The following is a 288,358-nucleotide window of genomic DNA, read 5'->3' on the forward strand; positions in this document are numbered from 1 at the left end:
CATCATGGTTAGAAAAACACAGGGGAGGAACCAGCTAGAGCCAGGATGATTGCAAGGGCAGAAGGGGTATGACCTGCTTTTTCCTTTAACTCCTGGTTCTGTTACTCCTCCAGGCCAGGAGGTGTTAGAGGAGAATGGACAGTCAGCTGAAGAGGAGAGCAGCCTTGTCAGTCCTGCTGCTGAACCAAAGATACCAGTCAGCCCAGAAAGTCTCAGGAGTCTCACTTAAGTTGCTGGGTGGAATCCTGAACAATTCACTATAGCTGACAGCCTTTCATTTTAGATCAATTGGAAAAAAACAGAAGCAAGCAGCCCCAACAGAAACTTCTAATAATTTGGGGTTCTTCTGGCCTATTAGTTGTGTGAAGCTGAGGGTTTTTCAAAAAATCATTATGTATCTCCAGGTCCCATTAATTGCTGAACAATGCTGGCATTTTTGGAGGCCAGGGGAATCTCATCAGAATGTGATTCCACAATATAGCGCAAGGATGATTCTAACTTAATGTCTACTTAGCTGTGTCAGACTGCAGCTTGCATGATACGGCAACAATGTGTTATTAAGTGGGATCATTTATTTAATATTGTGCAAAATTAGAACCTTATTCTTAAAAAGTGCAGTGACACTTAAACTCATCCATACAATAATCATTTTACAATTCCCAAAGTGACATTTTCTTTGCGTATAGCATACTGAACAGACCTTCACTACTTTCTGTATTGATCAGCCTGCCCTGCATGTTTTTTCTTCCTCCAGTGGTTCCATGATTCTATTTCGGGGTTTCTCTTTTTTCCCCCAAGAAGAGGTGATATTTAGGGAGGTCAAGAAAACAGTTCTCTATATTTCAGACTGCATTCGATTATTCTTAGGAGTACCTATAGAGGACAACATATGTTGATGGACAGTCAAGCACTCCTCTTTAAAAGTAAACCACTTATCCTTTGAGGTATTTTTTAAAAAATCATTACAACATTAAATACCTTTCCCAATCTGTTCTGGGCAAGGAAGAAAAGGGAATGCGTTACTCACACAGGCCGTTTTCACACTACTAACCTGCTTCCATAACATTGCGAAACGTTGTGCAAAAAACGCGGAAGATAGCGTCTTCTCGTGAGAGTTTTGTGCAATGTCACGCAAAACTCTTGCAAGAAGATGCTATCTTCCGCTTTTTTTGCACAACATTTTGCAATGTTACGGAAGCAGGTTAGTAGTGTGAAAACGGCCACAGACACTACGCAGTAGATGTCCTCAACAGTCATACCCAAATAAGTGTTTCCCATTTCGTTTTCTTTCACAGTAATGGTTTTGCAACAGCTGTGAGTACAGTTCATCTTCTAATTGTCTGAATGCTTGTGATCAACCAACAGGCCATTCAGATAAAAGAAACTGTACTACATTCTAATTAGGACAGTGACTGAAAGAACAGGATCTTCTCCAGTCTTTGGCTTGCTGCTTCTCTAGAGCCCAGAGAAGTACTAGATATTTTCAAAATGAACAACTAAATGCAATTCTTTTTCTTAATCACTCACTGACAGAGTGGACAATGTGATTATAGCATGTATTTTTTGTAAAATATTTACCCCAGTTATTCTCAACTGTGCCACAGATTTCTTAGTATTTTCCTGTTCAAAAATGAATGACATAACTAAAACAAGAATTTAAAAAACCTCCATTTGTCACATCTGTACTTACTGGTGTTGTTCCTGGTACACCAGAATTCTCTTCTCCCACAGACCAATTTTAAACTTTTACAAATGTTCTTAGAAGGTACATAGTCTATGCTGTGCTATTGCAGTGGTGTATTCACATAGCCTTTTATCACTTGCAGGGGGCGGGGTAGGTAGTGGATGTGGCAAATATCAACAAAACTCTCTGCATCAAGTCCCTATCATTTTGCATCTATCTGTCAGTAAGTCTCCCTCTTTCCTGCATATTTTTCTGTCTTTAAAAATAAAATAAAATAAAATAAAATGGCAGCATGGCAATTCTCAAACTGCACACAGAGCAAAGCACTTTGTCCCCCTACCCTCATTAAGTCAAATTCAATGCTAAAAATAAACTATGATTTTTTTCACCACTCAGAATCTGGAAAGATCCTCTATAAGGCCCCAGACAAAACTTTAGTACCCACACATTTAAAATCTGCCCCATCAGTAAAGTGAAGTATAACATTACCAGCAATATGCCCGGTGTAGTGTATGTTTACATGTTTAGTTCTCTCAGCCAAGGAGCTGGTGTTCTCTCTTCCCTTTCCGCCTCTCCCTCCCTCTTCTGCTGCCTAACAAAAGCTTGCCAACAAAAGAAATTCTTCCTGGTCTGTAAAACAGTTGTGTAAAACTTGAACTGTAAAAGCCACAGTTGACTGCGTTAATGCAGAACAGTTGGGAGGGTGGAGAAATCAGTGGCAGGTTGAGGCAGGCTACAGCAGTGGTGCCCCTATTCTGTTGAGGGGCTACTTAGTCACACCACCTGCTCCCCCTATTATTTCAAAGGCAAACCAGTCATGGCAATATGGGCAGACGGGTGTTTAGCTTCAATACCGTAGACACAGAGCACCAGACGGTTTGAGGGGAAGTTAAGAAAAGATAAATTAAGTGATCAATAAAGATAAGGGGAACAGAAAAATGGTAAGGACAGAACAAAATAAAAGGGGAAAACGTGAGTTTAATAATGCAAATACTAGCTAAATTCAACTTTACAACTCCATATAATTTTCAGGAATATTTCTTCTTCCAATTTGTCTCTTGTGTTCTTATGTAATGATAACTGTAAAAAAACCCTGTGCACTCAGACAAATGTGTGGTTTTTCATGCACTGCCCAGTTTTCCCTACCACAACTGAGGACATTTCGCACCTGTCACAGGAAGGGGAAAATATTTTTATGCACAGCAATGGTTACTGCTTAGGCAAAATTTAACCCTGCTAATGCAAACTTCTGAAAAACATGAGTTTGTTATATTGCATGCTGTGATCCAGCAGCTAACTAGACAGGTGGCTCAGGTTGTTCACAAGGAATATGAAAACAACTCCATCAAATAAAATTTCCTGAGAGCTGAACTAGATGTGGCCCTATTCATCTTGGGACCATGGCATGAGAAGAAATGGGGGCACGGGGAGAACAGGGCCCTCTCTCCCCAATTTTCTGAAGCCAAAACAGGCAAAGGGGAACAATATTCATCCTATTGTGAAGCTCCATTTACCCCACTGCATGTCCAGAGGGGTAAATAACATCCCTCTGAAGCAGTTTGGGGTTGGGAAAACAGCAGAGGGAGGCTTAAGTGTGCTTCAGAACGTTGCTTCCCAGATATATTATCTGGCTGTGATATAGATCAGAGTTGGGTCGAGGCAACTCTGGTTGGGGAACCCCAACCCAACATGCCAAATGTCATGTGTTCAGCATTATTATTCCTTTTTTAAACAATCTTTGAAATATTGGGGAACTAATTCAGCACACAGAGTGCATTTGAAAAGTTATTAACCACAAAAGAATGACATGGATAACCAAACATCATGTGACTTGTGAGAAAATACAGAGTTACTGCAGTGAAAACTTTTACGTAGGGTTGCCAGGTCCACCCTAGCAATCAACAGGAGATGGGGCAGGGGGTGAGGAGGTACTTACATGTGCATGCATATAACTTCCAGTCAGCTAAAACACTGTTTTGATCAAAGTGTTAAAGAATTGGCCCTGGTGTGACAACATCACTTCCCGGTTGCACCAGAAGGGATAAAATGGGCACATGCACATCTCCAGATGACTCTGTGGTATTATAACCTACTAATGTCCTTCCCCTCCCAAAGTCCTGCCGTCCCCTGCCTCAGCTTCTAAAATCTCCAGGAATTTCTCACTCCACAGTTGGCAACCCAAAGAAATAAAGTTGAATAGATATTTTTTTAAAAATAAAAATAAGTATTTACCCTCTTTCATAACATTAAAACTCAGGATCTTCCAAAGAAATTGAGTGGTACTGGAGAGCCAGTTTGGTGTAGTGGTTAAGAGCAGCGGGACTCTAATCTGGAGAACCGGGTTTGATTCCCCACTCCTCCACTTGAAGCCAGCTGGGTGATCTTGGGTCAGTCACAGCTTCTAGGAGCTCTCTCAGCCCCACCCACCTCACAGGGTGTTGTGGGGATAATAATAACATACTTTGTAAACAACTCTGAGTGGGTGTTAAATTGTCCTGAAGGCTGGTATATAAATCAAATGTTGTTATTGTTGTTGTTAACATCATCATCATCATTATTACCAGGTTGAGTACAAACAAAGTTATCTTAGCAAAGTTATCTTAGCATACAAGCCTTAGAGGGCTTTACAGGAAGATTAATCACAGATAGCTCTAACAATGGCTATTAGCCATAAGATCTAAATAAACCTCCATGTTCAGAAGTACTACATCTCTGAATACCAGAAATGTAGAACAAGCAACATTGTTGGCTGAAGTTGAACCCTGCAAAGACAGAGGTCCTGTACTTGGATCATGGGCTGCTGGATTTGGGGATCCAGCTCCCGGCCTTCAACAGGGCACCACTTGTGCTGCTCTGATGGTCAGAAATCTGGGAGTGATTCTGGATGCCTCCTTGTCAATGGAGGCCCAGGTTACAGCAGCGGCCCGATCTGCTTTTTTCCATCTTCAGCAGGCCAGGCAACTTGCCCCCTATACTCGACATAGGACCTAACAACAGTGATCCATGCAACAGTCACCTCCAGATTGGACTCCTGTAACTCGAACTACGCAGGCCTTCCTTTAGGTTTGAACCAGAAATTACAATGGGTCCAGAATGCTGCTGCACATGTTCTTACTGGTGTTCTGTATAGGACACATATTACTCTTATCTTGCAGCAGCTGCACTGGCTCCCTGTGGAGTTCCAGATAAAATTCAAGGTGTTGGTTTTGACCTTTAAAGGCCTTAGTGGACAGGGACCGAAATACCTACGGGACCGCCTCTCACCATATGTGCCCCGGAGGGTGCTGAGATCAGCCAATAAACATCTACTGGTGTTCCTGGGCCCCAGGGAGGTAAGACTGTCTTCAACCACAGCCAGAGCCTTTTCAGTCCTGGCTCCAACCTGGTAGAACTCTCTATCAGAGGATATGCTGGTTCACCAGGATCTCTTATCGTTCCGGCGGGCCTGCAAGACTATGTTCTGCCAGGCATATGGTTGAGGCAGGATCAGCAGTCATATGGAAAGCCTCCCAACTGGCCTCCTGGGAGGGGGGCCATGTGATCATCTGCCCCCCCATATGAGTTACAGCTTGATCACCTGTTCCCCCCATATGAGTTACTGCCTGATTGAAAAGGCTTGTTCTCCCTCTTTTTACTCCTTTGTATTTTACTGGCAGGGCGTGATTGCAATGCCAATGCTTGGGAGGTGGTGTCAACGGGAATTCTGCTGTTTTATTGATGTTTAAAAATGTAAATTATGTTTTATTGTTGTAACTCGCCCTGAGCCCACTTGTGGGGAGGGCGGGATAGAAGTCCAATAAACAAATAAACAAGCTCTTGCCTTTGATCCTTCTTTGAGGGAATGGGCCAAGAAAACTGAACCAGCAGGGCTCATTATATACTTTTAATGATCTCATTGCATGATAAAGGGATGAGCTATGAAATTCAGAAGAGGACCCCTCTAAATCCCTATATATCATTAATTATAATTTTATTAATGAGATGTAACTTTTCAGACATGAACTATAATTGCTACAGCAGACAAGTCAAATATCTATCTCATCACTGTTATTGCATTGCATTGTTTTACACAGTGTATCCCACCTTGAGTTTCAGAGAGAAAGGCAGGTTATAAAGAAAGCAAGTAAGTTAATAAACAAGTAATAAAAAATCTGTGGACTTTTTGAAGCTGTTAAATGAGATCATTTGTAGATTTGATGTTGGTTTTCATTGATGTGCAGATGACACTCAGCTCTGTATTTCTTTAAGCCTTCAGAAGCTACTACATGTTCTAAAGCAGTGTCTTCAAGCTGTGGTCAAGGAACTGAGGAAGACCAAAGCAAAACTGAATCCAGACATGGTGCAGGTGATGCTGATGGAGGAAGGGGTCTTGTCTATTTTTGTTGTTCTTTAATTGAGCACATGAGCAATCTGTGAGTATTTCTGGAGTACTTCAGTCTCCAGACCCCTGATCATTCTCGTCGCTCTCTTCTGTACCCCCTCAATGTTCTCCACATGTTTTTTGTAGTGAGGCCTCCAGAACTGCACACAGTACTCCAGGTGCAGCCTGACCAAAGCAGTATAGAAAAGGTCTATGATCTCCTGTGATTTCGATGCAATGGCCCTTTTGATACAACCCAAGACTGAGTTTGCCTTTTTTGCCACCGCATCACACTGACTGCTCATATTTACTTTACAGTCCACTCTTACTCCAAGATCTCTTTCGCATACACTACCCAGAAGTGTATCCCCTATCCTGTATTTGTGCTTCACATTTTTGTGACCCAGATGGAATACTGTGCACTTATCTATGTTGAATTGCATCCTGTTCACAACCACCCACTTCTCCAGAGTATTCAGGTCTTGTTGAATTTTAACTCTATTTTCCTGGGTGTTTGCCACTCCTCCCAATTTGGTATCATCAGCAAATTTAATGAGTAGCCTGTTTACCCCCTCATCCAGATCACTGATAGAAATACTGAAAAGTACCGGGCCCCAAACTGAGCCTGGGGGCACCCACTGGCCACTTCCCTCCAATATGATGAAATGCCATTGACCACCACTCTTTGGGTGCAGTCCTCTAACCAGTTCCCTATCTACCGAACTGTCCTATAGTCCAGTCCTCAGTTTTCCAGTTTACCCATTAGAATGTCATGGGGAACTTCGTCAAAAGCTTTACTGAAATCCAGGTAAATCATGTTGAAAGAGTTCCCATGATCCAGTAAGCTTGTCACTAGATCAAAGAAGGAAACCAGGTTGGTCTGACAAGATCTGTTGGGGACAAAACCATGTTGACTTCTCCAGATCACTAAGCAGTCCTTCAGATGCTTACAGATTGATCCCTTTAAAATCTGCTCTAATATCTTCCCACACCCAAACAAGAGAGTGTCATGGACAAACGTAACCAACAAACGGAATTCTAGCCGGGACCAACTAACTAAGGTAATTTAAAGATACAGTGTCAGAAACAAATGCAAGAAACACTTTTATCAAAAAGTTAAATAGTAATTCAAGAAAAACTGTAAGTGGTTATAAAGCTGGCAACAGTCAATTCAGAAAAGGTACAGTGCAAAGGTGAGCTCACAGTGTACAAAGTACAAAAGACTAAAGAATCAATTTTGAAAGTGCAAGTGCTCCCAACAAAGCAATAGTACCTACATATACCACAGAGGAAAAGAAAAAATACAAAGTCAGTAGTAGCTAGAAGCTTACAAAAAAAATTTAAACATCAAATATATAGTTTTTAGAAGGTGACAGACCAAAACTGTATAATCATAGCAGCTACAAGCTTGCATAACATAATCAAATGAGTAGTAATCGCAACAGGTTTGCTAGCAAGGAATCCCGTTTCTGGTATCCCCTTCTTCCTGGCAGTTACAACTGTGGAAAATAATATACATTTTGTGAATATGTCAACAGAAAATAAGTTTGGAAGAACCACTGTTTCTTGCAATATACTTACAAAATTCAATCAAGGTAAGTCACACAAAGTCTCTCCATGCAAGGACGATTAAGGACGATTCTTTTGCATGGAGAGACTTGTTGAGACGGGAGCCGTGGTGGATCCACAGATTACATACAGTAGAACCTGATGGACTTAACATCAATTGTGATTTAACAGCTTATTTATGAGGATTTTTTGTGGGAGTACTGGCCCTTTAAATTTACTTTCTGAGTTAGTGTTATTTAAGAGATGCCTTGAGTTATGCTGTGCAGACGCCATTAAGCGAGAGGCCATTGTGCATGGAAATTTTGTGTGACTTACCTTGATTGATCTTTGTAAGTATATTGCAAGAAACAGTGGTTCTTCCAAATTATTTTCTGTTGACATATTCACAAAATGTATATTATTTTCCACAGTTGTAACTGCCAGGAAGAAGGGGATACCAGAAACGGGATTCCTCGCTAGCAAACCTGTTGCGGTTACTACTCATTGGATTGTTATGCAAGCTTGTAGCTGCTATGATTATACAGTTTTGGTCTGTCACCTTCTAAAAACTATATATTTGATGTTTAAAATTTTTTTTGTAAGCTTCTAGCTACTACTGACTTTGTATTTTTCTTTTTTTACTCTGTGGTATAAGTAGGTACTATTGCTTTGTTGGGAGCACTTGCACTTTCAAAATTGATTCTTTAGTCTTTTGTACTTTGTACACTGTGAGCTCGCCTTTGCACTGTACCTTTTCTGAATTGACTGTTGCCAGCTTTATAACCACTTAGAGTTTTTCTTGGCGGTTACTACCCATTGGATTATGTTATGCAAGCTTGTAGCTGCTATGATTATACAGTTTTGGTCTGTCACTTTCTAAAAACTATATATTTGATGTTTTAAATTTTTTTTGTAAGCTTCTAGCTACTACTGACTAATATCTTCCCAGCAACAGAAGTCAGACTGACCGGCCTGTAGTTTCCCGGGTCATCCTTCTTCCCTTTCTTAAAGATTGGGATAACATTCTCTCTTCTCCAATCTTGTGGCACATCCCAAGTCCTCTAGAAGTCCTTGAAGATGATGGACAGAGGTTCTGCAAGTTCTCTAGAAAGTTCTTTCAGCACTCTTGGGTGCACACCATCTGGCCCAGAGGATTTGTATTCATCCAGTGCAGCCAGGTGCCTCTCCACAACCTCTCTGTCAATGTCAACTAGCCCCCCAGGTGTCCGGTCATGTCTACTACCACCTCTAGATGGGTTCAAGTTCTTCAGGGAGAAAGCAGAGGCAAAAAAGTCATTAAGCCTGTCTGCTTTTTATCTGTCCTCCATCTGAGTTTCTCCTTCCACTCCCAACAGTGGTCCAATTGCCTCTTTTACCTTGTGTTTGCTTCTCACATATCTGTAGAAGTTTTTCTTATTGTAGCAAGCCCCCCTAGCCAGACCCAGCTCATACTGAGCTTTGGCTTCTCTGATGGCTGATCTGCAGTACCTAGTAACCTTCATATATTTCTCTTTAGAAGTCTGTCCTTCTCTCCCTTTCCTGAACATTTCCTTTTTCTCCCTTAGCTTATTCCTGAGCTCTGTTCATCCACGTTGGTTTCTTGGAGCCCTTACCTTATTTCCGTCTTGCTGGAATAGTGAGGGCTTGAGCTTGCAAAAGCATATGTTTGAGAAGAGCCCACCTTTCACTTGCTCCTTTCCCCTCCAGCACACTCCCCCACAGAATGACTCTCATCAAGCTTCTGAGTTCATTGAAATCGGCCCCACAAAAATCTAACCTATGAGTCTCGCTTCAAACTTCCTTGGCCCCCCACAGCAACTGGAATTCAAGGAGGACATGGTCACTTCCCCCTAACAGCCCCACCACCTTTACCCCATCTACCAATTCTTCCCTGTTGGTTAATATTAAGTCTAGTATGGCTGAGCCCCTTGTAGCTTCCTCCACCATTTGAAAAAGGAAGTTATTGGCCACGCAGGTCAGGATGTTGTGTGATTTTTGTCGCTTTGCTGAGCTTGTCTCCCAGCACACATCAGGGAAGTTGAAGTCACCCGTAATTATAAGGTTCTGATTGTCCGGGGTCTGAGGCACAGTCCCCAGCCTTGCTGGGAGGAAGCAACGGGAGGCAGCCGGGAGACAGCTGTCCTGCCACCCCAGCCGGCATCCAGGGCCAGAACCTGCCTACACCAGGGGGAAGGGGCAAAGGTCCAAAGCCTCAGAGGGCTAGAAGGTGCAGGGAGAGGCCAGCTAGTCCCACCCTCCAGGGGGAGGATAGGGGGCTAAGCAGAGCAGAGGGAGAGGGCAAAGGCAGGGGGAATAGGGACCCAGCAGCGGCCCAAACAGAGCCCTTACCAGCCAAGGAGGAGAAGCAGCCACAACAGCTCAGAGCCACACCCCAACCTACACCTCAGCTAGCAGACAGTAACCTGGCTCAGGAGAGGCCAAGAGCAAAGCCCCTCCAGGTGGAGCTGCTGGAGGCACTCTGCTGGAAAAGCTGGGCAGCCAGCCAAGGGGCCACAGCTGGACCTGCCTTCAGCAACCAGCTCAGCCAGAGAGGCCTGGCAGCTGGCCAACGAGATACAGCTGTTGCTAGTCTATGCAGCCAAACCAGCTACCCCAGCTGCAACAGCTTGAGGCATCCCAGAACAATGCTAGGCCAGGGAGGGGTGTGGCCTGGCAGGTGGAGCCTGGGGCAGAGAGAGAAAGCCCTATAAAGGGTGGCTCGGAAGAGCGCTGGGGTGGTGGGTTTGAGTAGGAGTAATGGAGTGGGGCAAAGGCAAAAAGGAGAGTGGATGAAGGAGAAGACGGCAGAGATCAAAGGGGGTGAGTGGTGCAGGTTGAGCAGACCAGCGAGTGGATTGAGAGGGAGTCTGGGTGATGTATACCGCCCCTCCTTCCACAGAGCAGGGTCCTGCAGCATCCCTGGCACCCCTTTGACGTCAGGAGCAGACTGCCTGGCGCCCTGCCCAGCAGGGCCGCTGCAAGCCCTGACTGGAAGCTCTACCAATCTGTTCAAGGAGAGAAGCATCTATTTCCTCTCCCTGGTCAGGCGGTCTGTAGCAGACTCCAACAACAATACCCTTGGTCCTTCCTCCCCTTATTTCCACCTATATACTTTCCACTGGGCTGTCAACCACATTCTCCAGAACTTGCTGACAATCAAGGCCTTTCCTCACATACAATGCCACTCTGCCTCCTCTTCTACCCTTCTGGTTTTTCTTGAAAAACCCATACCCATCCACTACCACATTCCAGTCATGGGAATCATCCCACCAAGTCTCAGTAATTCCTACTATATCATAGCCCTCTGTTTGTAAGAGAAGCTCAAGCTCTTCCTTCTTATTACCCATACTTCAGGCATTGGTATATAGGCACTTGTAGCCTTGTACCTTTGTTTGATCTGTCCTACCTGGGTGGGCCCCCACTGTTATCACTTCTTCATTGAAATCCCCTTGTTGATCGTCCCCTTCCCCTTGCGGCATCAGTTTAAAGTTCTCCTGATGAAGCTCTCCAGGTTCTTTCTAAACATTTTCTTCCCTGACCTTGAGAGATGAAGCCCATCATGTGCTAGAAGGCCTGCTCTAAGGAAACTTATCCTGTGGTCCCAGACCCCAAAGCGCTCCTGCCAGCACCACCACCTCAGCCAACGATTCACTTTGAGTATGGTCTGCTCCTTTTGCATTCCTCTTCCGTTGACAGGAAGGATAGAAGAGAATACCACCTGTGCCCCCACTGTCTTCAACTGCCTTCCAAGGGCTTCATAGTCCTCTTTAATTCTTGCAATGGTATTCGCAACCGTGTCATTCATCCCCTTGTGCACCAGCACAAATGGGTACTGATCAGTCAGTCTGATCAGTTTTGGTAGTTGGTCTGTAATATCCTGAATTCTGGCTCCTGGCAAGCAACACATCTCTTGGAGTAGGGGATCTGAACTGGACACATGACGTTCCATACCCCTGAGCAGCAAGTCCCCAATGACCACCACCTTCCGTTTTCTTCCTCTTCTGTGTGGCCCATGCTCTCTTCACTCCCTCCTCCAGGTTTTTATGGTTCTCCTTCCATTCCGTCACCATCTCAAGCACCTCAAAACAATTCTTGAGCTCCAGTGGACCAGAGCGTCGCTTTAATCCACATCTTCCGGTTTGTTCTGCAGAACTGAGAGGAGGCTCAGAAGGGACATCGACTCTTCCTTCTTCTCTTGGACTTATTTCTTCATGCTTATGCAGAGCTCCCAGGCTCTTCTCAAAAAAATCCTCCCCTTCCTTGATTTCCTAAAGGGTAGTGATCCTCTCCTCTAGGCTCTGAATCTTCTCCTCCAAAAGCCTGACCAGCTTACATTTCTGACAAGTGAAGTCTGTCTTCTCTTCTGGGCGGAAAACAAACATGGCACACTCCATGCAGGTGACTGGAAAGGGGCCTTCTGTTGACATCATCACCTTCCAAGTATGTTCCAAAAGTACTATTCTAGACGCAGGTCCCTTTCCTTCTCCCTCTCAGAGCCCAGATGGCCATGAAGGGCCTCCGGTGAGGAGAAGCCCAACCCAATCAAGGTTCACCCAGCAGAGGGTGGGGCCAGCAGCCAACTCCAGGCAAAACAGAAACCTTCCAACTAGCAACAATCCCCCTCTGCAATCAGCCCCAACCCAGGCAAAAAAAACCAAACAGAAACACCCACTCCAACCAGCACCACTCCACAGCAGGCTCCACACACTCTCACAGCCCCAAACACTGTCCTCCCACACATCAACCCTAGCAAATTCCCCCAGCAGTTAAGGAAGGCAACAGAAAAAGACTCACCACTCTAGCAGCTCCCTTTCCTGCTCCTTCTCAGAGCCCAGATGGCTGTGAAGTGCCGGGCCCTCTGGCCCTCTTCCAGGTTTCCTTATGCTTTGTTGTTTCCCCCCCTCAGACCTGCCTTTTCTGAAAGATCATACCCAAAGCAGTTTTGTTCATCATATGAATGGGGAAGTGTGGATTTTCAGGCATCTCTGCCCACGTAGGCACAGTTTTCTAGGTTTCTCCTTATGCCTACCTCTGCCAGAAGGCTTTTCTGCCTTTTGTTACTCGTGCCAGGCCCAGCCTCCCTTTCCTCCTTGCTTGTACTCTGCCTAACTCCCAATGTCTTGAGGAGGAAAAGGAGATTTGTGGCATCCAAGCAGAGTGGTGCTTGGCAGGTATATAGAGAAAGAGGCCAGTTACAAAGATGAGTGGTGCCCTTTTTTAAAAAAAGTGATTGTTATAAAACACTAATTTTTTTTTAAAGGCAAGAAGCCCTCCATCAGTATGGAGAGGGGTTGAGTAGGCACAAGAGGAAACTTAAGAAAAACACACTCTCCCTCGTGTGGACGGTTTAGTTGCTGCTGCAAATTCAGCTACACTCACAGCAACAGTGAATGTCCCACAGGCATGGGAAGCAGCCCGGGTTGCTAGAAGTAGTTTTTTTCCAGTTAAAGTCATGCAGTCTTCACCATTCCCATAGCTCTAATGAAAATGGTTAGAAACTTACTGTTTTTCAGATGAACGCTGGAAAGTAGCACATTGTTCAAATAGATTGTTGTAATATTATAATGCTATAGCAATATAGCAATTCTTGATTTTTTCCCAAAATGCCCTCAGGGGCTGAAGCAAGGAAAATGGCACTGATATGGGCAGGATCTGCAAAAATACCTTCCTGTTCTTACAGCATCCAAAGGTGCCTTGATTGAGTTCTTTCCAAAAAGACTGTTATGATGCTCCTTCCTCCTCTTTTTCTCTTCTTTGTCCTTAAACAGCAGAAATGGCACTAGAGGAATTTTTAAAATTCAAAAATAATTATTGTATTTATTTTAGAGGGATTGAAAATTTCTAAGGTATATCAACATAGAAATCTCTGAGGTAAAATCAGTACAAGCACAGACTTCAGTTCTTATGCTCTTCATAGATACTTAAATTCTTATGTTTAGAGGCTCTTGTTCCCATATTTTCCCAAACATTCTAGTACACTTTCTTTTAGGATTCTCTTTCTCTTTGGGGTTTAAGAATGCCGGTATCCACTTTCTAGTATCTCAAACTCTTTCTTTTCAAACACTAGTGCTTCCCTTCATTTTTGACTGAATCTTAAAGTCTCCAAAAGGCAGTTTCCAACCACACCACCCAAGGATCTCTTCACTCTCCAAAGCTACCTTCCTGTTTAACTGGATAGGGAAAGTCTCCTCTCCTTAGAAGCTGTATCCCCTTTCTTTGCCCCGAATGGGAGTCTGAACCTACTTCCCAAACTTCCTTGACAACTTTTCCCCAGTTCTCCTATCTGTGTTAAATTGCTCTCAGTTAGGACTCCACCTCCCAACTCTTCGCACTGGACTCCTGTCAGCTAGGGCTGAAAACAGACCCTCCTCTTTCCAGTTCATGCTACCCAATCAGATTCCTTATAGTAGCCTGTCACTCAAAGCATTCTGTGCCTGTGAGGGATTAACCCTTAACATTCCTTCAGCTGTTTGTAAAGCACTGCCAGGCTTTTAAAAAAAATGCAGTCCATCACAACGGTACAATATCATTTTGGGAAAGATTACAGTAAAGTGAGGGGAAACAGAAGCAGGACAAGTAGAGAACAATAGTGAACAATATGTGAATACTCTTGAAAACAGCAGGGCTGTTTTCAGGAACAACTTGAGTCACAGGTTTTTGTGACTGTTTTGCAATTACTTTGTAACAGTGGTATAAAAATCATAGACCATAAAGCAAATGTGACGTTTGGTTTGCTACAGATTAAAAAGAACACATACATCCCACAAGAGCTGATAAACTAGCATTCTACTATATAAAAAACAAGCCTTATTGGCGATTGTTCACATTTGATCCTGGTGCGCCTGTGAGTGTGCCTGCGCAGGGGCACCAGAATAAAAAGTGAATCATTGGCAACATGGCCTCCGGAGGGCAATGGGGCCTTGGGAGGGCCATGCCACCACAGGGCCTTAGGAGGGCTGTGCCACCATGCCAGGCCTTCCCACTGCTTCTGCGGCCACTATGCTGGGCCTCCTCTGCAGCCCTCCAGAGGCCCCAAAGAGACTGCCACCATGCCAGGATACTCCAACACTGTGGCAGCTTTCTCACTCCAGCAGGGCCCTCACAAGACCCCACTATAGCCCATTGTATTTTCTGCCACAATGGGCTTTATTGCTGCTTGAAGGATAACTGGCAAGCCCCAAGAATATGGAAAGTAATCAGCTGGCCTGAAATCAACAAAATGCAAGGGAAATTGTCAGGAGAATCAAGATTTTTGCTGAAGGGGAGTAGAGAAAGATGAAATAATGCAGGGAAGGGGATACAGGTTGAAATGAAGTGATCCCTGCGGGTCTCTACCATCAATATATCTAATTCTGTATGCAGTCCAATCTGTGTATACTTAAATCTGGAGAACAGAGCCATGAACAGACAAGAAAGATCTTTCTACAAACTTAGGTTTGCAGAAAAATCTGAAATACATTGAGAAGGGGGTTAAAAATACCTCCAATGAGAGAAGTAGCACCTGTAGCTTTAAGAAATGGATGCCCTTGGAGATCTCAGCAGCTCTTGTGTTGCTAGGCAACTACAACAATACTGCCAGCTTTCAATCTTTGGTTCCTGTCATTAAAAGGCAGGGGGCAGGTCCCATTCCAGGGCTGTTTTGACATCACAGGCCACCCTGTTCTCCACCCACCCTCCTACTTTGGAGGGAGAACTCATCAGGGCCAAGTCTGATAGCAACTACCAGATGACTCACTATCACACTACTTGCAGGACTTGCTGAACCCCACAGTAACTACCTGGTGTCTCACTACTATTCAACAAGAGCCACTATACAAAGGTCAAATGAGGAGCTGGGAAAAATATAGAGCTGGAAGACCCCATGGCTCACCTAGTCATACTCCCTGCACAGTGCAAGAAATTCACAGCTATCACCCCCCCACACACACACACACACTATCTTAATGACCCTTGTTCAATGCCCAGAGGAAGGCACACACCAGTTCTAATTCCTCTGTGAAATTTAAGCAGTAAAACTAGGGTTTAATTTCTAAAATGAGAGAAGCTGCATCTCCAGCTTGCCTGAAAACATATTGTGGAATCCCTTCTCTAATATCCAATATACTCCAGAATTGTTTATAGTTACTCAACTGCAAAAACAGTCTGTGTATGATCAAAGGGCACTGGCTGCTTCTTTCTGTTCAGCACTGAGCCCTGCCTTGGATTGCACTCCAAGCAAATTGTACTCTACTCTCAACATGATCTGTGGACCATTCTACTGATGATCAAGGCCAATACCTGCAAGCTATGGATGGTCATGAACTGAACAGCAATCTTATCATCAGGGCATGGCTCAGTCTCTGAGTATGTTGCATAGTGCAGCAATTTACAAAGCCCAGTTTAGTAATTGTCTTAATAAACTTTTTGATTAATTATATAAATCTGAGAAGCTATAAAACTGTTTGGTTTGATGAGATATAGTACAATTCTAGGTCTATGAGAAAAACATGGTCCATTAGTGTTGGTATATCAGCTTAATGGGCATATACAGCCATAAAAATAATCAAACAACCAACTGAGGGCATTAAGATGTATCATGGAATTTGCTGCACTGAAGCCATAACATGATTCATTGACTATATCTTTATAGCTTATTAATGTCTCAGTAGGCCTGAGGTTTACATAAGTATTTATCTAGCTACTACGAGAAGCAGCCTACTGAGGTACAGTCACAATTACCACTACACTGATATTTCATTGCAAGCAAGCCAATGGAGTGATGCTGCAAGCCAGAACATCTAATCTCTCATTGGAGATTATTAGGTCCTTGTGAGAAGAATTGTTGTATAGATGTTACAAAGAAATCAGTCAGCAGCATGCCTAGAAACTGCTTCACTATTATACAACTATCAGCAGTGCTGTTTGATTTTTGAACCAGTACTCTTTGCCCACACAACCTCCAGTAGCTGTGCATCCCCTCCACACAACCAGGAGCATTCTCAGCATCCAATCAAATCAAGGCTACTGAGGAGAAAGCCCTTCCTGGGGAAAAACCAGGGTAGCCCAGCCTATAAAATTATTCTGTAAGGGAGTCATTATGGAATATTTTCTTGCTTTGGTCCAGTTCTGCTCAGAGCGGCTGAGAGCTAACACCACATTGAAACATACCCAAGATAGGTGTTTAAGGCTCACATGTTGATCCATCCAATTCCTGCAATGACAGGACAGCAATATTAATCCCATCCCAACTGACAGAGTATACTGGGAAAATGACAGAGTTAGCTGGGGTGCCGTAATCTACACTGGGGGACACTGCAGACCACCCATTCCCATAGAATATAAGCATTCTTTTTTAAGGTACTGCAGTTTCTGCTTCTGGTTCTATGTAGCACAAGCAACTTCCCAATGGGGACTCAAAGCAGTTTACATTGCTCCCCTCCCTTTCCTCTATTTTATCCTCCCAACAACCCTGTGAAGTACATTAGGCAGAGAATGTGTGACTGGCCAAGCAAGCTTCCATGGAAGTGGGGATCAAATCTGAGTCTCCATTCAGCACTCTAACCACTAAGAAATGGTGACTTGCACTGAAGGCTGCAAGACTGAGGGCCAAGCTACACATGACGAATAACACTTGAACGGCAAGTGGATTGAGTGGAGGGCAAGTGAACAGGGAGAAATACACTTGCCATTCAAGTGTCATTCGTCATGTGTAGCTTGGCCCTTACTCTTCCTGCATGAAAGAGTTGCTATTGGAATTTACAAGGAACTGCTTTCCAAAATAGCTGTTTGGGGCAACAGCTTGCCATCCAGCTCAGATTATTTTCTCTGTGCCACAGCAGGCCTTCTATGGGAGGCATTGGTAGTATGGAGGAAACTTCCTAATCAATGTGATAAGCCACTGCACAAAAATGTGACAATGAAAAGAGGCAACCTAAACTATTGAAAGTGACAGCTGTTTCCTCTGCCCCAGTCCTAAAGTCTACTGAAATCTATGAGGTGTATTTGCAAGCAAATGTATTCAGAATTTAGGGATAAACAAAAGCTGCTTATTTATGGAAGCTACTTAAGAGTACCATGGTCAGAAACCAACTCGTTGAAATGTAGGTTTCAAATGTAGAGGCTTTTAAAAACAATTGGACATAAGCAATACAGCAAAGAAAAATAGTCAATGAGAATGTGCAGGATAATGCTTTCCTGTATTATTGTGGTTTCACTTAAATTTCTTTTTAATAAGCAAGTAGTGAAGGAGGATGGATGAAGCCATTCATTTATGTTAATACAAAAATTAAGTTTAAAATGATAAAATTAAGACTAATCTCTCCTTTAGGTTTATCATCTAAGGTTGAAATCCTAGGGACATTTGCCTAGAAGTAAGGCCACTGAATTGGTGAGATTTACTGCTGAGTAAACATGTGCAGGCTCAAACTGTATGCTTGCTAAATATGTGCTATAACTCTTTATTAAAAAAATTACAATTCAATTGAATGCATTTTGTATGTAATTTGCTATCCCATAGATAGTCCAATCTGACTTTGAGTTTTCCAGATGAATGACCAAGGATGTTTTTTGAGCAAAATTACAAGACTTGCATTTTTAGCTGTACATGAGAGATAATGTTGCATTTTTTTTTACAACATCAAGTCTCACACGACGATTCCTCCAGCTGTCCAAATAGAATAGGAATGGATTTTTCTCTTGGTGTTGAAATTATGCATGCCAGCAAATGCTCATAACAATTGCTTCTTAAGTCACTGAAATTTAAAACCATTCAGTTTCCTTGTAAGGAGCTCCCGGCTTCTTTTGATGTGAATGTTGGATAAGCCTAGATGTGGAGAACTAATAAAATAATAAAAAGACTCCAGAGGTGTTTATAGATTTCAATTATCTCTTGCTTTTCTATCCCAGGACTGGACTAGGTTGGAATGTGTTGCACTCTCAAGTAGTACTTGAGGCAAGGATGCATTTTATCCTGGCTGGTTTCGTATTCACCAAGACGACTTCTTTGTAGCTGAATTGCCTTAGTGAGGCTAGTGTACAGAGGTGCTAAGGACTACCCTAGACAAAGCAGGCATGCTTCACAAAAGCAAAGGACCAAAAAGAAACAAAATTGAATCTCTAGCACCCAGCTCCTGAGCAAACAAGACAAAACTAATGGATCCCCTTTTGCTCCTCCCATCCAATTACTGTGATCCAGTGGAGAGAATATGGCAACATCAGTTCACACAAATTCTAATGCTCTTAATCCCTTCCATACATATAAACCTCACATTCAGCAACATTACTTCATTACCAAGCCACCCAGGCAGATTGAGTGTTGGAATGGACCCAGCAGCTGCATAAACCTGCCTCCTTCAGGTTTTAATCAGCTAATGAGGGATATGCAAATGACAAGCTTATAGGATTATGGCTTGTCTAACAGCAGTCCTCCCCACAGTGATACAGTACTAATACAGGTGTTAGTAAACTGGTTATTCGGCCTCAACTAATTTAGGACCATTCATGCTGTGATTGTGCTCTCAGCCTCATCATTTGTACCAATGTTTGTGGCCCAGTAGGAGATCTATTAGTACTGTGGTGGGTCTGACATGAACTCCTAGTTGTCAGATATGATGATTATAAATCCTGTTGGTTTGGTATTTACTATCTTTCCCTATTCTCCCCCCTCACACTTTGCTTTTCCTGGGAAATTACCAAGAAGCAGTGAAAAGAGAATTTAATTAAATGTTACTTACCGTTTATATGGACCTTTCACATACTTTATTTGAAAGGGTATACCTTAGAAGTAATTCATTTAACCTCTATTTTCTCTTGCTTACAAGTAGTTGGTTCTTGGTTCTCTGACAGAATATAGTTGAATGGGCAACACCAAGGAAAAGAAACCTACAACAACATGAAAGAGAGGAATAACTACTAAAATTTGAATACGTAATAAATCTTGAACTGGTTAGCACATTTGGTTTAAAATATGGCAGCAGGATTTAATGTTGTAGTTGATTGCACATTGCAACATTATGGTATCAGGCAATTTATTATGAGAAGTATTTAAAAGTTTGACCCAGTTCTTGAATGAGAAGAAGACAATTAGAAAAACACAAAAGGGAACTTGCAAGGACTTATGGGGGGCATCTCACCCCCTCCACTATTTCCTTTTTCTGAATGGCCCCATATGTTCTCCCCTTTCTTGCTTCTTTCTCTCCTTGCCACACACCAATCAACCTATCATTTATCTACCCCTTGGCACTATTAATTATTTATTTACCAGCTTTCTCCTAAGTAGGGACCCAAAGCAGCTTACATCATACTCCCCTCCTCCAAGTTTATCTTCTCAACAACCCTGTGAGGAAGAATATATAAATGGCCCACAATCACCCAGTGAGCTTCCATAGCAAAGCAAGGATTCATATCTGGGTCTTAGCTCCTAACCTGAAACTCCAGCCACTATACTACACTGGTTTTCATGGGATGACTGCTATTGAATAATACCAAGCAGCCAGCCCTGGGTGAGTCATGCCAATCAAGTAAGTTGCTTGGTAGTTGCTGCTGGACCTTGCCCTGACAAGTCTGCCTTCATAGACCCTAAGAGTCCTGGAAAAGGCCCTGCCCCAGTCCCCTCACTGCCTTTTACCAACAGAAATCAAGGCTTAAAGGCTAGCAATACTGTTGTGGTTGCCCAACAACTCCCACAATAGCCACCAAAAGAGCTATTGTGTAAGTTACAGATTCTGCTTCTATTATTTTGAGGGAGGTTGGCCCTACAATGTATTTTTGTATGTTTAATTGTTTTCTTCAAATCTAGGGCTTTTAATCAGGTTTTTAGAAAGTAGTCTTTTCTGTTCATCTCTGGATTTAAGTATTCACAGATGTGACCATATTTAGAATTATATATTGACAAGTGGGAGATCTCCCAGGGCTTGAAAGTTGGCACCCCCCACAACCTCTTCTCATTTCCTGCTTCCTTCTCTCCTTAACACCCACTGCCCCCCTCTTTAGCTTTCCCTCCTCCTGGGAAATCCTGGGCTGTGTCAGCTGCCTCCCATCTTCAGCTATATTTATTATTTACATACTTCATTTATACTGGACCTTTCTCCGCAATGGGAACCCAAAGGCGCTTTCATCATTCTCCTCTCCTCTATTTAATCCTCACAACAACCCTCTGACGTAGGTTAGGCTGAAAGTCTGTGAATAGCCCAAGGTCATCAAGGGAGCTTCTGCAGCAGAATGGGAATTTAAACCTGGGTCTCCCAGATCCTAGTCTGAAACTCTAACCAGTACATCCCACTAGCTTTTTTTGTGGTGGTTGCTGCTAGATAGTAACAAGCAGCTGGTAGGATTGTCAGGCAACTGGTGGGACAGTTGTGGGGAGGCAGCATTCCAGGAGAAAAATTAAAGAGAAAAATAAGGCCTCATTTACTTACAGGAAGTCATAGAGTTGAGGCAATTCCTAGAACTGACTGGAAATTATGGTGAGAACTTCCAGCTTTACTATAGAGCATTTCCTAAAATTATCCTTTGGACAACGAGATCTGGGAGCAGGGTAGGGTTGCCAACTTCAAGTTGAAAAATTCCCGGAGATCTGGGGGGGGGGGGGCGTGAAACCTGGAGAAAGTGGGGTTTGGGGAAAGGACCTTGGCATGGCATAATTCCATAGAGTCCACCCCAAAAGTAGCCATTTTCTCCAGGTGAACAGATCTTTGTGTCCTGGAGACCAGTTGTAATTCCAGGAGATCTCCAGCCACTACCTGGAGGCTGGTAACCCTAGAGCAGGGCATCTCCTGTTTCCCATTGGAGTCTTGGCAGCGCTAGCAGCCAGACCTGCTAGTGATTGCTGCAGGACCTGAGCAGTCCTCCCTCAAAGGTCAAAACAGGGCAGGGAAAACAGTCTGGCCCTTCCAGGAGCCTTTTACTTACAGAAACCAAGGCTTGGGAAACGTTGTGGTTGCCTAGCAACTCCCACAATAACTTCTGCAGAGTGTATCCATTTCTTAAAGTTACAGGTGCTGCTTCTATTATTTGAGATTTTAAAAGCTTCCCTGTGGTTTTGTTTGTTTGTTTCAGATTTTTTTGCAAACCTAGGGCTTTTCTCAGGTTTGTAGAAAAATAGGTTTCATCTGTCCATGGCTCCAATCACCAGATTTAACTATTCACAGATGGGGCCCCATTGAGAATTAGATAATATATCAATATAGGATGAAATAACATTAAAAACTATTGCTTTTCAAATGCAATATAATACAAATTTTGACAAAATACATCAGGGTGGGGATAAAATTATCAATGTGGTTGTCTAACACTTGCTTAAGGCTATAAGTCTAAATGTACTTGAACACACAAACACATGAAGTTGCCTTATACTTAAAGTTGCTCAAAGTCAGTATTATCTATTCTGACTCCTAGCAGCTCTCCAGAATCTTAGAGGTTTTTCACATCACCTACTTCCTGATCTTTTAAAGTTAGGGTTGCCAACTCTGGGCTGGGAAACCTTTGGAGATTTAGGGAGTTGAGCTTGTGGAGAGGAGGGACCACAGCAGAGTATAATGCCATAGACTCTACCCTCTAAAGCAGCCATTTTCTCTCTGTACTCTGGAGATCAGTTGTAATTCCAGGAGATCTCCAGGCCCCACCAAGAGGTGCAACCCTACTTTAAGTAGCGAGGCCAGGAATTGCACCTGGGACTTCCTGCGTGCAAAGCAAATGCTCTCCCAATAAGCCAAGCCCCATTGACCCATTGATATAAATGGGTCAATACAGAGGGGGCATGGTTCAGTGACAGAGCATCTGGTTTGATATAAATGGATTTTTTCTTACATAAACAGGTGTAGGTCAGGGCAGGACTAAATGTTCAAGTGTCATGTTGGTTTCCTTGAGATCAGCTATGGCTTCCCTGATCCACATCTATATGCAACAAGGGGAAAATAGCGCTTGGTAGTGAGATCTTTAATCTCTTTCCTCCAACATCCCCTACAACTCCCTCAAAGGTACAAAAAACTCAGCCAGAATGCTATACCCATACGGTTAGATGATTTTATTGTTTTATTGCCTTGAGCTGTTTTATTGCTGCTTTTATTATTTTGTGCAGTTTTTACTGCTGCTTTTTAATCTTAGAGTAGTATGTTGTACTCTCTTTTTCTTTCTTTATTATTATAAACTACCCCAATACCTTTTTATTACTCAAATAATAAACGTCCCTAATGAGGTAGTGGAAGCAGATTTACAGAATCAGTGAGTGGGTTAGCCACCAAAAGTTTCCCCGTTCCAAGATCTTCACTCAGAACACTGAATGTTTTTCTTCCTGTTTTTCCTTCCCAACCAAATTCAAGCTTGGTAGTAAGCCAAGCTGTGGGGGTGAAAAGACCAAGAAGGGATAGTTGCAGAAGAGAATCAACAGATGAGCTAAGGACTGATACTTCTCTGTAAATGTTTGTCCCATGTTACCATTTAGCAGGGAAGAAATATTTGGCAACAAAATGTGCTCTTCTTAGAGCACACAACCAGCCTGAGCACTGAAATACCTTCTCACCTTACACTGAACACTGCTACCATTAGAAGACCCAAACAGATTTGGGTGTGTGTCTTCTAGCATAAGTTTATACTAGATGAGGAAAGGGTGTTTATGGTTTCATATCTATAAACTGCCCTACAGCAGGACACCTTGGCTGATTCCAGATGGCTAACGTTCATGCGGAACGTCGCGCCTCGTTGCGGGGAAAATGCGAAATATCGCGTTTCCTCACACGAGTTTTGCGCGACGTCGCGCAAAACTCGCGCGAGGAAACGCGATATTTCGCATTTTCCCCGCAACGAGGCGCGACGTTCCGCGTGAACGTTAGCCATCTGGAATCGGCCCTTATCCTCCCAGAAGTAACATTTTGGGGTGCATTTTTGGCTGACGTGTGAGGCAGGAATCAGTATTCCTCCCCTTTCTGGCCACTGAAAACTTTGCATAAGCCTGGGTCAAACACATGCTGCTTTTTGTACAGGTTTGGTAGTTTAGGGGAGTAACGCCCTACACTATATACTTTAATAGCTTTTAAAAAATCCATTAAGCTGGAAGCAGACTTTCCATTTACCATCATTTGGGGTGCTTCCACACAGGGACAATTCCCTTACTGCAGGATGAAAAAAGGATGACATCATGTGGATGCTCCTTACAACAGTGTTAGTGTAAGGAAGCCAACGTGGAGCAAAACACCAATGTGGAAACAGTCCTTCGGTCTCCTAATCCATGCAGACTGTTGAATGCCCATTTTCTGCTCCATTTGGTGTCAAACCACATGTGACACTGGAAATCTTTGTTTGGATTATCTGGGTTGGATTCCACAGAAGATTTCCATGTCTGCAAAAGCCCACAAGCGAGTGCTAGCACGAAAATTATTCCTCACTGTTTGCTTGCATTAACTGAAAGTGATTGTATCCTTTAACCTTAACATTTGCTTTGCTATGTATTAGTGATAGGGAGCTATTTTAGGCAGGGTTGGGGAAGCATTCCTACCTATGTTTCAGACTGCATGTGATTATTGCTCAAGAGCTCCTAAAAACTCTGGATATTGTGAGATATAGTCAGGCTCTTAAAATACATTGCATTTTTTGCCATTTAATGTTGTGTATCCAAGAGTTAGCCTCTTGAATGACTGTATATCTTACCTCTTCTCACTGATATCTCTTTATCCCACCCTTTTCTCCCCAACTTTTAATGGCATCCCTGGCTGTATTGTTGCTTGATTATATTTTTCCTTTTCCTTGCATCTTCATGCATTTTCATATACAGTGTCACACAAGAACACAATGTAAGACATTCTTCAGCTAGTACTCCGTTCATCATTATTTGAGCTATTTCAGTTTGACAGCCTTGAATATCATGAATCTAATTGGGGAGGAGGGTATTCTTAGTTAGACAACACTTAGAGAGCAATCTCAAGCATGTCTACTCAAAATAATACTCAAGTTTATTCAATGGGGCTTACTCCCAGAAAAGTATTCTTAAGATTTCACTGCTCGGCATGTAACTCCCATTGATATAGTTGAAAAATGCAGTTTTCATATAAGTTAAGCTGCGAGTGGAAAAAGTCTGGAAGATCCTCAAGAGACATGTTTCTTTAAGTTGCTGTTTAAAGAATTAGTTGAAACAGCAGAAGGGGCGGGGGAGATAACAATGCAAAGAATTACCTTTAGAAAACCTTGAGGTCAATCAGACTAAAAGAGTATTTATTGCATGCCTTCCATAAGAAGATTTTTAAGAGGAATCCCTGCCACATGATGGTATAAAGGGTCAAAGGTTAACTACTGACCAACACTGAGGACAAGGCATTATTCGAAATTGGGTACTTAGAACATTTGCTGGAGGACTTAGATGTTAGAGTAGTTTGGAGTCAGTGTGTTTCCCAACAGGGGAAGTCTTTATAAATGAGAAAAAGGAATCTAGACATAAAAGAAATCAAGACCTGTCTCTTGTCACTGTATAAACTGAAAGGCACCTTTATAGGTTAAGCTGGCTCTATTTTTTCTTTTTAAAAACAAAACAGAACAATATCTAGATTTGTTCTGAGGGATTTGTAATGGCAATACTGTCTTCAAGTGGAGGCCAGCCTAAAATATATATTCTGACTATGCTTTCAATGCTCATTCAGTACATTCATTCCTTGTTTTTCTTTTTTTCCTATTTTAGGACTGTAAGAGAATGATAGTGTTATAATTATCTGGGTATATATGTGTTGGAAGTATTGTAACACACATGTTAAGAAACAAAGTTTAATACAGCATTTCCAACAGCCTCCAGAACAGATTTTAAAAACAATTATCGAGGTTTGCTATTCAGGGCATCTTGCTTGATCCAAAGTCTCTGCTGTGGGCATATTTGACTTTTGTCAGTTTTGGGCATATTGGGCATATTTGACTTTTGTCAGTTTTGGCTATCACATACAAAGCCCTTCATGATCTTTCCCCCTCATATCCACAGGACTGCCTCTGTCACTATGTTGTGTCACAGCAGCTTCAGTCATCTGAACTGGGCCTTCTGTAGACACCGCCTGCAAATGGGCAGAATCAACAGCTGCCTGCATACACACATTCCCTGTGGTGGCCCCCACCTTATGGAATCGTGCAAAGAGATCAAAAATGCTCCCGCTCTCTCAGCCTTCTGCAAACTCTGCAAATCCAAATTATTTAGGAGGGTTTCTTACTTGGGTAATAGGGCTGTGTGGTAAGAAACACTCAGGGAGATGGTCTGAAAAGGATAAAGGACTGTAGACTATACTATGGGGTAGTGTCTGTTAGTTTAGATATGTTCCAACTGGGAGATCCCCAGGTCATTTAATATATTTTGTCAAATTAGTTATGTTTTGTTTCAGATTTAGGCTTGTTTTCAAAGTTCTGCAATTCATATCCTATTGTATTTATTATTCAATGCCCCAGCTTTTGATCATATTGACTTACACTATGTAATCCACCTCAAGTCTTAATGAGAAAAGTGGACAATAAATAAATAAGTTTGAAACAGGATCAATAGATAATTTTTCCTGAATTTGACCAAATCTCCCCAGCTAAGATTTCTTTCAATATTTCTGTTGAGTTAGATACTCATCAGTTCAAGAGCCTTGGACCACTTCTGGACAATGTCCTCTAAAGACCTGGCTGCATGTATTTTTCACTGCTCCTATGTGGCTTAGAGCCACATAGTGCTTTCCAGGTTTGTGATGAATTGTGAGTGTATATTCAGACAGCGTGTGGATCTATCTTTGTAGCTGACCTTCTGCATTGAGCTTCTTAAATAGCCACTGCAAAGCACTGATGTCTGTATAAACTGTAGATTTTGTACTTGGTAAATAGGAGTGATAAACTTTGAGAACGTCCACTATAGCTATACTGTTGCTGAATACTTAGTTTCTCTCATTCAACTTCTGGCCTCCAAAAACTACTAGTCTATGACTTCGCAGTTCATCTATTTGTTCCAATGAAAATCTCAGAGTAACCTTTGAGGTATCACAGGTTATAATAAATGGGTGGAATGGATGTGGGAATTTTAAGGATTGCATAACTGAGCAGACCCTCCTTCAGTGACTCAAGTGCTGCCTGTAATTTCTTTGCTCTAGTTCTCTAGCAGCAGTTATCCTCCCCCGAGAGCCACCAGGGCTTTTTCAAGTTTGATTTTAATTGGAAATTGAATATTACTATCAATATATCTAATTCTCAACATAGCCAAATATGTGGATACTCAGAGATCGGGGCCATGGATAGAAGCCAAATCTTTCTACAAACCAGAGAAAAGCCCCAGGTTTGCAAAAGCAAAAAATAATAAAAATGTAAACTTACAAAAATGCAGTGCTTGTGCCTTTTAGAAATGAATGCTATTCATTAGCTATTGCAAGGCAACCATAACAGCACTATTTAAGTTCAGTAGCACTGCAAAGACCAACTAGACTTCCACGGTATGAGCTTTCAAGAGCCAGAGCACTCTTTGATAGAACAGCATTGTCAGAGTAGCAATCAAACCAAAAGTTCTGCCTATCTCCGGGGTTCTGAACCAGTCCAGGTGTCATGTTTGACTGTACCCATTCATCCATGCCAGTGTTAAGTTTATGGTCCTGAGTTACCTCAGTATTGTAACTGATCTCAGGTTGTAACTGATGAGTGCATTCCTTAGCTTTTGAAAACCACGTTCGTTTTCTCCTTCTCACAGCATAGCCCGGCAGCTGGCAAAGCTGCAGACAATCTCTCCCGTTGATAATTTTTAGACTGACCTTGGGTGTCTGAAATGTTGCATTGCTCAGTATCTTGTCTGCCTAGTGTGTGAACACAGAAAATGTTTCCCAGACTGCCTCTGAACTTGTGGTTTAGGAGGGAGGGGGTTGTTTGGGTATATTGCCTTGTAACTGCCTTAAACCTTATTCCTTTCAAAGAGAAGTTGCCAGGCTCATATGCATTTTACTTCATGTAATCCTATGGACCTGTGTATCTGGAAAAAGACTGGTTTCCTGAATAAAAGTCATTTAACCAAGGACCTGTGTCTTGCTGAAATGAACCAGGGATCTACCTGCCATATCCTGTCATCCATAGTCTAACACCAGGGGATTCTGCTCTTAAGCAAGTTCCAGAGACTGGCCAGCCAATCAGAGCCCCTGGAACTTTGTTGGATGGGAGGGGCTGAGCCACCTCAGCTTAAATAGACAGAAGTGATACATTTTCTTTGAGACAGGGATATTGCAGTCTTGGATAAGGGCAAAAGCAAGATTAAACTTTTTATTTTTGGCTTTGGGGTGGGATTCGGGGATCAGGGTAGGGTAGGAATCTTGTTTTAAGGAATTAAACATTAAAATCTAACTTTTCTGCCATTGGTTCTGATGTAAGGTTGCCAGGTCTCCTAGGCAACCAACAGGAGGGGGGCGGTACTCACTGTAGAGCATGCACTTGACATCTGCACAATGTCACTTCCTGATGTCATCATCTGGCTGCAGGAGTTCTCCCACACTTTGCACAGGGCCAATTCTTTGAGAACTGGCTACTTTGAGGCCAAAATTGGTTCCATTCAAAGTGTGGGAGCACTCCCCTGGCAAGCACGATGTTACTTCAGAAAGCAATTCCAAACCCATCAGGAATGTGTGAACCGCACATTTGCCCAGGTTGCCTGCTAGTGGTGGTTGATAGCTGATTGCCAGTGATTGGTGGGTATGGGGGCAAACAGCCAGGAGTTTGCCTGCCATTGGCAGGCATCTGGGAACTCTATTCTGATGCCAGATTCTCTGAAAATTTAAGAGTGGCTTAGTACTTGAGTAGAAGTCTCTCAGCTGTGGTTATCAAGTTGCCAGTGTCCAGGCACGGCCTGGAGAGCTCCCAGAATTACAACAGATCTCCGGATGACTGATTAGTTCACTTGAAGAAAGTGATTGTTTTGGAGGGTGGACTCTATGACATTATACCCTGTGAGGTGTCTCCACTCCCCAAACCATGCCCTCTCCAAGCTTCACCCTGAAATTTCCAGGAATTTCCCATGATGACAGCCCTATCTGGTACAGAGGTTTCAAATGAACCTGAAATTCTGAAGAGCCCGACCTTGAGGAACAGCATTAATTTTTCCCTTCAGTGTCTATGTTGTCAACTTAGGCTCAGGTTCAACTAGTTTACTACCAGTGTGTATGTTTGGGGAAGAAGAAAATAATCTGGCTGCTTGCTACTGTTCATCAGCAGCCCCCCCCTTCCCACCCCTGCCCAAGCTAGCATACTGTAGTGGTTAGAATTTCAAACCAGAATCTGGAAGACCCAGGTTCAAATTCCCTCTCCACCTCAGAAGCTCAGTGGGTGACCGTGGGCCAGTTATACATATTCAGCATAAGCTGCCTCACAGGGTTGTTGTAAGGATAGACTGGAGGAGAAGAGAATGATGTAAGCTGTTTTGGGTTCCCATTGTGGAAAAGGGTAGGTATAAATGAAGAAAATAATAAATATAGCTGTAGATGGGGGGGGCAGATAAAAGTTGGGTGGGTGGGAAGGAGAAAAAGAAGCAGGGAAAGATGAAGATAAGAGGTTTTCCAAGAGAAGGGAAAGAGGAAATAGTGGCCGAGGGTACACAGCAGAAGTTAAGATGCCCCTGTCCCTCCATGCAGGTCCCCCCCATCCAACTGGACCCCAGCCTGGCAGCCAATAATGTATTACTCTGCCATAGTTTTCCTCAGTAGTGGCAGCTGAGAATGAACAGCTGTAGGTGGGTAGATAATGGTAGGTAGGTTGGTAAATAGGAAGTAGGCAGGAAAAGGGGAGAGACTACAGAGCTTCCAGGGAAGAAAAAGAGGAAATAATGGCGGAGGGGGAAATGAGATTCCCCACACAGGTCCTTGTGGGTGCCTCATTTGTAGTATTATAATGTTAAAAGAGTTAAAAGGTAACAAGCCTTTCCCCTTACATCTCTGCAACAAAAGGGGCTAGATGCTTACTTTTAAACAAATGAAAGCTCAAACTTCATAGCAATAATAATATTAATAATAATGACAACAACATTCAATTTATATACCACCCTTCAGGGCAACTTAACACCCACTCAGAGCGGTTTACAAAGTATGTCATTATTTTTTATTTTATTTTTTAAATTTTCTAAACAACAAAGGAGATACGGGGGGGGGGAAGGGAAAAACAAAAATACTTATTACACTGGGGGAAGATTGAGATACCCTTTAAACAGATTATCTAGATAGAGCACGATCACTATACATCATTTGGATATTATGTTCAAATCCACTACCATTCTCAGAGACATTTCCACTCACTTCCACGGTCTTGCTAATAAACCAAAAATATTATTATAAAGTATCTAACAATATTTACTGCTATACCCCTTCCACCTCCAAATGAACAAAGAACCTACCATGATCTATACATTTCATTGCTATACTACAATGTACCATACTATACTAACTGGTTTATAATAAACAATATTTTAATAACCTCTGTCTATCTGAACTCCTTGTCATGAGTCAGCCTTGCCCTGTGCTCAGTGAAGAGTCATCAGATGAAGAGCTGCCTGCAGTTTACACCCACACTGACACAGCTGCAGCTGACCTTGAGTTTGATGAACAGCAATTGCTGGCACGAGCCTTCAGCTGTAACAGACTCAGGTGCAGAAGTCCACTCCTCCCCTCCCTCTTCGCTGACATCCTTGCAGCACTAGCACGGTCAGAGACGGGTAGAACTGCAAGAACGCAGGAGGAGTACACAACTCATGAGTCAGTGGCAACTGTCAAATGACCAGGATAGATGAATGAGGTCAGGATGTCTACCTAGTAAGTGGCTGACAGTTTAGCTCATTAAGACTTTGCTATAAAAACAGCTGAAAGGAGCAACAGTTTGTGGAAGCAACTAGTACACTTTGCGCCCTGGTTGTGACTGGCCCCTGCACTCTGGCCCCTGGGTGATCACACCAGTACACTCCTATTCAAATTTACTTTTACATTATTTATTTGTGTCTTTTATTTCTCATCTTTATCTACAATAGGCAAAGTAATTTTCCTATTTCTTTTTGAATTCTCTGATAGGTATTCTATTTATATAATTTGTTAATTTTGCCATTACCACATATTCTGTTATTTTTACTTTCCACATCTCTTTAGTTGGGCATTCGTCTTTCCATTTACTTGCCATTCCTACCCTTGCTACTGTTAGCATATAGCTCAAAATTCATATATTTTTTCAGTATTATCTGGCATTATTCCCAACAGCATAGTCCCTGGTTTCACTGCAAAGTCCATTTTTAAGATCTTTTGAATTTCCGCATGGATTTCATTCCAAAAAATGTTTATTTTGTTGCACATCCACCACATGTGATAAAAGGTACCTTCTACTTCTTTATACTTCCAACATACCCACTGTAATTCTTATTCATTTTTGCTATATCTTTTGGAGTTATATACCACCGATAAAACATCTTGTACCAGTTTTCTCTTCATATTTGGTTTACAGTAAATTTTATACCCTTTATCTATAAATTTTCTCACTTTTAGAACATTATCATTTCTCCAAAATTCTGAATCCATTTTGACATACACATTTTAACTTGTTCTGTTTCTGTTTCATATTGAAGTAGGAGTGTATAAATTTGCCGCAACATGTGGTCTTTCCACTGAATGATTATCTTTTCAAAATCTGTTAATTCTCTTAATTGGACTCTGTGATCTTTGATCACTTCTTTTAGTCTGGAAATTGCCTGAAGATATACCAGTCATTGTATCTTCTTACCTTCTTCATTAATTGATTGCCATGCTTTTATTTTTCCTTGGGAGTTTATCATATCTTTATAAGTTATGAAATCACTAGCTTTCCTTGTATGTTTATCACAGAAGGCATCTATTGGTGACATTACAGGTGATATCGGTGGGCTAATTCTTATTTTCACAGAGTTCCAAATTTTAAGCAGACTGTCTCTAATTACACAATTTGTATCTAGTGTTCTTGGCCTTATCTTAAGCCAAAGGTAATTATGTAGCCCCTCTGTCAGATCTGCCGTTTCTAGCTATCATTTGGATTTTTGATCCAATCTGTAATCCAGACCAGGCCTGCAGCCTGATAGTGTAACTTAATGTTTGGTACGCCTAGTCCTCCTCTTCTTTTTTTGTCTTGTAAGAACCTTGAATCTGATTCTTGGTTTTTTGCTATTCCAGATGAATTTATTTATTTGTCTTTGCCAATTTCCCAGAGTCTTTTCTTGTATATTAATTGGAATCATTTGAAATAAAAAATTAAATTTTTGGCAAAATGCTCATTTTATTGTGGAGATTCTATCTAGCCACGATAATTTTAATTTAGACCATCTTTCAAAATCTCTTTGTATTCTTTTCCAAAGTACTTCATAGTTGTATTGTCGAAGGCTTTCACGGCCGGAGAACGATGGTTGTTGGGGGTTTTCCGGGCTGTCTTGCCGTGGTCTTGGCATTGTAGTTCCTGACGTTTCGCCAGCAGCTGTGGCTGGCATCTTCAGAGGTGCTACACCTCTGAAGATGCCAGCCACAGCTGCTGGCGAAACGTCAGGAACTACAATGCCAAGACCACGGCAAGACAGCCCGGAAAACCCCCAACAACCATACTTCATAGTTGTCTATGAATAGTGTGTCTTTTTCTCCTGTCAAATTAATGCCCAAGTATTTCACTTGATTTGTTGCTATCTCACATCCTGTCATTTCCTTTATTTTTTCCTCTTCTTTTTTCATTAAGAATTTAGGAATTATTTTGGGTTTTTTCTTATTAACTTTAAATCTCCCCAAAAGAACCAAATTTAATAAGATGTTCCATAACATAGTGTAGTGACTCATGTGGATTCAGGATTGTCAAAACCACATCATCAGTGGAACTTTTCAATTTGAATTCTTCACCGTTTGCACTTAAACCTTTAGTTTTAGAATCTTGTCTCACCTTTGATGCAAGAACTTCCATAGCTAAAATAAATAATTGTGGTGATAGTAGACACCCTTGTCTGGTCCCCTTTTCAATCTGAAGACCTTCTGTTGTTATTCCATTAATCAAAATTTTTGCATTTTGCTTTGTATAAATTCCTTTTACCCAATTCTCAAATCTGGGACCACAATTTAAATTTCCTAATACTTTTTGTAAAAAAAAGACATGAAGGATTATCAAATGCCTTTTCAGCATCTAAAAACATAAATGCTGATTTGTATCTCTTCTTCTCCATGAATTCCATTGCATCTACTGCGAAGTATGTCATTATTATCCTTACAACAAACACCCTCTGAGGTGGGTGGGTGGGGCTGAGAGAGCTCCAGGAAGCTGTGACTGACCCAAGGTCACCCAGCTAGCTTCAAACAGAGGAATGGGGAATCAAACCCAGTTCTCCAGATTAGAGTCCTGCTGCTCTTAACCACTACACAGATTGGAATAGCAATATAACAATATTCTATTGCCAATTAAAAAAATTAAAAACCTCCAGTTGAAGGGGAGGAAATTGCAGATACAGGAATAGGGCAAGGAAAATGGTTGCCACTCAACACCACCGTGTCATCTAAGCCTGTAACACTCCTTGGCCTGCATCTTAAGAAATCCATTATTTTTTCTCTTCTATCATGCAAAGAAACATCTTTTTCTATTCTCTTACCTTCCCAAAGCTTATATCCTTCATATCCAATCTGATGAAGAGTTCTGGGAACCTGTGAGCTTGTGCTACCTATGAAGCGTTGGGGGGGGGGAGCCCCTGGCCACTCCTGGGTAGCCTCACACAGCCGCAGGAGGCCACCCAGGCTGCTGGCCACTCCCACCAGCAGCGCCATGCAGCCCCAGGAAGCTGCCCAGGCACCTGGCTGCTGGCCACTTCCCTGGACTGCTTGTGGTGCTGCACAACCACAGGAGGATAGGCAGCAGGGGAAGGGGAGTGGCTGGGCCAGGTGTCCATTATTTGGGGAACATTTTCCCCAGACAGTCCCCCAAAACACTGGACTGTCCAGGAGAATACTGGACACCTGGCAACCTATTTTTATGTGCCATATAGTTACTTCCAATTTATAGCAAATCTCTGAATAAAAGGCCTCCAAAACATCCTATCATTAACAGACTTGCTCACATCTTGCAACTGGAAGATATGGTTCCCTTTATTGAGTCAAGCCATCTCATTTCCTAATGCCTTCAACTTTTCCTAGCATTACTGATGTGTCCAGTAAGTCTTGCCTTCTCATGATATGACGAAATTATAATAGTGGTTGGTGCTAAATGACATTTTAGACATCAAAGAGGGCATAGAATCAAATAAGTTAGAAAACATTAGGAGAATGAACTCCCTGACAGAAGTGATATGGGTGGGAAATACCAGCCCCTAATGTCCAAAACAGTAACATTTGATTTCAATAGAGGAAACTTTACAAAAATATGGGGACTAGTTAGAAGGAAGATGAAAGGAGACTCAAGAGAGTCAAATTCCTAGGGGATACTTGGAAGCTGTTTAAAGCCATAGAATGCATCCCTCAGGTTAGGAAAGATACTGCCAAATCTAAAAGGATGCCAGCATGGTTAATGATCCAAGTCAAAGAAGCCATAAAATGAAAAAAGGTTTCTTTCAAAAAGTGGCAGTTCTGCTTTAATAAAGTAAACAGAGGGGAGCTCAAGATGTAGCAAAAATAACAGCATGCAAAAAGAGAATTTGAAGAGTAGATTGCTAAAAGTATTAAGACAAATACTACATATTTCTTTGTATAGGATATTCCATAGAAAAAAAGTAAGTATTTTGGCCTTAGTATATTTTAGAGTAAATTGTTTACACATAAATAAAATGTTGTGATCAGTGCTATATCAATTGTCAATTTCTTAACCTTGTTGTCATAGATGCCAAATATTGTAAAAGAAGGGCCATTCTTCCCTCCAAATATTGCACCATGTGACAGAATTCTCACATAGACTAACTATGATGACTTACCCTGCTTATATGTGAATATGGTAAGAATAAGAACACAACCATTTGTTAAATTTGTTATCCCAAACAACAGATTTTTTTAAAAACTTATGAACATGCATAAAATTGCAGCCTTACAGTGCAATCCTAAGAAGAGTTACTCCAGTCTCATTGATTTCAATGGGCTTAGACTGGAGTAACTCTTTTTAGGATTGCACTGTTAGTCTCAAGTAAATGCATTTAGGATTTCAGACTTACAGTGCAATCCTAAACAGAGTCACACCTTCTAAAGTAATTGGCGTCAATTGGCTTAGAAGGGTGTAACTGTCTAAGATAGCATTGTTATCCTCAGCTGTCATAAAAGTTTACTACTTCAAAAGTCATGGAATACTCCATTGCTATCCCTTCAACTTCCCCAAAACAGTATATTAGTAATATTTTTGCATAATCCAATGTCTGTCAAAGACAATTTAAAACAACTAGGAAGATTTTAAATTCTTTTACCTCTTATTAAGATTATTCTCTGTGATTCTTTGGAATGCCTTGTATAAAATGAATTGACATTTAAAGTAATCAAATACTAATCTGTCGATTTTAATGGTTCTTTAATGTGATTTTAGTATGTTTTAATTTTTTAGCCACCTTGGTAGCCCTTATGAGGGCAGAAAGGCTGGATTTAACTTTTGTTAAATTAAAAAAAATTAAAAATCAACATATTGCATAACTTTTCTGGTACTGAAATCTTTAAATCTCTAGAATACGTTAAGTCTTAAACTAGAGAAATATGGGTTAGAAATTTTAAATAAAAGATTTCCAAAAGGAAAAAAGTAAGTCTGTTCCTTGCTGTTACTTTGTTATGTTATTTAACAGCTACAGAACACACAACGATTGGTGCCATGCCAGGGAGTTTTGTAACCTTTGCTTCATTTCTTCCCTCCTCCTCGCATAAGCAAGAAGCTGGGAAACAAAATCTCCCTTCTCCCAATTCCCTGCTCTCACTCTGAGCTACTGAAATTGGACATTTGTGACTGCTTTCTAAGAAGATTATCAAGCCAGATGACCCAAACAGCAGTGGCACCAATTAGTCACCATTCAATATTAATAAACAGTACGATGATAACAAATAAAAAGATTGATTCTTCAGATGCAGGAATCATTTTAATTAATTTAATCCTTGCTGAAAGATCAGCTGTGCACAGTCCTCTTGCCAGCGGGCACCATTTGTCCCTATCTTTCCCCATCACCTAAAGCCAGTGAATATGATCAGTAGCCAGCACTTAGGGAACAATAAGAAACAGATTGTACTGTCAGGCTTCATTAAAGATCATCATTAGTATTCCAATTTGGAAACAGTCAATCTATCCTAACCTTTTACCCATTATTTCGGGGTGCTTTTGTGAAGTTTGGTTCAGCTGCCAAATGTAAGAAACACCACCCTGAGATTTAGAGAGAAGGACGGATCTACTTGATGCCTGTCAGTCGGAAGCTTAAGGATGAAGCTCTAGGGGAATAAATATTAGGTGACTGGTTTTTAAAAATGATATCATGTTCAGCTGCTTATGACCTCAAGATTTTGTGGGGTTTGGAATATTAAGGGCAAGAAGCTCTTGATTATGTATGGAATTGAAATTGATGTGAAGCCTTTTTTATTCAACTGCTGTGATTTTTCAGGTCTGTGGAGCTTAAGGCTAGATCCAAGTGGATTGTTAGCATTCCCTTTGGGCTTGGACATGTGGAGAGTCATGTAAGGCAGACAGCTTACCAGTAACTGGAGACTGGGATGCACATTCCCAGCTATAGGGCAAGATGAATGGGATTGCACAGCCCCATCCAAAACGTTAGAGATCGTACAGAATGCTTCACATAAGGACACCCACCCACATTTGAATGCACAAATATGAAGTTCCTAGACTCGCATGGTGATTAACGAACAATTCTGCTTCCATGTTTTAATATCTTTTGCTGGATAGGAATGAATGTCTTGAAGACAACGTTGCTGAAAGAGAACAAAGAATAAAGTAATAACAGATAAAAGATAAATATCTGAAATGCAGATGAAATGATTGGATATTTGCTACAACACTGAGTTGTGTGGATGAGGAATAATGCCAGGGAAGTGTGCGGTTTTGTTTCTGTAGTGATTCAGAAGTGGAATCAAAATCAATCAGAATGACACAAAACGCTGTGCAACCTTCTGAGTTCCTCAGAACTCTTCATCATACTGGATGTTAACAAAAAGTGGGTGGAATAGGCATTTCAGGCTATGGGATGGATCCAGCACAGCGTTTCCCTTGGCAGCCTGAATTCCTTCCCTGAAATCCTGTTCCTGCTGAGGCTACTGTGGGAGGTGAGAAACAAGAAAGTTGTGCTCCACTTGCAGAAACCCATACACTTGCAGAAACATGGATGGATTGATCTCATGATCTTGAGGCCACCTGTCTGCCAAGCAGACTTAGGAAGCACCGGAGTGCACGCTGGCCTTAGTAAACGGGTCCCATGTCCTTGTGGACAGCCTCCCTATCAGCTACCTGGAACGTCTTTCTGCTTTGAAAAATACCTGAATTTAGGTGATAAAAAGAAGGCTTCATCAACAGGAGGGAAAGGATCTGCGAAAAGAGTGCAATCTAGGTAATATTACCTATTTTGTCCCTTTTCCTAGTTTATCAAATTACTCTCCAGTATTGTTAATTAAAAGGACTCCCCACCCTTCTTTTCTCAACACTTTCTCAACTTGGTGTTAGAGAGACATTTGGGCTTTATTTTCACAGCGGAGGCTGTCATTGTTCTCACCATCTCCGTCTTGCAAGGCCAAGGGTGCCTGCCTGATACAACTCCTTCCTGCACCCCAGCAACTCCTAGGTGTACATGATGCTCCATTACAAGCAGACAGACGGCCTTCAGGTCAAGGGCTAGAACATTTTTTCTCCCTCTTCCATTTTAAAAACATTTTTTTAAATTTTTGTTAAACAAAGGTTCATTCTTATAAGTTACATTTAATAAAAGGCTTGAAATATAATAAACAAAAAAGGCTAAACAAATGTGTTTACATAAGCCAGAAGGAATCCATGAAATGATTACAGCAACTGTCATTGTATAATAATAATTACAAATAGAGTTGCCAGGTCCCTGGGGGGCCAAACCGGTGTGGGAGAGTGAGGGACACTTAAACATTAAACTGGGGGCTTATTTTCACTCAGAGCCAAGCTAGAAGTGATGAATTACACTTGAATGGCGAGTGAACAGACTCACATGTATTCCTCCCTGTTCACTTGTGCTCTACTTGTGTTCTACGTGATTGTGTGGAGTGAACAGGGAGGAATACATGTGAGTCTGTTCACTTGCCATTCAAATGTAATTCGTCACTTCCAGCTTGGCCCTCAGTTGGCCCCCAGCATTACTTTTATGTCATGCAAGGAATTATTTCAGTCTTGGCACAACATGGACATGTGCGAGCATGCTTTGGAGCTCATGGGAGCATGCTTCACACATACCCCACTACCATGTACCTGCACCTTTCTTCCCCCTGCCAGCCAGGTGAGAGGTGGCAGGGGTGGAGGTTGGGGGTGGGGGAGCCCCTACCCCCACCATGGGACCGGGAAGACTAAATATATATAATTTTTAACCAATAAATTATATTCTGAATACATGTTGCCACCAGGTTCAAACTGGCAGTGACAGTGTCTCAGCAGGGCCGATTCTTTAGAAATCACCCCAAACTACAGCTGAAATGCTGTCGCTTCCAGTTTGAACTAGAAGTGACATCGTCAGAAGCCCTGCAGAATGTACATTGCTCTTCTGGTTGATCTTATTTACTGTCTTTGGTTGTAGAATCAGAATCAGACTTTAGACGAAGTAACGTTAGGAACAAAGCCTAGTTTTATATTCAAAAATAAAAGAAATACAGTGCAAATGTTTAAATATATGCATCATCATCTCCACCACCACTATCTTAACTTTACAAGTGTAAGAACATTTTAAGAATCTTTTTTGTTTGCTTACATGATTAACAACTTGGAATGCAGGAAGACAAAACAAAGTGCCTACAGGATGATTGTTCCTATTGATTTCAGTTTTTTTATTAGTCACACAGCAGGATGCATAGTTGGCAGTGTGTGTGTAAGATTGCAGCCTATACTTCCACTGAAATGTTCTATGGATAAGACTGATCTAGACAGTCCTATGCAATCCTATGCACAGTCACCAGAGGCCCCTAGACAAAAGTTCCCTCAGAAGAACATTTACCAGTTACTTCATCAGAACAGATATTCTGCTACTATTGTCCAGTAACTCCATGCCTCACTCCCTGGACCCTCAGGGTGAGGAGGGCCTTTGGAATTTTGAACCTCCAGTCTCCTCTGTTCAGCAGCCCCACACATGGTTATGCATGATTGCAGAGAAAATATTGCAGAGGAGTTAGCTGTGTTAGTCTGTAGTAGCAAAATCAAAAAGAGTCCAGTAGCATCTTTAAGACTAACCAACTTTATTGTAGCATAAGCTTTCGAAAAAATATTCATTTCCTTCAGTGAACGCATGATCTTCTGTCCTTGCACTTAAATAACAAATTTAGAATAATTTATAAATTGATTTTTTTCCAGTCCCCAAATGGTTTTTTCCAGTCCCCAAATCCGCCCTGAGCCTGCTGGAAATGTGGGGAGGGCGGAATAAAAATCAAAAATAAATAAATAAATAAATAGTCCAATTCAGCCACTGGTGTTCCAGTCCTATATATGTTTACTCAGGAGTCCAATTTGTTCAATACAATTTACTTTTGAGCAAACATACTTAGGATTGCAATGTCAAGGCTCTTTTTTTTGCCTCTTTCAAGGACAGTCCTTCAAATAAGGGCTGGAAAGTTTTCCTAGATTAGAACTGTAGTGCCCTCTTGTGTTTCTAAGCAGAAATTACAGTGAAACAATAAAGACCATTATCTGTAACTATCTGTGTCAACTTGTACAGAAAGCAAAATAACAATAGATCTCAACAATATACCTGTAGGTATTTCATGCTACCAGTACATGGGGCTGATCTTTGAGTTTCCCTACAACTTTCAATTCATAGTGCATCACCTTGACACAGTTATGCAATCTGGTATCTAATCCAGCTCAGTACTGGCCAGTCTCAGTAATTAATGCAAGCAGATGCTATAGTTGAATGCACAAGCCATGCTAGATTCCTAACAGGTTTTGTGCCACCTGCTTCTGAATCCTAAAATGACCGGCAGTGTTTACACTGTAGTGACCCTGCATTTACCCAAAGACACTTTTGTTGCTCCTTCATTTATGTTCCCAAGCACTCATCTTTAGTATTAAAACAGATTCTGAGTTTGAACCATAGCAGATACTAGAATAAATCTGGAAAGATTTGGGAATATGAGCATATAAAGTTTCCTTACACTGAGTCAATCCATTAGACCATCTAGATCAGTGTAGTCTATTCTGATCGGTCTCTCTGTAAGGTCTCCAGCAGACAGAGATCTTTCCCAGTACCTTCTACCTGATATACTTTTACTAGAGTAAGTGCATCCTCTACTACCGAACGCTACTACCTCCCAAGTATCTCTCCTTGGAACAACAAATGTGTCCCTAGAGATACTTCACTTATTTATTCATCAATTGTTTATTTATTTAGAGAATTTATATACCATTTATCCATAAGTGATTTCCTTGAGGCAGCTAACAAAGTAAAAACAATACAACCCAGCAGAGAACAACACTCAGTATCCTAAAATAATATCCAGAAAACAGTCAGGCTAGAAGTAGACCATTAAACCAGCTAAGAAAGAGGAGCCTTGGGTAAAAAGAAATATTTAGGCCTAGTGCTTAAAGGACAACAAGGTAGGCAACAGGCTAGCCTCAAGGAGGGCATTCCAAAAGCAGGGTACCGTACCACCACTGAAAAAGCAGTCTGGTTGTCTCACTCCTGTGTGTACATGTGTGTGGGAGGAAGGATGTGACTGCATTCTTCAGGATGCAGATCTGCTGCTTGAGATTCAAGGATCTCTTGCTCCTTTCTGCCCAGACCAGTGTAACTTTATCTTTACTTTCCTTCTTTTAATCTTTCTCCCACAACATAGAAATTGTGGTGTTTTATTCACATACAAAGCTACGGTCAGGCTACTTGTCTGTAGCAATTTGTCTTATTCTGCAGTTTGTTCCTGGTCAGTCACTCTTCTCTTCCCCCGACAAACATCTACTGTCCAAACCTGCATTTAGGTTGACTTCTGTTTGCAGATCATAATCTCTGCAAGGGATGGGCAATTTACTAAAATGACTTAATAGCTCCCCCACCCACTAGGCAATACTGGAAATGTTCTTAATTTGAACAAAATTATTTCTGACATTTGAGAATCATCAGAATTTTAAGACTGGATGGTTACTTTTATGCCCTGTTGTCTGGCTTTAGTTTCCCAGGAAATATGAGATAAGAGAAGCTGGGAGATCAAGGAGGGAGAAGGAGCAGTTATGAGTTAAAGAGATCCCATCTACCCAGAAGCTTTTCAGCTGAATAGAGTACCCCAACCGGTGTTTCATGTTCAGTGTTTCCACTTTCCACCAATCATTGCACCATCTCACTAGCCTAGGAAGGCTGTCTAGTTCTACATGACCATGGGTCCTCCTGAGACTACCCAACCTATTTTGTTATTTGAGGTTTTGCACACTAGGGACAGACAAAAGAGATGCTTTGCTTGTTTCTGCAGTATGCTAGGGCAGGTGGGGAAATGGAGTCACAGAAGCTATGTCTCTCCACAACCCTGAGCTCAGGAGATGTTACTAGTCACCCCACCTGTCCTTCAGGGGGCAGAGACAAATGTTTTGCTTGCATATACTGGCAAACAAGCAGGGCAGATTCCAGGTTGGGAGGAACTGAGAATGAAGCAGCGCACAAGTTGCCTTGCTCATAATAGGTGGCCGCTGCTAACATTTTAAAGCCACCTATGTGCCCTGCAGGAGTTAGAAGGAAATGCTTTGTTTGTACTAGCTACTCAGCAGGCATGTGATATACACATTCACTTCATTTATACCCCAACTTTCTCCCCAATGGGGACCCAGTTTACATGGTTTCAGCTCCTACATTTTATCCTCACAACCACTTTGTGAGGTAGGTTAGGCTGGGAGTGCATGGCTGGCTTAAGTTGACCCAGCAAGCTTCTATAGGGGGAGCAAACAAGTTCCCTAGATTTGCTGCACCTCGCCCCCCCTTTTACTTACATATTGCACAGACAGAAGAGAGACTAAGCCCCACATTAACAACATGCCAAATCAGATACGAAGTGAGAAATCAGTGATAGTGAAATGATCTGGTCCTTCCTCATCGGAAAACTACGGATTTAGCATCTCTCAATGTTTGTAACTTCCTGGAAAAGTACTAAACCACACCTTTCCGCCTTACAAAAAGGTACATTTTCCCTTCCCTGCTGTTATTAGCTTTGGTAGATCAAAAAAGAAAGGCAATTTGTCACATCACATGTAAAGAAAACAGATAATGGAAAATGTACTTTTCATCAAAATAGTACGTGGGGCTAGGTGGCTAAATCTGTTTCACTGAATTTTGGTGCCTGAAGCTCATCTTTTCCCTTGGGCCCCCATATGGGTGGGGCAAAGGGCACACTTTACTGGGTCCCAGTAGTTTAGAGGGTAGGATTGCCAACTCCAGGTCCAAAAATTCCTGGAGATTTCAGAGTGAAGCCTGGGGAGGGAGGGTTTGGTGAAGGGAAGGAGCTCAGTGGGGCATAATACCATAGAGTTCACCCTCCAAAACAGTCATTTTCTCAGGGGAACTGGAGATAAGTTGTAATTCTAGAAGATCTCCTGGTAGGCTTGCTGCCAGCCCCCTGGTGGGAGTTCTCCCCTCCCCCAGCCTCCGCCCCTGCCACCTCTCATCGGGTTGATTAGTGTGTAGGGGAGTACAGGAATGCAGTGATGGTGGTGTGGAGAAATACACTCCCACATGCTCTGACATCATTCCCTCTAAACTACCACATCATTCCCAGCGTGACATGGAAGCAACAGGTTGGGACGGGGGTCCAATTGACCCAAAATACTATGTTGCTGTTCATTTTTTAAAGCATGCACCCCAATTTAGTATTTGATCCCTGGTGCCACAGCCCCCCAATCCCCCACTTTCACCCCAGGGGGACCTGGCAACCTTGTCATCAGGGCCCATCTGGAAGTTCACAACCCTACCAGAGGGGCCTAGTAGTGGTCCAGATACTCCAGAGTGCACTTCCTGTTACCATGGGGGGGAAAAATTGAGGATGAACTGTAGATCATGCCTGAAGATATTTATAGCAACTTCCTTCTATTTATTGTCCCAATCTTGTGAGCTTTGCTGGAGCCCATCAGAAGTTGTGTGTGTGTGTGTGATTTGTTTTCTTCTCTTTGACATGTTTATCATATCAAGAACTACAAGTCCCAGTGTTCCTTGTGCATAAGCAGGAGGGAGGGACATTTGGTGAGAAGGGCAGAGCACAGCACCATAATATTGTGGAAGCAAGTGCTGCTGCTTCTTGTTCTGATAGGATTTGCAAGCTCAAAATATATGAAAGTATTTAATTCACTCAGTCACACACACACACAATCCATGCTGCCTTGTCTGGTTGTGACTATAAACACAAATAAGGCATTCAGAAATGTAAGGCAGTAAAGAAAAAAACCAAAAAGGGGAAATGGACACCAATTTGTCCTCCAGTTTTTCAATTCAAACAATGCCTTTCTGCAGTCAGGCAACAAGACAACATTGTCGAAGGCTTTCACGGCCGGAGAACGATGGTTGTTGTGGGTTTTCCGGGCTGTATTGCCGTGGTCTTGGCATTGTAGTTCCTGACGTTTTGCCAGCAGCTGTGGCTGGCATCTTCAGAGGTGTAGCACCAAAAGACAGAGATCTTTTGACACTGACACTGAGAGATCTCTGTCTTTTGGTGCTACACCTCTGAAGATGCCAGCCACAGCTGCTGGCAAAACGTCAGGAATTACAATGCCAAGACCATGGCAATACAGCCCGGAAAACCCACAACAACCAACAAGACAACAGCTAGGGAAGCAGATGAACAAAATCAAGATGGAAATTATTTCAATTTAGAGACGAGTCTGTGGCAACTAATATTCAGTGAATTTTTTTTTACAGAGCACACTCCCAGCAACTGCAGCAGAAGCTGAAAGAAGCTTCAACAAGCTAACATTCATTAAAAACTACAGGTTTTTGATAATGGTGCAAGAACAGTAAAGCCACCTAGCTATCTTGTCTATGGAGGGTGAATTTGCAAGAGAAATTGAATTGGTGGAGGGCTAATTCATGATTTTGCAATTAAAAAGATAGACACTGGCACTGCGCCAGCTACATTGGTTACTGGTGGAGTACCCAATCAGGTTCAAGGTTTTGGTATTAACCTATAAAGCCCTATGAGGATTGGGACCTGCATACCTTCAGGACTGCCTCGCCCCATATGTGCCCGAGGATGCTTCGATCTAGTAAAAAACATCTATCAATGGTCCCTGGCCCCAAGGAGGCCCACCTAGCATCGACCAGAGCCAGGGCCTTTTCAGGCCTGGCTCCAACCTGGTGGAACGCTCTGTCTAATGAGACCAAGGCCCAGAAGGATCTGTTATTGTTCCACCAGGCCTGTAAGACAGAGCTGTTCCTCCAGGCATATGGTTGATGCTGGGTCGGCCCAATAGGATAGAACGGAGCCCTCCTTATCAGAACATCCACCTCCAAAGAAATTTTAAATGCTTAATATCTTTAATGACGGTGGAAATGGTTTAATCTGAATTATTTTAGTGCTGATTTGTATATTGTATTTTTAAATATTTATATTGTATTTATTGTTTTAACTGAATTTTTAATGTGTATAAATGTAATCCGCCCTGAGCCTGCCATTATGGGGAGGGTGGAATAGAAATTGAAATAAACAAATAAAACTTTAACCATCCTAATGTTTGCAGCCATGGTGGTCCACTAGAATAAAAATTAATCAAGACAGTAACAGGTTAATTCGCTTTTAATGACCAAAAGGTTACAAAATAGTTAGCAAACTTGTAGACTCTCAGGCTGGGGGGGTTCCTATTAAACAAAGGCAGCAAAGTTGGAGTTCTCAGAAATGTAGATTATGTAACTGTAATTTCAGAATAAAAACAATCCTTTCTCATGAGATTATATGTAAGAGGCGAGGGATTGTGATGTTGGTGTAGGAGGTGGACTATGTTGCAAGCTTGTACCAGACTTGGGATCTGCTTCTTCCCAGCCAGATTCTAGTAGAACCAGGGTTTTCCAGCTGGAACGCAGTGGAACGGAGTTCCAGAACCTCTTGAAAATGGTCACATGGCTGTTGGCCCCACCCCTTGATCTCCAGACAGAGGGGGGTTTAGATTGCCCTCCGTGCCACTGGAGTGGTGCGGAGGGCAATCTAAACCCCCCTCTGTCTGGAGATCAAGGGGCAGGGCCACCAGCCATGTGACCATTTCATTGAGGGAGATTTAAACTTTTAAAAACTTCCCCCTTGTTCCAGCTTACCCGAAGTGACATCATTGGCCCTGGGAGCATGCGTGCACTTTGTGCGCGCACATATGGTACCAGGGGCACCACCTCCCACCAAGAGTTGCCCCCTGTGCTGGCAACCCACGGAGTTCCACCACCTCTTTTCTCAGAAAAAAAGCCCCGAGTAGAACTACTGTAGCTAACCAGGTTTGGATAAAAACACTGAACTAGAGCACAGTGAGGTAATGAGCAGTTTTATATCCCTTGCTCCTGCTCTATATTTTTGTAAAAATAATAGACATGCCACCTACCTCTCGAGGATGCCCATTAAAGATGTGAAGGAGGGGCAAGTCATAACTTGTGCAAGTGAGAATTTTGATTGCCCATAGACTAGCCACTTTCTCTTTCACACTTCAAATTCGAGGGAGGAGTGCCTTGGGTAAGGGAGACAATCCCTGGAAATTTCATCCTATTTGGATAAGTTACACCCAGAAATATATTTCTCATTAAAACCAACAGAAAAGACTATCCAATTTATTTCCTAAAGAACCCAAACTTTTTATTGATAGCAAACTACTCAATTTAGATCTTTAAGAATCCAACTTTCCCCCCCATACACCTCATCTCAGTTCCTTTGTCCAAAAGATTCCAGAGTTTGACTGTTGTTTAATTTTTCACATCTCATGCCTCTCGAGTAAACTGTATGGGTTGGTTAAAAATCCTTGCCCCCTACTGTTCTACTCCAGGTAGCCCTGCCTTGTTTCCACACTGCAGTGGTGCTTCATACTTCCCCATCAGAAAAAGCAACAATGCACACCACACCCATTCTGCAATCATTCGCTTGGTAAACAATCAGTTGAGAATTCTCAAGTAAAGCAGGCAGATGTTCAGTCAGAAAGGATTTTTATTGAAGATAAACAAACATACAGAAAATCACACACAGTACATATACAAGGCTAACTAGGAAAATCAGGGGGGAAAGCAGTTTCAGAGGTGATAGTTTCCAGTCTCAAAAACAGAGGTCTGTGGAGGCAGCAACAAAAGAACCAGGGTTTCACGAGGAGGGCCAAATGGATTGGGGGCGTGTGGATGGATCCAGAGTGCGTGCACACTCACTGGTGGCTAGGGAGTCCAGATACAGGGCAAAATGCTCCCTGGGGCAAGCCGATATCTTCACTCCCCAAAACAATGACTTGATGGCTTTCTCTGGAGGTGGACAATGGAGTTGGGAGACAATGTGTCTACCTGAGGTGAACTATAGGTAAAAATTGTGCTTGATGACCCTTTGAGTACCAGATGGGAAAAGCTACCAGGTTTGCTGAATAGCTTGGGTATTGCTTGCTTAGGGTAAATAGAGGAAGTAAGGTCCGGCATTGACAAGATGAGTCAGGAACTTCCTGAGAGCCTCATTGTGCTAAGTTATGACTGGTTTATTGTATGTATCACCTTGCTTTTACTGCATCATCTTCTACCTTTGTAATCCACTTTTTGCTTTCTAGTATGTTATGCCTTAGGCAGTTTTTTAATTGCTTTGTTTTCATATTCTGTTATACTATTGTATTTTTATTGGCTGTCTTATGCTGTCTGATTAAATGTTTTATATTTTGTAATCCATCTTGAGTCTCTGTGAGAAATGTGGACAACAAATGCAGTAAATTAATTAATAGTGCTCACCTTCAAAGATTACAACTCTTCCTTTTGTAGATGCAAGAGCACAGATGTGCCACATTGGAAAAATCAGTCACAGATCACTTTGAAATATATACAAAAAAATAGAACAATTAAGATATGGTACACTGCCTTCATATATATATTTGTTGTTGGCATAGAAACAATAGAAATATAACTAAGCAGACACAAGCTGAGTAGTGTGCATTTCTTTTTGTTTCAAGGAAGAACATTACATTATTGTTACAGTGACACATTTTAGTAAAACACACCACTTAACTCGGCATATTTATACAACCCATTTTAGAACTTAATCCTATGGCCCGATTTAAAGCACAGGTACATAAATTGTGCCTTGTGTAGCTGTTACTCTTTGCCTACAAAGCACAGTCCAAAATGGCAGGAGGGGACAATGGCCACTGCTGAGCTATGCAGGGACTAGGGCACAAACAACACAGAAGCAGTGCCTGTTGAGGGGTTAACTGTTTTCTTGCATCCATGCCAGTACTTTTACAGTACAATCCTAAACAGAATTAATTTTTCTAAACCCACTGGCTTCAATGGACTTAGAAGGATGTAACTGTGTATAAGACTGCACTGTTATTACCACTGATCCTGTGCACTCCCACAGGACCAGCCTATAGACCCACTGACTTCACTGGGATTGAAATAGCATAATACCAATATCCTATCTAAACTTGTTTGGGATCACAGCCTAGCTTGTTTTGATATAGATTCCCATTCCAATGTTTTCGGGTATGCTTTTACTCTAAATCAGTTTATTATTTTACCTTTTTGTGTTGAAGCATACTTGAATGATACTTTCACTTGTTCAATTTATTGATCTATTTTCTCAATTTTTGAGTCCAGAGTCTACTACTATATATCAGATCTTCCTTTAATTTTAAATAATAATAGACACTTTAGGTGCCTCACATTACTGGAGAACACTTAATCCAGTTTTGCCTCAAGACAATCCTGTTATGCTGGTATCTGAAAAGAGGCAACTTTATATATTACCAAAAACAAATCTCGATTGCTCTATAAATAAATTTTAGAAGGTAATGATTTGGCAGGAAACTCTAAAGAAAATTTATTTTTCTGTGGTTGTCTACCTTTGGTATTTGAATCTCTACTCCTCAGTTACAATACTATGTGTATTGTAGGTCAGAGGAACGAGAAAGTAGGAAATAAACCAGCAGATATTTAGCATCTTAAAAGAACAAATGTTTATAATCAGTTTGAGAGCTCAGTGGATTTGTGAAATTGTTTGGGATTAACAGGCTATTGATAACTCATAAAACAATATTTAGCTTTGTCTGGAGAACAGCAGTGGAAAAAGGTATGGGCACCTTGTCAAAGAGGACCCATTGAGGAAGGATGATGGGCTAAGTGTGGGGGTCGGAGTGGCAGCGTGGGTGCCCATTCTTCAAGGAGAACTTGTCAGTTGTTCTTAAGGCTAATGAAAGGAAGGACGCCAGCATCTGATGGCTGGGGTAGTATTGAGGCAAGTTAGCTGACTAATCAGATTGAAAAAGTCCCATGGTATTTATGTCACTTTAATTTGCCTCAAACAATTGAAGACGACAGCACTCTATTAAGGAAAGCTTGATCCAGAACTAAAGCTAAATAAATTAGGGTCTCAGTTTAATCAAATTATCCTTTTACTGGCCTTGGATTAACTCACAGAGACAGCGTCGGTCTAGGGACTTTTGATTGGCTGGCTAATTTTTAAGAACTCAATATGAAGAATAAGAGATTTTACACACAACTACTACATATAATACTTCAAACAACCCATTCGTTTCCATTTAAAAACTGGAAATAATGCACGTAGTAAAGAGAATTAGTATCTCCCCTCCCCCTTAGGATAGAAGCTTCAATTTCTTTTTTATGTATAATTTACTTAAATTAATTCAATTTAGTTGAATTAAATAAGCCTAAAAAAACAGCTTTCCCCAGTTTTGTAAGGAGCTGTTGCTTTTCATTGCATTTGGCATGAGGCAACAGCTATTCATTAAAGCAATCTAAAATGAGCCTAAACAGCCACAGTCGCAAGGCTGGACAATAACTTGGTGAAGAAGTCTCTTCTCTTTGTAGACAGCTCCTTCATTTTAAAAACATCTTCTAATTAAAAATAAAAAGTAATCTCCAGAAATAAAAACTTGGCTACTTTTTTTGTCATGGTTCCTTTGAATGCACTATAAAGTCTTACATTAAGTAGAGTAGCTCATTCCATGCTTAATCTTATGAAACGTTACAGTCAGGATTCATTATGCAGAGTTCTTTACTTCTCCTAGTTTAAATGTATGTATGTATCCTTCAGTATTATAAAAAAAGAGCAAAGCTTCAAACTGTTCAAAATTATATGTAAATTGTCCAACAATCTTCCTCAAGGTCACTGTAAAGGAATAACATCTATAAAATAGGTATTACAATTAATTCAAAATGCTAAAACAAATCAGAAATTTCTACTTTCAGACAGAGTATACACACTGTGGTGCCACAACTTAGAATGTGTGTCTTTTCACAAAGGAAACAACAAACATCTGAAGCCAGAGAAAACAAGGACCCAAGACATTATCACGTATCAGGAATCTCAATGCGACAGTGACAACTGACACTGCAGCCTCTTAAAGGAAAGCAAGGATAGGGGCTTCACTGAGGAGATGGAGACAGGGGATCAAAGAGGGCACTTCTTCCATGCACTCGTCAAGCCATGGGCGAGATGGGCATAAAAGGTGCCCTCACAGCCATTCAACGTCTTCCTCCTTGCTAATGAGGTGAAAATGCATATTGACTAACAGACTTCTCTTAAGCAACAGATAGGGAAAACATTCTCTATACAAAGTAAGTTTTAGTTTACCGTATAGGGATCCACTATCGACTGTTCATGCGCTGGTGAAGGGACTGGGAGCCATCGTAAGAATTTGTGTCCCCTTGTTGGTATGTGTGTACTTTCCCACAGAACTATGTAAGAACCAACTAAGCTGGTGATAGAATGATAGGGGCAAGCATTTTGCTTGTACTAACTGGCTGGCAAGGCTGTGTAGACTGGGGAAAGGAGAAGCTGCTGAGGCTGAAGTTGTACCCTTTACCCTATGATAGACAGCTTGCCTGTTTTCCATACTGAGATAGATGTAAAGGCTAAGGCTTTGCTCTCTAGTAAACTATACAAGATGCAAGCTGATGAGGATTACAATTCTCTGAGAGAGAGAAATGTTGATTGAAGATCTGAGATCTCTTGATGTGTTAAATTTTATTTAAAAGCAGCCACAGAGGGGACTTTTGGGAATAAAAATAATCTTTTCTTGTTCAATAAAAGTTTGTCTATTAACCTAGAAAGTATGAGGTCAAATAAAACTGTAGCACATGCATGAGTGATAAACCCTTCCCCCTTCTGCACTCCAGCCCTTGGAGCGCTGTTTCTCCCAGCCAGGCTCTAGTAATGGAAATAACCCTGGTTGAGGGGGGAAAATGCCAGTTTGGTGTAGTAGTTAGAGAGCATGGGACTCTAATCTGGAGAACTGGGTTCGATTCTCCACTCCTCCGCTTGAAGCCAGCTGGGTGACCTTGGGTCAGTCACAGTTTCTAGGAGCTCTCTCAGGGCGAAGCTACAAGTGACGAATGACACTTGAATGGCAAGTGTATTTCTCCCTGTTCACTTGCGCTCCACTCGATCCACTTGCCGTTCAAGTGTCATTAGTCACTTGCAGCTTGGCCCTCAGTCCCACCCACCTCACAGGGCAATTGTTGTGGAGATAATAACATACTTAGTAAACCGCTCTGAATGGGTGTTATCCTGAAGGGCGGTATATAAAGCGAATGTTGTTGTTGTTGTTATTATTATAATATTATGGAATACAGAGAGGTAAGTTGGGGGAGGGAAGCAGGGCTTAGCTGTGTACATCCTTTGTTTAAAAAACAGACCCTCTAACCCCTGCTTTCTGATCCTGGGAAGAAGGAAAAACTCAGGGCTCAAATAGACAATATAAAGATCACAGGTGTGAGTCAGTTCATAAAGTCTGAACTGGAGGCTCATGCAGCCTCTATTTGCCTTGGCGCCATGCAGGGAAAGTTTGTCCTTTCAGCTTCCACTCAGATTATGTATTTAAAATGGGCTTCTCTGCTGTTAGTATTTTAAAGAAGGAGACATGCATCCTTTCAAAATATGAGCTAGCTATTTGCATTTTATAGAGAAGATACACATCACTGTCTGGTTGAGACCTCATTCAGATTCCAATTCATGCTTCTTGGCCCCTGTGCATGAATTTTAATTGCCTCTAAAACAAGGATGCATTCATTGCTTGGTATTTGGCAGGAAACAAACCTTGGGGTAGGAATCAAATTCCAAAGAACTGAGTATAAACCAAAACGTATAGGCAGAAATATGTATCTTAAGGAAATTAATGGAAATGAAGAAAAAAGCAAAGCCAACATGAAAAGGTGTAAACTATAAAGGACACAAATATAAAATAGTAAAGAACAAAATGAACGGAATAAAATTCCCTATTCTCACCTGCCATGTTGTTTTGGCTGTATGGTTAGGACGCTATTCTTCAGAGTGACCATCAGTATTTTAGTTTGCCTGTCACCCCTTTCTATAAAATGTTTTATACTCCTTTTTGTGGGGGGAGGAGGTTCACTATACTGTCTTCCTAAATTAGGACCTCAATTCCAATTTCCTGTTTTCCACTGCAATCCTTTCCTATAATCAGACAGATTACATGGTTTACTGCTACCTTCCTGATGTAATATGCAATCTCCCTTGCTCAAGTTGATCTCACCTTTCCTCTTTCTTGCAAAATACTTGCCCACCTCATACACATACTCTGACAAACATGAATCCTACCTTCCAGGGAAAGAGTCCCCTAAACTGGAGCTGGAGCAATAAAACAGAGATCAAAGACTGCAGCATTCCCAACAGTGTGTGTGGAATCTTTGGCGCCCTTTTCCGGAGGTCCCTGTGGCTTTCAGGGTTGTAAGAGAAGACATTCTTCCACTAACTCGTTACTGAGATTTGTGATTGAAATGACTTTTCCCCAGGTAACTATTGCTATTCCCTGGTAAAAGGGGGTGGGTTTGAAGCTGCAAGGCTGCCTGAGTGGACCCCTGAAGCATACAAGAGCAGACATCTGTTACTGCCCTCCTTACTACTGGACTATAGCTAGTGGGGAGACTGTGGGCTTTCCTTGGCAACTTGCATGTGTATTTTGTGTGTGAGGTAGCACAAACAAGATAGGTTACATCCTGACATTTCAGCTCTCGTTACGCCTAGATTCCATGCTGTTGAAAGAGCACACGACTGGGATGTCTCACTTGTATTAGCATAGCACTCACTTAGTTCATGGAAACTGTAGGATCAGGGTGGATAAAAATCAATGATTTTTTTTAAAAAATAAAAAAAATCAGATTTTTTAATTTAAATTAGATTTTTTTGATTTAAATCGGATTTTTTTAAATAAAATGCTTTTTGAGGAAAATATATTACCATCCAAAGGTTATTCCATCATGAAATAAAGATTAGTTTTTAATTATGTAGAATAAGGCTGTATATGTTTAATTTTTTTGGTAAATAAATTCCATTAATCCATTCACAATGTCATGCTCTTCCAGAGGTTTTTGTAAGATTATTGGGCAGTTTCTCTGCCTACAAGATATTATCACAGATGCTTGGTTTTGCAGTTCTCAAAACTGAATTTGTGTCAGCTCAGCAGAGATCACATACCTCTTGTTCACAGCAAAAATGTTATAACATGAACAGAGTTGAGAAAAAGACCTTAATCCTATTGTTCTACAAACCTATGAAGACAGAATCAACCCCTTCAGTGCTAAGTTTCAAGAAGTTCAGTGAATAGAAACAATATTTTTCTGATTGTTTGGAGTGGAATAGATCTGCACAAGAAGAAACTAAGTGTGAGGAGGGAGGGGCAAGCAGTACAAAATGAAACTTTTTGAGCACAATACTGCACAAGTCTTTGGATCTTTTGTGTGTATGACCTGAGGTTTATCACATTCTTTCCTTGGAGGAAAAAACCTATAATGGCAGCAGGCCGTAAAAGAGACCCAGTTTGGGAATACTTTAATGAAGTTCCTTTACCTATCGGTAAGGCAGGCATGCGTGCAAAATGCAAACACTGCAACAAAGAAATACAAGGCCTGGTGGCCCGAATGAGGCAACATCATGAGAAGTGCTGTGATGAAGATGACCAAAAAAACACATTTGAACAGGCAGGATCTTCAGGTTGGTAAACATTTTTATTGAATCATATTTCTAAAGACTGCCTTGAACTGTCATGTTTGAGCAAAATTATATTTCTTATTATTACTGCATGTTACTGTCAGAGCAGGAAGGGAATACAAAGCTAATAACATATGGTTGCAGTGCTCATTTGCTGCACCTCTTAGCCAAAGACTTAAGTGTTCCAGAAATAAAGACTAATGTTGTTGAAATTGCTAAATACTTCCGTAACAATCATTTTGCTGCAGCAGCTCTGAAAAGGATGGGTGGAACCAAGCTAACGCTCCCACAAGATGTTAGATGAAACTCTGTGGTGGACTGTTTTGAGCAGTATATCAAGAACTGGCCTATTCTGATGACAGTTTGTGAACAAAATCGAGATAAAATAGATGGCACTGTCACGGCCAAAATCCTCAACATTGGGCTTAAGAGAAATGTTGAACATATGCTAAGCATCCTGAAACCTATCTCTGAAGCTTTAAACAAAATACAGAAAAATAGCTGTTTTATTGCTGATGCTGTTGAAATTTGGAAGGAACTGAGTGAACACTTAAAAACAGAACTACACATGGACAGAATTAAATTACAAGCATTAAAAAAAACGAATGGGACAAGCACTGTCTCCAGCTCATTTTTTGGCAAATATTGTCAATATCCAGTACCAGGGTCAAAACTTAAGTGCTGAGGAAGAGGAGTTAGCTATGACATGGGTATCCAGCAATCATCCATCTGTAATGCCAACTATAATAAACTTCAGAGCTAAGGGGGAACCATTCAAGAAATATATGTTTGCTGAAGATATTTTAAAGAAAGTCACACCAGTGAACTGGTGGAAGTCACTTAAGCACTTGGATTTAGAGACTGTTCAAGTAATGATTTCACTTTTAACAGCAGTAGCTTCTTCTGCAGGCGTTGAAAGAATATTCTCTTCCTTTGGACTCATTCATTCTAAATTGAGAAATCGTTTGGGACCCGATAAAGCAGGAGAGCTTGTTTTTCTTTTCCAGATTATGAACAAAGAGTGAGCTACAGAGGACAGTATTTAAGTTTTTTATGTGTAGGCTGGGCTGACAGTCTAAGTTTCTTAGAATATATATATTTTGTTTAGCCAAATTAGTTAACAAACATGGATGTTTGTTTAAGCAAATAACATATGTTGTAATGTTATTGTTTCAGTTGAATAAATAAAACTATTTAAATTGTTATTTATTTAAATTGTTATTATTAAGGTAATGATTATTTTTCTCCTTCCAATAAAGTACAACAGAAAAGCTGTCCAAATATGAATGATTAACCTAAACTGGGGATAATTCATCTCACAATAAATTAACTATAATGTGTTTCTAATAGTATTAAAATCAATATTTTATACAACTGTAAAACTAATATGAAAAGTTGTTATTCTAAAAATCTTCATCTACTTGCATATTAAAGTTATACCAGCAAGAATTAGTCTTTATGTAGAAAACTATGATTTAAATCAAGCCTTACTGACTAGTGATTTAAATCGTGATTTAAATCAGTTTGATTTAAATCAAATCCACCCTGTGTAGGATTGTTCTGTTCATGTCACCTCATATCCCTTGTATCCTATTCTCCACACTATTTTCTTGTTCTTTCCTTTTGGCAGCCCCCACATCGTCAACTTTCCCTGCATCCTTCCCTCCTTCCCACCCGCCAAGCAACTTACCTTTTATCTATCCCTCATCTGCAGCTATATGTATAATTTTCTTACTTCATTTATGCCCCCTCTTTCTCTACAGTGGGAACCCTAAGCAACTGACATTAATCTCCTTGCCTCCATTTTATTCTTACAACAACCCTGTAAGGTAGGTTAGGCTGAGTGCATGTGACCGTCCCCAAGTGAGTGTACACAGCAGAGAGGGGATTTGAACTGGGCTCTCCTAGATTGTAATCTGAAACTCTAATCACTATACCACACCAGCTATTGTAGAGTGGCTGCTGTTGAGCAGCAGCAAGCTCCCAGACCCGGATGAGTCATGCAAATCACACGGTAGCAAGCCATCCAGGTTTGTTGCCAGAATTGGCAACCCCCAAAGGCCAAAACAATCCTTAAAAGGGCCTTGTCCCCTCCCTCTGCCTTTTACTGTTGCAGTTGCTTAACAATGGTCACTGAGGGAACTCATTTGTAAAGCTGCAAAGGGTTTTTAAAACTTCCCCCTCCCCATTTTTTTAAGATTGCAGATTTTCCACAAATCTAGGGCTTTTGTAGAAGTATATGTCTTGTCTGTCCATGGCCCAATCTCCAGATTTTGGCACCCACTGGCAGGCAGGCAGGCAGGCATAAGGCTATCCAGCAAGCTTCCATGGCAAAATGGGATTTTGATATGGGTCTCCCAGATCCTGACACTCTAACCATAACACAGTACTGGATTTCAGCTTTCCCTCACTGCCTCCCCTGGCAGCTTTTCCCTGGGAAAAGCATGATCAAGTTGCAAAAGCTGTGCAGCAGGAAGTTGCTCAGGTGACTTGTGTGGTAACCACTGCTAGGCCCAGCCAAGTTGTTCAAATTGTGGTAGGTACTGCTACACCTCAGTGAGTTGTTCAGATTGCTTGGCAACTGCTGTTGGGCCATGCACAGATGAGTCCTCCCCCTTCCCATGGCAAGAAGGAAGGGATCAGGGTAGACTGGGACACAAAACAGCTTTGGAAAGCACCTTTTACTGACAAAACCAAGATCTGAAGGATGGCAATGTTGCTAAGGTTGCCTAGAAACCCCCACAATGGCCACTGAGATTTCTAAGGACATCTATTTCTTAAAGGTGTATACATATAAGCACACATTTTTTAAATCTGCACGTTTTCCTGCAAACCTGGAACTTTTCTCTGGTTTGTAGAAAAATCTCATTTGTTCATGGCTCTAGTCACATTTACCTATCTACAAATGGGGCCATGTTTGGAATTCGATCTATTCTAGTTAGTTTTAGAATTTTATTTCTGAGAAATTACAGAACTGTTAACAAGATTGGAAAAATATTAAGGTATTAACATTCAAAGAATGAATCTTTTACAAAACATATTTCAATAATGTTTTTACTTTAAAACTCTTCTAGTCTGCTAATATAGTTTTAACATGACTGACTACAGGGCTAGCTTCAAGCAGGAGGTTCCCCTTTTCAGTTTTAGACTGTCTCAATCAGAGCTGTCCCCACTGGGTAGTGAAGAGGAGCATGGCAGTGTCCAGCTTTACCCCATGAGCTCAGTGCAGCAAGCAAGGCGCAAGCAACCTTTGTGCCTGGTTTCATCCAGTGCCAGCAAAAAAGCATGGCTAATGTTCTCCTTGCCAGCTACACCATTCCCAGGCCAGCAAAGGATGAAGCTTCTTGGTGCAGTGCTTCTTGCTGGCTGCACTGGGCACAGGCCAGCACAAGGAGATGGCTGGCATTACCATGCCCAGTGTAGTGGGGCAAAGTTGGGTGCTGCAGTATTTGTGCTTCTTTCTTGGTGATACTGCACCCACGTCAGTACAATGGGAAGTTGAGCACCTCCATGTTCTTCCTCACTGGCTATGTTGCCAGGGCTGGTGGGCTAAACTGGACGCTGCCATTTCAGCGTCCTCCTTCCTCGGCTACATATGCTCAGATCAGCACAAGATTAAGCCAGGCACATCTGTGCTTCACCTCTCTGGCTGCAGAACACATGAACTGGTGCAGGGTGCAACCAGTGGCCATCGTTCTTCCGCCCCCGCCGCAGCACCCGGGCTGTAACCCAAGCTAGGCAGCGCTGTGGCCGGGCTTCATTTCGCTAGCCAAACCACATTCATATGGACACAGGGCAAAGCCGAGAGCAGCCATGCCTTTACTCCCCTTTGCCGGTCACACGCTGCTTTGGCCAGCAACGCTAGCCTCCACTTTACTCCTCCTTGCTGGCAACATTGCGCCCAAAAGGCCATTGGGTGAAGCTGGGCGCCCCTATACCTGTGCTCCTTCCTAGCCACACCGCGACTGAGCTGGCCTTGTGAAGCTGGGTGCTCCTCCACTACAGCTGCACCACATCCGGGCAGGCGCAAGACAACGTCAGGCACTAAAGTGCTCCGCCTCACGAGGGCGCCCACGGCACTGCTACCCATGCGCCTGCTCTCGAGCTACACCGTGCCCCGGACAAAGCCGAGCGCGACTGTGTTGTTGTTGTTGTTCCTCCTCTTCAGTCTCTCCACGCCTAGACCGGCGGGTTAAAGCCAGGCACTACCGCGCTCGTCCTCGCTGACCACACCCACACGGCGCCTAGATCGCACAAGCCGAAGCCAGCGCTGCTATACTGGACTCTTTTTGATTTTCCCCATGAAGAGGTCTCAGGGCCAAGCAGGCCTCAAGTCCACCGGGATTTTGGCCAATAAAACCAATAGCCCATTTCCCTCTATAACTACCCAGCAGCCAAAAGGGACAGCGATCCCGCGTCGCTTCTTGATCTTGTAGTTTCCCGCGCGCAATAGCCTTCCTCTCTACTAAGTTTGACCCATTAAAGCGCCCGTATCTACGACTTGTTCTCGTCTCGGGCCTCTTTTAATCTTCTGTTATTTCATTGGTCGGTGGGCGGAATTGTGCACTTTCATTGGGCGATAGCCGAGAGCGCCTTCGCGGAAGTGGTGTCCAGATCACACGTGTGGAAGAGGCTTGTTATGACGGCGCCGTTGGAGCGAAGTAGTCGGTAGCGATGAGCTCGCGGAAAGCTTTGCCTGGTGGTAGGTTTCTTTTCCTCTTCCCCAACCCCCGATTTTACGAGGACCAACGGTGCTCATTTCTCTTTTTGTCGCTATTGCAGGTGAGGCGCAAGTTGTGGCATCTGCGTCTGGGGCCGAGCCGTGTTTGTCTGACAGCGGGAGTGAGAGTGCCTGGGAGGAGGTCGAGGAGGACCCAGAGGGCCCTGCGTTGCAGGCTCGGTGTCTTTTCTGTGACAGGTCTGCTCGTCGTCTCTCTCATGGGCTTTTTGCCCGCGCGGAGAATCTTTTTCCCTGAACTGCCCACTAGGTTTCACTTTACTTGTTCTAAAAGCCTTTTCAACTGATATCTCATGAATGGTTTAAAAGAAATAAATTTTGTCACTTAAAAAAAATCTATTGTAGCAAATAAGTACTAGTAAAATGCCAGGGTATACATAAAAATAGTTAAATCAAAAAGAGTCCAGTAGCACCTTTAAGACTAACCAACTTTATTGTAGCATAAGCTTTCGAGAATCACAGTTCTTTTCGTCAGATGCATGGAGGGCAAGAAGAAACTGGTTAGATATATAGGTGGAGAGGGGAGGGCGGAGTAGATGGAAACAGTAGCTTCTGATATGGAGATCAGTTTGCTTCTGAGTAGGTGCAAGGTAGGCGGAGTAGATGCAAACAGTAGCTTCTGATATGGAGATCAGTTTGCTTCTGTTAAGGAAGTCAGTTACTTCTGATAATGAGATAACCATTCATAGTCTCTATTCAATCCCAGTTTGACTGAGTCAAATTTACATATGAATTTTACTATTCATATAGTAAATGGGTATAGCTAGGTGGAGTTTTTCCCCAGTAGAAAATCTGATTGGCTCTTGGAGATCTGCTTGGCTGTGTAAATTTTTAAAAATGTTTCAGTGGTGGCTGCCTTCACAGTGTTGGTTATTATTCTCTCTCTGTGTCAATTACCCCTCTTCTCCCCTGTACTTGGCATTCTGTGTGTGTGACCCTACCACCTACAATAGACATTTTGCACCCACTAGTTTGTGTCAGAATTCTAAAGATGCCCAGGGCTCAAAAAGTTGGGGTCTCCTGAAAAAGAGAGAGCTGTTGAGTGTCTTTGAAAAGGAGAAAAGTGAGGGGTGAGGGAGGAAGCCCCTCAGAACTGAAAAGACGTATTTTGAATGGTAGGGTGAGATTTCTAAGTTGTTCTTTTTCTCCCACAGTTTCTGGTGGGTCTCTAGTTTGGCTTGTCACTATGAGTAATAATAAACTGACTAGTGCCTGTGTGAATGATAAAATCAGCAAATCCAGACCACTCATAGACAGTGTAGGGATCTCTATCTATTTGCGTGACTACCAAGACTGCAGAAAAGTATGGTATTTTGAAGTACCCAATAGAAAAAACCCTGTTGTGATGAGGACTGAAAATGCTCCAGAAGAGTAGAATATTGAAGCCCATCTGAGTGTTAGTTAAAGTGAGAAAGGGGCTCAACGCCTGAGAACTTAGAGAATGGGATTTACAAACTGTTGCCTGTTCTTGTGATTCTTCATAGGCCCCTTGTAATATATATTTGTAAATGTGTTTTTTCTTCACATTTTTAAGTTTATACTAAAAAGGCCTAATCTCATGCATTGCCATGAGATTACCTATCTCATAGCAATGCATTTTTTCTTACAAACTACATGTTTTGCTCTGTTCTTGTGTTTTTTGTTCATTTCATTGACCCTCCTCGCTTTTTTTCTGAAGTAAGATGACTTAAAACAATCTTTTTGCTAAATGCAGTCTGATGCTAGTAGCATGCTGCTGTCATGGAAATGAATTGGTGATGGGGTGAGGAATGTTGCTTTTTAGACTGGATGGCCTTGCTCTGCATGACTAACCGTGGATCAGCAGGGGTGGTGAACAGCTTTCAGTATGGGGGAAAAAAGGTCAGTCTGGAAAGGGCATGTGGATTAGGTCAGCTGTATGCTCTTGCTACTTTTAATGTAGTGGTGGGACTGTAATCTGGAGAATTGGGTTTGATTCCCCACTCCTCCACTTGAAGCCAGCTGCGTGACCTTGGGTCAGTTACAGATCTTCCAGAGCTCTCTCAGCCCCACTCACCTCACGGTTTGATAGTTGTGGGGATAACAATAACACACTTTGTAAACCATTCTGAGTGAGTGCTAAGTTGTCCTGAAGGGCAAATATAAATCGAATATTGTTGTTGTTGTTATCTGCAGTTAGATCCTTCCTCTGGTTGGTACTTCCCCTTTGCCTTCCTCCTGCCCATTTTTTTGTTTGAAATTACAAAGCTTTGGTATCTAACGGTTGCCTAAACCTCTGTTTTGAGTGTTTGTGTATTTATGTATTTGCTCCCTCTTCCTTTCAGAACATAACAGTAGATTCTCTTACTGTGTTTTCCAAGGTGTTTCAGTTCACCCGAAGATGTATTTTGCCACTGTTCATCCGACCACAGGTTCAGTATTGAGACTATGGTTCGTAAACATGGTAAGTATATTTTCATTTTATATAGTTTTCTGCTGCTTATTTTTTTATTTCCATGGTATTCTGTTGTACACCTTAAACCTTTTGCATGGAACTGTGTTGCAGAGTTAGTCTGGTGGCTTACTTTCTCCTGCTTGAAGATACCTGAAGGTATTCTGTGCATTTTAGGACAAAGAATAAAAAAAGGAAAGATAATTCCTTTATGGAAAAGACCTAGTTCTACATACGTGCCAGTATATTTTCCTGCTTTTTTATATAGACTGAGGCAGGTGTTTTTGGTGCAAAGTGTGGGTAGGGACACATGCTGAAAGTGAGGATTTCAGACAGTTCACGTTTATTAAACCAATTTACCTGACGGTGAATATACTTTCTGATGTATGCATAATGTGCGTGCGTGCAAAGGGGTGTGTGTACGTACATGGAGCCTCCATTGAAAAATGACAGAGTGCATCCCTTGCAGTTGTGGAAAGCATCTACATTTACTAGAGCTCTTCAGCCTGTGAGAAGTGGCTGGAACAGGATAGTGGAGAAAATTACAGTAAATTGTAAATAGTAATTATCAGAGAGCCATTTTGGTGTAGTGGTTAAGAGTGCGGGACTCTAATCTGGAGAACCAGGTTTGATTCTCCAGTACTCCACTTGAAGCCAGCTGGGTGACCTTGGGTCAGTCACATCCTCTCGGAGGACTCTTAGCCCCACCCATCTCACAGGGTGTTTTGTTGTGGATAATAATAGCATACTTTGTAAAGGCATTAAGTTGTCCTGAAGGGCGGTATATTATGTTATTATTATCATTCAATGTTGCCTACCAGCTACCCAGGTTCTCTTGTTTGTGGAGATTTGTATGCTGTTACAACAGAAAATGCTGAAAACAAGTTTGGGCCGATTCGAGCTGTGGAGTACTGTTGTCACCCATGTGTAGCTATAGAATTTACGATAATTGTCTTATTTCTGAGAATATTTCATCTGTGAATGCGATATGTACTGATGTGTTTATCTCCATAACTGAAAAGGATTAGAGACAACAGTTTAGGGATAAGATCTTTCCCCAAGTCTTTCAGCAGCCTGTTCCTGTTCATAGTTAAGCCCACCCGAGTCTATTGATTTCCATAGGCTTGGGTATATTTGATGCACTATAGGGTTAGGCTAAAAGTGATCCCAAATGTAAGTTAGTAGAACTGCTATAAAATAAAAATAGTTCAGTAAAGTAAGAGTCAACTGATAGATTAAAGATTTTACAAACATGGCTAAATAATTCTGTACTACTCCAGCTGGGCTGTTTTTTTTCTCTTTCAGGACTTGATTTTTATGGATATATCAAGCTAGTAAACTTCATTAGAATGGAAGTAAGTTACTAGGTATTACATCAGTGTCAGAACAAGACTGACACTATATTATAATATAATGATGTATTCTTTAAAGTCGCTTTTTTACTTGTGTGGGGAGATTCATATTTTGCACTTTAAAAGTTCACAAGACAGCTTACAAAATAAAGGCAGACTTTATTTTGAAAGTTGGGTTCAAATTACTTTCCTGAGAGCACTTATTATTACGTTTTGAAGAACTTTCAGTAACATGCTGAATGGGATATTACATATGGAAAGAAACTGGAGCTTTAAAAATATTGTATAGCTTTAAGAATTTCTTTTGTCTCTTCCCCCCTCCCCAAATTCCTTTATTGACGTTTTTTAAAAAAACGTAATACAGAGATTGCAATAGATAATTCAAATTACAAGACTGTCAATGCAATATAATAATTGAACATAACAATGTGTTAGAAGAAACTAACATTGGAGATAAAAGACATTACAAAAAGATCAGGAGAGTTTAGCTTACTGGTCATACGTAAGATCCCAACATATTTTAGAAGGAGGTGAGAACCTGAGGGACGTAGGAAGGTGGTAAAATGTCATGTTTGCTGAGGTAAGTCAGTAGAGGAAACCAATTTTGCGTGAATTTGGCATAGGAGTCCTCTGTATCTGGCTGTTTCAGACCTTGTGAGATTTTCTCTTACGTAAAAAACTGCCATAGTTTTTTGTGCCATGTTTGAATAGTGGAAGAACAATCATCTTTCCATTTAGCTGCAATGACTATTTTTGATGCTCCTATTAGATTAGTTATGAGTTCTCTCTGTGATGACAAATCAGACCTGTTCTCCCAGACATTTAGTAGCAATGATTCTGGTGTTTTTGGCAAGGAACACCCAGTTATTTCATGATTTTTTTTTATAATTTCCTCTCAGAACCTTTTCACTTTTGGGCAAGCCCACCAACAGTGAGCATATGTGCCAGGGTTTCTGCGATTCTTCCAGTATAAGGGAGATCTGGATTTATCTGTATACTGTAATTTTGGGGGTGTGAGGTACCAGTTTGTCAAAATTTTGAATGCTTGCAATCGGATAGGGAAGGCCTTCCTTGAAAATGACTTCCAGATGTGATTCTAATGTTCTTCTGTCAGATCTATGGAACACATATGCTGCCAGGTCTTTTGATATTTAAGAACCGTAACTGCATCTTCTTTAAGCAGTATTTTGTAGATAATTGAGAGCAAACCTTTCATGGCACCTTTGTTTATATTAAGTATGTTTTCAAAGTCTGTTTTGGGTCTCTTTATTGCTGTTTGAACATTTGGGTCTCTTATTAAATGCTGTAACTGGAGATAGCAGTATTGTCTCTTCCAGAAACCAACTCTAGAGTGTCTTACTTCAACCAGTGCACCTGCTCCCTGGGAAGGAGAGGAGTATTTGAAGCCTGTGCTTGAAGATGATCCTTTACTCCAGTATGGTAGGGTTTGTTCTAATTTGAATTTGATTACAACTTTTATGAAAAAATAAGCATGTTTGGACACTGGTGTAGTTTAAAAGGTTGTTTTCTTTCAGGTTAAGAAAAACTACAGTTGCATCTACAAATAAGCAGCCCTATATCTAGGAGAAACTATTTATTTGAATGCTTATTTCTGTTTCTAGAAACTGTTAATAAGCTGAAAATATTTTAAAGGGAAGTGGCTTTTGGAAAATTAGTTCTTAAGTGGCATACAAGCTGTGTCTGGAGTAATATAGCTTAGATGCCACTGCACTAAACAAACAACCCACCTAAGTTAGGCAGCTACCTGTCCTCCTATGTATTTGGCTGCTCCCCTACTAAGCATAATGGATGTGAAATTAGAGTAAATAATAAATGTGATCCACAGTTAGCTCTGGCTTGTTATAGCCACATGCCCACAATTTTCGTAGCTGTTTTCATGTTAGTAGTTCAAGTAAGTGATACTAAGAACTAAAAGTGCAACAAGAATGGCTAAAAGCATAAATTACGAACAAAATTATACTTTGTGTATGTATGAAATAAAATGAAGGGCATGCCTATATAAAATCAATTAAAACATTACCCCCTGCACAAATCTCAGAAATGTACAGATTTTATAGCTCTAATATCTCATTGTCTGTTCAGTCTTCCTTAAATGTCAGTAAAATAGTGTCTCTGGATAGCCAGGTCAGGGTTTAATGTATCACTTCAGAGAATATAATTTGGGTAGCTACAAAAAATGGCCTGATCTTCCTCCAAAGCCAGACACATTTCCTGAGAAGAAATCAGAAGAGATTGTCGGTCATGGTAGTTTAGTGGGTGGAGTATTATACTTGGACTCATCGTATGTAGTCAGCCATGGTACTTAGTGTTCTTGGTGTGGCTTTCTCAGCCTAAACTATTTCACAGAGCCATTATGAACATAAAGCAGGATTACTTCTTTCATGTTATGTACTACTTTAAGGAAACATTTTAGTAATTTAACCTGCTTTTTCAAGGGTTCCCAAGAATTCTGGAAGGTATCTTTCGGTAGTAACCTTGAAAAGCAAAGGCTTCTGAATTGCCAAATACGTAATCTTTATGGCCCAGATGAGAGAAGACTTGTGCTTATATGCACAGATATTATTTCATTATTGTAGAACTGCACAACCTGTTATGTGAGTGGTTTGGGGCTTGTATTTCTCAAACAGTAACCCAACATATCATATAGTACTCGCTATTTGAAACTGAAGAGAGGTTTGATAACAATATCCTCTGTCTTTATTCTCTGGTGGATGACTTTTGGGGTGTCCCCTTGCCCAATCTCAGTATATGAGACTGGATCTTTAAGATCAGTGCTGCATTGGACAGAAGTATGACACTTTGCTCCAGTTTTTCTCCCTACTTCAAATTGGTAAAGAGGGACCACGGCATTTGGCCAAAATCACCTTTCCTAGTCTTAGAATGGCTTTAACTCCTCTGAGGTTTCAAACCATGCCCTCAGCCATTCTAGATGGTCATTATACACAAATACCGATTGCTGCCCGTTTTTGCATTTGTGGATCTTCAGTCCCTGAAGACCTTCCACACTATATTTTGTTTTGCCCTTTGTATACAGAGCTCAGAAATACATTTCTTGGTGAATTTTTAAAAAAAATATTGGTTCTTCTGTGGTGGAAGAAGTGACCCTCCTTCTTTCTGATTTGGATTAATCTCTTATATAGTAGCACAGTTCATCCTGGCAGCTAAGAAAATCTGGGCTTGATATGTGCTTAATGATTGAAACTTATTCTCCAGTGTATAACAAAGATGCTAATGTATTTTGCTGTGCATTTGTGTTTTTAACATTATAGTTTTATTATTTATTGTTCATGTTTTACTTATGTGTTTTATTTGCTTAATTATGGTGGCCTTTGGCTACATGCTATAAACATTCTGATTCACTTGTGTACTAGTGTGCAGTTAATGTGGTGAAATTTTTGGTGTTTTTTTTCCTCTCCAGATATAGAGGATGTTACTGACTGTACCAATACCTCTTATCCTTATGGGCTAATTGAGTCTTCATCTCTCCTGGAACGCTTGAAATGTGCAGAGCATAGAGCAGAGTTAGCAGAAGCTGCATTGGCCAGAGCCCAGGAAGACCTTCATAAAATGAAGTACTGTTTCCACCAAACATTTTATTTATTTCAGAAACTTAATTGGCACCCATCTTGGGTACATCAGACTAAAATAGACTTTAGGTTCTGTTAATGGTCACTAGAAACCGAACAGGATGAACAGTTCCAGTAAATGGAGTGTGCTTGTAAGATTTTTACAACAGTCAAATATCACCCATTTTGTTTCATGCAGTTGTAACAAGACCTCCTGATCAATTTTTTGTGTGTGTCTGACTATTGTAGTAGTTGCTTGGCAGGCTTTTTCCTAACTGTAACATTACAGTTGTAAAATGGGGTTGTTTCTGTGGTACTACAAAAAAATGAGTCACATCCAGTGAATGGAATTCAACCCATGCAATTGAATTTCCCTGCCTTTCCTCTTCTGCTGGGGCCCAGCATAAGTGCTCCTAGGCTTCATAAGACCACTGAAACAGTGTAGGGCCTGTCTTGGTAGGGTTGATGACCAAATGCTTTGCTATTAGGTACTGTCTGCTGATGCAGATATGCCCCTACTAGAGAGTTTCCACACGACTAAACATGCCATGGAAATTAATTATGCTTTGTTTCGGATAGATTTCATCCCTATGCTCGGCTGTATGCTTATTTAAAAATGTTTCTGCTAACATTCCCTATTGTATCTGTTTCCCTGAATGGTTCTAACTGTTCTTCACTATTAACCCGTACCTCCACCTCCGTCAGATGTGATGTGGTTTTTATACAGTGAGCAGGTGTTTTATTAGAAAGCTGTGTTAATTTATTGTGATTTTATCTTGTATATTTTATCTTCTGTTGTAATCCACCCTGAGCCCACTTGCAGGGAGGGCGGGATGCTGCTGCTGCTGCTGATAATAATACTTTGCTCAGTGAATGTCCTGGATGCCAATTACATTGTATTGTCACTTTCACTGTTGTAATCTTCCTTGGGTCTCAGTGAGAAAGGCAGACTGTAAATACGTTTTTAAAAATAGGGGTTAGCAGTGGGAGAGAGGAATTGGCCAAAATTGGCCCTTCCTTTCTTTACCAGTGGACAGCCAAGCATGTTTAGTCCATGTCTGAAAAATGAAAATAGACAAAATCAGGTTGATTAGGTTGACCGTAAGTACAGACCTCAAAAAGTTTATTAAAACTAGCAAGTGTGCATTTACCTGGCTCTGTCTGTAGCTATGGATGTGTTTAGCCCATTTGATGCTTCTGCTTTCCACTATGCCCTTGAAGTAGTTTATGAGTGCATTATAGATCTAGAAATTCATGTACCCTTTCTCCTTCCCTTGAGGAAAGGATCACACAAATAGGAACTGCATGTCTGTGTGATTCTCTTCATGTTATAGCTTGAGGTATTGAGCGGAGGAGAGAGGTACAGGAAGGGAAATGATGGCCCATTGGTTATAGGATCTAGGCCACTGCACATGGGGTTGGTTTGCTGTAATATTCACTATCCTATGTAGAAAACAGTAAAAATCTTAATGTGAACAGTACTACCGCATTCATTTTTATTGCATAGCCTATTTTGCAGCCTTCATGGTTGGGAACAGTTCACTATTATTAGAACTATAGGTCTGTGTTTTGTAAGTTTCTGTCTGTTTAAGGGTGTATCCAGAGTGATTTGACTAGAATATGAGAGATCTGGGTTCAGCCCTCTCGCATTATATCTATGATGATCATTGGGCGACCTTAACCAGTTTCACGCTTGGCCTAATTTCCTTCAGTGGGCTGTTGTGAGGATAAAATAAGAAACAGAACCATACTGTTTTGAGATATTAGAAGCTGGGCAGGATAAAAATAGGCTAGCCTTTGCTCTCTCAAGTCATTGTAGATTACTTCTTCCCTCCCCATTCCCCAGTAATCAATCATTTATAAAGTTGAAGACACAGCAAATTATGCTAAGTTATTGGGCTGTAGCCATCACTTGTTTTCCACCAGCAAGTCAGTGGAAATAAAAATTGCTAGTGGAAGTGTTGACACTTGTATCATGACCAACACAGTTCTTGGGGGTTCACTGAAGCCAAATATAGGTTTTAGGGGCAGTGTAGGCTACAGTGGGAAGACCGGTACATTCCTACTTGCTGTTTGTTGGCTGCAACAAGCCATTATATTCCTAACTTCAGAATGTGGACTATTATGGGAATAAACTGTGAACATCCATGAGCCAGGATGGGCGCAGTCCTGAAGATGTCTTAATTTTCCTAGTCCAAAATAATGATCTGTTAATGAATTGTAAACTTTGGTTTCCATTGCAAGTTACATGGTTACTAGAAAGCTTCTGTTTGTTTAAGGCCTCTTAAAGTGAACCTTTGAATAGGGAAATTCACTGTAACATTATTTATTGCTTATTTATAGTTGCTTCTAGAGCAGATTTTCTTTCTTGTAAACAGTTCCTTGTCTTTGAAAAAACATTTTAAAATTCATTGCTAATTATTTTAACTATGTGTTAGTTCCAAAAGACTGCAAAGGTTTTCCTCACCTCCACCTTTCCTCCTACATCCCACTGTACTCCCCTAAAATAATTGCCATTGGGAATTCTTAGAGCTGTATAGGATGCAACATGGCAACTGCCACATGGAAAGGGCATCTAATATTCCCCACCACAGAAAGTTGGCTTCTGCTCCAGGAAGATCATTTCTGGTCTTCCTGTTGTTGGTCTGCAGTAGAAGAGCAAGATTCAAGCCCAGTAGCAGCTTAAACAAGATTTCCAGGGTAATATCTTTAGAGAGTCAAGCTCGCTTCGTCAGATACAAGTAGGAATGGATATCCCTGAGCCCTTATATCCTAGTCAGAAGGTGGCAGGGGTGTCGCAAAGAAGGAAGTCAAGATGAAAAAATGTATAATGAGATTGGGTAGACTACAATGCAAAATGTAATGAGCTTGATTTGAACAGGGGAGAAAATGTAGACAATTAGCATCTGTATCCTAGGAATCCTAGGATTCTTAGGATAGGATTTCTATCTTGCTACGGATGCTAATTTTCTGCATTTCAAACCACTAATAAGTATTTCTGCCCTACTCTAATCAAGCTCATTACATTTGGAATTGTACCTTTACATCCTGCTACCTTCTGACTAGGATAGAAAGGCTCAGGGATATCCATTCCTACTTGTATCTGACAAAAGGAGCTTAACGACTCAAAAGCTTATACCATGAAAATCTTGTTGGTCTTTAAGGTGCTACCAGACTCAGATCTTGCTATGGAAGATTTTGGGTCTGGCCCAAGATGTATGCAGTCAATTAAGAGATTTGGGAAAGGAGCTAGGCAGTAGTTTGAGTGCTCAAGTCTACTGCGTCTTTTAGATAACTTGGCATCTGTGTTCCTGAGTTTCCTGCTATTTTGATTAAAATCTTTTTGCTAATGTAAATCCTCAGTTCAGTATAGGTGTGATTTTTAAGATTGCAGTCTGAGATGTAGGCAGTTTTCTTTTCTGAAGATCAAAACTTGAGGGGTTCATCTGGGAAGATCTGTATCTCTGAAGAGGCTGATGAAAGAAAGCACCAAGTCAGGATTCCAGCAATCAATATTTTGCAGCACATCAGTATCTAAAACGTGGAAAAACACTGAGGCTGGTATGCAGAGAATACCCAACTCTTCTGCAGTAGCTTTCTATGCAGCAACCAGCAGAGGGAGCTTCAGCTTACAAGGAAGTTCTTTGGAACCTGCTTGTCTTCTCTCTCTCTCTCCTGTCCCCCCTCCCCCCCACCTTAACTTAAAGGTTTTTTTAATGGTCCCGTTAACATGTCTCAAGGGTATGTTTCAAATTGATTACAGACAATTTGCACAGGATTTTGTGATGAATGCAGAAGTCAGAAGCAACTCAGCAGCTAGTGCCATTGCAGATCTCCAGGAGAATGAGGAGGATGTTTATTTCAGTTCTTATGGGCACTACGGGATACATGAAGAGATGATAAAGGTTAGAAAGTGAGCACATGTCTTCCTCTCTCTAAAGATGGAAGTAAGGCTGATGGTTCGTAAATATGCTGCAGCCTAGCTGCATTTTTAACCCTCTCCCTACTTGTTTGTGGTTCCCCTGCTGAAAGCTAAGGTGGAAAATGAAAGAAAAAGAAAGGGAAAATACACAAAAACTAAGCACCTGGACTGGGATCCAGAGGGCTACATGCATTTTGGCTTTCTTTCCATTGCAGTCCTTTAGCAAAGCCATTTCAGAAGGTCAGAGAACCCTCTGGAGCTGGATTCAGTGCAATGCAAAGAGACTGAAGCCAGAAGGGAAATTACCAGTTCACAGTATTTCTAGAATTAAGACCATGTAAGTAGACACTAATTTTGCAGCTGTACATTGGACCCTGCCTTTGGTGGTTATGGAAGTAGATGACCTAATTTGGCAGATTAAAACTATTCAGATCCTCTAAAAATATATAAATTACCATTCATGATTTTGTCATACTTTCATGCTGGAAGCAGAGGTGGTTTCAAGGGAGCTGAAAATTGCTTATGTATATGTTGGATGCATTAATAATATTTTCATCCATCCTTTCATATATCCTCTGTCCCATTTTCATCTTGACGGTCCTCCAGTGGGCAGAGATCAGTATATTTTATTAATGTATGCTACTTGTGCTATATCTTGTCTATATATAAAAAGGTGATGGTGGAGAAAAACACTTAGTTAAATGTAATTGTTCAAGGGTTTTTCTCTACCATCACCTTTTTATTTTGGCAAAGATACCAAAACATTCATGTGCTCATTTAGAGCAGAGCAATTTACATGCCCAAAGCAAGTGGTCCTGGGGTTGCTGTGAATCTGTCAGCCTTCCCAAAGCTTCTGTCTTGATTGGTGACAGGCACAACATTGTGTGCACAGATGTCGCAATGCAACTTAATGACCAGTAGAGACAATAAGCCATTGTAGAGGCAGTGATAAACAATGCTCTGGTCAAAAACTAGGCAACAAGAGCAGAAGAGGTTCTTGTGGTCTATTTTAGTGCTCCAGCTCTATATGACTCATGTTTCATTGAAAAATAAAGTAGAAGTCCAGAAGTTGCCAAAAAATTATACACATTAATTATACTTTAGATAAACATGAAACTCTATTGAATTTGAGACTTATCATGAACTTAGGCTGCATTGGGGGAAAGGGGGGGGGAATATATAATTATACCTTTTCTGTTGTTACTGGTTAATTTTGGTTAGCCACACTGACACTTGTAAGTGAATGGTCTGTTTTGAACTGCATGCTATTAGAGCTTTGACAACAATCTACAGGGTTCATAGGAGTAGTCCTGTTGGCATGAGACTGATTTTAGAAGTTGCTCCTTGAAATATCCTTGAATTTGCTTGAGAATATCAGCTAACTAGCAATGGAGGCTGTTGTGTGGAAAAATACCACTGCACACGGCCTCTCTGCTACCACTGTAGCCACTGCGGGAACTTAGGAGGGCTGTGCCGGGCTTCCCTGCCGCTGCTGCGGAGCCTTGGGAGGGCTGCACTGCCATGCTGGGCCTCCCTGCTGCCTCTGCACTGCTATGGCGTCCTTGGGGCCTCCGAGGCAGGCCGTGTTGCCATTGACCCACTTTTTATCCCCACGGAGGGGCTTGCGTGTGCACCTGCGCAGGGATAAAAAGTGAGTTATCACCAATACGGCTTGCATTTTATATAGTAGGATGTTTTAAGCATTTTCAAGCTCTTTCGCATTTTTAGTATGAATTAGCCCCTTGACTAGTCAACACTAGGTATTGCTGCTTTGGTTTTCTTCAGTATTTCAGGTGGATCTGTTTTCATCTGTATGGCCAAGCTAAAAAGAGTCAAGGGTTTTATGGTGCATAACTGGCTGTTCTGTCTACTTCTGCCTTTTTTGGGGGGTTTCTTGAATATTTTAGCTCCACCGAAAGAGTTGGAGAAGTTGCGGGGGAGGCGGGGTGTAGGGAAGAAAAGAATTAACAGAATCCTCAAACAGGTTTTCTGAACAGCTGTGCATATAGTGATGGCAGCAGCTGGAAATCTGTTGATTAAGTTTGAGCAGTGAGAATAGTAAGGGTAGAAGTACTGATGGCTTTACAGTTGACTTCTTTTGTGACTGATGGCCTTTTAAAGTTAGGTAAAGTAAAATAGGAGTCCAATGGCACCTTAAAGACTGAACAGTTTACTGAAGCATAAGCTTTTGAGAATCAGTTTATTTCATCAGATTATGGCTAGTTGCGTGTCAGAGTAGCGAAGGCAAAAATATTAGCTGCTTGTTGGTTCCTCGTAACTAAACTCACAAACATTTATAAATGAGTGCCTTTGCAGTAAACAATGCTGGAACTAACACTGATGTCTTATAAAATCAATTCTAAATCACTTTTTTCAAATTCAGATTTATGATCAACTTAGAAAGGTAACCTGATTTTGTCGTTAAGGACTGTATTTTGCTTTGGTAAGTTCAAGTTCTGGAGTGTTAGCTTGTGAAAGGAATTGTCCTTTTTATCCCTTTGCTATTCAGATAGCTTTGCATCTAGTGGTGCAGTGTTCAATTGGTATGCAGGCAGTGATGGTCTCTTTTTTTAAAGCTATGCTGTCGCACTTTATACTATTTTTGACCGCTATCATAAGGGACTAAAAATAAAATTGTAACTACTCTCTTCCTTTGCTATGCTGATTGGTCCACTTGCCGTTTTGCAGGGATAGTAAAACATATGGCTTGCTTGGCAGTTTGTCTTCCTCCCTACGCATATTGAAAGGAATGGTTAGTTTGTTGCTAAGACAAGCTATCCAGCCAGCTCATGTACTGATGTACTATGTCTATTTAGGTGTGCAATCTGGAAAACCGCCAGCATTTTAATAGTGATGCTGAGTAAGCACTTGAAGATTTTTTCCCCCACTGAATTTGACGTATTGTTGTATGGCTTGCATAGCTTTTGTGATCCTCATCTGAACACCTTTAAGGTGTTTCTATGAGTGGAACAGCTTGTTTTGGTACCTAGATCTGATTCATAGTTTTAATTAAAAATGAGAACAAAGCTTGTGTATTTTTTTCCTTGTAACATGCAGTGTAGTAGGTACACTGCATGTTACAAGGAAACATGCAGTGTACCCAAACTATATTACTGGTGGACTTAAATGGTTTTGATAGTGTGGTGCTGCTAAAAATTTTTGGAATATAGATAGCAATAGTTATGGTAACTGTTTTCTTAAGTATAAAGAGAAAAGTTGGTCACAGTAATTTAGAAATTTCAATTTTTACTTTTCCTCTGTAATTTCATTAGTTCTTCTTTGCAGTTCATTATAGAAAATTAATTGGCTGGTTCCAAAGCAAAATGCTGAAAATCTTCTCAGCAGGAATGATCTGAAATTGTTTTTTCTGGAATTGAGGGGTGGGGAATGTTTGCATTGTGGCTGAAAGCACTTAATGTTCCTGTCATTGCACAATAATTTGTAGTGTGTTCTCTGAACACTTTTCCCCCCAATAGGATAAAGTGCGTACAGAAAGCTACCGTGACTTCATATATCACAACCCCCACATCTTTAGAGATAAGGTAAGTGAGTTAGCTTTAAAGCTGTAAATGTTCTTGTGGTATGAGATTCTCTTGGTTTGGATTCTTTCTAGACTTGGGAGAATGATGCCTTGCCAGGTCTGTGGTTCTGTGGTACTTAGGGTTCTGTTACACGAAGAGCATTATTCAGCTGCTGGAGGGTGCAAAATGCAGATAAGAGAAATGCTGATCAGCATTGTCATTGGTCTGTGTGCTGTCTTGAAGTGTTCATTAATTATGATGACATGGGCTTTTTAAGCTTTCCTTGTCTGCTGTTTTCAAGTAGCATCTAAAATAGTATGCCTGCATTTATTTACAGTAATTCAAGTGCATTTCTAATCTGTATCCTGCATGATAAAAGCATAGTGGGGATCCCTGTGGAATTAGCTTTGGGGAAGTTCAGATCCTATTTTTTTTCTGAATGATATGTATACAAAGTATAGAAATTGAAATGATTGCTTCCTATTTCTATCTTTGCTGTAGATTGTATTCTATTACATAAACAAGCATAAGGGTTTGGAAAGGAAGAAAACTATAAATGTGGCTTGGTTCGATCTGTCCCAGGCATTCATACATGCTGCTTTGCTTACATATATGTAATTGGGCTAGTGTATGTACTGCTAAATCCTTTTGATCACGTTACTGGCCTTTGGACAAGGACACATAGTGCTAGTATATTGAATGACACCTAGACATTACCTTAATGAGTGGCAGCTCCTGCTACCCAGAGCTCCAGTTAAAATGTTTAATATATATAGTACACTTTTTATCATATAAGGTGTCATTTTGGTAATACATAGTAATATAATCTTAAATCTGTACTATAAAGCATACCAATTTATCTAATTCTTAATGTGGCTCCGTCTGTGGATACTTCAATCCAGAGACTGAAGCCATGGAGAGACAAGACGGATCTTTCTTTAAAAACTGAGAAAAGTCCCAGGTTTGCAGATAAATCATAAAGAGAGGAGATCTTAGTAGCCATTGTGGGAGTTTCTAGGCTACCGCAACAATAGTGGCAGTCTTCAAACCTTGGTTTCTGTCAGAAAAGGCAGGGTGGTAGGCCTTTCCAGGGTTATTTTGGTCTCCCAGTCCAGCTCTATTTCCTCCCTCCTGTTCTGGAGGATGGGAGGAAATATTGGGACTAGGCCCAGCAGCATCCGCCAGGCAATTTGCTGCTTTGCAACTTGTACAATTCACCAAGATGTGGCAGTGGCTACCAGATTACATGATGCCATACTACTCACCTGGGCCCATCAGCAGCTTCCACACAACATGCACAACTTGATATGCCCAGCAGCAGCTGCTATACAACTCACTTAAGTCTCTTGTTATCACATGACTTGCAACTTGTTCAGACTTTTCCCCAGGTGGGGGAAGCCTGAGATCCTGTGTGGTGTAGTGGTTAGAGACCTAGCTGTAGAAATCTACAACTACATCTTTTTGATACTCATGAAATAAATACATTTGTTTCTCAAGCTTAAACTTTGCCTGTTGGCCTCTTGCTTGTGTATCTTAGAATTTTAGCTTCCTTCAACATGAATTTTGTATTGTTGTTTTAATCAGAACTAACGTCTAGTATGCTATTTCTTTACACATGGTTTCTATCATATGTAGCATGTTTTACTTTTGAACATTCTTGAGCACATCAAACTTCCTGTACTGAAACATTACACCTTAGACTTTTGGAGTGAAAAATAGTTCCCCTCTACTTCTATCTAAAGCTCTTCCAGAGGTGCCATGGAACATAATTCTTTAATATCTGAGACATGCAGAATAAAATTTTAGTTGCGGGACATGGTGGATTACTTCTGTCCATTTGCTCTAAACAACGATGTCCTGTACTTAAAACTTTGCAGACACATGTTGTTCAACAAAAATGTTTGTGAAACAGTCATGAAACAAGACTTCTTAATACAGGTCAAATGGAAGTGAAAACCCAGACCATTAACATTTAGATGCATAATTATTTCATATATTGACATTTAAAAGTGCCATTTGAGAATGGCTTATAATCAAATATTTATTTTCTTATTTTTATTCCCAGTGGGGGCCCAAAGAAGCTTACATTGGTATCTTTTTTCATCCATTTTATCCTCACAGAACAATTCTAGCAGAATGAGGACTAGGTAATCAAACACTCAAACCACTGCACCAGTGCAAGTACTTGAGTGTTCCTTGGTAGCCACCAAGGAAGACTGGGTTGCTACACAGAGGAAGGCAATGGCAAACCCCCTTTGCTTATCTCTTCCCTGGAACACCCTGAGGATGGTGTTGCCATGAGTCGGTTGCAACTCAGTGGCACGTTCTTCTATTCCAGTGAGGATGTTCTGTACAGTATGTCTTTAAGCACGTTGTGTCTTAAGTACTGCTTGCTTGTCAGATAACATATCAGTATTGCCAATATGGATTTTTGAGGGGCCTCAATTTTTTATTTTTTTTTTGCATCTCTTGCTTGGAACTAATGATCCCTATACAGAGGCGTAAGCACTCACCAATGAACTGTGCCTGCCCATATTCAAACAGTTATTTTGCCTTTGATAGTCAGCTTTGGATCTAGTTCTTCCAACCACCTGTGTAGTGGAGTGCTAGAACTATCTTGCAGTTTTGCTTTTGGCTCCCAGTTCGTTGCTCAGCAAGGAATAGTCATACCAAGAAAAATGTCCAAATAATCTTATCAAAACTATGTAAACAGACAGAGATTCTCAAGGCTAACTTCTCACCTTCCTGACCCTGAGCTCACGCTCCACGAGCATAGCTTTATCAGCCAGCTAAAACATAATCAGGCTGGAGCCTAAACCACAAGCCTTATTGACAAACCAGCAACCAACCAGCAGCTTCTAGCAAAAGCCATAGGTAATAGAATAAACTAAGTAAAATAAAAGAAAATACAAACCTCATTGCTCAACACCATGTGCACTGCCCAGAATTATGGATTCAGAGATGGCCCTTATGAGGATGCCTAGGAAAAGTATAAATTTTGTAAAATAAAATACAGTACCAGGAATTATGCATGCACCATTTTATCTGGTCCTGTATGCTCATCATTGATGCTGGATCAGGTTGAAAATGTTTCTATCCATGTCAAATTTTGTTTTTAACTGAGTCGTTGAAGATCTAATCAGTGCTAGATTTGGATTTATTTTGCTCATATACTTACTAGATACTCAGATGAATGTAAGAAGTAGTTTGCGTATCTTATTTTAAAATCCATGAATAAATGTCCCAATTTCAGAAAATCGTAAGAGAAGCACAATCAAAGTTTCTGAAAGTAAAGTAAGAGTGCGTTTAATGTTTCCAAAAAAAGATAACAGTAGCTAAGTGAGGTTTTTAACTGTGTTTTTTGAGTTATAAAATGCCTAGATGGCATCAGTGGTTACACCCTGAAGATCCCACACAGTGCTGAACATAGTCATAGCCAACCTTACCAACATCTGAGGAACTGCATATAGAAGGGAACTCTGCCTTTATTGAGAGTTTTCATACCTTTGCAACCAAAAATTTAGACTGACAGAGAATTTGGCAGAGTATGTTGACATCTTCTCGCTGATGCTACATAAATGATCATTTAACATCACCATGTTTGTGGATAGCCTTAATGTTATTTTTGCTTAAATTGTTAATTGAGCCCAAATGTTAGCGATTTCATGAGGTTAATAGAAGAAGACAGAATGTCATTTCAGGCTTGTCAGCCAGCGTCCCTCTTTATTCTCCCCAAAGTCCGTCTTTATTTTGCTTCTCTATCAGCCTTAACTGATAGATGGTCAGGTGGAAAGGGCTACTTTATGAGGTTAGGAGTATCATTCTTATGTATTGATAAATGATACAGAAGAATTTCCTGGAGACTCTCAAAATACCTTGGGGGCGGGGTATCTAAAAATATCAGTCATGATGGAAAGAGCTAAAAGCAGAAATACTTGTCAAGGAAAATGCAAACGTACTTCCATTTATACAGTTAAAGTAGAGTGGGTAAAGCAGTATATTCTCTGAAAGATAAACTTGCCAAGATAGAATACTGTGGATACTGTTATGCCTAATTGAGATGGTTAGATAGTAGCAGATATTTTAATGTTTTCAATGTGAAATTTAGTATCCACCCCTACAAGTATACTGTGGTAAACTATTTTTATGCATTTTGTGCATAACCAAGCTGATCTTTTTCTGTGAATTTGGTGAGGTTTTTAAAATTCTCATCACAGCTTTTTGTGTGCCAGGTTGCTGCTTGTAACACAGCTCAGTGGTGAAATGAAAAATCACTGAAGGATCTATAATGAAAAAAAGGTGACAGGCCTTTAATTACAGACCTATAAGTGGCACCACTAGAATACATTCAGAGCACTCCATCAGGGTTGGCAGTTTGAATAATTCTCTCACGCTTGAACCTTTGTGTGTTCAATTATCTCACTATCTCTTTTCCCCTTGTATTTTCCTTTTTCGTACTTGATGGTTATGCTTGTATACAAATAAGAAAAAGTAGATGTTGCAAGTTAATGACTTCTCAAATGAACACTAACTCAGGAGTTGACTGCACATTTACTTCAGATGGTCACACATCGAATATCATAAGGTTCAAAGGATACATTTTATAATGGAGAAGCAAGTCACTCTTACTAATTAGAAAATGACTCCTGCATTTTTTTCTTCATGCTTTCATAATTAAGATATGAACAGAATTCAGAAGCACTAAAGCTGTGTGTTCAATCTTGATTTATCTCAAAATTTTTGACCCTTGAATCATGTGATTAGATAAAAACCTTAGGAAGTAGTCTTCTGCTTGCAGCCTGTAAAGTGTGTGCATGCTTTTGACCACCTTTCTATCAAAGTCAAAATTACTGCATTGTGCTTGTTTTGCTTTGGTAGATCTGGCTGTACAGTCTTATGCAAAGTTTCTCCAGCTTAAGACCCTTTTATGATAAACTTTCATAGTAGTTTTTCAAACTCTGTTGCTGTTTGTGGTATCAGCAGAGTCAAACTTCCTTGTAATAATAAGTTTTTTCTTTTCCTGCTAGATCATCTTAGATGTTGGCTGTGGAACTGGAATCCTTTCTATGTTTGCTGCAAAAGCAGGTGCGAAGAAGGTCATTGGAGTGGACCAGTCTGACATTATTTATCAAGCCATGGACATCATTAGGTAGGAAAAGTTCTTCTGAATTAGTGACTTTTAGTAGTAATACCCTTAGTCATTTTAAGATTGGTGGTTGCATATAGTAAGGGGCTAGGGGAAATTTAATAATAATAACAACAACACAACAACATTTGATTTATATACTGCCCTTCAGGATGACTTTGTAAACCCACTCAGAGTGGCTTACAAAGTATGCCATTATTATCCCCACAACAAAACACCCTGTTAGGTGGGTGGGACTGAGAGAGTTCCAAGAAGCTGTGACTAGCCCAAGGTCACCCAGCTGGCTTCAAGTGGAGGATTGGTGAATCAAACCCAGTTCTCCAGATTAGAGTCCCGTGCTCTTAACCACTACACCAAACTGGCTCTCTTTGCATGTGAAAAGGAAGGATACGTACAATATTTAAAGTCTGGTTCCATTGCATGCATACTCCTGATGTGGCATTGCAGTACAGCTGTAGCAATATGAAGCTGTCATTTGGATTTTATAAAAAAAAATCCTTCATTGAAAGTACAGGAAGTCCTCACTACACTTGGAAGCTGAGAGTGTGATGAAAACACCTGTCTGCATAACAGTTTTGGATTTGTTTGATTTGCATGCCACACTAGGGGCAAAAGGGGATTAAAGAGAACTAATCTTGTGACAGTGATGAATGATCTCTTGGAATACACGGTGAACAATTGCTGTAAGGTTACATCTGCTGACTGTAAAACTATTTCATTTGTCTCTAATTCGCATTCAAATAATTTGTAACAGCCTTGTTATACTTTGTTGCTCCTGACAATAGAATAGATGTCAGTTTCACATATCTGAAGGTTATAGAGTGATACTTAAGTTTGGTGACTGACCAGCAGATCACTTAATGGTGTCAAGAATGTTTAGTGCCTTCAGTGTCATTATATTTTAGCGCCGAGAATTTGCTTTTTTACAAGCATAGGAGAGAGGGAATGCTAATAATTAGGCTTATAGGTTAAGGCGTAACTGAGCACTGAGTTGGAATGCATTTAAAAAGCACACGTTCTCCTTCCCTTACACAATTTTATTAGCCAGTTTCTTAAAAGATCCATACTGAAGCAATTTCAAAGTGTTTTTGACTAGCCATTTTTTTACTATTGTGATTTTTTTTTACTAAGTTTAATCAACCTGCATATTTTATAAAGGCACTGAGTAGTGAAAGAAGGAAAGAAAGAGTCAAAGATCATACATTCATATTTGGCCTCTCTTTAACTGTCCAACCCTAATAGAAGATCAGGTCTTCACACATTCATGTACCTTAGTGAGTTAGAGAACTAGACTGAACCTGGATGGCAATGCATGTCAGAGCTGAGTCACTCTGCCTGGCAGCAGGCTTACTACCACTGAAGTTGAGAGCCTAAGCTACAAGAGAAGAATTACAGGAGGAGGAGCACCTGAAGGGAATCACCATGTTCATCTCTTAGAAAGGGAGGTGAAACTGACAGAGCCTTTGGAAGGCAAAGAGGAAATTAACGAACCCTCTGAGCAGATCTCCCTGGCTCTGTAAAGAGGGGAAATTAACAAAGCCTTCCAATCTCTTTTAAAACTCAGCTTCCCGGCTAACATTGCGACTCCCTTCACGTGCTCGTGTAATTTGTCTCTTGTAGCTTGGCTCAGAAATTCTCAGGAAAGTAGAGTGGCTAGGAAAAAAATGCTGTTTGTGGTTGACAGAATCATCAATAAAGGTGGGCAATAATAATAATAATAATAATAATAATAATAATAAATTATATACCACCGTTCAGGACAACTTAGCACCCACTCCGAGCAGTTTACAAAGTATGTTATTATTATCCCCATAACAATCACCTTGTGAGGTGAGTGGGGTTGAGAGAGCTTCAGAGAGCTGTAACTGACCCAAGGTCACCCAGCTGGCTTCAAGCAGAGGAGTGGGGGATCAAACCCGGTTCTCCAGACTAGAGTCCCATCGCTCTTAACCAACACTACACTGGCATAAATAAAAAAATAAATAAAAATGGTCACCTCTTCAATGAATTTCACTCATTGATGTCTTTGGACAGTGACACAATGCCCAGGGAAATGCACAGTGAGTGAGTAAAAGAACCTTAAATTTCAAATACTTATTTAAAATAACTGCTACTCAGATGCTAATAGCTTTCTGACACAGGATGGGATAGTGTGGCAATACCTATGTGATCCCTCGTGTCAAATATGAGGACGTTGTTTCATGAAAGTTTTCCTCCATACCTTGCCTTTTCCCAACTATCAGTTATTCAATATATTTACATTTTAATGAGATTACTGGGTTAGCTTGAAAGTCAGATGTAGAGAGATTGCAGGAATAACAAATGTTGAAGAAAGGGCAGAGATATCAATTGCACTGGAGAAATAAATTTTGGTGGTGTGAATAATTACTCTGTCCTGTCTAACATTAGCTGTCATGATAATGGCATATGAAAGGAAGATTGATATGGTGTGCTTCAGAGAAAGTAAATGCCATTAAAACTTGATTTCAGATTTAGCCATTAAATAACCATGCTGTTTATTTAGAAAATGAAACACCTGGATATCTGGAACAAAAGTAGTGCTTTAGTTTTGTGCCTGAACCAGCAGTTGGTATTATCAATTGAAACAAAATAAAGGAGGTTACTTTATTGTACAATAACTGTATTATTTTCAGGGATTAGGAAACATTTGTTAGTAACTTTTCAATTTTATTTTTGAAAAATGCACAAACAATATTTTCATTGCAGCTGAATACTCTTGTAGTATTTAAATTAAATCATACTGTTAAGTCTTACAAGAGTAAGCCGTACAAGATGCAACTCATCAACATGAAATAGAAGGGATTCCCCCAAGGTTCTGAAGACCTTAATTGTTGGGTCTAAGTTATTAAGACTAAAAACTGGGAGGCTCCCTATAAACTCGCCCTCTTTCTGTTTTCCTCTCCAAGGACCTTCTTCCCTTTGTCCCTCGCCGTACAGTTTCAAGCATTGTTTAGTTGTCCAACTACACATAGCTTAAAAATATACTTGCTAGGCAGAGTGGTCTTGAGCTGCAGCATCTGAATAGATTTTAAGGCCAGTTTGTTTTACGGGCCTGTCTTTGGTGCTGCGCAAAACCATAATCCAGGATGAAGACTACATGTAATGAGATGGTATGTCCCTATAGGGACAGACCTAATTATTTTGCTTTTGTGGACCAAACTTCCAAGTTAGTTTATTAAGGCTGATTTCTCTAGGACAGGTGAAAAATATTAACAACAAGCTTTTTGCCTTCAAATATTTACAACTAACTAGCATTTTCGTTGTCATTCTTCTGTGCAGTCCCACATTTGGACTGGGCATGTGTAGGCCAGCCGCAGAAAGATTTTTCTAGCTTTTAAAATTTGTAAGGAGGTGCTTAGCCTCCACTGCACATGTGCAATGGTTATCCTGACAAAAAAACGGCTTGTGAGGCTGAGCACCTTGAATTCTCTAAGTTCGTCTTTTGTCGCCAATGAGAAAGGTTCTTCTTAGCTTCTTCTATTTTCTCTTCTTTGTTCTACTGTGTCTCATAAAACTTTATTCAAGAAGTGTTTGCAATGTGAAACAAAAATGCCTCACACCGATGAACATAATCATTGTCTGCTTTGTCTTGGTGGGGTTCATAATGTGTCGGGGTGTGGCACTGCCAAAGGTTCATGCCAAAAGCCAGGAGTGACAGAGCTTCTTGGCTTAAAGCAGCACTGTGGGAGAAGTTACTCTCCAGCTCAGACAAACCGGCATCTGCCTCAAAAGAGCAATCTACCCATACCAAACTGTATCCTTCAGTTCCAAGGGTCAGATCTTCAGATCTGACCAAGCACTGACCATCAGTTCCGATGGCTCTTCCATCGGATTTCCATTCAATTGCCAGTGCTCCTCTACCCAGCCATATACACGAGCGCAGAAAGCATCATTCTCTGGATCCAACCCATCTGGGTTGTGCCTCTTCAGTACCACCTGCTATGAAGGCAAGAAGTAAATCTAAGCACCAGAAGCAGTCAGCATCCCCACACGGGGTAAGTGTGATGGCTCCGTGTCCCTTTCTCAGCCCATTATTGTAGAGGAGAGGAAGTCATTGACCCACCTCAGACTCCCTCACCACCTTGCACTCCAGCTCTGCATGAGGATGATGAGGAATATATGCCACTTGAGGACTTTCCAGCCCTGAGTTTACCTATAGAACTGATAATGACTCCAGTGCCCTCTCAGGGTCATCTTCAATATCCGAACCTGCAACGACCAACCTCTGCCTCTTCAAACTGTGTCTACTCCATTGACATCTTAGTTGCTTCCATCTTGGCCCACAGTCCCAGTGCTAGCACCTGCCAATAACTAGCAAGATTTTCTGAACTAGCTGCAGTCCACTCCTGCTTTTCCCCAGTTCCAGGGTCTCCAATTGGTTCTGATCCCATTGGCTCTGTGCCCTTCATCAGCTCACATTCCATCAGCTCTGGTTCTAGCTCCGGATCTGACCTCCTCACTTCCACCGACTACCATCCTTGGGGCTCCATCAGCCCCGCACTGCCGGTCTCGACCTCATTCACCTACCTTTTCGGATTTAGAGGATGTCTCACATTCCAACATCACCTCGGATCCATCTCTGGAGGAGACTGTGGGTGACACTGTATCGTCTTCCTGAAATGAGGAATATTGTCTGCTTTTGGAGCAGATGGTGTGCATGGCCAGACCACTCAAATTGGTCATTTTGGCTTCCACATCTAAGCCGAAGAGTAAGTTGATACAAGTCCTGTATTCTAACTCCCCTACTTCGATAATCTTCCCACCAGTGGAAGATCTTTTAGACATTGCATATAGTATGTGGGAGAACCCAGCTTCCATCCCTGCAACTTCTCAGAAAATAGAGAAGTATTACAAACTTAAAGAGCAAAATTGCCTTTTTTTGTTCAACCATCCTTAACCATCCTCTCTAGTAGCGGATGAGGTGCAGGCCCGGTACTGCCATGGTTCCTTGTTGGCCCCAGCAGATGGAGAGGGCAGGAAGCTGGCCATTGTTGGTCACAAGGTTTATTCTTATGTGGCTGGATTTATTCTTCTGCAGCCATCCTGTGGTCCTACAACTTATTTTTGTGGGAGAGACTCACGAATTACATTTGCCGTGCCCTTGTGAAGGTCTGTCAAGGGGAGGCCACTAAATTAGCTAAACAACAGATGAAAGCAGGGAAGCATGCTGCTGATTGCTCAGCCAGATCTATGCCATCCGCCATTGTTATGAGGCGGCATGCCTGGTTATGTTCAATGGCTTTCCCTCAGGACAAAAATAATAGGATTGAGGACTTCCCCTTTGAGGACACGTTACTGTCTTCTGACAAAACAGATGACTCATTGACTCAAATGAAAAAACAACACCACCAGACTGCAGAGTCCCTGGGCGTCATTGCCCCTGCTCAACCACAACTGACCTGATCCAGAAATCAAGGATCTCAAGGTTATCAGCACTGTTCCAGAAGATACCATTACCATCAAACTTACAAACCCCCTAATTATCAGCTCAACATTACACAGCACCAAGTGTGAAACTGAACCCAACCACACTCTCCCAAACCTGCCTCTCAAGGACACAACAGGGGTTGAGCTGGACACTTCTGTGTTCTTGTAGGACAGATTGTGTCCCTTTGCTCCAATATGGGACTCTGTCACCAAGGACTCTATCTGTTGTTAGGCAAGGTTAGCAATTGTATTTCTCTGAGTTTCCAGCATTGTCCCTACCTCCTTCCAATTCGAGGCCCTATTCCCCTGCACTTGAGGAGGCTGCTACAGGTTTATTGGCTAAAAGAGCCATTCAAAGAGTTCAGTCTAATTCTTCCTTTTATGGGTTTATTCCAAGTATTTTCTAATAGAAAAGAAGGATGGCAGAATCAGACCCATCCTTGACCTTCACAGCCTGAATAAGGTTATTAAAGTGCAAAAGTTTTGCATGCTTGCCTTATCCACTATCATTCAACTTTTAGAGCCAATGCATGGTTTGCAGTTACTGATTTAAAGGATGCATACTTCCACATCTCTGTACATCCTGATCATAGGAAGTATCTCAGATTTAAATGTGAGGGTGAATGTTTCCAATACTCAGTGCTTCCATTTGGCGTAGCCTCTATTGGGACTCATGGCCTCTACCACTTCTGTTGTTTTTTTACCCCAACTTAGAATGAGTCCTTTACAAAGTTGGTTCCTGCATCATTACAACCCTATGACTACCCACCAACCGGTTAGATTATCTGTTCTCATATCTGGTGGGTAATGACTTTTCCTACGGGATGCCTTCCAAATTCTATGGACCCATGAGCTCTTCTATACCTTCCCGCTTATGCCTCCGATAACCGGAATTCGACATTTCCGTACTCACTGCATCCTGGGCACTCCCTTCTGGCCACACCAAAAATGGTTTCCCACTCTTAAGAATTATGTCTCAGGACTGGTACCTCCAACTACCAGCAGTACTGGCCCTCTTACACAGGGGTCAGGTGTGGCACCATGATGTAACTATTCTGAGGCTGATGGTATGGTTGTTGAACATACCGGATCGTCTTTATCCAGGGACCCAAATGATTTTGAATGCCTGCAAATCATTGACACGTACATCTTATGGTCATAAATAGAATCGTTTCATGGCATGGTTGGAGCCTAGACGGTTCTCCCCCTTTTCCTGCCCTTTGTCCATATTTTTGAATACTTACTGTCACTTCAGAAATAAGGATTATCTCTTTCCTTAAAAATACACATGGCTGCTATTTCAGCCTTCCATGAAAGGGTTGATGGCAAGATGGTTTTCTCCCATCACATTTCTATGTTTAGTTTCTTAGGGACATCTTCAACACTTTTCCACCAAGAACCCCACCAGTCCCTCAATGGAGATTTGGTTCTTTCTCATGTTGCCACCCTTTGAACCAGTGCACACCTGCCCACTTTCCCTGTTATCTTGTAAAGTGGCACTCCTAGTTAACATTACTTTGGCCAGATGGATGGGAGAAATCACAGCCCTTAGGTTACCCCCCCGCATCCATTTTTTTCCAAAGAAATTTGTCTTGCATACCAGCCATGAATTCCTTCTCACGGAAGTGTCAAAATTTCATCTACAACAGAAGGTTACTCTATGTGTTTTTCCCAGTCCTACCTATGATGTGGAATGTACACTGCACAAGTGAGATGTAAAATGGTCTTTATTGTATTTTATCAAGGTGGATAGTTACAGCAGTTAAACTCTGTTATAATAACGCTGGGGTCCCATGTCCTTTGGTGATCAGAACACATTCAACTAGGGCACAAGCTTTGTCAGCACTTCTGCGAGGAGGACCCCTTCCGAGACAACTGCCAAGTTGCCACATGGTCCTCAGCAGACACCTTTGTCAAGCATTATTCTGTCGACACGAATGCTGGGAGACAGTCAGCAGGGGGAAAGTTGTCCTGCAATCACTGTTTGGCTGAGCCACTGACCCCCAACTCCTTCGATGAGTAGCTCATTATACTCTCAATGTGGGACTGCACAGAAGAACAATGATGAAAACAAGGTTGCACTTACCTGTAATTGTTATTCATCAAGTATCTTCTGTGCAGACATGCATTCCCTCCCTCCTGCCCTATGGTGAGTGTAAATTTTGCCTGTATCTTTCCTTACTCTGGCAGCTCAGGATTACTGAGGGAATTCAGGGCGCTCTGCTTCACAACCCGCGTTTTTGACAGGAAAACTACTGCGCATGTGCAGTGGAAGCTGAGCGCCCCATTACAGATTTTAAAAGCTAGAAAAATTTCTCTGTGGTTAGCCTGCATGTGCACAGTCTCAGTCTGTGCCTGAGCAGAAGATACTTGACGAACAGCAGTTACAGGTAAGTGCAACCTTGTTTTACAGATGGGAGCATCAGACTGAGAACGTGCCCAAGGCTACAAAGATCAGTCTGTATGAGAGATCTCCATGTGCAAGTTCAACCCTCTGGCTGGTGAGCCCATGACACTGGGGTTCCTCCTTACAGGGAAATGGGAGTGGGCACATAATTCCTTATCATTCACACAATTTGGGTTCATATAGGTGATTTACAGATTTACTGAGCATTGTAACAACATTCAGTGCAGGAAAAATACAGGTTTTTTATTCTGGAAAGGAGGCTGTGGTGGTATTTCAATATAATCTATTTGCTTTTATGAAATGGTATATTAATGTCACTATAGTAAATCTATATTATGCAGTATGTAACCAGATATCACCATTACTGTTTGCAGACTCAATGGACTTGACGATACCATTTCTTTAATTAAAGGAAGAATTGAAGAAGTTGATTTGCCTGCTGAAAAAGTTGATATTATAATTTCTGAGTGGATGGTAAGGTCATAAGATGCTATGCATTAATAAAATGCACTAGATTTTTATGAGAGAGATGTTAAATGTGGTGTTCAGTGACTTGCCTAATGACATGCTCCAGTTATTGACTTGCCTTCCTATAGAACTTTTAAAATATTGTGCGTGAATATGCGGGGAAAGGATATCTAATGGTTTCTGTTATTCAGATTTGGGCTGTAGAAATTAGTTTGAGATACTGATGCCACAAGAAATTATCTGTTGGAAACAGAGGCCCATCGAAGCACAGGTTCTGGCGTTCCCAGTTAGCAGGTGAAGAAGCTGATTCTTGGTGAATACATAGAGCTCGACAAGGCAGCACTGAACTGTGATGGTGTTATTAATACTTGGTTACTAATAACTGGATATCCCTGAGGTATCGTCAGTGATTCAAGAATGTTAACAGTTGGAAAGGCTTAAAAGCATTTTCAAGTCTCAGTGTGACCCTGTCCTGGTTTTAACACTGTATCAGACTTCCTTGTCAGAAAAAGCAATGCTTCAGAAAGCTGCTGGCTCTTCTGAAAAATCATCAGCAGTGACAAGCCTTTATTACATATTGACAAACTAAAATCAGCCGCTCAGAGTTTTTCTGTTTGAGATGACTGCAGGTTACTGGATTGGTTTGTTAAAGCTCTTTATAATTTTCTTTGGGCTGCCTGATTTGGAAATGCAGTAAGTTGTGCATTTTGGTAACTCAAGCATTACCATTTTGCATGAGAAACGAGAAAATTAAATATAAAATGAAGTTACTTATATAGCTGTCCCAATACCACCTTCCATTTTTTATCACTAGGCATTGGAATATAGTTTGGCTTTTTTAATGTTATTACCATATGGAATGTTGAGATATTGCACAGATGCAAAAACTCTTGAAAATGTAGAAGTGCTCACAGACCATACCTTGAGGTCAAAAAATTCATTTTTTCAGTGTGGCAAACTAGCAAGGTTAGCATGCAGTGTTTCTGTTCATTGGAGAAAATGTGTCATTTAAGAAGTAAAGCTGTTTTTGCACAAAACAGTTGTGATTAAACCAGAACTGACGTCTGTTTACTAACCATTTAACTTCAGTATCCTTGTTTGTTTCACTTTAGTATATCTGTTGTACAAATGGTACCTATATATAAATGTTGAACCTTTCTGGCCTCCTGCCAAGTACCATATGCCTTAGATGTCAATGCAAGATAGAAGTTAATGTATGTTGTTAGGTCATTGCTGTTTAACTTCTTGGTGCTCCTTTTTTCCAGGTACACCTACACTATGAACCATTCAAACAAAACTAACAGTATATGAAAATTTGCAGTGTTTCAAGTATATGCTAAATCTAAAAAGGAACTGCATAATAAGGAATTCAGAGATTCTTGCATGTTAATATAGAAGAGATTAACTTCTTACCATTAGTGTTACACTCATGTGATGGGAAGAGTGATATGGAATACTTCGTGCTACCAGTTATGATCTGCTGGTAATAATAGCTCTAAAGGAGTTAGTTTTGCAATTAAGTATAAACTACTGTAGCATTTAGAAGTCATTAAAATCACACCTATAGAAGTCTTTGTGTGTGCTGGTTAGAAACTGAGAAACGTGCTCCAGATATTACATTGTTGAAGTGATATATCTAGGTGAACAGGCTTTGTGAACAAGGCTGTTTTATATGTAGGCAGAATTGTGCTTCTGTTCCCTTGTGCTACAGAATTTTAAGAGGTAATGATGTTTTACAGTAATTAGAGTAATTCTACATACAGTAGTTAATTGTGCAATAAGAACGGATGTGCAGTGTACTGGTTTTCCAGAATATTCATATAATCTGTAGAAGGAGATACTGTAGTGTGTATGTCTGGGAAGAAGCTTTTTAGCAGAGACTACATGCTTTTCATGTTTTTATTCCTTACACAAGGATGAATAAGTGTTGGTCTCAGAACAAGCAGAATGCTAACTTAAGAGTTCCTGGGTGGAATTAGAAACCTAAAAGGGTCACCTAGTCCAGCCCCCTGCACAATGCAGGAAATTCACATCTATCCACCCCTCACCTCCCTCAGTGATCCCTGCTGTATGCCCAGAAGACGGCAAAAACCTCCAGGATCTCTGGCCAGTCTGTCCTGGAGGAAAATTCCTTCCTGACCTCAAATTGGTGATTGACATTATCCTGGGCATATAAGAAGGGGCCGTGAGAGCCAAGCACCAGCTCATCCCTTCATGCACTCCCTCTCTTGATCTATGTACATTCATATTAAATTAAAGACTCATGTTAGCTGTCAGATGATCATCTAAGCTCTTCTTAAATACCTCCAAGGAAGGAGAGCCCACCATCTCCCGAGAAAGCCTCTTCCACTGAGGAACCGCTCCAACTGTCAGGAAGTTCTTCCTAACGTTTAGCTGAAAACTCTCTTGCTTTCATTTTAATCTGTTGTTTCTGGTCCAAACCACTGGGGCAATAAAAATTAACTCTGCTTCATCCTCTATGTGACAGCCCTTAATACGTGAAGAGGGCTATCATACCACCCCTCAGTAATGTCCTCTCCAGGCTAAACATATGCAGGACTTTCAACCTTTCCTCCTAGAACTTGGTCTCCAGACCCCTCTTCATCGTCATTGCCCTCCTTTGGACACGTTCCAGCTTGTCAACATCCTTCTTAAATTGTAGTGCCCAAAACTCTACACAGTTCTCCACATGAGGTCTAACCAGAGCAGAGTAAAGCAATACCATCACCTCACTACAGCATTGCACTGCTGATTCATGTTCAGTGCATGATCTACTAAGATTCCTAGATCCTTTTCACATGGACTACTCCCAAGACAGGTCTCCCCCATCCTATAACTGTGCCTTTGATTTTTCCTACCTAAATGCAGAACTTTACATTTGTCTCCGTTGAAATTCATTTTGTTTTCCAGTCTGTTAAGATTACCCTGAATCTTGATTCCACTGTGTTTGCAATCCCTCCCAATTTAGTATCATCTGCAGATTTAATGAGCATCCCCTCTCTTCCTTCATCCAAGTCATTTATAAAGATCTTGAACAACACAGGGCCCAGGGCAAATCCCTGAGGTACTCCACTTGTCACTCCTCTCTAAGAAGATGAAGAACCATTTACAAAGCATTCTTTGGGAACGATCTATCAATCAGTTACAAATCCATCTTACAGTAAAAAGATCCAAAACACATTACCAACTTGTCATGTGGAACCTTATCAAAAGCTTTGCTGAAATCAAAATAAACTGTCTAAATAATAAACTGTCAAAATAAACAGCATTCCCCTGATCCACAAAATAGTAACTGTCTCGAAAAAGGAGAAAAGGTTAGTCTGATATGACTTATTCTTGAGGAACCCATGCTGGCTCTTAGTAATCACAGCTGTCTTTTTTAAATTTTCAGGGACTGGCTGTTTGATTTGTTCCAAGATGTTTCCAGGTATAGACATCAAGCAGATGGGTTGATAATTACCTGGCTCCTCCTTTTTCCCCTTCTTGAAGATGGGGATAGTATTTGCCCACCTCCAATCTTCTGGCACCTCACTTGTACGCCAAGAATTCTTAAAGATGATAGACAGAGGCTCTGCGATTACATCAAGTTCCTTTAGTATTCTAGGATGCAATTAATCTAATCCTGAGGACTTGAATTCATTTAAAAAACTAGGTGTTTACATACTACCCTAACACCTATCCTAGGCTGAAATTCTTTTTCTTTTCTTTTAGCCAGGATGAGCACAATTTCCCTGGCAAGTGAAGATCGAGGCACAGTAGGAATAGAGCAGTTCTGCCCTCTCTTTATCAGCTGTTAAAATCTCACTTTCCTCCCCCCACAATGGGCCTAACACTTCCTTATCCTTTTTCCTGCTCCAAACATAGCTTAAAGAACCCGTTTTTGTTGTGTTTAGAATCTCTCGCTACCCTAAGTTCATATTGAGCTTTAGCCTTTCTAACACTCTGTTTACAAGCACTGGCAAGTTTTTTTAATTCATCCGTAGTTATACTGCCCTCCTTCCATTTCTTAAATGTGTCTTTTTATTTTTCAGATCTTTAGAAAGCTGTTTATGGAGCCCACCTGGCTTCTTTAGGTACCTCCCATTTTTCTTTCTTATTGGAATAGTTTGTGATTGTGCCTTCAGTATCTTGCTTTTAAGAAACTACCACCTATCTTGAAATCCTTTCTCCCTGAGTTTTTCTGACCATGGCATTCTCCCCAGCATGACTTTAAGCTTGTTAAAATTAGTTTGTCTAAAATCCAACCTATACGTTAGACTGTGTTCAGCTTTTCCCTTATCCAAGATCTTAAACTTTAAAATGACATGGTCACTACTGCCCAGGGTGCCCACTACTTTCACCTCATCAACCAGTTCTTCTCTGTCGGTGAGAATCAAGTCCAAGATAGCAGGCCCTCTTGTTTTCATCTCTGCTTTCTGGAAGATGGAAGTTCTCACAAGACAAGTCAGAAATTTATTAGACCTTACGTTTTTAGCAGACTTTGACTTCCAGCAGATATCAGGGTAATTGAAATCTCCCATGATGACTGTGTTCCATCTCTTTGAAAATTCTGTAATCTAGTCTAGGAGTATATCGTTCAAGTCCTCTGCCTAGCCTGGTGGTCTGTAGCAGACCCCCAACATAATATCACTATTATTTCTTTCTCCTTTTATTTTTACCCAGAGGCTCTCTACTGACCTTCCATGTTCAGATTCAGGTATTTCCATACAATATATACATCCTTGACCTATAATGCTACTCCTCCACCTTTCCTTATTGGTCTATTCCTTTTGTAACCATCAATCCTAATTTTCCAATTGTGTGTCTCATCCCACTAAGTTTCATTAATGCCTATTAGGTTGTAGTTCCCTTCTTTGTTTCCCATACTTTGCACATGAGCGTAGAGACATCAGAATCCGTGGTTTATGTACCTGGAGTACTTCATATCTGTCCTTACCTGCTGTTCATTAGCGCTCTTATTACAAGTAATTGTTATCATACTAGTTTGGGGGGGGGGTTCTCCCTCCCGCAGAGGATTTAGTTTAAAGCCCTCCTTATTAGATTTGTTATGCTCCTGCAAAACACATTTTTTCCTGTCCTGGTGAGATGCAAACCATCTCCCAACAGAAGTGCGTTATCCCGAAAGCATAGTCTGTGATCCAGGAAACCAAACCTTTCCTGACAACACCGTCTGCGTAGCCAGTTATTTCCAATATTCTGCTCCCTAAACCACGGCCCTCAACAGAAAGAAGTGATGAAATCACAGCCTATGCTTCTGGGTCCTTCAGCTTTCCATCCAGAGCCTCATAGTCTCATAATACTTTATGAACTCTGCTGAGCAGTATCATTTGTTCCTACATGGATGAGTAAGAAGGGATGATAATTTTTGGGTTTGATGAGCCTTTCCAGCCTTTCCAGGCTTTCCATCATGTCTTGGATGCGTGCACCTGGTAAATAACATACTTCTTAAGATGATAGGTCTGGTTGGCACTCTTTAGCCTCTACCCCTCTCAGTAGGGAATCCTCAGTCATCACCACATGTCTTCTAATTTGGAAGGCAGACGCACAAGGCCTCTCATCCATAGGGGCCTGAGAAACCTCCTTCTTACTCTCTGGAGCCCTGGATAGTAGTTGTTGTTGCAGTAGTCAAGAGTCATTCTCTATGGGGAACTCTTGGAACTGATTGCTCCGTAATAAAGGATCAGAATATCTCCTGATTTTCTTACTCCTGTGGGTCCCATTCTTCCAGTTGCCCTCTTCCTGTATTCGGTGCTCTTCCTTTTCCTGAGATATCTTCTTGTCCTCCCGTTGTTCTCCCAGAAGTGCTTAATGTGTTTTTTCCCCAAGAACTCTTCACCCTCCCTGATAAGCTGGATGTGGATAAGCATGTCTCAAGCCCTTGAATTTTGTCCTTCAGTAGAGGTGCCAGCTTTTGCTGTACATTTGCTGTAAGTGTAATTACCATGATCCCCTCTTAAGAAGACAAACATGGCACAGACTTTGTAGGTCACTACTTCAGCTCCCTCACCAACCATGTTGCTTAGATCCATATAAGAAGATGACCAGACTTTCCTGCACTCTCCTCAAACTCCCCTGCCAAATATGCAGACATAAAACCCTTTTTGCTCATCCTGTTGCTCACTCCTGTCTGTATGAGGCAATTTCTACAGCTCTACAACTGCAAGCCCTGCCCCCAACTCAAGTAAGGTGACTTATCTTACTCAGAAATCAGGTGACTCAGCAACCACAGGAGAGAGAGAAAGAGGGGGAAAGGAGCAAAAACACACCAGCCAACACAAGCCCCTCTACTCAGTCAAGAGAACCCAGCAGACCCAGGGAAGGGAGAGAAACAGGAGAGGCCTAACTTGAATTGCCGGAATTTGGAACATAAAGCACATCCCACAGCCAATTTAGAATTTAGGGCTAGAATAATCTACAAAACAATGATGAACTGATTTATTAATAATACAACAAAATTTAAAATAGGGCTGCCTAGATAAAAGGCCTGATTTGAACCCTACACTGAGAAGCCATCCTTACCACAGACAACCTAAACTGTCCATAAATGTATGTGCCATATCAATAAAGTAACGCACATCTCGCTATTAGCTTAGCGGTCAATCTCCATCTAGCTGTTGATAATCTCCAAAACTCGATAAACTGAAAATTCTCTTCAATCCACTTGTCTCTGGTGCCTGCTGGGAACCCCATGAAGAGGACATCAGTTGCTCCAGTTAGACTCCTTACTTGTCCTTCCAAATTGTGGTTACCTTCAGTAACCTCTCTCAGCAGTCCTCATCACTATTTTAAGGACCTCCAAATTGTCAGAACAGCCTGATGAAGAAACAAAACCAGTCTGTCTTGTGTTAATAGGACATGCTTTGTGTTATCTACCTGCCAAAACCCTTGAAAAAAGCCTGAGCACCGCAGAACCAATGGTGAGCAGCCTCCAATTTCCTATATCCTTTAGCCCCTCATCATCATCTACCTTAGGCATTAGAATAGACCTGCATCTCTTTACAGCTGTAGAGATAACACCAGTAATTGTCCATAAGTTAAACAAACATGCCATCATCCTTCCTCCTGGGTCCATCCTTTTCAAATCCTAAATTCCTATTCCATCCATCCCAGCAGCACTGCCTTCTCACATATCATCCAGGCTTTCCCACACTACTTCTTCCTTAATGAATTCATGAAAACAGCTATTGTCTGCTTGTCCAAATGACCAAAAATGCCCCAAATCCTTAAACTCACTCTTCACTGCAAGTGCACGTGCGGCGTGTGTTCCTGAGGAACCTGCTGGTGGTAGGCAAACTCTGGGGCCTTGCCACCTCCCACCAATAGCTGGGCAGTCGGCGGATGAGGGGACAAATCCCCGGGAGTTTGCCCGCCACCAGCAGGCACCATGGAATGCTAATATTAGGCAATGGGCTGAGTAACAAGAACCTGATTGAAGGGAGGATAAAACTTGAGGAGGATTGAAGGCTCTCTGAAAAACCTCATAATACTTAAGGAAGGACTATATGGGGGAAAGACAGTGCTGAGAGAAAGCACTCTGATCTTGGTCAGCTGTGGTAGGAAGGAAGCAAATGGAGGGGGTGTGCATGTTTGGAAACTGAGGGGAGCAAAGGGTTGCTGTCCTTTTAAGGGTTGCATGGAAGGGAAAATTGTCACTTCATGGCTTCTGCTGTCCTAACATTGTGACGACAAAGGCCTTACAAGGATATTGAGGATTATAGTCACACTTGGGTAAACACAAACTGCCAATTCTTTGGGTGTAGCCAGCTGGTATAATTAGTGTGAAATGATGAACATAAATATAGTTGTACTTCAGGTTCTTGTACATATGGGTGACCTTTTTCAGTTTGGCATCTTGTGACTTTATCACAATTAACCTTTAATTAGAAGCAAGAGGTTTCCATTAAAGATAAAAACTCGGAGTTTAAAAACTTTATTTTAATGCAGCAGTGTGTTGTTCATCAGCTAGAGCTGCTTAATTTTACTTTATTTTATTAATCTTTTCTGGCATCTTCCTACTTCAGGGCCTTAAAAATAGCCAGGATTTTTCTTAACTATCATAGAAATGCCAATAGATGCAGAGGAGTTAGCCGTGTTAGTCTGTGGTAGCAAAATCAAAAAGAGTCCAGTAGCATCTTTAAGACTAACCAATTTTATTGTAGCATAAGCTTTCGAGAATCAAGTTCTCTTCGTCAGATGCATGATACAGAGACTGGTCAAATATAGAAGAGGAGGGAGAGAAGGGGAGGAGAGAGAAGAGGCAATTAGGGGGGGCAAGGGGAGGGTACAACCAAAACATTCCTTTGCTAGTATATGTAAAAATCTCCTTTTGGTGTGTGGATCAGTTGGCTTCAAAGGAGTTTGATCTCTTTGTCAGATGCATCTGGCAGGGAGAGCTGTGGTTATCGAAGGCTCATACTGCATTGGAATTGGATGGTCTAGCAGTTTGGCTGCTACAAACTAACAGGGCAAACTCCTTTGAAGCCAACTGATCCACACACCAAAAGGAGATGTTTACATATACTAGCAAAGGAATGTTTTGGTTCCACCCTCCCCTTTCCCCTCCTAATTGCCTCTTCTCTCCTCCCCTTCTCTCCCTCCTCTTCTATATTTGACCAGTCTCTGTATCATGCATCTGACGAAGAGAACTTGATTCTCGAAAGCTTATGCTACAATAAAATTGGTTAGTCTTAAAGGTGCTACTGGACTCTTTTTGACAGAAATGCCAAGTGTCCTTGTATATTTTTATTTGTTAATTTATGTCATGCCTTTCTCACTGAGACTCAAGGCAGATTACATAGTGTGAGATTAGTACAATCAGTATCAAGGACATTTTCAAACAATGTCAAGGACATTTCCAAACAGTGTCAAGGACATTTCCATAAACAGTGTCATAGGATGGTTGTTGTGGATTTTCCGGGATGTATAGCCGTGGTCTTGGCATTGTAGTTCCTGATGTTTCAGGAGCTACAATGCCAAGACCACGGCTATACAGCCCGGAAAATCCACAACAACCATTGTTCTCCGGCCGTGAAAGCCTTCGACAATACAGTGTCATAGGATTTTACAACAACATAGCATTAGCAAGGATCCAGTACAGAGTTGAAGAATTGCTGAGACCGAACATAATCAATTCTAGGACTGACATTAGATAACATGAAGCACAAGTAGTATATAAGAGTACATATTCAAAGCAACAGATAATATTCAAGGCAACATAGTGGTGAAGTCTATGGTCTCTAACTCATTAGCGAGGCATCTGAGACCCCTCTCCTGACCTCCTCAGGCAGGCCATTCCACAATATAAGGACCACTACAGAGAGAGCCCATGTACGGGCTGCTGTTGATTTCACCCATGTGCAGACTGGCACCTGTAAGAGACCCTGTTCAGATGAGCAAAGCAGCCGTGGAGGCATATAGGGAGGGAGGCAGTCCCATAGGTATGCTCTGCCAAGGCTATGGAGAAATTTGTATGTAATAACCAATACCTTGAACTGAGCACGGTAATTGATAGTTAGCCAATGGAGTGACTGTAGGATGGGAGTGATGTTCATGATCCTGTTCGCTCCTGCTAACAGTCGAGCTGCAGTATTTTGCACCAATTGGAGCCTCCTAGTTAACTTAGATGGGAGACCAATGTATAGTGCATTGCGATAGTCAAATTTTGATGTTACCAGAGCATGGATCCAGGTGGCCAGGTCAGCCGTGTTGAGGTAAGAAGCCATCTTCCAGGCTACAGTGAGACTGTAGTAAGCGTTTTTTGCGGTTGCCTTAACTTGTTTTTCTAGTAGTAGTGCTGGATCCAGTATAACCCCTAGGCTTTTAACCAAGTCTGCAAGGGTCAGAAGAACTCCATTGAAAGTAGGGAGTACAATGTCTTTCAAGATCTTTGCCTTCCCAACAAGCATCACTTCAGTCTTGCCTGGATTCAATTTCAGTTTATTTTTCAGCCATTTCACAACGGCTGTCAGACAGTGATCTAAGATTTTTGTTGCATCCAGTTGGGACCTAGATAGCAAATTGGGTGTCATCTGCATATTGATGACATCCCACTCCATAGCTGCGAATGAGTTCTCCTGAAGGTTTTACTTAGAGGTTGAATAACATGGGAGTTAAGATTGCGCCTTGCGGAACCCCACAAGATAGTTTCCATTCTGGAGATAGCTGATCTCCAACAGCAACCCTTTGAGTCTGTTCCTTGTGAAATGATTTAAACCAGTCCAGGGCACATCCTTTGATGCCCACTTCTGTTTCTAAATGGCTCAGCAGGATGGCATGGTCTTCTTTGTCAAAGGCTGCAGACAGATCCAGGAGGAGCAATAAGGAGGTATGGCCTTTGTCTATATTCAGACAGAAATAATCCACTAATGCTACTACAGAGACAACTAGTGTTGTCTCTGTCCCATGCCCTGGTCTGAAAGGGTCCACAGCACTAGAGTCATCCAAGAAGATCTGGAGTTGGTCAGCTACTGCTCTCTCAATCACTTTACCCAGAAAGGGCAGATTAGACACTGGGCGATAATTGGCCACATCAATTTTGTCTAGGGATGTTTTTTTAATTAGTGGACAGATCACTGCCTGTTTGAAAGGTTGGGGGAAGATGCCCTGAGTTAGCAATTGATTTACAATAGATCTCAGTGGTTCACTTTGGTGGTTTTTACTTGATTTTCACAGCCAAGATGGGCAAGGAGCAAGCGCACAAGTAATGGCTTTCATAGATGTCAGGATCCTGTTAAGGTCTGTCATTGTGATTGGTTCAAAGCAGTCCAAATATGAGCCAGATGGTGTATTAAACATTTTTCTTATCTCATTTGCATTGCAGCTAGCAGCTAGATCAGAGCATATCCATATTATTTTATCAGCGAAAAACTTAGCAAAGGCATTACAACATTGTCTGTTCTTGGGATTATAAAGGTTCAGATTCAGGGGTTAGAAGGTGTCTGGATATCCTGAACAATTGGGATGGTCATGAACTAGCCGGCGCAATGGTTGCTGAGAAATAACATTTCTTTCCCGTTTTTATTTCCACTTTATAGATCCTTCAATGTGTTCTGTAGCAAGCTCTATCAGCTTCCATGCGAGTTTTTCACCAGCGTCTTTCTAGACATCTTCCGGCTAGGGGTGTGTACCCCCAAAATATTCAGGTTTCCTGCTTCGAGTTTGAATCGCTTTGAAATGCTCCATAAAGATCTGAAGCATTCCAAAGTGATTCAGTGGAGAAGCTTTCTCCCAGCACCCTCACCCCTCAACTTAGCCCCCCTGGCCTCTCCACCCCACTTATCTGGCCGGGCGGGGAAGGCCGGAGCCGCTGCCTCTGCCACCGCCGCTGCCTCCTCCAGGCTCGCAATGGCTCACAGGGTGGCAGGGAAGGATGGAGCTGCTGCCTCTGGCCCTTCCTGCCCGTCTAATGGCCGCTGTGGCCATTAGAGGGGCAGGAAGGGCCTTTTTCACCTCCTCTGCTGCCACATGGCTGCAGGGAGGGCTGGAGCTGCCGCTGCCTCCTCTGGGTCTGCAGCAGCCCGCAGGGCGGCAGGGAAGGCTGGATCTGTCTCCTCCAGCCCTTCCTGCCCCTCAAATGGCTGCTGTGGCAGCCATTTGAGGGGCAGGAAGGGCCTTTTCTGCCTCCTCCGCCACCATGTGGCCCCGCAGGGCTTTGAGGAGGGCTGGAGCTGCCGCTGTGCTGCCTCCTCCAGGCTCGCAGCTGTCCGTAGGGCGGCTGAGAAGGCCAGATCCAGTGGCATATGGCCCGGCAGGGAAGGCTGGAGCTGCTGCTGCCGCTGCCCCACCACCTCTGCAGCTGCAGGGCCAAGGTAAGTGGGCTCCCCCCCCCCGTCTGCCAGCTGATAGTTTAGAGGGACCTGCCACTTGCAAGAGGCAGGGAAAGGTCCCTTTAAACTGGCTCCAATGCTTCCAGAAGCAACCCGAATGCTTCAGGGAAACTTTGATTCAGGAATCTTTTCAAATCGGGTCTGATTTGGGTATTTTATCCCAATCAGAAACCCGAAGCGCACACCCCTACTTCTGGCCCTTTTCAGGTCAGCCAGCTCCATGGTAAACCATGGTGCCGGCTGTAGGAATGACACGACACAGGGTTGAGATTCTGAGCATCAGTCTGTGAAGGCTAGTCTCTCTAGTGGCTCTTTTATTTAGGCACAGCATGCATACACAAGGACTGATAACCAAGGAAATAATGTTTATCTGTGCTGGCATCCAGTTAACCAGTTACTGACAGCGACGGCTGAAACTGCACGTAGCCAAGAGAAACTTTGCATTGTTAAGCATTTACGAGCAGAGGGGAGCAGAGTGTCCTTTCGATCAGGGTAGGTTTGCCTATCCTGCTGACCTACACGCCCACAGCCGGCTTCCATCCCAAGGGCCGGAAGAGTTGACAAGGAACAATGGTGTCAATAGCTTCAAGGACCTTTGTGTTCCATGCTTATTTGTATGTCTTGGTTTATTTGCCAGCCAGAGTCATTAATATTCTGTTCACAATTCTGTGTGGCATGTATCTCTTTGCTGTAATTAATTTTGAAGGTTCTAATCCAAGCTTTTTAAAAAAGTCTGAACCTTGCCAGTGTAGAAGCAGTAGTATCCCAGAGCATCATAGGAGAAGTGTCAGGTATAATTCTCTTTCCAGATGGCACCCCTACAGGTGAGGCAGTAGCCTGTGAAATTACATTCTAAATTACACAAGAGAGGAGCACCACACATAGAGCAAAGCATTCAAAAATTGGTAATAAATGACTTGATTGAAAATGAGGGACAGTTCCAACATAACTTAAAGGGATATGAGAAAAGGCATGAGAGAAAAGAGATCTAAGGAAAACCTGAAAAACCACAATTGGAAAGGTCTGAGGGAGGACAGTGATATCTGTTATACTGCAAGATTATTTTGTTACGGCCTGCCATTTTGTCTACTGGAGCCTTCAGTGTGGTTCTCAACATAAAATCATAAAAGTAATGTCATAAAATATCAATCACTATAAAACTAATGAAATAATCCTCCTGGCATCTGGAAGGTAAATGGAGGGAATATCAGACATACAGCAATTTGCAAGATGTAGATTGTACTGGGTGCCATGATATAACATCACTTGGATGTTTTTGGACACAGTGTCTTGCTTCATAGAACTCATGTGCATAGTACTCCTCTGCTGGATTGTGTTTAAAGTCTGCAAAAGGAATGCTGTGTGGCCCTTTCTCATGATTTCAGTGTATGTCCTTTGTTAGGAAAAAACATAGCAGTTATGATAGAGAAAGGAGGAAAACTGAGGGCCTCTACTAAACCAAAGCATACACTTTATACTGAGCAAGCAGCTACAGATAAAAGGTTTAAAATACAGCAGATGTTTTCTTCTAACTGTCATGGAGCCATTTGAGATTGGCTGCAGAAAGATTTCTGGGAAGCCAGAGGATGAGTATCAGGAAAGAGTCTACAACAGCTCCCAGTATTTATTTAGTTCTGTCTGCTGCTATTGAAGCTGTGACAACTAAAATGAATGCAGGCTCTCAGTGAATCATTCCATACATGCAGTTCCAGAGGGGTAGCTGCATGAGTTCTCTGCAGCCAAAATTAGAGTCTTATGAGCACCTTAAAGACAAACGTTGTTAAATAAACTTTCATGAGTCAGAACCACTTACTTACAAAAGCATATGCCATAATAAATTGGTCAGTCTTCAAGATGCTTCAAGTCTCTGCGATTTTATAGTGAGTGAGAGTTTTCTTGGGGGCAAGAATATAAGAACTCTTCCCTTACTGGGTCATGCTATAGGTCCCTTCTCTTTCAGTAATCAATCTTCCAGCCATAAATTGAAGAAGGGCATGACAGATTACACATCAGGAGCTGGTTATCAGGTGCTGCACCTCTAAACATGTCCTTGTATTTGTAGCTATCATGAATAATAGGAGATTAACTTCCATAAGAGCATACCAAGAGTTCATGGTACTTTTTTCTGTTGGGCTTGTTTTGATGAAATTATGTTTTGATTTAACTCAACGTTTGTTCAACCATAGCCATGAGAGAAAAGAACACCCTCTATTTTTAAGTCTTTGGTAAGCAGAAAAACAAAGCAAATGGTATCAGTAGGGCTAAATCAAGTTCTTCTCACTGCTAATTGGAAATACCACTCAGCACCTCCTTATTGTTTCTGTATTCCTGCCCATAAAGATTGCAGAGACCGTAATCAGGCATTTCCATCAACCCTCAAATGACATTTCCAGTCTCAAAAATGTTAATATAATTTCACATTTTACAACATTTCTTTGAAAAAACAACAACATACACTTATGTCCATTGCACTTAACAGAGTGCATCACAATGTGCAGCTCACCTTGAATGTGAATGCTTATGAAGAAGTGTGGAAGCAGTCGTAAAATACGGTAATTAAAAAGACATTTGATCAAACTTAGCCACTTTGTCCCTAAAGCCATAATGTGGCATCTGCTGCATACCACTCTGTGCTTATCATACATCATACAAACAGTACAAAACTTGTAGTGGTGAAAATAAGGTCTGTAATTACTTGGCATGCCCTGGCCTAGATAGCCCAGGTGAGTCTGATTTCATCAGACCTCAGAAGCTAAGCAGGGTCAGCCTTGGTTAGTAATTGAATGGGAGACATCCAATGAAGACCAGGGTTGCAAAGACAGGCAATGACAAACCACCTCTGATAGTCTCGTGCCATGAAAACCCCAGCAGGGTCCACTCCAATCATTTGGCAGACAAATGCTAGACTAGTGCAGGGAAGTGGTTTATTTGACATAAAGAGAGGAAAGGGTAAAGGACTAAAGGGAAGGATAAAGAAGGCTTATGGACATATATGATGGTTTAATGTGAGCATACCCATATATTACAGTTAAATCTTATTTGAGATAGTTCTTTACAGAATAATTTAATTACCAATAATTTATGTAAGAGTAAGATCATTATGAATCCAACTGCTATGTTACATTAGCTAACTGCTGTAAAGAAGGGATATACTATAGTTGACTTTTATGTAGGCATGTAAAAAAGAACACTCACTGTTTGTCCTTGCAAACTTCATGCAGCAAACATTCTAAAGCATTACTTGTAAAATCCGTATATGGTTGTAGAAGAACTTCTTTAATATGGTGTTTTTGTCTTTCAATGTACAGGGATATTTCCTTCTTTTTGAGTCAATGCTGGATTCTGTGATTTATGCAAGGAACAAGTACCTGGGAAAAGGTGGTTCAGGTTAGTCTACAATTCTGTTTTAATAAACCATATCTGGGGAAGCAAAAGATTTAGACTCTGCTATGCATGACTGAAAGTTCTTACCTTGCAATGAAAAACGCTTCCATTAGTGGACGCTTCATGGTGTTTATTTTATAGTACAGGTAGTACAAAAGCATTGATAGGATATTTGGGCCTTAACAAAATAGCATTTTAAAGAACACTTTGACTTTACAAAAATAGAAATGTAATCCTTGAAAGTTTATAAAGTTTTTTTTCTGTTGAAAAACAGGGTAGGGCTTTCGCCATAAGTTATTGTCATAGAAACATAAAGATTGATTTAACTTGAATTTAATTTCTAAGAATTTATTAATATACTATCAGTTCAGTCCTAAACAGTCCAATCCTTGGTTGTTGCATGAAGGTCAAGCAGAACTGGAGTGAATCAAGTTTTTTGGATGGAATCTAAAATAGATTTGAGAATCAAAAATAGATATAAGCAACTTGCAGCTGGTAGTCCTGTTTTATGATGTTGTCCATGTGAATGAAGATCTGATTATAATTTGTTTTAGTACATTCAAGGAAGTGGAGCTCATGCAGCTGTATGTGTTGGATATATGCATTGTTTCTATATGGGATTTTTAAATTTTAGATTGGTGTATTTAGTTTGGTGTTCCACTATGAACATTGAAGAGTAGAATATACCTTAATAAGTAAATACAGTTTTATTAGAATTCTCACAATACTACAAAATCACTCAACAGAATAATGGATATATAAAATCTGTAAATTGAATCAACTACAGGAAAACAGGTATAATGTTGTGTGCCCAAGAGCACAAGCTAACTTCTCTCACTATACTTATCCTACATATTGCCTACATGTTACAATTCCAAAGATTTTTTCACTGTCTTCTTGTAGCTCTTTCTTAAGGAAATAATTTTAGATGTTAAGTCTATTAAAGAAATTATATGGATTGTTATTTGTTGGCCAGAACACACGCTTGCAATCTTCCCAGTAGATTGTACTCACTACTCTTAGAAAATCTTATTTCAGTGGGCTGAAACCTTGTTGACTGCATCCAGTTACTTAGAATATATCTATAACACATATTTCTTCCCCTTCTCTAATTTGTGGGTCAAACATAATTGCAGAAACAAATTCATTTTATCACTTCTGTTTTTCCATTGGTTACTTTGCAGTGTCTAATTTAAATATATGAAGCAATGCCCCGGGGCCAGGTATTTGTGTTGTGTTTATTGTCATACATAAACACATAATTCTGTCTTCCAGACTTCTGTAATTTGCAGAATAGACTCTCTACACTTTAGCACCATGACTCTAAGAATGGGGCCAAGGATTCTATCAGAATCCTCTGCTGTTTTAAGCTATAGTGCATCTAGGTGGTTTGTTTCCTGATAGGAAATTTGTTTCATGTTGGCAAATGAGAGAGAATCTGTCCAACCCCAACTCTTCTCAAGAGATTTTGCACTCCTTCCTGTTTAGAGAACTTTGTTTTTTGTTAATGGGAAATGTTGAGTCATCTGTGCTTACTGATCCGCTTATTGACTGTGTGCATACTAGCTTAATTTAAAGTGGTGCTTAGGTAGGGAAAATGCAGGCCACAGTCAAATTAAACTGCCGTGTTTAAGCACTCTGGGAGAGCTGTTCTTTTGCCCAGCCTTAGTATTATAGGCCCACTGAATACTGCCATGCCTTGTGTTATTCTAAGTATTTGGCACATCTGTAGAATTAATAATTTAGAGGTACTTATTGCTGTATGGAAAATATTTGCCCTGGAAAATATTTGCTGGGGAAAAACTACAGTTATATAATTGAAAGCTTTTAGTTTTAAGTCTTATACAAGTGGGGAGTCATATTTTTAACTGACCAGAGGAACACAGCTGGCAGAACAAGTCAAACGATAACAAAATGAAAACATTTTCTATAGCTTGCTTCCTTTGTCTGCTGGGGGAAGTTTAGAGTCTTGCAATCCTAGCGGGGAACGCTTCTTGCTCTTGTTCTAATAGCATAGCTGTACAAGTTCAGCTTTCCATCTTCCTGCAGCATACTAAGCCAGTAAAGCCAAGAGTGCAACAAATGAATGATTTGTATAGAACAGGGTTGGGCAACTAGTTGCCAGATAATCAAATCTGGTCCCCTGCAGTGGTGCCATAGCTGTCCTCCCCCATGCTTCCCCACCCCCCATGCTTGTGTCACTTCCAGTGGCCACGTAAGTGCAAAAGAGAAGAACTGTGTTGGCAGTGAAGCCATACTGAACAAACACCAAAATCACTTTGCACTGCCACAGAGAACTCTGGTATGTATTCTCACTTGGTGTGGGATTCTTGGCCGAATCATTTGCTTGTCTTTTCTTTTCTTTTGGCCTTGTTGTTGCATCTGCTCTGGTAGGAAAATATTATTGAAGTTTATTTTATTTATTTATTTGATTTATACCCCACCCTCCCCACAAATGGGCTCAGGGAGGTTTTACCTATAGGCATATATGTACCTATAGTTCTTTAACTATGGGCATATAGGGTACACAATTGCATACTTACAAGATTTTGAGCCCAAGAATCTTGTTCAGGGCTACATCCAGAACTTAAAAGACTAGCCATCATCCTGCATTGTAGCCAAGCATGTTTTTTCTGAGATTCCAAAGAAATAGAAACAAGGGCATTTTTTCAGTTTCAGGACTTGCCAGCTAAAATCTCAATCTCCTGAGAATTAGGAAAAAACCTCTGAGCATGAAAAGAATGGCAACATATGGCTCAAGCCCAACAAAAGATAAATACAGCATAGCTTCTAAATCAGCACAATTATTGGGCAAGTGAGAATCAGATGGAAGAGCTTGGAATTCACTTCCTGCTGTACTTTAATGTACTATGTACTGTGAAGTGCAATGGCTAATCTTAATATGGTGGTGTTTAACATCTTGGAGCTACTAAAGTTACAATTGGAATTTAATTTTTAAAGTTGTTATGACAAAAAGTATTCTCAGTATTAATAATTGTCAGTAAGTAAATAGACTTGAAAGCTCTGAGCTAGATTTAATTGATAACTGATATTTCCTGTTTAAGGGATTTTTGTTGAGTGGGTTAAAGGTTTTTTCCCCCTACATTATTTTATGACTGAATTTGTAGTATTGTATATACATTTGTAGTTTTTCATAATATAGAATGAGTTAGCATAACTTTTATATCAATATATCAGATTCTCAACATGGCCCCATCCCAGATACTTAAAACTGTGGATTGAGTCCACGTTGAGAGAAGGTAGATTTTTGTAGAAAAATATGAACAGCATTAAAAATATGAACAGAAGTGCTTTGCATACCTCTGTTGGACAGAATGTGTGGGAGATGGAGGGGGAACCACTGCTACCTTAGCCAGAGAAGCAAAAAAATTTTGTCTTTTTTGAACTGTTTTCTATATTGCTTTTTAGGTATATGTATTTGGTTTTAACGTATAATGTATGATGCATTCTTTGTTGTTAGCTGCCCTGAGCCCGTTTGCGAGGACAGCAGGGTATAAATCTAATAAAATAAATACTGCAGAGCAGGATGAGAGCAGGATCAGCCCCTCCCCTCCCTGCAGATTTGCAGGTACAAACAGGTTGGGCCAAGTACTGGTATGGACTATGGGAAAGATGAGCAGAGCAACATAGGGGCAGGCAGATAGAGCAATAAGGGTGGATGGGCAGGTTGGCAGAGCAGTAGGAGGGCACGCAGAGTCTGGAGTGGAATGGGTAAGTTAGATTTTCTCTTCCCTGTGACTTTCTCTCTCCTCTTCCTACTGCTGGTGGAAAGGAATTGTATGCCCAAGCCACTCCCAGCTTCTGTGCTGCGGGCTGGCAGATGGCTGGGGGAGTGAAGGGAGAGAGGATGGGACCTCCTCTCCCAAGCATTTCAAGTCCCGGCTTGCAAAGAACTGTAATAGCAGATTATGTTACAAATTAAAGCACATGAAGAAGCAAGGCCAATCAGTGAATAGTAAACCAAGATTTCTAAAAACAACAACAACACTGTAAACATTTATCTATTTTTATCTATTTATTTAAACATTTAGTGATTGACTTAAAGTGAAGTGGGGGTCTGCAGTAATGGAGGGAAAGTAGTATTGCTTGTCAGTTGGATCCTGCCAGGAGGCCCCTTTTTGATGCTCAAAAGTTTGTGCTGATGATCATAGGGACCCACTGGACCAAAAAGCTACATGGAACTAGGGCTGCATTGAATAGGGAAATTAGACAAGATGATCCTTCTCTCTCGCACCTTTTTTGACAGGTTTAGGAAATGCAGTATAACCCTGTAACGTAGGACATAATTCTAAATAAGTGGCTACAATGGATTACTAATTTTGAAATGTAGAATTGAGAAATGATTTTCATGAACACAAATTGAAATATTGCTAGAATACAGGAGGCACAATGAGGGAGTAGACACAATGGGGAGAGAGCAGTGAGGTGAAAAGCAATGATAAGGGTATAAATATTAAGCTATAATATAATACAATGTTAAGAATGCTGCTAGCTTGATTGTCCAGTTCATTTAGCACGATTTTGAATAGAACACTTGTGCCTTTGGGCATTTAACTGATGCTCTTCTGCTAGCTAGTTTGGGAGGTTAATGGGTACCTTGTAAATGATTTCCTGTGTTTCTCTATAAATCAACCAGCAGGTGGGGTTCAAACTGCAGAAGACCTCATAGCACACGTGATCTACTTTTGTACTATGTGAATCAACAGAATGGATGGTGCTGTCAAACTTCAATGAGATAAAAATATACTACATTAACACTGGAGTGGAACTTCTTCAAGATTTGGGCTAGAGGTCTAGTAATCCCTTTGCCTGAGTAGAGATTTTATTAGTTTATTTATTAATGAAAGTGTTTCAATACAATACAAGGTGTTTTAGCCTAGGGAATTCTGTCACAACCATGTGTGTATAACATGATTAAGCTTTTCATCAGTGCCCTTTTATTTGCATAGCTGTTATTTTCTGCAAGGGTATAAGCACAGGACTAGGAAAAATATGCTGCAGAAACCTCTGGAAATCCCCCCATGAAACCTCTGGAAACCAGAAACCTCTGGAAGGCCTTACAAAATCGGAGGTTGGGGGGAAATAAAGTAGCTGGGAAATGTGTGTGTAGTGCCTGTGGCCTATATTGTACAGTTCGTTTAAAAGGATTTTAAATGGGCTACTAACTCCTTCAAGAATTTTTATCTGGTGAGCTGTTGACAGAAGAAAGTACCTTCTTTGAGTTCAATGTGCCTGAGTAATATGAAGCAGTTTAAACCCCTAAGCTAAGTGGTGTTTAGCTTTTGTTTAGACGTCCTTGTTGTCATTGTCCCCAGTCCAGAAAAATTGAGCATCCCTTGCATTAATGTGGTGCAGAGCCTGGAGTGTTAGACTCGACTCTGGGAGTTTAGGATGCTCATTACTAGACATGGGCACGATCCGCATTACGATAGAAAAAAACCCATGATAATGGCGATCGTGCGATTGTGACCTGGTGGAACGTGATCGTCCACGGCCAACGATCAAGCGATCAGGAGAGGCCTGGATCATTGCATTCGGGCTCGGATCGGGGATCCATACACTCAGGCGCCAGCAATCTATTCCCCTGGCAACAGAGCTAGGGGAAAGCCTAAGCTCTGTTTGCCCTCCTTCCGTCGCCCTGGAAACCCGAATGGAAGACCAGCTTTCCTTGATCAGCAGGGCTTCCTTCCAACCACGGAGCAGCAAAGCAGAGAAGACACCAGGGGAGGGAGGGGGAAGGGGGTGTTCTGTAGCCATGGACACTCCAATCTCATCCCTGCAAACCCTGACAGGCAGCTCTGATGGCCAAACACAGACCTCCTGTATTGCTGAATGGGACCTGAGGGGAGGCGGCTCATCGCCACCTCCCTGTGCCTGCCAGGCCCGGCAGCTGCCACCAGCACCCACCATTAATGTATCGCTGGGAATACCAGCACGCTCCAGTTTGGCCTGGCGGGCGGGCACATGGGGGGTGCCGCTGGTGAGCAGCCAGACCCCCTGCCCCCTGAGGGGAGGCGGCTCGTCGCTGCCTCCCTGTGCCCGCCAGGCCTGGCGGCCACTGGCACCACCCACCCCACATAATACCAGCATGCCGTGCTTTGGCCTCCACGATCACGATCCACGATCCACAGCTCGGGAACGGGAGATGATCGGCGTAGATTGTTATTTCAGGATCGTCGTCGGCGCCGATCCACAATCCGCTGGATGGTTAAAAATTTTTGGATCGTGCCCATCTCTACTCATTACACCTTGCTATGAATTAATTTTGTGGGTCTAGGCAAATCTGTGTCCCAAAGATCAGTAAAATAGTAGCACTAGTGGTAACCTAAGTATGGCTTTCTTGTAGTTACTAGCATGTTGATTGTGAGGTGTGTGGTGTAGCTTTGTGGTAAAAATTATTAGCAAGATGTTTGATGAATGCACTATTGCAGTGCAGATGGGAGCTGGTAGATACGGGGTAGGATTGATCAAAGAGGGCCAGTATCAGGCAAGGATGCTTGCTGCCTAACTCATCTCTGTAGTATCCTTAAAGTTAATGATGCAGGGCCCCCCATTTCCCCCACCTCTTCGCTAATATTATGCACTGCCAGATCAGTGATGCCTTGCTGGATTGTTGCAGGAAGAAAGAATTGACCTGGTTTGCATGAGAGACGTGGTTGAAAAAAAATGATGTGGTCTGTCTGTCTCAACTAACTCCACATGGTTATGCAGTCACCCACCAATCTCACATGAGTGACCAAGGATAAGGGATTGGCATTATCCTTCATGAGTCCTTCAATTTGTTCAGCCTCCTGTACAAACTATAGCTGGCATTAACTGTATGCATCTTAGGCTGGGATCTAAAGTTAGATAAAGTATTCTGCTTGTTTGTTGGCTGCCTGGTTCCCAGTTTAGCACCCTTTCTGAGTTGGCAGAGATACTCTAGAACACAATGCTGGAGACACCTAAACTGATTGTTCTAAATATTCTTTATCACGCTGAGGATTTTATAGCTTCTTTGGCTGCCTTGGGCCTCTCTCAAATTGTGACAGGCCACACACATGAAAGAGGCCACACCTTGGATTTAATGTTCTGCGTTGAGCCTTTAAGGGTATGTCTTCTTGGGATTCAAGATTTGACCTGCACTGTGGTATTACCATTATCTGCTGACTATGACCCTGACACTTCTCAAAGGGAGGGGTGTTAAGACTTGACTACTGTAATGCACTGTACGTAGGTATCCCCTCAGAGTCAACATGGAGACTCCAGTTAATGCAGAATGTCACAGCTTGATTATTATCAGGAGCTAGGTGAAGCATGCATATTACTCCCTTTCTGCAGTCACTCATTTAGCTCTATTCAAGTTTTTGTCTTTTACATACAAAGCCGTCAAGGTTTTGGTCCCTCATATCTATGGGGCTGCCTTTCTTCTTATGGTTTGCCATGGCAGCTTCTTAGTAATATCCTTTTATACTAAATGATATTTGCTATCTATAAAGACATCTAAGACAATAATATAAAAATTTTGTTGGTCTTAAATCCTGCTGATTCTTTACAAGGCGCAATCTTATCCCCCATGTTATTCAGTCTTTGTGTAAAGCCTTTATGAGAACTCATTCACAGCTATGGAACTGGATGTCATCAATGTGCAGATGACACCCAACTTTATATCTAGCTATCTAAATCTCCTTGTGATGCAATAGAGGTAATGAGTTGTTGCTTGTCTACTGGTTGAAAGCAAACAAATTGAATTTGAACCCAGATAAGGCGGAAGTGATGCTGGTTGGAAAAGCAGAGATCTTGAATGGCATTGTGCTTCTGAATTTTGATGTAGTTCATTGCACACTTGCACCAATAAGGCTCCATAAATCTTTTAAAATGTATGCCACCCTGCAAATGGGCAAACTAGATTAACACCTAACACTTAGTCTTTTCTAGCAATTAAAAAATAATTTATCTAGCCTTTCGAACTACTTTGAATTAGTTGTCAAAGATGAACGAACATCTATTTTTTTTCTACAGCTTGCTAAAAAACTGCATTAAAAGTAATACAAAGTTTACTAAAATACATATGTAAACTTGAGTATATATGATCAAAATTATATCTCTTCAACACTTTATTCTAGCAGCTATAATCAGGGAAGAGTGCCTTCCCTATGGCACAGCTGAAGACTCAACACAATACTGAAAACTAAAAAAAAAGGTCACATTAGCACGTTATGCTATTTATCACTATCGTTAGGAACTGGGTTGCTTCTGCAAATCATAAGAGCAGCAATCAGCATAGCATAGACAAGATCTGGATTTCTCCGTATTCAGGAGATTTCCCAGGTATGCAAAAAAGTCTTTTAGATTTTCTAAATTAATCAAGAGAGAAAATTTCAAACAACAGCAACAACAACAAAAAGCCTGGTAAGGACAGAGCATGATCTGTGAGATGCAAAATGTTGAGAGCAGTTCAGTCAGTTGGGAGGGTTCTGGCAGAGAGGGAAAGTGGCCTTCTTGGACTCGTAGAGGAATAATCGAGGAGGAACAGATTTGGGGTGAGGGGTGCCAAACTTGTGTCTCAGTCTAATTTCAAAAGGAAGTACTGTTACCCACCCCTGCCTCAAAAAGCCCGATAAGTGCTAGGCATTCTTATTATCTTTTAGGATATAGAATATTAATAGCAGTAGAGGATCAGTTTAAAAAAGAATTATCTCTAAGCAGATAAAATAGTTTATGAGGAGTAGGGGGGTGATTGATCAGTAATAAGTGGCTTAATATAATAGTCTTTGATATTCTCTCACAAATGGCATTCAAGAAGGACAAGTAAAGATGTATCAATCCTATTAAAACCACAAGGCCAGGTTCTATCAGAATAAGGCCTGGAGGAGTAATGCCAAGGGACAGGGGTGGAGAACAGACATGATGAGCTCTATATGTCAAACTTCCGTGGTTGATTTCTAGAATGCACTTTTTAATCAAAGAGAGAGCTTTAGATTTGCCACAGAGTCAAGAAAAATAATATTAGGGGATGAGTTGGAAGCACCAACATCATAGAATAACTCCCGGAAATTATTTTCCCCATAGTAAAGGGGCAATGCAGCAAGGAATTTTAAAATGAGAATTAATAGTAGAATTGGTGATAAGCCAAAAGGTCTTATTATTCTTATTGTTTATAGCTGAGATTAGATGTCCACATTCCTTACTCAAGAATGCCCATTTTTTTCATTTTAATCAGTTCTCTGTAAGTAGTCTTAAGCTCCAGCAACTCTTGGAGAACCTGTATTGTGCAATTACTTTTAAACTCACAATGCTTCTGTTAGATATACCTCTTGATTGCTTGGCAATCACTACTGAACCAACTATTTTGCTTGGCATCAAAAGTCATTGAAACGAGATTCTTTTTAACAAAAAGGGGCCTAAAAAAATCAAATACCTCAGACCAGGGCTTTTTTTGAGGGGGAACGCTCCAGAACAGCGTTCCGGCAGCTCTAGAATCTGCCCACGTGATTCCTTCCTTCTTCAGCCCTGCGGGCTCTGCAGAGGAGGTTTAGCTGCTTTGAGTCCATTCTGCTTTCTTGAGTGAATGAGAGAGAGAGAGAGCAAGCAGACACTGGTCGGGCCAAGCACGGGCTCTGCTGAGGAGGCTAAGCAGCTTTGAACTCATTCTGCTTTTTTTTAACTCTGAGTGAGAGAGAGAGAGAGAGCAAGCTGGGGCCCAGCGCAGGCTCTGCAGAGGAGGGTTAGCTGCTTTGAGTTAATTCTGTTTTATTTTCATTGGGGGAGTGGGTGGATGGGGATGTGTGTGTGTGTGTGCTTCTTTGAGTTCATTCTGCTTTCTTTTCATTCCTCTGTGAGTGAGAGAGAGTGAGTGCAAGCAGAGCTGTTGGGGCCAGCTCTCTAGAGGGGAGGGTAAGTTGCTTTGAGTTCATTCTGCTTTCTTGAGTGAATGAGTGAGAAAGAGCGAGCCGACGGTGCTCGGGCCTGGCATGGGCTCTGCAGAGGAGGTTTAGCTGCTTTGAGTTCATTCTACTTCCTATTCATTTCTCTGTGAGTGAGAGAGAAAGAATGCGCGCAAGCAGAGCTGCTGGGGCCAGCTCTCCAGAGGAGGTTAAGCTACTTTGTGTTCATTTTGCTTTCATTTCATTCAGGAGTTTCTGTGTATGTGTGTGCTGCTTTGAGTTCATTCTGTTTTATTTTCATTCGGGGTGGGTGGGGCTGTGTGTGTATGTGTGCTACTTTGAGTTCATTCTGCTTTTTTCATGGGGTGGGGGGCCTGTGTGTGTGTTGCTTTGAGTTCATTCTGCTTCATTTTCATGGGGGTGGGTGGGGCTGTTCGTGTGTGTGTGTGTGTATTACTTTCATTCTTTTGTTGACTGAAGTTGACATTGTTATGGTTCCCACAGATCTTGAATGCAGATTGGTTCTGTGTTCATTAAATATATCAGTTATTGGTTATTTGTATTAGTTAAAATATCAGTTATGGTTATTCCAGTTTTATGCTAGGAATGGATAGCTGTGTCCAAGTCACAGAAGGCTTTCATCAATATTTTCATGAGCATATAGGTGTTCTTATGTCTTAATAGCTGTAACTCAAATGGTTCTCCCCACCCTCAGCTGATTAACATCACTGAAATTGCAGTGGATATATGGGTGTTAAGGAAGTTTTTATGAATATTTATGAACATTTCACAATGTCACAATAGCTTAGCCATTAGTAAGGAAGAAGTTGGCAAGCAACAAAAAAAAGCCATTTTAAACCAAGTATAAATCTAATACAGCTAAAGTTGAGTATCTAATTTTGAATTGCTCCAGTAAAGCAAAACCCTCCCTGAAAATTGGAAAATTCAATATGCATTAGATTACGAATTTCAGACTCTGTGGAATTTTGAGAAAGAATTTTGGAATTTTTTTTTCTATGCTGGCAGAGGGAATCTGTTAGAATTTAGATTTGTGAGATGGATTTTGGATTTTTAGAGCCCCCCTCCTTCTTATGTATTTTAAAAGATGATTCCAAAGAAAAAAAATGTTTAGGAAAGGGAATGGAAGATTTCACTTTTTGTAGAGGATACAAAAAGGAAAAAAACCCTTTCTCATAATAGTGTAATTTTCCAAGCTTACTAACATTTATCTTGTAATGCATTGTGCGGGGCTCCAGGAAGCGGTGTCACTTCCAGGAAGTGGTGTCACATCCAGAAATGACATCATCACGCATTTCCGGGAGCGCACACGCACTTTGCACGCGCACATGTGATAACAGAGAGTTCCATCACCTCTTTTCCCAGAAAAAAAGCCGTGCCTCAGACAAATTGGCTAAGCTAACAGAAGCTTTTCTGACTGTAAGACTTTCTTAACTATTGCTCAGGCTTTGTCACTAGAGTTAATACTCCAGCGTAATCAACAAATATTATTTGGGGAGAGTGAAAAACTTTTGACTGGAGCAGGGTATTGATCAAGAGGGAAATCCATAAGAGAAACAGTAAGGGGCGATTAAATAAGAGGTGATTTTCATTATTGTGAGGGAGCTTATGTAAAATAACTGATACACTCTTTGATGAAATGATTTTGTTCCAGGCTAATTTGTAATACAGTATGCTGCAATTTTTGGAGTCAAGTAGTTATAGTATCTTGTACCTCGTAAGTTAGGGGGGGAAATGATTGAAGAAAATTCACATCCACTAATACATCCAGCTGAACTTACTTTTAAAGGGATGGCAAAGGGGAAAAACTTTTAACTTTATCAATTAAGCTAGGTCCTTCATTAGGTAGCTTTTCTGATCACTCCAGTTGATTGACATCAACTTTCTTAGCTGGTGAAAACTCAATCACAGGTCTATCTCTAATGGCAAATTTCCCTCTCTTGGGAGATTTCTCTGCTTTGTTTTCTTTCCTTACTGCCTTCTGTTTAAATCAATATTCTTTGGATCAAAGTTTAACATATACCCAAAGGTTTCTTTTATATGCTACTTGTTATGCCAAGATACCATACTCCTCCTAAATGAAAAGATAAACAGTGAGATTTTACATGTATCCAAAACTATAGTGGAAGGAAAGAAAGATGAATTTTTACAAAGGGATCCTGACAAAGGATCTTCATTGTTGTATTGTCGAAGGCTTTCACGGCCGGAGAACGATGGTTGTTGTGGGTTTTCCGGGCTGTATTGCCATGGTCTTGGCATTGTAATTCCTGATGTTTCGCCAGCAGCTGTGGCTGGCATCTTCAGAGGTGTAGCACCAAAAGACAGAGGATGTTAACAGCCTTATTCCATCATTGTCTGACAACCAGTTAATTCCAATGGGATAACGAATTCTATGAACAGATGGATGGGGTGGCCATGGGGAGCCCTCTCAGCCCAGTTATAGCAAACTTCTACATGGAACATTTTAAAAAAACAGCTCTAGAATCAGCACCCCACAAACCTAGTGTATGGTTTCGGTTTGTGGATGATACATTTATCATTTGGAGCCATGGGGAGGAAGAATTGATGGGGTTTTTGAATCATCTCAACAACATCCACCTGAACATACAATTCACAATGGAGAAAGAAATCGAGGGAAAACTCCCATTCCTGGATACCTTGGTCATCCGCAAAGCAAACTTTCAGTTAGGTCACAAGGTCTACAGGAAACCAACTCACACTGATCGGTACTTACACAAAAACTCCAATCACCACCCCCGACAGAAAAGAGGCATAATGAAAACATTAGTGGATCGTGCAAGACGGATATGTGAGCCGCACTTTCTCAATGAGGAAATTAATCATCTAAACCACGCACTTCAGGCAAATGGCTACTCCAGAAATGAAATCCGAAGAGCAATCAAACCCAGGATGAATCAAACAACCAAGGAAAAACAGTTTCCTACAGGAAAAGTGTTTTTGCCATATATCAAAGGAATTACTGATCAGATGGGAAAGCTTATGAAAAAGCATAACCTTCAAGCAGTATTCAGACCCACCCGAAAAATACAACAGATGCTACGATCAGCAAAAGACAGTAGAGACCCCCTCACCTCTGCAGGAGTATATCGTATACCCTGCAGCTGTGGACAGGTGTACATCGGGACCACAAAGTGTAGCATCCAGACAAGAATAAAAGAACATGAAAGACACTGCAGACTTGGACAACCTGAAAAATCAGCAGTGGCTGAACATAGCCTAACACAAACAGGGCACAGTATCTTATTCCAGGACACCAAAATACTGGACAACACTTCCAACTACTTTGTCAGACTGCACAGGGAAGCCATTGAAATTCACAAGCATAAGCAAAACTTCAACAGGAAAGAAGAAACCTTAAGAATGAACAGAGCATGGTTTCCAGTTCTGAAAAACACCAGGCTAACAAAACACTCTACACCCGACAATAGCCCTGCAGAGAAGATTAGCACATCAAGCACCAATCCATATGCAAAAGAACCTCCTCAGGATACAGTGAAGCCTTCCGCCATTAGCATTCCACACCCTGGGAAACTCTTACAGGATGACTCAGCTCAACCCCACCCCTCCTGAGTAGATATAAATGACCTGCCAACACCTTTTCCACACTGTGACACTGAGAGATCTCTGTCTTTTGGTGCTACACCTCTGAAGATGCCAGCCACAGCTGCTGGCGAAACGTCAGGAACTACAATGCCAAGACCACGGCAATACAGCCCGGAAAACCCACAACAACCATCGATCTTCATTGTTATTATTGCTTCAAAGATTGAATGGCCTTCTTTCTGTGTATTAATGTTTTGCACAATGTGGACTAGCAATAGCTGTGATCCCCAGTGTACTGCAACTTTTCTAAAACTCTGATCTATAGCCCATATAAAACTGTGGTCTGGAGGCTCTTATTCCAAAAAAAATGAGAAAATGCTTGCATTGTTCATTTATAACCCTGTCTGCCACCTTATTAGAACAGACTTGCCCTCTTACTTATCTTAAATTTGTGAGGCATTGCTTAAGGGATAAAAGATTCCCCATCTTACATTGCTCTCTGTATGAGCTGTTATTAGTGACAAACGGTTCTGGAGCAGTGAATCGAGAAGGACACAGATGACAAACCCTGAATTTGTAAAGTGGGCTGCTGTAAAATGTCTGATCAGCATTTAATATCACCTGTGATGAAGGATAATTTAATCAGGTAAAAGCTAAATGACAAAATATGACAACTGGAAATTAAAAGATTCTCACATAAACTGACCAATTACTAACATATATGTCCAAACCCTTTCCCCAAAACTTTGGTTTTCATAAAAGTAAGGAAAATAATTTCAGTACTTGTTGGGTTGGATCTGTTACAACATGAGGACAAAAGATTGCATGGAACAAATGGTGACCATTTTCAGAAAGCCGCAAGGGCAGTAGAGGGTTGCATATGCACTGCTGAGTTTGCATTAGCTATCAGTCACAAGAAAAGGAGACAGCTGGATGTGGTGGTAGAGGATTCATTCTGAAGGTTCTGGCAGAGCCTGTTTGAGATACTATGAAAGCTGTGCTGGATGTTAAGGGCAAAGTCTCTCACCTCCTTACAGCTGGCTTCTGAATATTTGATAAACCTTTACTATATTCAGAAGCCTAAATACAGGATCATTGTAAAAAGACTGAGTAGTCTTAAAATTACCACAGCTTATGGAATAAATCACACTACTATAGCATTTTAAGACTGGTCGTGTTTCCCACAACTTGAAATAAGAAAGAAAACAATTCTGCTTGATGGCTTTAAGGTCAACTACAATCCTATGTAGTTGGGAGTAAGATTGAATATACTGAGATTTTTGGAAAAAAATGTGCATAGGATTTGGCTGCATAACAAAGTACATTGAATGTACATAGGAAAAACTTGAAATAATATGACAGAAATTTGATAAAATCAGAGAATATACTAGGCTTGCCACCATTATATTAGTGTAATAGGGAACCTGCAAAGACTTGTGAGGATCACTTGTCTTTCACCTGTAGCTCCTTTGCCACACTTTCTCTTTTCCTTGCATATTCTCCCTTTTCCTGCTTGCTTATCTCCTTCTCATTCACCAGCTGACCCTTCTTTTATCTCCCCACCCCCACCTCAGTCTTGCTCAGCCTTTCTGCCCAATGGAGACCCAGAACAGCTTGCATCATTCTCCTCTCCTCCATTTTATCCTCCCATCAACCCTGCTAGGAGGGTTAGGCTGATTTTGTGTGATTGGCCTGAGGCCATCCTGTAGGCTTCTGTGGTAGTCTTCCAGATCCTAGTCTGATATTCTGACTGCTACACCATAGTGGATATCATTGTTCTCTCCTCTCTCCTTGGGAATAGTCTGGTCAAGTCAAAAAAGTAGTATGGTAGCAAGTTGCTCATGTGCGTTCTGTTGTGGTCACTGCTGGGTTTGGCCAAGTTGTGCAAAGGCTGATGCCGGGGCCAAGCTAGTTGTATGGCATCATCGTAGTCGCTGCCCCACTTGGATGAGTTGTGTAAATTTCATGGTAGCAGGTTTCCCTGTGGCTGCTGTTGGGCCCCCATGAGGTGGAGAGGGGAGCATGACTGGGATAGAAAGCCAAAATAATTTGGAAAGTGTCCTTCCCTCTCTTCCTGTCTTTTATTGACAGAAACCAAGGTTCAAAAAGGCTGGCAATATTGTTGCAGTTGTCTAGCAACCTCCATAACAACTACAGAGACCTCAGGGCAGTCATTTCTTAAAGGTACAGGTGCTGCTTCTATTAACCTCCCCCCATATTTTTAAAGATTTTTCTCAAGATTGTAGAAAAATCTGCTTTATGTTCATGGCTGCAGTCCCTGGATTTAAGTATCCACTTGGTGATGGTGTAACATGTTTTTGTATTGCATGTTTTCTGCTTGCAAAGTGCTAACAGAGTTTTATATATGAAAGTAAAATTGAGGTGTGTGATATGAATTTAACCACTTATTGCTCAGTTCATGCTAAATCACTGAGATCTAAGCATGCTTGTTTAGTCCAACTTTACTACTTTAATTATTTGTTTAGTTTTGTGATCTATGCACAGTGACTTACAGTACCCCCGTGTTCTCATTTTGTTGTCATTTCCCTGTTCAGTAAGCTTCCATTCTGAACTTTCAAACAGCTTTCGATATGGCCATTAATAAAATGGATTGGAGACCTGGCTGCTGCACAGTGGTCCAGTTCACATATATAACAAAAATTCAGACTTATTCTACAAACCATAGTTGGTTGGTATGTGAATGTGGACCACTACACCAATGATGGTGGTTTGAAACCAGGATGCAAATTTGGTTTAATAACCCACTGCTAGTCTTAACTATTGTTTTGTGAAGCATGTAAATGATGTGTTCTGGCCTTTCTCCTGCTGAAGGTCTGTGCCTGCCCAGCAACAGAGGTGCTTGGCAAGAGCATTTCAAAAATGAAAACATTCTGTTTTTAGTGCCCCTTGTTAGCAGGTGATCTTGTTCATGCTCATTTCTTCCCACTTTTTTAAAGGTACAGAAATGTTAGCATGCTTTATAAATGAAAAGACACACTTTGTTTCACTGCCCAAAGTACACTCACAATAAGGCAGGTCTGGAATGTGGGTTGGCTTCTCTCTTCTGCATGTGTGTGCGCGCGTACCACATCTCCAGAACTGGCTTACTGTCACTGAGATACAATGAGGCTGGCTCTTGTAGTAGAGCTGGATCTGGGAGGTACACGCTTCCTTTCCCACTCTTGTATCTCTGCCACCCAGCTAGGCTCCAAGGTGGGTTGCTTCTGCAGACTGCCTGACCTCAGGACAGCTGGCATGGGAGGAGGATGCTTGGGGTGGTGAAATGCTTTGAGCTCCCCTGCCTGTCACTTGTGCCAAGTCTGGAGTGGCATGTCCTTAGGTCTTGAAAGTGTGTCTTTCTTCTCCATCACTGGTGCCACTGCCAGCAGGATTGGGAAGCACCTTGCTCCTAAAACCTGCCTTGCCACTGTCAGAGTGCAAGGCAGGTAGCAAACAGCACACGTGTTCACTTTCTGTCATCCGTGAATCATGTTGCTTTCAAGAGCTGCTTTGCTACTGCTGAAGTGGAAGGTGAGCTCCAGGGCAAAACGTGGTATAAGGCTGCAATAGTGAGATAAAACTTTTGTGTACACACATGCAATTGAACCCTTCAGAATTGGATGTGTGAGTGGTTAGAGTTGACTTTAATTGGTATCCAACAGAATATAAACTGGAATCCGAAGCCTTCCCCCAGAGGAAACAGCAGTATGGGCTGTGATAGCAGCTAGGAGAGTGAAAAACTTGTGAAAACAAGATTTTTTTTTAGGCCTGTTAAAAGTGAAAGAGTCCAGTAACAACTATAAGACTAACAAAATCTGTGGTGAGGTATAAGCTTTCGTGAGTCACAGGCCACTTCTTCAGATAAAGCTGTGACTCATGAAAGTTCATATCCTACCACAAATTTTGTTAGTCTTATAGGTACAACAGAACTCTTGCTCTTTTCTTCTGCTACAGACAGACTAACACTGCTACCCATCTTTAGGCACATTAACACTATATATCACCTGGGAACTAAATTCTGGATTCGCAAATCACTACAGTTAAAATAAAAAATGGTTTTGTATTATGTCCAGACAGTGAAGTATTGGTGCAGGTGCATACCTCATGTTCTCACACCTTTTGGTCTAGTTGCTTGTTAAATATTTTTGTAATTAACTTTTGATTTCCTATCTGGTTTTAAAAGCTGACCATCCAAATAACAACGCAATGAAAGATTAATGAAACCTATTCAAATTCAGGCTTTCATGCACAAAGCATCATGTCTTCTGTAGATATGATGACCAAATAAATGAGGCCTATTAAAATATGGATGTGGTAAAAAAGGTTGTGTGTTGCTGTCCCTCTGTGCTTGGCATGGTTTAAATATTTTTCATTACTGGAGGCTCATGATCTGAGTCAGTCATCACACAATTACCTTCCTCTGCTTACTCTGGAAGCAGATTCTGGTGCTGCCTCAAAGGTTTTCTTCTGAGCTGCTGGTCACTTCATAGCTCATTACTTATAGACAGGGCATGCTTGATTTGGAAAGTTTGTCTTCCCTCACTCAGGAGCTCAGCTGATGATCCAGGAGAAAGTCTAGAATGTAAGGAAATAAGAGCTCTGTGTAATCCAAAAATAGGGATCTCGTTTGCCATTGCAACTATTGACAAAGATAAAGTTATCTTATATGTTATTCAGTAGTTACAAATGTCTATAATACCACATGTAACAGCTGGCATGTCTGTAGAAGTCAGTTGACTGGTCTCAGCTTCTGTGCATCATTTTTCCAACAAATTATCTTGCTTTTGTTTTTCCTTGTAAAGCCAGTTATTGAATCACAGTATTCTTAGAGCAACATTTGGCTTCTCTTGAATAGTATGTTCTGTTCTACAGTCATCATCATTTTTCTACTTTGCAGTATATCCTGATATCTGTTCCATAAGCTTGGTGGCTGTAGGTGACCTCAATAAGCATGCGGACAGGCTAGCTTTCTGGGATGATGTGTACGGCTTCAACATGTCCTGTATGAAGAAAGCTGTAATTCCTGAAGCTGTTGTGGATGTATCAGATTCAAGTACCCTTCTGTCTGAAAGTTGCGTCATCAAGGTGCAGTAACAACAAATATTTTGACTGTTTGAAAGAAATTCATCATTGTTCTATTTACCTGCATGTTGAGACTTAATTATTGAAAAGTAAATACTAAGCAGTCCATGTATGAATCATTGCTATTCTGTGAGCCTAATGTTTTGGAACTTGGACCTAACTATTGTATGTATGTTACAGCATTCCCATAACAGGTTTCCTCTATCTCCTCTTCCCCCAACAAAAGCAACAGAAATCATAGAAGCAGGAGAAAATAGAGAGTTATAAACGCTGCCTGCCCATGCCCACTTCATGTTTATTGGGTCCATCTACAGCACATTTCAAGATCCAAGAATCTATGACTCTGTAAAAGAATTTAAATTCCAATTTTGTCCCAGTTTCTTACTCTCCCCACTGCCCCAAGTAGAGGGAATATCTACTCACAGAAAGGGAGCCGATTTTTGCCAGTGCCCACTTCCCAGTTGTTTCCAAGCGTCCCCTTTTCCCAGAAGCAGCATTTGGGGGGGTATTTCTGACCACAGAGAGGGAGGGAAATCCCTTTCATCCATGGAAATCTGGTGGATCTAAGACTGTGTGTACATCTCAGAAGGGCTTATATGATACCCCCCTCTATTTTTTCTTTGGGGCAGGGGTCAGAGTGGAGGTATAGTCAGGATACCTACTTATATAGTAATTTGCAGAGTGAAAATACATGTATTCAGTCACGTTAATGAGGTAGGTTATCAATCCATGCCTAAGATGAAGTTTGAACCCAGGTAGTATTTTATCAGGATCAAAATAGGCTTTACTTCTGTTTTATAAGAATCCTTATTCCAAAGTAAAATGGTAGCTGCAGTACATTGTTCAATATTTCTTCCAAATATTGTAGAGCTCAAGCCTTATGTCTCTAGAAAAATAAAAAGCCAACATACATCTCCTACAATTCTGAAACAAATGATGAGAAATGTGTCTCTCACGGTTACGGCTATTGCGATATATTACAACTGCTTTGCAACCTACTGGTACATTACAATCTGTGAGGGAAGATGCCCGTGTGATATTGAGAGGTAAAGCTTCTGAATAATAACATTAGATCTATATAATAACATTTGATTTATATACTGCCCTTCAGGACAACTTAACGCCTGCTCAGAGTGGTTTACAAAGTGTGTTGTTATTATCTTAATGACAGTCACCCTGTGAAGTGGGTGGGGCGGAGAGAGCTCTGAGAAGCTTTGACTGACCCAAGGTCACCCATCTGGTTTCAAGTGGAGGAGTGGGGAATCTCTTCTACAGATTAGAGTCCTGCCTCTCTTAACCACTGCATCAAACTGGACAATCTTTAAATCTCAAACATATTTATTTTTCCTTTGCAACTTGCAGTAAAATTAATGAATTGACCAAGAATGCCATTATAAGTAAACATCCAAAATCAATAACTGCTGTGTAAAATTGATGATTTTAAAATATCTAGGAAATTATAAAAATGTACCTAGTTAATCATATGATGACTTAAGCGTGTATGTTTGCTTCTGAATCAGATGTTCATTAATGTGAGTAATGTCTATGTCAGTCACTGTGCAACTTTAAGAAAATCTGACAGCTAATACATGAGATTAAGCTGTGTGTATTTTCAAAGAAGCTTCATTTCCATAGGTTGAGCAGTTTCCAATTATAATTTGTATACACTCAGTTTACAGTTACATAATTGCAGATGGAACAGTGGATCATCTAGTCTCTTTGGTAGGGTGTTGAAATACCTAAAATATGAAAAACAGATGTCTGTTCAATCTTTTTCTTGGAAATGTCTCAGGAAGAAATTTTTTCCCAGATGGGCAATTTGCTCAAGTCTTGAGCTGTTCTTACACTTCCAGTGTTGAATGGTATAATAATTTTAAGTGTGTGTGTGTGTATGTCTTTAAATGCTTGGTATGGTACAGGTGAAGAATGGGGATGAAAGAGAGGGGTGAGTGAGTGAGATGACTGACTGATGACTGAGAGTGTGGGCAGAGTGAACTGCTGTTTTTAGTTACTGAGCAGAGAGAAAAGAGGTTTTTTGGTTTAGACAGGCAAGCTGTGTACAGCCTGAGGATGTCTATGCGTTTCTGAGAGAAATAATTGATTCTGGTTTAGGCAGGCAAACTGTGTGTGTGCCTGAGAGAAAAAGTTTATGTATATTTGTGTGACTGAGCCTATGAAAAGAAACTTTAAGAACTGATAACTATCTTTGAAACTATCAGGCTTAAGAAATAATATGAAACTGATATGCTTCTTGTAAAAATAAAAGTTTATTTGGGGTTTTTTTTGTTCATCCCAGAGTATATGTTATTCCTATATCCTAGTTATTCCTAGAGTATATGTTATCCCATTCCTATCGTCAGGGCCACATAGTCCCATGAAGGAGCCTGACTCTTGGGCACGTTATTAAAGGGGAAATTTAATTATTTTTGAATATCATTCCTGGTGGCAGCAATCTACCCAGGGGGTGTAAGAAGAAGGTTAAAGGAAAAATCGAACAGAGAAATAAAGAGGGTCATAACAAATGGAATTCTGCCTTCCCGTATCAATGAAATATTTGCTTCATATTCTAATAGGTGGGGTCCTCATCACTCTAAACTTCCTTTAACTGCAAATTTTGCTTCTTTCCCAATCACCTTTCTTTTGTCTAAGTTTAACAAGCCTGATTTTGTCATTGGGTGCTAATAGTATTTTTGTTCTAGATACATCACTGCTCTCTTCCTCTCATCTTACTAGCATTTTACCATATGAGTTGTTCAAAACCAAAAAAAGTCCAGAGGGCATCTTGCCAGTGCTGAGCCTGGTGGTACCATAAGCTTGAGCACTGGTAAATACAACTACAATTGTTGAGGCCTGTACTTCACAGCATTGCATTAATTCATACCCAGTTTATTAATGTAATTACTATGACTTTTATCTAAATCCAGAAGGGGGGTCATGAAAATATTGAATAGTCCCTAAAGTTAGAAGTAATATGAGTGTGGCATTGAGTTGCTTACATATCCAGTATAGGTACATTGTATTTTCCAGCTGACCATCCCAATAATTCTTGGCTACATATGAAACCACACAGTGGCAGCTCAGTATATTGTGCTGCTTGAGTTAGTGGCCACTGCTCCCTATCCCCACCCCTACAACTAGGAACTGGAGGAGGAGATAATTTTCCTTAGGTTTTAGCTCCCTAACTCATCTTTTAAACGCATTGAAGCAAGCCACACATGCTCTGCAGGGCTTCCCAAATGCTTGCAAGATTCCTTTATCACATAAGTTGGTGGTCGAACACTTGTCAGAGTTCAAGAATTACTACATGCAGTTTGCTTGTGCTGTTTCAAGTGAGGCATTAGGGAACTAGGAGGTAAGGAGGATTATCTCCTAAACTGCTAGACAGGAATGGCAGATGAATGGGAGACTAGCTGATGATGGGTAGAATGGGAGGTTGTGCCTGTCCTAGATCTACCATCTGAGGCACGCATATAGATGGTTCTGAGACTAAATGTACTTCAGGTTTAGTTGTATATGGCCAAAGGCCGTCACAATACAAAGTTAAAAACAGTAAAAATAGAAATCTATCTTACAAGCATAAAATACAGTTATTAAGTTAATAAAAATAGAATACAATTAAAATGGGACCTTAATAAATACCAGACAGTTATGGGAAAATTAGGTTTCTAAGGAAACAATCTTGGCCCTAATCTTTTTTGCAGCTAAGGCAAACAGGGATACTCTGCTAGTGACAAAAGAATCAGTATCAGATAACAAAAAAAATAATTTTTCAATATCAGAGGTAAAGTTATGCTCCACTAATAAGTTGGCAAGAAATTTAGCTCTAACCTCTGCATACATGGGACAAAATAAGGTGTAATGTAGAAGATCCTCAGGAACTGAGGCACCGCATATGCAGAGACGGAGAGCCATTGGGGTTTGATGGTATCTTCTTGTAAGTAAAGCTGTCGGCATTGTTTGAAAGCGCAGGGAGGTAAATGATTTTCTGAGATTTTGGGATGTGATATTCACTAAATAAGGAGATCTAACATGATCTCTTTTGATCAGTTTAAACCAAGGGGAAGATCTGGACTGGGAAATTGTAAGACTGTCCAAAAAAGCATCACATCTGTAGACCCAATTTTGTAAGTTGGAACCATTATTTAAGACCCCCAACAAATCATCTGGAATGGTATAATGAACAAGAATGTTATTGTAGCAAGCTGCCCAGGGTGAGTCACTATGTGTCATCAGCTGAAAGCGTCGCTTGCTGAAACTAAATATACTTGAGAGACCACAAATTGTTTCAATACAGAATTGTCGCAATACAGAATCATATACAGATTTAATGTATGGTTGTTTTTGTGGCTGTTGCTCCATCAAGTCCAACCTACAGTTTGAGAAGCACAAACTTAATTGTTTTATATAAATTGAAGCTGCTTCATATTATGATAATGTCCAGATATCAGTTCTGTACAGGGAACCACGTGTACCCCTGCTAGAAAGTTTCATTGTTTTCGCTATCACTACCTTCATATTCCTTCTGCTCTTGGACTGCCACCCTGTAAGATGCCATGTTGCTTACTGTTTGTATGTAGTCATTTGACTGTTTTGACAGATCAGATGTTTTTGCTCCTAAAGTAAGATGTTTAGGTAGAGTCTGCAATTTAACGCTAGTTAAATCAATCTAGATAAGATTCTTAAAGATAAAGATGTCTCTCTGAGAACCAAGATCAAGATAATCCAAACTATGATATTCCCCTTTGCCATGCACGGATGTGAAAGTTGGACAGTAAAGAAAGCTGACAGGAAGAAAATTGATTCATTTGAAATGTGGTGCTGGAGGAGAGTTGTGCAGATACCATGGACAGCCAAAAAGACAAATAAGTGGGTACTAGATTAAATCAAGCCTGAATTCTTCTTAGAAGATAAAATGACAAAACTGAGGCTATCGTACTTTGGTCACATCATGAGAAGACAAGTTTCTCTGGAAAAGTCAATAATGCTAGGAAAAGTAGAAGGCAGCAGAAAAGAGGAAGACCTAAAACAAGATGGCTTGACTCAATAAAAGAAGCCACATACTCCAGTTTGCAGGATCTGAGCAAGTCCGTTAAAGACAGGATGTTTTGTGGAGGTCTTTCATTCATAGGGTCACCATAGGTCAAAGGCAACTTGACAGCACATAACACACAACACAAATCAATCTGAATGTAAATTCCATTTCATTAATTTAAAAAAACATTTATATGCCACCTTTCCACCCAAATAGTGAAATTCACTTAAAATGTGCTTTTTCTTGTAGTGGATAGACTGCAATGTTGTATCGGCTTCAGAACTGGAATTTTCGTCTGAATTCACTCTGACAGTTATGAAGACTTCACTGTGTACGGTAAAGATTTCTATTTGAATATTTCAGGTCGTATTACCTTTCTGATTTTCTAGAAAGATAGTTAAGGGTATGTGCCATTACTTCTGTCTATATGTAGAATTGAGAAGAAATTCCTTCTGAAATTTGTTGGTAGCCCCCAATGGAAGACGAAAGCTACGACTTTTTGGCATCTAAAGCAGTCCTCGAAAGACAAGTACTGACTAGATTATATTTTTCTTCCATGCCATAGTTTTATATTTATGTTAGGTAAAGGTAAAGGTAGTCCCCTATACAAGCACTAAGTCATACTGACCCATGGGGGGACGTCACATGACGACGTTTTCTTGGCAGACTTTTTACAATAGGCAACAATAGCAAGTTGGGGGTGAAATCAACCCTGTTCTCAGGGAAGATACAATTCAGACTAGCTGCATCTGGCCTCAAGGCTGTTGGCTACAGAAGTAAAAGTGTTTAACTTCAAAGGGGAGATTGTTGAATAGTGTGTATTCAGCGTGACTGCACCAGCTTAAGGAGGATCCACAAAGAGTCCACACCTTGTTTGTTTAGTAAAGGTGTATAATACAATTTATTTATAGGTGGATTAAGAGCACTATATACAAGTTTACAGTCCAGAGAGACAAAGTGCTTCGCCTACACCTGGACTTGCAAGAAGCCCCTACCATACTGTACATAGTAGCTATATATACATGTAGACACCCAATCAGATACATGCATGAGTTTAGCTGAGTCATTCACTTCATGGTCTCCTGACTCTTAACTTAACCATCTGACTCTATGTCACCTGATGTGTCTACCTGTCATACTGATCGTTCTGATCTAAAGCCTCTGCACACTGGCTTTTGACACTTAGATATCAATAGAGATAACACACTGAACTTCCAAATAACAGGCACTGAAAGATACTCTGAACTCTCCATAGGGTCAGAGGATTACTAGGTTGCACATAACATACCCATGGCATATACTACAGGCAGGCATACATGACAGCTACATGCCTCACAGAGAGCGGGTGAAAAGAGCTGGGAGATCTCTGGGATTGGGCTTGCTGCACCCCAACAGAGGCACCTGAGCTGTTAAGCCCCTATAGCTGCTGGTAGCTTTGATCTGTGTCAGTCAGCCCTTTCAAGAAAAGTTTTCTATATTTGATCATTGTAGAATGTCTTCACTAAAATTTCTGTCAAAATCTTGCACTCGAGGTGATCACTTCCATTAAATCTCTTCTTTTTTGTATCTATTTCATATTGCCTGTTTCCTTTGTGGAAGGCTTTCTGCTCTAACTACTTCTTATATCTTAGTTTCCTTTACTCTATCCTTTACCCCTCCAGTGTTGCTTTTGGTACCTTTGTACTCTACAGTCTTATAAATTAAGCACTGTAGGTGAAATGTAGGTTTGGAACTCAGTTTTAGCTTGGAGTTTTTTGCTTTTGTTGCACCCAAAACAACAATAACAAAACTTTGTCAAGTATTACCTACTTCATCATGTAGTATTATTGACATCTTACGGCCAGGATTTCCACTTCTTTTATGATGGAGTGTGGTGGTTTAGTTAGAGGCTGACAGTCCATCCATCACATCAGGATGCCTAACCTTGCAGTAAATGAACAATAAAGTCCATTATTTGTATTTAGGATTTTGGAGGTGGCATAAAGGTTTGAGATTGGACATAACTCCCCCCCTCCTAATTCTCTATCTAGATTTTGGCTTGGTTTAAACTGGTGTAAGAAATGCTTGTTTAATGCCCCCTCACAAATCTTCTCAATTTAACATCCAGAGTGGATTTTCCTGACTTTAAGGCTAGTGTTGGTTAGAAGCTCAGACGGTTTACTTAGGTTTTTAAAAAATATATTTTGAATTTTAGTCATTTCATGTAGTAAAGCAGCTGCTTTCCATAGCTGATGCTGAAACTATTGATCTTGGGATGAAAATCAAGCTGTGCCTTGTTGGCTGAGAGGCAGGCTGAGAGGCAGGGAACCATTTTTAATTTTTGCTTACACTTTAACTGTGCAGAATGTAAGCTTTCCATAGTAAACTGCACACTGCTGTTCCTAATGTTATAAGCAGCATGTAACTTGGTCATGCTCTTAGAAGGGTCAGCCAAAATGACATTTTCACAGGAGGGACTCTTGCTTTTGTGAAATGTTACACATGAACTCATTTAACTCTAAGATACATGGAACGATATGTCTGATCCTGAAATAGCTTACCATGCAAAATTCCTTTTTTCTATATAGAAGAGCAAAGCCAGTTGAATCTTGATTTTTATAGGCTAGACTAAATAAGTATATCTTTCCATATAGTCCTACAGTTGCTCTGTGTTCATGCTAATATTACATTGGTATTAAAAAAGAGTTTACAGCTGTATTTTAAGTAAAACTCACAATAAAGAAATAGTTAAAGCCTAAGATTATGTAGGATAAAGTCAGAATGAAGCTGTGTTGGTTTTTTATGGTACATAAGAACATAAGCAAAGCCATGTTGGATCAGGCCAGTGGCCCATCCAGTCCAACATTCTGTCACACACAGTGGCTAGAAATCCAGTGCCATCTAAAGGACTGTCAGTGAGGCCAGGACACCAGAAGCCCTCCCACTGCCTTCGTTCCAGCACCAAGACAACAGAGCACCACCTCCCCTGGTACTGAGAGCATTAATAACAATAAGGCTTTTGATCAAGTTTCTTAAAAAGGAAATGGTCTGTTCTTCACTTCTGTTTAGAATATGAAACCTTTTCATTTCTTTCTTTTAAAAGGGGAGGCAATTGTGCTTGGAGTGGGGACCTGCCATGTGGAGAGGGGAAAGATGATATGATCACATCGTGCTGGGGAGAATCAGAACACAACATTGTTTATTTCAGATTCCCTGGGCCTTGGTGCAGCATGACGGGGGACGATGAGCTCAGTTGAAAGCTGTCAGCACCTCCAATGGGCACAGCTGACAGTCCAACTGTTTTTAGCACATTCCCAACCCATCTGTTGGGATAACCAAGGGGAGAGGGCTGGTGTTAGGGCAGATGCAACAGAAACTGTTATTCCTCTCCATCACTGTTCTCTTGGGGGTGTAGCTAATGTATCAATCCTGAGCATGGCTGCCATGCAGAGCATCCCCCCCAGAACCCCTTTAGGGCCCCCCTTTTTATGGCCATGCTGGATCCCACCCCTACACACCTTGTCTTGTGTTTCCCAGTCAATACCTACCCACCAGCAGCCAGGTGTGACCATTTGTTATATTAACAATACAGTCAGCTATACACAGTATATTGTCTTTGCTATGGGGAAGTCAAAAACCCCAGGGCCTATCAGCTACTCATAGCCCTGGGTAAAATTCCTTCCCAACCCAGCAACTCTCATAGACATAGCAAAGGATGGGTACCACAACAGAAGTTAAGTAAAAACATGGGGCAGGAGGGTGGGTCTTTGGTGGGAGATAGTTCTCAGATGCCTGCGCCACTTCCTCCTTTTCAATACGACCTTTTCACAGACCAGAGTGAAACCTTAAGCCCTCAGGTCCAGTGATGATCTACTTCCCCCACCCCTTCTCAGCCAGCCCATGATTTTGGGGGGGGGGGCTGTGGCTCAGTGGAAGAACCTCTGCTTTGCATGTAGATGGTCCCAGGTTCAATCCTTGACATCTCCATTTAAAAGGACCAGGCAGTATATAAAAGACACTGCGACCCACAGAGTCACTGCCAGTCTGAGTAGACAATACTGATCTTAATGGGCCAAGGATCTTATTCGGTATAAGGCAGCTTCATGTGTGATTGCTGTTGCTTGAAATCTTTTTGCCTTTTTAGGTATCACTGCTTCCAAAGAGTTATGAAAGTGTTGTGGACCCAATGCTGCCTATTAATAAGGGAGGAGTTAATATCCACAAAACAGGACAGATTGATGTAGATAACTAGTTCTGTGTATATGACATAACTATGTAAAGGAAATGCACATATAATGAGTAGGCTTGCACCAGCTTCTCCCCCCGCCCCCACACACACACCAAGCGCCTTCATGACCACCCCCGAGATCACCACTAGACCTCTGCCAGGCAGGACATGTACTCGGGCTTACAGTCCTTCAGAATCTTCTGCTACTCTGCAGGAACAGTGGTGGCAGAAGGCCCAGGCTGAGGGGGCATAAAGGAGGCAAAGTGCAGACTACCTGCATGTAACCTCCTTGTAGATCCAGAGCAGAGTGCTGAGAGTGGTAATTCCTCACAGGAGCCTACCCAGAGCCTAGCACAGCCTAGCAAGCAGCAACACCTGCCAAGCAAGTACGGTTGAGCCTGATTAACACCCAGCTTATTTAGGCTGAGGCTTGAGAAGGCTGGCTTGCTGATCAACTGGTTCAGTAGGTACAAGCCCTGTGTCTCAGATCCAAGTTCCAAGCTTCCAGCTCCAAATTCCTGCCACTCATACTCCTGAGCCTGGGCGGCCAAGCTGTTGCCCCTATTCCTAAGGAGTCCAGACCTGGCCAACCCACAGAGCACAAGATAAATCCTAAGTGGTGATGCATCAGTTACCAACTGCTCTTGTGCTTCAAAGTAATAAGTAAATCAGTTCATAAATCAGTTGGCAAAAGGTCATTATCACAACATAATAGAGCTTAGTGATTTTTGCCCATTGGTTTGAGTTCTCATTATTGGCACCCTTGGCAATCCTGCCTATTACGAACAAATTTACTACTGTTGTCTCCATTGCTGAACACATTTGCCAAGCTGTCAGTTGCTTTTGGTTTGGCTGGGCATGTGTAGGGCAGAGGAGGAGGGAAAAATTAATGCAGAGTCTAAACACTACACTTTTGGGTACTGTCTGCTGAATATTTATATGCAAGTTTCCATGCTGCTAAACGTGCCATGGAAATCAGTTATCTTTGTTTCAGATAGATTTCATCTCTGTGCTCAGCTTTGTTTGTCTAACTTTTCTGCTACCATTCCCTGTTATTTCTGTTTCCCTGAATGTCCTAACTGTTCATTATTGTACTTTACTCAGTGAATGTCCCAGCTGTCAGTTATATTGTATTTTTACTCACACTGTTGTAATCCACCTTGGATCTCAGTGAGAAAGGAGGACTATAAGTAAATAGAAATATGTAGATTAGACTTGCATGGCAATAAAAACATATCCCTTGACTAAAGCTAACTCTGTTTAGGACTAAACATTGGCAGAATGTAAAGGGGGCATGGTTTGTGGGGAAGATATGGAATATCAGTTAGTGCTGTAAGGAAGAGGGGGGAAGATATGGCACTGAATGTCAGACAAGTCAGGTGAGTAGAATTGCTTCTGGACATCCATGTAGAATCTTCCGCATTAGTTCATCAGCTTCCCATCATCCCCGAAACTGAGTTTATTCATTGTCAGATAACAGCTATCATCCAAGATTTAATGCTGGATGGCAACCTGGAATGCCTCACAGAGTCCCAATTGGAGGACACAACTGAGCTCACTGATTTTGGCTGAGTGCTCTCAGCACAGGGAAGTGAGACACAGAAGTGTTTTGGCCAGGGTTCACAAAAATTCCATCTATCTCTTGATGCATACAGTCTAGCATGCCACATTTGAATGTGTGCATCTGATACTGAGAACTAGGAACAGACTAGGGAGTCTGTTGGTGTCCCTCCCATCCAGTTTGGTTGAGCTCATGGAGGTGGTCTCTGACTTGTTATGGGAATACCCATTTTGGCTTTATGTTCTTGAAGATACAATATCTGTACTGCTTGCTAGGCATAGCTGAGGACTTCATAGCTGTCATGGCAGCCACAATAGTTTTAGGTAGGCAGTCATGTTGGTCTGCAGTAGAACAGCAGGATTTGAGTCCAGTGGCATTATTGGAGAAGATTATAATAGGGAATTACAATAATGCAGATTGAAGGAGGAGAAATATTTATTTCAAGCATAATATCACTGATTAAGCCTGTTTCAGTAATACATAAAATGTTCTCGGTTTGAGATGATGGGTGGCTTTATACATTAATCTTTAGAAAAGGAAATTTTCTTTAGGAGAGAGAACTATTCAGGAAGCTCAAGATTCTGAATGGGTTTCATTTAAGAAATATCAGTTTAAAATTGAAGAAGTATTTCTGTTACAAGAGAATAGTGATTCTTTTTCTCTTCCTCGCTGCTGCATGGCTTACAAGCATTTCATCTCCATGGTTGGATAAACTCCATCAAAAGCACATTATCCTCCTACTTCTGTGGCCAGCTGCCTAATTGTATCTGCTTTAGCTGCATGCTGTTGGTACACGATACTGATACTGACTCCGAACAAAAATGATAAATTGCTCCCCGCAGCTGATAGTGATGATGGTAACTTTTAATTTCCTTTCTCCTAAGTGAATTGGTCAGATTGCTTTTAGCTGTTTACACAGGGGGCTGTATAAATCAGCAGGGATTTATAATATGAAGTGTTTTCTTTTATAAAGAAAAAGGCTCAGGTAAATGAGAAAGAGCTATGCAGCTATAGCCTTATGCTTCAGTCTGTTAATAAAATAAAACTGAAATGTTTGTTAAAAGCTAGGATGCCTGTTAACAGTAAAAAAAAAAAGCTAGGGATTTGATTTTTTCATATATTTCATAATTCTGTGTAAAAATGTGACCCTTTGTATAGTTAGAACAAATGAGTATTTCATAAAGTTGAAGTTGACTCATTTGACTTGAGCAAGAACATCCTCACTCTTCCTCCCAGATCTAGCGCTTACAGCAGTTTTCAGAGCTCTCAGGCTGATAAAGTACTTGTTTTCTGTAACAGATTTGGAAGGATTTCTTGACTGAAGCAACTGGCTCATCCTATATTTCAGCATTGACTTGGTCTAGGGAATTGATTTTACAGTTCTGTTATATTAGCTTAATGATCATATTTGCAGCTCCTGTGCTGCTGCTTTCCCCCTGTACAGCTGACAGTGTGCTCTGAATATTTACTTCTCTTTATCCTATTTTCTCTCTTTTGCTTGTCATATCCTCAAATCATGGCCCTAGCCAGCCACTCAACAAATGCACTGTTTGTGAGATGCGAAGAACAGAAGGCAGAATTATTACTCTACTGCAGTGTTTCTTAATATAAACCATTCTCTCAAAGCTCATGCCAGGTCAGAGCTGCAGGTTATATATAGCTAATCCAGTCATGTTGGCTTTCAATTTCCTAGAGGGGGCTGTTCAGGGAGTAGTGCTTGAGTAACTCTCGCTGCGGTGCAGGAGTCAATCATGATTGCTCCTCTGGGGACTATAGATCTGCTGTCAGAGATAAAGTGATAAGGTAGAGAGAAAGAGGTGAAGTAAGCAAAATCTCTTCTGTGTTAAAACAGAAACCCATCCAGTTACTAATAGTAATTTGAATTTTATTTCTTTAAAGTTGCATAGATTTAAAGTTGCATAGATTTAATGTATCTTCTAATATTAAACAGTTCATGGTAGAATAAAACATCAGTCTGTTTGGCATCAATTCAGCTTCTGTTAAACCAGCTAAATTGAGCCTGACTATGTTTTCAGAGAAACTAGATAGCATGCCCTCATATTTTATATGTTAAGATATTTTTTTTAATTTGGAAGCTTGTCTTGCCTTTAATGCAGAGCTTGAAGCAACTTAGAATACACCTTAAAGTTAAAACAGAAGCATAAAATATTGGTATAAAAGCCCTATACAATTGATGTTCTAAATTAGCCTAGCCTTTCTCTGGTAGAAAAAACAAAAAAGTTGTGTCCATTCATTAAAGTATTGTCATGTCAAAATGAAGTTGTAAAATTGTTGGAGCAGCATCCAGAAATTGTTCTTGGACTTGGCATATAGATACGATCAGAAATGTAAAATATACTGTATAGAATCCAGCAGCGTTCCACATAAACAGGCCTCAAGTCAGGAACAGTGGTTGATCCGCAGAACTCTGATGCCACATGCTTAATTAAGATATATTTATTTATTTGGTAATAAAGGCAAGTTAGAAACTAGCCTTCCTCAACAAGACCCTTATACCACTTACACAATTTTAAAGGTCAGAACAGGGAAGAGTCCAGGCTACATGTAGTGGCTTTCACAACATCCACAATACTGGCAACAGTGTTCAGGGATACTGTGTTGAAGCCATGGATAGAAAAAGGACTATAGTACTACAGACAACTCTACTGTGTAATTTTCTTAACTGGCAATTCAAAGGATCTCATAGTCTTAGCAAAGGACTAAACAAAAATGCCATAGCTAGTACCCAGATTGAAGGTTTAAACATTCTGGGACTCAGACCTTGGGATCATCAGCTGCTGAACTACCCTAAATAATTGTGATACATTGGTAGTAGAGAAGTACTATTTCTTTGCCAATATCACTGCCCCCTAGAATTGTGAAGAACGGGAAGAATTCAGGATTATTTTTCTTCTGTGGGCTTTTTCAGTTTTCCAAGTGGAAGAAGTGAACATTCTAGGGGAGTGCTGACAACTCCTATGAAATATTTTTTTCTAGGTTAAGAGAATTTTTTAAAAGACAAGGTTCTATTAAAATATATAGTATGATGATTTCTACATAAGGCATATTACAGCATTAGAGAATGGTTGTATATCCTGCAGATGGATATGATTCAGTGTGCCTAAGATTGTCCACATTTTAGTGAGGACAACCCTTTCTGCAGCCTTGAAGAATGTAGGATTCCAGGCCTCCTCCTACAGATACACCATTAACACTTAACACTTTAGAGCATTCTGGAATCCACCAACTGGAATTCAAAATACTAGAATACTTTAATTAAAATTGCATAGCTTTCTAATTTTTTTCTTTCCAAATTCACGGAGTTTATTTAAACTTCATACACATTTTTAGAAACAGCGACTGCACTTCCTATTTTGTTCAGTTTCAGATATAATAGCCAGTGGAGAAGCTAAAACAGTGTATATATGCTGGTATATAGACTTCAGTTGTAACAATTTTTGTGTATGGTCTGGGAAGGGGGTTGCAAAAGGAAGGGTATCATTGTACTCCCAATTTAGGAGAAGTCTCCCTAGATATTTTTCATGGGCCACCCTTCTTCTCCAATTCATACTTTATCTTGAAAAAGTAGAGAGTTCACTCACCCCTTTCTAGTACTTACTGCTACTATTACTGTTCTTGTAACTATATTGTTAGCAGTCGACCCTGACCCTCAAGCTAATAGGGAGACTTCTGAATATAGCTATATCATAAGCCTCTCGCCTCATGTGTTTTAAACACAGAAATGCTGCCAAGCGAGGCAGGAAATGTTTGCCAACCCCCAGCCAGGAGATGGAAAATTACTGACATGTGAGTCATAGGCAAGACTGACTCTCAGCCCCACGCCCTAGAGATGTGCATAGATGTAAAGACAAAAAGTCTTCCAGGAATTCCTGAATTTAATCGCATCCCCACACTGCTGATCTTCCCTTACCTATTCTTGCAATCTGGACTATTCAGAGACCTGATAAGCCCCTCCTATCCAACCGTTGCAGGTCATCAGTCACCTTTTTTGTTTTTTATCTTTAGTGACATCCAGGAAGGTTTAAACAAACCTTTCCCATTTTATTGTTGTCACCTCCAGACCAAGCATTAAACTATTCTTTTGGGGCAGAGACATTCAGTCCTGCCTCAGGGTACGTTACGCACTATAATTACACTGCTTTCATCCAGAGCCATGTGTGCGTGTTCTTGGATCCTACACCCACCCTCTAATGCATGTCTGAGCCTCCCTTCCTGCCACAAATCACTGTTTGCTCACGTTGCTATCCCATGGATGTCTCCTGTCTTCTAGACTGGTAAATATCATCCAATCCTGTATTCCTCTCCATTTTCCTCCCTGTTTTCTAGTTAGCTCTGTGTGTGTTGTGTGTGGTTGCCTGTGTGTTTGCTTTTGCTACCCCTTCAATAAAAACTATTCCTGTTGAACATCTGCCAGTTTTTTTATTAAGAATTCTCTAGAGGAACAATCCTTGTATATATTGATGGAGAAATCTCACTTAATTACCCCTCTCACTGCTTCTCCTTGTACACTAATTCCCCCAACTCACAAGGAGACCTTCATTTCTTTGGGTAACAATATGGTCTAGCAGTTTAGTTCTGGTAATTGTTAGAGCAGCTGAAAAGCAGTTTAGGGAGATGGATAGGAAAAGTTTGTGGATGGGGAAGAGTTCATCACTCTCCTGCTGTCTGTCTGTTCTAAATTGTCCACTCTTGAAGCCAGTTTTCTCTAATAATTAGAAGTGGGCACTAACAGGGAAAAAACCACAGACACTTTGGTCCGTGGTCTGTCGCATTTCATGTGCCACGAACTTTTCACGGACCCACCCCTGTTCGCGGACCAATTTGTTGATCTGTGGTCTGTCACTTCCAGGGGTCTAGGACAACCCCCTTCACATTCAGAGATGCCAAACTCACAGGGATTCTTCGTCAGGCTCTCCTCCAGCCACCCTCTAAGTTTGGTGAAGATTGGATTTCAGATGTCCGAGTTATAGACACCCAAAGTGGCTGCCCCCAGGAAAGTTCCATTAGATATAATAGGAGCCGCAAATGCCAATTGACTTGCATTGGCTCCATTGAGATACATTGCAGCACCAAAAAGTTGCAATGAAAATATGGGATGGAGTTAGAGAATCTTCCTCTGAGAACAGAAAGTGCTCTGCAGAGGCACTGTTCTCTGTTATTTCTGTGGGTAAAAGTCGGATCCAGATAATTTTAAACAGATCCTCATGAATTCATATGACTTTTTATGTTGAAACAAAACAAAAAGGCCGCCATGTTATAGATCATGTCCTAGTCTACAGACAGCACCGAAACAATCATGCACCCACAGATCCATGGCTCCACCACGGTGCAAAAATATGCTTCGAAAGCACAGATCCTCAGCCATTATATTTGAGGATCCATGCTTTTTGTACAAATACAATAGCTAATATATCTCCAGGCAATCTCCAGAGTAAAGGAAGCTCTTAAGGATTACAGAGGCCAACTGAGGGATCTTATTTATTTTGAGAAGATAATCACGCAGAAAAAGAATCATATTCTGGGCCTACTTCAATATGATACAGAAACAGAACAAGTTAGAACCTGTATGATAAAATGGATGCAAAATTTTGGAGAAAAAATAACATTTCAACTGTAGGAAAATTTATGGACCAAGGGCATAAAATTTATGGCAAGCCAAACACTCAGAGAAAATTGGTATAAGATGTTTTTTAGATGGTACATTACACCAAAAGATATTGGAAAGATGGATAAGAAATATGTAGAGTCATGCTGGAAATGTACAGAAGCAGACGGTTCTTTCTTTCATATGTGGTGGACATGTAACAAAAGTCAAAAATTTTGGAAAGATATACACACAGATGCAGAAAATTCTAAAATTAATTTTGCTAAGACAGACTATGTTGTTGGGAATAATACCAGATAACGTTGATAGAACATTACATGAATTATTTCAGTATTTGCTGATGGCAGCAAGAATGGTAATGGCATATAAATGGAAAGAAGGAGAATGCCCAACCAGGGAAATCTGGAAGGACAAAATGTCAGAATATGCGGTGATGGTAGAATTGATGAATTACATAAATAGAAGACCCATTAAAAATTAGAAGAGAAATGGGGAAAGTATTTTGCTTATAATGGAAAAAATTTATAAGATGTCCTAGTCCTGTAAATTTGAAAGTGATTACATATTGATATATTTTAAAATTTGTGTATGGATATATTTTATCATTTGATTTAATATTTCATAAGATAGTAAGTTATATAAAGATAATAGACTCTATACTATTGAAATATTGGCAAAAAGTTAGCATTGTCATTGTTAAATAAAGCATAAGTAAAATATAATGATAAATATAGGGGAAATAAGGATTTTTTCTCACTTTTCAAGATAAGGAGTAGAAATAGGTCAAAAATTTTAATAGTACTTTACCTTATTACTCTTAAAGATTATGACAGTCAATTGCATTAAGTATTCAGCAGTATTGTTAATAATTGTTATTTTTTCTTTACTATGACTAGAATAATGAGTAGAAATAGGTTTGAATTTTGCATGTGTTGAGTATTTGGAAAAATATTTATTTAATAGGTTTAATTATTATCTTACTCACTAGTCTAATATCTATAAAGGTTACAACTTTTTGTACTCTGTACTTGAACAATCTTTGTAGCACAGTTTTATACCTGCTTTGCTTGTCCCTTTCCCTCTTCTTTTCTGCACTTTTTGTTTTAATACAATTTTTTTAAAAGCACAGATCCTCATGGATCCTCTTGATTTCTACATGGGGCCTTCCAAAATCCACCACACAATCCCATATCATGTCTATTGCCATAAATTGCACCCCAAAAACCATGCACTCACCACTTTGTTGCAGCACCATGGCGCAAAAACATGCTTCAAAACCATGGATCCTCATGATCTAGTGGCAAGGAATTCCCAAAGGGATGGGGTCAGATCCTCCCGGAACAAACCCGACTATGGACTACGAGTCCCTCTGTGGGGATGCAGCCAGAGGGCGGCAGGCACTGGTGGACTAGGGGACGGGAGGACCCATGGGGAAGGAGGTTAAAATTCCCCGTGTGTGTGTGTGGGGGGGTGCATTCGTACTTGGCAAGGACAGGGAGTGGTCCAGAGCAGTGTTCCCGCTAATGTGAGCATGTGAGCAATCGCTCACAGATTCTGACTCATCTGCTCAGAGCTTCTCAGATGTAGCTCACAGATACTAACCCTCAGGTGGCCCCGCCCTCCCACTCAGCCAGCATCTGCAGGTGGGCCCTATACAGATGGAGCCTCATCCCACTTCTCCCTTCCTGGCTGTGGCTGGTTTGGCCCCCAGGGTGGTGCCAGAGAGCGCCTCCAGCCACTGCTGGTTCTCTAGCTGGGGAACAGAGCAGAGCGAGTGATTGGGTCTGACCTAAGCCATGCAGCCTGAAATCGCTAGGATCCCCTCAGCCCCAGAGAGCGGAGGAGAGGAGGTAGCGCCTCAGCCTCCACCATGGTGAAGGTGTCATTTAACTTGGCCTTGGTGCAGAAGGAGGCTGAAGAAGTAAGCACTGACTCACAAAAGCTCATCTTGAAATAAACGTGCTAGTCTTTAAGGTGCCATTGCGTGTCTGCTTTATTTTGCAGCAACAGCCTAATACAACTACCCCTTTGTAATCAGCATGGACATATCCATTTTTATACAGAAGTATACTCTGATTTTTGTGGCCCTTTCACCTAATGGCTTTTATTGGTAAATTGTTTTGATTGTAATCAAAACAATTTGATTGAAATTTTTTTTTTAAAGGAGGTGCACTCAAAACTTTAATGAAAGTTGTTGTTTCAGCTCACAAAGTAGATTTTTAGCTCACAACACTGCAAAGCTTAGAGGGAATATTGGTCCAGAACCTTGACCCACCCAGGCACCTTCCCAGCCGGGACAAGTGCTGTAAATAATAATGATACTGTTAATAAGCATATTATATAGAAGTATTCTATCAGTCTTCACAGGCTTAGCCCCTGAGTCTGGCTGTGGAACAGAAGCAGCCAGAATCTCAAGAAAAAGCTTCAAATAGCTCCCTTTATGATTGAAAAATCTACCCTGCTGTTTCTCCTGGTTTTACTGCCTGCTGGAAACTGAAGCCACTTGCCTGAGAGGTGGAGGGGGGGAGAGAATTTAATCCTTCTGCTCTCATAGAGAAGAATAGGAGCTCTCTGTTTGACAGCCAGGGAAGGTCTGCGGACATCCCCTACATTGCCTAGGGGATTGATTGTTTGGCAGTGGGCTGTCTGGTTTCACGGACCGACAGACCGGCCCAAAAATCATCGCATCTGTGAAAAGCACCTGTCCCATGAGCTGCTAGTTCGTGAATGCTGAATCAGTCCAGTCCATGTCAAATTTTGGTCCATGCCCACCTCTACTAATGATAATTGTATTTGGAGATTCGTTTTCGTTTTCCCGGCCATGTCGGACGTTCCTCTCCGCAGGTCCGGGGGGGGGGGGAACTGTCTGAGCAGGCTGACTGGGCGGTTGACCCGCGAGGGTTAACCTCCAGGACTCCCAGGGAGGGAGCCTGGATCCGGGGCGCCGCGGGAAGAACCCTCTGGAAGTAATGCAGGGGCTAAATTGCCCGCTTGCTCCAACTGAGGCCGGCAGACTTGCGCAGCACCGCGTGTGCTGCTGGGCCATGGAGAACGGCAATAAGCAGATTTAAGGTGAAGACCTGTAAGTAAGCGAATCCCTTCTGATTTTTAAGCGTATGCGAAGGATCGGTGGGAATTGAAGCTAAAAAGGCGCAGACTTCTTCCCCTGCACCGAGTTTCGGAACTTAGTTGGCGCCCCCCCCCCAAGATGGCGACGAGAAAGCAGAGCCCAGCAATGAGTAAATCGGTGATGGCGACGTTACAGGGGAAGGGGGAAACGTTGGAAGAGCTGGTGAGACGAGCAGTTTTCGATGCTGTGCAGCCCTTTGTAGCGAAATTGAATGAAATGGGGCAAAAGGTTGATTCAGTGGAGAGCGAGGTGAAAGCCATTAAAGAAACAGCGACCGGAGTAGAGCAGTCTGCGCACGAGAACACAGTACTCATGAAAGCAACAAGTAAGGAAGTGAAGCTTTTGGAGAATCAAATAATAGGATTACAAGTGGACCGTGCCCAAACGGTATTGCGTCTTCAAAATGTAAAAGAAGAGCAAAGTGAAAATTTAAAAGATTTGGTGTCTGGACTTTTGGCGCCATTCGCAAAGGCAACTAAAGAAGAGATAAAAAACGATATTTTGGAAGTCCGGCGGACATCTTCAAAGTATGCAATGAAGCAGCAGCTGCCTCGCGAGATTATTATTGACTTTTCATCTAAGAAGATTCGGGACACCATCTTAGACAATTCGTATAATGTGGACTTGGACTATTTGGGCAATAAGGTTAAAATATTGAAGGATGTTCCATTTTTGGCTCGTAAAAGAAGACTCAAATATAAAGGACTTGCGGCTTTCTTGAGGAAATGTGATATAAAATATAAGTGGCTGTTTCCAGAAGGCGTCTAGTTCAGATATAAAGATCAAACTTACAAGATTACATTGGACGCGCAGCTGACAGACTTTTTGTTCAACCATCAGGAGTTTCAGCAGGAAGAAAGTTCGAAGTCTGAAGGGGAAAGTGGGGGGGAGGAAAGAGCGGGCGCAGCTGCTCCAGCTGCGCAGAGAGAATTAAGACCGAGACGCAAGGGGGGGGGGAGAAGTTCTGATCCTGAATATAATCTGTATTGTATAAGACCTACCAATCTGACAGCATATTAGAAAGTTAATTTTTAAGAAAAATTGCAGTATGAAGGGAATACAAGACATGTAGTGTAGTGTTTGTTGTTTGTATGTTGATTTTCCCTTTCCCCAGTTCTCCCTTCCCCCTTTTTTTCCCTCTCCCCTCCCCTTTATACTTTTGTAGTCTTCTGTAGTTTTTTATGTTAGATATTAAAAAATAAAAAACTTTATAAAAAAAAAGATAATTGTATTTGGAGTTTGGTTACACGCAGAAATATATGTATTGAAATGTAGTTTCTTCTGAAAGGTTTAGTTGTCTACTAGGTAAAATAAAATTGAGTTTATTTTCCAGTGAGTTGTAGAATTGTTGCATTCTTGCAATAGGTTTTCTGGCCCATGAAACAAATACAGCCTTCCCTTGTCTCCCGCACAGAGAAGATGATACAAAAGTACTTAACACCGACTAGGTATCAGGCTTGAAAGAAACTATGAGAGTATTCCTAAAAGCCTAAATCATGAATGTGGCTTTCTGCTGTTCTTGGGATTCCTGAATTAGTTTGATTGTGTACTGCTATTTAGTCATATCACATTTAACTGTTTACAAGATTAGGCATGTGTGATATATACATTTTTATTTAAATTTATGTGTATTGAGGATATGATATGTATATTTCTTCTAAAGTAATGAACCAAATGAATGCATGTTGTAAGAAAACTATTTCTTCTTCATTTCTGTAGAGTTTCCATTTTCTTGAATTCTTAGTAATGTAAGACTGAAATCTTACAGTTTCCTGGGAGTAAGCCTCATGGAATAAAATGAGACTTACTTCCCAGCAGACTTGATTAGGTTTGCACTGCCAAGGTTTTCCTTTCCCATTCCAGAACCTATAAGAGATCATGCCCATAATGGAAATGGAAGATCAAAACCTTAATTGAATCATGATGCCTGCCTTTAACCTTCTGAATGTTCTGAATGGTTCAGCATTTCTAGGTTAACATTCTTTCCTTAAAAACTAAAACTGTTATATAGACATACATTTCTTTATTTGGCAACATCTTTGACCAGTAGTTCTGAAGATCACTTCCTGCATAGCCTTTAATTTTATTTTATTGTTTCAGGCTATTGCTGGATACTTTGATATATATTTTGAGAAGAATTGCAATCAAAAAGTGAGTACTTAAAAGACTATGTTTTTAAAATTTATTGTAAATTAGTTGTGCTTTTGAGTGTATGTCAGCTTTTTGCCTTAAGGTATTTGACAGTGAGCTTTCTTTCTTTTTTTGCTGTTGTAAGCATTTAATCAGTATATGTTTGTGTAATGGATTAAAGTAGCGTGATATGAAGTCTTGTATTTCATCAGATTTCTGAACTCTGTCAATGCAGGTCTTGTTCTCAACTAGTCCTTGTAGTGCCAGAACACATTGGAAACAAACCCTCTTTTTTCTGGAGAATCCAATTCATGTGGGAAAAGGTATAATATTTTTCTAATCTTATAATACTTCTTGATAAAGCTAACTACATGGAATATTCTATTTACTGTGCAAGTACAATATATTGCTACTTTCTACTTATTGTCATAAAATACAGTATCTGCGCATATTCTTGCTTTAGAATATAATGTGACAGACTCCTGCAATGAGGTATGCTAATTCAATTTTAAAATGCAGTTATATTTGAATGCTCCTCCCCATTAAAAAACAAACAAACCATTACTGCACAGGGACAAGTAAGACATTGGGTACTGGCTAGACTAGGACATTTTTTCCTGATGTATTGGTTTTCTTCATACACATAATTTTACATGGGAAGCATTCAAAGCTCTGATCCCATTATCTAGTGATCTACTCAAGGTGACTTACAACATAAAAAGTAATCATAAAACATAGAATCATTATCATTAACAAATGTCAAAACCAGTTAATAAAACCCAAAAACGTAAAAGCACATTAAAAAATCTTGAAATATAAAAGCATATAGCAAACTGGGCCATACAGTCATAAAAAATAATTTATTTTACATTTGATATATTTGGGCAGGCATGAACTATTCCATCAACCAAAAGTTAAAGCTTCCAAAAAACTACTTGAATTAGTGACAGGCTGCTAACATGATTCAGAGGTGACAATTGCAGCTTACTCTTAAATTAATAAACGTGCAGTGACATCTTTAAATGGTCAGTGGTATTTGTCAAAGAAAACAACATTATCAAAATCAGTTGTGTACCAAGCAAGACTTAACCTGCGAGCTCTCTTTAAGAATTAGATCCAGAGGAGTTAGCTGTGTTAGTCTGTAGTAGCAAAATCAAAAAGAGTCCAGGCACTCATTCTTTAAAAATTGTTTGCTATGCTGCAGTGCCTTCTGAAACAGTTGTACATATGACATTCCTTTGTCCTTCCTTTGTCCTTAAACAACAGAAATGGCATCAGAGACTTTTAAAATTCTCAAAATAACTAACTAGTTTATTTACTTTAGAGGGGAAAAGTCAGGTGAAATCACATGCACAGACTAAAGTTCTTACGCTATTTACAGATACTTAAAGGCTTCTGTTTTGAGACTTTAGTTCCCTTGTTTATCCCCAAGCACTCTAGTATACTTTCTTTTAGTACTCTCTTTCTCTTCTGGAGTTAGGAATGCTGATACCCACTTTCTAGTATCCCAGTCCCCTTCTCTTTACAAACCAGTGCTTTCCTTCAGTCATTAACTGAATCTGGTCTCCACGGGCAGTTTCCAACCACATCCAACCAGGGATCTCTTCACTCTCCAGAGCTACTTCCCTGTTTGACTGGATAGGGAAAATCTCCTTGCCTTAGAAGATCTCTCCCCTTTCTTTGACCCATTTGGGAGTCTGCACCTACTTCCCAAACTCCCTTGCCAACTTTCCCCAGTTCTCCTGCCGGTGTTAGAACTGCTCTCCATTAGGAATCTCTCTCCCAACTCTTTACAATCAATTCTTCTCTGCTAGAACTGGGAGGGGGGGGGGAAACCCTCCTCTTTCCAGCTCATGCTACCTAATCAGATGTCTTGGAGCACCCTATCACTCAAAGCTCTCTGATTCTGTGAGTGATTGGACAACATTCCTGCAGCTGTGTGTGTATAGCTCTTCCAGGCTTTTTAAAACAGTTTTGTATCCTACAATATAAAAGGCTAAGCATATTCAAGACAACTTACTTCCTACCCTGGTGCACCTCCAGAGGGTGCTGCTGTGGAAGGAAGCCCAGATGAGACAGCCAGACCTCTAGAGAAAGCACCACAGTGGAAAGCCCAGGCCAGGATCAGGCACAGAGCAGGTGGCAATGCCTGCACCTCTCCTTCACCCAAATGGGATCAGGAGCGGAGCAGGTGGCAGTGCCCACCCCCTGCCTTCACCGAGCTGGGATGAGGAGTAAATCAGGTAGGAATGCCCACCTCCTGCCTTCACCCAGCTGAGATTAGGAGCGGAGCAGGTGGCAATGCCCACAGCCCTTCTCCCAGCCAAGATCAGCTGCAGAGAAGGAGGAAGTGCCCGCCCGCCCCCCTTCACCCAGCCGGGATCAGAAGCAGAGCAGGAGGCAATGCCCACCCTCCATTCACCCAGCCAGGATGAGGTGCAGAGGAGGTGGCCAGCCCACCCCACCCCCCCACCCCCGTTCATCTGGCCAGGATCAGTGACGAAGAAGGAGGGGAAAGCCTGCCTGCCTGCCCTCCCCTTTCTAGAGTCCATTGTATTTTTTCCCACAACGGGCTTTGTTGATAGTAAGTTCATAATCTTTCTAGATTAGTGATCCCATTGATTCTGGTTCTCACTATTTTCATTTCTACAAAAACCTCCATAATGTAATTTCCATCTATCTTTCCCTTTGTTACCCTTTGAGGCTAATGGGATCCCATCAAACGGGCCTGTGCAAGCAAGGAGATGTAATTTTTGCCAATCCCTCCTTCAACTTCCCCTCATGCAGTTCATGGGAATCCTCATCTTCCAGGAGCAGCAGGGCGGGGGCAGGGCTACCACTGGAGGGGGAGGTGAAAAAGTTGTGCTGGAAATCCTACTGCCCACAGTACTTTTTGATGGGATCCAAATAAATCATGTATAATGATCACGACAAAATAGCTGGCCTTTGAATAGTTCTCCACTGTTCTCTTACATCTGTCTTGTGCCACTTCTTAGAGATCCAAAAGTAAATGCCTTCTTAAAAGACTCTGAAAAGTTGTCCTATGATATATAGGTAGTCAGTCCCCTGTGCAAGCACTGAGTCATTACTGACCCATGGGGGGACGTCACATCACAACGTTTTCTTGGCAGACTTTTTACGGGGTGGTTTGCCATTGCCTTCCCCAGTCATCTACACTTTACCCCCAGGAAACTGGGTACTCATTTTACCAACCTCAGAAGGATGGAAGACTGAGTGAACCTTGAGCTGGCTACCTGAACCCAGCTTCCGCCAGGATCGAACTCAGGTCGTGAGCAGAGCTTAGACTGCAGTACTGCCACTTACCACTCTGCGCCACGGGGCTCCTACCTCTATGATATAGGGCAGCCATATACCCAATACCAGAGCATTCATTAACAAATCTGCAAGTGGGCATTAATAAAAGACCCTGGTGGGATGAGCACAACTGCTACAATGGTTCATATAGGTAGAGACAGTCCTCCCGGTATGAGGATCCCTAATCTTGAAGTGCTTTAAAAGTCAAAGGTAGTGTTGCATTTAGCTCAACTCAGCTGAATAGGCTGCAGTGCTACTGGTTGTTTTCAGAACTCTAGTGAGAGCGAGACCAACCACAGGCACATCCAGTTAGAATTATTAATCAAATCCTGTTTATGATTTGATGATATGTAGTTAGTGTAGCACACTACACTAACTACAACAAATAACCAAGTGGAAGCATAGAAAACCTGTCGTACTACCTCACTTGTGGAAATTAAAGATAGCAACTGAAGCTACAGTGTGTCCACCTAGAAGCAGAGAGCATGTCTGGTGTTCTCAGGGATAGCAAGGAGGAAGCTTGCAACTATGGTGCTGGTTAGGCTCCTGCTGTGGTTGGAGAACATAGAAACAAGGTTTCCTGGAATGGTATCTTTCTCGCTGGGTTTCTCTCTCTCTCCCTGGGTTGTTCTGAGCTTCCCTTGGCTGGACTGTCCACTTTAAAAAAAAATGTTTCTATTGCTTTCAGTGGGCGTATCAAAAGTTCAGTTAAATCCCTTGCAACTTTTTCCTCATGTTTTAACCATATCTGTCATGTGTGCATGCAAAACAAAGGACAAGATTTTAGTAGTTCCTAACTACACCAGTCCCATCTTCTTCCTGTCTGTCTTTGCATGTTGTTTCAAGCAGCAGTTTTTCTCAACTGCAACCTCCGAGATTTTAATTCCTTTGTGAAGTTCTGACTTGGGTCTGAGGTGGAGGTTAATGGAACCTAAATTCAAGTATTTTCATGTTACTATAACACACCCTGAACCCAGAAATAAATAGGCATCCAGTATAGAGACTTCAAAATAGGTGTAACATAGACAAAGTGATTGATCTTTTAGTCTGGTGATTGCATTTTGGGCCAGTTGCAGTTTCTGAGTTGTCCATGTTACAGTGATTTACAGAGCAATCCTAAGCAGAGTTACACCAGTCTAAGCCCATTGAAATGAATGGGCTTAGACTGGTGTAACTCTGCTTAGGATTGCACTGTTAGTCACAAGGTTAATGTAGCAAGGATTAGCATAGCTAACATTTGTCAGAATCCTAAAGGGAAAGTCTCTTTAATGAAAAAATTGTACAAGCAAGGCTCTTCTCAGAGTCATCACTAGTGAACCTCAACTAAAGAGGTTACACAGAGCAAAGGGAATAAGTTGACAGTTTTTGAGTGGGAGCATTCACATGGGAGTCAGACTTGCTGCCTTGGGATGTGCTGATGGCCAGGGGCTTTAGGTGGCTTTAAGAGGGGATAAGATGAATTCATGAGACAAGATAATTCTGCTAGCCTGGATGGCTGAGTGGAACCTCCATGTTATACCTCTGAATGCAAGTTATTAGGCAACAGCAGTAAAAAGAGGCATGGACCTCTGTGTCCCTACAAGTGGTTTTCCCAGATTTCTGGTCAGCCGTTGTGAGAAACAGGATGCTGAGCCACCAGGGCTCTCATGTTTGCTTGAATAGTTATTTTTCCACATGCCACCTGTATTTATTTTTCCACATGCCATACCAAATCCTAGTTCCTGTTTTGTCCTCCTCTTATGCCTCTTGAGTTTTTTTAAGCTAAGATAACCATACTGCATTCTCTAATAAGGCATTTTTAAATGGAACACTGAAGTGCCCATGGATCAAACATGCAGCAATAGCACATATTTTTGTACTATGATGTAGCAGATTACATGTTTAAATGTCCTTTATGTAAGAAATACTAGCTTTGGCGAGCAGAAAATATTAGATGATTTTAGGCAGCCTTTCTCATGTGTAAGGTTTTTTAAAAAAAATAAGGAGTGGTATTCAAATATGCAATTTATCTCCTGTAGTTTGAGGGAAGCTATTAATCCTAGGTGGATAATATTGAGTTGGCTGTGAAAATGCAACAAAATCCAATTTGTGATGTTTTTCCTAACATGGCCATCATTTAATCTTTGTGTTTTATGTTGTCCATTCTCTACAGAATGTTTGTAGCTTTGCTGTTTCATTATATCTTCAAGCCCTTGGGTAGTTAGAAAATAATAGCAATAATGGGAGAATTGTCACTAACCTAAGTTGCCACTAGATATAGGAGAGGTACAATTTGGTTTGCCTGGAAAAGGGTACCTTTGGATCAGCCAGTGATAACAGAATGCTGAGGTTTTTAGTCTTATCAGAACAATATACAACCACAAGTTTTCCAAACTACAGCAGTTCTTGTATACAGTCTTAGTTCTTAAAATCTAATTCTAAAAACTTTTTAATAAAACTGTTCTGATTTTCTGATCTGATCAAGTTTTGGTGGTGGAAAGTGCAGTCAAGTCATAGTCGACTTATGGTAACCCTGTAGGGTTTTCAAGGCAAAAGACATTCCAAGGTGGTTTGCCCATTGCTTGCCTCTAATAGTAATCCTGGACTTGCTTGGTGGTGTCCAGGTAGTAATCAGGGCCGACCCTGCTTAGTTTCCAGGATCCAGTGAGATTGGACTAGCTTGGGCCATCCATGTCAGTATGATAAAGCTTTAACTTCCTTTTTTTTTGCATGTGGTACCAATTGTCATTCAACTATTAGAATTCAAAATTGCCCTGGAAGGATCACTGTGACATTGCAGGATTATTTGGCACTACAGTAAGAGTTCATCTACAAGTACAGTCATAGAATACTTATGAGTATTCTTCTGCTGAACTCAGTTATGATATGCAAAGATTCTTCTCATCTAAGTAGAATATAGTCACTGTTCTGTATGAGTGATATTCCAAAAATTGACAACAGTGCAGACTGGGGTAGAACAGAATGCTGTCACTATGCTCCATTTGTTCGTAATACGTCCTTACATTGCTAAATGATGGAGGAAGAAGCCATCTAATATTTTATAGAGAAGAAAACCTATATTCATTTTGAAGGGCATTTTTGGACGTACATTCTTGACTGGCATAAATATGCCCTACACAGTCTACTCTTGAATATGGAATGCTTTTCTTTTCATGCAAGAACGATCTTGAGCTCTAAACTGTAGGACAAATTTGAAGTATCTTACCTTCTCCTAGCTCTTCAGTGTTTTACCTTAATAGAAAATATGGGTTAAAGAAGAATATTTTTTCCATACCAAGCAGATTCAAATGTCAACCAATAAAACTAACTCCTTCAAAAATCTTTAGAAAGACTTTACTGACTGAATTTAAAAAACATGAAGTTGAAACACAAAATCCACACGCAAAGAAAATCCATTAGCAATAAAACAGCACATAGTTGCATTTTATGTTCTCTCTAATGCCTTGTAGTGAAAATAAAATGGTTGTTATTTTCCACAGTATCTTAAAAGGCTGTACACAGCAAGCAAACAAACCAAAAAAGGAACAATGCCCACCCAAACTCTTAAAAAGAATGATGGTTTACTCTCCATATAGGGCAAAATATGTGTACACGATTACGTAAAGTTTATCAAATATACATATTTAAGAAGTTTTTTCATCGTAAATATTAACTGTATTAGTTAAAGCAGCTTTGACATTATTCTTCATAGCTTAGGTTGTGAAGTAGTTTAACTTGAGGTCTGGAAGCAGAGAAGTAAACATTACAAAATATTAAGATGCTGAGGGCCATGGCTGGAAATAGTATGTGCATAATAATGAGGATGGAACTGTGTTTGTTACAAGACATGTGCATCAAGGTCCTCCTAATCAATAAGCTTGCTTTATGTTCTAAAGCAGCTGAATGTCTGAGCAGTCTACAAAGGCAGGCAACGGTAATCTACTCTGAATGTTTTCAGGCATGGATAACTGAGCTGAGGTGTCTGAATATAAGAATTTCATGTATACCAGGTCAAGTCTAACTAAGTACTGTCTGTTCTGACCGGACGGTCTCCAGGCAGAGAAAGGCCTTTACTACCACCTGCCACTTGAGATCCTTTAACTGGCAATGTCAGGGACTGACTCTAGCATCTCTTATTCAAAGCATGAGCTGTACTACTAGTTACAGGCTTCTCTCCACTTCTGTCCAAGAGGCTGCAACTGGTGCACTGTGTTTCGTGCCACTGATTGCAAATAGCTCCAAAGTAAAGAATAGATCCAACCCCCAACAAAGCCTTGAACTCCATCGAACAGATGTCGTGGGGCATAGCAACAAAGTGGTTGAACTTTTACATACAACTGCCAAGTACAATGCCAAAAAAACAAAAATAGGTACCAAAATCTTTAATAACATTCCAAGAATTAAAACTGTATGATTAAAACAATATCATGGCTCCAGATATATACCTTCTCCCGTGGTCCTGAGAGTGGGGCAGTCAATCCTGACTCTTGGGTAGCTCCTCCTCCTTTCCAGCAGGGTCGGACAAACTTGCGATCCTAGGGGGAGGGGCTCCCCTCAGCTCTCCAGTTTTTTCTGGCCCTGCTTCTGCGGGGAAGCAAACTTCGTTGCTCTGTGGAGCAAACGGTCCTAGGGAAGAAGGACTGAAGAAATTTGGCAGGTGCTTGCTCGCAGGGGAAAAGGAAGGACTTGTTCCTCCACCGCCCCCCTCCCGAATAACATTGGGAAGGCATCGTCCACAGTGAGCAGCAGAGCCGACGTTTTCCCCAGGAGTGGGAACCTGGTTTTCTGCAGGGGCAATGGCGAAACCTCAGGAGAAGCCAGGCAGCCGCAGAAAATTAAAGTGGCCGCTTTTTGGTGCCAAAGCCTCGTAAACGGCGCAGCCGCGGCTAGAACAAATGTGGCGGCGGCGGCAGAAGGAAAGAGCGGCAGAGCCCCAATTAGCGCTGAAACACCAGAGCACGGTAAGACCCTTGTCGGGAGGGGGGGGTGCTTATGCTATTAGCCGGGTCAGGCTACAGGGGAACTCGAAGCAGACCGCTGGGGGGTTGCTGAGTTCAGTGTAGCCCCGCAATTGGCACTTTCCCTTTTTTCTATGCAGGGAAGTTTTTGGCGGGAATGGCGGTGGAGGCAAACGCGCCTGAGGGAAAGGCTGTGGAAACAACCCTCAGTGGTATGGAGTCACCCAGCTCCCCTTTATCACCCTACTTAGTTCAGAGGGGGACCCTAGATACAGACCCTGACCTTTCTGGCCAAGAAGCTAAGGCCAACATACTAGCATGGATCAGGTCAGAAATTAAGAAAGGGCTGGAGGGGGCAGTGAAAGATCTTAAGAAACAGGCTGCTACCCCCGGTAAAGAGAAAGCAGGACAGCCTCTTTCAGATAGGAAGAGACAGGCAAAACCATCTGTGTCCACTAAATCAAAGAGAAAGAAAGTGGAGAGTTGGCTAGAGGGAGACTCCAGTGTATCAGAAGATTCCCCTTCGGGATCAGATTTGCATGAGCAGTCCTCAGAGAGCGAAGAGGGTGAGCTCTCAGATGAAGAGGAGGAAGAAGTAGGCCAATTTCAAACCAAGCTCTTCCCCCAAGAAGTATACAGCAAGCTATTGGCTAAGGTTCTTAGAACTCTGGAGATCCCTCAGGCTCCTTCAGGGTCCCAAGATTCAGGACAGTCATACCCCCAAGGCTCAGAAAGGGCACTTCCTAAAATGGGGCCCAAACAGTCAGGGGTACCACTCCCGGCTGGTTTTCATAGCATCCTCAAAGCAGAATGGGACAATCCTGCAAAACTCAAGACATATCATTCTGCATTCAATAAGTTTTATTCCTTGACACCTGATTCGGCAAAACAGGTTAGACTGCCTATTGTGGATGACCCTGTCTCGATTCTTGCTACATCTTCGATTCTGCCTATGGATGCAGAGGGAGTGCCAAAGGACCCATCAGACAAAAAGATAGAGCAAGCTCTACACAGGAATTATGAAGCATCATCGGCAGCGCTGAGAGCCTCGGCTACGGCATCACTGTTTGCCAGAGCAGCATACATTTGGGCCTCAGACCTGGCTGCTGCAGGGAGTGAGGTCCCCAAAGATATTAAAAATGAAGCAAAGAAGATTGCTCTTACTTCGGCCTTTGCTGCAGATGCTACATTGGATGCATTTCAGATGTCCTCCAGGGCCATGGGTTTTAACGTCACCGCTCAGCGCAACACATGGCTTAGAAATTGGGATGTGGATCCGCAAGCGCATAGCAGAGTAGCAGCAATTCCTTTCTCTGGGAGTAAACTCTTCGGTGAGGCCTTGGATAGGTATCTGGTGGAAGACACTGAAAAGAAGAAGGTCCTACCTTCCAGGAAAAAAGATGTGAAATACAAAGGTAGGCGGTCCTTTCGGGATAACAAAAGGATCTCAAGACTGGGACCTGACAGACCCTTTAGGAACCGCTGGCAGTCTAGACAAAGAAATGAACGTCGGTCCTTTACCTTCAGAAAATCGGCTGCACAGACAAAGGGCCAAAAGAAGGGAAATCAAGCATGACTATCAGCCGATGGTCATGCAAATCAGGGGACGACTACAGCATTTCTCCGATCAATGGAATCAGACGATTTCAGACAAATGGGTGCTAGACATAGTATCCAAGGGCTATTCTTTGGAGTTCGACAAGATCCTGCGACGACGATTCATACAGTTACCATGAAACCCTCTCATACAGAAACATCTCAAGGTGAAGGAAGCCATTCAACATCTGTTGGGGATACAGGCCATAGAGCCGGTGCCGGCGAGACAGCAGAGGCAGGGAGTGTATTCAGTGTTTTTCATTGTTCCAAAAAAGAATGGGGACATCAGAGCTATTTTGGACCTGAAATGGCTGAATCGCCATGTGAAGTCACGCAAATTCAAAATGGAGACAATGAAGTCTACCATACAAGCCATTCAAAAAGGAGACTTTCTCGCCTCCATAGATCTCTCGGAGGCCTATTTGCATATCCCCATTAGGGAGTCCCACAGGAAGTACCTACGCTTTGCTTACGATGGAAAACACTACCAATACAGAGCCCTGCCATTCGGCCTGAAGTCATCACCGAGAGTGTTTACCAAGGTGCTAGTGACTCTAATAGCCTTCCTCAGAACCCAAGGAATAGCCCTGTGTCCATACCTCGACGATATCCTGATAAAAGCCTCATCCATGCAGTCAACCCATTTAGCAGATAGACTGTCTGGAAGGATACGGATTTGTCATCAACAGGCAGAAAAGCACTCTGACCTCTACACAGGTGATTACCCACTTGGGAGTGATTGTGGACAAAGTCAAGGACAGAGCCTTTGTGTCATTGGAGAGACAACAGAAACTCATACGGATGGTTCAGGAAGTTCAGAGAAACAGACGAGTGGATGTGATGATGTTGGCAAAGCTCCTCGGAATGATGGTGTCATGCCAGGAGACACTTCAGTGGTCACGCTTCCACACACGTCCTCTCCAAAGTTTCCTTCGGACATACCAAAGGATAATAATACACAAGTGGGAGAAAATGGTAGAGGTCCCAGAGGCATTGGCCGAGGAGCTGGAGTGGTGGACAAATCTGACCAGATTCGTAGAAGGCACACCACTCAGAGAACCAAAAAGGTTGGTACTAACCACGGACGCAAGTCTAACAGGATGGGGTGCACACATGCAGGACAGAATGATTCAAGGCTCGTGGAAGGAAACAGAAAGACGCTTCAGCATAAACCTGTTGGAGCGAAGGGCCATAAAGAACGGTCTAAGAGAGCTACAGAGCTGCTTGAAGGGCCATCATGTTCTGGTTCAAACAGACAACATGACAGCGAAGGCTTATGTGAACAAACAGGGCGGCACCAGGTTCAAAGCTCTAAATGTGGAGGCAAAGGAGATTTTCCTTTGGGCAGAGGCAAACCTAAAATCATTAAAAGCCATACATGTGGCAGGCCAACAGAACCATCTGGCGGACTGGCTGAGCAGGAACCTGGTGGACCAAGTCGAATGGAGGTTGAACACTCTGGTCTTCAACCAGATATGCCAGAGGTTCGGAAATCCGGAGGTAGATCTGTTCGCATGGGCTCAGAACACTCAACTTCCGATATTCTTTTTCAGACAGAAGGAACAACATGCAGCGGGAACAGATGTGTTGAATACAGACTGGCCCAAACGTCTCCTATATGCCTTTCCGCCGTTGAGGATCATACACAGAGTGATTCAAAAAGTAGTAGAACAGCGGGCAGAGGTAATTCTAATTGCACCGTTTTGGCCCAGAAGGCCATGGTTCCAGGAGCTGAAGAGACTGTCACAGATGGAACCGTGGAGACTTCCATGCAGGAAAGATCTGTTGACTCAAGAAGGAATATATCATCCAAATCCGGAGACGTTAAATCTGGCAGCCTGGAAGTTGAGCGCAGTCAATTGATGGAACTAGGGTATGCTGAAAATGTCATCTCTACAATGTTGGCTTTGAGAAAAAGTTCAACGAATAGGATCTATAATAGTGCGTGGCAAGTGTTCCATTCTTGGTGTGTGGAGAGGAGTTTGGACCCAACAAAAGCAACAGTCAAACAGATTTTACTATTCTTACAAGATGGACTGGATAAGGGGCTCGGCCCGAGTATGTTGAAGAGACAGGTGGCAGCATTGTCGGCAGTGATGGGATCCAAGAAGGGAGCATCACTCACGAAACATGCGCATATTAAAAGATTTTTGAGGGGTGCGATGTTGCTGAATCCACCGCAAGTCCATAGATTTCCGACGTGGAACCTTAATTTAGTGCTGACAGCTCTTACGAAGGAGCCCTTTGAACCTATGGCGACTTGTTCTCTTAAGTTACTAACTCTGAAGACAGTTTTCCTAGTAGGGATAACATCAGCCAGGAGAGTGTCTGAGATAAGAGCACTCTCAGTGAATAAGGAATTGTGTATCTTTCATAATGACAAGGTAGTGCTTAGATTAGACCCCTCTTTCATCCCGAAGGTGAACTCTCTTTTCCATAGGGAAGAGGGTATAATTCTGCCTTCCTTCTGTACTAATCTGAAGCATGATAGGGAAAAAGAATGGCACAAGTTAGATGTCAGGAGAGCACTGAGTTTTTACGTAGACAGGACCAGGCATATCTGTAAGGTAGAGACTCTGTTTATATCCTTTAGAAACTGTTCTATGGGTGAAAGAGTATCAACTTCCACATTGAGTAGATGGATTAAGGAATGCATAGTCTTGGCATACAGGACTAGGAAGGTGGACTTGCCCACAGGGATCACAGCTCATTCATTACGGGGGGCAGCCACTTCCGCAGCTTACAGGTCTTTTCCTTCCTTGGAGAGGATTTGTAGAGCGGCAACTTGGAAGTTGGTACATACCTTTACTAGACATTACAGGATAGATCAGATGGCGTCTGCAGAGGCTGCCTTTGGGAGACGTGTACTACAACACGTTCTGTAAATCTACTTGATAACTCCCACCCAGGGAGTCACTGCTAGATACTCATCCCAAGAGTCAGGATTGACTGCCCCACTCTCAGGACCACGGGAGAATGGAAGATTCTTTTTTCACTTACCGTGAAGCTTCCTTTCTCTGTGGTCCGAGAGTGGGGCAGTCCAAATCCCACCCTAAAATATTTTTTTTTTTAAAAAAAACACTGTATATTGACACTAATAGTATATATTTGACAGGGAAAAGACTGGTAGGAGCATTTTCCTGTTCCAACCATGTAGTGGAAGATGAGAGAAGAGGTTAGGAACCTGTTCGAGTTCTTTTGTTCCTTGTTTATGTTTGTTCTTGAGTGTCTGTTAGTTGTGAGGCGAAGAGACTGGAAGGGTATTCCGGGCTTGAAAATGAACTGGAGAGCTGAGGGGAGCCCCTCCCCCTAGGATCGCAAGTTTGTCCAACCCTGCTGGAAAGGAGGAGGAGCTACTCAAGAGTCAGGATTGACTACCCCACTCTCGGACCACAGGTAAGTGAAAAAAGAATCTTCCATTCACCTAGTGTAGAAGTTCTTAAATAATTGCACCCAAACACATGGGAATGTCATACATTTACAAGCATCTAAAAAAAATCCATATACTGTTACAGTAATCATTATACGCATGTAACCAAATGCTTTTTGCCCATGAGGCTTCCTCAGTGGTTTTTACTTATTTTATACACACCATATACAAACATTACACAGACATCTGGGTTACTGAAAAATTATTATCCACACTAATGGAGCTCAATATGTTTAGCCTGGAGAGGAGACGACTGAGATGAGGGCAACAAAGATGGTGAGGGGTCTGGAGACTAAGTCCTATGAGGAAAGGTTGAAGGAGCTTGGTATGTTTAGCTTAGAGAAGAGACAGCTGAGAGGTAGTAAGATAACCATCTTCAATTACTTGAATGGCTACTATAGAGGATGGTGTGAAGTTGTTTTCTGTTGCCCCAGAAGGTCAGACCAGAATCAACATGTTGAAATTAAATCAAAAGAATTTTTGGCTAAACATTAATAATAACATGATAATAACATTCGATTTATATACCGCCCTTCAGGACAACTTAATGCCCACTCAGAGCGGTTTACAAAGTATGTCATTATTAGGAAGAACTTCCTGACAGAGCGGTCCCTCAGTGGAACAGCCTTCCTCAGGAGGTGATGGGCTGTCCTTTGGAGGTTTTTAAGCAGAGCTTAGATGGCCATCTGACAGCAATGCTGATTCTATGAACCTAGGCAAATCATGAGAGGCAGGGCAGGAAGGGTTACATCAGTGCTTAGTTTTCGTGGCCCCTTCTTACATGCCCAGGGTAATGCCGATCACCACTTTGGGTTAGGAAGCAATTTTCCCCAGGCCAGTTTAACTAGGGATACTGATGGTGTTTTGCCATCTTCTGGGCATGGAGCAGGGGTCACTGGGGTATGGGTGGGAGGTAGTTGTGGATTTCCTGCATTGTGCAGTGGGTTGGACTAGATGATCCTGGTGGTTCCTTCCAATTCTATGATTCTATTCTAATGTGTTTTTGGAAGTCCAATTCTATTTGAATGGGGAAGTGGGACCTACTTACTCCACTTCTTTTTTGTGTGAGTAGTTTAATTTTACCTTTATTAATTTTCAGAATTTGAGTTTGTTTTTATTTTTTACTAGAAGATACTCATACAGCAATTATTCTTCTCTTTCCCCCTCCCCCCTTTTCAGATTTATTTAGAACGTATATATTTATAAAACAAAACCACTGAGAAAGCTTTAGCAGCCGAAATACTTTTGGCTACATGTGAATAATGATGATTTGGAACTTTGGAATGATTCGGAATTTTATGAGGATTTTGGTATCTGTTTGAGGGAGGGGGTTGGTATTGGACTTGGCACTTGCCTGTAAAAGTTTTTTTCTTGCAATGTTTTTGGTTACTCAGTTCTTTTTCAGGGGAAGTTCCTCCCTCGCTTTTCTTTTTTTTCCCCTTTGATGATTAAATAGCAATAACGCCTCAGCACCACCTTATGGAACCTTTCAACCAGATAGGAATAGAACTACCAGAGCATGGTGCCTCTTGTTCCCACCTGTGATAGATGGTCAATAATATTAAAAAAAAAAATGAGAAATCAAGAGAATTCCCAGAGAAAGAGAGAGACACTTCATCTGGTTTCACAGCATAGGTTAACTCAGAATTATTTCCACAGTAGCTGCACACTCCTTTGACTGACCATCTCTCATTGCTGCTATCCCTGTACTTGCTGCTCCATGCCTCATGTTTTAGCTTTTCCTCACTGCTCCTCTCCCCGCCCTCACATTCACAATGTTTGAAAAGGGCACTATATCTAGTTATGTCCAATGATGTCTACTCAATATGGAAGGACAATACCTTTCAACATACAATTGTCTTTCCCCTTCTTTTTGATTTTGGTTCCTCTGAGGTTGCACTCATGGCTAGTTGGAGGAGAGGCCAGGAGGGCCATTTGGGCTGGGCCTCAAATTTAGACACTTGTCCTGGCCCTCTGTGGACCTTTGAGAACAGACTTTGTGTAATCGCAGTCACAAATTTTCATTGCTTCATTCTGTTGTAATTAATTCTCATGTGGATAGTTGCTATTGGTACTAGTTGGGTGCCTTGTCACTATACAAGCAGTAGTCCATATTATTCCTCCATCAATATAAATTCATTTTCAGTCCGCATCCCCTTAAACATCTTGAGTTGTCATGCTATGGGATGTAAGAGGCTCAGAAATAAACAGGCTGGGCCAAAGAGAGAACTTGCATTTAGGAGAAAAACTGCTAATATATAACACAACACTCTTTTCTGTGCTGCAAAATGTGCTTACTAATTGTATGCTTCTGCTGTAGTTTTTTTACTAGTCAAAACAAATTTAGTTTACTCTGAAAAATAACAATACTGCAGTAGAATGATAATGCATTCTGTTTTGATCAGACTATGGCATGACTTGGACCTTGCTTGCATCTTATTGAGCTTAGGTGATGCATCTCAGTTTAACGAAACATTCTCTGCAGTGTATAGTGCAGGAGAGCTGTTGATAGCGCATCAGTCAATTTATATCTACATGGCATTGATTAATTGGTAAGATCTTCCTCTCTTATGATTACACAGTCATTGCTTTTCTTTAGCTACAAAAATGGTTCTTCACAAAAGAAAATTTAACGTGGCCTGTTGGGACAAAAAAGAAGCAAAGATCTGTCTCGTGACAATGAATTAAACTGTTTGCTTGCGTTGCTTAATGCAATTAAATTGGTTATAAATAACTGCAAGCTGTCCTTTAATGAAAACTAGTAGGTTGTTTCAGAAATGTTGTTTCCTAGAGCTTGCCTCAAGGTACGCTTCACTAGGGTTGTTTAAATAGCAACTAATTCATTTTCATGCAATTAAACCAAGACAATGTTTTCTGACAAAATAACAATAAAATCACCTAGGGGGAGAATTACAACTCTACAGTTAAACCAACTTGCCCATATGTTTAGGATTATGAAAACACTTTCAGCTATGTTAAACCATTTGAATTTGGTCTTCTGTGCTGTCAAATAGAAATATATTTGTGTTGTGCCCAGATGTATAATTGGCACATTTTAAATAAATCTGGACAATTCTATATGATTTTCTATTTTTTTCAAGACTAGCATGATGGGAGATATACATTGTCTTTGAAAATGTGCATTTGTTCATCTTAGGGTTTTAGTCCTGCACAATAACTGTCAGGATTCATCCCATCAGTTCATTGGTGCCTAGATGAGTACATGTACGTATCTATCTGCTGCCTGTGGATGAGTCTGCTTCTACATCTGGGTGTCCGTTATGTTTACAGGTGCATTATTTACCCAATTAACCAGGTAGACCTACCTTTTAACACTGTCTGATTAAAAAGTATCCCTGATTGATTATGTAGTGGATTTTTAAAAAAAATTAAGTTCTTTAATGCAAATACTTAAAAGCACCATGATGTCAGGTTCCATCTTAGATGCCTCTTGTAACATATTTATTTATTTATTTATTTATGTCATGTATAGTCTGCCTTTCTCACTGAGACTCAAGGCCAATTACACAGTATGAGATTAGTACAATCAGTATCAAGAACATTTCAATACAGTATCAAGGACATTTCCATAAATAATGCCATAGGGTAAATAGATACAAGTTTAAAAGACATAGCATTAGCAAGAATTCAATACAGAGCAGAAAAAATACTGAAACAGAACATAATCAGTTCTAGGACTGCCATTAGACAACAAGGAGCACAGGTGGTACATAGGAGTACATATTTAAAGAACAGATAATATATAAGGCAATATAGTGATGAAGTTTATGGTTCCTAACTCATTAATGAGGCAGCTGAGACCCCATCCTTACAATACAGCCCTCCCATTTGAGTAAAAAGCCTTTTTGAATAATTCAGATTTGCATCATTTGCAGAAAGCCAGGAAGGGGGGGGGCTCTTCTGACCTCCTCAGGCATTCCACAGGGTAGGGGCCACTACAGAGAAAGCCCGTATATGGGCTGCTGTTGATTTCCCCCATGTGCAGGCTGGCACCTACAGGAGACCCTGTTCAGATGAGTGAAGCTGCCATGGAGGAACATAGGGAGGGAGGCGGTCCTGTAGGTATGCCGGACCAATGCCATGAAGAGCTTTGTATGTAATAACCAATACCTTGAATTCAGCACGGTAACTGATAGGTAGCCAGTGAAGTGACTGTAGGATAGGAGTGATGTTCATGCTTTAACTTGTTTTTCTAGTAATAGCGCTGGATCCAGTATAACTCCTAGGCTCTTAACTGAGTCTGCAAGGATCAGACAAACTCCATCGCAAGTGAGGAGTACAATATCCTTCAAGATCTCTGCCTTCCCAACAAGCATCACTTCCGTCTTGCCTAGGTTCAATTTCAGTTTGTTGTTTTTCAACCACTTCACCACGGTTGTCAGGCAGCAATTTTCTACTACATCCTGTGGCGACCTGGATAGCGAGATATAGAATTTGGTGTCATATGCATATTGATGACATCCAACTCCATAGCTGTGAATGAGTTCTCCTAAAGGTTTTACGTAGAGGTTGAATAACATGGGAGATAAGATTGCGCCCTACTTAACCCCGCAAGATAGTTCCCATTCTGGAGACAGCTGATCTCCAATGGCAACCCTTTGAGTCCGCTCCATGAGAAACGATTTAAACCAGTCCAGCGCACATCCTTTGATGCCCACTTCTGTTTCTGAATGCCTCAACAGGATGGCATGGTCTACTGTATCAAAGGCTCTAATTTAGATGTTTCTGCTTGTATAATCTAAACAGAAAGATTTTACGTAGAGGTTGATGTAACGGTTGAGTTGTGTTGACTTATGTTGTGTAATCTTCCATGAGTCTCAGCAAGAAAGGACTACAGATAAACAAATAGTGTCTCCCTCATGTAGGCTTAGTATTTCTATAAAAATTCTGTAGTCTGCTGTAAAACAAGTAAATATTGCACTTAAAATATGTAGTTCTAGTTTCAGAGTTAGTAGTATAATTTTTTAATGGTTTTTGGTAGCATGTTTCTTCCCATCCTGTACACTGATGAAGCCATTTGGGACTTTTGATATGTATTGAAATAAACTTGTTTCTGAGGAGGAATAGAAGCAGATGCTTAGTATTGTGTTAAATGCATCTTAAAGGACTGGGACAAACAGAGAAATGTAGTGGAAATATCAAGAGATGGTTTTGCGTAATCAAAATGTTAAGTTACTAAAACATAGCCAAGAAACAAGCAACAGGCTGAGAAATCAACAAAATTTGTCTTATATTTTCCTTGTTTCATGCAGTTCTTCATAAACTTCCTTTCAAGAACTGGCAAATATTCTAGTTATGCAAATTACAAAACACAGGATGAGCAAGTGTAAACAAGTAAATTTACCTGTATTGTTGGTTGGGGACATATATTTTATTTAAAAATGTTTTTTCAACAATCTTCATGTAGTTCAAAGCAGTTCACAACGATTAAACCTTGTTTCGAATTTTACCCATATTACAGTCCTTTGGTTTGAAGTGATACAGTTTGAGGTAATTTCAGTATTAGCAAGCATGTGCACAACAGCTTATTAAAAAATCCCAACTAAATAAAAGTTTGTACTTTGTTTTTAGGTTTTTTTTAAGTCAAAATCAGCAGATGATGCACCAACTTTACCTCTAACGTGGTTCTTCTGCCAGTCACTTCACCTTCACTGTTTCCCTTTAACTAATGATAAACCTCGATGTTTTTTTTAATAATAACAACAACAGTGTGCTTATATACTGTCCTTCTGGACAGATTAGTGTCACACTCAGAGCAAAGAACAAAGTCAGTGTTGTTGTTATCTCCACAATACAGTTGAAGAATTGGAGCTGAGAGAAGTGTTTTACCCAAGGCCACGTGCAGAGTTCATGGCAGTAGTGGGAGTTGGACTAGCAAAGTGCTGATTCTCAGCCTAGCCATGTAAACACTGTGCTACATTAGATACTGGTTGTCAAACGATATCTGCAGTGGTCTTCCAACCACTGTCAAAGGAAAAGCATTGAAGTTGTATTCAGTGGATGCCATAAAACTGTGCATTTGACATTATGGCTTACAATCAGGAGTGGATCGGGAGGAAAATAAGGTCCTGCCCTGTCAGTCCACTTTTACCTAACCCTGCCACCAAGGGAGAGAAGAACAACAAATCTGCTGTATTGCTACATAAACTACTTCTTGTATATCCCCCATTGCTAGGGCTTCATTGAGAACTATTTTAATAAGCTTTTTAATCTCACCCGTGGGATCGTGCGGGATTCTCCTATAGTTGCTTTCATCATGGAGTTGTCTTTCTACTTCAGTCACATATACAGTTTTATCTAAGATGACTATCCCACCCCCCTTGTCTGCTGGCTTGATAATTATTGAGGGATCTTCATCCAAGGATTTTAACGCCCTGCGCTCTGTGTTAGACAAATTATTCCAGCCCCTAAAGCCCTTCGCCTCCAGTTTTTCTATATCTCTCAGAACCATGTGTTCAGATGTTGCAATCCTATGATCTTCTACTATAGGTACAAAGTTAGATTTGGGTCTCAGTTTAACAGGTACCCCTTCCATTCTATTGCCAATCTGAACATCCATGAAGAATTTTCTCAGTTTCACTAACCTCACTAATTTAAAGAAATCCACACGGGTCTGAAAGGGCTTGTACGGTGTTGGAACAAAATTTAAGCCTTTATTTAATACACATTCTTCCTCTTGGCTCAAGGATTGGGAGGATAAATTGAAAATCAATTTCTCACTCTGTTCCTGGCTCTGGATCGGGGCTGGACCTTCCCTAAAAAAGGGCGTTGTTGATAAGAGACGGTGCGGCTGCGTAAGGTCTTAGAACTACTCCCCTCGACACCGGAGCTTTCGGCTCCCGAGGGGGCCAAGGTTTCCAAATTGGAATAAGTTTCTAATGTCTTAGCCCAGGCTACCCGCTTCCTTTTGCTGGTTCCTTTATCAGCCGGGGCCTGATCCCACCATAAATAAACACAGCCATTCGTGTAATCCAGGCTGTCCCTTTTAAATTTCTTAATTTTTACTTCCTTAGTTCTCTGCTTGAATGCTGCTACCTCCTTCTCAATGGATGCTAACCGACTCTCAAAATCCGTGATTTCTGAAGAAGACTTGATCTCTTCCCCTACCCAGTCTATTTCCTCCTTAAGGGACTCAGTCTCCTTCTTACATCTCCTAATGAGCAAAAGCATCAAATCGAAGCTGCACTTATTGAGCACTGCCACCCATTGAGACTTAAATTCATCGTCATCAAAAAACATACCCGGGGGTTTCTGAATTCTCAACCCCCTCGGTATGCGCTGAGCCACATGGTAATCATAGAGGGTCACTGCATGTAAATTGAATTTAAGTTGTTTGGTTTTCAAAAATTGAACATTATCCCAATTATGATCCTCAGATGGGGGGAGAGTCTCCTGCATAATAGAGTGCATGCCAGACAATATTTGTTCCTGTTCCTCAAGAGAAAACGCTAATACTTCTTTAAATGAGGCCATAATACAAATGTGCAAATAACAAGCCTGATATCCGCAACAGATTACAATACACAAAGTGAAAAACACCCGAATATCTAACAAAACTACTATATCTATTTCTCTTCAATGTCAGAATACAAATATGTTGTTTATACTAACAATACAATCATGCCCATAAATACAATCATTGTACATAGTACTAATTAAATCTCCAGAACTCTTTGAATCAGTTCATTAATCACAGGGGGCTCCACACCCCACTCTGTTTCTTCTTTGAGCAAGGTAAGTACTCCAAGGGCGAAAAGGATGGTATGACGGTAAGTGCATTCATAAAAGTCTTCTGTAATTCATGTTGTTTCTTATGATTATAGAATCTTCCCAAAGCTGGTACAGAAGTCAAACAGCCACTGACAGTCCTAACTGCAACCAGCTTAGCAGCAGCTTTGGTCAGTCCCTGAGGAAGTCGTCCTGACGAAAGCTGCCGCTAAGCCGGTTGCAGTTAGGACTGTCAGTGGCAAGTCTAACTCAATTGTATGTAGTAATTTATTTAGTAATTTAATAGTATTTCTGTATTTGTGCTTGGTTTTTGTAGGTGAAGAACTGAAAGGAAAGATAACTATCCACAAAAACAGAAAAGATCCACGTTCACTCATAATAACCCTTTCAGTTAAAGATGTGAAGCAGACATACAGTCTTCAGTGAAGATTACTCAACAACCAGCTTTTGCGAGAGATGCCTTTAAAACATGCCTCATGTTTTCAGACACATGCATCTCAATAAAAACTGATTATTTGGTTTAAATTCAGATTGGTTGTTCTGGAAATCATGTTAGCTGTGCATTAATAATTTTGCTCTGAACAATATTTCATACACTGAGAAGAAATACCAGTAAGTAGGTAAATCTCTGACAAAACCACAGAGTTATCTTCAAGTCTTATCTTGTGCATTAGTATCTCTACCTCTTGTGCTCTAAAAACAGTCTACTAGTATTTAGTTAAACAATTAAATTTGGAATCTTTTATAATTTTGAGTATATAGGAATGCTATCCATCTAGTGAAAAACAAATGAGGGCAAAAATGGATTCACTTTAGGCCTTGTTGTATAAAACTTGTCTTCCTCAAGTATATTACTATATGAAGTATTTCCATATAAGAGAGTTCATGGAATGATCTCCCTCTCACAAAAGCTGATCCTGACCTTCAGGAAAAGAGGGGTGAAGCATGTAGAATTCCCCCTCCCCACTCTTTTGCATGATTTTTTGCTCCATTCCTGGAAGCAGAGTTCACGTAGGGGCCCAATTTTCCCTCGAGCTTCAGCTCCCAGGCTCTCTCTCTCTTTCAGTTGCCTGTAGTCCTTGACCATCAGAAGCAGATTTTCCGCTATTCTAGGATCCATCCAATCAGCAGTTTCCGTTAATTCATTAGAGTGCATCCATAGGTTTTTTTTTAAAAAAAATGTATCATTGAGTCATAGAGAAGTCTGAAGACCAGTGTTGTCAGTTTCATTTTTTTCTGCCAGCTCTTCACAATTGGTGTCTCCACCAAATCTGAATTCCCATTTAAATTTTAACACCACCTTATAAACTGTTAAAAGTAAAATACTTGCACTCCTTTAACTGCTTCTTCTATCACTGCGAGATGGACAGTTGATGAAAGCTGCAAAAGGTGCTTTTAACAATCTGAGTACAAAACAAGAATTTTATCTTGTTATGAAGGGAGTGCTCTAACAGACCTGTACTTTCAAGCATTCTGTGTATCCAGTAGTGCACTCATGTTTTAAACAGTCGTGTATAAATCTGGGAAGAGGAGAGATCCCTGGACAGAATGTTCTTCAGGAGGAAAGCAGTCGTATCTAAGGCAGGCTGTACAATGTATTGTGCTTGTCTGTTGTAGAAAAAATGAACAAAAGTTCAGAAGCATCCTAAAGACTTAACATTTATTCCAGCATGAGCTTTAGTGAGACAGAAAAGTACAAAAGGAGTGAGAGAAAGAGGGACAAGTTGAACAGGGAGAGGCCTAGTATAATAAATCAGGTGAGAGCCTCTATGTGGGGACTTAACCTCTTGAGTAGTTTGCTAGATGATGTTTGAGAACAGTGGTTCTGGCCTCTCTCACATGTGATAAACATAAAACTCCAATAAATTAGAGACCAGCTAGATTTTCAGGGTATAATCTTCTGAGAGTCAAAGCTCCCTTCTTCAGATGTTGGTTTCTAAGGAGCAACCGGACTCGAACCTTGCTCTCATGTTACTAGAAAATGTAAGTGAGGAGTCCCAAATCTCTAAGCCAGAGCAAACAGGTGTTTAGTTTATTGATGAGTGCTAATTCAGTACTTCTATGTTATATGTTCATTTTGAAGTTTTTCTGTAGAACAGTGACTTTCAAATCAGCAGTATGTTCATAAAGATTAAAATGTTCACCCATTGGTTTATGAGTATTGCGATTTCTTAGATTGGATTTCTGTTTGCTGATTCTTCCTCATTTGGACTCACACATGAAGAATGGATTGCATCTGTAAGGTTTATTCTCCATACTGATATCGCTATACTGATTAGTTTTCAGCTCTTCACTGAACAGTGAATAAGTAAAGACAATTGTTATCTTTTAACAGATCTTATATGTGCTAATATTTATGGGGGGGGAGGAATCAAAAGTATTAATGATGTTATTAAATAGTTTATTAATAGTGCAAAGCCACATAGGCTATTAATGCTAAGAGGTTTGTCATTAGCTGGTGTAACTACAGTTTTTGCTGATTGTTTATATAATGATTACTTTTAATTAATCCTGTTTAAAGGCAATTTACTGCCATTGCTAGGCAACCACAAGTGTCTTGCCAGTTGATTTCTGTCAGTAAAAGGCAGGGGAAGGGGTTGGGCCCTTTTAGAGTTGTTTAGCCTTTGAAGGGAGGACTTGTTGGGGCCATGCCATGCAGTAACTGTCAGGCAACTTGATACCATGGAAGTTCCATGACCAGGCCCACCTGATCACTAGTACAGCAGCCACCACATGAATGCTAGTGTCACGTAGTGGTTAGAGTATCAGACTAAGATCTGGGAGACGTAGGTTCAAATTTCCACTCTGCTAAGGAAGCTTACTGGTGACCTTGACCCAGTCATACACACTTCAACCCAATCACAGAATTGTTGTGAAGATAAAATGGAAGAGAATGATGTATGCTGCTTTGGCTCTACATTAGAGAGAAAGGTGGCTTTTTTCTCTGACGGGAGAGCTGTAATATAAGGAAGCTGTCTCAAAGAGATACCTCAGTAAAGGGATAGGGAGTGACTATAGACTTTACTTCTATTGCTGTAAGTAGGATCCTACTGGGTAGTTCCTATGTTGTTAATATGTCAATCTTAGAATTACTTACGCTATTTTTCAGTATTACTTCAACTTTCTATTGGATTTCTGCTGGTTTTAAATCTTTGCAGATTTGCATGTTTGTGCCCAATTACATGTGTACTGAAGTGTATTAAAATTGACTGTATTAACCCAAACTGGATAATCCACCTTGAGTCTCGGTGAGAAAGGCAGACTATAAATAATCTAAATAAATAATAAAATAAAGAAAAAATAAAAATAAATGTAGTAAATAAATATAGCTGAAGATTTGGGGGCAGATAAAAGCTTGGTTGGTTGGTTGGTGAGAATGAAGCAGGGAAATGTGAAGATATGGAGGCTGCCACTGGGAAAGAGTAAATAGTGTGGGGAAAGGGATACAAGAGAAATTGAGGTGCCCTTAAAAATCCCTGAGAGTTCTCCATTGCACAACTGGGCCTGACCCTGTGCCTGGTACTGTGCAACTCAGTCGGACTTTTCCCAGGGATGGGCTGCCAGGGGTAGGGAAGTAGAGAAAACTGAAGATGTGAGGAGAGATAAAGGTAGGTTGGATGGGTGGCTGGGAGAAGGAGAGCAGGAAAAAGAGAGAAGCTTTCAGGTAAGGAAAAAAGGAAATACTTGGGAAGGAAAGAAATGAGATGTCCCTCACAAGTCCTAAGTCCCCTGCTATATCTAATGCTGAATATGGCCTTAGAATGCAGACTGAAAAATCTAGAAAATGGGAACATGTACAGAGAAAGAAGGTTTTTCCACTAAGTTTGCACAACAATATTTTTTTAAAAAAAGATAAAGAGGGTATAAGAGTTTTAAAAGATTTCAGCCACCACTATGGGGGCTGTCTAGCAACCTTCGTAAGCAATTCTATAGCATAGTGGCAGCAACCCAAGAAGATGCCGTAGTGGGATGTGGGAGGATGCATACAGAAAGAGAGAGACTCCACCAGCAAGAGAGAACAGGGTGGGTAACTGGAGGGGGAGAAAGAGAAAGGCCATGCCAACATGATACAGTAGGAGCCAGTGAGTAAAAGGGGGCGGGGAGGGGGGGGAGAGAGAGAGACTACAACTAGTCTTCCATTGCTGCCTTCCTTTTCTTTAGACTCTAGGTCTCTTGCTGTGTCACCCAACTGATGGGCAGTCTGGGTCTGAGTTGCATTCCCCTACAGCACAGCCCCCAAAGCTGACCTGCAGCAGCAAAAGGAGCACACTTTTTTCTCTGAATCCTATATGGTCTCCGTGACAAGCTTTTGGATCCTGAGAAATCAACAAAGAGAAAGAAAGCAACAATGAGATGTTGGGGGTAAGCAAGAGGAGAAAGAGCAAAGGCAGAGGAGAATGGAATGCTCCTTCCTGAGTTCTCTTGTGTTTACTATTTTGCAATCCAGGAATATTTGTATTCAGACCTTAGACTTGATTGACTTTATAGTTATAAGCAGCCTTCTTCTAGAGCACATGTCAATACCTTACTGTCTGGTATGCATTGATGAATCACCTGGAGCTTTTGGTTTCTTGAAGAAGCTGAGTACTGTGTGTCTTGAATATCTGAAAAGATTCTTACCTGTTGAAATAATGTGAATTTATGAAGAGCATCTTCTTGAAAAATTATTGCGTAATGGTGCTCAAAGTGAATTTCTATGAAATGATTCTGCAGGGGAAGCTGCCAGGGACTGATTGTATGTGGAGCTTATAGGAGTATTTATGTATTTGGGCACTCATCCTTTCTACTTCAAGGAGAACCTATGGTAGCTTACAATACTATTAGCCTAAATATAATGCTAAATATATAACAAGTAGTGGCCCCGTGGCGCAGAGTGGTAAACTGCAGTACTGCAACCCAAGCTCTGCTCGTGACCTGAGTTTGTTCTTGGCGGAAGCCGGGTTCATGTAGCTGGCTCAAGGTTGACTCAGCCTTCCATCCTTCCAAGGTCGGTAAAATGAGTACCCAGTTTCCTGGGAGTAAAGTGTAGATGACTGGGGAAGGCAATGGCAAACCACCCCATAAAAAGACTGCCAAGAAAACGTCGTGACGCGACGTCCCTCTATAGGTCAGTAGTGACTCAGTGCTTGCACAGGGGACTACCTTTACCCTTTTTATGTAACAAATATGAATAGCAGTTATGCAGTAAAAAAATCAAAAACAGGAGACTGTAAAATACTTCATTTAAAATAAATTCTGCACAAAAATCTGGGAGCAATATCTAATTTTATGAATTTGATCCATTCTTTCAGTGTCATTGCTTCTGAAATGTTTTTTATTCTGAGAATGTAGCTACATGAAATACAGATTTGAAACAAACCTGTCAGAAAACTGGATGACAAATTTTTTCCAGCAAAAAGAAATACTTTTCTGTTTATAACCAGGTGTTGGATGATTTCTGAATGAGCTGTAAAATGGAGCCTAGCTTAGGCAACTGAGAAGGGAATGAGACCCCATTAATATGGTGGCTGCTCTGGGTCTTTTATTAAGGAATGAGCTGCCTGCTGAGGCTTTAATAGATTCTGTTTTTCATGCACCGGGTTTTTTTTGTTGCCCTTTTCTTTTTATACTATAGCATGGTATTTTGGTTTTAATATGATCCAATGTCCAAGGAAAAAAATCTTTAATTTTAAAACAGACAACATAGTAAAGAGTAAAAGAATGCAGAAGGGCATTGCAAACAGTTTGATGCAAAGGCTATATTTTCCTGACGTAGTTCCTCCTAGTCATACAGTTCCATGCATTTGTAAAACAATATCACAATTGTGTGAAATGCATTAACAACTTTTGGGGGGATGAAATTAAAAGTTGAATTTTAAGAAATAAATGCTTTTCCATCTCCTGCCTAGCCAGGCAGCTTATCTGTGTTTTAAACACATGAGCATATGAGAATATTGGCATATTCATAAGCCTTAATATTGTGAGGGCAAGTATGACCACTTACAGTGGTCCAACTTTGGTCCTCAAGCAGCCGTCTGTTGGTGACTCTTCCTCTTCAGATGGCCTGTCTGACATCAACCAGGGCTCGGGCCTTTTCCATTGTGGCCCCTGCTCTGTGGAATGGACTCTCTGAGGAGGTATGCGGAGGCCTCACCTTGGAAGTCTTCAAGATGTACTGCAAGGCCTGTCTGTTTTCCAAGCCATCTGAGGGGTTTTAAATGGCAGAGATCTTTTAAGGGGGGAAGGATTGGGGGATATTTTGGTTTTAGCTATAAATGTTTTTAATCTACTATTGTAAACCACCTTGAGCTATAGGAAAAGGCAGGATAAAATGTTTAAATAAATAAAATTTATGCAGATGGTTTGCTTTTCAGATTCTACCTTCGATTGGGATCAGATTTTAGGATCATACCTCCCACTAGTTTACCACTCCCTTACTCTGAATAGAAAATTGTGAATGAATGTGGGAGGACTGGGAAAAGTGTATAAGTAAGTCTCCATTTTGGATAGGGTTGAAAATTTCAGTAGGGACAAAGTAATACCTCAGTTCTTTGATCATATGTGGATTTGGTAAAACAAAAATGCTGCTTATTTTGGTGACTCCCTTCCAAGTCTTCTGTGCTCAGAAAGCAATCCTGATGATGCTGTGCTATGATAAAGATGTTTGAGAGCTGTTTGTTAAGGTAATAATTATGCTATGAAAGTTTCTTTGGGTTTTGGTAACATTTTCAAGCACTTTTTTGAAGACAGAAGTGAGTCCTACTAGCAGGTCATGAAACCAGCCATGGAACTAAATGCTGTGGAATGAGCTCAGTGATTTTCATTGCTGCTCATGCAGTGGATAAGCAAAGAAAAACACAAGCTTCTTAATGGGACCAATCACAAATTAAAGAGGAATAAAAGTTACTCAACAAGTTAATTTGATTTTCCACTTGGGTACAACTCAAGACTCCCATGGAAATGTCTATAATGTAGTGGAAGAAGCTCCAGAGAAATGAGCTTGGCACGCCCAAATATCTAAAATGTTTGCAAAAATGTCTATTTGGTATAGTGGAGTAAATACTGTCCCAATGCTGGTGTCTATTTATGTACTTTTAATGCTTTACACTACATTATAAGCCTGTTTACATGAAAGTTTACATTGAAAATTATTTTATTCCATATTGTTTTTAAAACAGCCTAGTAATTGTGGGAATGTTGAAAGTCTGTAGTAAGATGCAGCTTGCCCTTAAGAACCTTGAGTTTTCAGGCAGGGCAGAGGGAAGATTAGCTTTGTTGGTACTGTCAAAATAGCCCTGGACTCTGACTTGAGAGGACCTTTATGTTGTTGCAAGAAAGGCAGGACATTTGGGAGACTGTGTTCCAGAACAACAATCGTGGGCTTTCTAAATCCATCTCGGGTGATTCCTCTATGTTAGAAATACAATTCAAGAGTAAGAAAGATGACAACTTTTGAACTTAGACATGTACTTACTATATTTCTTAAAATGTTTGTTAGCTGCTTTTCTACCTTGCAAGGACTCAAGGCAGCTTACAATATAAATAAAATAGCATCATAGCATCATTCCTTTAGGAATAAAGCAACATTTTAAAACACAGCGAAGGACTGCCAATAAACATAAAAACATCCTGAAGCTCAGCAGAGAAGGGGCCAGGCACCTCCCTGGGGATGCTGTTCAATAATCATGGGACTGCCACCAAATAGGATCTCTTTTGTGTACGCACCAGATGAGCTTCTTTAGCTGTGGGACTGTCAGAAAGACTTTTCCCTGTGATCTTAATGTCTAGGCAGGAACATATGAAAAATATCCCAGTCCCAAGTCAGGAAGGGCTTTAAAGACCAAAACCAGCACCTTGAATTGAGCACAGGGGTGGATTGGTAGCCAATGTAATTGCTGTAATATGTGGGTTATGTAGTCCCAACAGCCAGCCCTAACCAATAGTCTAGCCACAGCATTCTGCACTAACTAGCTTCCAAATGCTCTTCAAGGGTAACACTAAATAGAGTGCATTGCAGTAGTCCAGTCTGTATGTAACTAAGGCATGGATTCCTGTGGCTAGATCTGACTGACTAAGGAACGGGTGCAGCTTTGGCACCAACCAAAGCTGGGCAAAAGCACTCCAAACCACTGCAGCCACCTGGTTTTCCAAGGTGACTGCTGTGTCAAGCAGTACTTCCAAGCTACAAACCTGGCTTTTCAAGAGAAGTATAATCTCATCCAAGACAGGAGAGATCTCAAGTTTCTGGTCTGCCTTTCCATTCACCCAGAAAACCTCTGCCTTGTCAGGATTCAGTTTCATCTTCTTCACCTTCATCCAGTGCATTCCTGCCTCCAAGCACCAGTTAAGAACATCAACAGCATCGTTGGAATTGGGAGGAAAAGAAAGGTAGGGCTGGGCTTCATCTGCATATTGGTGACAGCACAACCCATCCCCCTGATGACCTCTCCCAGTGGCTTCATTTAGATATTAAATAGCATAGGGAATAAGATTGAACATTGCACAGACCAGTGTCCAAGGGGCAGAGCAGGAATCACCCAGCACCACCACCTGAGACTGGTCTCTCAGTTAGAATTCAAGCCACCTTAATATAGTGCTCATTAGTCCCAGTGCCAAGAGGCAGCTCAGCAGGATACTTATTGAAGGCCACTGAGAGATCTAGCAGGGTCACATTCTCCCATCTAGTTCTCAGTGGACATCATCAACCAAGGCAACCAAAGCAGTCTGTTCCAAACCATGACCAGAATATGGATTGATATGGGTCATGAAAATCAGTCTCTTCCAAAAACCCTTGGAACTGGAAAGCAACCACCCACTCCAGCACCTTGCCCCAAAATGAAAGATGAGACTGGCCAGAAGTTCTCCAACATAGTCAGGCTCTGGGAGGTTTTTTCCAAAACAGGTCTAATCACTGTTTCTTTGAGCATGGACAGTACAACTCCTGCTCTCAAGGGAAGATTCACCATTCTCCTTACTCACTTGGTCAGTCCTCCTCTGGCAGTTTTTATCAGCCAGGAAGGGCGGGAGTTGAGAGCACCGGTGGTAGGTCTTACCTCTCCAAGGATCTTGTTCACATCCTCAGGCTTCACAAGTCGAAAGGTATAAGCCAGATAAGCATATGCCAAAGGTGCATCATCTGAACATGAGGCCACACAAACATCTAATAGAGAGCAGATCTGGGCAATTTTGTCTGCAAAGTAAGTAGAAAATTGATCACAGTGGACCACTGTGTAGTCTCAAAGTCCGATTTCTTGGAGCTATGATACAAAAGTGGATCAGCTCAGCTGGACAATTTACATGAAAACACAATGGTAATGGAGAAATAATGGCTTTTTACCACCATCACTACCACAGAGTCAGCTCTAATATGGGTTCTATACAGTGTTTTATCAGCTTTGCTCCAAGTTTTCCACCAGCAGTGCCCTAGCCATTGTCCATTCCATTGCCATCAATTGTGCTTGTGAACCAGGGAGACTACTTGGCTCTGTCTGGTGGGAAACAGTAATTGTGTCAACAGCCCAGACTATCTCCCTAGTCAGGGCCTCGACAGATTCATTAGCAGCTGAGGTGGGGAAATCCCCAGGCGCCAACAGGAATCCATCAGGATCCTTAGGAGGACCATCTTAATGATATGCAGGCCATTACTATATAAGCTGCTGTGTAACAGTTTGTCACTTGGAATTTGAATGTAACCAGTTGACAGTGCAATATGCCGTCCTGCTTGCTGAAAAACTCAGTTAACAAACTTCACTGAATATGCAATTGAGCTTCTATTAAATTTGCTGATGAATTGTGCAAAGAACTCATGAGTGCAAAAAGTGGGAGTCCAGGGGAAGATCTCTTAATAGAATTGACCTGTGTCACATCATTGGATATTCTTGACCCACTGTCTACTCAGCTGGAAAATTGGATTTGGGGAAGGCATGTTAGAACTCTCTTATTCAGAAGCTGTGCCAGAGATACACTTCCCTCAGTGCGTGAATTGATTTCTACCTTGGATAGAGAAGTAGATGCTGCATGTTCTGTTAGAAGTTGCCCCTATGCAATACATAAACAAAATTAGATTTTCTAGGCCAACCAGAGCTCCTGATTTTCCATTGTGGCCATGAGCCTTCAGCTTCATTACATTCAATTCATTACAAATTCGTTAAAATGAATATGGTGTACTACAATTCATGGGATGTAAGTAATGTGCCACTGAGTTTGAATAGTTTGAAACTATTTCTTATAATAGGCCTCCTGGTTCCTAATAATGCAAATGTGCTTGTATTATATTTCTACCCCCCCTCCCCACTTTCCCCCTAGGATTTCCAAAGGATAATCCTTTCTGTTATTTGGTCATACATTCTACAGTTGAGAATGGAGGCCCAAATTGCTTCCAGGAAAGTTACTCCTGCTTCCCAGTGTGTCATGGGACTGAGCTGAGATTTCAAAGTCTGGTCAATAACACTTGCTGTTGTGGAGAATAGGCATGACAAGAATGTGGCGACTAGAATATGGAAAATAACTAGGGTTGCTAGGCTGAGCCTGGCAACCAGCAAGAGGGGAGGGGGCAGGGACATGAGGGGGTGGTTGTTGCAGGTGTGATGACATTACTTCTGAGGGAAACCCAGAAGTGATGGCTTGGCTTTAGGAACTATCTAAAACACTATGGTAAAACCATGTGTTACAGCTGTCTGTGTGCCAAGGCTACAAGCCATATTCAAGATAAGGGTGCTGGACTGATTGGTGATAAATGTCAATTTAGATGTAGTGGATGTTTCAGAAACATGGAGGAACAGAGAAAATCATCCCTGGGAGCTGCTTTGTGTATTAAAGTCAGTATAAAGTCTAATAATCTAGAAAACATTAGAAAAATGAATTCGCTGACAGAATCTTTTTGGATGTAAATACAAGGCCCAAAAGGTTACTTAAAAGTGGGGTATACTGCTGTTTGTCTAATCAAACCCTTGAGGCTAATCCTGAGAGAAGGAAATTATAGAGGTGAATAAAGCAGATAAAGTTGTGATACTTGGGTGACTTCAACTATCGTCACATGAACTGGGTGAAGATTAGGGTTACCATTCCCCCACCAGGGGCAGGGGATCCCCTGCGCCCACCCTTCCACGCCCTGCGCCCACTTACTTGGCTGGCAGGGAGCACGCTCCCCCAGGGTGCACCACCTCGAGTAGCAGTGTGACCCCCCTCAAGCGATAGCGTGCCCTCCCAAGTGGCAGCGTGTGTCCCCCAAGCCATGCTGTTTGCCCCGAGCCACACCGCGCACTCCTGCACTCACAGTGGACCCATTTGGGGGAGAATCTTGCCCCGCAGGGCCCGATCCAGCCCTTGGTGAGTGCAGGAGCACTCCTGGCCATCTTTTTGACTCCTGCACGATGATGTCCCATCTGGAAGTTACATTATCGCGCAAGCTGGGAACGCACGCGAAATAGAAACTCCCCTGAGTGGCAAGGTGCGTTCCAGGCTCCCAATCTCCTGCCAGGGGAGTAAAGGGACCTGGCAAACCCCCAGTTCGGGCTCCAGAGAACCTGGCAACCCTAATGAAGATGTGCCTGAACCATATTATAGAACTGAAGTTCCTAAACATCATGAATGACTGTGCAATGGAACATGTGGTCACAGAACCAACCAGAGAAGTGGTGATCGTGGTCCTGGTTCTCAGTGGGACTCAAGACCTGGTTCAATATGTAGGTGTTGTTACATCAACTGGGAGCAGTGTACACAATTCTACTACATTCAGCATTTGCATCAATAGAAAGTTACCCATAACATCCAAAAGAATAACTAGGGCTTTTTTTCAGCAGGAATGTGGTGGAACGGAGTTCCGGAACCTCTTGAAAATGGTCACATGGCTGGTGGCCCCGCCCCCTGATCTCCAGAGAGAGGGGAGTTTCAATTGCCCTCCGCGCTGCTCAGCGGCGTGGAGGACAATCTAAACTCCCCTCTGTCTGGAGATCAGGGGGTGGGGGCACTAGCCATGTGACCATTTTCTCTGAGGGCAACCCACTGAGTTTCACCACCTCTTTTTCCAGAAAAAAAGCCCTGAGAATAACATTTTATTTTAGTAAAGGAAACTTTGCAAAAATATAGGAACTAGTTAGAAGGAAGCTGAAAGGGAGACTCAAGAGAGCCAGCATCTTAGGGGATGCTTGAATGAAGTGTTTTTACAAAATGTTCCATGTAGAAGTTTGCTATAACTGGGCTGAGAGGGCTCCCCATGGCCACCCCATCCATCTGTTCATAGAATTCGTTATCCCATTGGAAGTAACTGGTTGACAGACAATGATGGAATAAGGCTGTTACATCCTCTGGGAAAATCTGATTAATAAGTGCAATAGTGTCTTTTACTGGAACCTTGGTAAACAGGGATACAACATCAAAACTGACAACTGACAAAAACAGCTCTAGAATCAGCACCCCACAAACCTAGTGTATGGTTTCGGTTTGTGGATGATACATTTATCATTTGGAGCCATGGGGAGGAAGAATTGATGGGGTTTTTGAATCATCTCAACAACATCCACCTGAACATACAATTCACAATGGAGAAAGAAATCGAGGGAAAACTCCCATTCCTGGATACCTTGGTCATCCGCAAAGCAAACTTTCAGTTAGGTCACAAGGTCTACAGGAAACCAACTCACACTGATCGGTACTTACACAAAAACTCCAATCACCACACCCAATAGAAAAGCGACATAATGAAAACGTTAGTGGATCGTGCAAGACGGATATGTGAGCCGCACTTTCTCAATGAGGAAATTAATCATCTAAACCATGCACTTCAGGCAAATGGCTACTCCAGAAATGAAATCCGAAGAGCAATCAAACCCAGGATGAATCAAACAACCAAGGAAAAACAGTTTCCTACAGGAAAAGTGTTTTTGCCATATATCAAAGGAATTACTGATCAGATGGGAAAGCTTATGAAAAAGCATAACCTTCAAGCAGTATTCAGACCCACCCGAAAAATACAACAGATGCTACGATCAGCAAAAGACAGTAGAGACCCCCTCACCTCTGCAGGAGTATACCGTATACCCTGCAGCTGTGGACAAGTGTACATCGGGACCACAAAGCGTAGCATCCAGACAAGAATAAAAGAACATGAAAGACACTGCAGACTTGGACAACCTGAAAAATCAGCAGTGGCTGAACATAGCCTAACTCAAACAGGGCACAGTATCTTATTCCAGGACACCAAAATACTGGACAACACTTCCAACTACTTTGTCAGACTGCACAGGGAAGCCATTGAAATTCACAAGCATAAGCAAAACTTCAACAGGAAAGAAGAAACCTTAAGAATGAACAGAGCATGGTTTCCAGTTCTGAAAAACACCAGGCTAACAAAACACTCTACACCCGACAATAGCCCTGCAGAGAAGATTAGCACATCAAGCACCAATCCATATGCAAAAGAACCTCCTCAGGATACAGTGAAGCCTCCCGCCATTAGCATTCTGCACCCTGGGAAACTCTTACAGGATGACTCAGCTGAACCCCACCCCTCCTGAGTAGATATAAATGACCTGCCAACATCTTTTCCACACTGTGACACTGAGAGATGTCGGTCTTTTGGTGCTACATCTCTGAAGATGCCAGCCACAACTGCTGGCGAAACGTCAGGAACTACAATGCCAAGACCACGGCAATACAGCCCGGAAAACCCACAACAACCATCGTTCTCCGGCTGTGAAAGCCTTCGACAATACATCGAAGTGTAAGTTAATAATTAGGGATGCAAAGAAAAAATTTAAGGAGCAGATTTCTAAAAGTATCAAGACAAACAATAACAAACAATTAGCATTTCTTTAAATATGTCCAGAACAGGAAACCTGCTAGAAAAGCAGTTGGGCCTTTGGATGACCAAGAAATAAAACAATTGTTAAAAGAATATTCTTTCCATCTGTGTTCACTTTGGATAGTATGGGGGAATGTACCCAAGTGAGAACAACTATTTTGGGGGATGACGTCTGAAGAAGTTAGTCAAATTGAAGTGTCAAGAGATGCTGTTCTAGACCTATTGGGGAAATTAAAACCAATAAGCATCTGGGTCCTCGTGATAGCATATAGCCAAGGGGGCACTGCAAACTCAAATGTGAAACTATTGATCTATTAACCAGTATATGTAACTTGTCATTAAAAGCAGCCACTATACCAGAGGACTGGAGAGTAGTAACTGTTACTTTTTTTTTAAGATATAGAGAAGAATCTGGAAAATACAGGCCAGCTGACATAACTTCTGACTCAGGCAAATTAATACAAACTGTAATAAAATATATAATTATTAGACACTCAGAAGAACAAAGTCTGCTGCCGAAAGATCAACATGGCTTCTGCAAAGGGAAATCCTGCCTTACCAGCCTTTTGGAATTCTTTTGAGACAGTGACAACTTTGTAGATAATTGTGTCATGGATATAGCTAGAACTATAGAGGGACAATTGCTGGATATGACCACGAAAGTTATTCAATAAACCTGTGCACACAGAAACAGAGCTAGCCTGGCCCCATAACTAGATAGGCCTTTAAGGGAGCCTAGAGTCCTAGAATAAAACAATCTTCGAGAGGAGCATAGAACAGTAGAGTTGAGCAGCAGTTGTATTGCCATGTGTAGATTAGAAGAGCCATCTAACTCATACTAATGCATACCATGTACCAAGGCCCAGGAGCAAGGAGTATTTGAGAATGGCAGGAATATGTGACTTCACAGAGACTGGCAACTTTATTAGAGGATAGTTACATTGGTGAAGGGCCAAAAGATATTAGATGTATGAGAAACTTGTAATAACTAATCCTGCATAGACTTTGTTAATACAAAAAGTAGCAAGAATGAACTAGCTATTGTTATGTTTTAAGAAGATGTTTCAAATATGGATAATCTTGTTTGGTGTGTGAAATCCTAACATAACAGATAGCCAAGAATTTGAGTCTGTGAAGCAGCTATTGTTAAGAAAAGGTTCTGAAACCGTATAAAAATATGACAAGCTAAACTAATTGCTAGCCTCCTCTTGGGAGGGGCTCCTTGCCTGTGACCTTCGTATCTTTGGGTAAGATACTTTTTGGACTCATGTAATTGCTCTCCTTTAATGATCTATGGATGGTATGATTTCCTGTTGATTGAGCTAATATCAAGAATACTGAATAATTATTTGGTAGTACTAAAGGCTTAAAATGGAAACTGAAGACTCCATAAATGTATTACTTGTGTACTTTTTTACCCAGTAAAAAAACTAAGATGCCACCTGTGGTGTACTTTTTGTCAGGAGTTAAACAGTTTTGTCCTATGACAAATAAGCCGTTATGCACTACTTCTTTTTCCACATGCAGGACAACAAATACAGTATACATCATACAGTGTAGTTGCCCCTTGCTGTACGTGGATAGCACCTCCCACCCATTAAAGACTAGAATCCAGGAGCATATATCGAGGATAAAACCAGAAATATGGAAGCCCCCCTAGTGACTCATTTTACACAGCACCATTCGAACTTCAGAGACTATAAGGTCTCTGTGTTGTGTGTAATACAACCTTCATTAAAATATTATACACAACAGAGACTATTACAATTGGAGTCAGAATGGATTTTTAGACTTAATACCCTTACCCCATACGGACTGAACAATGAAATTGACTACTGTTGTTTTTTATAGTATTTTGAATGTCTCTTAAAGTGTGAGGTTTAACCAGTTTGCGGTTGCTTTAAAATGATTAGCACATAATGCCCTGCACTGCATCTGACCATCATTCCTATACCAACTTAGTGACGTGACTGAATGTGCCCTTGGGCTGAAAGTAACTGAATGTACCCTTGGGATGTAAGTAAACAAAAAAACTTTTTGTATTATTTAGGATGTTGATATAAATTGAATGAAACAAGACGTATTTTATTTCATACTGTAATTGCAGCAATTTATTAATTAAGAATGAGCCTTTGAGAAAGACTTTTGCGAAATGGGAGATAAGATATACTGGCAAAACCCATTAGGCTCTTTGATTTCTATTGGTCTTCACATCCTGTATCGTATGACTTCTTAGAGAATTTTCTCACTTCCAGAGGAACACCACCTAGAAAAAGTATCAGAATATAGCATTAATTGTTTTCAAATTTTGCCCTTTTTGAATGGAGGCTACTCCAACCCACATATGGCTGTATATATCACCAGGCTGCTTGCATTGTCAAAAATCACTTTGGCAGATCCCCTAGGAGAAGGATGTTTTTGAAAAATTCCCCTTACATGAGCTGAAGCAAGCTTATACTTGAGGCAAGCCAGTGCAAATTAATTTGCTAAATCTGTATCCAACTCTTTCTCAGAATAGTTTAAAGAAGGTTTATTCAAATTACCAGGTGATTTCTCAAACAGACACTGTCCAGGACAAGATCTGCTTAGCTTCCCCGCAGGTCCAGTGCAGTATAGTGATTAAAGTGTCAGGCTAGAACTAGGGAGATCTGTGTTCAAATCCCCACTCAATGAATGAAAGTAACCTGGTGACCTTGTGCCAGGTACTGACTCTCTCTCTCAATCTAGTCTACCTTGCAGGGTTGTTGTTAGAACAAATAAGAGACAAGACCCACATAAACTACCTGAGAAATGGATAGATAGAGCAGCTTCATATACCATTTGCCTCTCCAACATTTAAGAACTTTTGTAACATTTATCACAGACAATATTTTAATGTACTTAGTTTTAACAGCCTCTTTAAATCACCATTTTTAGATGCTAGTAGTCCTGTTTGCTTTTTACAGCAGGGGTTAAAACAGGATCTTGATATGTAATCAATAGGGACTTTACTGTGGATATCAATGATCTCTTAATATATTTCACCACCATTACAATCTTGTGAACCATCTATTCTTTGGGAATCAACCAATATATTAAGCATAACGTCAGATTGATTTATCTGAATGGCCCAAGGGTAGAAGAATGGGAGAATCAAGATGATAAACAATGGTTGGCTATGTATTACAGCTATTGTGGACAAGAAATGTTATTTCATGGCTGCTCTATGAAATTTGTATCTCTGGAAGTATGAAAAACCTAATACAAGTTTCCAGATTTTTTTTTTTTGCAATTGGTTGCCTCAGGACCCTCCTGAGGCAAAAGTTTAATGTAAAGTAAGGAGGAGCTGAAATAAAAGTCCAAAGGTAATGATTTAAGATTAAAACCTCCAGAAAACCATTACATGCTTGTTTTAAAATTTCTGCCAATTTTACATTTGCATACTCTACTGCATTGCTTATTGAATGTCCTAGCTGTTGATAATATTGATTACACTGTGTAATCTGCCCTGAGTCTCGATGACAATGCAGATAAAATAAATAAAATATCTTGTGTTAATGTTATGGAGTTGCAGTGCCTGAATTATGGGGTGGAAGGGAGACAAGGGGGCTGTTAATTAAGTCCACAAACACCATTCCCCTGACTTCTTGCAGTTTGTCCCCATTGTGGAAAAAGTACAGAGGCATTTACCTGCTGCAATAACCCTTTATTCTCACTGTGCTTATGTAAAGTTAGGTCCAGAAATAAAAATACCCATCAACTAAACACTTTAAATACCTGGGTGTCTATTTCCAATCTAATGCTACTTGGACCTTCCACTGTAGGATGGCTGTTAATACAGCCAAAGTTAATGCTGCAGCAATATCTCGCTTTTATTTTTCTGATCGAGGTGACCAATATGTGCCTGCTGCTCTTAAAGCCTTCAATGCTAAAATTGGAGCTCAGTTATTTTATGGGGCCCCGCTCCGGATTGATGCTATTGACAATTCAGTTGAACGTGTTCAATCTAACTTTCTGCGTAAGATCATGGGGGTTCCTACGTGTGTTCATATGCTGCCTTATGCTTAGAGTGTGGTCAGAATCTGTTGGCCACCAAGGCATGGCTTCACACTCTCAAATATTGGTTGAGACTTCATTTTAATTCTGATCTCCCCAGTTATACGTTTCATTTATTATCTGAATTTGCCAACTCTAGTTGGTCAGCCTGTATTGAAGCTAAAATAAGTTCCTTGAACTTATCTATAGAATCTTTATCCCTGCTATCTGAGTCTGAGGCCTTCTCAAAAATAAAATCCATTCTTTGGGGATTAGAGTTACAAACTCTCTATAGTTCTGCTAATAGAACTTGTTCTCCCCTAAACTAATGTAAGCTTCCCAGCAGTATACCTTTACCAACTCCTGGCCTTTTCTCTGGCCAGATTTAATGTTCTTCCTTCAGCCATTTTATCTGGCAGATTTCATGGGATTCCTTATTATAGCAGGTGTTGTCCTTGTTTGATGGACTGTGTTGAAACTGTCTTCCATGTTCTTCTCCAGTGCTCTTTTTATCTGGCACCACGCCGGGATCTTCTACATCCTATATTAGCCCAACTTTCAGAGTTTTCTGATGATCTTGAGGTTCAGTTCCTGCTTGACAACCCAGATTGGGAAATAACTGAAATAGTAGCTAAGTTTCTCTACAGTGCCATGGCTATACGCCCTGACAAGTAACATTCTGTACTGGTTTTGCTGCACTGTTGCCCTGCTCCTACCTGTATTTTAATCTCATTTTGTATGGAGTTTCTGTATTTAAAATTTTATATTTTATATATGCCAATAAAGGCTTGCTTGCTTATACTAATACCCATCACCACTGGGCTCACTTACCAGAGGCTCCTCTGGGGAAGGGGTATCAACTGAAATGTATTGCAAATAGAACAGGAGAACAATGATGCTCCGTTGAGTATTCTTTTTGTTAGTAAAGCACCTCTTGACCAAGGAAATCTCTGTACAAATCTGTGTCCTCTCCACAGTGACATCATCTGGGCTTGATTCTATTCTCCTGCCACTCCTTCAATGCCAGGAGAGAACTGAATTTTCATTGTTTTAATCCCCCCACTCCGGCCCGGATTTTCATATTACCACCTAAGCACTTCATTTGTGGCACAGAAATTGGTCTTTTCTTCTACATCACTGGAGCAGGAGGTATTTCAGAAACCCGTAGGAGGCATAACCTTCATGTATGCAGAGAGTATCTATTCTGGAAACAGCTACCTCCATCACAGCAGGACCCTTGGTTTGGAACCTCTCAACATTTTGTGAATGGCAAACATTTCAGGGGTTGGTGCCCCAACAGCCATTTTGTGATTGGAACTCATCTGTTCTCAAAATCCAGAAGTGCCCACATGTTCAACAATGGCAGCTGGGATTGTTGAAAAGTGGAAAGAGATTCTGGCTAAGAGGAGGGAAACCAAGTGTATGGGGAGGAGAAACTAAATAGAGATCCTGCCTCGTTTTATAAGATGGTGGATCTGAATAGAGTAAACAAAGCAATGCAAAGCTGGAAACAAGACTGCCCTCTATGGCACAAGCCATAGAGACATAGTATATGAATCCAAGCAGAAGAAGCATGAATTTCCCTTGAGTAAAGGTAAAGGACCAAATTATGCCATGAAAAGCCTTTTAAAACAGTGGCTATTACTGAATTGTTGTGCATGCCAATACTGAATTTGCCTGTATATAACTAAAACTGATATAGAGGTATACATGGATTAGTGGTGAATGTAACTGTTCCTCTGTGTGTTGCTAATTGTGAAGCCCAAATTCTCATTTAAAAGTACAGAACTTCAGTGAGGAGTGTATTATTTTACAGTAGCCAAGATAAGTTCTTGGAAGTATAAAGAGGTACCTGAGTGGTGGTTAGTAACTGTTAGGATCATGACTGCATCATCACATTGTCATCAGGACACTTCTGTTTTTGTCCTGCCTGATTGCCTTTGAACTTGAAACCTCCATTATAATTATTAAGAATTTCCCCAAAAGATGCTGTGTCCTTCTAGACTTTGTCTTTTAACTGCATTGGCAGATTCCTGAGTGCATCAGATTTCAGCACATACTTTTGGTGTCAAACAACTACTGCTTAAGTAGATTAAAGCCAATGGAGACAAGAACACAAGACGAACACAAGTTTGCTTTAATAACTTTATCTGAAGAATTGAAACCAGCTGTCCTGGAGAAGCCAGCAGGACAAGGAATTAATGCTTTGAAGTTTTTCCAGACTCTTCATTATCAGGGAATAGTTTGAACTGGAATGAGAGAGGTAATTTTATCAAAGAGTTCTTACAAGGTAACAATTTCACTGTCAACTGGGCTTTTGGTTAATTAGATCAATTCATGATAGAAAACTCACCAAGCAGGCCTGCCAGGGCCACCACTGGTTTCCAGACAAAGAATCCCTGTGTGCTACTTATCACACCACTCCAATCCAAACCCCCCCCCCCAAAAACAGCAAAAGAAATATAAAAAATACATTAAACCAACACATTTTAAACCTACTAGTAATATTAAACTACCAATAAAACAGCAGCAGTGGCAGCTCAAAGTTAATTTATTTCCAGTTCTACCTACCCCAGCTTTTAAGTGCCTGGGTGATAACTCAATTATGTTTTATCACAGAGCATGCAATAAATTGCAAAAACCTGTGTGAATGGGAAAGTGATCAGAAATTAAAATTTGATGTTACTTTAAAAAAATTAACTGTAATTTCGTGAAGCTTCAGAGGTCAATCGACATTATTCCTCAATGTAATAATTAAAAACTGGCTGATGCTTCATTTACAAATATGTGGAAATGAGGTGAATTCTGAATGTAAAGAAAAGCAAAGGAATGACAAAGGGACACGTCACCTTTCGCAAAGACTGCTTTATCTGCACTTGCTTGATGACTTTGTTCTGCAGTAAAAGGAGCTGCTGAAATCCACGAAACAGTCTTGCATGACTGATTGCATCCATTTGACTTGCTCTGGATGAGTCTCATTTCCCTTTTTATAATCGGAATTGTAAAACAAGCCAGTCATTTTAAAGATACAAGCAGAGGAGGAAGACTGTGTCTGTGCCTCTGTTCATCTTACAATAATTCAAGTGAATTTTGTTTAGCATAGCTTTGGCTGAGATGAGTCCTGAAAATATTCAAGAGAAACAAAGGCATGTGAAATTTTGTAGAGTTCCATCCATCTAACAACTAGTAATGGATGTGGTAGACAATTTTGGAATCATCTAATGGCTATTTTGATCACGTGGCAGGCATCTATACTGAGCTTGCCATGTGATCGAAGAGCACTAGGAAAGATACAGTAACATCTGCAGTATTTGTTCTCCCAGTAGGGATGTTAAATACCATACTGCGGTATTTGTATGGCATTGGTGCCAGTACCAGGGGGGCTACTTCAAGTCAGGGAAATGGCTGAAGCTCTGCTTCCCTTCGTACCATGGGTCCCTGCCTGAATCAGGTTCCCACATATCACATAACTGAATTTTTAAAATGGGACTTCCATTCATAGAACTCCCACTGGTTTGTCTGGTTTGATCATAAGTATTACCAAGCTCTTAGTGCCACTATGGATATGGCATTTTTTGTGGCCTATTTAAAATTTCCACCAGAATTAATGCTGCATTGTAAGGTTGGCAGGCTGGATGGAGAATTTCAACTAATTAAACGCCCTGAACCAACCCTTGCTCCCAGAAAATGAAGTTTCAGGCCGCCCTAATTTAGGGAGGAACCGTGGAGGAAACTAGCCTCACTACAAGCAGAGCCATGTGATTTGTTTATGCATTTGTTAAAATAATTATACCCCACCTTTTCCCACCTAAGAGGACCATCATGACCTACAAAAAGAGAACACCCAAGCTGGATCCTAAGCATCATTAACTGAGAATGCAACTTTCCCACCTCTCACTGCAGTCTATTGTGCTCTCTAAAATGCAGCTCCTGAAGGTCGGTGAATCCTTGGGAACAGTATGGGCTGCAGATAGAGTTGTCCTCTCTGGGTTGGGAAATTCCTGAAGATTAGGGAGGTGGAGCCTGGGGATGGTGGGGGGTGGAGAATGGAGTGACCTCAACAAGGTATAATGCCACAGAGTCCAAATACCAGAGCAGCCATTTTCTCCAGGGGAACTGATCTCTATAGCTGAAGATCATCTGTAATTCTGGGAGGTCTCCAGCCACCGCCTAGAGGCTGACAGCCCATGGTGCAAGACTGGGATCTGCAATGGCATTTGAAGTCGGGGTTCTGAATCAGTAAAAACCTTCTGTGAGCCAAAATACCCTTTGTCAGGCACAAGCTACAGTAGAGGGAAGTACTAGAACTGATGGCTGCTGATACTGGAGACTTGTATCAATACCGAGAGCCATTAGCACAGCAAATGGGCAAATCTGTGAACTTCAGTTTGTCTTTCGAAGTTCAGGGAGCTGCTTTAGCTGCAGCGGTACTGCCATAAAGAATCCTTAGGACTGGCAAGCAAAACATGCATGTCCAATAGATTTGGTGGATTAGTAACCATTTAAAGGTTTTTAGTTGCTTTAATCAACTTGTTTTTAACAATGAATTTCTACATTTAAATAAATGTGGGTATTGCTCAAAAATTAAATGAAACTTGCCTTTCTGAGCATTCTGATGATAAGGGGTCTTCCTCTGTAGTATAAGAGTGCTCACCATGTGGTAAATAAAAGATACCCACTGCAAGAATGAGTAGCTATTTTAATAATTATATATGAAATGTGGGTATCAGAAGTAATTGTTGTAATACTGTACATTCAATTGTTTTAAAACTGTACAAGGACTGACAAAATCCAGTTTTAAAAGGTGGGTTAGATCCAGTAAAGGATTGCCACAGATGAAACCTTCTAAAGACATCACCTCCCCAAATGTGCCTCCCGCCATCCCCATCCCACATAAAGCAACATTTGGTGAGTATTTTGGACTGCAAAAGGATGATGAGGTGAAGTTTACATTCCTAGATGGAAATTCTTTCCATCAATTCAGTTATTTGTATTTAAAGAAAAGCCACAGCTGTGTCATCCTCCCCAGCAGACTGGGAATATAAACATTACACAGTGAGGGAAAAAGCCCGCTGAGAGAAAATCAGCAAGGCTACTGCCGAGGGAAGTTCTACCTCACCAGCGTTTTGGCATTCTTTGACAATGTGACCAAACATGTAGACAACAGTGACCTGGTAGACATTATATACTTGGATTTTCAAAAGGCCTTTGACAAGGTATCTCACCCAAGACTCCTGAGTAGCCTAGAACAGCTGGATTTTAGTCCAGTGGCACCTTAGAGACCAACAGGATTTTCAGTGTAAGCTTTCAAGAGTCAGAGCTCCCTTATTTAAAAACGATCCTGAGTAACCTAGGCAGACATGAGATAAGAGGATTTTGGATCCTTTTATGAATTAAAAACTGATTAAACATAATGAAGCAGAGAGGAGGAGTAAATGGACAGTTCTCTCAATGGTGAGAAGTAAACAATGGGGTCCCAAAAGGAACTGGTACTGGAACTAGTGCTATTAAATTTACTCATAATTACTTGGAATTGAGGGAATGTTGTTGTTGTTGTTATGCCCACTAGAACAAGCATAAAGTGAGGAATATGTGATGGGGTTGTAGCACATTTCCTGTAAGGAAGGGCTAAAGAATCTGGAACTTTTCAGTGAGGGGGGGGCTAAGGAGGGATATAATAGCAGTTTATTATGCAGGGGGTGGATGAAGTGGATAGAGAGATCTCCCCCACATACTTAGAGTTACCCAATGAAGTTGATGAGCAATAGATTCAGGATAAACAAAAAAAATTGTACACAATTACTAATTAAATGTAATTAAATTAAAACTACTTTTAATGCACATACTTGAGGCTGTCACTTTAATATTATTATACGTATTACATATAATATGTATAATACATATAACATGTATTATACATTCCACTGATTTCAATGACAGAGCATAGGCTTGAACTCAAGGGACTTAAATGTGTGTGGGTATGACCTACTTGTTTTCATGGTATGAATTCATCTATTCTGTCAATGAATAATAAAACTGGAAGGAACCAAAACATATCTAGCTCTTTCCTTATTGCCTCTCCTCCCCATGAGGACAGGGCCATTTATATACAAATCCATTGGAAACCAGCCTATTCAACCCAGAATAGAGTGCCACTATCGGAAAGCAGCTGTACTTCTTCACTGAGCCAGCGCTGAAAATATCCTGCGAGTCAGCTAAACCATCTGCTAAAGCAAAGAACGCATGTGCATTTTCCTCCTCCAAATATCTCAAGGCAGTTTGACCGTCCTCTCACCCCCGACATGCCTCCTTTCTGACGTCTTCCATCTTCTTGTGTAGTTTTATGTTTTGAAACTTCTTCTCCAGCTCCCCATGTTCACAGGCTCTCACCCCACTCACCCTACTGCGGCCTTTATTTATTTGCTTATATCTGTGAGGATGGGGAGCAGAGTGGGATACTGAGGAAGGGAGCGGGGAATGAGCTGACCCAGGACAAGATCAATTACTATTTTTCATCTTTGACAAAGTAATTAAGGCTGTAGTGACTTGTTAATTCAATCTGAATGGCTGCTGCAGTGATAGATGCAGATTTACAATCAGTTCTGCTTCAGCGTAGGGAAACGATTATCACTGCGAACAGGAGGCCAGAGAGCGGGGAATCACTCCAGGAGGACGTGTTTCCTTTTTTAAAGAGACTGCAGACACTGCTACAGACAAGGAATAAAAAGGCACATGTAAAGAGTTGATGAAAGGCAAATAATAAGCACCCTTATTAAATCTCTCTCTGATTCACTTACAAACTGGATGTTGATGGGGACCCATATGTGCCAGCCAACCTTATCCATTGTGGCAGAGCTTAGCCCCTATAGAAGACATATCACCTGTATTATTTGATACCGCCAACTATCTGACTGGTAGCCACCAAGCATACTATGGGTTAAATTCTTCTAGCTTTGCTAGTATCCTCAGAAGGCTATACTGGCAATAATGCATTTCATATGGACAAAAAAACATGTAGTATGGGGGCTTCCATGAGGAAGAATCAGATGATCACTCTTCTTTCTTGTGGCATTGGAAAAGCAGGTAATAAGATAGACAAACTCATGAGCAAAATGTGTCTTACCTAAACCGTCTGTTGAGAGGATTAGATCACTTGATCTAATTTGGTGAGTTGAGAATGTAGGTTGAGCAGGGAAAAGATACTTGCTCGAGCTTAGAGATACATTACAGACTTAAACTGCCAAAAAAAACCCAGGTTTCATACTTTGGTAAATGTAAAATAATAATTTGGTGAGGATACCCAAAATGTCTCAGACCCTTTCTCAGTATAGAGGAGCGTCCAGGCCATTTAGCTACACCTAATCAATTAGATATGTCCAATGTGACAACTCATTGCTGCCTCCCCATTAAATGAGGTTTGGATAATTGCGCCTATCTGTATCTGTGCCTGTGTGCCAGTTTCTAGTCTACACTGAATTGTGTTTAGGATGTTGGCACAGGTCCTGAAAAGAAAAGGAGCGGGGGGGGGGGGGAGAAAGAAAGACAGACAGACAGACAGATTATTAAATACATTGTGCCTGTGTGCCAGTTTCTAGTCTACACTGAATTATATTTAGGATCCTGGAACAGGTCCTGAAAAGAAAAAAGAGAGAGAGAGGGAGGGAGGGAGGGAGGGAGGGAAGGAAAGAAATGTACATTAATAAATACACTGTGCCTGTGTTCCAGTTTCTAGTCTACACTGAACTGTATTTAGGATGTTAGCACAGATCCTGAAAACTGCCCCTCACAACATTTCAGGCTTGAAAGATCAGAAAGCGGAGCCATACAATCTTAAGCACATGCCCTTCTGCCCCAGCAGTCCTGCACACATACCCTTACAGGCAAACAGAGCTTCCACCCAAGCTGACCCACCCCAGCAGTAGAATCATATTGATACCAAATTTGGAGCGGTAGCAAACACCCAAGAAGATAGAATTAAAATTCAACAGGACCTGAATACTCTGGAGAAGTGGGCAGCTGTGAATAGGATGCAATTCAACAAAGACAAGTGCACAGTATTACATCTGGGCTACAAAAATGGGAAGCACAAATACTGGATGGGGGATACACTTCTGGGCAGTAGTATATGTGAAAGAGATCTTGGGGTAAGAGTGGAGTATAAACTAAATATGAGCAGTCAGTGTGATGCGGTGGCAAAAAAGGCTAATTCAATCCTGGGTTGTATCAAAGGGGCCAAAGCATCGAAATCGCAGGAGGTCATAGCCCCTCTCTATACTGCCTTGGTCAGGCCACACCTGGAGTATTGTGTGCAGTTCTGGAGGCCTCACTTCAAAAAGGATGTGGACAAAATCGAGAGGGTGCAAAGGAGAGCGACAAGAATGATCAGGGGTCTGGAGACTGAGCCCTACGAGGAAAGGCTGAGGGCCTTGGGAATGTTTAGTTTGGAGAAGAGGAGGTTGAGGGGGGACATGATTGCTCTCTTTAAATATTTGAAAGGCTGTCATTTGGAGGAGGGCAAGGAGCTGTTCCAGTTGGTAGCAGAGGGTAGGACCCGAAACAATGGGCTTAAATTACATGCACAAAGGTACCGACTGGACATTAGGAAAAACTTTTTCACGGTCAGAGTAGTTCAAAAGTGGAATCAGCTGCCTAGGGAGGTGGTGAGCTCGCCCTCACTGGCAGTTTTCAAGAAGAGGATGGATGAATACTTGTCAGAGATGCTTTAGGCTGATCCTGCACTGGGCAGGGGGTTAGACTAGATGGTCTGTATGGCCCCTTCCAACTCTATGATTCTATCATTTGATGAAAAGCTGGATTTCTAGTAAAGACTGTGGATGGACAAGTTAGGACTGTGGGCTGAGATTAGAGTACAAATTTCATGTCCCTGGTCAAACTCTAGAATTATTTTAGAAACATTATATTTATTCCTTCTCTTACACGGACTCCCCCTCCACCAACAACTCCTATGCAGGTTTCTGATCAAGTCAACAACTCGGCAGTGCCACAGCCATTGCCTCCAATGCACTCAGCCTATTCTTGGGATTTAAATTTTGATCACAAAAGCAAGGCCGGTCCAGAGACTCATTCTGTTTCCAGTGCCTGTTCTTTGGGGGATCTGACCCTCTTCTCACCCTGACGCAGTCTGTACTGCAGACAGAGAAATCACAAAACCAGCTCAATGGCTGTAACCTGCATCCTGGCAGGAGCAATCCCAGGCACAGGTTTCTCTCCTAGCAGGGAGCTGCTATTCCTGAATGGCTTCTCATGCTCTAGCTTCCTGAGAAAGAAGGGGAGTGCTGGCAGGTATTGCGGCAGAACTGCCATAGTAAGTTGCCGGGGTGTGTGTGGATTTTGTTCCTTGCAAAAAAAATAATAAAAATCCAGCTGGGCACTATTTTCATGCTACTGCTTTGGGGATTTTTGTCTCTGAGGCCCGCAGTTCTCAGCAGCAGCCGGAGGGGGAGTCGTGCCTCCCAGTAAGGTCATTTCATGCTGGCAAAGATACAACCATGCTGTAAAGAATACAGCCCATCTCACAGGAGTCATGATAGCTGGAAATGAATACTTAACGCCCGGGATTTCGTGTGCCCATGAGCACGTGCAGATATCTCTTCCATTTCCCACGAGTAAACGCTGCTGCGAGAAGGCAGGCAAGGCCAGAAGGCAGGACTTCCAGGCAAGGTCCCCTCCCCGGCGCAGCACCAAGCCTTCTTCCACCATTTCCGCGTCCTCCTGCTACGGACTCGTGGGCGCCTTGTCCCGCGGAAAAAGACGTCGTGGGCTGGCTCGCTTTTATTCGCCGGCTCTGCGCTTCAAACTTTTATGGCGACCCGGTTGACTCCGCAGTATTGTGAGTCACCGATGCGCCAGGCCCTAAATCTTCACTCCCCCTCTTCCTTCCAGGCGAGCGGACGGTCCCGCTGCTGCAGACGCCTCGCCTTCGATCCAGGGCAGCCGCTGCCGCCTCCGATCTGCAGCAGCCCACGGAAGACAACCGGTGCTCCGGCCTTGGGAGCTGAGCGCACCAGCTTGCGGCTCTGAAACGCGGGCTGGGATGACGCGGGTTGGACCCCCTCCCCCCCCCCCGGCCCTGCAGTTACCCGCCCTTCATGCCCTCAAAAGGAAAAATGTTTAAATAAAAAGGGGAGGGTGGATCGGACGAAAGAGGACAGCGGCCGCGGAGGGTGTTTCTCAAAGCCCTTCTGAAACGTGGCTGTTCAGAATAGCCCTGCAGATTAAGAAAAGACCAGGGAGCCGATGGCTGAGGACTACTTGCATAACTATGACGCCAGGAGGCAGGCGGGCAAGCGGGCGTTGGGTCACCCGAGGGACCCGTTTTCTACCCGCGATCTGCTGTCCCTAGTTCAGGAAAGAATCAGTCGAATTCACATTTGGCGTGGACGCAGGTCCCACCCAGTTAAGTTAAATCCGGAGGCGGGGGCTGTTCCACTTAAAAAAACAACAACACCAAATCAAAATGTGTTATACTTTGCAACCATTTCTTGCACCTGTTTTCTATCGAAACCGAACAAGCAGGTGGACAATAGAAAAGAGTAAGAGTCCAGTCGCACTTATAAGACTAACAAAATTTGTGGTAGGGTATGAGCTTTCGTGAGTTACACAGCTCACTTCTTCAGATACTAAGGCAGGTGAACAGTTATTTACTAAATGGAATGCGCGAGATAGCGGACCCAAGAGTGCAACTCTTGCTTTGGCAAGCGAAGCAGAGATTGTAAAAGAATAACACGCTCCGTGGGGCCATTAAAACGCCCCATTTCCGTTTGCAGCGGGAGATCACAAGTTCTGGTGTCTCCTTGCTGAAGGACGTTATCTTGATCTGATCCTTTGGTTAACTTTCAAGGAAGTGGCAACCTGATTCTTCAGAAATAAATCCATTGGACTTTTTTTAAAAAATTGCTTGATTGTGGATTTTTAAAAATTTGGGACGATGCTTTCTTATGTAAATCGATCTTTAGGCAGCCATTTGGCATTACAGAGGTCTGTATGCAACCCAATCGCACACATGTCTCCTTCGAAGTGAACTCAGCCGGACATGCTCTTTAGTAGGCGTGATACAACCCTAAACAGCTTCAGCTGGTTGTGCTACCAAAATTCTTATTAGTATTTTTTTTTCATGGAGATCACGGCAGAATACTGAAAACCCTACTTTAAAAACTATGGAGGGATTCCTGTATTTTAAGTAACAGTGCGGTCCTAAGCCGAGTTACATCCTTCTAACTCCACTGAAGTCAGTGGGGTTAGAAAGATGTAACTCTGTCCAGGATGACACTGCAAGACAATTAACCCAAGCATCCCCCTCCCTGTAAATCTCTCCACCCCAGCAAATCAAGCCCTACCTAACAACAGGATCCTTTTAGAGAGATGGTTTGTAGCTTTTAATGTGGTCCATATACTTCAAGGCATTTCCGTAACCTAGGCTGGGCGAGGGACTGGGAGATACTGACAGCTGCAGCGGAGGCGGGCACCCCTGTTCTGCAGTCGAAAAAAATATCCGGGCAACGTACAGCCACAAGCGCGGTGCAGCCCTGTTAGCCGGACCCTGTTTGGGATTGCTCTCTCTTCCACTTTTAAGTCTCCCTGATTTCAATAGAAGAGCAGAAGGTAGAGTTACACCCTTCGGAACCCGTTGGCTTCAGTAGACTTGCTGTTACTATTACCTTTAGCTGTGCGGTGCCATTTGTTTGTTTGTTTGTTTTAATCAAGGAAAGAGCACAACATTTTAAAGCAACGAATTCTCTGCTGTTGCCCCCAACCTTGTAGAATGCCCTGCCTAAGGAGGTCAGGAAGGCTCCCGCCCTCTGTCATTCCTCAAACTATGTAAAACAGAATTGTTCAGGCACTTTAAATATATGACGGAATGATTTTATACATCGAACGGGACTATGGGCTGTACTGCTGCGTTAGGACGTATTATCTGTTGTCACTGCATTCTTTTGTACTGATGTAATACCATTTTCTGCCTTAACATGTCACGTCTAATACTTTATACTTTAAGACTTCTGTAATCCTAGTCATATCGCACAGCTGATTAGATGTCTCATTCTACTGATTGCATTGATTTACACTGTGTAATCTGCCTGGAGTCACAATAAGAAAGGTGGACTATAAATAAATAAATATGGGCTTCTCACCAGGCACAGGTGGTTTTTAGTTTTTCCGTAGGTGACAAAATAAACATATATGTTTGCATTCAAATCAATTCAAACATAGGCGAATGTTCTAGGATTCTAAACAGACGCACACCTTTCTAAACCCATTGAGTGCAATGGGCTTAAACGGGTGTGACTCCGCTGTTCGACAAGGGTCTAGGAGACTCAGGTTGGAATCCCGACTGCCATGGAAGTTTGCTGGGTGACCGTGGCCAGCCACACAGATTAACCAACCTCACAGGGAGGGATGGGGATGGGGAGAATGTTGTAAGCGTCTTTGGGTCACCATTGAAGATAAATAACATAAGCAAACGAAGAAATACATCTCCAGAACTATCAGGAGATTCTAGGAGCCCTAAATAATCTTCACAAATTGGTCTTATTTCTCAGTTTGGGAACTGGATTTAAACACAAACTGTGCCAAGAGAAATTATGCCTCCCCCAAGACTCTTTTCTCAGCGGGCACAATTCCTACCTGAGCTACAGGAGCTTTGATACTGTAGGTAGAAACTGAGGGGCTACTCCTTGGACTCTCGTGAGAAGAGCCTGTTCCGGAGAACAAGTTCCAACAGGTTCAAGGATGCTGGAAATGCGCTACTTTCTTCCATTGAACCCCTGCTAGACATCTGAAGGGCATCGAATGAGACAGGAAACCGGTTCCGTATTTAATGGACAGATGAGTATTTCGCAAGTGTGAATACGTAGTATTGAAAGGTGGAATAACGTATAAAAAGGCATGATTCAGCCCAAATCAATAACTTGGACGGCGGGAACCTAATCTTTAAGTGACCTTGGCTCTTTCCCCATTGAAACTCCTTAAAAGTGATTAACTTTGCTTAGATGGTGCCCAATCGGTATATAAAAAGCCTCTTCGTTTTCCATATGCATTAAGCAGCTATGTGTCAAATCTCAATATCGTTTGCATGAAAGGATGTGGCATTATTTTCAGCTGGACATTTCCTTATCAGTGGGCTTAGAAAGAATGCCAACTTGTACTCTGTCCTGACCTGTCCTGTCCGGGAAATCCTGAAAAGGTATATTGTTTCTTTGAGAATGGTTTCGGGTGGGTAGCCCTGTTGGTCTGTAGTAGAAGAGCAAGAGTCAGGTCCAGTAACACCTTAAAGGCCAACTAGATTTCCAGGGTATGAGAGTCAAAGCTCCCTTCCTCATATGAAACTTGAAAGAATCTTGCTCTTATACTACCGACGAACGCTTGAAACTGTTACTTTCTGAAAAGTTAAAGAGTGTATTTTGTTTAGCTTTGAAAGATTTCAGTTTTGAGTATAGATTTTATTCAACCGTCCCCGATAACAAATTCCAAAACTCATCAAGGGTATTGCAAAACCAAGCCTTTCAACTGGAGGAACAAGGTCCGGATGGCTTGAAGATCCTTCTCCCCCTCCCCTCCCCCCTTTCTAACTAACCTGGTTCAAGAGGCTTCGAAACTGAAGATGACCTCTATAGAGAGCAACATTTCTCCTCAACGATGCTTCGTTTGTCTGTGTTATGTCTAGAAACGGGAAATTGGGGGAGGGGTCCTTCCCCTTTCCTTTTTTTGAAGTCTTTAAATCAAAATGCTGTCGACTACAGGAAGAAAGGAGAGAGGCGCTGGAGGTGGAGACGGTGTGCAATCTTTTATTTTTACAAAACCTGCAAGACGTGGTGGGATATTCAGCAGCGTTCTTTACGGAGGTTCTCCCTGGAAGCGAACGTAAAGCGTTGCTTTGGCACGGGAGGGGGCAAGAGGAGGCGGGGAAGTCTTCTCTTCCTCGTGCTTGCGCTTTCGGCGCAATAGGACGTGTTCCTCACATGTTCCTTTCCTCATTGCCAACAAGTAAGTTCTGCTCTCGCCGGGTTTGGTTTAGTAAGCAGCTCCCCCCCCCCCACCTCATGAGTCACTCCGAACACGCAATCCCAACTGCTGCCTGAGTGACAGCTAGCCGGCGCTCTGGTTTCTTGTTGTCCCTTTAAAATCCGAATCCAAGGGTAATGATTTATCAAACTCTTATTATCAAGAAAATGTCATACGAAGGGCACCTTGCTATGCACTGACGCAAACCCAGTCTTTTCCACAGAGGTATAGAAAGCTTTGCTCTTGCCGGAGCAAAATCCAGTCTACCCGTTTTGCCCGTGCTGCTGTTTTTACCTCTAGCGGTTCCATCTGATGCTATTTGACATGGTAAGTGGATTTTGGCTTTTCTGTTGTTTATAGAAGGCTCGTTTGTGTGTGTGTGTGTGTGTGTCGGGGGGAGAGTTATCTTTTACTGGGTATTAAATTGGCTTGTCCGAGTTCCTGCTGAAATCGAAGGTGCCTACAGTTAAAAAGAGGAACGCGCTTTAGGCATAAAGCCTGGTGAGACGGAATGTAAGGTGATATGAACTATCCAAGGTGCTGAAAGCCGACGTTCCGCAGCAGACGTTGCTTCGCCGTTATATTATGGCCAGCGGAAGCCTGCAGGACGGATATTTCAGAGCAAGAGTGACTTTGTTATCTATTGCATTTTCTAATTATACGAGCTTTGCAAATTTCGGTCAGAAAAAGCTTGTGTGTGAAAGAAACTGCATTGGGAGATTCTTCTCCCTCTGAAATGCAGTAAAAGCATTTCTATAAACAATTCTGAACCTATAGGATAGGAGCACCATCCATGTTTATTGTAACATGGGAATTTAAATTAACCGAAGGCACATTTGCGTGGCTTAGAACATACAAAATTAAAAGCTAGATAAATTAAGATGAAGTTCCTTAAGACTGTAGTGCTTAGCATACTTCAAACCCCGTTAAATTAAGTTCACCTTTAGAGTTGGTCTGTAAGAATACGCGATTCAGTGTTTGCTATGCCAAAGAATATCTCCAGTAACGCTTCTTGAAGTCTTTCTCCTTTAGTCAGAAATATTGGGAACATCAGAATCAATATGACTGAGATGAGTTATACCTCGCTAGCTGCATGGTGGACAGATTTGCTCTCCCCTCTCCAAAGCCAATGTGCATTGCTGAATGACAGAAAGGAAATGAGGCGTAAAATTAAAGAATCTTTCTACAATGGTGCCGGGGAAGGGAACATCCCACTCTCGTGATGTGAAAATCAAGGAGGTTTGCAAGCCGAGAGCTGGAAGCGATATTTGATCTAATCTTAGAAATGCAGGTCTGCAGGCGCTGGGGTCGTTCTCGCTTACTGTACTTTTCCTAGCGTGCAATGCATTAAGCTTACGGACGGAGGAGCAGTCCTAATAGAATCTGCTGCAAAGCCTCCCCCTTATTGTCTTAAGCAGCCAACATTTTCTATTCCGGACCACTTCCTTGCTCCAGGTCAAACCCCTTTCGCTCCCCTCTTGTTTAAATGTGACTTTGCTCTTGTAGGATTATGCCAGTCAGAAGGAGACGAGCAGGCAGCTTGTCAACAGCCCCGAGTCGGCTGCTCCCGGCCCCCTGGAAAGCGCAGCAATGATAAGGAACAGCCCCGAAAAAGAGCAGCCGCAGAACCTGCCTTCCCAAGTCCCAGCCCAGCTTGCCAAGGCCGACAACAAAATATTGCCGTCTGACGAAGCCAAACCAAACGATCCGGAGAGGACAAGAGTCGGGATCTGCAAGATCGCCCCCGCGCAAGGCAACTCCCCCTTCAGCAAAGACTCCATAGAGCCCTTCCCTCTCAAGAGCGCCCCCAGCGCGGGGAACGCAGCACAAGCCAACATCGCCCCTTGCAAAATCCCCTCGTTGCAAAGCACAGACGGGGAAGAGAATCAAGCATGTCTGGGGAAGAGCACCCTGGAGCAGAACAACGCCACGGGCGGCTGGGTGGCCCTGAGCCAGAGCACCGTGGTGCTGGGCACAGATGGGAACACTTCTGTTCTGCCCGGCGGTCTCACCGAGGTAGGTTATTTTATTTCCCCGGTAATGCTCCCGCTTTCCGATCTCTTGTTCTCAAAATGTGCCAAGGCCAGTGAAATTGACTATACACAGTTCACCGTCGAACCCTTTATTTCACATCGCAGGACTGCTAACTCGCGTTCCGGAAGGCAGACCTCTGGCTCGCTGGCGCTTCCTGTTACCCCCCGCCCATCAATTGGACCCGAACTCATGGAGTAGCGGAAGACTGCAATGCTTTGCTTGGACTAGCCATGCAGCGCATTCCCTGAACGGAAAGGAGAATGAGTAGATAAATACAGCACGGGGCTACCTTTCTTTTCTGGGATGTAATACGAAAACGGAGGGGAGGGGGAATTTGTCTAGTGGATAATAATAGGTCATCATCATCCAGGAAATTAGGTCTATTAGGAAAGACGCAAGATTAATTTTAAACGTTTCCTTGTGACTTCAAGGCACACTCACTTGGGAGTAAGCCCACTAAACACATGGGGATTTATTTCGGTGCAAGCATTCTTAGGATGACTTGCTCTCTCTTTTTACGCACACCCGCCTCCCGCACTCGACTGAACTGCATGGAAAGAAGGAACATGCTTAGCCTGTTTGAAGGAGAAAGAAACTGTAAGCTGAAAAACTAAACGGTTTTTTTTTTAAAAAAACACCCGGTTTCTGATCCACTCTTCAGTTTTGGGATGGCAGCCCCAATTTTATCATAGAAATATGCATTTAACAAAATACTATTCTATAGAACTAGAACAGCAACCCCCCCCCCCCCATCAACAACAGTGCCAGCGACACTAGAAAATGTGCTGTACAGGGCCCTGCTGTCTATGTGGCAAGCTAAGGGCACGTGCCGAGAAAAGAGGGCCCTTAGCTGAAAAGGAATATTCTGAAGAGTGTGTTCAGCTCCCCCAAGTTCATTCTTCCTTCCTGGTGTTGCTGGTCCTCGGCTGCTCTTTACTGGAGGGCTAGAAAAAGAACCCTCTGGGAACGCGCTTGTCTGTTGACCAAAGGGAACACAATACCAAAAACAAAACCCAGTAACAGAAACCACCCAAGCAAAAAGCGAACTCTACCAGGCCCGCTCCCCGAAGGCCCACCGGGCCGGCCCTGTGATCAATCACTCCCTCTCAGACAGTTCAATCGTTACTCTGGGTCAGTGAACAAGTCCCGGGCGGGAGGCGCTGCTGCGTGATGTGGCAATGGGGCTGATGCGGTTAAGGCGCACCTGAGGCCCTGGCAGAATAGCAGCGAGAGGCAAAGGCAGGCCCAGCCAGACGCAGCCCCAAGCCACGCCAGTGGCCCAGCTGGACCGGCGACGTCTGAATGCGGCTGCCTCTTTACTCCGTAGTACATGGACATGAGGATTGACCCTCCAATCACTCCGAAGCCGTCTGAGCGGCCGATGATAGGCGGCCCCTGGCGCATCTTTTCCTCCTGTCTGGAAGCCTGGGAGGGGTTTTTAAAATCAAACGCCAAGGGACATTTTGCGTTGGAGTTACAGAGCGATTTAAGTTTCAAGACAACATTCGCCGCTTTCAGGAAAGCTGTTTACATTTCTGCGAGGATGAATGTTATCAGGCTAGAGCCCAACCTCTAAGATGTAAGGTGCTTCGGAGGGCGATTGGTTGAGCTAAATCGGTTTAAAACTCCAGTGGTTCTGCTGAACCAGTTCCAGTAAATGCGACCTCAGAAGCATTATTTCGATCCTTATTTTCCTTCACTCTGCGGTTTATGGCAGAAACAAACGGCCGTACCCTTTAAATTAGCACCCTTTGAAGTCTAGATAGACTTCGGGGGATTTTACGTTTCATTAACAGATCTGCTAACCGTTATTGAGCCCGTCGGGAAAAAAGCCGTCCCCCAAAGCGAGATGGGGGTGGGGAGGCCCGGCTATTTCCCAGCTATGCCTTAACTCTTTGCCCACATTTGCCTGACCTGGGTGAGGAAGTGTATCAGTTTGGCAGAGTTCAGTTGGCAAACCGATGGATTCAATCCTAAAAGCACTTCATTGAATAAAATGGGGCTTACTTCTGAGTAGACCTCATTAGTCTTACTCGCTGTGATGACGATTCAGTATTCTGATGATCCTCAAGGCTGGAAATGGGCTCCCCTGGCACGCTTTTGTTTACATTCTGTAGATACCCCAAACTGCACAACCGTTCTTATTGTTTTTAGAATGGCAAAGAGTCCAGTAGCACCTTTAAGACTAACCAACTTTACTATAGCATACGCTTTCGAGAACCACCGTTCTCTTCGTCAGATGCATCATTCATTGTTTTTAGAATCTCCGGGGTATTTGCACGGCTGTGGGGTTGCCTTGGAGTGGTCCCACCCAGCACATTTACCTCTTCAGTGAAAGCAGGGCTCTTTCCAAGTAGGGGCTAAAGGGAGAATTCACCACCTGGGAACTCTTGAGCAACGTGAGTTAAGAGGCAGTCACGTGAACACGATTGAAAGCAACCCGAGTAATTCGGGTAAGAACCATTTATTAATGAATCGTTTACAGCCATATTGAGGGAGAGGGATCACATTAAAAGTCTCTTGATATGATTTGGCCTTCCCTCCACGGGGCTATGGTGTTTTACTGCTGAACACGGCCCTTTCCAAGCGAGACCAAATTGTTCACATGTGCGCTTAAATAATTTTTTCCCTTAAAAGCTGTAAGACCAATATAAAATCTACACCGAACATTGCAGGAGTTTTCTTCCGTATTCACACGTGGTAAGCTGTGCACCTAAAAGGAGGAAGTCTGAAAACTGCTTTTAATGTTTGGTGTGAAAATGAGCGGAGTTCTAGTGCAAATCAGTATAAGCTCTTGCCTAGTCAATCACTTCTAAATATTGTCAGTTGTATTGGGATATAAAAGCGTTCCGTTTTGCCAGAAGCGGTGGAGGACGTTCACACGCTCATCGAGTTCTAAACAGTCTAGTGAAGTATGTGCACGTGTGAATTTCTCGTGATTTGTATTGGACACCTTTAACTCATGATCATGCCGCAATAAACTCTGCAGCCTTTAAGGTTATACAGGTCTCTTTCTCCTGTCTCTTCCATCCAATAGATTTAATTGGGCTGTTGTGCAAGCGCTTCTCTGTGCATTTGCTCTGTCGACATTTTGCCTGGCAGTAGCCGGACCTTACAGATCTGAGACTGACATTTGCCAGCCACGCTATTTCAGGTCAACGTGATATGTATGTCTTTTGTCTCCCTGCATCAGGATGACGATGAAGGGGATGAAAACAAAGCCCGGGGAAACTGGTCTAGCAAGCTGGACTTCATCCTCTCCATGGTGGGTTATGCAGTGGGGCTGGGAAATGTCTGGAGGTTCCCGTACCTGGCCTTTAAGAATGGGGGAGGTATGGATTTTCCTCTCTTTTTACATCCTGCGGTTCAGCAAGGGATAGACTCGATACCTTGATCCACAAGCCAGTTGAAATGAAGCGCTTGGCTTGAATTTCAACCGGTTCAGCTCGGCGTAGCTGGCTTCTGGATCGACTATCCGCCGGCTAATTAGGGGGAGTGGAGGAGGGCGGGTGGTGCGGCAGAGGGCAGCGGGGGGGCATAGAGTCGAGGGAGGCATAAAACAGAACCTTCCCAACCACTCTGGAACACTGTAGGCACGTATATAGCACGCCCTGCGATTTAAAGTAGGTTGACACTCACAAAAAACCCACTCTTATCTAATCTGGCTGCTGAAGAGGAGACAAAAGGGTGGGCTTTCTTCGCTTCGTTTATACTCTTGGGCAAAGAGATTCCAGTCTTCATTAGCGAGTGTGAAGGATGGTAGTTACTCTGGATCTGCGACTGCGGAGTACAAAACGTCTTGATCTTGAGAAGTAAATTAGATGCATTTGGTTTGAATTGGGGTGCTGCTAAGAATGGCCTTGGTAAAGAATAAACTTTATAGACAAAAGATAAAAACTTGCAGTAATTAGTAGCTTTTATGTTAAGACCTCACCAACCAGAATGCTTACTTGGAAGTAAATTTCATTGGAACGAACGGGATTCACTTTCAAATGCGGTTGCTAAACTCGGGCTATAAACTCTCTAATCCATCAGTCTTTTATTATTTCAACATGTTTCGGCATAAACGCAGGGAAAATTGTTACTGTAATTGTTTTAAAAGAAAAAAAAACAGAGCGAAAGGACGGCTGAAACGAGATCAGATTTCCACTTTCTACAATCACTTTTGCGAAGTGTTTTTTATTTAAATGATTATGGCTTCAGTGTATTAATAGCATGGAGCTCCTAAGGAAGAAAGCCGAAGTTCCCAAAGAAATGCAGGAACAGCCCTCACGATTTTCTTTTTTTAAATAAAAAGTAAAGGGAGGGAGGCTGCGGATTTGAAGCTGAGGAGGAGGAGAGGAAGAGATTTACTCATCCCTGTCGGCCATTTCCCCGCTTAAAGTCGCCCTCCCCAAGTTTCTTTCCCTCCACCCAAGTAGAAAAAGCATAGAGTCAGAATGCCAGTTCACAAAAATGAACAAGGAAGATTTATATAACAAAATCAAATATTTTTTCTAGACAGGCAATCCATCAATATTAGATTAACTTCGGATCAATATATTTGAACGTCTTTATTTGTAAATAGGATTAATTGAAAATTTTATTCGGATTATTCTTCAAAGAAGGGGAAATCTCTATAAACGACTAAACACTTTTAAAAAGACTCTCCCAAATGAAAGCAGGTTAACAAGCTTTTGGGGTTTTTTATTTTTACAGTGGCAGAACAAAAACACGGGGACTTTTGTTCAAAAAAGCCATAACATTTCATTGAGATACCTTGTTTAACATTACCCCTCCCTTTGTATTTCATGAAAAGAATGCAAAATATAGTACTCTGATAAAAGAGATTTATTTCTATGCGCTGCATTTATTGTAAGAAAGTATTTAATTACCAGTGAAAGCTTATTTTTCTTTTCTGATATTTGGATACTGGACCTCCCCGCACCCCTCCCAATAGTACATTTAAAATATTCTAGTTATTTGTATCGGTCTTTGTTTATGAATCACTAGAATATAACTGTTTGCATTATAATTTTTAGTCGGATTTTTTAAATGCTAAAGTTCAGATTCGGCTGCCTCCAGCACTGGCTTCAACATAGCCTAAAACGGAGGCAGGTTTTCTCTCGCCACGCTCCGGGAGGTTCCGAGACGCAGTTGTAGGTGATGATGAGAGAAATTATCGGTCCTAATTGAATTAGCTTCGCCACCTGCAGCCAGCCTGGCAGCCAGTTCCATTCCGAACAGCTCACCTTGTCCGACGCCGTGCGGAAGCAAAGCCAAAGTAAACCCAAATGACAAGGTGGGCCGGGAGTGGTGGAACCATACAAGGCACCCCTTGGCGTGGTAGCTAGGGTGGCAGATGAGCTGCCCTGGCCTAGACTTCTTTACTCGGAAGTAAGTCCCATTGCACCCAATGGGGCTTACTCCCATGGAAATGGACGAAGGATTGCCCTTTAACTGGAAGCCAATCCCACTGATTTCAGATCGGGCTGCAATCCTGTGTGGCACTCGGAACCAGCCCCATCCAACACGGTGTAAAAACGCTGAAAATCCAGTGCTGCATATGTGCTTAGAGTATTCTGTATGAGTCAAGAGTTGTGTTCCTAAACCAGTTTATTTGCGATAGGTAAGACTTACTATAGAGGAGGGATTGTTGGGAGGCAGCCTGAAAAACGTTTCTGCCTTGGTAGTAATGGCATGTTTTATGGTGCATGAAAATACCGTCTGTCAATCTGACCAATGTTCAACCCTTTTTCACAGGAGGGCCCCCTGCCTTTTGTCAGTGAAGTACCTCTACTAAAGAGGAAAGCTTCCCTAATTCCAAAAGATGTCATAGTTTGGGACAGTCTTAAGACTGTAATGTACATAAGCACAGTGCAAATTCAAAAGGCAACTCCAAGAATAACAAAGTGTGTGTGTGTGTGTGTGTGTGTGAGAGAGAGAGAGAGAGCTCAGTACTGTCTTCTACTTTGTTTCTGAGGTTCTTTCCTCTCCTCTCCCATTAGGTGCGTTTCTTATCCCCTATTTGACAATGTTGGCTCTGGCTGGGATTCCCATCTTCTTCCTGGAAGTTTCTCTGGGGCAGTTTGCTAGTCAGGGACCTGTGTCTGTTTGGAAAGCCATCCCTGCCTTACAAGGTGAGCTAAGCAAGGGCCAGGCCTGCCCTCCTGTGCACGGTGAAGGAGCGCGGGCTTTGTTCAGCTTAAACAAGAGAGATACGTCTTCGGGGTGTCACTGTGCCTAGAATGCTGGCTGATGTGCTGCAGTCTGACTTTGACCTTGAGATAACCTTAGGCTGACTGATGGAGTAGCAATGCAGCACTTCTTTTTCTGCTTTGGTAAATCTTGCCTGCATTTCCCAGCAGGAGAGTATTCCATTGTTCTATGGCTTTTATTGCATTTTATGCATGTAATGTGGTAATGACACTTGCATACTCGTTAATACTATACAGCACATTCATCATCCACCTTCCCTGTAGTTTTGTTTAGGGGTGCTATTTCAGATGAGTGAGACCACACCAAGATGCAAAAGTGTGCATGGATATAGTAAAAATTAAATGGCAACAAAGCAGCGTGTTTTAAGTATATTTGTGGTGGTTGCTTTTTTATATTGCATATAGGTAAAGGTTCTTTGGAGAAATAATCTGTGTGTGATCTCAAATGAGATAAGTAACTGTTCACTGTTCAGTAAATGCAATGAATTTAGTGTTCAATCAAATCAGAGCCCCCAAGGATGGGTGGTTTATAAATCAAAATAATATAATGTACTGCTTATTATACATTATTATATATTATAAGGGTTAATCCCTTATGAATTTAATTAAATTATGGATAGGATTGAGCCGTATGACATAGCAAGTCTATGCAAGGTGAATAAAATATTTTAAAAATAAAAAAAACATGAAGAGATATTCATGACATTTTTCAGATCATTGTATATTTCTGGAACTTAAAAGAAGGTGGCATCTAATTTTCCCTGTTTCTCTTTTTTCAGGCTGTGGCATTGCTATGCTGATTATCTCTGTCCTAATAGCCATATATTATAATATTATATTGTGCTACACACTTTTCTACCTTTTTGCATCCTTTGTACGTGTGTTGCCTTGGGCTTCCTGTAACAATCCATGGAACACACCGGACTGTAGAGATAAAAACAAACTTTTGCTAGGTAAGATACCAAAGCATGCTTTTCCTTTATGTCCTTGGACAACTATTTATGACTCCCTGTAGATCTTCCATGACAAACTTATTTCTAATTTATTATTATCAGCACCATTACATTGAAACTTAAGTATAACATATTTAGATCTGAAAATAAATTCTGTAACATCATCCACCTTTCAGATTTATATTCCGAACATGTGATTGAGCCCAATGCAAAGCACAATTATCTACATACCAGTATCCTAGTGTTTCACACGAATTGGCCATATCACATGTGCTCCCATACATGCCAACTTGATAGCTTTCCTGAAGATGAATTCAGTGAATCTCATAAATTTAGTTCTACTTCTATATCAAATTCCTTTTATTCTGAATTGAGTTTCAGTCAATGAGATTTACTAAATACCCCCTCCACGTCTCAAGGCCAGGCCATGGCATAGTGTAGGTTCAGAGGTTATTCTGAATGATCCATACACTTGTTGTTCTCTGGATATTTTCAGATGACTTTAAAATATTTGCAAGGCAAAGCTAACCAGATTTCACAACAGATTGTCACAAGGACAGCTGTAATCATATACCTAGGACAAAAGGGACTGAATGGAGTAAAACTGACATAGAATTATGCATAATTTAGCTCTATATTGTATCAAAAGTAATATGTTTTGAGTTGACTGGGGAAAAAACTTTGGGCAAGCAATGACACTATTAAATAAATGTGCATTATTAAATACATTTCTAGGAAAGCAGAACATAAATTCAGACTTTGAGTATCCTATATCTGTATCCAACCATTATTAAGTATTTCAGAATGTGCTTTGTCACATGGGTTCACACAATTCCATGTGACTGCTAGGCAGACCTTAGACAAAGTAAAGACCAAGATATTCTCTCTGTCTCTGTCTCTGGCACTATGCTAAACATATTCCTGGGTCACACTAAACTCCCATGTGCCCAGAGTGCTTAATGACAACAGGTACATTTCCTGCAGTAATAACATCTATTTAATAAAGATTTTTGAGGGAATCCCAGTGGGAGAAGAAAATGACAGAATACACAAAATTCTTTTATCAGATTGTCTAATCATACACAGTGTAATATTCAAGTGGATAAGAGGACAACAGAGAGAAGAATATGGGTGTGTGGTATGTCAATGATTTAGAATGACTGAGTTAGAGGACTTCCTGACTCCCAAATGGACGTGGGCTTTTAAAATAGCATCCACCAGGTCAAGCAGGCTAGATATTAATAATCATGCCAACACAGGCTCAGGTCCATCAGAGGTGGGACATTGCTTTTACAGGAACAAAGAAATGAAATAAAATAGTGTTCTAACTAATATTCCAAGAACATCTGGGTCTGGGTGGTTGAATATTGATCTTAGAAAGAAGCTTTTATATTTGAGAGCTGTTTTTACAATCAAAAGGGCTACATTTTTATATAATTCAAATGTTAATATTTGCAAGCAATATTTAAATTATTATTATTATTACAGTATCAATAATTTGGGAGGTGAGGGAAGCTATTCTCATCTCTGCATCATTGTGACATTATTACTATGATGGGGGAGGACGTTTCTCACTGCTTCATAGTTGTTGGTTACTTTGGTAGGCTACCACCATCAAATGTTCCTAGGCTTAACCCCCCCCCCCCAGCCATTTGGGAGCTGGCGAGTCTCTGTATGTGCAAAGTTCTAGCAAATAACTGAGCGGGAGGCCCATGGGTGAAGATACCGTTTGACACATCTTGACCTAGCCAAAGAAAGATCTTTATTGTACTACAGTAGAATATAAAATATAAAGAGCACACAATGCATAGGAAGATGTAGTGCACAAGGCTTAGCAACTAATAAAAAGAAACAAAATAAAATATTTAATGTTTACCTACCCTTGAGATTTACAAAAAGTACCTGGACATCCATGCAGGATTGATGTGCATCTCTTGGAGAGGCAGAGGATAGCGGCAAGCCAAAGTTTAACTTCTTGATTTTGGTCAAAAATAGAGCCTTTCACCCACCTCAATTTACATATAAATTGGAGGTACTTCTGAATAAATACACATGTATCCTTCCATCACATCTAGCTTAACCAGTAACATTATTCATTCACTGCTAAGTATTTAAATGAATATTCATTTAGTGCTAAGCCCAGGCAAGCCTGATCTCCTCAGATCTCAGAAGCTAAACAGGGTCAGCCTTGGTTAATAATTGGATAGAAGACCTCCAAAGAAGACCAGGGTTGCTATACAGAGGCAGCAATGGTAAACCACTTGTTAGTCTCTTGCCTTGAAAACCTCAGCAGGGGTTGGCATAATTTGGTTAGGATTTGACAGCACTTTCCACCACCATAATATACAAACCCTGTTTGTTTGTTTGTTTGTTTGTTTGTTTGTTTGTTTGTTTGTTTGTTTGAATCTTGCCTTTCAAAGTCATTCAAGGCAGCTTACAATAATGGCTAAAACATTGCCATGTTAAAACCAATATAAAATAGCAGACCCCAAATCTCTTCTTCTTTTCCCCCTTAAAAGATTCCTGCCAAATGTAATCCAGTTCATATTATTTTACAATCTGGTCATAATTTCTGTATGAACTAGGACAGTGGTTCCTAAATGTTTCAGGCTTCATAGTTTGGAGTTACTTTCTAAAATTGACTAGAATGTAGGTGCCTAGAATGAACCCTTAGCTAAAACAGATTTCTGCAGTCCTAATCCTATTACATTTCTCATTGGATGTCCCATCCTGTTGATTGTACGGATTTACACTGTATAATCTGCCTTGAATCTCTGTGAGAAAGGTGGACTATAAATAACATAAATAAAACAACAGTTTGTTTGGAACTCATGGAAATTTGCCTGAGCACACAATGAGTTTTCAGTCCTTCACAGAAGTGGTAGATGTTTGTTTATTTTGATTTTAACCCTGATTTTTAGTGGTAAGTTGGTTTCCAAAGGAGCTCACTGATATCAGAGTACAAATAATCACTGAAGAGTAATACAAAATATTCCTTGCGGCGAGAATTCCCAATTGTACTGGATCCAGACATGATCAAAGCATACCTGGCTACTCCTCCTATGACCTTAGTGATGGCACTTGGTTTGGAAGAGGGGGGAATCTCATCTCCACAATATGTTGTCAGATCTCTGGGCACATGTGTTGAGTTGCAGTTCTTTTCCACAACTGATAATACAGTGATTATTAATCTAGGTGGCACCCTCACCTAGACAGCCTAGGTGAGTCTGATCTTGTCAGATCTCAGAAGCTAAGCAGGGTCAGCCTTGGTTAATATTTGGATGAGAGACCTCCAGTGAAGACTAGGGTTGCAGAGGCAGGCAATGGCAAACCACCTCTGTTAGTCTCTTGCCATGAAAACCCCTCCAGGGGTTGCCATGAATCAGTTATGACTTGAAGGCATTCTCTACTCCAATCTAGTTGTCACAATAAATGAGAAGTACTGCGTCACCTTAGTAACAAAATTTATTCTGGCATAAGTTTTCTGAAGTCAGAGCTCACTTCAGAGGCATGAACTGTTGCGGGGGGCACCCATCCTTGCACTTACCAGGCTACCCTGGGGTGGTTGAGAGGAAGATGCCTTGTCTCGGTAAAACTCCCAACCCCTGATGGCTGCCTGATACAGTTCTGGGCCTTCCAGGGCTGGCAGAGATGTGGGAGGTATCAGGGAATCCAACAGATGGGCCTACAAGGAAGCCAAAGGTTGAACAGTGGCTCCATAAAGGGTCCATTCAAGGCATGGGCATGTTCAGTTGTCGATAGAGATCTGGGGTGGCTGATGGAAGCCTATGATCCACCCAAGCTTCTCATGATGCTAAGCAGCCTTGACTGGGATGGTGCATGCTTGGGGGCCTCCAGCTGAGGATGCCTGGCTAGGTGCTTAGAGCCATCTTGTCCAGTTGGAGAGGTATGGCCATACTGTGGCAATCTGGCTAGCAGATGAAGCCCAGCCAACAGCTGGACTGACCCAGAATTGGGTGCATGGCTGCCATGGAGGTGAGCTCAGGGGGGAAGGCACAGGTGGGGGAAGGCAGAAACCTGTCCAAGCTGGATAGGTTTGTGGCTCCCTTGCAATAACTCCATGGTCCACCTGGGGTGCTCAGGCCCATAGGCTGGAAACAACTGAACAGGTCTTCACCCTGTCTTATGGACAGCTACTGCAGATAAGGATGTCGTACAGGTAATATATTTATCTAGATCCATGTGAGAATAATAAATGTTTTCAAAGCCTAGAGGCAGCATACAATAGACAACACAGAACTCAATTAGTAATATTCTTCATGATAAACTGACAGGTATTTAACAACAACAATAACAACATCAACAACTTTATGCTTATATACTGCTCTTCAGGACAACTTAACACCTCACTCAGACCAGTTTACAAGTCAGCGTCATTATTATCCCCACAACAGACACCCTGTGAGGTAGGTATGCCTGAAAGAGCTCTGAGAGAGCTGTGATTGATCCAAGGTCATCCAGCTGACTTCAAGCAGAGGAGTGGGGAATGAAACTCAGTTCTCCAGATTAGAGTCCTGCAGCTGTTAACCACTACACTAAACTGACTTTGCAGGGTCAGTTTATAATAAATATTTTTGTTTTTATGCTGCCTCTCAGCAGAAGGTTTCTTGATGCGGCATACAATTTTAAAAAATTCCTTCCAATGAAAAACTAGTTTATCAGAACTGAAGCTATGGGTTATTAGTTTTGCAGTGGTGGCGGACTTCAGCAAAATGGCTATGGAGAGGATCTGTCTCCCTGCCAAGACTCTAATCACCACATTGCTCTCTGGACTCTTTTTTCATTTCTTTAGTGGGAAATATGTAACACTTCTTACTTGACTACAATGCTGACATGCAATATGTTTTCAGAGATAAGTCCCATTGATCTCAGTGGGAGGTATATCTGAGTAAACATGTTTGATTGCTGCTGTAGAGTGGCTCTGGACATTTTAAACAAGTGGTGGAAGCATATGCACATGTGAGAAGTATCCCTTCATATGCAGCTTCCATGGTAAGTTTTGAAGAACTTGCATAGGGGATATGCCAGCTGCTTCAATATAAGTTTGTGCAGGTGCATGCACACACACAAATTCCTTTTGGAATGATATATCGTAAGGACAGTAAAACAAAGCAAAAACCATTTGTGCATCCTCTCCATACTTCTTTAAAGCTACTGGCTTGGATCCCCTGGGGTTTTTCCATGGGCAGAGTCCATGACAGGCAGACAGATTTCTGCCTATGGCCTGTGACTCCCACCCCCTCCTGCTACAGCCCCAGCTTCTCCCATCCCCAGGAGCAACAGTGGGGACATTTTCTGCTGCAGTGGAAGAGGGCTGAGAAAGTCACGCTCCACAGGCAGAAATCCTTCCACCCACAGAAAAACTCCAGTAGACCACAGCCATGCTCTCAGACCCAGAGAACATATTACAATACTTGTGGGAATGCTGCCTAAAATAGCTTACGCATAGCAAGTGGTCCCAGATCAAGCTATAATGTATGGAAGTACTTTCTGTGTAAGTCACCAGAATCATATTTTGAGCTTTCATGTACCCAGTGTTCATTTCTAATGACTGTAACATACGCTTTGGTTCTAATCTTATCAACTGTGAAGAACAGGGAAGTTATATTAGTGATGCAGAATTCTATATTTTCTTTGACAACTGTCCACAGGGCACTGGGTTAAATATGCCATTAAATCCAATGTAAGACTATCATAAAGTGCTCCAATAGTACAAAGCCGGCTTTGAGTAGCCTCCATTAACCATGTCATTTGCACTGTGCTGTACTTTTTTGGTTAATGCCAAATATTTTCCCTAGCTGGTTTTCCTAAGTGCCCCCCCCCCCGGCAAAGAAAAGGAAAAGAGAGGGAATAATAATGCCTCAAAAACTATTAATTTGGGGCATTTCTGGAAGCACACAGTAAGCTATATTGAGAGCCAGTTTGGTGTAGTGGTTAAGAGTGCAGGACTCTAATCTGGAGAGCTGGGTTTGATTCCCCACTCCTCCCCTTGAAGCCGGCTGGGTGACCTTGGGCTAGTCATGGCTCTCTGGAGTTCTTTCAGCCCCACCCACCTCACAGGGTGTTTTGTTGTGGGGATAATAGTGACATACTTTGTAAACCACTCTGAATGGGTGCTAAGTCATCCTGACCAGCGGTATATAAATTGAATGTTATTATTATTATCTCTAGTGTCCAATCAGTGCTTCAAGTCATGCCATAAAGAACAAACTGTTCCCTGAGTTTTGACAGGCCACATCCAGATTCTAGATTCATGCATATGCATTGTAGGAGCATTCAAACAGTAACAGAGCAAGGATCTTGCCTAGAATTTAAGCCAGAGGAAATCCTGATGGTGGTTGTGGGTTTTCCGGGCTGTATTGCCGTGGTCTTTTGGTGCTACACCTCTGAAGACGCCAGCCACAGCTGCCGGCGAAACGTCAGGAACTACAATGCCAAGACCACGGCAATACAGCCTGGAAAACCCACAACAACCATCGTTCTCCGGCCGTGAAAGCCTTCGACAATACACCAGAGGAAATCCATTTCTCTGTGTCTCAGTTCTGTTTTCAGATTTGTACACTAGGGCTCAACATGCTTATTTACTCCTGTGCATGCTTGGAACTGTAGCCTTGTTAATGTTCTGATCTGCTTTAGATATCATACATACCTAAAGGCTAGAAAGATTTGTGAATTGTTCTTGGTAGAAAAATAAGCACAATTGGCTCATCTTTCCCCATATGTTCCAAATGGATGATTTTACTTATTACTAATTTCCCATGTAAATGCAATTTCATGCTAGCACCTTCCAGTTTAGTGCAGTCATTATTTTCTGCCTATCTTTCAAGATTTGATGAATGGCACTGCATGGGAAGATTTGTTTGTCCTCTGCTGCAAAGGCTTGGACTTTGGGGCACACGTGCACCCTCTGCTGATATGAAGGGCCTAGTGCAGGGAAATCCACAGCTATGGGAAACTGAGCTATAAAAAAAAATCTTGCTGCAGTGCAGCAAAACTGACCTTATGTGCCAACCTGTGATCTCTCACATGCTATGCTATGGTTTAAACAGGCAAATCTAGACTTTACTGCTGAACATGCTTTATTCTAGTGCAGATTTGAGAACTTTCAATTTCTTATTAATGCAACATCATGCGCCAGATATCTGAATTTTAAAAAAGAAGTAACTACTCAGTAATACTTGTGCACAATTAAGCCTTTAGAGGATGTTTTTGTGAAGGAATGCCAGTGTCAAATATTATTGTCTGTATGTAAATATGATATTCTATGTGCTGCCCGCACTAGCCAATTATAGCATTAGAAAGCAAACCAAAATCTAAAGATAATATACCAGCAATACACCCTCATGTCACTGTCTTTTTATTCAATTGCATTGAAAACACAAACACCAAATGAGAACGAGAGTCTTAAAAAACAACAACACATTTGGGGGTACTCCCATTTGTGTTAAATCCAGGTTCTTCTCTCAGATTCAGCTTTACAGAGTCCACATCCCCACACAGACTTATACATGCTTCTTATTTATTTCAATGCAGTTTAGCATACTTAGTGCCTATTTATATATTATTTATATATCTATTTACCCACACTTATTTATATATGAAACATTTAATATGAACAATATTGTTTTACATTGCCAATACAAGAGGACCTATAGTTTTCCCAGAGACTAACCACTCAGACAAAATTCAGGCAAATATTGAAGAGTTTGAAAAAACAGGAAAGTAAGAAGACTGTACACTACTACTACTCTCTCTGCTGGCTGATTTGTGGTACAGCATCTTTTAAAAGATCTAATGAAAGGGAGCACTGACTTTCAACAGCTCCTATCCTGGAAATCTGTTGGCCTTTAAGGTACTACTGGACCTGAATCTTGCTCATCTTTTAAATGATATCTGCACATCTTTCTGAGTAGACAATAGGTTACAGCATCAGTCACTAATGAGCTGGATAAAAACAAGGATATATGGAGTGCTACTTTCACTAGTGAAATCAAATTTTGTATTCCTTAGACTCTGATAAACCATCACTATTTATTTCAATTTGCTTAAAGACAAAACTGCAATGGCAAAGGATACAATTGTTCAATTAATACACACATTATCATTTTCAAGAGTGGGTAACTGTGCTAGGAAACTATGATAGTTCACTGTATTCTACTGATAAGTATTTAGGTTGGTGATCCCTCAGCCAGAAGGCCCTGACAGCTGCATACAGGTCGCTGCTGGGAGGGGAGGAAGTGAGTGAGGACCAAAATCTTTCTGTGCTGGATCCAATCATGTGTTGGCCCATGTATTCAAAAGAAAATATTATTGTTTCTCAACAAGATGTGTATGTTCACATCTTTGGGCATTTGGGTACATTTAGCCAACTGGGCTGTTCCTGTAGCCAGAAAAGCTCCACTCAGGACCTAACAGATCGTTGCATGGTTATATTGTAATCTAGCAATTGCCAGTTTTTTTTTTTTTAATGAGAAAGCCCTTTTCATGGTGCAGGAGGAGGAAATGGCCACTGCACTGGAAAATATCCAGAGTTTCTTGTCCACACTGAAGCTACCACAGCTTTGCTGTGATCTTTCTAAAAGTATCATGGGTAAACAGATTTTGGAACGAACATAGAAAAGCCAGGAGAAGCATGGATTTACCACGAAGCTGTGTAGAAGCAAGGGAAAAAAATCTGCTCCCCCATAGCTCTCCCAAGCCAAATAGCTGATCAGTATGGGTTGCACAGCCCTCACTGTTGTTTCTCTTTTTCAGGTTTTGTTTCCTACCATTGCAGTTTAAAAGTACTAGGGTGGGAAGCTTCAATATTTATGTGCCCTTTCCCACCAGAGACACTGCTTAACCATGAGAGTCACTGTGGAGCAGGGTAGCTAAAGGATTGTCTTCTTCTATAGGCTCTTGCTTGTCCATTGAGAGAGCTGAAGTCCTGCTCCACCTCCTTCCTGTCCTGGAGATGAGGCAGTTGGTTACAAGAGTAGGGCCTTTTCAGCTGCAGCATCCCAACTGTGGAATGCTTCCCCCCTGACTACTTATTTAGTACCACATTTGTTATTTCTTTGGCATCAGGTGAAGACTTATTTATTCTTGCAAGCTTTTTGGTAATGTCCTTTTCTTACTCCTTCTGAAATCCCAGAATTTTATTTTAATTGGTTTTTGATCCTGTCTTAATGTCTGCTTCTTTAATTTTAATCTTGCTGACATGTTAGTTTTAATATAAATGACTGACTACTGTTTAATGTTCCTTATAGTGGATTTTATTGTTTCATGATGTTTAATAGTTTGATTTTTCTGCCTTTTTTGTTGGGGAGTGAGATTTTAAGTATGATTATCACTGATGCTTAATTTCTTTCAGTGATTTTGTTAGTCCCCTAAGGAGCTAATTTCTGGCTGAGGATGGGATACATTTAAACAACAGCAACATTTTTCATCTTTCCAGAGAACCTGAGCATGCAAGTAGCATAAGAATAAAAATGGTTAGTTATGGAATCACAAATTCCAAATTTAATCTGCCGTTCTGCACCAGAGCATGACTATAACTTTTGAGGTAAAAGGCTTGTGCTGTAGAGGTGACTAAAGCACTTTGTGGCTTCATCCGCTTGCCTCTAAAATCAAGGGTAAATCTCCTCATTGCGGTTAGTGCAAGGATTTACCAGTGTTTGGCTGGTGTAGGCTTGCCAACCTTTACGTGGCGATTGGAGACCCCCTGGAATTACACCTGATCTCCAGGCCACAGAGATCAGTTTTCCTTAGAGAAGATGCTGCTTTAGAGGGTGGGCTATATGACATTATACCGTGCTGAGGTCCCTCCCCAAACTCCACCCTCTCCAGGATCCACCCACCCCCAATCTCCAGGAATTTACCAACCTGGAGCTTTCAACCTTAGGCTAGTGCAAGGTTGTTATACCAATGCTTGGAGCTATGGACCCATTTTATAGGTCTTAACAATGATCCTGCCCTGAACTACATTAAAATCCAGAGCTGATGGAACTGCTCCCCAATTTATTTTCTCCTATCCTATCATAACATGTTTGAATGAAATACGCTAAGGAGCCATAGGTAGGTACGTGTAAGATACTTTTTAACTGTTATGCCTCAGGAGTCTTAAGAAATATTTTAACCTGCTATTTACTATTTTCATTTGTGTCTTGCCAGATTCCTGCATCATCGGTGATCATCCTAAATTACAAATAAAGAACTCTACTTTCTGTATGAGTGCCTATCCAAACTTGACAATGGTAAACTACACCAGCCATGTCAACAAAACTTTTGTCAGTGGCAGTGAAGAGTACTTCAAGTAAGATATTTTTACAAGTGTATAATTAACCATTTGAAAAGAATTTGAAGCATGAAGCTCACTGGGTAAAACATGCAATTAGCCACTGAGAAGAAAACAGTAATTATATTTTCTAAGATTGCTTTTTTCCGTAGTAATAATTACTGAGTTCTATGCCTCTTGTCCTTCAAATATTTAAACCTCATTAATAAGATGATATTTGAGAATGAGTAAGATGAAATGGGGTGGCCCCTTGAACGCATGGGATGAGGTAGCTGCCTGTGAAATACAGCACATAATCTGGTTTTTCAGTAGTCTCAGTGGCTTGAGTGTGAACTCTGAGCCTGGATACAGGCCCCATAGAGTTATCCTTCAGTCTCAGTTCATAATCCTTTACAGTTATTCCATGCCAGGCATAATAGTCTTATTGGGTCATAACAGTGTGTAACAGTTAGAGTACACTAACTATCTGGGTTCAAATCCTCTCTCAGCCTCGAAGCTCACTAGCTCACCCTAGGGCAGTCAGTCTCCCTCATCTTAAACTACCTCATTTTATGTCTCATGAAGGTAGTGTGGAAGGAGAAAACCATGTTATTTTTAGATTGAGAGATGAGAAGCTTCTAGAAAAAAATGGTGGAATGTAATTCAATGGATAGTCTAAATACTTCATAGGGATAGTGTGTTAAAGCATCATACCACTTACTGAGTTAAAAAAAAAAAAAGCTTCCCCCCAGGTCCCTGGTGGCATGACAGGAAAAATGGTGGCTGTGAGGGGCTGACAGAAGGAAAATGGCACTGACATGGGTGGGTGTGACAGAGCCTGTTTTCATGTCTGCCACCCCCCTTTATAACCTGGGTCAAACATAGAAAGCCAGCAATGACCCTTAGAACCTTCAGACTGAGAAGGGAGGGGGAGTAGCAGGGGGGGGGAGATAGGGTTTAGAGGTTCCGTAGGCAGGATTTTAATCTGTATTCTATCCCATCAGGTGGAAGTGGACTGTTTACTGTGCTAGTCTAATGAGGCATTCACTGGTTTATGGTTCTACTACATAGTTTTTCAGAATTATTTGAAAGGTATAGGCTAGGCAGAAGAGTATGGTTTCAAAAGGCTCTAGTGAAGTATCTACATTCAGGAAACTTGTGGAAAAAGAAACAGCTTTTAAAGTTCAAAGTAGTCTGGCAGTTACTGGCATTCTCTGCACTCTGACAAAATACATTTATTCAATAGAGAAGCTATGTCACCATGTCTCAGTCTCTCAATAAATTATACTTGTAGGAAGTTGAACATATATGTGAACATTTAAAGCTGCCTTATACTGAATCAGACCATTGCTCCATCAATGTCAGTATTGTCTACTCAGACAGGCAGCTATTCTCCAGGATGTCAGGAAGAGATCTTTCACCTCACCTATTACTTGAACCTTTTTAAAAACTGGAAATGTTAGTAACTGAACCTGTGACCTTTGCATGAAAAGCAGATGCTCTACTGTTGAGTCCCAGCCTCACCTCCATTTTATCCTGAACATTCAATTTACTTCACCTGACTGTAAAGTAAACCTTTTTCTTGTTGTGTTAACTATTTGTTCTCCTCCTTGGTATTAAAGTCAGAAAAGGTTATGATTGGATTTTACCAAAACAGGTGAGAGGGTATCTGAGGAACACCCTCATGATTTACCTCAGAGATGGCTAATTGTGCTTAATATGCTTGGTGCTGTGATGGGGAAGTGTGCTGTGAGTAGTAGTCCTTGGTTAATCTCAAAATCAACAACTGCTGCCATCACGGGGAGTAAGGCTCTGAACTTAGTGTGTATGTAGAGGGGTTCCTACCAAAAGTATATTAGTGCCAACTCCTGCCACCCCAATTTGAAACTACACATCTACCAATCCAGAAATCATGCAAACATGCATAGACTGTATCCTTTCAAAAAGCATAATAGCAAAGCAGGTTTAGGAAAGTTCAGAGCAATGTAGGTGGAAACAACTATCACTCCCATTGTTCAGATGGGAAACTGAAAGTGAGATCAAAAGCATGACTAGTCCAAGGTTGTCAGTGGCAGAGGTATCCAGGTTTCTGAAATCAAACTGTAACTATCTGTTCAGCTGACCACACTGTAGGATTGCTAGGTTTCTTGCTATGGTGAGAGTCCTCCAACCGCCAACCAGCTCTCCCTGCTATTGCTTGGAATGGTGACCAGGGAAAAATACATTAAAAATCACCATTGGGCAGGTGGCATGACATCACTTTTGGAGAGAACTGAGAAGTGGTGCCAGGTCTCTCTAGGTATTGCTGGAAACTGAAGTCACTGTTGGATCCCCACCCCTAGCTGGGCAGGCCTGGCAATCCTATCACACTATCATTTGCATTGCAGTTTCAGTCTATAGCTCTCAATAGCAGATTTCCTTTGGAGTTTAATGGTCAATCACATCCTATAACTCTGAACTGAAATTCTCTTGAAGTTTGTGGAAAAGCATACAGTAGAGCAAGGCAGTCTGCAGCTGCTCACATTTGGCACTTTGACTCTCAGGTACTTTGCATTGAAGATTTCTGCAGGAATTGAATATCCTGGTGAAATCAGGTGGCCTTTGGTATTCACTCTCTTTCTGGCTTGGGCTATCGTCTATGCTTCCCTGGCTAAAGGAATCAAGTCATCAGGAAAAGTAAGTAAATATCTTTCTTTGGGGTTTCCAGAACCATAATTCAGGAATCAGGAATGATAGATTATATTGAATTCCTAAACAGTGGACAACTTGTTGAAAGTTGAGATGACCTCAAACACGTCATAGAACTTGTCAGCTTGCATGGCGTCTTCAGAAAAATTGGTTGAATCAAACATTTTCATTGCTATAAATATTTGGCATGTTGCCATGTGTTTTGTATATGGGATGCTAATTGCATGCAATTTATATTCCCTGTGCTTTTAGCATACAGGTCTTCTCAGTGGCGTTCCAAAAAGTTAACAACAGATTAACAGAAATGTGGCCTACATAAAGTATAGCTTGGATGTAGCAATGTGCAAGTGAAACTGTAAATGGACTTGCACAGTTCCATTTCTGTAAGATCTTGTACAATACTTGGCACTTTCCTCTCCATATTTTATAGGGGAATTGCTTGCACAAGGCTTGCAAAAAACCTGTTCAGCATATGCTATGTTTAACTTAGCACAAAGGGCTAGTGTGAGGGTTATTTTAGTATGAATCATGATAATGGAGATTAATGATTCTGTTTCCACAAGATGCCTTTTCTAATAATTCCATGTGAAGAACTACTCTGTTAAACATTCAGCTCTCAAATTAATCATATATCCACTACGAGCTCTGTGCCTCCTTAGGATGCCTACCTCTTGCCAAGGCTAGAACAGATAACTGTCATGTTTTTAGAGAGCTGAAGGTAATATAAAGATAGAGGCATGGGTTTTTCATTCGCAGAATCACAGAGTTGGAAGGGGCCATACAGACCTTCTAGTCCAACCCCCTGCTCAATGCAGGATGAATTGTATTTATTTGTATTTGTGTTTATTTATATTATAATGTTTACCTTGTTTATGGAGGGAAGACAGCATGGTATAGCCAGATCTTGGAAGCTAAGCAGAGTCAGTACTTGGATGGGGGAACCACCAAGGAAGTCTCTGCAGACGACAATGGCAAACCACTTCTGCTTCACTTGCCTTGAAATCCTCTTACTGGGGTCGCCATAAGTCAGTTGTGATGTAATGGCGCATAAACACGCACACACCCTGCTTATTTCCTATGGGACTCAAAGTAGGTTATAACAATACCAAAATACAGATTCAAATAAATAAATAATTTAGACAGATGAAAATATTTAAATTTAAAAACCCAGTAAAAAAGTACAACTATCAACAGCTTGGGATAGTTCTGGATGTACCAGGCTGACTTACGCTGTGCTGTCAGCACAGGCTGGAAGTTTCTCTCCCCTCTGGCAGCAACAGGCTCCTGGAGGCCGGTATTCTTATAGTGCCATTGCTCAGAGGAGGGCAGGCTGTGCAGTGGTTCCCTCTCAGCACAGGCTGAAAGTCACTCTCCCCTCTGCCAGCATGGTTATCTGCAGGGCTGGCGCGGTCATTGAGGCGGTGCCGGCAGCCGCCTCAAGCGCTGACAGGGGGTGGGGGCGTGCGCCATGGGGCTGGCAGAGGCAGCACTGGTGGCTGAATGGGAGGGCTGGGAAACCGCTCCTGTGTACTGACCTGGCCGCCTGCTGCGCCTGGCCCACAGGTGCCCAGCCAGGAGCACGTGCTGGCGGCGGCAGTGCACGGCAACTGAGCAGGCAGCCTCCCAGTCCTCTCACTCAGTTGCCCTGTGATACCACCACCACCACCAGCACACAGCTGCGGGCCAGCCAGGCACAGCAGGCGGCCGGGGCGGTGTGCATGCACGTGGGGGCAGCAACACCACTGAAGCTGCCCCCGGGTGCAGGTATCTGGCCTCAGGTGCTAGAAAATATGGCACCAGCCCTAGTTATCTGTGTTTACACTCATTCCACCACCATTTTTCATAGTTTTTGCAGTTTCTAAGTGTTTCAAATCTGTGCAATATCTGTTTAGCCTAGATGACAGTAGGCCAAAAGAAAAGGAGGGAACACCACAAGATACAAGGCCTTTATCATACTACCTTCTATTTCAGTTTTCTTATTTTAAAAGCATTTGCCTGTCTCTAACCTTAGATCCCTTTAACAACCATGCAGGCAACACATACCTCTTTGGGAAGGTGTGTCTCCTGTATAGTTGTTAACTACAATGTAAACCACATGAGTAGAAGACCTTAGAGTTCCTTTATCATTGTGAGAGTCACCAAAGGAACAGCTGTGGCCATTGCGGTAAGTGCATTTCTAAAATGGGTTCTAGTTGCTGGATATGACCAAGAAAGTCATAGAAGATGTCTTTGCGCATATAAGCAGGGCTAGCCAGCCCAACAAACTAAGAGGCAACAAACTAACCCACAACAACCATCGTTCTCCGGCCGTGAAAGCCTTCGACAATACATAAAACTAAGAGGCAGTTTGGTGTAGTGGTTATTAGTGGCAGGACTCTAATCTGGAGAACTGGGTTTGATTCCCTACTCCTCCACTTGAAGCCAGCTGGGTGACCTTGGGTCAGTCACAGCTTCTAGGAGCTCTCTCAGCCCCACCTACCACACAGGTTGTGTTGTAAGGATTAATAACACACCTTGTAAACTGCTCTGAGTGGATAAATTGTCCTGAAGGGTGGTATATAAATTGAATGTTATTGTTTTGTTGTTGTTATTAAAGAAACTAAAACATTGTTTGTGGTATACCTCTTGCTAGGAATTAAAAGATTTGATATAGGAAAGCTAACTAGATGCTTAGGCCTTCTTAAGTGCACTTCTATATGTGAATTAGACCTGACCAGATCCATACAGAATACAATGTTTAACCTACGTTATTTTAATCATTTTCAAATACAGTAGTTGAAAGTGTGTGTATTTTTTTAAATCATTCAGTCTCCTTTCTCCTACATAAATAAATATTTGTATGAGCTCTTATTCTTCACATGCTGTCTTAAAACCTTATCATTTTATTAGCTTGTGAGTATGTATAAATGATGATAAAAAACTGTTACCTCTGTAGATTGCTCAGGTTTCTGTAGGCCCGTGTCACTGTTTGTGATGCTTTGCAGACGAGGCAATATGTTTCCTATAGAACTAAGATGAATGAGTAAATTCTTTGCCTTTGTGTGATCTCTTTAGGTGGTGTACTTTACAGCTACATTCCCTTATGTAGTACTCATCATCTTGCTAATCCGAGGAGTAACCCTGCCTGGAGCTGGGGCTGGAATGTGGTACTTCATCACACCTAAATGGGAGAAACTAATTGATGCTATGGTGGGCTTATTATTCCAGTTATAACACTCTAATAGGGTGAATAACTCATATAGATTTATTATTTGCTATATATTAAGAAAACACATGGAACTTTGCTGTGTTGTGCTGAACAGTGCTGCATTGGCAATGAAATCTTGCCTAGTTAAATTTACTGCATTAGAGTGCCTTTTAGTAATTTCATGCCAGCAAGAGAAAAGCAGGTAAAATGGCCTATGTAACATATCTGAAGAGGATATTTTTCAGTTTGGTTTCAGATTACACCCAAGCAATAATCCATGCTATAAGTGCAAAAAGCCCATAAGAGCTACATGAATATTTTATGTATGTAAGACAATGAAAGTGAAATGAAGGTTAATTTGTTTGCACAAAGTTCCATGGAATTTTGGCTTCAGTTTATTCTACCCTCAAATATTCCCATTCTTAGGTACTATCAAACTTTAAATGATGTAAATTAAACTATGTGGAATAATTTGAATAATTTAAATAGATGGCACAGTTTCCTGGTGGACACTGCAGCCCAGAATTCTGTGTGTGCACTTTGAGGCACACATTGGGTTGGATCTTGCCTAGATTTCTGGGTGCACAAGGAAGGATTGGTGAGTTTTGCCTATTCTCTCTTCCATGTGAGACCTCTGATTCCTCCTGAAGCTATGCTTGATGGTCCCCTGACCCACCCAGCAGTGCCTTTCTGGGGGCATTTTGGCCTCCTGGGGGGGGGGAGACAATGGGTTAAAATTGCCTTCTTCTTGTACCTATAGAAATATTCATGGGATCTTTTGTGTATTTTGGTTTGTTAGTGGGACCCGACACACAAGTGCACACACACAAGACAACAGAGATTAATCCTCCATTCATGGGGAAACCTTTGCAGGCAGGAGAACATTAGAAAATTTGTGCCTATCAGCAATAGTAGCTATATTAGTTTTGTCCTTTGGTTGCTACCTCAAGGCTGCTGACATTGGTTAATGTGAATCTTTCATAGATATTACCTCTGCGTAGCCTAAAGAATGGCTTGATGAAATGGACTAAAAGGTGAATCTATCAAGGGTCACTGCAGCCTGTCTCTAGTGTCTGATGAAGGACAGAAAAATGCTTCTATTTGTAGCAAAACTAATTCATTCCAGAGTAAATGTCACATGACTGTAAGATATCTAAGCATTGGCAGTAGTACAAGATGTTCTCGAACTGATCACACACCTCAATTTTCAGGAATATTAATAACATTAACACAGGCAACTTCTCACTGAATTTTTGTTATCATTTCAAGATTATCCCATGCTTTGGATTCATACAGTCCAGTGTTTAACAACCAAAGTAGTTTCATTTAGTGAAGAACAGTTTTGCTTTTCGTTGTCCCTTTCTCTTATATATATATTTCCTCATTTCTTCTGTTAGATCTTCATGACAATAATTCTTGATCAGCAAGAAATATAATCAGTGGCTGGAATACCCTGTCTTAATAGCACCACACAGTAAAATTCATTAAGCTGCTCATGCAGAGTCTTTGACACTCATTAAATCATAGACAAGACCATTATTGATTTATTTCAACTTTCTAAAATGGTTCATTGAAGCTAATGCTAATTTTCTTTCCTGGACTGTTGTAGGTATGGAAAGATGCTGCCACTCAAATATTTTTCTCTTTATCTGCTGCATGGGGTGGTCTGATTACTCTGTCTTCCTATAACAAATTCCATAATAACTGTTACAGGTAAGTGCAATGATTTTGATAAAACCAGGGTTTTGCTAGGGCTGGCAAAAATTCATTTGTGAAATATCTGGAACCCTCTTTGGTACTTACCAATTGCCTGTTTTTGCATTTATAATTTTGTCTCATAATTTAGGACTCCCAGTTGTTACTAACTATTCCAGATAATAAGGCTATTATCTGACCAATTTGTCCTGGTAGGTTTAAATGAGTGATGGAAATAGAGCTGTTCTGTACATTCAATGCTCCTCAGACAGTGAGGAGACTGACTCTTTCCATATGTGGGAAAAAAAGCTTTCTGCACATAAAAAAATAGCACACCATGGGAAGAACATAGCTAAAACACTTTTCTTTAACCTGCTAGTGTTCCATAGATAGTGAGCTTTTAAACTGGGATAGCAGTCAAACTTGTCGTGACTCCCATCTATAGTGTAAAATGGCACAGTCCATGTCTGTGCCACATAATAGATTTGAACCTGTAAGATCAGAACATTCCATAGCTTAGCTAAACTGTGGCTGACTCTGTAACTATTAAAATTGGAAGCATTTTCATCAAATAGCCTAATGTTAAATCACAGTCTCCTTCAGATATGGAAACTATCATTTGTGAATTTCATTGGACTCTTGGACTGTGTGTGCCTACTTCCTCTTCAGTGATGCCCTAATTAAAAACAGGCCAGGCTGAAAAGCAGTCTAGGGACTTATCACAAAGCAGGGGTGGCAGCATGAAATACAGCACAAGCACAATCTCTGCAGGAAAAAAGCCTTGGGATTTAGAATTAGGTCAGAATTCAGCTGTGCAGACAGCTCTGCATCAGAGATGGTAACTCCATTATTGCTCACAGAAAGTGATTATTCCTGCAGCTTCATTACCACCAAGTTCAGATTAGAAAAAGCTCTCTCAGGTTTTAAAGATGGAACATTTGATTAAAGGTGATGGATAACTTATTACAGTGCTGGGGAAGGCAGCATTATTGAGTGAGGCATTTGGCCCTTCCCCCCCCCCCCTTATCCATTTAAAAGACAGCCAAAAATTTAGGAGAGTCCCACATTTGCTTGCTTCTTCTACTGTTCAAAGGAGCAACATTAGCTACCGATTACACCCCTCCCCCCAAATTAAAGCCCAACAAATAGCTAAAGAAGTAATGTTCACAAGGGCAACTACAGCTGGAACTTAGTCTGATGTTTCAGCTGCAGTCATTAGCACTGCTGAAAGGACAAATTACTGTTCCATGGAAAAAGTGTTACAGCAACAATAACAAATAATATCTTCATGCTTGTGTACATCTCACCTTCTGTCTATGTACACACATTGCTTATTTGAAGCTGCATCACAGCTTCATCTGCAAAGGTAATATCACATTACCATCTGCAAAGGTAATAACCTTTGTAGATGGAATACTGAACTTTGATCAGGAGAACTGCAGGGAACTGTGCTTAAGCATGAAGGACATGGTAGAGGAGATGTCATCACCTCTCTCCTACCTCCTAGGATTGTGAAGATCTGTTGTCATCAGCTTCTTGGAGGAAGGGTTGTGTACAAAAGTGCTAAATAGCATCCCTCCAAATGAAACACAGCAAGTGGGTTTCTGCCATTAAGCTACTGAATCATGTGACGCAAGTGATCACCATGAACCTTCAAGTTATTCAGACCCCTTTTCAGGCATGTTTTTCAGTATAACTCTTATTAAAAGCATGTGGATATATACACATATATGAAAAATCGATTTTTAATCTTTATTCTTGCTCTACAAACTTATATCTGAAGAATAACTCTGTAGATAACGGTTCATTTATTTAGAGGTTACCTCAACTAGTTTTTTAAGAAATCAAGAAACAAGATAGACATTGGCAAGGAAGTCTCTATACCTCAGAAATAATATTCCAGAATCTTGTTACAGAGCCAGTATGTCCCAATATGAGCCACAGTCAGGGACAAACTAGACTGCAGCCACCTTTATTTATTTACATCTTTGCCTCTTCAATATATAAAATGGAGAGTGAGGTTTCATTTTTACAAAAAAGTGCACAGGAGTGGGAAGAACTGGAAATTCTTGTCCATTGCCCATTTCACTGTATACCATTGCTGGGAACACTCTTCCGCTAGCCTCTGTATGATTCTGAGGGCCAAGCTACAAGTGACAAATGACACTTGAATGGCAAGTGTATTTCTCCCTGTTCACTTGCCCTCCATTCAATCCACTTGCCGTTCAAGTGTCATTCGTCACTTGTAGCTTAGCCCAGAGAGAGTGAGAGAGGGAGAAATGCCTGATTGCGTATGGAAGGAGAAAGGACAAGCTTCACATTCCTTCATCCTGGATGATAAGATAGTGGAGGGGAAGTTCACTTCTCACTTCTGTATATTTGGAGGGGGTGTCAAGGTGTGTAAGCTATATTTTTCCCCCTGTGCTGTTGCTACTCTGGATATTTTATTTTTTTACAATTTATACGTATGCTCAAATGAAACTGAATGGCTCTTTCCAGTGTGGCAAGAACAACTTACCCTTAGTTGAATACTTTGTATTGTATTAATTTGAACAAATAGAAAAATAAAATCTTAACAACAGATACAGCATAACAATAAAAAAGAAAAGATTCTTGAGCAACAGCCAGTATAGCAGTTATCCTTGGCTCCCCAAAACTTGCCAGAATAATAACATCTTTGCAATCTTCTTAAAAATTGCAAAGGAATTGGCCAACTAAGCATCCTTGAGGAACAAGTAAATAATGCTGAAGCCTCATTAGATTAATAGTAATTAAAAATCCCCCCCCCTTTTTTGGTTGGTCATGATCAATAGTGTTGTGGTTGCTGTTTGTATGTTGATTAAACCATTATTTAGTGCTTTATTGCTGGCAGAATCCTGACCTTTTAAAAAAATAAAAATAAAACACCAATAGAAACAAAATGGCTATCTTACTGAGCATATTACCATACTTCCTTATACGTCTTAATTGTTGAGTTAATAAAATGTAATTGAAATAATGATGATTGTGGAAGGAATATGGAGAATCTTCATTCTTTAAAAGTTTTTCCAATACCGGGTACCACTTATTTAGGAAATTTGACTCTAACGTAGGATACTCATATGACCTCCTAACATCTGCTATGTTGTCAAAAATTATATAGTCCCACAGGCACATGTACCACTCCTTTATCTCTGGTAACTGGGGGGGCCTTCCAATGAGAGGCAATTACTTTTTTAGCTACCAATAGTAGCATTACTATTAAGTTTTTCTATATATCAGGGATATCTAAATCCAGCAAAACATTCAACAGTATAGATTGTATCGTGAATGGAATTGTATATCCAGTAATATAAGTTATTTGATGCACGATCTTTTTCAAAAATTTAAAAACCACTGGACACGACCACCAACAATGAATGTTAGTTCCCTCCCCTCCAGGTCAGAATCCTGACCTGACTTTACTACTTTTGACTTAAACAATACTTGTCCACAGAATTTGTTATGCTAACAGACTTTTTTGCTAATGGCATAACAAATTTCATTTTAAATCCTCTTGCAGTTAATTCAGGACAGAAATGCCTACATGCACATTCTAGATAATGTAGATTCCATGTTTGCATTAGGAACTGACTTCAGCACACACATAAAAAGTCTCTCTTTTGCAAAACAGCAACATATGTAGGGGATTATCTTTTATCCTTATGAGGAAGTTTAGGTTGAAAGTGAGTTATCTTAAGTTTCTCTGTGTCTGGGGTTTGAATGCAAACTCACCACTTTGTGTATCTTGTATGTTCTAATTCCAGGGATTGTAATTATTTTTGAAATTTCTCTTTAAAAAACTTGACAAATTGCCTTAGCCGATAATGACATATGTGGACCATCACAGAACTGGAACAAGCCTGAATAATAGCAGCCTTCTTGCAATGTGTATGAAGGGTGACTTGTGGCAAAAAATAATTGCTTTCTACCAGTTCTGAACTACAGTGCCAAATCCCACAATGAAAAAGACCTGACTTGGAAAATGTCAGCTTCTCATGTTATACTTGCCAATGGCTTCTGAACTGCTAGCCAGGCAAACCACCCACAGATATTATTCACTCACTGTTCATTCAAACATTTATACTCCACCTTTCATTGTAGTCTGAATGACTTACAAAATGATTAAAAATGTCAAAATTAAAATCCAAGATAAAATGTCTTCATCCTCCCCTTAAAAGATACCTGCCTTTCACCGCCCTCTCAAAAGCTCTGGCAAATAAGCACACCTTTCAGCTCCTCCTGAATATCTCCATGGAGGGTGTAATGGACTGATTTATCCATATCTCATTAAATCTTATAAACTGTCCTGTTCAGAGATTTAGATCTTAAATTCTGGGTAAATTTTTAGTTTCTGAAAAGTTTGAAAACAGATTTCACTCTTTAGAAAAACCATTTCTTGGTACAAATAATTTGTAAAAAGGTTCTTCCTGTTTTACTCTTTCCTATCAAGACACACAGACTTTCTTTAGAGTCTAATCTTTATTAAAATAAACTCTAATCTTTTAAAGATACTAAAATATAAAGGTTTATTAAAATGAGTCCAATAAATGATAAACCTATGCATGCAATAAAGGATAAATCTTTTAACATTTTTCAATTTAAACTATGAATGATTTAAAATAAGATCATACTTGATTCTACTATGAAATTTGTTGGCATTCCCATAGATACAGAGACATATACATCTTATCTTAGTGACATCCTTTTATATTAAATGGTATTTTCTATCTGTAAAGACAGCTCTAAGATCTTTTACATGTGACAATAGTACAAAAGTGTAATTGGTTTTAGATTTAGCTGATTCTTCATATTTTTAATCCTGTGATACCTTGCTAAGGCCAAATATGATGTTATTGTGCACCTGCACAGATAAGACTGTACAAATCTGTAAAAGATGTTTAAAAAGATAGATGAACAGATTATAAGTGGTCCATTCTAGCAATTAAAGAATCATTAATCTATCTTTTCTAACTACTGTTAATTGGTTATCAAAACATAAAAGAAACATCTGTGTTTTGCCACAGCTTTGTCAACAAGCTTCTTTAGAGGTTGTACAAAATTCACTAGAGTAGGTAAAGGTAGTCCCCTGAGCAAGCACTAAAGTAGTCATTAAATCATTTTAATCATGTATGTGTATATATCATTAATATACATGATTAAATTATGTCTACAACAAGGGGGCTCCTCTGACCTCCTCAGGGAGCCCATTCCACAGAACAGGGGCCATGGTGGAAAAGGCCTGCACTCTGGTAGATGCCAGATATGCCTCCCTAAGTGGTGGGACTGTTCCCGGAATTGGTCTCCTTGCGAGTAAGAGAATTTGTGATGGAATTAGCAGGCAAAGAAGACAGCTATGTGAGAGGCCAATAACTATGGGATCTTGTGCACCACTGTCTATGATGATCCATTTCTCTAGAGAACCTTTTCAATAAGCAGGTAGATATTCAATCAAAAAGGAGTCTTTATTTAAAAAATACGTATCAATTGCACACAAAACACACAGCACACATACAGAGCTAACTAGGAAAAAAAACAGGGAGGAAAGTTGGAGAGAGTTGCAGAGTTGGCTGTATAGTTACCAGGTCCAGAAGATTGGGGGTGTCTGAGGGAGAGCAGCTTCAGTGACCAGTACTTCATGGCAAGAGGGAGAAGGGCTCAGATATGCCATCTGAGGGCACGTGGAAGGTCCAGAACACACACACACTGAGCACATGGCAGGACAGTCATATATACTGTGTAACATGCCCTGAGGCAGGACTGAGAGTCTCTGCCCTAAAACAATGCCTTAATGGTTCTTCCCAGGGTGGGAAAAAGGACTGGGAAGCTCTCTCCAGGGTGAGACAATAAGGGTGGTGAACTGTCTCCAAGGTGGGACAATGAACTAGGAAGGTATTATTAGGTCTTCCTGAGAGGAACTATAGGTGTAAAAAGACTATTTGATGACCCACGATGGCTGGATGGGCGAGGCTATAATAGGAGAGTGGGTAAAGGGTAGAATTGGCAGGGTGTGTGAATGGATTATCCAAGTACTTCTGGAGACCTCCATTATTCTATGATTATGCACAAACTCCATGGTGTGGGGCTAAGTTAGTCTTACTTCACTTCTCACATTTCAGTACTTTTCCATCTCCTGCCTAGCCAGGCAGCGTGTCTGTGTTTTAAACACATGAGCAGAGGGGCTCATAAGCCTTAATATCATGAGGGCAAGTATGACCACTTACAGGACAGCCAAGAAATGGCTGCCTCAGGATCATAACTTTGTGTCTAGACAGAAAAGAGCAAAACCACTGAAGGGCTATGCCCTTGGAGTATTGGATTATATTCTAATGCAGAGAGCACTAATGACATGGCTTTAGTACTGAGGTACATATTTGGATCTTGATTGAGTGTTTTTGCTTCATTTCTGAAAATACTTTTAATTCATAGATTTCATAGTAGGGTCAATAGCATCTCTACAGGGCGTGTTACCAGAAATGGGTCTCATTGCGAGTATGTGGGGGAATTAGTGGCAAGGAAGATGGCTATACAAGAGGGGTGACAACGGGATCTCCACCAGTAATTTACAGGATCCTTTCCCAGGGATGCAGACGAGACTGGTGATCTTAATTAAAGGGTATTTTTATTGAAAGGGAAAAATTCATACACACACACACACAAGACATTACACCAACACACAAGATGCCTAGATAATGTACGTCCCATTGCACATCTGATACAAAGTCTACATGACATCACTCTAAAAGCTACATCTGACAATACAGCAGCAGATCCTGTGTAGGAGTCAAGTAGCTATCAAATGGAACATGGGTGGATTGAAGGAATGATTAAAGCCCTTCCTCATGCTTTTCAAGGGGAAAGGAAGGGTGTGAGGAGGGCTCAGTTCCTCTTCTCAGTTACCCATGATGAAGTTTACATGACCTCCCACTATACTGCTTCACATTAATTCAACACAACCTGATTTGTGTCATGTCACCTCTATATCATGTCACATGTAGCATCAGAATGCTGTGTTTCTACAGCTGCATATGAAGTAGTCTGCTTTCTGTTTTAAATCTGTTTCTGCTTTTTAGAATCAAATAACTGCTCTACAATTTATGTAGGGAAAAACCCAGGCCACAATAGCACAAAGAAAAACTCTTGCTATATATTGGCAGAGGCCCAAAGGAAACTGAAATTCGAGATACTTCCAGTTCCTCTGGGCAGGGCCTAATGATCTCAAGGCTGGCATCAGCGGTCATCAAGGAAGAGCAGCTGCCAAGACCTGCTGCCACTGCTTGCCTCCTTGTCATTCATTTGCTTGTGCAGTGGCAGGAGAAGTGATATCATCAAGTCCTGCCATTTGTGCTGCCTGCCACCACTGCATGAGCAAGTAGGTGAATGAATGGTGATGGCAGCATGTGGGACAGGACCTGGCAATGTTGCCTCTCCTGCTGCCTCCTCGTGAAGAAGGGGTGAGCAGTCAGGTGCCTAGGTGGGCAACTTTCCTGCTGGATGGATGAGCGGCCAGACAGGATAGGCGGGCAAGCAAATGGGCAAGCTGCTGCATGTTTCTCTGCATGTTGTAAGGCCCATTGAGTTCTATAGGGTTTACTCCCAACTAATTTATTTATTTGTTTAAAATATTAGCTACCTTTCTACTTATTGGCACTCAAGGTGGCTTACAACAAACAAGCCAAGTAAATGTAGAAAGGTGTTGTGAGCAAGTGGAAGATGTGGGCAGGTAGGGTAAAAGAGTGAGAGTGTAGTGCCTCCTTGACTCCAAAAGTGAGCTCCAGGGAAGGGGTCTGCTGCACCACCTTTTGGGGGGGGGGAGCCTGCTATCAAAGATTGGGGGGCTATGCATGCATCACTACAGGAGTATAGGGACTTCCCCATTTTGTTCTGGCCCAGGGATTTTCTGGTCATATTTGGGTGGTAGATGAAGGAAGCCCATGGGTGTGACATTGGACAAAAATCATTCATGTCCGGAGTCTGAGGCTCAGCCCCTGGACTTACCAGGAAGAGGGGGTGGGAGACAGTTGGGAGACCACTACCCAGCCACCCCAATGGACACCCTGGGGCAGCATGGACCAACAATAGAGGAGGGGGAAGAGGCACCCCAGCCACAGGAAGGTGGAGCAACTCCCAAGCCCCAGAGGGTCAGAAGGAGCAGGTGGAAGCCAGTCTCCAGTGGGAGACTAAGAGCTCCAACAGGGGGAGTAAGGACAGCCAGGAGGGGACCAGGGCAGAGGGAGAAGGCACAAGAGATAAGGACAGCCAACCAGACAGCAACCTTACCAGCAGGACAGCAGAAGCAGCACAGGGCCACGCCTTCACCTGCAAACAGGGAGGAAGGGAATAATAGAGACCAGCTGAGGCTGCTGGAACCTCAGAACAGAGGAGGCTTGGCAGTCAGCCAAGAGAGCACAGCTGTAGCTGCCCAGGGGCCTGAAGCTCGGAGCAGAGAAGGCTTGGCAGTCAGCCAAGAGAGCACAGCTGTAGCTGCCCAAAGCAGCCAAACTAGCTACCCCAGGTGCAGCTGCTTGAGGCAGCCAAGGCTAAAGGGCAAAAGGGCAGGTGGGGCCAGGATTGAGGGAAAGGATATAAAGGAAGTCCACCCACAGGGCAGGGTGGGTTGGTTGGTGTGTAGGAGTGTGGTGGAGTGGAATGAACAAACGAACGGACAGCAGAGAGGAGGTGGAGGAAAGGAGATGAAGAGGAGGAGTAAGACTGACAGCTGGATGGGGACAGCTGTCATGGAAGGCATCCGGGACAATGTCAGGTTGAAGGGACCTGTGAGCGTACTGAGAAGGTGTGACGGTGAGGTATACCCCCCCTTCTTCCACAGAGCGGGATCCCGCAGATTCCCTGAAGGTCCTTTAAAGCTGAAGTCAGGCATGCTGGCGCCTCACTGGGCGATGCCCAAGGCAGAACCTGACAATTCATACATGGATGCTAATGATAATGTATGAATTATGCTATAGTGGATACGTTAAGGTAAAGGGATCCCCTCCACATCTACAGTAAACAATTTGAGTTCATTTTCCATAACTTTTTCCATAGCTATTTTATGTTACCTGCTATAAGAACAAGAAGTGTAAGATCTGCGATGAGTGGTTTGTATCTCAATATGCCCAAACAAGTTTAATGTTGCCTTCTATGCATTTTGGTACTAGTAAATCATGTTGGATGCATAACAATTTATTTTGTATCACATGCTGTGGCTTAAAATTCTGAGGGCATAATAATAAGCTTTCTTACTGAGCATTTTTTCTTCAGAAGCTGATCCAGACCCAGAACACATTTCCTTCAGAACAACGTTAGAACATAGCAATCTACTTTTAGCCTCTATTGAGGATCAGCAGGAAGGAAAACTGATAATATAATGCATTACTTGCTTAGAGACTCCCTTAGAGTCTCTGGGGGAACTGCAATCCTTGACAATTCTCTAGAGTGCTCTTCATCATCAATGAACAAGTGGCTTTGAAATGGCAAACCTTTCAGTATTAGCTGATATATTTATATTATTGGTCAATGATTTTATTAATATAGGTATGTGCATGTGCGTGCACACGCACATTCTTTATCATTCATAAACATTCTAGCAACATACAACCTTTTCAGACATACTTGGGCAGTCTGAGAACAAACCTAGAAGTCCTTGGATGCATGTAGCCCCTGTCAGCTGTACAGCTGTTGCCAGTATCCATGGAAAGAGCCCTCTAAACCCCTCAGTGTCAATAATTAGGACAACCCTTGCCTACTTGAAGCAACTTCCTTATTGCCCTCTGCAGTCAGAGGGATCCAGATAATGCTAGGAACTGAAGGTGAATAAGCCATTAGTAGCAGCTATGCTAGGAGTGGTGCTGAGAGAGCTGAAATAAGGCTGGTCTGTGCCTATAAATGTTGTCAAAATTAATGGAGGCTTTTGAATGAAGGTTCATTCACAGGCTGTTTGTATTAACTAAACAATCTCCTAAAATAACTCACTGCCAACTTCCTGATTTTGGGAGAGTCAATAGATCATTGATTATTCAGAGACTGGACTGTCTCACTTTGACAACTGTATTCTGACTTCAGAATTATTTTCCCTAGGGTATAATGTGAGTTGCTTGATGGTCACTGAAAGAGAACTCATAGCCATGTAATATTCTTAATTTTTATAGTTTCCCTTACTTAAAATTTTGCATGCCCACACATGCAAAATTTCCTCCAGACATTATTTGATATGCTTGTAATTCTTCCAGCAATTCAGCCCAAGATCATCCAGTGATAGTCAATGACTGAAACATGGGATACCCATATTACAAAATAACTCTGGCTATATCACTCTGGTCCATCTGTATACAAATTACATATGTAGCCGTTTACATGTTTCGCCAGGCGTTCGGTGGTTGAAGGGGGCGGTGCCATGTCGGCCTCCCACCTTTGGCGTGGGGTGGGGGTTCTCCACACCATTGCACTAGGTTAATTTATTTCTTTATTGTTTTGTATGTTGATTTTAGTATTGTTGTTTTCTTGTTTTTATTGATTTTAACTTGTTCACCGCCCAGAGCCCCTGAGGATGGGCGGTATATAAATTGAAATATAAATAAATAAATAAATTTATGTCCAAATGCTGAAAAGCATTCTTGGTATTCTCTTCAAAAATTGGCATGATGTATTTCATTCTAAAGGTTCGTATATGAGAAACTCCATTACTTGATTAGGTTCACCAAGGTAATTGGTTATATGGAGTATGATATATCACAGCTTCTCTTGAGTTAGTATTTGTATTAATAGTTTAACTCTTTTGTGATCATTACATATAGTATCTATAATTTTTGCCTAATGTCTATTTACCTTACACACTAAAACAATATGGTAAGCATCTGTTTTTTTTTTCCCCATTTCAGGGATACCTTGATAGTAACTTGCACCAACAGTGCCACAAGTATATTTGCAGGCTTTGTCATTTTTTCTGTTATTGGCTTCATGGCAAATGAGCTCAAAGTAGATATTGAAGATGTTGCAGACCAAGGTATGATAGTTACTTTTTCTTGCCAACATAGCGTATTAACAGAATGATCTTAAGTGTGTTTACTCAAAAATGAGTCCCACTGATACCCTTACTTTAGGGTTGCCAGGTCCCCCAGGCTCCAGAAACTAAATTGAGGGCCAATTATTACTCAATTGGTCCTCAGCATAACCCATTACTTCCTTCTCATACCAGGTATAACGTCATTCTTGGTGCAACGTGGGGCATGCAGGGGTGCTCCAGAGCTCATGGGAGAGCATTTCTCCCCCAGCACTACGTTCCTATACCTTCTTTCCTCTCACTAGCTAGGTGAGAAGTGGTTGGGGTGGAGGCTGGGGAGCGGGGAAGCTGGGGAGAGGGGGAATGGCAAGTACTTCCAAGTACATGTTTTGGATCACAGCCTACCTGTGCTGCTGGGGAAAGGGGCATGAATGTTTTGATAATTTTTTCACACTGGTGTTCAAACACACAAAAATGAGGATGCACATGGAACTGATTTCAAATTATTTGGGCCCTGGAAAATTCTAGAGTTTACTTAGAAATGTGTCTCAGAAGCAAACAGATCTTAGTTCTGACTGTTAGTTTTAAGTGAATAAATTTAGGATTAATTGCATGGATCCAACTAATTTTTTTGCTGGTGAAAAAGGGGAGAGAGGATTCCCTTTTGACCACCCAAAGTGCTGTTTGGGGATCATAGGACCAGTGTGGGCAGAAGCCATATGGGACAGTAGCTCTACTGAGGAGAGGAACTGGCAAAGATTAAGTGAAAACATTGGCTGGATCCAACCTGCTAAATGCGGTGAGATAGCATTTAACTTCATGTGATGACTTCTTTTATTTATATGAACCTACAAAGTCAGGTTGCTGATTATCCTGTTTATTTCTCAAGAGACCAGTTGCTGCTGCTTCTATTCTTGCTTTTCTAAATTTGGTCATAGGATAATCTCATTCAGATTTTGGAGATTGAGATTAATGATATTTTATAATACACATAATTTTGATAGCCTCACCCTTAAGGAAACAATTTGTTGACCAAAGGCTGCTGACCTGTCTTTGTTACAATTCTGCTAGTACTTGTAGTATTTATTGTGATTTAAAATGCAATCCTAAGAAGAGTTACTCCAGTCTAAGGCAATTAAAATCAATGTTCTTAGACTGGAATAACTCTTTTTAAGATTGCACTGTTAGTCATGGCTTTGGGTAAACATGAGTCAACTCTGGGAAAATTCTTTTCCTATTATGTGAAATCCTTTCCCTTTCCCCTCCATCTGGTGTTTCTCTTGATACTTTCCCTTTCCTCTCCATCTGGTGTTTCTGTTCCCTGTCACCATTTAGACTGTAGGCTCTGTGGTGGTTGCTGTAACAGCCGCATAGAGATTAAAGCCTCTTTGCCTGGATTAAACTAACACATTAACCTCTTACAACAGTCCCTTTCAACAGTCAAACGTTGCAGGGCACAGCCCTCCATCTCTAAGGTAGATATCAAGCTTTGTTTATTATTCTGTTCTAGGGTCCAAATGAAACCTTGTATTTCCCAGCCAATAAACAGTCAATACAGAGATAAAACTTTTTATTTAAAATAATCTGAACACTCTAAATTTTATTAAACAAAACTTTAAATAGATACACAGAACACTGTCATGCAAACCAATCCTATATAAGCACCAGAGTTGTACTTAACTAGACATTTAGGGGGGGAATGTTAAGTTTCAAAGCTTTTTTACCCAGAGATTTGTCAAAAAAAGCAGATTTCACTAAATTCCAGATCTGAGAGATTCAGAGGTTACAGGGTGTGGCCAACTTCTATGTAATAGCTTCTATATAGATGTAAGACACACCTGAGCATCCCAAAGAATCATAGAATCATAAAATCATAGAGTTGGAAGGGCCCTTACAGACCATCTAGTCTGACCCCCTTATCCAATAGATGAACAGCCTAAAGCATCCCCAACAAGTATTCGTCCAGCTGCTACTTGAAGACTGTCAATGGGGGGAAACTCATCACATCTCTGGGCAGCTGATTCCACTGCCGAATTACTCTTAACTTGAAGTTTTTCCTAACATCCTGCCAGTACCTTTCTTCCTGTAGTTTAAACCCAATGTTTTGAGTCCTATCTTCTATTGCCAACAGGAACAGCTCCTTTCCCTCCTCTAAGTGACAGCCTTTTAAATACTTAAAGAAACTAATCATGTCTCCCCTCAATCACCTTTTCTCCAAACTGAACATTCCCAGGTCCCTCAGTCTTTCCAAGTAGGGCTTGGTCTCCTGCCCCTGATAATCCGGGTTGCTCTCCTGTGCACCCATTCTACTTTGTCCACACCCCTTTTTAAGTGAGGCCGCCAGAACTGCACACAATACTCCTGATGTGGCCTGTCCAACATGGTATATAGTGGAATAATGATAGCCTGTTTGGATGTTATGTCTTTGTTAATGCTCAAGATTGCGCTTGCCTTTTTTGCTGCTGCATCACACTGAGCACTCATAATTGTTGCAAGCTTGTTTTATTTATTCTTGGACCTAGTTATTCATAAGTTATCCTTCAACGCTGAAAATGGTAAATTAGCTAGAACAGTGAAAAAAATGCATGTTTGCTGATTTACACAAGAAAAAAGCAAACTCTCAGGCCTACGGTGTCAAAACACCCTTAACAGTGGTTTAAAATTAAAATCTGCAACAGCTCTTCTGCAGCAAGGGTGTGTCTCTATGCTTATATTGCTTTATAAAGGCACCATATGAATGCTTAATAATAGTTTAGAAAGTATTTACAAATGTGCCTTCTTGAATACTGAAGGAGGCAGCAGCCTGAATGGAATGCTTAGGGACCCAATCATACTTCTAATGACTATGTTACCTCATAGTAAGGCAGTTTCATTGGATATATACCCACAAAAGAAGACAAGAATTTCTAGAGGGTGTAAGGATCATGATGCAAAAGAAGACATAACGAAAGAGAGAAATACACACTCATGAACATTTCTGCAATTATACCAGATTTTTATAATAGTGTTGTTTGACCTAACAATTGGTCCAAAATATTACAAGCAACAGGATCTCCTTAACTGAAAATTTAGTTGAATCCATGCATGTTCACATTGTGAAGCTGCAGAGCAGAGAGTGAAATAACAATCTGAGATTTAAAATGGAACCACACCACTGCTTGTCAAGGTAAACAAACAGCAGAACAGCCATCCAAGCAGTGGCTTAGCGAGATACAACTCTGCGTAGGATGGCACTGCAGATCTATATCCTCAGAGTCCATGACGTAATGGAATGTACATGTACATTTCTAATGTCTAAGGGATGAAAGGGGTGATTGGAATGTGTTAAGAAAATTCTTCTTTTTCTTTCTAATGTGCTGGTTGTCATAATATGCTTATATTTAAATTGTTGCTTAGATTTTGAGTTAAAGTTATAATAGAAAAAGTGCCTGTTTTTACTTTGCTAATTGTTGAAGTTAAGCAGTTGGCCTTCTGACAGTCCACCTCTTGGAGGACATAATTCTTTCCTGTCCAATGGAGATTAATATAAGGGGTTGCTATCAGGGGAGATTTTCATTTTCTTCAATTAAATTATCCCAGAGGGTATGATGAATGGTAGAAACTCATTATTTTGATTCCTTAATTTAATTACCAGATGCAAAAAACCAGTGCAAACAGCCATCTTATCTATAGCAGTCAAGACAAAATCTTTAATCAAGAGATGAAAGCACGCTCATGAATATACAAGGTTCCCCTAAGCTTTCCTACCCAGAAAAACTGCCAGTTAACAGCAGGTTTTAAAGAGAGCATCACACCAGAACAATAAAATGTCTTAAACCAGCAATACTTTTCATGTTTGTTAAAGAGTTCCCAATATAGTGAAGTACATACTGAAATTAATTTTCCTGTCATTGAAATGGGCCAGCATTGATACTACAGTGCAGGGCAAAAACTGATGGGCAAAAAATCCCACATATGATTAATCAAACAGTGCTAGGAGAGCTGCCACTCAATGAAGCATGTGCTACATTTCAACACCAATTGAACAAACTTGTAGCATAAATCCATATCATGGTTCTTAGGGACCACTATGGCATCCACCAGTGTGTTCCAGGAGCCCAGTTGCTTCTTTGAGACTTGAGAATAAAATCCAAATGGTCTTTAGTGGTACAGAAACAAATAGGAAGTTTTGGCTCACTTCTTACTAGCTGACAGACAAGCAACACATTGGATGTATCCTTGGTGTGACCATAGACATTAGCTTGGAAACCATTCCATCCGGCAATGTAGAGAGAAAGCTTTCCCCATTCTTTGGAAACTGAAAGCACATAACATATCTTTTCCAAATGAAAGAGTTGATCTTGGCTTTCCTTTGCCTTCTTGGAGCAGACTTCAGAAAAGCCAGAGGCATTATTTTTTGTGTCTTCAACGAGTGCCATCCAGAAGCAGCTGCCTTGTTCATAGAGAGATGCTGGGCTTGGAACCTGCCAACATTCTGAGAAACCTCACAATGTTTTGTGAATGTGATTGGCTCGCTCCCCTCATCCAGCCATTTTGTGGTGGAGTAATGCCCACTACTTTTTCTCAAAATTCCAGAAGTACCCACAGATTCAACAAGACTGAAGACTCTTTTCTGCATCATACAACACTCACCAGCAGGAACTGAGGCCCAAATTAGGAACTTCACTCTGAGCTCACATTATGGAGGGCATGGGTTCAACCCGTGGCATCAATGCCATTTTAGAGGAGGATTTGTCTCTTTAAAAATTGTTGTGAGGGCCTAATTCTGATTTGGCCTGTGTTGCGGCAGCACTATGCAATCTTGTTCCCCACATGCCTTTTCAAGTGCTGTTTTGGCACTTGAAAAGGTACATGTGTCCGGGTGGGTGGGTGGGTGGGGGGACAAGATTGCCAGGTGCTGCCACAATGCATGCCCAATCAGGATCAGGTGCTCACAGCAATTTTTAAATAGCTAAATTCTCCTTTAAAAAAGCATGGCAACCACAAATCGAACTTGTGCCCAACGTAATGAGTAGCTTGGCCTTCTCTGACTAAAGAAGGTAGAACCTTTTGCTCACCTAAATTCTACAATCTACATAATACTGCACTTCCCACTTGCCAATTTTGTCCTTACTTCTGGTTCCTTGATAATATCCTTCACAATAATTCATGTTCTTGATTAAAACAACAATAATTGTCTCTTATTTTGTCACTTCTAGGTCCTGGGATTGCCTTTGTGGTTTATCCTGAAGCCTTAACCAGGCTTCCACTTTCACCATTCTGGGCTATAATCTTCTTCTTGATGCTTCTAACACTTGGCTTGGACACTATGGTAAACCTGACTTGTTCTCCATTAGAGGACTAGCTATCATATCTTGGATCAAAATTTTAGTCTAGAACCCTGCTTACACAGAAGGTTGTCAGGCAAACATCATCTCTTTTGAGGTTCACAAAGTGCCAGACTTGGCCTTGACAGCCAATATACAGCAGCAGGATTCTGTGTTGAAGTTAACTTTCAAATTCAAACTGCAGTTGGAGAAAACCAGTTGGGGTGAATCTGGTAGCTTACAGTGGTAATGTGTTTTTGGAAGTCAAGATCTATAGAATAAAGTATAGTTCCTCAAACAAACAAAATTCTGCAATTGTATGTCTAAAACATCTCACACTGATTTTCAGTGACTTCCCTTTCCTTTTTAATCATGTTCTATAGCATATGACCTAAACTCCTCATATACCATTCCTAAAAGATTATGTACACCCTGTGGAGGCCTAGAATGGCACATACCTTATTCCTTTCTGTTTTCTGCACACAATAATCTGCATGACTGATTGATTTGATTTATTGGACCTATGATCTGCTTTCCCTGTGAATGGGCTCAGAGTAGATAACATCAATATTAAAATTTACATTAAAATTGCATTAAAATCATAAATATGCATATAATTCAGTAATAATGTGGAATATGTAAAGGCGCAAGGCAGGTATTGTTTGATATGTGGAGGGCCTTGTCTTAGGTAAGAGTGAATTAGATGATCTTCATAGTGTGAGGGAGATATATTTAAATATCCCAGTCAATCCTCATTATCCCTTCATTCCCTTCATTCACCAGGTGCAGGATATTCCACCTTCTTCATATATATATATATAGCAGAGTCAATAGTTGAATCCAGTGACAAGTAATATTCTGCAGACGTATTTGTTCAGATAATACTGAACTTCATTTAATAACTATATACAGTACAGCAAACAGCAAAGTATGAGAGAAACTTGTTCATGACTTGTACATAAGAGAGACAGTTACAGTAACAGACCTTTTTAACTGACACAAAAAGGAATGTTCATTCACACCAGGGAGTGGCCAGTTCAATAGCAACAGATAAACAAACTGACACTATACAAAGTATCAAGCCCCCTTTCCATCTGTAAGTACTCTTCACTCTTTCCATTCAAATTAGGCTACAGTGATTTATTCCAACACATAGAGTCTACAGATTAAAAACAGTTGTAGCAAAAATATTGGATATGCCTTCCTTTCCCATCGAAATTTGAGTGTTTGCATATGATGCTCCTGATTTCCTACTTTTTGTCTTTTTTGATGTTCCTCAGTTTGCCACTATTGAAACAATAGTGACATCAGTTGCAGATGAGTTTCCAAAGTACCTGCGTACTCACAAGCCTCTATTCACTCTCGGATGCTGTGTTGCCTTTTTCATCATGGGCTTTCCTATGATCACTCAGGTAAAAGCATTGTCATCTGAGCATAACTATGTATAAATATGGATGCATTTTGTCTTGTCACTGTATTCACCTTATGGAATAAGGCCCTTATGGAATAAGGCCCCAAATTTTGAAATGAAATGGGTTGGTCAAAATAAAATGTATGTAGATTTGAATGTGGAAGTTGATACTGTAGGATTTGACAAGTTTATAAAAGGTAATTTGGCAGGATGGCCGTTAAATGCTGCCACACCTCACCAGGGCATGATTTGGGTGCCTGGAAGAAGTATTGGAACTGCCTTAGAAGCTCCTCAATATGCTGCTGTGGCGACAGAAGACCTGGGTGAAAGAGCCTGATACTGGGCTGTTAGAATGGCTGTGAAGAAAAGGATGGGAAGGGAGTGCACTGCCTCACTCCATTGTTCTACCTCCACCCTGTGTCACAAATTAGACTGAGAGTAAGTCCAGGACCCCTGCTTACATCAATTGCCAGTGTGTGGCAAAATGTGTAATCAATAGATTATATGTTCAAGAACTCAGATTCTGATATGAAACTTAAATGTTCCACAATTCCAGTTCGGTGTTTGGATGTAGGGGAGTGGGCTGACCATGGGCAAAGACAAAAAGATTTAAATCTAGTCCAGCTGCAGACACTCAGTATGGTTCCTTTTTTTACACTGTCTCCTCCTGACATCTTTTGACATTTCTGTTAGTAATGACCTGTTTTAATTTTAGGGTGGGATGTACATGTTGCAACTTGTGGACACTTATGCAGCATCTTACTCTCTCGTTATAATAGCCATCTTTGAACTTGTTGGAGTTTCGTACATTTATGGTAAGAAAAAATTGTATTCTGTGTACATCAGACAGTAATTGGTATATGTGCAAATGGATGAGTGATACTTAACATCCTGATTTTAAAAACAAATGACTTTATCACCCTTTCCAAATATAAATGAGAAACTGGTGAGAGCGGCAGAATTTATCAAGATTTCATTCAAATAAAAAGTTTGAGTCTATTTAGCTGAATTGTGGTTATGCTAGTGATTTGCTATCATTACTGACAGCATTGAATCTATAGCAGTAGATCACATAAAGGCAATGGTCAGGCATACCGCTGGCATAAATATTGGCAATCCATAAATACATAAGTAAAATGTTAAGCTCCAACAATGGCTTAGATGAGAATGAAAACACATTCATAAGTACTAGCAAAAAAGAACATAAATAATTTGTCCATGGCAGGAAGCCCTGACTGCTTCAGTCTTTTGGGTAACTTGAATAAAATCCATTAGGAAGCTGACATGTAAGATTGTATGAGTTGCATACAATTCTGTTCCAGTTCTCTTAATGTCTTCATGCATTGTGATAAACACCCTTTTAATCTGGTTTATGAAAACGTTAGGATTCAGTTATTTTTCTGTCATAGAAAGAACCAAGGGATAAGTATTGTCGAAGGCTTTCACGGGCGGAGAACGATGGTTGTTGTGGGTTTTCCGGGCTTTATTGTCGTGGTCTTGGCATTGTAGTTCCTGACGTTTCGCCAGCAGCTGTGACTGGCATCTTCAGAGGGGTAGCACTGAGAGATCTCTGTCTTTTGGTGCTACCCCTCTGAAGATGCCAGCCACAGCTGCTGGCGAAACGTCAGGAACTACAATGCCAAGACCACGGCAATACAGCCTGGAAAACCCACAACAACCAACCAAGGGATAACCTTTTAACCATCTAATATTAGGTTTAGAAGGGATTTGAGGAGACAAGTGAAGGCTGCAGTACTTAGACTATCTATTTGTAGATAGACGACGCCCTTTGCCTCGTCTGTGGATTGTTGTTCTTTCATCCTTCTGAATTTCACTTGATCTCCATAGATAAACAGCTAACATTACAGTAGTGTTGTGGATGTTAATCTAGTATGATTGTGAATGGTTCATATGCATCTGAGGTTAAGAAGCAGTTTTTAGCATCAGAGATGTTAAGTCTACCATATTTTATATTAGGAATTAAACACTAGCCTCAGCACCCTTGTTTATTTCTTTGGCTTATGTTCTGCCAAAGGCAGAGGTTCTTCAGAGGATTTGGGAGGTCAAGGAAACTCACTGAGGCAAGATACCTCAGCATGAAAAACAGAGCTTTAATTGAGAGAAACAAGCCTACAGCAATCCCTGAACACGGGGGAAACCAAAACAGCAATCCCTTACGAACAGCTCCCACCTCTTAGTAGTTTCAGTGCCCTTCCACCAGTGCAGGTAGGCTGGCTAGGTCTCTTCCTCCTGCTGTTATATGCTGGGCCCCTGCTTACCAGGTGCAGCTTCCAGGACCAGCAATACCTGACAATCTATTAGGTTATGTCAGCCTGAGGCTACTGTCTGTAGGTGGCACTCTGGCAGCTCCTTTAAATTTTTTCTTAGAAGGTTACAGAAGGAGATAATCCTGCAACTACTTACAGCTATGGCTTGAAGATAGAATAGGATCACCATTCCTTACTCTTCCTCAGGGTTTCTTCCATGATGGCACTACAGTCTATCTCTGATAATTGGAAGATATAGAACATTATTAACAGCTTTTGAATTTTATAGGACTCAACTTCATATAAGAATGCTCAGGGCACAGTATTCAGTCGTATTTGTGGGAAACAGTCAGTTTTATTAATTTAAGTTTCACCACAATAAAAGAATGTAAGAAAATAGTGTACTGTTTTGTTAGTATGTTCCTATAATCCCACCATCTGTTGAGGAGGATGTTCCTTGGACTAACTGCTTGGATTTGTCTGCCTGTGGTTCTTGGTCTAGGCACTGCCCATGACCTATTGGCTATGTCTGGGAGGCTGCATATTTGCAGAGGATAGCATTATTTCCCCACAGACCCAACACTCTCTGTATGAGAAATGGACAGAGCGGTTAAGCAGAGAAAGAATGGAAATGGTCAGAAGAGGGACTCCACAGTCAAGGAGAATAATGAATGAGTGAAACGTTCAGAAATGGAAGCCAGGATTGCTGAATTACAAAATGAGCCAGTTCTGGTGTGGCCCTTCTGCCACAACTTCCCTTCATCAGTTAAGGTGCCACGCTTACCTTATCCAACATTCCAATAATCTGTCCCAAGCCTTTAGTGGCTTCTGTGACCATTCACCATTTTTAGCAGACCTGCATTTTCTTGAACATGCTGGCCTGCTTCATACATCCATTCCTGCACATGTGTGGGGGTTCTGTGGTCAAATATGGTAGAGGGTGCCCTGTGAATGTACGGGGTTCTTCCATAGCAACCCCTACTTACACATTCCTACTGGAACATAGCACATCCTATATATGGCTGGGAATAGAAATGGGACAGGCAGCCAAAGGCAAGCAGTTGAACTGAAATTCAAGGGAAGGAATCTGAGAATATCTTGGTCAAACACAGTGCTCATCTTGATCAGCCAAGCCAGAGCCTACAGCTTAATAGTGTTATCAGAAATGTTCAGAGTACACATGCAAACTCTGTTCACACATGTACTCCTAGTTTTTGTGTCAGGGGATCTTTTTTAAGAACTTGAAAAAAGCGCAAACTTGGGCAATGCCTCAGAGGGGCTTGCAGTGGTAGACAGTGAAGGAGACAATGTTTATTGAACATATAAAATTAATGGAAGGAAAAGCAGGAAATGCAGTTAGATGAAGGAGTGATATAACATACTAATTTTGGAAAATTACTGAAATGCAGATAACTGGATGGCATGCAAAGATCACACAGACATTTGGGGAACAGGTAGCGACAAGAAAATCAGCTGATCTCTAGTGGAAGCTGCTTCAGTTATTCTTGATGTTCTTCCCTTAGGCTTGCCCAGAAAGTCAGAACTCACCGGAGAGGAGCATATAGTGTCCTCAGAAAGAGATATTAGGAAGGAAAGGATGTAGGTTCTCTCTGAGCAGCACTTCCAGTGAAGGGATGGGATTTGGGAAGAAGGATGAGGGAGAGGTTTAAAGAAACAAAGTAGAAAGTTTTATACATTGCTTGATACTGCACCTGGAGACATTCTGAAACAACAACAGTGCTTATATACTGCTCTTCTAGACAGATTAATGCTCCACCCAGAGTGGTGAACAAGTTAGTGTTATTATTATCCCCACAATACAGCTGGGGAGCTGGGGCTGAGAGGAGTGGCTTACCGAAGGCCACTAACTGAGCTCATGGCAGTAGTGGGATTCGAACCAGTAGAGTGCTGATTCACAGCTGAACCACTTAACTATTGTGCTACAGCAGTTCTAGTGGGGGAGTGTGCGTCCAAGTGAGAAGGAATGGTCTCTGTTCAGAATTTTTTTTATGTAGGTGCAATCCTTTTGGATCAGATTGAATATGTCCTGTTTTTCCTTGGGCGTTTTATATTTGGCCCAAATTTTATTGGTGGCATTTTTGGAACTCTTCTTTCATTGGGTCAAGTTTCCAGAATTCTGTTTGTGATTGGGGAGTGATCTCTGGTTGGACGAATATCAGAATTCTTAATCTTATTAAAAGAAAGTCAGGATCCTCTCTGTTATTCATTGGTTTGGATTTTTGTAAAGGTAAAGTGGAAGATAACATAGAGTAGTCATAAAAAAGAGGGAGGGAATGATGGGTGTCAAGTAAGGCAATGGGGAAGGTAGGATGATTGAATCTCCTGGAGTGTGATGACTGATTTTCCTAAGTGGCAAGCCCAAGTAACAAAGCCTTGGAGATGGCTGATGGCACTGCCTTTACTTGTGATTAGGTTTCCAGGGAACTGCATTGTAAGGCAGATTCCTGGATGGTCTTAGGAAGCAACAAGATTTGAGTTCAGTGGCACCTTAAAGACTAACAAGATTTTTAGGATATAAGCTTTTGAGAGTAAAAGCTCCCTTCCTCAGGTTATTCTCCTGGAAACCTCAGTCATTAATCATGGCCTAAACGTTGATGAGCCCTCAGGAATAGAGATGGGCACGAACAGAAAAACCCCTGAACATGATGTTCATTGTTCATTGCCATCCACGACAGGGACTCACAAACAACCACGAACATGACCCTGTTCATGAACATGTTCGTGGTTGGCTGTTCGTGGGGGCCAGCAAGCTCTCCTCCAACCATCATCCAAGTTTGGTCAAGATCCATACTGCACCACTCCCAGAAACCTGACCTGAGCAGGCACCAGGAAATGAATCAATAATCAATAATAGCTTGGCCCCAGAGCCTGGCAGCATCCCTGGAACCTGAGGGTGAGTAGATCTCTACCGCACCACTCCCAGAAACCCTACCTGAGCAGACAGCAGGAAAGGTACCAATAATAAATAATAGCTTGGCCCCAGAGCCTGGCAGCAGCCCTGGAATCTGAAGGGGTAGATCCTTATCCCACCACACACAAAGAACATTCAAGCTCCAATGCACTCTCTCTGTCAAAATGCCAACAGCAACTATCTCTCCCTCTCCACTATCTGCAAAGACTAGCCAGAGCTGGGAGCCCCCCTTCCCCCATGGTCTTTGCTCTCTTGTAACAAATTTGGAGCTCCACACTTGGAAGGAAGACCTGCCTATCAAGCTAAATTGGGCTTAGATTGGGGTTTCCAGGGCAACAGCAGGAGTTCAGACAGAGTTCAGACAATCCCTGCCTACGTTGCCAAGGGAATTGATTGCAGGTGCCAGACTGTCTGGTTTGACAAACAGCAAGGAACGAGGCTTGCAACGACTGCCTGTTCCTTTAGAATGGGGCCTCACAAACAGCTTGTTCTCAAACAGCAGATTGGGCTGTTCGTGGCTTCTTTTTGTTCATATTGCTGTTCATGCCCATCTCTACTCAGGAAGCCAAAGAACAGAGCTATTGGCAGTGGAATGTCCAGTCCCCCAGAAGAACCTGACTGCTTCCTAATGAGTTTAGTAACCTGGTCTTCGTTTCTTAAAATATCAAACATGGAATATCTCCTGCAATCTCAGACAGTATATGGCCTGAGAAATCATGAAAGTAACCTGAAAACATGTCTCCTAACCCAGGGCTGCTTTTGACATTTCAACTTACCTAGTAAAGTGGTCCTGTATTATTTGAAGCTACTGAAGTTGCAAATCACCCTCTAACTGTCCACAGTGGTAGAAATGCAGCAGAGAACAGGTCAGCAAATCTTCTGGTAATCTGCTACAGTGGCACTGGGAGTAAGACAACTGGGTCCTACTACTTCAGTCCTTAGAATGAGACTCCAGCTGCAATTTAAGAGCAAATAAAAGAAAGAGACCATACTACATATGAAAGAGTAAACTTCACTCTCTAAAATATTCCTAGCATATTAGTATACACTTCTTTATGATTAATGCCTCACATTGTAAAAAGGAATTAAATGATGTTGGAAACCATTTGATGCTCATAGTCTGTTTCCATGGAAACTAACTGAAGCCATATGCACCCTCCTCCAAAAGAATATATTCCTACTCAATTTATTGCTGAGAGATCTGTGAATTAGAATTGGGGAGTATTCATAACAGGGTAGGGTAGCCTATAGATTTTGTCATGGCATGGTTTTCTTGCCTGTGCCTTTTAACGATTGTGACTACTATATCCCAAATCACTGCACCAGATGCTGTTTATGAAATGGGTGATTTCGTACAGCTGTATGTCTCAAGAAGGGAGCATTAAAGTGTCAGGCATCTCTCTTTACATCTTCCACTTTTGAGTTACTGTAAATGAATTGAATACTCACTGGATATATTGCAAGGCATTTCGACTTTAAGGCCTGCTTATAAGATTTGTATAGCCCCTTTGTGCTATTTTACTGTAATAGAAACACATTACAGTCCTAGCTGGAAGTGGAAAGAATTCTCGTAAAACAGCATCCTTACAAGTGATGAGAAATTTGTGCTTTGAGAGAATACAAACTGGCTTCTCTTTCTGACTCATACTCAAGATTTCTGGTGGTCTCTCCAGGCTTTGTTAACCATTTCAGGTACTATTGCTAAGGGACAGTCAGGTATTCTGTAGTTCAAAGCCCTGAATCCACTTTAGTTTCTGCTTTATTCACATGTCCAAGAGATAAATCAGAAGCCAAATCAGTTGAATCAGAAAATCAGGGGATCCTCCTGACTCTTCCATCCTGAGACAAAAGATAAAGTAAGATGCAGCGGGGTTGCTGTTTCTGGCCAAAGAGGTCAAAATAGTTAAGTTAAAAAAACAAAACAAAAAACTTAACCCTTCCTTACCCTGTAACCACCAGCTTTTCACCCCTTTACCTCCAAACTCCAGAATGATGCTGATTTTGTCTCTTCCAACTTTACTCATACTCCTTCCAACTTGGCTTCTGCCCTCTATATGTTACTGAGACTACCCTTGATAAAATCATAGGTAACTGATAAATCCAAAGTTCTGTATGCTTTTTTGGGTCCCTCTTGACATGCTGATAATGGTCTGCTGAACCTTTCTACCCAAAACATTGCCCCCTTTTAACTTATTCTGTATTTCTTCCAACTATCTGATATATGATCTTGGATGTCTTGGTGCTATCTTAGACTCAACATGTCCAAGGATTAACAACTTTTACTGGGAAGAAGGAAAGCTTCAAGGGGGAATGGAACCAGGTGCTTACCAGTACTTCTAATCCTGGGTGGAAAACATTTTGTTTGAAGGAGGGCACCCTGCCTTACAATAGTTCCATCGACTTTCTGAAATGTTTGGCGGGCACTAAATGAAGAACTGTTGAGTACCACATCGGGGAAGCCTGATGCAGAATAATGGCACTAAATGAATAAAGGTTAAATTTATATAATCTTCCACAAATGAAATGTATTAACCTTCCACAAAATATGAGGGTTTTTAAAATATGTCACAGGACTACCACTACCACTGCCACTACCACTGCTACCTTTTCTTCTTGCTCTTGTTGGTTATTGCTAAAATGTCTTGAACTTTTTTTGTAGAAATTATTGTTGTAGGATAATCCTCTTAGATAACACCCTCTGAATATAAATCATGCCACTGAGTCCTAACTTTTGCCTTATAACACTATTTCTTCCTAACACTTTAACAGGGCAATCCTAAACAGAATTAAATCCTTCTAGCTCTGCTTTTTTGCAAAATATTTTAGAATCACTGTTGTATAATATTTTGTTTTCTACTAGTGATAGAATTAGATGATAATATCATTTCTAATAGGACTGTTTATTTTGGTTTGGCTTTAGTTCGCATTTTTTTCAGTTAGATTTAATTTTTAATAATTTCCCTCAGATTCTATATCATAATGCTACAGGTTTACTTTCGCTATTAACAGTAAAATCCTAAGCCCAGTTACTCCAGTCTAACCCCATTGAAATTAATGAACTTAGACTGGAGCAACTTTGCTTAGGATTTTACTCTAAATCGGGATGATGCTGTCATTAAGTTTAATAGGAAACCCATTTCTAGCTCTAACTTGTGGACACTGGGGCAGCGACTCAGGAACAAACAATTGCACGTTTATAAAAAGCATTACTTTCACAAAAAGCACCCCCCCCCCAATACCTCACTTGGGAAGGCAACCATGTGGCACATGAGAGGCCTGGATTCTGTTTTTACAAAGGGGGATGCTGACAGGAAGGCAAAGCTCACCTTTTGGCCAGCATCAGGCTACGTGGCAGCAAAACAGGACAGAGAGACCACATTAGAACCACCTCTCACAAACTCAAGAGCAGTTCTTTAAATACCCACCAGCTTGGTGTACAAGAACAGTCACAATATTGGGCATTAATCATCCCCAAGCAGCCCTTCCATTGGAGGCGGCCACATGAAGCAGGGCAGGGAAGATAACAGAGAAAGCAATAGCCCTGCAGAAAGATGCCAATACAGCACACAAAAGGACCCTGGGGAGAGGCAGATGGGGAGAGGCAGTCTGGATGGAGTCCCAAACACAATTTTGAGATTTATCTATCCCACCCCTCAAGCTGCATAGTTTATTAGATGCTTGCAATAATCTGGAGGATTGTGCAACCTGGAGACCCCTCCCCCCTCCCAGTAAGTGTTAACAGAGTGTCTAAGCAGCAGTCAGGACCCTGAACTGATTAGAGTAACAAACGCTTTATTGATAGAACTAACAAACTGGTTAGGAAAGAGAAGAAAATAAATTTAGCTGCCTTGATAGTTGAGAGAGTTTTAAAGGGAAAGCCTAAGAATATCATTCTACAGACAGACAAGAAAAAGAAGGTACTCTCTGTACAGTCCTGTCTAGCTAGAGCTTGCTGCCTTTGAAGAATCTTTTTCTTCTTCTTCTTTGTACACAAGACATTAATATACTCCAAAAGTAACAGCATAGCTGTGCTGCTATTGGGCCCTCAGCTCCCTCCAGGTGTGACCTGCATGCAGAAGACAGCTGAGATTCAAAATAATTGAAGTGGGAGCAGAGCCTTTTCTGTCAAATTCTAAACAGAGTTAAACCTGTGACAGAGCAATCCGTACATTTATTGAACAATGTCAGGAATAGTGAAAACAAGTCGTGCTCCTGACTTTCGGGGGGGGGGGGGGGTTACACTTGCATGGCGTGGTGCTCATAGCATGGTAAGGTAGTGTCAGCATTTCAGCCAGCCACCTTCCCTTTTCTGCACTTCTCCCACTTACTACTAGCAATTGTTAAGGGAGGCTGATTTGTTGTGGGAGGCAATATGTACCGGAAAGGCAAGGAGGAACAGTTGCATCATACCCAGTGTGAGGCAAGGACTTCCTCAGCTTTCCTATGTAGGGTGTATTTTCTTTGCACCCCCCAGTTTGGAGAGTCTGTACTTTGGTGTCTCTGTCTTGAAATGGAGTACCTGTAATGGTTCTGAGCAGAGCAGTGTTTGGCTAATAATAATACAGCAGTGTTTGCTCTCTTCCTTGGTTGTCTGTGCTCAGTGCCCCTTTATTGTGGAAAGTACCCTTTCTGTGGCATTCCCATCACCAAAGTACCCCTTCAGTGTGTGTCCCAAGTGTGTGCAACATGACTCCAGAGCAACATACCTTGCCTATACCTTGTGTCCTATCATCTAGCTGTGAGTGACCAGTCTGGGGTTTATATAATGCTTTGAAGGGTGTGGTTGGCTGCAGATTAGTCGGCATCCTAAATTCTTCCAGTACTTGGGGAGCAGGGTGGAATAATTGCTGAATTGTATGCTGGTACAGAGGTACACAGCACTGGAGGGGATTCTCCAGATATGTTGGCACATTTCCAGAATATGCTGGCATAGGGCTTCGTCACTGCCTAAGACTTTTCAAGTTGGGGTTTAGGGTTGGACTGTTCACCATTTAAAAACCCATCAGGAAAAGGATCCCCATATTTTCTAGGGCAAGTTTTTTTCCCCTATTACTGGATTATTTTTATTGTGAAACTTTCAAATTTCTTACCAAAAACTGTTTTGTAGCATCAAGCCACTGCTTTTTGTATCAACCTCAGGAGCCCAGTTAAACAACACTTGCCCTCTTTTTGTGACAGCTGTTAAAATATATGAAAGCTGCTTTTATGTCCCCCTTCACTTTCTTTTCTTTAAGCTAAACATTCCTAGTTTCGTCAGCATTTCTTCATCCTGCATTGGAAGCAGCAAACATTCCTTGTTTATTTCTAGAAAAAGTTCACAGACATCTAAATCTGTGTTCACACATAAATAAACTCCTGTATGGTTTAATGTATCCAGAGTTGCCCAGAGATTTAAGAAGTCAGCAATAGTACTTACCTTTGCCTGTTTTGAACATTCTGCCCATCAATTTAATTGTGTGATCACAAGTTATAATGTTAAGAGGGTGCAAAAAAACCCCAGCATCTTTTTATACCATTCACAATTTAAAATCGATATGTTTTTTTCTAAAATAAAAAGATCCAAATGCTATATGAAGTTACAGGTTTTTTTGTTCCAGCACGCTTCACTTGGCACTCATTCATGCTGAATCTCAGTTGCGATTTCTTTTGTTCATTCTGTTAGCTTGGATAGTTCCTCACAGTCTACTTTCGATTTTGTCATCCATCCATAAATTGCTATCATTTGTATGTATGATGCAGTCATCACTGATCACCACCATTCTTATCATTTGTGAAAAATTAAATGGCATAGGTTATAAATACAGCTTCCTGGGAGAATCACACTGTTGATCTAATCCTCCCATTTACTTCCTGTATTGTAAAGCTTTATTGGAATCCTAAGTAGAGTTACTCCAGTTTAAGCCCATCAATTTCAATGGGCTTAGACTAGAGTAACTCTGTTTAGAATTTCATTGTAAGTTAATCCATTTCCTGTTTTATCCTAAACAGTCCAAAGATTTGTGCCTCTATGTTCGTTCCCCTGTGCTGGCAAATTTTATCTATTTTTTATTTATAGCCCACATTTCTTGCTGAGACTCCAATGTGAATCAAACTCTTAAAAATCATGACAGTACTACATGGAATTATTATCATGTTGATAGTTTCAGGTGAGTAGCTGTGTTGCTCTGCAGTAGAACATCAAGATTTGAGTCCAGTAGCATTTTAAAGACCAACAAGATTTTCAGGGTACAAGCTTTTGAGTATCGAAGGTCCGATCTGACAAATGGATCTTACACACTCAAAAGCTTATACTCTGAAAATCTTGTTGGTCTTTAAAGTACTACTGGAATCAAGTTATGTAGAACAGCTGACTTAAAACTTGGCTGCATTCATGTTGTTTTGGCCTTGGCCCCATCTATTTTAGGAATATTTTTGATACTCTTTGTTGTGCCTGTGGTTTCTATCAGCTGTTAGTTATGTGGTTGTGTGTATATTAAAGCGTTTTTAAAGCTCTTTTCAAAATAATGCTTTCTAATGTGTGCGCATCAAACCTTCATGCTATTTTTGTCTTGGCCACTGAGTGGCAGGAGTACAGCAAAATCTTTGTGAAATATTGCAAAGGGTTCAATAAACATATAAAAATGTTCTGAGGTAACATGCACCCCATAGAGGGAAGTTCTTGTTTATAGTGTAATCAGTAGCATGTATTAAAATGTATTAATTTGAGGCCATTTTATAAATCGCAAAGTTGGACTCATTTCAACTTTTATCCTCAAGCCTGTAGGATGTATTGTTGTTATATTTGCTGAGTAATAATCAGGGCTAACATTTGTACATGGTATAAATACTTAAAATACTAAGAACTGGCAATTTGGGGTTGTAAATATATTGTTTTGAACAGAATTCTGTTCTTTTTTATTTCTCCTTTTTGTCATCTAAAATCCCCAGCATCCTTTTCTTTGTAAATAAATGTCTTCTCTTGTTCTAGCTACATTTTACCATCAGAAGGGGACACATGAGGACAAGTACTCTCCTTTTGGTTCCTTTCTGTGTTCTTTATAACTCCTTGTGACATTTCCTTTTACAAATACAGACAGCAAGTGTAGATCTGTAGCAGAAACTGTCTTATTAGTGGGAATACGTTTTTAAAACTACAAAATTATTCTCACTGTGGTGGGAGGGGGAAGCATATATTTTATTGGCAGCCAGATCTCACATCCTCCTGGTTTTCTCTTGTCTTAGCTGGCCCCTATTGGATAACATCTGGTTGCCACAGTAACAACTTTAGTTTCTGGGAGGTCAATATTTGCAACATCAGCAACCAGGCTTAATTCACTGCAATGACTATCACATTCAAAGCTTTTCATGGCCTTGGCCCCTCACATCTGTGCAACTGCCCCTCCCCCTATGTTCTGCCATAGCAGCTTTGCTCATTTGGACAGGGCCTTCTGCAGATACTGCCCTGCAGTTGAGCAAAATCAACAGCTGCCTGCTCATATGCTTTCTCCGTGGTAGCCCCCACCTTATGGAATGGCTTCCTGCCTGAGGAGGTCAGGAAAGCTTGGCTTTCCTCAAACTATGCAAAACTGAATTATTCAGGAGGGCTTTCTACCCAGATGATAGGATAGTGTCGTAAGAGGTAGTTCAGAGAGATGCATTGGTACGGACAGGAACTATAAGATACTCTGTTGGGTACTATCTGCTGATGTAGACATGCACCTTCTAGGGAGTTTTCTGTGCTCAGTTTCATGCTTTCCCCCCAAATTTCCTGCTACCATACCCTATTGTATCTCTTTCACTATGTGGTCTAACAGTTGTTCATTCTTGTACTTTGCTCAATGAATGTCCTAGCTGTTGATTATATTGTATATTCACTTGCACTGTATAATCTGCCTTGGATCTCAGTGAGAAAGGTAGAATGATGATGATGATGATGATGATGATGATAACGACGATGATGTACAGAATGCCTTCTCTGTTCTCAGTTCATACCTATTCTTCTCCCCTCCCCATCTAGTCATGCAGCAAACAATACTTCTCCATTTAAGACTACATTCCCAGGGCTCCTGGGGCTCCATTTCTCACTTTCCTTGGCTGCTTAGGGGTGGAGGAATGAGGACAGCTCTTGGGCTCTCCCAGTCCCACCTGTTTCACTTCCTCCACATTCCTCAAGCCCAGGAATAACGTTGGGGATGCTTGCAATGCATGCAGCACAACCATCTTGGAAGAGGGCAACAGGCTCTTTTTTGTCAAGGGAGCCTGAAATTACCTTGGGAAAGGAGTGTGTGTTTTGAACATTTAATCTTCCTCCTATATGGAGATGTGGTGGGGTGGAAGGACACCTGCCTGAATCTTCCTGTGTTGAATAAAGGAGAAATTAAGAGTTGAAGGGTATCATCATGCATCTCCATCCTACAGCTGTCTGTCCAGTTCAGGGAGGCTCTGTTGCTTGCTCTGGACCATTTTGAGAGGGAAGGGGATTGCAGCGGACATTTGAGTAAGTACGCTGCCAACTTTAGACGGAGGATGTGATGCTGGCTGAGGTGACTGGGCAGTCAATTGGTTGGTGGGTGGAGGCAGGGAGGCAGAGCCCGAGCTCTGCTTTCCTCAGCAAGGGCTATGCTTTTGTGCCCTCCAGCAGCAGATTGCCTGCTGGGTGAAACATAGGGGGGAGAAGGGAAGAGGGAGGGAGCCACAGCCTGAGTCTGAGCCCAAGCCTACTCTCCTCATTGAAAGCCCATATTTGCTCACCCCTCCTACCAGATGCTGAGACATCACCAGCCATGTGGTGTATCAGCAGCTGTAGCAACTTTCTGGTGCTGCTGGCTGCCTGTCAAAATAGCTGGGACAGCACCAGCTAGTGCCGCTGCTCATCTTGCTTGCCTTGGCCATTCCTGCTCCCTACCATGTGAAAATACTGGGCATTTAAATGTCCGGTATTCTTTGAGGTCCAAGAAAATATTGGACTATCCAGATGAAAACTGGATACCTGGCAATCCTAGTGATCTATGTGTGTCTTGCACCAAATGGTTATATGTTGGGGTTGGGGCCTGTTGCTCCGCTTCCCTCTCCTCCACCATATATCTGAGCCCATTCCAGTCTGAAGCAGGGTTGCCAAATTGTCTGGGTGAAAATGTCATATCCCTTTAATAGAGGCTTAATATGTCAAAATAGACAATGAAAGCTTTTTGTGATATGGACCTAAATAACATCCCATTAATTCTCTATTAAAGGGACAAAAGATTCTTCTCTAGGCCAGCTGGCAACCTAGACACTTAAGGTACTTTACTCCTCTCAAAAGTAATAATCTTCCTGCAGATCACTTCATAAGGTAATACTCTATCATGTTTGAAGAAAGCATTGAGTGGTCCTTTTAGCGCACATCTATACTTCAGAGTTTAAAACTGTTTCAAATGAGTTCAGCCTCCATGGCTGTTCATCACAGCTTCCCCAAGGAGTCCTGGACATTGTGGTTTCCTAATTAGAGCTACAGGTCTGTCACATGACTACATTTTCCAGGGCTTCGTGATATCAGTTTATTTGATAGACCTGCACTTGGGGAGGTTTCCTGAAACTCTTTAATGAAAATCAGAGTTCAAAAGATATGAATAAAGGGTGGCTTAGTGTTCTCAAGTGTGGGTGTGGGTTAGTTGTTGTAGATTTTCTGGGCTGTATGGTGTGGGTGTGAGCGTTTAACTTCCTACATCTCAAAATGGAATTGGATTTTTCATTGGCCCACTTCTTTTTTTAAAAAACACATTAAAATGTGGTGAAGTGATATATTCCAAAATAAAAAGCATTGTTCATGCCTCTTGAGAAAACACATGCCTTGGAAGGTGTAGCTACACCTACATTTTTGTCTCATTTCTATTTTTCTTCCAACTCTAATTTCAGCTTGATGAATTACTCAATCATCTGCATTACACTTGAGCAACACCTTTCTCTGTACTTTACTCTTTTTCAATAATAAGCAAATTTCTGTAGTGACAGCTTGTATGATGAAATAAATTTGTCTTTGGTTCTTGTTATACATTCTGTTCACAGATTTGTAAATGGGGGCAGGGGGAGCCCTCTGCACTGAAGTCATCTTTTCCAAAGATCGTTCCATTAGTGCTGCTTTATGATCTTCCCAGTGACAGGTGTGCTTTCCATGTGCAATGTACACTAATGTCCTTTCACTATTTTCTCAGATTAGGAATGAATGATTGGTAAGCACAATTAGGATTTGGCATTGTAATAATCTTCTGCACAATCCTCATTAGCTTTGTCTGGAAATGCAGTGCTTCTGAGCCGGTGCATGTTATAGATGACTGTGTTTCAGTTGGAAAGTAAATTGCTTTCATCCATTTTTTTTCCTGCCAACATAATCAAAACCAGCTTTATTTTTATGCTCCCTTAAGGGCACAATGAATTTTCAGGTAGCTTCTTTCAGCAGAAATAGCCACAGGACAAGAAACGTAAAATCGTGCTGTTACTAATTTATACTTATGTTTTATATTTTTATTTAGTATGAAAAATGGGCAGTTGTACGCTGAGTGCTCAGGGCAGATGGATCCTGTTTTCAACAAGCTAGATGCTAATCCAATCACAAATGTTCCTTTTTTCTTAAGCCTATAATTCCCTTGCAATTAGCCGACACTCATCCTGTGAAACACTCGCTGAAAACCATCACGTAATTTCTCATATATAAATTGCAGTTCCGCTCAGATCCACCCACCCTCGATCCTCCCAGCATCACCTCTGTTTCCAAGGATGAAGGTAAACCCACTTCCTCCCCTTGGCCCCCTGCTTCTGTTTACTCAAGTATTAGTACCCTTGTCCACAATGAGAAGAAGCAGCCATCAGGTCCAGTGTGGTGGTTCACAGTTTGAGGGCTTGAACCTCGGAAGCCTCAGATTTATTGCAAGGGGTGCACAAATCCATATACAAACTAAACATAGTCATATTGATCTTTTTGCCATTATGTATTTTCTTAATCAACAGATACTAATAGTACAATAACTCTTGGGGGGACAGTCTGCAATTTTTTTATGTTAAAAGGGGGTTCTTGTACTCAAAAAGGTTGGGAACCATTGGTGTAGTGGGAGGAACAAGAAGAGGTGTGGAAGATTCCAGTGGTCCTAAAGCATCTTGGGTTGGAAATAATAATAGCCATCTCTCTTTCCTGAGGAGCTTTGGAAGCTCTTCTATGACTCTTTTACGGACAGAATGTTTGTCAATGTCTAAAAGCATTCTCAGAAATAACTGGAAAGTCTTAAGTATTCTCCCTCATACCACTTCTGAGTACAAAGGTGTAGAACAGCCCTTTTAAAATCAAGTGTGTATTCTGATCTATGTGGGTCTAATTTCCAAACATGAAAATTCAAGTACCATGTTAACATGCCTTATGATAATGCTGTTAAGTACCTCATTGTTAAACAAGACGACTGCTTTTCATACCAGCCTCATCACTATGAGCAATGAACGTGTAGTTTTCATTTTATTGAGGGATTGGGTGGGATGTAGGGATGTGATTTTAGGCACAATTAAATTACTGATGCTGTACAGATTCATGGTAGTTGAAACTCTCTGGTATCATCTTAGAACATATTATTTTATATCAGTTTAATGGAAGCTTAACTGTCTTGGTTTCCACAAGAGAATTCTGGGAACTGTGGAAATGTTGTGTCTTCTCTGTTAGAGATTCTTAGCCCCTTCAAAGAACTCTGGGTCAGAAACTATGATGTATGCATGCCTTTACTGCTCTATCATATGAATGTTTACTCAGAAGTAATTTCCATTGAGATCAACAGGATGTAGCTCTTCCTATTTTGCTTTCTCATATATATAGGAGTTGGAAGGCTGGATTTTCCATTTGCCTTACAAAAGTCCAGATTGGGAAAACATTCACTTTCATATTGTAAGCAGCAAATGCCTCAAGCAGTTCTTGTAGGGGGGTATATGTGAACACCCCAAGTAAATTATTGAATGTGCATACATTATATGAAGTTTCATATCAGAAGCTAGACAGTCTGTTGAAGAAACAGAAAAGTAAATTGAGTTTCAGGAATATGCTGTAGCAGTCTAAGCAAGTCTACTCAGAATCTTACTTAGGTTTATTCAATGGGGCTTACTTCCAGGGAAGTGATATTAAGATAATTTCTCTCTGGAGCTGGCCCTGATGGCTATTTCTGGCACAAGTCATTACATGATGTTTCAATCATTTGAGTAGTGACTGATAAACTTGATTTTGTGTGTGTGAGAGAGCACTAATCTGTAAGCAGAAGGCATAACTCCTGCCATATTTCTCCTGCTGGTTAATCCACATCATTATAAACGCCATCCACCTGCTACAGTCAATGCAATAGGATGGAAAGCATTCTGTACACTTTGAATGGTGGAAGAATCATATTTTGGTTTTTTTTTCTCAGAGGGAGGCTAAAAATTTGAAATGCACATCAGAGAGAAAATTCAGCCTTGATCCCTCACTCCCTGTCACCTCCACAGAAACAGTGAAGTGACAAGTTTTATTTTACGTTGAGGTGGGATGGTTTTGTTCTTTGAGAGTGAATAATTAATAGCCATAGCAGTGCTTCAGCATTGCAGGGTTTCTGTTAGAAAACATCTATTACTGAGCAGAGGCAGTTTACTTAGTGGTAGAAAGGTGAGAGGAATGACAATGAGAAATCGAGGACAAGAAATCACTCCGTCTAATCCTTAGTTGGTGCAAAATGGTGGTGTGCTGCTGCAAACAAGTCTGAAAAGAACATTGAACCAATGTAATATTTGTCCCTTTATAAATCAGACTGAAGTCACCTGCTGTGGGCTTGGGACTGGCTCAACAAACCAGATAATGTGGCCATCTTGTGGAGGCCAGGCAAACAAAAGACTCAATGGACTGAAATAATGTGGGAATTATGGGTCTAACTTTATTACTGATGTTGAAGGAAACAATTCTGTTTAAGAGTGCCCAGAGTGGTTTCATTTAATAATTTTTATCAGTATGTTGCTGAATAGTATAACATAAATTTGACTCCTTGGTAACAGAGAACAATATGAAGATATTTGAAGATATTTCTTCCTAAGCACTTTGATCTTGTTCTCATTAGCATTGAGAAGAACCTAACTTTAATGCTGAGTCCCAAGCCAGAATCCAGGACATTTTTGCCTTGTAATATTGATTGGCCCAACAAAGTATTTCAGTGAGAAGCACCAAATGCTTGGGGAAGGAAGCCAGCAGAGGCATAGCCCTGGCCAGCTTAGCAGAGGGTTCAAACAAGGTGAAGGACTTCCTTATGTATACTGAACCTCATACAATCCCACTACACAACCGATTCCTGTTTCTGCTCTTAATCCACAGTTGCGAGACTGAGTTTGTAGTACAATCATATAAAGCAGAATTAAAAGGAAAAGAGAAAATGCCTTCATAGTGTAGTTGGCTGTCAGGATGCATGAGACTGAGTTCAATTAGCCCAGCTTATCTGGGCAAGAAGCTGAAATGGTTAGGCCTGAGGCAGGCAGTGAGGTCATGGGCAGACAGGAGGTCATGCCTGATGATAAGCAGTAAGTAAGGCCAGAGGATGGAGGTGTGATTGAGGGTAGACAGAAGATTAAAATTCCATGAACAGGCAGTGTAAATCCAGACCCGCTCACATCAAACAAGATGCTAGGACTGAGGAGCCAAGTCAGAGGCAGAGCTTATATAACCCCTGCCCTGTCTGCCTGGCACACTTTTCAAAGCCCCATTATCTTCAATGTAGTTAGAAGTGTGAAACTCGCTTTAGGATTACTTTGTCAGTCACCAACCTCTGCTGGGCTGACCTAGGAAGCAGCTGTAAGAGTGGACACCCTGAGAAATGGTGCAGAGGCTTCTTTCAGGCATGACTTTGCCTGAAGCTGTGGTGGTTCAGGAAGTGAGACACTAAGCCCTGGCCCCTAAAGTCCAGGGTTAGAAGCTCCTGGCATCTTATGTTAGCAGAGACTGAGATACATATCAAATTCTCAGGGTCAAACAAATCCTAAACAATTTACCTGTGTGAAACATATAAAACCATCATCACAATAACCAGAGTCAAAAAGGTAGGTTCAGCATTAGTCTGACTTCTTTAATACTAATGGAAACCCCAACAACACATCATTGACAGAGATGAACTTGTAAAAGTATGGATCATATTTTTAATACTTTGTTTTCAAGAGAGCAATCCAATGAACAATGTTGCTGCACAACCTCAGTTTGTTTAATTGAAGCTTGCGTAGACCTTCATCACAATCAAAACAATGCCTGGCTGTAAGAATACAGAATAAATATGGAGGAAATAAGTACACAGCACTGTATCTGTAATAATTAAACTAGCATTCTTTGTTTCCCAGGATGTTAAGAAAATAGCTGTCTGAAATATGTTTAATATGTATGTAGGATACCTTTTTGGGAAGCAAATAATTTATTAAAATGGCTTTCCATATAATACTGCACATTATACCACATGGATAGAATATCTTTTAAAGAGTTTGACAAGTCAGGAGTGTCTGTTCCCATAATTAGACACAAGGGAATCGCTATCGCTATTTTGTAAGAGGCAGCCTAGACTCTTGCATTTTTTAAAAACTTGATTTACATGTATTTATTTTACAGGCTTGCAAAGATTTTGTGAAGATATTGAGATGATGATTGGATTCCAGCCAAGCAAATTCTGGAGGGTCTGTTGGGCATTTGTGACCCCAACTATTTTAACAGTAAGGATTTGGGGAGTGGGGAGATGAGGGGTGGGGGTGGGGGTCCTGGAACATCTGCCTCCCCCCTTTCTTCTTGCTAAGGATGCATTAGAGGCCACAATATTTCCTTTAAAATAGTGACACTGAAGCCTAAAGATTTAAACTATAATTGGTTTAAATGACCCCCAGCTATTAGGTGTTGGATCTGTCCCTGCATCATCTTTCCTCACTGGATAGCTGTGGTCACCTTACACTCTGATTCTTGTCTTCTGAGTTTCCATGTTTTATGTGTGGGAACAGCCTGGACAGTTCTTGCTTACTTGACTGTTCTGAGATGGGCTAGTGAAAGATGCTAAGAAGCTCTCCAGCCCTACTGAAATGCTCTGAAATGTTCTACCATGATTTTGCAGATTTCCTGATTATTTCCAATCTGGCTGGTGTGAGAGAGTTTTCAGCAGAATGTTCCTGACATTCTCACCTATCAATGAATGCGATTATACAATGTGCAAGTATGCATTGCACAAAGTGTAAAGTAAATGATAGTATATAGAAAACTACAAACTTTCATTCCTCTTTTTTATATGTAGGGCTCTTAATAGATGCTTTAGGGCCTCTTTTCCTGGTATCCCAGAGGGGTGTGAGCTGGGTATCTCATCAGCAACCTGAGCTTGGGCTTAGGTCTTCAAGAGAGGCCATATCCCTCATCTTCAAATGCTTGGCAAGAAGTTATGTGGGATAGGACATTTTCAGTTTTGTTACCAAGATTATAGAATTCCCTCACCTGTGAGATTTGTCTCAGACCTTTCCTTCTATCCTTCCCAACGTTGGTTAAGTCAATTCAGTTTAGGCAGGCTTTGGAGCCTGGTTTTTCCTGATTCTGATTTTTATAGTGTACTGCTGAACTATTGCTGGATTATTAGTTTTTCTGGTGATTTTATTCACTTGTTATTTTCACTTCTCATTTTTAAATATTTCATTGACGTATTTCATCTCACTGATTATTTATAATGCATTTACAAGACACTTTGAGGGTCCCATAACCAAAAGTCGGGGTAGAAGTTTTTTAACCAATAAAAGAATGAATAAAACTAATTTTTTTATTTATCATGGCTTGGATTTATTTTCAATATGAGATATTTCAATATTTCTTAGAAATTACACCATATTGAGAGTGGGTGGAGCAATCTCATGCCAAGGGTTTATTTCTTTTGGGAAGTTTTTTCTATTAATCAAGTTTGCTGAAGTTGAGACATTGCAACAAACTATTGTTGCCTGGCTTTTCTTTCCTGTATACAACTTATGTATTTTTAACAAGGGAAAATAAACTTTCTACGAAGTCCGTAGTAATCTAGTTGCAAATGCTTCCTACTGCCACCAGGTGTCACTCTGTGTCAGCATTTGTCTAGATAGCCCCCCCTTCCTTTGTGAACCTTGAGAGAACTTGTAGGATTTTTTGCAGAAGGGGAGGGAAAATATAATTTTTCTGCTGCTGGCCAGTATTGCATTCATATTAATAAATTTGCAAAATATGGAACAAAGTTATTAATTATATAAATACATATTCTTCCTGAGTTTTCTCTTATTTCATTGCAATTTTTACTTAGCGGTGTTAAGAAAGAAAACACAAAACACCCATTACATGTGTTTATTTTAAAGCACAAGCAATTTTCAAATTTTAAAAGCAGAATAGAACAGCCATATGTTCACAATGCCTGGGATATTAATTCCTAAGCAAGGCATACCACACTTCTTTCTGAGCATGACCCTATGCTATTATATTTTTCTTAGCATCTGTTATTGGCAGTGAGATAAAAGGATCTTTCATTCCTCTCCCTCCCACCTTTTCAGCTGACTGAAAATAAGGCAATTTTAACCCGTTATGATGAGTTAGAATTAGAATCTTGTCTTTGCAGACTGAAAGTGAACAACCATTGTTCTATGTGTCAGTTTAAGTACTGCAATTAAAGGTGCACTTGAGCTATGGGCACAGTTTAGAGAGACTCTGGGGAACAGTGGCAAAACACCAATGGAGGGCTGTTTTGGCACCTGAAAAGGTGCTGGCAGGAGGGGGGAGCTCCTGGGCCACCTCGTCACGTGGGTGCTGTGGGTCAGAGTTTTGCAGCCATTTTAAAAGACATATACATGCTTCTAAAATGGAATTGGCAGTCATGGGGTGGACCTGTGGCCACTGTCATGTATGGTTTGGCTCTCAGAAAGATATACATAGATATTTCAGAGCAAATATTATTCTTCACAGCATTTATAAAGATGCATTTTTTTAAAGTTAGTATTTAATATCTCTACAAGCAGCCTTTGAATTTTGCAGAAACCTCTGCACTTTCCTTTCCTCCATCCACCAAAACAGAACACTTCCAATGAAATCTTTTATTGTGCAAAAGACATCAAGGGTAGGGTGAAAATAAAGCAAACTGCTTTAACTTAAGACTTGTCACATAATTAAAGTCTGTCTTTGAACTTTTGAAAAACATCATTGGAACCCTGAATAGCCAACAAAGAAAGAACAAGTCTTCCTACAAAATTTTAACAGTTTTTGTTCTTCCCAGTGGAAACAGATAACATAATGAGACTGGAAATTAAAATATACTAAAAAGACTTTATTTACAAATCCCCCCAACTCAAATTTTATTACATGTTTTATTCCAGCCTTCTCCCAACGAGCTCATGGAAGCATACATGGACTCCATTTTATCCTGTGAAGAGGCTGAGCTTTATGAATGAGCAGGGATTTGTACCCAGATCTTCCAAGTCGACACCCACAACATTAGTCCTACTACACTGGTTCTAATTAAATGACACCTTAGCATCTTATCCTGGGCCTCAGATAGAGCTGCCAGATCACACACAAAGCCTGCCTATCTCATTAAAAGTTCTAGAGCAGCTGCAGAATATGCAGCTACTGGGCTTCTTCCTCACCCAGAACACGAATGCCTTTGTCCTCCCCTTCCTTTGTGTCCTGCTGTGGCGAACACAACTCCAGGTCTACCACCACTGTATACAAGCAGGGAGTGCTAGGAAGCTTGATAGGCATTGCAGAAGCCTCCAGGGAACTCCTGGCCCTCTTCCACTGCTGCTGAGTACAAAAGAACAAATGAGTCAGCTTGGGATAGCTACTCCGTGCTTCTTTCTCTCTCTGCAATGCTGCCTGCCAGCCATCTGCCTGCCACCTACAATCTTCAGTAGCAACTAAGAAGTGGCACATGGCAGCTATTCTGAATTTTTCAGGTTGTAGTCACAGAAAACAGTTTCTACTGCTGGGACAAGCTTGTCCTGCACCCCTAATCCCATCAAGTTTGTTAAATAGAAAGAAAGAAAATAATTCAAAATAAACAGGATAGAAAATATGTCTTTCCTTCTCTAGTCCATAAATAGGGGAGAGCAATAGAACTGGTACCCTCAAATTATCTGGGACTCTCCCCATTGGTGATCCTACATGATGTGCAGCACTGTGCACCTACCCACCCCGTCCACACACACCCTGTTCTTTTAAATCAGCAATTTGAGCGAGGGTGTGTGGTGGTGATGCAAGAGATTCCTTAATCCTTTCCCCTCCAGCATTTCCCCACTCAAAATCCCCTTATCAGGCACTTGGGGAGGGGGGCAGATATGTGTCGTTTTTATGACATCACACAGCACAATGTGCAGTATTCTGGGTAACAGGAAAATATTTCACATTGATTGCTGAAAACACTGTGTTGCATTCAGCAGAAACAGACAGGACATCTGCATCTTCTCTGCTTGTTGTGGTCTCCATTAAAATGAATATTTGATGTATTTGAACGGTTAAGATTACAATTTAAATTGATCTACATCTCCTACAATACAACCAGTCATTTTTATATGGGCCTTTGTAGCAACACTGTTATACATCTTAAGCATGCTATTATTGTATACATAAGCAGTTCACAGGCATTACTGAATTATGCACAAAAATAAGCAGACACATTGCTCTTTATGAAATAAGTGCAATGGACTAACAAGATAATTGTGTTAAGCTATACTGCCATTAGACTGTATAATAAAACTTTTTATCATAGGAACAAGATCCTGGTATCATTCTCTCATGGAAATCAAACTTGGTTTCTTTTATTTCTGTGGAATTATGTTGGCATTGGAATCTGAACATCAACACAAACAGATTTAGTGCTTTATTTTAATGGTTGTAAGCTTTTATCTGTATGCATGTATAAATAATATACTTTTATATAACTCATATTGCTAGCACATATGTGTATGACAATGTACACACTGCTAATATTTGTGTGTTCACGTGTGTTCTTTTACTAGTTCATCCTTTGCTTCAGCTTCTATCAGTGGGAACCAATGACTTACGGCACCTACCACTACCCAGGCTGGTCTATGGTACTTGGGTGGCTGATGTTGGCTTGTTCTGTTATCTGGATTCCAATTATGTTTGTGATAAAAATGCACATAGCTCCTGGCAAATTTATTGAGGTAAGTTTTCTCCTCCTCTCATTTTAATGTTTAAGATGTGGTTCATATGTTCTCACCCCATTTTAGAAAAAGGGATCATGTTTAGGTTACAACACACAAATCTTCAGGTTGCAAATCAGGCATAACTGAACGGTCAGATGTTGGTGAAGACGTTCTGGAGGATGGCTGTGTTTTTGGTGCAGATGATGCCTTAGAGTGGAATCTCACTTTATGCTGCAGTGCCATTCCTACCTGTGTGACTGGGGTAAGGAAAGACATTTCGATCCACTCTGCAGCTTCCCCCAACTCAAGGCCACCTTTGAGCAATAGTGGTTTAGGGAGAAGCAACAGCATGAACCCTCGTCATGTGGCCTAGGACTTCTTAAGTGACCCTGGCATCATAGCAAGGTGCAGGAGTATGGTTGCTCTAGTACTGCCGATGTAATGTGAGACTTTGCTGTTATGGTGAATGTAAGAATTTTAACCTCAGGAAATAGATCAGAGAGTGGATTCAGGTCAAGGCAAAATTCTATTGACTGAGCTTTTTAAAAGTGCTTCAGCTTAAAGATTTAATGGCGATTGCATGTGCATTCAGTGCACACCTGACCTCCACAATCTACGTGCCATGCATGTCTGCTCTTCAGGTGGGTGCAAATTCATGGCCCCTACCCCCTTTATTTGGCTTATCTGTGTGTTTTTGCATTTGAAATCTTATTCTAATAAAGTAACTGCTTTCATCTTGTCATGCGAGGTTTGTATTAGGTATGGAACTGCGGAGATCTGTGTACGTGGACAGCTCAGAGAATATCAAGACGAGACATCAATATTCATAAAGGAGAGCTTTGAGGACAATTTTTAGCTGCAAATTAATTTCAGCTCTACTCATACTACTAAAATAAGTGCTGGTAGACAGGATGTGATTTTGATCTTTACTCTAAAAATAAATTTTGATTTGGGCTATTTATTTAACACATTTTTATACTGTCCTACATGAAAAGAGCTTAGGGCAAAATACAAAGCCCCCCCCCCCCGCCCAGTTTATCCTTGCAAGAACTCTGTGAGGTAGGCTGGGAGAATGACTAGTACAAAATACCTAGTAAATTTCATAACAAGTGTGGATTTGAACCTTGGTCTCCCTGGTCCTAGTCTAACCACTGCATCACACAAACTCACTGCTGTTGATACTTTGCTTCTACAGTCCTAACACTGGAAACAGTACCCCCACCCCCACCTGCAAAACAACCAAAAAGAATACATACTATAGGGGATTTAGGAATCAATACTGCTAGAGCAAAGGAAGGGAAATTAGACTTTATTAGACTTTATTTTTGTATTCATCCTACCTGTTTAAGTGAGTTGACAGTATTTTCAAGCTTGTTGGTTTTCCCCCCTCTTCCCTGGCCTCTCACCCCATTTCTCTTTCAAGTCAGTTACTATGTTCCTTGTCCTCTAATTTTGGAGCTGGCTTATTAACGAAATGTAGTAGCATCCCTGCTTTTTAACCATAATATCAAAGCAATGCCAAAAACATTCTGTCTTGTTTGAAAGGAATTTATTTCTCTACAGCAGCTATTTCATTTTCAACACAATTTCCTGAGCTATCCAGTTCATTACAGTTCATTTGGGAGGCAAGGGCTGCAAACTGGTAATTAAGCAGAAATTAAAATAACTGATATGGAGGCTTGATTCCCTTTAATAGGTAATAAACATATAATTGTTCCCTCTTAAACCATCAGAAATATGTTTTCTTTCCCTATTTCATATACAATACCCCAATCAAATTATATTTTTCAACAAAAAAAATCAGTGGAAAGATGAACAAGATTCTTATTGTTCGTACCTCTCCAGAGTTAACATACTGTTTTGTCCCCCCTCCCACTTCTATACACATAAGTAAAATTTTGTGATCAGATAATTAAAATCTTTGTTTACTCCCAGTAATGTATTACTTTTTTGGTCATCTGTATACTTTTGGGAAATTGGCTAAACAAAAATCCAATTATTTTGATGCAGCAACCCACTGCTCAGACAATTGGGCTAAATAATTGGGCACATGTCCTTTGCTGTGTGAGCTTGGTTATTGGTGGCCATGACTGTGAATTGTTTTTCTGTGGGTGATTGGGGACTTCAGAGAGAGAGATAAGAAGGGAAAGCTAGATGATGAAAATCTGGACAATTTATCCTCTACTAATCTTGCATATGTGTGGAAATCAAACACTGAACAGCAGGGTATTGCAACAGTGCCTTAAGAGAGAAACTAACAATACTAATATCAGCTGATTATGATCCACTTTTGCAGCTAACACCCCCATTTTGCTGTTGTTTGTGATTCCAGAGGCTCAAATTGGTCTGCTCTCCACAACCAGATTGGGGTCCATTTTTGGCTAAACACCGTGGTGAACGTTACCAGAATATGATAGACCCACTGGGAACATCGTCCCTTGGACTTAAACTGCCACCAAAAGATTTTGAACTGGGAACCCAGTGCTAGTAATTCCCCTACTTATTGTCACATTGTACAGTCATTCCTTTGAGCTTTCTTTCATTGTCTTTTTATTCTTTTTCGCAGTGCCTGAAAGTGGTTGCTTAAGAAGTAGGATTTATTGTTGCATGCTTGTAGTGAAGAACTACAGTGACCACTTTAAGCACTGAGTTTTGGTTTAGTGTTATATGTGTACATACACACACACAGTGGTATCCAGAAAGAAGTAACTTCACTGTGAAACAATGGCAATTAGTCAGTTGCATAGGGAAATTGCTTCAATCAATACTGGGCCAATTCTGCTCTTAACAACGAATTCACATAATTTATTTGTTACAACCATATGAGTGGGCACCATATCTGGACATCCTACGAGTACTGCCTCTGGTTCAAGTGTGCTGAGGGACAAGGTGGTTGGCAACCACATGTAGCATTCAACAGATCACTACATGGAGACTACAGCCATAGTTTTCCATCTCATTGTTGGATTCTAAAAATCTGTTTTACGTCAAGCATAGTTGTTCACACAGCCTGTTTCATGATATGCAAAAATCAGTAAATGCAAGGCTGTGGTGATAGCGGTCAAGTGGCAATTTGTTTACCTGCTCTGTGCTCGTTGATTTTAAAGGAAATTAAATTGGGCCTTGAGGGGCCATTGAGGAGTACATGTCTTGATGTGTAAAATTTTCCAATGACAACAACCAATTGATTGGGCTGCCATCTGGGCAAATCTATTTCATATCTATTTGCCCCAAGTTACAACAAACACATTTGCTTAAAGGAATGTGCAACTGTAACTTCTGGATATACAGATACAATGAACTGCCTTATGCCTATAGAGCCCATTATGGCCTATAGAGCCCCTTGCTACCAAGCCTGACTGTTAGCAAATACTGAACACAGTATCTCAGCCTAAAGCCTTTCCCAGCCTTTCTTCTTTACTGAAGATGCTGTGGTTTGAATCTGAAGTATCGTACATGAAAAAGTGTTGCTCTTTTACTGAATGATGCCCCGCTTTTTCTACATCCTGAAATCATCAGGACAATCACACACAAAATTAAGATGTTGGGTGTATGAAACAATAGAACATTGCAGAGTTGTGTGTGACATATGGGACTAGATTCCTACCTCCATAATGCCAGATATAAATATGGTGGATTTCCACTGAAAGTGAACTGACTCAAGTGTCTAGCATTTATACCATGGGAGTTGAATGTGGCCCAGTGATTTTGCCAATATGTCTTCCATTCAAGAGTTGCTAGTTACATTGGCACCAGTTGTTCTGCTTTGTAACACAAGCAAGAAGGCAGCCTCTCAATATAGTGCACTAATATAATATGATACTTGGCAGTGCTGTAGAGAGAGATTAATGAGCCTTTCAGGCTCTTTTAAAGGTATGTGGGGAAAGAAAAAGAGAAGAGCATGGTGAACTGTATGAAACAAAGCTGTGTCAGTTGTGAAATCTGATGCGAAAGCATGCCAAACAATAGCAGATGGGCACCACTGTCTTAATTAATGCCATGCATTTTAGTTAATAATCTGCTAGGTTTTCTTTTTCATTAAACGCCTCAGTTGTTCTTACATCTTCATTTCATTGATAAATTGAAGGGGGAAATGCCAGTCCTATTTTAAGTTCATCTCATGTTTTCCATGCTTTCTCCCCTTTCTTCCCAAGAAACCGTCATATAATTTGTGCCTAATTTTATATTCTTCTGGTAGTATAAATCTTATAGCTCCCACATGCAAAACACATGTTTGCATTTAGCTCTGTTGTTTAGCTATGTGATATGCCCCTGCTCTTTTCTTACAAAGTTCTTTATACAGCCTCTCAGTGTATCCTTCTCTTTCAGCCAGCAGGGTGGGTGAAATAACTGAACCCTGACATTGGTCTATATAATAATTGTTGTTGTTGTATTTATATCAGTGCATACTTTTGTAAAGACAGATTCTTCCTCCAAACAACAATCTGAGGTGTACATACTTTGCCGTTACTCCTCTTCCCCTTCCGCATCGCACGGTCATTCCAAAATCATAAACTGCCAACATATGTTGGAAGGAAGAGGACAGTGAGAAACAAGAGGGAGCAAGTGTTTAGCTGCTTGGCAAATCAGTCATCAACAATGCTGCATTATGTTACTGCATGTGCTACACCCCATAGCATTGCACTGTGTGCAGTGATATATGAATATTAATCTTAAATAGTTTTTAATCTAGCAAGTAGACTGGAAGTACAGCTTGTAAGAATACATTCAACAAACTCCATGGAAGTAACCCATATATTATAAATGCACTATACATGAGGGAGAAAAATACGTCTTCAATAATTGGCAAAATTGTAAACTTTAGTATCCTCTTGTATCCTATACATGCATATATGAGGTTTTAAAAAGTGATCTGTGTTCATGTAGTGTGTACTAGTGCTGTTATATGTCCCTATAAAATACCTTAGCAACCAGTGTAGAGATGGTGAGTCTTAGAGTAGTTTTGCTCGTTACTTTCCTCCCTCCCAGTGTTTGTAGTAACCAATATAATTGTACTTCCTTTCAGGGGACTGTCTATAGCATAACCTTCCTTTTGTCTAGATGTCTTCACATTACAGGGTCTCAGGTAAATCTTGAGTTTAAAAAAATCAGTGTCTTGTAGATGTGCCGTTTTCATTCTATTGGGGAAAAAAAAATCCAAATTTTAAAAATGACTAAACTTTTAATGTACTTTAAAATACTACATCTCTATATATTTATTTTGTGTGCATATGTATATATATATATATATATATATATATATAATATATAAAATATAAAAACCAAGGGCATGGTCCTGTCAAAGTTAAGCACTTTTTTATATTCCATTATTCCAATGGGTGATTTAAAAACACTCTGAAATACTACTTATTGAGGGAAATGGGAGCTGAACGTGCTTAACCTTGGCTGGATTTTACCCTTCATCAGTTTGCTGAACTTTCTCTTCCATCAGGCAAATAGCGTTGCCAGTTCTTTGCTGCTGCTGGATGACTGTCAGTCCTTTGGCAGCTGACATGAAGCACAATCAACTTGCCATCAAATTAAATGGAAAATAGATTTTTAAATGTTCTGTCAGTGCCCCCCACACCCACAATTAGATAAGCACAATCTGCTGGGATCTTCTCCAGAAATACTCCAATGAGATGAATGGGATTTGTCCACAGGGGCAGTGCTAGGGTTTGCCACGCTCGCGGCTGGCCGGCCAACCGCCCCCCTCCCCGTGCGCATGAGCACGCGCGCACCTGCCTGCGTGATGATGTCATGGGTTACATCATCACGGGAGCGCACGCGCCGCTGCCGGCCCGATCGCTGCGGCGGGCGGCCTCCGAGCTCTCCCGCTCGGTTGCCTCCGCCGCAGCAGATGCCTGCCTGCGGTGGCTGCGCCCAGCCGGGGGCTTGTGCTGGCGGCGCGGCAGCATGGGGTGGGAGGAATAGGAGGCTTCTGCTTTGGGGGGCGTGCTCTCGCCCCCCGCGCCTCTTCCAGCGCTCCCTCCGGCACCCCGCACCTGCGGCCACCGCCTACCTGGCCTCAATAGGCGCACCGCCCCTGTTTGTCCATGATCTCCCTCTTATTGCACAGGACAGGAAAGGCTATGTTTCACTAAGTTGTGCCCATTGAGAATCTTCAGTAGTCCTCATGTAGCTTCAAGTGTCAAGACTGTACACGTCCCACAAGCTTACCAGCCTTCACTGAGGGCTGGAAACACTTTTGCCAGCTGATGCAGTGGGGAACTGCTATTCCACATTTGCTCTGGGATTTATTTTTCTGTCTGAGATGTATTTTGGAGATCCACCTTTAGCTCCTGGCATAATGACATTTCATAAACATTAGCTTTTGCAAACATCCATGGCTGGGGAATCTATTGCACACTGAAGTGAATGGAATCATGAGGGAAAGGTGCGTACTTCAATCTAGTAATCTTCTCCTTGTATTAGTATGTTTTAAGTTAGGCAACTTTCCCCATTTTGTTTAATTCTGTAACTAAGTCCAAATTTATCTGCTGAAGTCATTATATTTCTGCAGTATTTAAATGATTTACTATACTATTTTCAAACTTTATTACCTACCCTGCTAAAACAACCATTAAAAACAGGGCAGGAAGGATAGCACTAAAAGCCACATGTAATGGAAACTAAAACAATAAAACACTGTAGAAGAAAATCAACAATTTAAAAAGATAATTGCTATCTCCCCTCTCCCAATTATATTTTAAGGAGAGGTTACAGATCTCTAGAGTAGGTTCTGTTTTACTTCCAAAGCTTATTGGAGGAAAATTAAGCTTTTACATTAACCAAAAGATAAGGCTATAGTAGTTGCTGTCCAGATTCCTATGTGTGCAGTGACTTCCTATTATTTTCTATAAATGAAAAAATGTATTTCCAAACTTGCCCTATTCCATGTTCCATATTTTTTCCTCATCACAGAAGCGAGCAGGACTTCCAACAGGCATGGTGATTATAACAGGAGCCACTCAAGTGTATGGAGGAACAGGAGAGCACTAATTGACATTTAACAAAACTGGGTCACAATTCAAACAAGCTAATTTTAATAGGGAAATTAAGTCATTCTTCTTTCTTTCCATTTAAATTTAACTTTGAATAGACTATGTTCTTTAAGTTTTCTAGTTGCTTTAAAAAAGAAACTGCATGTTACAGCTTCAGTCCTCCACTTTCCCAAGTGTGTCTGTGTGTGTGTGTGCGTGCGCGGAGGTCCCAAAACTCTTTATATGTCTTTTAAATGTTTTTATTTAGTTACTTAACAAAATTTATACCCCATATTTCTGCTCTCATTAGGGCCACCAAGGTGGCTAACAGATTAAAAACGAAACATCATTCAAACAAAGCAAGTGAAAATACACAATACAATAAAACACACAAACATAAAAACAACCATTAAAAACAGGGCAGGAAGGATAGCTGAAGGAACACCAGATGAAATGAAAATGTCCTAACCTGCTGGCAGTAGACAGCAACAGAAGGGGTCAGATGGATCTTCCTGGGGGGAGGCTTCAGGACTTCTGGTGCAATAACTTTGAAGGCCCTCTCCTGGGTAGCCACATGCTTAATCTCAGAAGGTGAAGTCACCTGAAGCAGGGGCTTAGATGATGACCATAGTGATTACATAGGGTTGTAAGAGGGTAGGTGATCCTTCACGAATGTTGGTCGCATGCCATGTAAAACAACACCAGACTTTGAATTATTCTTTAAAGGCAGATAAAAATTCATTGCTTTCCTCAAACTATTGTTGGTAGAGTTAGGGTTGATTTATGCAACCCTGTATTTGGTTCTCTGTCAATCATGTACAACTAGTATCACTTCCATGATCCAGCTTTCAGTACACATTGGCAATTGCTCAAAAAAGGTGTGCCAATGGCTGAATTCTTTGTATTGTAGCAGATGCAGGCAATAAGATCATCACAAATTAGCTCTTAATGTCATCTGTACAACCATTCTGGAGGACATGGTATGAGAAATACAACATTTAATCTGAGAACATATAATCTGAAAAAAGTATATATTGTAGCATAAAAACATTGCATGCTATCTTTGTATAAAGTTAACAAAAATAACTCTTGAAATGTCTGGTTTTTCTTTTCATTAACACTTAACTGGTACTAATTTTCCATTGAATCTGATGGCAAAACTTGATGTGAAAGCTATAGTTGAGAGTGCTCAACATGGACAGTCTAATTATTGTTTCTATCTAATATCTAAGTAACACAGTCTAGAAAAATCTAAAAACAAGAAAAATCAAAATTGATTTGACCGCTTAAATAAAAGCAACATCATTTGTTCATTTCTAAATTTATCAAGCATAGTATTGGAATTTAAACTACCAAATATAATTATGCAAATGTCATTGCTCTTTGGATGATCTGATAGAGATTGCACATATATTTAAATCACTTGCTGAACATAGAAGTATTTTAGTAATTCTAATTTTAAAAATGTAAAAGAATGAAAAAGCCATATTTCCATACAGGTGACATATCAATTTCTATAACTGTAGAGCTTTCAATTTAAAAATGGTGAAAATCTAATAGTGGACTATCTCTGTGGCACATTTTGTCTAACAAATAAGGCTAACTTTTGAATAAGCCATCTGCACTATTGTATATTTTAAAATTATATTTGAGGCAGAAATATTCCACCTTCAAATCGCTTGGGGTCATACATAGAGTTTCTGTTTGATACAGCAGCACTTTGTTTCCAAAAAGGAGGGTTTAACAGAATGACTTTAATTGACATAAAGGCCCAGAATGTGTATAGGCTAATGGTTTGTTTGGGTCAAGTTACTGTGTCTGTCAGGTTCTGCTCCACTGCCTGGACAGATGTGCTTTTGCACTACCCCTCCCCCCATATTATAGTTTCTTACCCCATAAAATATCATTTAACATTGATGAGCCTCCCCTCCACTCCCTAATACCTTTTTATATACATGCACGTTTATGGGCTTATAGTGGTCTCTTACTAGAGTTACTGCTTATTTCATGCAGATGCTGTTTTTTCTTTCCTGTTAAATTGCACTTTTTAGCAAGTTTTCTATCTCAAATGTAGAAAGATGAGAATGGAATGTTGATGCTTTACCATTGCAGGCTCAGCAGGTGTTCCTCTGTTACAGGGAGAGGTTAATCCAGCAGATGCTACTGTAAAACCTTCTTCCCTTTAAATGTGGCTTGAATGGGAAGAATACCACCACCCCCGACCCTGTACTGTCCCGTAAGTCACACTGAAATGAATTGAAGGGATATACAGCAATGGTGGATTGCTCCCAGGAAGTGTTTTAGCCAGAAATCCTAAATGTTGCCACTAGCCTCGTGTGTTTATGAGACTCTTTTACTAGCCTGTAGCTAACCTTTTTGCGCATAATAAACTGCGTCTACTGACATGGCTGAAACTTAGCATTCTATGGGACCCATACTACAGACTTCAGAGGGAGGGGAAAAATGCATTTAAGATATTTATGGTTTCTGCCTTTGTCACCCTCAGGCAGCCGATAACCAAAGAGAGAGAGAGAGAGAGAATGAGAATGAGAATGAGAATGTGTGATTTTGATGGATTGAATTTAGAATGTGAGAGCTGGGCTGGACCTTATTGCTTGCAATAGTATGATTTTGCCCACCATGTTTTAAATACATCTTCAGGTAACCATTTGCCTTATAGGTGTATTTCACTGTTAGGAATAAAATTAGTGTTTGATTAGAATATATTGTTGTCCGTCACCTAGAGTATATAGTGTACTTTGTGTCTTCTAGGCACTTTATTGTGAACCTATCATGGAATAGGTTAATTCTTAATTACTTGCGTAATGTCATAAATACTTACAGGCATTCTATAGGGGTACTGCTGCCTATGGATAAAGATATGTACCCTAATCAGGACATTATATTTTCTCCATGTATAAGAGAATGGGAAAAAAGAATACATTATGTTTCAAAGGATGCATATCGTATATACACACACACATATATATCTTATATAGCACCTATGATGATATACTATACATTATTCATTTAAGAAATCATTATTCTTGAGGCCCTACCTCAGATTTTGTATTTATGTGTACAAATGCAATTTATTGTATTATATATTTGCTTATTATATTCTGATGTTACAAAATAGAATCTATCCTATAATGTATGAGTTCAGGAAAAACTAAAATAAATGTCCAGTGTTTAAAAGATACAACTTGTGATTGTGTTTCTTAGACTTTTTAAAGCAAGAAGAATTTTTTTAAAAACCCTAAGCCATTCCAAAAATTATTACAATGCATCACACAGTTTTAAGATAGTTGTGAAGTACCTTACATGCACTTGTTGAAAAATTTTAGTGACAGTCAAAAAACAAAACAAAAAGCCCCTCATGTCTCTCAGGGGAATGAAAAAGTGCACAGGTGCAGAAGTGAATATCAGTTTGGGGGTTAATGTTTAGTTCTAATATTTAGAGGGATCTGCATGTTGAATAACTAATTACTTATCAAAGAACCAATTGGATTTGTTTAAATCCTTTTATTGCATTAAATCAAGCAAGCAGAATATTAAATAAAAATAAAGGAATAGGGGTTAGCATAGATGGTCATGGAAAATGCAACTCTAAGCACATTTACTGGGGAGTAAATCCATTGAAATCAGTTGGTTGTAACTGAGCAATATGAACAATATTATGATCACAGAGTCGTGATGGAAAATACATAGTTGAATTAGAGAAAGTACCAAAGCAAGAAGAGGCACAAGATGGCCAGAGTTAATGCATTTTAAATTCCATTTATTTTAATGGGAGAACATTACAGGTTTTAAATATTTTCTAGTTTGTATTCTAAATGTGCACGTTTCCAGCCTACAGGAATACATGTATTGCAAAAGTTTGGATACATCAAAACAAAATACTATAATGATATTAGTTATTTGAGCTGATGCTGATAAGCCTATTTTCACACATGCCAAAAACAAATGCTTCTGACAAACAATCTCCAAGTACAAAAGCAGCACTGTGACACTTAATCATAATACCACTTCATGAGATAGACGCAAACAGCCCAGCTAAGCATACTGAAGACAGATATCTGCATTATGTTAAGGTTGTGAATGTTACATAATCAAGTCCTGGATTCCGAAAATGTTTGTAGCACATGTTGCTCCTGTGCTTGCCAAAGAAGTGTAAAGGCCAGATTCTCCAATAAATGCTTTGCTTTGATAATAGCCTTCTTCACTGTAGTAGGCTGTATATGAGGAAAGACTCAACTGAAACAGATTACAGAAATACCACTAATTCACCACGGGAATTTCACAGAGGATATTAACTCAGGTATGTACATTTACTGCAATACTGAAATATATCTACTTCCACAAGACTCCACTTTTGACCCCCCCCCTTTAATTGAACCCTTAAGTTCCTCTGTCTGTCTGTCTGTTGAGGAAGGCTTTGTTGATCAATTGTTTTTAATTTCAAATATTTATAAACCATAAGATTTATCAAGTCCCCCAATGTACCTATGTTTTTAAAGTCAGCAGGGGACAGAGTATGCCTCTTGAAAAAGGCCTGCATCATATATTTTCTGTAACACACGACACATTACTTTCAGCTCATATCATAGTTTCAGGTGGGTATCTGTGTTGGTATACAGAAGATTCAAGTTCAGTAGCACCTTCATGACCAACAAGATTTCCAAGGTATAAGCTTTTGAGTGTCAAAGCTCTGACAAAGAGATCTTTGACTCCTGAAAACTTATATCCTAGAAATTTTGTTGGTCTTGAAGGTGCTATTGGACTTGAATCTACCTCACATCATGTTATGCCACTTCTAGCTTGGCTTTGTAATCCTGCAAGAGTGATTCAGGTGGTGCCACTGCTGTTTCCTTATGAAGAAAGTGATTTAGGTGCAAGTACAATGTCAACTGTTGCACCCTTGCCTGAATCACCCTGCTTGTGAGGAAGAAGTGATTGCTGCCTCCTCTTCCAGGTATGAATGTAGTGGCAGTGGTTGCATCCATATCTGGATTTTCCTCCTCATAAGGAAGATGATGGCCCAGAAGCAAACATGGCAATTACCCCCAAATCACTATCTTGAAATTCATGAGAAGGCACAAGCACAGGATACAGAATGCTGCACATACATCGTAAAGTTTCCAGTGGAGATTGGTTTATGAGAAAAACCTAGCAGGTAGTTGTGAATAAATAGCTAAGCTGCTGTCCACATGCAGACCACATAATGAGAACACATTAATTTTTATTAACATATATAGAAACAGAAACCCTTCAACCCCAAACCAAGGTATCAACATAAATTCTACACTCACAAGCAGCTTTGCAAATTTGCATATATAATGGCACAATTTTCCAAGTGTATTCCAATTAGAATTAGTTGGTTTCTGCATAATTCAGAAGATGTTACTGAGGAGGTGGAAAGAATTGCTGTACAGGCATTAAGAGAAGGTGAGGTTCCTGCCCAAGGCAGTTTTTTTATTGTTTTCAAGTTATGAGCGAACACTGTTTCCTTTTCAGACTTTCCTCCACAACTATGAAAACTGTAGGCTTGATTTTTTATTAATGAAAACTAGGCTTCCTTAGGAAACAATAGTAAATCAAAGTGACATTGGTCCTACAGAGCAGGAAATACAGAAAAAAATGGGACAGTAACTTTTGTTTCGGCCAGCTTGGGTTCAAAAAGCAAGTATAAAACATGTCTAGACACTGAAGCATCAATTATTCCCTTCCTCTCTTTTCCTGAACATTCAACCTGGGAATAAGTTCTGAAGAGATTGACTATCACATACAAAGCTCTTCATGGCCTTTGTCTAGCATATCTATGGGACTGCCTCTCTCCCTATATTCTGCCACAGCATCTTTGCTCATCTGAACAGGGCCTTTTGCAGGTGCCATCTTACACATGGGCAAAATCAATAGTTGCCTGTACATGTGCATTCTCTTTGGCAGCCCCCACCCTATGGAATGGCCTACCTGAAGAAGTCAGGAAAGCCCCCACTCTTTTAATTTCAAATATTTATAAACCTTAGATTAAATTATCAAGTCCCCCAAGATAAGTATGTTTTACCTATGTTTTTAAAGTCAGCGGGAGACAGAGTATGGCTGTTGAAAAAGGCCTGCATCATATATTTTCTGTAACACATGACACATTACTTCCAGCTCACATCATAGTTTCAGGTGGGTATCTGTGTTGGTATACAGTAGATTCAAGTTCAGTAGCACCTTCAAGATCAACAAGCTTTCCACGGTATAAGCTTTTGAGTGTCAAAGCTCTGACAAAGGGAGCTTTGACTCTTGAAAACTTGTAACCTAGAAATCTTGTTGGTCTTGAAGGTGCTATTAAACTTGAATCTACCTCACATCATGTTATGCCACTTCTAGCTTGGCATTGTAATCTTTCAGCAAATGATGCAAAACTGAATTAGTCAAAAGGGCTTTTTACTCAAATAGGAGGGCTGTACTGTAAGGAAGTAGTCCCAAAGAGATGTATAAATAAAGGGATAGGGAAAGTGGATTTTACTTCTATGTACTCTCTGTTGCTGTAAGTATATTCCTACTGGATATGTTGTTTAATATGTCATCTTAAATGTTGTTTAATATGTCAGTTTTAGAATTGCTTATGCTCTGTTTAGAATTACTTCAATTCTGTATTAGATTCCTGCTAGCTCTAAAGCTTTGCAAATTTGCATTTATATACTTAATTAGATTGTTTATTGAAATGTCTTTGAAATTGACTGTACTGACTCACGCTGTGTAATCTGCACTGAGTCTCAGTAAGAAAGGTGGACAATAAATAAATAAATAAAATTCAATAACTTGCAAGCTTGCATTTTGAGCATCAGCTTGTCCAAATAAAAGACATTTAATTTCTCATTTGCTCTGTGTTTAGGAATCCAGTTTTTTCACAAGATTCTTCACTGCTTAGCATGTATTATATTGTCCATATAAAGATGCTCATATTTCACACTTATGTACCACAGAGGTATTAAGAGACTTCCACAATAGAAAGAAAGCAGAAATTGGCTAAGCCATGGAGTTCACGTCTGAAGATGACACAGTGGCTGGCAGCTGTGGCCAGGAGTGCCTTTTACCAGCTTCAACTGGTTAGCCAGCTTCAGTCTTTGGCTACATCTAGATTAGACTACAGCAATGTGCTCTATGTGTGACTGCCATTGAGAAGTGTTCAGGAACTTCAATTGGCACAGAATGCTGCAGCCAGGATGTTGACTAGAGTGGATTGTAGGGGCCACCTCCACCGGCTCCCAATCTGTTTCTGGACACACACAATTCAATGTGCTGACCTTTAAAAGCCTACATGGTTTGGGACCATATCCCTCTATCTTGGCCCATATACACTGGCTTCCAATCTGTTTCCAGGCATAGTTCAAGGTGCTGGTGTTGACCTTTAAAGCCCTATATGGTTTGGGACAAACTTACTTGAAGGGCTGCTTACTCTCTTATGAACCTACTTGACCACTACAGTTGTCTTTGGAGGCTTTGCTTCAGGGACCCCGTCTTCTAGGATTAGAAGGGTGGCAAGCCAGGACCTTCTCATTCATGGCACCAAAAGTCAGGAACTCTCTCCCCAGGGAGACTAATCTGCTTCCTTCTGTTGCTACCTTCTGCAGGTGAAGACTTTGGGGTGAGGGTTGTTGGTGTTCCCTCACTGACCCCTTTTTCCTGCCAATGTGTTATTGTTTTTATGTTTTTGTATGTATTTTAAGTCTAGGGTTAATGATGGTTTTGTTGGTTTTAATGGTTTTTAAGATGTGAGTTTATTATGTATGCTTCATTTGCCATCTTGGTGGCTCTTATGAGCACAGAAAGGTGGGGTATATATTTTGCATAATAAATGAATAAATTTTTAATGTCTTTATGTTGAAACCAGTATTATAGCAGAGAGAAAATCAACACAGGTAACTCAGAAGAATGCTATAGGAACTCCTCTTTTATTACCTTTAACAAATCTTCAATTTCCAGTGGAGGCAGGAAAAGTTGCTATGCTTTGAGAACACATTACATTTATTAGTTCAGAATAAACAATGTATGGTTTACATTCATTTTATTAAATTGTCTTAAATGTGATCTCAAACATATAACAAAAATCATTTTATGAAGGAAAAATGTAATTTTAGAAATGGGAGATGTCTATCCTTCCTATTTTTTAAAATCAGGTTTGCTTGGTGTTTGACATTTTTGGAGAACTAATAAATAAGATGTTACATGTTGAAAAGAATTTATATTCCAAAACACTCTCAAAGCTAACCCCTCCCCATATTAGAATTTTACTAAGGCAGAATTATAAAACACAAACTGATTTCAGATCATAAAGCACATTTTAGCGCTATTCTCCACAAGGCCACCATTCACAGTGTGACTCTTGAACTTGAAACCAAATTCTTCCCATTTAAATGTTTCTTCTTATTCCTCATCTTTTAGTTCAATGCGCTGAGGGTTAAACTCTGAAGGGAATTATTTGGTAGGACAAATATTTCCTGTCAACCTCTTTTAATGAGACCCACTTTCTTCTCGTATGAATAATTTACCATGATAAAAGGAAGACAAACAGCAGGTTGATGAGTGACAGAGAAAAATGTGGTTCGGAACTGTCTGGGGCACTTTTTTATCAGAAGGGGGCAAAAGATAAGGATAAATAGATGTATTATGTATGATTAATTTTTTCATGAAATTGTTTTAACGTGCATTAAAGTGTCCAAGGCTACAAATATGGATGCTAAGGAAAAGCAGCAAGAAATGCAGACTCTAAGGTGCCAGTGACACAAGTTATGATTCCTGCAGGCTGTTTTTTTTCTCAACACGTGCTAACGGAAATAAAATCCTCTCCTTTTGGTAGGTATGATAAGCTAGATTTGTGCCTGGTGTTCACTGTACTTCTCAGGTGACCAATTGCTTGTATTAGCGTAATCAGATTGACTGATGGAAATCCAGTAGAGTAAGGAGAGATTTTTTTCAGATGACTTTCTCCCATTCCCATCTCAAACTGCACAGTGCTTTCTGAAGGCCTGAAGTTATTAGTTCAGTTGTGATAGCCATGGGCCTTCCAGCTCCTGCCCCACAAGTGAAGGCACCAGTTTTTGCAATCAGCACTTCCATATATTTCTGGTGAGATCACCTAGAGAATATGAGAGGCATGGGGTAGGGTGGTGGATTGTTGATGCTTACAGGAACCCATTCAATAAGTGATGATGCAGGCTGGGAGTTAAATGGTGTGTTTGTTTTAGTCTTATTTTTTTCCACACTGGGGACTGAAAGTGTGAAAGAAACATAAAAAAATATAATACACACCAACTACCCCCCCCCCCAATACAAGCATGTTATGAATTACAAGGTCACCGCAAACTGGTGATGGTTCTACCAGTGCACAGAGAGCCAAGAAAATAGGTGCAATTGCATTTCATAAGGAAGTCAGAGATATTGACATATTGACCTTTGTGGTAGAATTCTTGGGCTTTCTAAGTCTTCATGCTTGACTACAGCATAAAAAGCACTGCTTTCCCCATCGCTTCATTTTATAAAGCATTTAGGATCATGAACGCTATTGAGCCAAGGATATGCAAGTAGGATTGCTGCCTTTCCCTGTATTTTTCACAGCTGCTTGATACAAAGAAATTATGAAGGTGGAGCTGTTCCATATAGGAAACTAAAATTATATGAAACCTTCACCTGCTTAATCTCCTCACGTCAGCCTACTATTAAAGGTACAAAAGCAAAGGCTAGAGGGGAAGAAGTGACAACTTTACAGGAAAGGGAACTTGGGAAGCCAAACAGCCAAAGAGACTATAAGATTGCTAGAGCCAAACCTGTCAGGACTCCTGTACTAATAAAAGAGGCATAGATGGAGAAGTCTGTGTAGTTTTTCCCATAACTGCTGCACTATGATGAGAAATCAGCACCTCAGAAATGTTTCACTTCTGTGCAAGTATTAAGAAAATATGAGGCCCTGAAAGGGCTGGAACTGAAACTTCAAGAAGGTGAGTTGATTCATTTTACAAGATTATTTAAACTAACCAGCAATTCTAATATAGAGAGCAAAAGACAAGGTAAGATGTAGACTAGACACAGTGGATAGACAACCATGCCTCACTTTACCTTCTCTCTTCTGTATTAAGCAAAAGGTCTCAAGAGGCAGTAGGTAACCAAATGAAAAGGTAGTTGACTGAGATACAGGAGCCTGCGGGAAAGTAGGTAGAAGAGAAGGAAAAAGCAGTCCCATAAGATAGCCCCACATAACCATGTATTTCATTTACTAGGGTAGTTGAGAATATGGTGGCTATATTTTGAAGGCACAGATCTGGTATGTTCTGAGGGGGGGCGGGGCTTGCTACACGAGCCCAAGGAAATGCAAGTTTATGGCCACAGCAGACATTCTGTTTGTAGCTAATATGTGGGATATTTGAGAGGTAAAGTTTGTGTCTATATTATTGAATGTTATTTTTCACTACACAATGTATTTCACAAGATGACAAAAACAGTAGTATAACTACATCAAAGAATTATAATTTTATATTAAAATTTAGGTAAATCTGGACTTTGGAGATAATTTCTTGAAAATACAATACCTTCCACTAACATTGGGAATTGTTATTACTACTAGCATCAGCTTTTAAATTTGAGAAATTATGTTACTGAATGATACAAATACAGGCAATTTTTTCCAGTTTGCCATGTTTGTCGGTTTGCTGGAGCCATTATTATTTGTAGGCAGTTTATAATTTTCTTATGAACTGTGCTTTTACTCTCCATGATATGTTTTCCATTTATTTTATTGTAATTCTGTTGGGGTTTTTTGGTCTTTGATTCTGCTCTAGGTTTGGAATCAAGGTATCAATTTAAATTAGGGTAGCCAAGCCTGAGACAAACCATGCAACATAGAAATTGGAATATTTGTGAAGAAACTAACTTCCTATTATTTGTAAATCTGAAAGTTCCTCAAACTTTAAAGACTAGAAAAGACCCAAAGGCATTTTCATGTGCTTCACATATCAGTGCTCCAGTCATATCCATATACTTCTCTGACAGCAAGACTTGTGATCACACCACAAATAAAGAGCTGCGGGAATATCCTTACATCTTTGAAAACAAGCTGGCACTCTCCTTAAACTATTGTTCCATCTTCTAACCTTGTTGTGTATTTTTCAAGAAAGCAGGGAAATAATTGATGTCATTGAGTTTTAGATTAAAAAAGTCTAATTATGTAACTAGCACGAGTTCCATAAGTATTGGATTAGGTGTGTGTGTTAACTGCAGTTTCCTTGCTATTTGATATTGTGAATCCTAAATGCACTTCCACTGAACTCAGCAGGACTTAATTTTAAATAAGCATAATTAGAAATGTGCTGTGTGTTCTGCTCTGGAGAACACTACAAAGAATTGACTTACCAACCCTCAGCTGAACTGGCCTTCATTCACAATCCCTAGTTGCAATTTGTTCACCTATGTGCACACAATTTCTGTTGCAGACACTGGAGCACAACTGTGCAAAACTGACTGTGGGACTGTATATTCTTATTAATTTCCCTTTTGTAGTTGCCTCATGATCAGGTTGCGACCCCCTATAAACTCACTTAGAAGCAAATACCACTTAAATCAATGAGGGGCTTTGTAAATAATGATGTATATGGACGAGGTGATAACAAACAGTGGATGAAAGATGGGCTGATCAAACCCCCTTAGATCCCACTTGTGTGTGCAGCATTACTCTATATAGTGTGTGTGCAACTGATTTGCCATCTTTTACCACACTGTCAGCCATTAATGTGTGGTGAAATACAGAATAGGGCAACCAAGAGGATTAAGGGGCTGAAACATCTTTCCTAGAAGAAAAGGCTGATGAGTATGGGACTTTCATTTTAGAAAAGAGACAACTAAGGCGGAACATGATAGAAGTATATAAAATTTTGCATGGAGCAGAGAGAGTGGACAGAAAGAACTTGTCTCCCTGTCTCAAAATACTAGAACTTGAGGGCATCCAACGGCCAGGAAGCAACATCAGGGGAAGGTCTCAGCTTTTGTGCCCTGTTGTTGGCCCTCTAGAGTAACTGGTTGGCCACTGTGTGAGACAGGATGTTGGAGTAGAAGAACCACTAGTCTGAGCCAGCTGGGCACTTCATGTTAAAATCCTCCCCACCAACTGGAAAAATGATACAGACATCAAAGCTGTTCCGAGGCGAGAGAGTTCATCTTGGGACAAGGTGGTCTTCTTCGCTTACATTTCCCCAGGGAAAGTTGTTTCTCCAGGTCCATTAACCGGCACAAAGCGATGCGATCCCCCGCCCCCGGTATCACTCAAAACGGATGTCAACAGCAGACCCTCCTCTCTGGAGAAGTTGGGCCAGCTTTCCGGCTCGCGTCCTTCCTACTTACTTGTGCGGAGCCGCCTTTGCCGCCCTCTGGAGCCGGGGGAGGGGGGAGAGGGGAAGGTAGACTGATCCATTAGGCTCCGTCAGGGGGGGATTCAGGCAGCCGACGAGCTCATGCGCCCGCTCGCCCACCGGCAGTCGGAGGCGGCAGGGGCGTCGGCAGGGAACGAGCCGAACAAAGCTTGAACGTCAGCTGGGCGTGGGCCGCGGAGCCCCACGGGAGAAGGCCGCCTGCGCCGGGGCACCATCCCCGCCGAGAGCACGTGGGCTCGTCCGGGGCAGCAGCACTGGCCGCTGCTGCTGCTGGTGGCTCTGCCGCTGCCTCCTCCTTCGCAAGGCAAAGCCGGGGCTGAACGGGCGCCTCAAGTTTGCTCGGGAAGAGGACGCGAGCCGGGTTTCGCCGGGCGGGCTTCTCTGGGAAACGCAGCGCGACGAGCCCCGATGGATGTAATTGTGGCCGTCTGGGTTTGCCTGGCAGCGGCAAGAACAGGTAAGAGCGAGGCTGCCCGTGGGGATCCCGCCCGAGGAGCATCTTCGCAGGGGACCGGCCAGCCACCGGCTCGCTTTTAAGACTGCTAACATACGGATGCGCACCGCCGCGCCTTCGGGGTCTCCGCTGCAAAGACAAAAGGGAGCCGCCAGGCGCTGGAGAGGATCTCGCCCCCCCCCCCCCTTGGTAGCTATCTTCATCTTCAGGATCCGAGATCGCTCCTCACTCTCCAGCTGCGAGTTAGCGTAAACCCTGGCTGCCCTCGAATGTATTCTCAAGGGGCCGCGGGAACGGGGTGGGGGATGTAGTATGTTTCTTTCTTAACACCCCCACCCCCAACAAATCACTGATTCGCTCCCACGATTAATCTAGAGCAAGAGAGCGGCCATACGCTTAAAAAGAAGACGGCCTGGGGGGAAAGGAGGAAAGACAATGCAGAACCTTGAGGGGGTTTTTATACCGTGCCGAGGAAAGCGGCGATCCCGGGCAAAGGCCCCCGCCCCATTCCCCGCCTTAGACGATTCCCCGCGGGTTGCGATGAGAAACTCGGAAACTTTGCATTGTAATGGCAGGAGCTCTCTTAGGACCGTGCAAGTCCTGCTCAAACCCCACCCCGACCACCTCGCTGCTTTAGGAAGCACCTTTGCTTCCGTACCAGCGACGCGCAGAGGAAGGAGGCAGAGGCACGGGCTGTTTTTGTGTAGCTGGCATTGTTAGAGCTCTTTCTCCCGAACCAACAACGTGTTCCCCCAGTCCTCCCCGCATTTAGAGCTTTTGATGGGCGACAAGGAAATCTGCTTCACGGTGCGAGCACCTGTTAAGGATTTATCTCCCCTCCTGTTAACTTGCGGGGGTGGGGGGGTGGGGGGTGGGAACCACAGACACACATAGAGGTGATTCTTGCCGGCCAGAGAGAGATCATTTCCTTGGGGGGAATGCAAGGAGGTGAGGGGTTTGTGTGGTCCCTGCCACATTTAGGGTTTAGGTTATCTGGTTATTTCTCCTTCTAGGAAAGCGGGATGCTTGTTTCTAGGCTTTATATACGGGCAGTACTAATTTATTGTCTTCTCAGCCTCGTCCATGCAGCTAGCTTGGCTTTGCATTAAAACAGCATGTCTCTTCCGGGGGTGGGCGGGGGAAAGAGGCGTTAAGAAAGACGCTCAAGGGTATGAACGGCTGGAGATCTGGAAATGAGATGCAGTGATCTCTGCCCATTCAAAGGGCCTTGGTCAAACCCGGCTACTTCAGGGAGTCGAGCTGCCTTTGAAAAGCAGGCTGCCAATCTCGCTGCTGCAAACCGTGCCCTTGTTTATGCGAAGCTCTCGCTGTTCACTTGGGTAGATGGTGAAGGTTCTGGGGCCGTGGCAATCCGTTTCTCCGTCCACCTGCTCATTCTTTAGGACTCCCGAGAACCCGTTCTTTCAGCAGTCCCAGATTCGGTAACGAAAAGTTTAGGAAACCCTCCCACTCATCTTTCTTTTCCTTTGCTCAAACGAGATGGAAAGGACTGAAAGAAGCCACAGAGGAGAGCTGTAGGGGAATCCACCGTACTTCACTTTAAAGAAACCCCAAATCAGGTCTGGAACGGGTGCTTTGACCCAACGGAACAGCACCTTTTCATTTTACATGGTGGGGAAGCGTTTTGCCTCCTACCTGGGTTGGAAAGGGGAATTTATGAGAATACTTTTAAGGCACAAACTCATTTTTCTATTATAGTGGTGGTGGTGGGAGGGGGGGGACTTCCACCCGAGGAATTTCTTTTTAGTCTCCCATCTTCTGCCCATTTTAACTGAGACTAACTGGAGCAGGCTGCTTCTTGAGCAACTGATCATAATGTTGTCAGCCAGCAGAACTAATCGGTTGCCTGTGAGCTGCTATTCTTCTGTCTTTTCCTCTTCCCTGTGCTTTCTACATTTGTTGCAGTGAGGGCCATTTTAATTAAAAGGGGTACTTTAATGGGAACAGTTCTCTAGGGGTAGTAGATCTTCCATGTGCAATTAGGAAGAACCTGGAAGATCTTCTGTAAAAACATCCAAGTTAACAGTTCTAAAGGCAAGGGAAAATATATACAGAAATAGATACAGATTTTGAAAAAAAAAATCTGTTTACACTCTTGTTTAGAGTTGTGTGGTTAATAGGCTCAATATTAGAAGATTTTAAAAGAAGTTTTATTTACACAGTTTTTGTGGCTTTGTTTTTTGTAGTTGCAATTTATATTTTCAGGCAGCACAATATTACTTCTTATGTCACTGAATTCTGCAATCCTAAGAGTATTCATTAGGAAGTAAGTTGCACTGAAACTGGTAGGGCTTACTTGGTGTATAGGAACAGGCTGCCAGTCTCTAGATCTCTGTGAACAAAATATCTTTTGTTTTTCAACAAATCCAGCACCAATATTTCTTGAATGAGATGCCTTAAATAGGATGTCGGCTATTTTGACACTGTTAGGCAGATCCATAGGACAGCTCTTGGAGTAAGCCTTCGTTCAAGTGGTTTGACAGCTGAGCTTGGAGATGGGTTCAGATTCCTACATAAGAAAATTCACTGTGCAGTCTTGGGCAAAGTTCTGTATCTCCATTTGTATTTTGTCACAGTCATATCTCAGTTTGAATTTTTTTCACAAATAATCTACTTCATTGGCTTATTGAGAAATGAAATGAAGTTTGTGGAACACTTTGTTAAAAGCACTATGGAAATAATTAATGACCCCCCCCCTTCCTAATTTATATATGTGAAGCCATTTGGGGCACATTTCAGCCAAAGATAAGCAGTTATAGATTCCATTCATTGTAATCTTAATGGAATTAGTGGAACTTGATGATTCTTAACCTTGCATAAATGGTGTCTGAGAGGGTCATCCATAGTTGCAGTTAATATTGCCAATGGCTGAATGTGTCATCCATGCCAGCTGACTCACAAGTGACACCTGTAAACCTGATCTAGTTAGCAACTGAGCTACAGTACATGAGACTGCACACAATTATGTTACATGGATGATGAAATTAGCTGAAATGTTCTCATCCATTGAAACTAGCCCTAAGATGTAAGAAATTTGGGAAAGTCTCAGAGATGGCCCTTTCCCCATTTTTCTTGACCAATAGTTAACTTCCTGCTTGTTCTCACTAATAGATATTTTCATTTGGATAATCAAGTGTATTTAATTTGAAAATTCCTTCTGTTTTGTGCAGTCCAGAAGTGTATATTTGAGAAGTAAGTGTGATGTGCTGGGGTTATTCATTGTATATGTTGGTGTGCCTAAATTAAGCCAAGATTTCAGAGAGCCAAATGGCTAATAAAAGCACCAGATGGAGATAACACTGGGATGATGAATTACTTGCTTCCTGAGGTTTTTTTCCTGTTGTTGTTAGACATTATCCAACTTAAGTCTGTGAAAATACTATAGTGTCTTTAATATGAATGGGTTAAAGTGTTTTTATTCTTTCTCAGACAAAATTAAGTGAGGAAGTAATGAAAGTCATAATTTGGATTTCAACCAGGATCATAAAAAATCAAATCCAATGATTTGTGTTGTATTTAGCGGAAATGGGTTTCTATTTAATGGCTCTTTTTAATTTCTAAGAAGAGAAATGGGACTGCTTCATCCATTTATTCTACTTAAGGCACTGGATACAAATGATGCAGCTGTCTGCTCTTTCTTAGTATCTGAGAAGGAAATTTTAAGTCTACAGGGAGGAAGACTGACTTGCTTATACTACAGGAGCTTTATTTTTTGTGTTTATTAATTATTCATTAAAAACCATGCAGACTGCATGCAAACTTGAGAGAAAGTATGAAAAACAGCATATTAGTACTCTGCTGAAGAGCTTCTCTAAAGTTAGAAGTATTGTTGTGTCGGGGACATACTCATAATTGGAGAGACAAACAGATTGGTGGTCATACAAATTGAGGCTAGAGGAGCTGTCCAACTTACACCTGCTGAAGCTTAGTTGAATAGCCTGATGTTGTTTCGAAGGGGTGTTTTAAAGATTACGATTGACGTAACAGTCTACAGGTAGGAAAACCTGTGCTTTATTTTACTTATTGCAGTTAAAAGCTTTATAAGAAGTGGCCACAAAGCAGCTGAGACATTATTAACTAACTTTATGTAAATAGATTATTTTCTTTACAGCAGGGGTAGTTTCTTCTCCCATGGTTTCCCAATATACCAAGATGAGTCCTTTTGGGAATCTCACCTGTTTCTGAATTTTTGCAAATATAATGGATCCCATCATCATTTAACCCTTTCAATTGAAAGGTTCTTGGTCTATTGAACTCACTAAACATTTTGATACTCACTACCTGCAAGGCTAGAGTTATGTTGAAATGGTCAAAGCCTTATAGATTAGAGGCAATTGTAGGGATCCTGGTTATGGAAACTTGCACTGGAGATTCTTCTCATGCAGAAGAGGTTGAACTATAAATGTTACTTCAGCTGTGTGGAAGCTGCCCATGGAAACGTAGTTTCCAACTCATGAAAGCCAAGATTTTTATTTTGGTTAGGGTGTTTTAGTTACTGAACCTACAGGGTTGAATCCTGACCAGATTGCTATTCTTGTAATACCATTGAGAAATGAAGTTCAAATTTTAGCTGGCTAATTCATTCCTAGGGTGGCCATAGGTTGGAGGGGATTTGACAGCGCATAACACACCAATTCAGTCTTCTTCTGACCCTAAAGCCTCTCGTCAGTCTGTTTTTCTTTCTGATAACACTATATAACTCTTTCTGTTCTTATACTTTTTCCTTCGTAGTCCTTTATTCCTCCAAACTCCAAAGCCTCATAGCTCTCAGCCATCTGTCTTCTCTGTTCCCCCTCTTTCAACGATTGCTTCTGGGCTCTTTTCTTTACTGAACTCATCTCTTTTCTTCCCATTTTAGATAACAGCACTCCCCATGCTTGTTCCAGGATCCTAAGTGAGGTACAGTGTCATAGATGCTGTCCAGTAGGTGCCTGAGGTGCTTGTGCAACCACATTCATGACAGCACAGTAAATGGCATTAGTATCATTATATGGTACACCTAAGCAAAGTTAAGTGTGTGGCGTTTTCATCAGTATGTCCAGTCCTATATTGCGTTTAAGTGCTGGAAACAATTCTGAAAAACAAAGTACTGTTTCCTTGTTCCTGTGCAACAAAAGGGCAATAGTGGTGCATTTTTTGTACATTTATAGCCCACCTTTCTCACAAAGTGGGTTATAACATATATAAATGCAGTCTGACAGCATAAGACATCCTCTGAACAATGTTAGGATTAAAAAAGACAATGTAAGCAAGAAAGAATCTTAACAAATTACAAACCATGAACAATACAGA

The 288,358-nt window shown here is 41.2% G+C and overlaps 2 protein-coding genes across 5 annotated transcripts; both read left to right on the top strand.

The window, feature by feature from the left end:
* The first annotated feature begins 57,435 nt into the window (after positions 1-57,435).
* On the top strand, positions 57,436-162,820 carry PRMT3 (protein arginine methyltransferase 3). Of its 4 annotated transcripts, XM_054972004.1 has the most exons (17): positions 57,436-57,521; positions 57,602-57,737; positions 59,897-59,979; positions 61,273-61,322; positions 62,657-62,759; positions 64,759-64,912; positions 68,670-68,811; positions 72,305-72,370; positions 77,377-77,498; positions 85,725-85,824; positions 100,952-101,030; positions 116,588-116,680; positions 119,394-119,581; positions 124,860-124,946; positions 141,235-141,285; positions 141,500-141,587; positions 162,608-162,820. In XM_054972004.1, the coding sequence occupies exons 1-17, from the start codon at positions 57,494-57,496 to the stop codon at positions 162,715-162,717; spliced, it is 1,680 nt and encodes a 559-aa protein (XP_054827979.1). In that variant the 5' UTR covers positions 57,436-57,493; the 3' UTR covers positions 162,718-162,820. The 4 variants fall into 4 exon arrangements, with proteins under 4 accessions (XP_054827979.1, XP_054827981.1, XP_054827980.1 ...); XM_054972006.1 differs by lacking the exon at positions 116,588-116,680; XM_054972005.1 differs by lacking the exon at positions 72,305-72,370.
* Positions 162,821-194,419: 31,599 nt separating this feature from the next.
* Positions 194,420-265,683, top strand: SLC6A5 (solute carrier family 6 member 5). Its single transcript, XM_054971076.1, has 16 exons — positions 194,420-194,434; positions 195,614-196,123; positions 199,335-199,473; positions 202,129-202,260; positions 203,118-203,291; positions 213,465-213,606; positions 216,111-216,243; positions 219,310-219,444; positions 221,052-221,155; positions 232,033-232,157; positions 237,353-237,465; positions 238,741-238,872; positions 239,587-239,686; positions 258,661-258,761; positions 263,046-263,213; positions 265,528-265,683. The coding sequence occupies exons 1-16, from the start codon at positions 194,420-194,422 to the stop codon at positions 265,681-265,683; spliced, it is 2,379 nt and encodes a 792-aa protein (XP_054827051.1).
* The last annotated feature ends 22,675 nt before the right edge of the window (positions 265,684-288,358 follow it).

The sequence above is a fragment of the Eublepharis macularius genome, chromosome 2, assembly GCF_028583425.1.
Source record: "Eublepharis macularius isolate TG4126 chromosome 2, MPM_Emac_v1.0, whole genome shotgun sequence".
Lineage (NCBI taxonomy): Eukaryota > Metazoa > Chordata > Lepidosauria > Squamata > Eublepharidae > Eublepharis > Eublepharis macularius.

What these genes read in the sequence shown, in the direction of transcription:
- PRMT3 (XM_054972004.1), top strand. Translation starts at nt 57,494, where the DNA reads ATGAGCTCGCGGAAAGCTTTGCCTGGTG. An exon ending in TACATGAAGAGATGATAAAG is followed by an intron (nt 68,812 to 72,304) that starts GTTAGAAAGTGA and finishes TCCCCCCAATAG; the next exon opens with GATAAAGTGCGTACAGAAAG. An exon ending in CTGAAAGTTGCGTCATCAAG is followed by an intron (nt 119,582 to 124,859) that starts GTGCAGTAACAA and finishes TTTTTCTTGTAG; the next exon opens with TGGATAGACTGCAATGTTGT.
- SLC6A5 (XM_054971076.1), top strand. An exon ending in GGCAGTGAAGAGTACTTCAA is followed by an intron (nt 213,607 to 216,110) that starts GTAAGATATTTT and finishes TTTGACTCTCAG; the next exon opens with GTACTTTGCATTGAAGATTT. An exon ending in CACTTGGCTTGGACACTATG is followed by an intron (nt 237,466 to 238,740) that starts GTAAACCTGACT and finishes GATGTTCCTCAG; the next exon opens with TTTGCCACTATTGAAACAAT.